A 284733-nucleotide genomic window follows, 5' to 3' on the forward strand; every position below is an offset into this window, starting at 1 on the left:
GTAGGCCATGAGCCATGATTGATATATTTTTGGAAAACAATCTTTTCATTTGTACGACATTAGTAGTGTGTTTGCAAGACAAGAACATTTTGAAGAAAAAAAAATGGTCCTCGATCATAAAAATTGAATCGTAATCTCGTTGAGTTCATGTCAGTTTTAAATGGAAATTGAATATATGATATTGGTCCCTATGGTTGAGTAGGAATTGGTAATAGGAAATAAATGCATGCATGCGACACGATCAACAAACCAATTTATGCGTTTCCGATTACTTCTGATCTCTTCCATTGACAGCACTGTGGAGTTCCGACATCTTTGATTTTATTGTATTTCCTGATTCAAACAAATCTAAAATCGATGTTCTCTGTAAGGGATCGAGACGAACGAACATCCTAGCTCATCGAATCTACCAACTTAGGTATTGATTCTAACTTGGAACATGATAGGAGATATTCGTTGTTAGGTTATCAGAATTTATGATGGAGAATCGTTATAGTTTGATGCGGAAAATTTAAATCTCAGTGTTTGAAAGCATCGATCCTTTTGAGTTGATAGATTTTTTTTTCCAAAATTGATCAATATGCGGAATATAAGAAATTATGATTGGTTTCATTGAGTTTCGAAGTTAAAGAAATGGTATAGAGGAACTAGCAGAGATGAATTCATGGATTTACCTGAGTTTAAGAGCAGACAATGTCAATTCATAAAAAAGATGGAAACATCTTGCTCTTGCTTCCTGTATATTTTCTTAAAAGATTAAAGAAACACAACATTTTTTTTTTCTTTTTTTCATCACTACAAGAAAAAGAGATCATTGTGACATTAGCTTGAGACAAAAAAAATTTGTGACAAATTTGTGACTTTTTAGAGACTATGTTGTGACATTATTTTTTAGTCATAAATTCGTAATTATTTCGTCATAACATTATTACGGATTAAGTCGTCACTAAAAATTGTCACCATTAGCTACTAAATAGTGTCAATATTATTAATCGTAACAAGTGTGACGGTTTTACTACAAATATGTAGTTACAAATAGTGACGTTAATTTGAGACAAAATTATTTGTCACACATTTGTGATCTTTTAGATACTTTACTGGGAAGAAAAAAAATTATAACAAGTTCGTAATTGTTTGGTCATAATACTACGGTTACAAATTAATTTATGACAAAAAGTTGTCTCAAACATTTACAAAATTGTTACGATAATTTAAGTCATAACTATTGTAATGGTATTATGATATTTTTTTATCAAACATACATTGATTAACCAGTTAAATATACTTTTACAAAGAGAATGATCATTGTATTTTATTAAGGAAAATACAAACTACTAATTAAAATCTTTCTTTTATAAACTAATCAATTACATCTTGAACATTTGATACTAATCCTTAAAAACTGAAAATGATTGTATTGTTTATAAAGTAGATAACTATTTTAACTTATAGTTAAATATCCTTCATAAGTTTACTTCATGTCTATCCATCTCATGTCCACCACTTAATTAATCTATGAAACAACATGAATATAAACAAAAAAATTGTTATAAGACTAAATGATTGTTAAACTGTGAATAAATTTTGTTAAAATCATTTGAAAGGTACGTGAAAACATGTTATATTTTCATTAATTAGTGGCTAAACATAAAATATTGTTATGTTTCTTAATAATTAATATTTTTATGTAGGTTGTCCAATAAATTCATGGTTGCTGCTAATCCTGATTCCTGGCATAAGTGGAGATAATCTAACCTTGTTTAGAGAAAAAGAATTTGCAAGTTGGTTACTATAACATGTAAGGACTTATGGTTATTTTAAAGCAGTTTATTATTATTTTTTTTTGTCAACAAGCACTTTGAATTTATGATTAAATAATTTTATTATATTTTAATTAAATTTAACAAAGCAGTTTAAGATACCATATACTAGATTTTTAATTTTTGGAAAATATTTTATTTTTATGAATAATTAGAATTTTAAGCGCCTAAAGATTTCCGAAATATTTAGTAATTTTGGAATTTCCCTCTTAAACTATTTATTAGTATACCTAATTCACGTGTATTATATATAAAGAATATACCTAATCCTTAAATTGTAACCCTAATTGATAACTTCATTACTCTTTCTTCTCGCCGCTTTGTTTCTCTCGTTCTCACCGATCACTCTTGCAAGGTTGGTGCCCATCTTTTTTATTTAATTGTTAGATTTATATTATGCAATCAATCGTTGAAATTATCCTTTTCTCTATTTTCATCTTTTTCTATTATCATGTTCCAGCACTTTGTTTACTAAAATATTGCATCATCATCGTATACACTTGCGGAGTGATTTGATTTTGACTAATCTAATGGATATATATAATTGTATATATAGATTTTCCATTTGACTATTCTAATCGATCTATATGTATATATTTAGATGGAGTGATTGTAGGAAAAATCGATGAAGATGTGCAAGAACTCTTTTCACAGAGAGAGTCTTCAAATGGCCAGGAATTGGCAATAGAGTCTAACCCAAAAGGAGAAATATGAAATTTATGTTAAGGTAATATTTATAGATTAAATTATGCATAGGTACATATTTTTTAATGAGTTAAAAATTTATTATTTTATTTGCGTTTGAAAATGTTCATATACTTGTATGTTTTTTTATAGATTGCTGGAATATCAAAACAAAGCTGCAAAATGGGATTTCTATGTCTTTGGATGATTCATGATGTCTCCAAGCACTTGACATTGAAAACATCTATTCCTTCACAAGTTTCCAATGGAGTGGGTAGTTAATTAAGTTTGGTTTAGCTTAATTTCGTCTATTAATAATACTCCAGTTTTTTATATTGGTTTTGTTTACTTTAATTTATAAATTAATAAAAAAATTTATTATATAAGTTTTTTTTGTAATTATTAATATATAGCTTATGTATCATTGTGACAATAATTTAATAAAACAATAATATTTAGAAAATAGGAGACGATGGTCATTAACTATAATCATTTTGACACTAATGGTTGGTCGTCATGAGTTAAACATTATAACGTAATAATAGTAACAAAATGCATTACGGTTTTGAGACTAAAGTTTTGTCGTAATTGAATGACAGTTTTGATACATGTTCTTAGTTAGTAACCGTGACGGAAAAGCGACTTTTAACAGGTCACTAAGTGTGACATTTTGAGACTACAGTAGCGTCGTAATTAGTGACTAACTTGATACGTGATTTTGGTCATGAAATAAAACGTATTTGGAACGATAATTTTAGTAAGCAATTGTGACATTATAGATACGTTTACAAATCGTTACATTTGGTGACGAAATAGATACATATAAGTTAGTCGCAACTCTTGTGACGTTTTAGTGACTAAAAAAAATTTGTGACCATTGTATTGTAACCATTCACTAATCGTCACAGATACGTAACAATATTTTTATTGTGACGAAAAAATATTATTATGACGGAATATTACGTGATAATGAACTCCTTTTCTTGTAGTGCATGGAATTAATGATGAATTTAAATCATTAGTTTGATGATGGGTTTGAATGTTGGCATGTTGCAAGGTAAATATATGCTTAATGTGTACTCTCGTTTTAAGCATATGTATTGTAGGATGCACGAATTGACTAACTACAAAAATCTATGATTATTGTATTTAGGGTCTTTAGGCACACTTCTCTCATCATTATTGCGGAAAAGGATGTATAGTCCTATAATCTACCGGAAGAGAGCCCCTTTTAAAGTTATGAAGATACAGAACAAACTTTGACCAAAAAAAGAAGATACAGAACAAAATTTTATTGGCTAATGAAGAGGGGCTGGCGAGGTTCAAGAAGTGTCCAACATTGTGGATGATATGTCTACAACAATATTATATGTTTACATGAAACATTTATGCGTTTATGTGTAAAACTATACAGTTGGTCAATCGCAGTGTTTGCGGTTGCGGTTGCGGGAGATTGCGGAAGCGGATAGTTGCAGTTTCAAGCGTTATTAAGCGTTTTGAATGACTGATTTAGTATTTTAAAATAGGTGCGTTTGCGAGAGTTTACGACTGGTTGACCAGCGGGTGAAATAACGGTTAAAACATAATAAATGTAATATATAATTATATAAATGTTTAAAATACCAAAAAGATTTATTAAACTTGATTTATAATTAAAATTCATTAGAAAATACTAAAATAATTATTTAAAAAACAAATAAATTTTATATTGAAATACTTATTACTTTATGCATTTGGCTTTTTACCAAAACTTTAATCAAGTAATTTGATAAATGAAAAAATATATGTTTTAGAACGTAGATCTTCTTTCTTAAATCTCACACACTCAATAAGTTCCGTGGGGCAGTATTTGCATCGGTAGTAATGATCAAACGAGAGTTGAGAAGAGTCACTCGAGATTTGTTTTTATATTTTTCACAAATAATCATATTTTCTTAAATTTTTAATGAAAATATTATATTTATTTAGATATTTTTGAACCTGCATGCGATGTGCCATTAAATTTACATCAAGTTTTTTGGGTTATTGTTAATTGAAATCTTATTTTCTTCCAGTTTTTTATTTTTTTAATATTTTCAATCATATTCATACTTCATTTTCTCTCATCCTTAGTGAATAAAATAGCTAGATAAAAGATATATAAAAAATATACTTCATTATCGTTGATTTGTTTGAAGTTAAAAAAAAAAAAAAATTCAAAACGTAATCGCCCGCAAACACAAATGGTTGCAGGAAGCAGCTTTTGGAATTCAGTAGTTTGAAGCGGTTGGAAACGATTTATAGCGACTGAGAGCGGTTTGTGTGATTGGTACCAATCACTAACAACCGCTACCACCTGCAAACACTGCGTTTGCGGGAGCTAGCGGGAAAACCAATCAACACCTTATATAGTCCACTATGGTTTCAAGATTTTCGTTGATAATTCTTTTTCTATTTGATAAATATTAATCAGGAAATATAGCGATAAATAACTGAAATCAGCACATTGTGTCGGTTTATATAAATGACATAAACATTATTCACCGCCGTTAATACTTATAAAAACCGACTCTGAATTTCAGACGTTAAACATACTAGGTTAGATCCGCGCGGTGCCGCGGGATGTTATTCTATACATTTTGAAATACATTTGATATTCAAAGTATGATTTTTAATTTTTTGAAATTATATTAATCATGAAAATTATGGTTTACACAATGCTAAGATATAGAATAAACCGAAAAAACCTACAATGTTTGTAACTCCGTAGTATTTGTTATTACAATCATTTACTCGTATAATTGGTTTAACTCTACTATATGCTATGTTTTTTTCTCCTATTATTATTGGAGATATATTAATGTCGTGTTATGTTGTAGTGTATTTTTTGTAGTTTACAAATTTAATCATCTAAGTTTATATAGTTTGTGTTGTTGTTACATTATTTTTTGTTTGTTTCCTTTTGTAAATTACCTGTTCTTTTTTATAACAAGTCCACATATGTCAAAGTAAGTAGACATATTTTTACTTTAGTTTGGTTTTGTGTTATTTTTTAAATATTATACTTATGTTAAACTGTATACAACATTTATAAGGATTATGTTAATTGTCAATGTTATTTTTAAAGTTATAGATGATTTAGTTTTCTTAAATTAAAACATTTGGTTTTCGATCTTAAACATTGTTTAATTTGTCACTGGTGTTCTTATATGTAAATCTTGAGAGGCAAGGAACCTTTGTTATCACACGCCAAAATTCAAACACTGCAATCATCACTGTGAAAAGGAATGAAATAGTAAATGCATAAACAATTTTGTTTGATAATACGTAACTAACTTACTCTAGTTTATGTACGCTTTAGAAAGAGAGTTTATCCTCTAATCACACTTGAGAGATTACTCTAGTTTGGTTCATATCCCTTATATATATAAGTTTTCTCACAAAAACAAAAAAATACTGACATGTTGCGCTCACAAAGCTCGAGAAATGATTTATTTATTTGTCCTCAGCTTTTAATAGTATTTCTATTTACATACCATTGTATATTTTTTTTAAATGACAACCAAAATTTAATTCTTTTATTTTCTTTATAACTTAATTGCATTACTTACTTACATTTCCACAAAATTTTAAGAACTTTTGATTCATATGGTGAGATAATATAAAATCCATATTATAATAATTTCCATAAGTTAAATCTTAATTATTATACAAGAATTTTATATATTCAAATAAAACAAAAAATATATATACTACACAAATAAATTTTATATTCCAAATTATAATTTTACCGATAAATATTATAGATTCTGTATATATAAATTACAGTAAAATTATTTATTAACTATTTTATTGTGCACATAGTGCGGATTGTTATTTAGAATAAAATAAACTGCCAAAAATGATGTTAGATTACAAATAATACGTAACCTTGTGTCCCTTAATCGTCACTTTCCTCAGTTGCCATACACAGGTTAATTTTTACTGTTTTTCTTCGACATTATTGTAACTGGGCTGGACCCATAACAGAAATCAGAAGGAATGATGTGGATTGAACAAAAATATTGAGCTGTATTAATTCTTATAATTTGATTGGCTAACTGTTTTAACTGATGTTTCAACTCCTCTTTCAACTAAAAAGCTGAGGTGTCAACATTGGAGAGTAACACATTCAGTTTTTATTGTATTGATCATGATCATCACTTGCTAACCCGAAGCAAGAAAAAATTAACGTCGAAGCTTGTTGCGTCAGTTTGAAAATCGACATTATGTTATTCAAGTCAATCATTAATTACCGAAGCTAGACTTCATAAAAAAACAAAAATCACTTTTTTGTTTTTTTTGGTATTTAGTGAATAGTGATCACTCACACAGTCACACCATTTCTTGAAGACTCGTCAATTGCTTATAAACCCCATCAGATTTGGAAACAAGCTCTCTATGACTTCCCTTCTCCACAACTCCTCCCTTATGTAACACAGCAATCATGTCTGCTTTCCTTATGGTCGAGAGCCTGTGAGCCACTAACACTGTGGTTCGTCCCTTCATCAGCCTGTCTAGTGCCTCTTGCACCAGTTTCTCCGAGCTCGTGTCCAAAGCACTTGTTGCTTCATCAAGGAGAAGCACTGAAGGATCCTTTAAAACAGCCCTCGCGATAGCCACTCTTTGTTTCTGACCACCTGATAACTGCACTCCCCTATCACCCACGTGCGTCTTGTATCCTTCTTCCATCATGATTATGAACTCGTGGGCATTCGCGGCTTTTGCGGCTTCCATGATTTCTGCCTCCGACGCGTTCTCGTTCCCATACTTGATGTTTTCGTATATGGTTGTTGAAAACAGAGCTGGTTCTTGCTGGACTAATGCTAGCTTGTTGCGCAAGCTACGTAGATTTATAGTTTTTATATCTTGCCCATCGATAAAGAGTTTTCCGTTGGTCGTATCATAGAATCTCATGATCAGTCCGATCACTGTGCTTTTTCCTGAACCACTAGTTCCCACGACCGCAAGACTTTTTCCCGCCGAAATCCAGAGATTAAGATTTTGAAAAATGGTGATTTCGGGTCTCGTGGGATAGGCGAAGCTCACGGCTCTGAACTCTATATCTCCTTCAACCTGAGTGACCAATCTTGAGTTAGGCTGGTCCGGAGGTATTTCACTCTCTCTATGTAGTACCCTAAAAACAGAACCGAGTGCTTGAGTGCCCTTCACGATATCTGGGGTTAACGCAAGCGTTTCTCCTACTGAGTAAGCTGTGACGAGCAATACCATGAAAGATTTGATACTATCCTCAAAGTTTGTCTCCTTCCGCTGAATCAAAACTGAAATGTACCAGAGACCAAGTGCGTAGGAACAGTAGGCGAGACATTGAGATAAACCGTATCCAAATCCAGAGATATGACCTTTGAGTAAGGCATTCTTGGTGGGTTTGGTTAGCTCGCTAGTAAACTGTTCTGAGATTTGCTTTTCAGCACCAAATGCAGCTACAGTTCTTATATTCACAATGGCTTCACGCGCCAATGAAGTTGCCCTAGAGTAAGCCCTTGTGTAATCTCCTCCAAAGCCTTTTAGAAACAATTGCTGTGAAATATTATAGAGCATTCAAGCTTATTCGGTTTCAAAAGTAAAAATATAGCTGAGAGAGGATCTTTGGTTTTGGAGTTACCTCGGTAAGAGAAGCGGTAATGATAAGAGGGAAACAAGCAGTTACTACGGCTGCAACACGCCAACAGTAGAAAAAGGCAAGTCCTAAGGATGTGACTGTAAGAGATATGTTCTGAACTATTGTTGAGAGGCGATCCGCTATAGCACTCCTCACCAAGGTTGCATCAGCAGATAAGATTGAAGTGAGTGATCCAGTGTTATTTTCTTCGAGATCAAACCACCCGATTTCATTCGAAAGGATAGCTGAAATTGTTGTAAAGATATATAAATAATAAAGCATTAAATCAAACTCAAGATGTTTAAAAAATGTTTATGTTTACCTGAAAACAAGGATAAGCGAACCCGTGAAGTAAGACGCTCTCCCATAAGTGTATAGAAGTAATGTTGGAGGAGATATATAGGAGTAGTTATTACTCCAGCTCCAACAAAGATAACAATTACCTTTTCGACTTGTCGCTTGATCAGACTAGGAGAAGGCGAATAAAACGTGATTAACACATAAGCAACCCCCATCGAGAATAGTGCCGGTTGTGATCCAGCAAGAACTGCACCGACTGAGCCAAGTAATGCATAAAGCCATTCTGGAGCATTCAACTTTATAAGTTCCCATATCACTGAAGACGAGCTTAAATCTCCGCCATTTGATTTTTTTTCAGTCTTCTCTTGTTCTTCCCTAAAGCTTGAAGTCCTCCTTGAGCTAGAAACTCTTCTTGAACTAGAAGATCCAGCTTGTGTTTTACAAGTTTCAGACATAATTGATCTCGAGTTTTCTTGAGGTTCTGTCTCTTGGCAATTCACAAGAGTTGCGTAATCTCCTCCTCTTGATATAAGTTCTGAGTGGCTACCGGTTTCCATAATCTGACCATTTCTCAATACAACAATCTTGTCAACATTTCTAATGGTGGATAATCTATGTGCAATGACGATTGTTGTTCTTTTTTCCATGACTGTGTCAAGTGCTTGCTGAACAATCTTCTCTGATTCGGCATCAAGAGCGCTTGTTGCTTCATCTAAAAGTAATATCTTTGGATTTCTTAGAACTGCTCGAGCAATTGCAATCCTCTGTTTTTGTCCTCCTGATAGCTGAGTTCCTCCTTCTCCAACCTATATGGAATGGTTTGACCAATATAAGAAATATAAGATTTTTTTTTTTTTTTTTGTTTGGACAAACAAGAAATATGACAAGATTTATGATCACAAAAAACCAGATAATTTACCTGAGTATTGTAACCATTGGGTAATGATTTAATGAAAGAATCTGCGTTGGCTGCTTTAGCAGCTTCTATGATCTGAACCATACTTGCGTTCTCTTTACCAAGAAGAATGTTGGAAGCTATGGTTGTGGCGAATAATGCTGGTTCTTGACTCACTAATCCCATCTGTTCTCTCAACCATTTAAGCTTTAGGCTCTTGATGTCATTTCCATCCAAGAGAATCTCCCCTGAGTTAGGTTCATAGAACCGTTGCATCAATGATATGATTGTGCTTTTCCCTGAACCACTTGGACCGACAAATGCAAAAGTCTTGCCTGAATGTATTGTGACACTAAGATTCTCAAAAACCATGCTTGGTCTAGAAGGATATGCGAAAGACACTTGATGAAACTCAATCCTCCCAGCTACATTTTCCAATGATGTTCCATTGTCGTCTAATCTCTCAGAACTTTCAAGATTGTTGTTTCCTATCATTTTAAAAATATTTGCAGCAGCAACTCTGCCTTTCAAAATTGCGGATAAGCTAGGCACGGCTTGACCCAAGGCGCTGAAAAATATAAGATAATGATTTGTATGATGCAATTTGATGATATATCAAGAGAAATATTTGGATATTTACTTACAATCCACTGTAAATGACATTGAGGATCGTTGTGAAGGCTTTTGCACCGTTGGTTTTGCCGTGGCGCACAAGAATACTTGCATACCAAAAAAGCAACGCCCAAGCACAGAACAAGAGGCTAAATGTTAATCCAATTCCTAAACCTTTAGCAATACCGCTCCTTTTACTGATTTTAAAAGCTTCCTTGAGAGACTTTGAGTAAGATTTTACAGCTTTTTCTTCACCTACAAATGCATACACTGTTCTCACCTGTGACATAACCTGATAATATATCAATAGAAAATTGTGTTAAGAACTAATTAAATAAAAATAGATCCGAATGTTTTATTAATGTTTTTGCTTTGATTTCCCATTTTGTAGCACATCATACAAATTATGTTGTTAGTTTGGGTTTGCCTTTAAAATGTTTTTGTGGTCATTTTTTCTTTTCTTTTCTGTGTAACACTTTTTCACATGTAAACACTATATTAATTTTTAAAACAAACCTCTTCTGCGATTTTTCCTGCATCAGCATAAGCAGCTTCACTCTTTTCTGAGATTGTAGACATGACTATAGCATAGCCTCCTACTGCAACTGCTATCAATGGAACCACTCCTAATGTGAGCAACGTTAGCTGCCATACCGACAAAAAACCGATGACAAATCCCGCAATGAACTGACATAAGTACCGCAAAACATGGCCGGTCTGAAAAACAAAACACATTTCATCAAGTTTCAAAGTTTTGTTTCGTCCTTATAATTAATTAGAAAGGGTTACCTTATCGCCAATTGCATCTTGAACCAAGATTGCGTCGCTTGAGATGTGAAAAATGAAGTTTGAATCTCTAGTTTCTGTATCGAAGAAAGTAATATCTTTTGCTAGGATTGATTTGAGATAACTTATACGCAATCGCCGTGTTTGTCTTTCCCCTGTTTGCATCCAACAAGCAACACCTGTCAAATTGCCAATAAACCATTTCAACTTTAAAACATGAAAAGCGTTCTTAATTAGTACTATATATATATATATTAAAAATAACAGATCAATGTTGCTAGACACGTACCGATCCAGGCTGATACCAAATTGACCAATCCTAGGTAGACCAAGTAGAGAGCATTCTTGAAACAAATAACAAAATTAGTATTAGGAACTTATTACCAAAAAAATCAAGAGGAAGAGAAAGAGAGAATCTTATTTTAGTGGTTTCTGAAGAAACCTGTGAAACGTGGGAAGATATGGCTTTAGGATCTTTATAAAGATTTCCAAGAGAATCTAGCATTCCACCGAAGAACACAAAGAAGAACGGAAGCGTACCGCCATGAATACAATTGCCTAAACCGCCTAGGAACATTAGAAAGCAATCAACATGATCTGCTGCACCAAACAAACCCATCAATGTAACTGATTCCTTCTTCATCTTTTTCTTCTCGTTCGTCATTGTTTCTGGCTCGGCCTGGATATTTCCATTAGAGGGTGGTTGTGGTGGTTCTATGTTATCCATTTTCACTGAACACAGTTACACAGTGACTAGAAACAGAGAAATACTCGAGAGCGTAGATGAGTAGAGGGGGGGATTTAGGGTGTTTGGCATGTGGGGGAAAAAGGGTAACATGCACGGGAAATACAGACAAATTTCACTTCCCTCTCGCTCATTTAATATCACCATCTGTCTAACTAATTTTTAGACAACTCAGTAAAAAGCCAGGTCCGCCCTGGCCGTAAAGTGGACCATAACGAGTTCACTTCCGTCTCGCTCATTTATCTATATTAGTCACTGTATACATTAATTATGCAGTTATAAAGAATTTCAGACTAAATAGTACATACTGTATGTTTATAGTTTTAAGTTTCTTTTTAACACAACTCACGAGTATTTTTAAAACGAAGCTTCTTTAAAACAAACTCGTGAGTACAAATAGTTCTTCTTTTGTTTTCATTTATGCATGGTTCAGCTCCACGTGAGCACCTCTAACATCGATCGACGTTGGTAATTGCAGATAATCAATGTTCTGGAAATAATTAAATAATCTTTCGCACATCTACCTTATAAAAGACTAAACTTCTTCACATTTTTTTGTCAGTTTTAGACATTAAATCGAAAATCAAACTTTGATTGATTGGCTTTTTCAATCATTTATGGAATAGGGTTTACAGTTAGAGAATTAAACTTCAGAAAATGTAGTCATAGTAAACGTGTATACGATTCTTGCTTCTGATTTAGTTATTAGTTATACTAGGTTGGTACCTGCGCTACGCCGCAGGATTTGTTTTTTATTTTATTTTATCATATTTTTCTGTTTTGTTTTTCTCGATTTCATAATTTAATATATGTTATTTGGAATCAATTCATATAAGTTTTTGATAATTTCAATAGTAATTATTATTATTACTATTATTATTATTATTTACATCATCATATGATACTTGAGTTTTTTATTTCATAAATTTAGTTTATGAAAATATTTTAAGTTTTATTACCTAATAGTTGAGAGATTACAAACCATTAGTTCTTGATTTGTTTCTCACTCACAAACCCTCTAGAATAGTAAAACAGATTACTCTTTGATGTTTACATTGTAAATGTTTTTGATGGATCTCTTAGAGTACTTTAGGTTTAGGCACTTCAAACTTTCTCCTAAATCTCACATAATTTATCTCTTACAACATTACAACATATTTATATTTGTTCTTATCTTACCCTAACACCTAAACTAAACAAACCCATTTAATCACTTGATAAGCTTACAATCAAGTTGGAAGCTTATCATTCACTTGACAAGCTTATGATTAAGTTCTTCAAGCTAAATATGTTAATCTAGCACAATCTTATAGAAAAAATAGAAAAATAAATCAAATTTACTCATTGTCACGTGTAAAAAATATGACTAACAGCGAGATACTATTTTGAATAATTTTTTAGTATAAATATAATTTTTAAACATATATATATTTTTTTTATAGAATTTGACTTATTTTTTTTATTTCATAGAATATATTATGTCTTTACACACATATTATGTAGATACAACACATTTATATTTTTAACTTTTATTTGAATTGCAATCAGCTGAGAAAATATGGTTTTGATAAAACTTCATGGATAAAATTTATTGAACACAAGTAAAGAAACCTAAATGGAAGTATAGAAATCGAAATAGATGGACTTTTTACATGTCTATGAAATGAGTATTTATATTCAATTAAATATGCTAAAACAGTTCATAGACATTGGTTAATATAACTTGTTTTGTGACTTTTGCTGCGAAAGTTTTAATACGGTCATCTACAATTCTTCCAATGAAGCTTTGCCTAAAATAATAAACATCAACCGTAAGAATATTAGTGCAACATGACATATTTCACCCCCAAAAAAGAGAAGGTACAATAGCCGGAGTCAAAAGTTGAAGCACTTGCAATTCAAAAATCTATTTCAAAATTTCTCAGTAAAAATTAACTCAATAAGTGAAAGACAACATGATGTGGCACATAGTTTTTTAATTGGTTTAGAAATCTTAGCTGTATTAATTCAAATGTTTTTATTGGCTATTGATTTTAATTGATGTGTCAAGCCATGCTTCAATGTTGAGGCTGATGTGTCAGAAGAGGAGAGCAACACATCCTTCTTTTATTGTATTGATATACACGTCTTGACGTCGGTTCAAAAATTAGTCATTGAAAAATGGATATACTGTACATGCAAATAATCATATACTCCCTCCGTTCTAATTTAGTTGTCGTTCTAGGATTTAATTTTTATTTCATATTAGTTGTCGTTTTAGATTTTCAATGCAGATGTTTGATGAATATTCCAATCTTATCACTGCTACTTTAAAGTTTCAACCAATGAAAAAATTATAAAATATATTAATGAAGGGCAAAACATAAAATTTAATAGTTTCCTTAATTTATGTGCAAAAACCTTAAACGACAGTTATATTAGAACGGAGGGAGTATGTAAAGATATTTATTATACAGTTTTAAGGCCACAAATTGAACTTTCAATTTTAGGGACCACATCGTTTAACCACCAGCATCCAAAATTCAATTCTCATAAGTTCCGTTCCATACGTGCTATATATATTTTCTCTTTAATGCATCATGCATGGGGTCTTGTCCATTACTTTCCTCAAAGAAGCTTGCTGCATAACATTACAAATTTACAATCTTGGCGACAAAAAAAGGTTCCATCTAAAAAGAGGATTACCAGATATGGTTTAGCTAATTAGCTCTCAGATATTTTTCACAAAAAGAAAAAAATACTTTCATTTAACTATAGATACAACTTTTGTGATCCGTATATTATTAATTTATATTGTCTCCTCGTATAAATATGATCTCCAATTGCAAAGTATAGTATAGCCATGAAAATCAAATACTACGTTCAATCTGAAAGGAAGAGAAAACTAAGATATATACTAGAAATAGGTTCGCGCGATGCGCAAGATATATTTAATTTTATTTTATTAATTACGATATATCTTAAATTTTTTTTCATCGAAATAAAATTTATATTAAGAATTAGAAATGTTTTCATACAACTGTTTTGTTAACCAGCAAGGTAGATTACAACACTCAGAATAATAAGTATTATGCAAACATCCATATTTTGCCAGTAAATGGGCTGCTTTGTTACAACTTCTTAAAACAGATACAATAGAAACTGATTGGAATAATGTAGACCAGAACATAATATCTCTGTAGATAGGCTCAATAGAAATATCAACTTCAGTATGATTGACGATCTTGGTTAAGGTCTCACAATCACCTTCAAATATGACATCACGTAGTCCTATGATCCAGTATTGTTGCATTGATACCAGCAGAGCTCTTGCTTCAGCCTCCAGAGGTTAACTAACCGGTCCCAGCTTCAGTGATCCCCAGTTTAATGGTGTTCTATCATGTTTACGCATTATCCAACCATACTTTCCTTGGTTAGTTAAATGATCGTAAGCAGCATCGTAGTTGCATTTAATTTTCGATGTTGAGTCAGGTCGATTCCAATGGTGTGAAGTGGGAATTGGTGCAGTGATTTTAGCATGGTCTTGGCTTGTGATACCTCTGATCCAATCTCGAACGTCCGCTTTTGCTCTTAGTAGAATGGTTGTTGGATTATCTTGGGTGCCATTAAAAATAAAATTGTTCCTAGCCTTCCAGATGTGCCATAAAAGCCAAAAAGGTAGATACCTTGTTTGTGGTGTTATATCCGTTTCGAGTTGCAGTTCAAAAATTCCTTCTAATAGCGTTTCACAGTTTAAGAATACAGAGTATAGAGAGGTTGTAGGAATATTTGCCAACTCCCATATTGATTGAGCATAAGGACATAGGATTAAAACATGTTCGATTGTTTCATCATTCTGGAAACATCTAGGACAAACTGGGTCCAAATTCATACCTCTGGTGTTTAAGCGGGTAATTGTAGGCAATGATTTTGATATTAGACGCCAAAGGAAATGCTTGACCTTTGGGAGAATATTAATTTTCCATACCTTATTCTTTAGATCAATCGAACCATGTGGAATAGGTGGTAGGTTGTTTTGTTGGGTTGGGTTGTGCATTGATAACCAATACCCCGATCTAACTGTATATTCACCAGTCTTATTATAGTTCCATACTAACCTGTCTGCGGTTACCCTTCTTGGGAGATAGATGTTCTTTATTTTGTCTTGATCCTCCGGACTAATAGATTCAGCAATAAGGTCTGTGTTCCAGTGTCTATGGTCTATGTTCTTTATGATATAGGTATCTAGAGTTGCTTCGGTTGTTGGATCATTGGTACAAATAGGCTTTGGTGAATGAGTTGCAGTTATATTATCCAGGTTGGTCCGAATAGAAAGACCATCTCCTAAAATGTATCTCGAGCCAAGTTTTATGATTTTTAGTCCTTCAAGAATTGAAGCCCACCCATATGATTGGTTTTTCCTCTGTTTTGCATCAAGTAGGGAAGTGTCTTTGAAATAGCGAGCTTTATAGACTTTTGCTATTAGTGTATCAGGGTTTTGTAATATTCTCCATGCTTGTTTTGCAAGCAAAGCATCATTAAATTTTGATAAATCTTTAAAACCAAGGCCTCCCTCCTTCTTTGAATACTACAAACGTTTCCAAGCAATCCAGGGAATTCCCCTGTCCTGATTGCTTTTCTCCCACCAAAATCTTTGCATTAAGGAATCAATCTCATCTAGTATGCCTGTTGGGATTTTAAAACATGACATGGAATAGACAGGCATGGCTAATGCTACTGATTTGATTAAAATTTCCTTCCCAGCTGGGGATAGGTGGCGCCCTCTCCATGCTGATGTTCTTTGTTTAACTTTCTCGATTATGTAATGAAACATTTCACTTTTTTTTTTACCAAATTGTTCAGGCAAACCTAGATATTTGCCTCCACCTCCATGGTTTGGGATCTTTAAAATGTTTTTCAGGCGATTTTGTAATTGTCCGTGTACTCTTGATCCAAAGGTTATCATAGACTTACTTGTGTTTATTTTCTGGCCTGAGTAGTATTCATAAACATCAAATGCCTCTTTGATCGCTTTACAATTCCAGGAATTTGCTTGACAGAAGAAGAGTGAATCATCAGCAAACTGCAAATGTGTAATGGCTGGCACACCATTTCCAATTTTAACTCCATGTATATCACCAGATTGGACTCTTGTTTGTATTAGGTGACTCATAATATCTGCACATAAGATGAATAAATATGGTGATAGAGGGTCCCCTTGACGGATGCCTCTTTCAGGGACGATCGTACCATGAGGTTTACCATTCACTAGAACCGAGTAGCTTACAGAGCGAACTGTTCCCATTATCCAGCTAATCTATTTGTCTGAAAAACCAAATAATCTCATTGTCACTTCGAGGAAATCCCACTCAACTCTGTCGTAGGCCTTGGTTACATCAGTCTTTATTGCCATGTAGCTTTGTGACACTCTTTTCCTTGATTTCAATGAGTGCATAACCTCATGAGCAATCATGATATTATCAGTGACCAGACGTCCCGGAATAAAAGCCGCTTGGGAATCGGAGACTATAGTATTCAAATGCTTCTTGAGGCGGTTTACCAAACATCTTGATATTATCTTATATAGTACATTGCATAATGCAATAGGTCAGAAATCTGAGAGAGTTTCTGGTCTATCAATCTTGGGAATCAAACATATATTCGTATGATTCAGTCCTGGTTTCATGTAAGATGTTTCGAAGAATTCGTGGACTTCACGAATAATGTCAGAACTTAGAACTTCCCAATATTGTTTGTAGAATCGCGCCGTGAGCCCATCAGGACCTGGTGCTCTATCATCACCAATGAAGGATAAGGCCTCCTTTATTTCCTCACTTGAAAACTCATGAGTTAGCTCGTCATTCATTGTTTGCATCACTTTGGTAGGGAAATCCCCAAAATCGATCGGAGAGACAGGAACCTTGCTTGAGGTGTAAGCTTTCGTAAAATAATTTTGAGCCAGCCTCCCAATTTCAACGTCACCTGAGAAAACATCATTGGATTCGTCCTTTAAACTGACTAGGTGATTCTTTGCATATCTTGTTTCTGTGCTAGCATGAAAAAACGCTGTGTTCCAATCTCCCAGATGCATCCACCTATTTCGACTTTTATTTTTCCAATAATATTCTTCCTCTCGATAGGCCTGACATAGCTGATGTTGAAGTCGGGGGATAGATTGTCTATGGATTCTATTAAGACTACTCATCGCTTGATCACGAGCTTTTGAAAGAGTATCTATTTTTTTTGCAGAGTTTATATTGACGATATATCTTAAATTTATAAATATATTTTTGAATTGGATTTTTTAATATGATTTTTTAAAATAAATGTTTAATATGTGTTCCTTTATATATGTGGTTCTTAATGTTTGGATGCAAAATAAAATAAAAAAAACATATCAGAATTTTTTTTGATTGAAGTAATTAAATCCCTCAAAGTTTGGTTGTTTTGGATTTTATTATTTTGTGATAAATTGTTAGATTCTTAGAGCATCTCCAACTCCACTCTATTTTAAAGTCAATACTCTGTTATAGAGTAGCATTTGCTCTAAACCCTAATCTATATCTTACTCTAAAATAGAGTAAATGGTAGTATTACTCCATATGCAACATTACTTTTTTAAACTAACTCTATAAAATAGATTGATACATTGAAAAAAACTATACTCTATTATAGAGTAAAAAATAAAATATATATTGGAGATAGCCTTACACACATGAGGTTTGTGTAGAGACCATATTCAGACATTCAAAACGAAAATTGAGTATTGATAATAGTTTACAAATATTTCTAGATAAATCTCATTTTTCCCTCCATCTTTTCCAAAGCTCTAATATATGGATGCGGTCAAGATTTATATGATGATTCGCTAGATCTCTATAACCAGAAAATTATTAGCGAAACTCATCAACCATGAAAATAAACAAATAAAAATTATGTTTTAGTCTCAATCGTAAAAAAAATAATTGATAAATATTTATCTCTTTGCGAGTGGTTTTACAATATTATATATCCTTTAACTCAATTTTAATATTTGACTTTCTTTTTGACTCCCCAATATGTTGCTATGGTTTGATTTTCTTCAATTAGCCTCTTAACAAATTTCTTGTGAATGAGAAACACTATATGAATGCTTAAAATGTGTTATACTTCTACGATGATGGGTTATTTCTCGGTCCTTGTCTCTATTCTTATTTATTATATTCTTATAATTATAAAAATATGAACTCTCCAACATGTCATTTGGTGTAGATGGAAGGGAAGACAAAATCAGAAAAATTGATATCAACAATAGATACATTCTAATTATTTTTCTGACATAACTACATTTCTAATTTATTTTAACTTACATCTAAATGTTTTTTAATTAACTATATTTGAGCTTATAATATCTATATGTTGATTTTTCCATCAGATTTTGAAGATTTTAAAATTTGATAAGTGAGAAAAAAATCTGACCGACTCAAATTCATCCAATCAATAAACTAAACTTTTAAAACTTGAATTTTGTACTATACTAATGAGATTATGAATCTAGACAATATGTTTTACAAGGTAACAGAACAATCACCAATGATCATTTTGAATAATTAATAAGTGTATTCATGATTTATCATATGCTCCGGTATGTACTCTCTTGAAACAACCCGACCCTTTTTTTTTTTTTTCTTTTTAATAATTAAATACAAGATATAATTAGGTATCCCATACTACTTAATTAAACAAACCAACCCACACACGGTAACCAACCAATAATAAACCAACATCCAATTACATGCACAGCGGAAACATATCAATAATACAAAACCAATACAGTAACACTTCTATCCATTCTATCCAGCAACCTAACATATCTCTATCCAAGGTTCCATCCTAAACAATATAACAAAGACCAACAACATACAAACGAGACCCTAGTTCATCCTCCTCCTCATCGCCATGATTCCACGTCACATACCTGCACACCACAAACAACAATTGAGATGCGTAAGTATTATCATAAATACTTAGTGAGGCCGTCCTCCCATCTACTGGGTTATACACACAAGCATATAAGACCCTCAAGTTTAAGCAAAACAAACAACACACAACAATACATCAAACCAGGAAAACAAGTCTCGACAAAGACCAGTGTCGACCGATTCCTCACGGTGTCGATCGATGCTACAAACAATGGTGTCGACCGATGCTAAACAGTGTCGACCGATGCCACTCCAAATGGTGTCGACCGATGCTTCCTAGTGTCGATCGATGCCTCCTCTGCAGACACGATCTGCGCGAAACCGAGCATCGAACTCTCCTTCCCAATCATCTCGAATCCGTCTCAAACTCACCCAATTACCTCAGAAAACACTGGGAATCACAAAAGCAACGATCCCAAGCAACAAAACAACACAAACAACAAAGAAAACACACAAACAAGAGAGATCTCATGCTTAGATCAACCATGGTCAAGCACTCACCTCAAGAACAGGAAGATTGGATTGAGAAACGTGGAAAACAACACCTCCAGAAGCTCCCCCTTCGTTTACAGCAACAGCTAACCCTCCTACAGCCTCAGATCTCTCCAAAACTCCAAGAACAAACCCAGAAAGTCACAGAAACGTTTTCTCTCTTTTCTCTCTTTCTCTTTCTCTCAAAAGCGGCGACTACCAACAAAATAACACGACCTAGGGTCGTTTTCCCCTTTTACACACGATTTAGGGATTTTAATTGAACCAAACCGAACCAATCGACAATTAAATCAAACCCGACCAAACCGGAAAAACATGGTGTCGATCGATGCCACCATGTGTGTCGATCGACACCCACACCAAATCTACAAAAATTGGTTCGCGGATGTTACATCTCTAATCTTGTAATCACCATTAATACAAAAACTTTTGGAATAATGCATATTAAAATATGGCTCATGTTATAAATTTTTTTGAAATATCTTATACTTTATCTCGCATTAAATTTTGGATAAAATTCATGAAAAGAAAAATGTATCAAATTTAATGTTTTTTAAAAGGTAGGAAAAGAATCACTAGTGATTATTTTGGATAACTAATAAGTGTATTCACGGTTTATCATATGCTCTAGTATGTACTCTCTAATCTTGTAATCACCCTTAATATAATTTTTTTTAGAATAATGCATATTAAAATATGGCACATGTCATAACGTTTTTTGAAATATCTTATACTATATTTCACATTAAATTTTGGATAAAATTCATGAAAAGAAAAATGTGTCAAATTTAATCTATACTAAATAAAAGTTGGAGCTTATAGCTCCTAAGCATGTCCACATAGGATTTAAAACCACCAATAGGAATTATCCATCTCACTAATTAACATTTTTTAAAAATACAAAACTTTCTATATTATTAAGATTTTTTTAAAGAAGAAAAAATTTAATCTATGGAAATAAAATCTAAATAAAAATATATGTAAATTTAAGTTTTTGTTTCCAAAATAAATAAATGATATAAAACTAATCAAAATATAAAAATTTATATTTATTAAAAAATGTTAAATTGATAAACGAAAATGTTTAAAATAAGATTATTTATAATAAAGTTAAAAGAAAATAAGTAAAATCTATGGAAATAAAATCTATATAGTAAAATAAATATAAGAAAATATTTGATAAGTAAAATCTATGGAAATAAACTCTATATAATAAAAAATTTGTAAATTTAAGTATGAAAAAGTTTAATCTATGGAAATAAAATAAATATAAGAAAATATTTGTAAATTTAGGAACAAACATATAAATGTTAAATCGTTCATATATTCTAAATCATTCAAATAAAAATTTCCACATTTACAAAAGCTTCTTTTAGGTTAAAACAAAAGGGAAGAATGCTACTTAGCAGCAAAAAATAAAATAGGAAAGCTTACAAATTCTAAATTAGGTGTATTTGTATAAATAGGCATCTAAAATAGAGAATGAAACAACCTCAATATAATTGAAAACGATAGCTCTACCAAAACTTCTTCAATCGTCAAGCATGTCGTCCTCTTCAAGCTCATTGAATTACAATGGCACCTGCAACTTCTCCTTCTTCAGCTCCATTACTTCCCTCCTTGACTTATGGGATTTGAACTGCTGCTCATAGACCAGAATGTACAACTATTTGTTTGATTATTGATATATTGCAAAGTGGGCAGTCCGCTAAAATTATCGGAACGCTGTTGAAAATAACTCGGTGAAGACATGCCTTACAAACAATGCAAGATTTTCAACTTTCAAAGGCTACACCTAGAAGAGCCTGATCTTCAAAAGTATACTTTGATTGAGATAGAGAAGATAATGCACCAGTATGAATGATAAGATCATCCGTGGCAAAATACTTTGATTTTGTGTTGGTAGTTGTACGTGAAGCAAGATTCCGGCGTTAATAAGAAAGAAGCATAGATGGATGAACAACTAACTTAACCAAAAGACATAACCAATACTATCAAACTCTCTGACAGACGGTAATCAGATTAATTCCCAATTCATTTGATCAAAAGGGAAGAAGAAGAAGAAGAAAAAGAAGCTTACAGTTCTGTCAAACGAATTCCCAATTCCCAATTCATCTTATCATTTATCTAATCCTCTGCCTTCTTGGTAGCGTTGGCAGCCAACTTCTCCAGTTTCCCTAGCGTGTCCTTAATCGAATCCATTGTATTTGCCACCAAACCAATATTAATCATAGGATTAGGATGCAAAAATCGGATATAGAATAAGAAGAAGAAGACAGAGACAGGAGAAACTCAGTCTTGAGAATCGCCGTAGGCGAGTTGTGAAGAGACGATGTTTTAGATTCTCTGTATTTGACTTATGCAACACCACCCACCTGGTTTGTTAATAATTTTTAATATCTATTTATAATTTTTTATCTAGACATCACCGAAGAAAAAAAAAAGAAAAGGAAGACAAAATATTTCTAATGCTTTGTCAAAATATTTATAACTGCTTTACTAATAGGCTAATAACAAAATCTAACATTTTTAAATTTGATATTTCTAATAGCAAGTTGAGAAAATGACACATTATATTTCTATAATTTTTTCTACTATTCTACTATTTTAAAATTACATGAATAATGTTAATAATTTTTTTAAAAAAATATGTTAAATTGAATTAAAAAAATTATAGTAATTTGTTTTATTATTAGATATCAATGTATAGCTATTAAACAAAATAAGCTTTAAAATATTTAAAAGAAATTATATAAATATACCCGCGCATAGCGCGGGTTCAAAACCTAGTGTTTTTTTAAAAATTAACAGAAGAATCACCAATGATTATTTTGAATAACTGATAAGTGTATTCACGATTTATCATATGCTCCAGTATTTACTCTCTAATCTTGTAAACACCCTTAATATAATTTTTTTTGGAATAATCCATATTAAAATATGGCTCATGTCATTAAAATTTATGAAATATCTTATACTATATCTCGCATTAAATTTTGAGTAAAATTTATGAAAAGAAAAGTGTGTCAAATTTCATGTTTTTTAGATTCGATATATTATCTCTATTTTCTAATAATTTAAAAGAAATAGTATAATTACCATTAAATTATTTTGTGAAACTATAGTTTTCTATTATTTCACGGGGTGATTAAGCAATTATGTTATTTTTATTTTCTTTTAGTACATGCGCTTTAAAGACAGTCAAACTATAACTTATAGATTATTAAATAATTAAGCTAATTTTATCTGAGTTTTGGCTTTAATACAATATATATGATTATTGAATACAATGTGATTTTTAAAATATATTAGAACATATTTTCTATTTTAAAATTAGTCTATCATAAATTAATTTGGCTTCAATTTTTATTTTAAAAGTAGAAAAACTTTTTTTTTGTTTTAATTGGTTTGATCAGTAGTTTTTTTAGGTTATATGGTATATGCTTTTATTATAAAGTATATTATATGTTAAACTCAAAGTTGGAAGAAATATATTTTTGTAACAATGTGAAATTTTTTATTTTAAAAGCAAACACCATGTAAGATATAAATAAAATAAAGTATATAAAAAGATGTTTAAAATTAGTGAGAAAGACATATTTTACAAATATAGAACGCCAAGTGTCGTATTGGCAAGCAAAGTTAGAAAAAACATTCTTATATTATATAAGATATAAAGATTCATGCATCGTTACTACATCAAAAGAGCAAATTATATAAACGAATCCAAATTAAAACCACATATTATAGAAACTCAAAATTTGAAACTTTGAGTCTTTCTTTCAAACTTCGCATGTAAACGAATCCAAATAAGAAGTTTGTATTGTCCCTGATTGTTTAATGCAAATCAAATTTTGCCTTCCTCTAATCTTCAGAAGATTATCTTTAATACTCGGCCTAATTTCACTAGGGAAAGGTTAGTAGAAAGAGATTGGTACCGGATGGTTTTTAGATGTAAGGCCGGCTAGTGGGTTGTTTCCGGCCTCGTAATAACATAAAACGAAAGTTAAACGGGCCGCAACAATCCATAAACGTAAAGCAAAATAAAAGCTATATTGGCTTATTATTAGAAAGTAGTAGGCAGCCAACTAGGACGAGACAAGTTGCAAGGGGAATGTGGGCGGTGCGGTGCGATCAGTCAGGACCCATCACAGTCTTTATGACTACCCATTTGCTTCTCAAGTTGTGGAGCCTTCTGCTTCTATTTCCATCCACTATCGTTGCTAGCTAGTTTTGTATATTCTTTTCGTGTCACGATATATATTGATTTAAGTTGATTTTTTTTTGTTTTAAAGAAAATATTTATATTTGACTTCTTTGTAACCCAAATTAAAATAAAGTAGAATAACAAAGCTGAGTCAACTTATCATTATATAAGAAACTATAATGGAATGTTTCTTCATTTTTTAGCGTACATGAAAAGTATTAAACCGACACATATCATTTGCCATTTTGCCTAATCCTTGTTCACGTAAAGATATGCTATGTAGGAGATCATTGGTGTATTTTGATGCGTTAATTAAAATGTGTCTCAAAGAAGCTAACAATACAAGTTCTGAAGTTCATTAAAGGCATGGTCAATATTACAACGGAGGTGGAGGAAGTTGAATGGAACTATATGATTCTGCCAATAGGAAATAGAGTTACATTTAGAGAAGAAGCAAAACCCAAAAAATGCTAATCTCAAGATAGAAAATAAAAAGAAGTTGCATTTTCCAATTCAAACGTCTCTTTCTTTCTCACCAATCAATCTCCTTTTCATCAACATGCACCACCTTTTACTCATTCTCTTCTCTCTCTTTATCTCTGACTCTCTCTTATCTCCACTGTTCCCAAGCCCATACGGGCAAAAGAACCTGCTCCCAAAGTTGGCTCTGCAACAGAACAGAACACTTAATAATAACACTAATGAATCCACTCACAGATTCTTCTTCACAGTTTCCAACTCTCCTCAAACACCATCTTAAACTTGACTTCTCTTCTACTTCTCATCTTCACACTTGCCCTTTTAAACTCATATCTCAAGCCCATATCACACACATTCTCTCTATCTTGTTCTTCAGCTCAAGGTATAGACATATTCTGATATTCATACCCTTTTCATTTTTGGGTTTGCTCTATAAGTTGTTTTGTGCATAATTGTAAGTTAATCTAATGCTTAGTCACTTTTTGTTGTGTATATAGTAACATAGAATGGAAGATCATCACCATCAAGTAGAAGTGGAGGAAGAAGAAGAGATCAAGCCAACGCAAGAAGCCAACAAGACAGACGAAGACACAGCTTCATCAAGAGTATTCCCATGCCTCTTTTGTTCAAGAAAATTCCATAGCTCCCAAGCCCTAGGGGGTCACCAGAACGCTCACAAGAAGGAGAGAACCGCTGCTAGAAGAGCCAAAAGGGCTTACGATTTTGTCAACAATAATGACTTGCTTCACACGTTACCTGTTTTATTATCCTCTCCCTCTCGACATCATTTGACCATCTTAGGCTACCCTGCTTCTGCCTCCGTTGCTTGTTTTCCAGCGGTTCATCCTGACTATCCGATCTTCAGATCTAGTGGTTCTCATGTCCAGTTGGCCACATCCCACCAAGGTAGAGAATGCAAAGGAGAGTATAGTCAACGAGGTGTTGACATTTCAGATCATCACTATAACGTGGTGAATAGTGAGAAGGGTAACGAGCAGTGTCTTGACCTCTCCCTCCATTTGTGATCTTAGCGTTAATCACTTGTTAGTTATGACCTTGCAACATTTTTACTACAATATATTGCATGACCATCTGTATCCTGAGAAACAATAATGGATGATAGATATTAATTGATTAAACTATTAGTAATTCTTTTTATGTTTTTTTTGGTTTATCATTCTTGGAATTTAGAAATATTGTGGACTTTGTAAAATTTTTACTTCCTAATTACTTTGCCAAAAAAAAAAACCCAAGTACCAAAGTACATGGTTTGTATAATACTGTGGCGATGAAGAGAAAGGACGATGATGTGATAATGATAATTTTCCAAAACGATACCTTATTTCACTACTCGGCCCAAATCATTCGTCCTGGCTTAGGGGATTGGACAAATTGTTAGTCCATATGTCAACAAACACTGCGTCATATTTATTCATGTGATAATTTGTTGGATAGTTAGGACTTAGGAGTTTTCCAGGCTTCTGCCATATTTGATATAGGTTCGATCGATGATCAGCAAACCCCCACCGACATGAAACGAGACAAATCCGGTTCCATAATCAACATTAGCCGCAATTCCCGTTCCACTTCCCTCAAAGACCGAAACCAAGGTAAGTTTCGAGGCGTGAAATACAACCTTCATGACTAGAACAATATATATAAAGCGGTAGTGGTTAATTTCCTCTAAAAAACCTCGTGTTAATTGGAGTCGCATTAAAAATCGGTTGCAAAATCCAAGAAGGCCAACACCAATAAAATCATGAAGGTTGCCGATCCTAAGTGATTAGCCGAGACTTCACTCAAATTCACCATTACGAGTCGTTAAGGTTATGTCGTGGACTCCATAAGCTTTGTATAGGAAGTATCACGCGATTTCACCAAGAGTAATGTTGGAATGAGGTTTCGTAAGAGTCACCGAGTCAGTCAAGTAAAAGTCTTTGATACGGACTATATGGCCGGTCAAAGTTGAACAAATTCGTTGCCCAAATGAAGATACTCTTAAATCTTAAGTAGGTTAGAAAGCTGCAAAGATATTCATATGCTTCTAGCGAGAATGGGGTTACAGAAATTTGTTGAGATGCACGTATGATTTAGGAAAGAGAAATGGTTGAGTGCCTTGGCATGGTGACAATCAAAGGAATCACTCATTTAACAACTTGTCATCTGCTATGCTTTCAAAATTATGATGAAGAAAACATTTTGGTCTACGTATATTTCTTAAAAGAAAAATTGACATTTTCTCATTTAAAAAATACAAAATTTATATTTCTTATCAAATAGAAAACTTATCTACACTTTACTAGATGAGGGTCCACTCGATGTGCGGGTTTAAAGTTTTATAAATTAAATTAAATGTAATAAAAGTATATTAAAATATGTTGTACGTTATTCATAAATATTATTTTTATTATAATACACTGATTTATATTCATTTACAAATCTTTTATGTGTTTTACTATTAAAAGTGTATTTTTTACACCTAAATATACTTTATGTTACAATATATTCTTTATCACCACCTAGAAAATGTCTATATGAACACATTAAGTCAACTATACTACTTTCACTTCTGCATAGTTTTTTAATTACTAAAATTGTTGGCTCAAAAAATATTTTGAATAAAAACTATATTACATAATATACTAATCAATGATGTATCATCACAATAATGTATGATCACCATGGAGAAAACCTCGGCTCCGTCCTCATTTCTTATGGAGAGAACCTTGCGTCAAACCTCCTCCACCGTGGAGAGAACCTTGGCTCAGCCTTCCTCCCTTGGGGAGATAACCTTGCGTCCACGCTCCTCCACCTTTCTCTCTTGGGGAGATAACCTTGCGTCCAACCTTCTCCACTATAGAGAGAACCTCGGCTCTGCCATCCTCCTGTGTGGAGAGAACATGTTCACGTCTTTTTGCTATCTCAAAATGGTTTGTTCCGACAACCAATGAAAGTAAAAACATTTTTCTAACGTCATAAAATCTTTTGATAGTAACTAATGTTAAATTTTTCAATGTATTCGTAGAAGTATCTTTGACACACTATGATATAGTTTCTGTCTCTATAACGCCTCAACCGCCGCTTGCTTAGTGTGTCCATGTTCACTCTCAGTCAACTGGCCCACCTTCCTAAGTGGGACCTACATCTATTTCCGGCCCGTGGACCCACCCATATTCGGGCCGGTTTGTTACGTCTAGGATGCTTAAAAAACTTGTTTACCGACCCTACAAATCAACAAATGATATTTTCATGTGTTTTGTTCTCACTTGCATAGTTTCGACAATCACTTCCAGGAATGTCAACCATCATAAAGTTCTCTTAGGACCCTTGACCCGAAAATAAGTGCATTTTAGTGACATATTTGACCAAATAAATTCTTTTAAACCTTTCCGCAAACTAGGGTGTCACAGTTCTGTGAGCTCATATGGATCTATCAACAACAATTTATGTTTTTTTTAATCTATCTATCTATATTTGTTGTAAGCTTGTGTTTGATTAGTCTAATTTATCTATCCATTATGTTGATGAGCTTCTACTTATTATCTCCCTTTGGGATTGAATGAATAATGATAACAATTATGTTTGCAAAAAAAAAGAAGGGTTTATGACCAACCGTTGGAAAAGTAGAAGAAAATTAATTTGACATAATTAAAGAAACAATAGAAAATTATAAGCAGAGTAATATATGAATCCCAAATAATTTAAAGATAAAAATACAAAATTAAATAAAAAAATCTAAAAATACTACAATAAATTTTAAAATATAGTATTAGGAAAAGAATACACATATATTAATTTTTTTTGAGTCAACATATTAATCTTACCTATTTCCAACTGAAAAAGTAAAAAAGTAGGAGAAAATTTTGGTTTAGAAAATAAGAAAAATTTACCTGCCCATTAAAAAAAATTCCCAATTAAACAAAGTTGAAACCAGTGTTTTTGAGTAAATTATTTAATTATGAGACGATTTATGTTTATATAAAAGTGAGTATTTACAAAATTTTAAATTAATAATTAACTGTATATTTTCTTTAATCTATTTTTCTATTTTTTGTAGAATTAATAACTTAAAATTAAAAATTAGTAAATAATGTTATAATTTTGAATTTTATGAAATATATATATAATCTCCTTATAATTTTATTTTAAAAAACTTTATATTTTTTAATAAATCCTGTAATTTCTTATAATTATCTTTTTACATTATTAATATTTTTTAAAATAAAATATTTTATTTTTGCACTTGTCAAAATCTGATATTGATAACTTGACGCATGTCAAAATCTTGTTAATGTCTAACTTTCAAAACCCAATTTTATATAATAAGATTTATCTTTTTATCGATAATATCATATAAAAATAGCATTTCTCTCGAATATTTTCTTTCAAATCAAATATAACTTTAACTTGTTTTTTCCTTCATTTTTTATTTATTTTTTATTGTATAATATTTTTCAGTCAATAGATAGTATTTTACTAATTTGAAATCAAAGTCTTTTTAAAAACACGATTCATTTTATTCGCAACACTACCCAATTTTCCTCCTGTTTTTTTTTTTTCTTTTGTTTTTCTAATTTAATTTCCAGCCAAATCTCATACTCATTTTACTAATTCAAACAACAAAAAGTCTTCAGAAGCAGTACTATATCAATATTACACAAGCTTCCACGTGTATGTTTCTTGCTCATAATAATTAAGAACATTATCCTATATAGGGAATGGACTCGCTCTATCGGATTCGGATTCGCACATTCCTCTCACTCTCCTCTGACATATACGTACATTGATTATAAACCATATGGAAGAAGAAGCTAAGATGCGGTGAACAATGAAAATATATACTCATGTGGACATTATAAGACCTACAACTTAATTACATTAGTTGTTAACTGTTTTATTATTTCTTTAGTTTGTCTCTAGTTTTTTTCCTCTCAAATATATCATCCAGTAATGTTGCGACCGAATGAAGAATGGATCGAAGGACACACACACATGACATGATCCGTTGTTGGCCGGACTTATTATGGTTGTCATTGAATATCTCTGCATATTGTATAATATCAGATCCCTTAATTAATGTTGATCACTCTCGAAGCCTAATCACTGTCCAACATGTGAAAATTGATGATACAGCTGAATTGTGTGTTTCTGTGTACTTTTGGAAACTAGAGATTATTGAGATTTTGTATGTAAAATTAATTAGTAATATAAAATTTGATCAAATCAAAAATAAAATACAAAAACAGCATCAGAAAAACAAAAACTTCTTGACTTGGTTCAAGAAAAACTACGCTGACAAAATGTGCAATGTTCCGTTAAATTTGTGTAGGATTGTGATTAGTCTATTATCTATAATATGCATTTCCTTGATTTCTGCTAATTAATATCCAATCATATACAAATTAGCAAATATATACAAAATATAATCGTGAACTAGATAATATACAGTAGTGACTAATTATAATGTTATACAGTAAGTTAGTAACAAATCTTGTTTTCGGTAATCTTAAATTTTGTTTTTTCCGTATCATACACTATTTTCTATAAACATTGTTACAAATAATCTTTTAGCTGTTGATCATAAACTTTTTCCTTAAATCGCTTAACTTTTTCTTTAAATTATCGTTTAACTTTTTCTTTCTTGGCATCAAACATAACTGTATATTATATGTACAGTAGTACAAAAACAGTATAAGCAAAACCTTAACGTTTTCGTTAAAACATATAGTAGTACTGTAGTAGAAAACTATTTATATATAAATAAACGATGGTGATTGGGTCTTCAAGGCTAGAACTAGAACTAATAGACGTAACTTTTTAGTTTATATGATCTGCCACGTTAATCTAATCACCGGCGTGTTTTCCGGACATTCGACGCCGACGAGCAGATAATATTACATTTATTATCAAACAAATGACGTGGCCACTTTTATGAGAAGAACGTGTCGGAATGAACCAGCCGTCCGGGCACGTGACCCACCTGACCCACCACACGTGATAGAGAGAGATGAGATGGGAGAGTGTCAAGTGCGGTAAGAATTTAAAGTAGAAAAAGTGTGGTTTGTTTTGTTCTTTGGGTATTAACAAAATTTGGACAAGGATGTTTTCTTTTTTCATTTTGGTAACAAAAAGTGCCGTAAATCTTATGTTGATTATGTCTATCAGATCCAAACAATTTTGATTTAATAGCAAGTTAAAAAAGAATAAAATAATTAATTTTTGTTTCTAATTAACAACAACTAGTGGCCAAAAATAATCAAGAAGCATATTGTAATCATCATCATAAAAACATTAGAATTAAATCATTTTTAATCATTTTAAACGGATTTGTGCACTATTTTTAGTTATTTTCATATTTATATACGAACAAAAATTTCCATCAATTACATATATGATATACTTCAACTGGATAAAAGCAATCGAAATTATAATTTTTTTCAATTTTTAAACGTATTCATGCATGATTTTTAGTTTGTTATTTTCAAATTTAAATATGAACAAATTTTTATTTTTAAGAATATTTTAACAGTACAGTGTCTCATATCCGTAGCTAGTGATGTTAATTGAGTAATATTAGGACTAGTTAAAATTCATTCTAAATTTTTTCTATAAACATTAACATAGAGCAATGATAAATAACTGGTGGAAATTAGTTTTTGTGGCTTGTCAATTGCAAGAACCGTATTTATATACTAATTAAGAGTCATCAATGAACGGTGATAAGTAACTGAAAAACAGAAATAGTATGCATTTGGTAAACATACCTTTGTTATCATATCATCAATCAGTCTCCTAGTATTTCGAATGTAATGTTAGGTATCCTTTGTAGTTTTTATTGGTAAACTCATCAATTGAATTCTTGAATGGAACTGAATTAAGGATTCCATATTTTAGAGATTATCAATAAAAAAAAAATGTATCTATATGGTGGACCCTGATGAGTTACGAGAAGCTTAATGCAATAAAGAATAGTAGTTCATCCATAGTTAAACATAATAACCAATCTTTATCAAAGAACAAACTTGCAATCTAAAACGGTTGATGCTTTTCATGAAAACAATTGAAGTTCCCAAAGATTCATATTTCATAGACAAAAATATTGAAATTTGTTTACTCATTTAGTAATAAAAATAGATACTTTTCATGAAAAGTTAAAAACGGGATAGCTAAATGAAAACAATTGAAGTTCCAAAAGATTCATATTTCATAGACAAAAATATTGAATTTTGTTTACTCATTTAGTAATAAAAATAGATACTTTCATGAAAAGTTAAAAACGGGATAGCTATATTGTTTAATGAGTTAAAAATAGACATTGTATTTTTGTATACATTGATGTTTTCTATATCTCAAATGATCTATCCAGTGAAAATATTATAATTTTAATGCTACATGTTGCAGTTAAGAGTTTTATTTCGTGAATTATGCAAAAAATATATTAATTTTATGGTTTACAATAAGTATTTTGCCAACATATAAACTCGATTGTTGAGATTTTATCCAATAAATTTAAAGGTGAGAAGAATGTGTAAAAGATCAATCTTATTTTATTCAGAAGATATTACACAGCTATATATACTTGTACATAGAATATCCTAGAATACAACTATAAACAGAATGTTCTATAAATACATGATACGGGAGTGATACGAGAATATTGAGCTATTGAATAGAGTATCAAGGTGTATCTCTAACACGCCCCCTCAAGATGGAGGGACTGGAGAAACTCCAATCTTGTTGCGCAGATGAAGGAAGTGAGGTCGAGAAAGCGGTTTTGTTAGTGCATCAGCTAACTGATCTTTAGTGTGCACATGACTAACGCGAAGAAGACCTTGCTGAGTCTGTCCTCTTACAAAGTGATAATCGAGAGCAATGTGCTTCATGCGTGAGTGAAAGACGGGATTTGCACAAAGGAAGGTTGCACCAATGTTATCACAATATACCACCGGCACAACTCGAAGAGGTATCCCAAGCTCTGTCAAAAGATTGCAAATCCAGCGAAGTTCAGCAGAAGTATTGGCTATGGCACGATATTCAGCTTCGGTGGAGGAGCGAGCAACACTCTTTTGCTTCTTGGCGGTCCATGAAACCGGGTGTGTACCCATATAAACTATGTAGGCGTTGGTGGAGAGAAAATCGTGAGTGTCACCTGCCCAATCAGCATCGGAGAATGCTTGAAGAGTTAGAGCATTCTTGGCCGAGAAGAAGATCCCATGAGTGGTTGTGCCAGCAAGGTAGCGTAAGATTCGCTTGGCAGCTTGCCAGTGCTCCTGAGTTGGGCGATGCATAAACTGGGACAAGCGGTTCACTGCAAAGCTAATATCCGGTCGAGTGAAGCTTAGATACTGTAAACTGCCAACGACCTGACGATATTCCTTGCCATCGGGAAGAACAGAGCCGGTATGAAGAGTGAGTTTGGGAGAAGACGCCATTGGTGTAGCAACAGGCTTCGCATTGAGCATATTGTGCCGATGTAGAAGATCAAGAATGTACTTGCGTTGGGAGAGATGGAGACCTTTATCCGTGCGATGAGCTTCGATCCCCAAGAAGTAGTTAAGATCTTCTGGATCCTTGACAGAAAATCGATCAGCAAGAAGCTTAAGGATTTGTTGAATGGTGGATTGATCATTGCCTGTAACAAGTATATCATCGACGTAGACTAGAAGATAGATATAAGTGGTACCACGACGGAGTATAAACAGAGAGGTGTCAGCAAAAGAGTTGAGGAACCCGACACTGAGGAGATATGTTTTTAATTCAGTGTACCAGGCACGAGGAGCTTGTTTCAAGCCATAAATGGCTTTGTAGAGACGGCATACGTATGACGGATGATCAGAGTCAATAAATCCGGGTGGCTGCTCCATGTACACTTCCTCCTTTAGCGTTCCTTGAAGGAACGCATTGTTGACATCCAATTGTAGAACCGGCCAAGAACGACTTACCGCGACATTAAGTACCAAACGGAGGGTGGTTGCTTTGATCACCGGACTAAATGTCTCTGTGTAATCACGACCATATTCCTGGTTGTATCCTTTGGCAACGAGTCGTGCTTTACATCTGCCAAGAGCACCATTTGGTAAAAATTTGTTTTTGTAAACCCACTTACAGCCAACAACATTATGATTCGCGGGGCGAGGAACAAGCTCCATTGTTCGATTTCGGGCAAAAGCATCAATCTCTCCCGACATTGCATCTCGCCATACTTTCTCCTTCATAGCTTGGTTCACGGTTAAGGGCTCGGTCGGGATATTGGTAGTTAAGGCTGCGGAGAGGTTGAGTTTTTGTTTTGGCTTGACAATATTGTTCTTGCGGCGGGTTTGCATAGGGTGATTGTTTTCAAGTGGCGGAGGAGGAGGATCGGGGTGTTGAGAGGAGGAAGTATTGGAGGTAGAGGATGAATGTTGTGGTGATTGGTGTGGGCTTTGTGATTGAGGCGATAATGGGCTTGGTTCATTATGGGCCGGAGAGGTAGTTGGGTTTGGAATCGGGGAAGGTGAATTTGTTGTTGTCGGAGGGCGTTGAACGCAGGGTGGAAAAGGAGAACGTCGTTTCATCAAACTTGACATGGCGGGAGACATAGATACGACCGGTGCTCGGTTGAAGACAGAGATATGCACTTTGAGTCAGAGAGTAGCCCAAGAAGACACATGGAGTCGAGCGCTGTTCAAGCTTGTGAGCCGCATAAGGACGCAACCAGGGAAAACAGAGACATCCAAAGATTCTAAGTTTTGTGTAATTCGGTTGAGTGCGAAAGAGCTTCAGAAAGGGAGACTCCATGGCAATGGTCGGTGTTGGTAAACGATTGATGAGATAGACAGCGGTGGCAAAGGCATACGTCCAGTAGGTGGTGGGAAGACCTCCTTTGGTGAGAAGCGACAAGCCAGTTTCGACAATGTGTATGTGTTTGCGTTCAGAAATACCGTTATGCTCCGGTGTGTGAGGCGGTGAGGTGAAGTGAGAGATACCGGCAGTGGAGAGAAAGGATTTGAGAGCAACAAATTCTCCTCCATTATCCGAGAACAGCGTTCCAATGCGTGTGTCAAATTTGTTTTCCACGAGTGCTTTGAAAGCAACAAAAGTTTCTCGAACTTGTGATTTTGCTTTGAGAGGATATAGCCATGTGTAACGGGAGTAATGATCAACGAGAACCAAGTAGTATTTGTAGTTGTCAATAGATAGAACTGGTGACGTCCAGACATCGGTAAAAATATATTCAAGGGGTCGAGTGGAAGTAATGGATGTTTGTGAAAATGGTAGCTTATGGCTTTTATTAATAGAGCAATCGGAACAAAATAAAGTGGGAGAAGAGGATTGAGTAAAAGGAAGAGAATATTTTGATAGTAAAGTCTTAAGAATAGTAGAATGAGGGTGGCCTAAGCGGTGATGCCAGTTCACTAAGGTTGGTGTTGAGGACGAGGAAGCGAAGAAAGCAGAGACTGTTGACGCCGGCCACTCATAAACCTCATCCTTGGGTCGGCCTTGGAGTAACTGGACACCCGAGCTCAGATCCTTCACCTGAAAGGCAGCAGGAGCAAATTCAACAGACACCTTGTTATCATTGCATAATCGATAAACAGAAATTAAGTTTTTATGAATATTAGGAACACAGAGGACATGTTTAAGAGTGAGGGGACGAGAGGAAGAGGGTAGAGATAGTGAACCAGTATGAGTAATGGAGAGACTAGAGCCATCACCAATGAGAACAGAGTCATCACCATGGTATGGACGAGACGAGGTAAGATTGTGGAGATCACTTGTCATGTGATGAGTAGCTCCACTATCCAAAAGCCATGAGTTTGCAGAAGGCAGAGCATTAAGAGCGAGATTTGCACTCGGCTGCCATGGGCGGACCGGCGTGGGGAGCAGACCACCGTGTGGAGAGGCAGCAGACTGATACAGTTGGGAGCATCGTTTTGCACTGTGCCCAAAAACACCACACAACTGACATTTGCCTTGGTAACCGTGAGTTTCGTGACGCTGAGAGTTGTAGGTGTTGGTGGTCTTGTTGTTCCATTGCTGGTGAGATCGCTGGTTTTGTCGCTGTTGATGTGGTCGAGAACGAGACGTAGCAACATTGGCAGAGACTGGGGTCGAAGAAGGCACCATGAGAGCAGCGGTCAACAGCTGAGCCTCCTTGTTGAGAAGCTTTTCATGGACTTCCGTGAGCTTAGGAGAGACTTCACGGCCTTCAACTTGATCAGCAACTGACCTGTATTCATCGGGAAGTCCACGAAGAACAGCTTCAATCTGCTCATCAAGATCGAAAGGCTTACCAAGGAGTGCGAGTTTGTCGAAACGAGTTGTTAGACCTTGCATGTACTCATCGATGGTTTTGTCACCTTTGGAGAACTGCTGTAGTTGGAGACGCAGCTGCTGAATATGACCCTTGCTTGGTTTGGCAAAAATGTCGGCAACAGTACGCCACATCTCCGCAGCAGATTTGGTGGTGGTGACGAGAGGTTGAACGGAGGAAGAGAGAGTTCCAAGGAGACCGCTGTAGATCAGCTTGTCTTGACGGCGCCATTTGGTGTATTCAGGGTTGGGAGATGTGACACCGGCAGAGGTTACGGTGGGAGTCGGAGGTGGAAGAGATCCATCAACATATCCGGCTAAGTCGTAGCCATCAGGCAAAGAGTGGACTTGGAGACTCCAAGTGATGTAATTGAGAGAGGTGAGCTTGATAACATTACTCATATTGATGTTGAGGTAGGACTGAGTGGTATCGATGACTTCAGCGGTATTAGCCATGGCAGCGAGAAAGACAAAGCAGAGAAAGAGGAGAACAGAGGAAGAAAAACAGAGAAAAACAGAGGAGGAACAGAGAAAGAGATGAGAGAGGCGGAAGTTTTAGATCTTGTACTGCTCTGATACCATGTAAAGGATCAATCTTATTTTATTCAGAAGATATTACACAGCTATATATACTTGTACATAGAATACCATAGAATACAACTATAAACAGAATGTTCTATAAATACATGATACGGGAGTGATACGAGAATATTGAGCTATTGAATAGAGTATCAAGGTGTATCTCTAACAGAATGAACGTGTAAAAACGCCACTAAACTATTTCTCTGTTATGGTTAGACTTTTTTCTTTGAACAAAAGGATTGTGACTATATTTACAATTTTTTAGTTATTGTTAATTCATATTTTATGTGACAAATATATTAATGTTTTACCATTACAAAACATGAAAAATGTGAGCGATATGCAATTATATCATCAATTTTCATTAGTATATCAACTTTTATTGGAAAAAACTGAGTTAGTACAATTTCTCTTCTATTTGCCTCCTGTTTGTATAATTTGTCTCTTGTCGTATCACCTACATTTTCAGCATTGGATGTTATAAATACCCAAAATAATAATAACGGTAAATAAACATACATATCAGCATTGGCCCATTTCGATGTAACTATATTTCGATGTAACTATGTTCATGACAGGATTTTAACAAAAGAAATAATAATGAAGAAATTGTATTATCTATTCTAAATAGTTTAATTAGGCAAAACATTATTCTAGTGAAAAATGTCACAACCCAATTTTTTTTTCTCTTATATATTGACTCATTCCCTGAAGCCTTTCTTTAACTCTCTTCTTCTTCTTTCTTCTTACACAATAGACCGACACAAGCCTCTGTCTCAGACAGAGACAAAGACACGGAACAGCAGCAATAACAATGGCTTCCACGCAAGTACTTGTCTTCCTCGCTTCTGCATTACTCCTATCAATGTTCTTCTCTGGTGTTGATTCCACAAGGTATCATCAATTATAATCGAAGTGTTTTTGAGTCAAATCTTTTACGTGATCTGGTTCATGGAAGCATTGAAGTTCCAACTACTCAATCTATGGTGGAACAAGAAAACCCTTTTTTCTTACTGATATCATAATTTGGATTTTTGCATTACAGATCTAAACATTGAAAGGAACTTCTATATATATATATTTTTTTTCTAAAATTGATCATGTACAGATCCATTTGCTAACAACAGTGTGTTATTAGAGTTTTATTGTACTGTATATTGATTATTTAAGGCTTAATATATTGCTATTATATAATTGAGTTGTTTCATATCGGGTTCAGAGATAGTAATTGCAGTTTTGTTTGATCAATGAATTAAATACATTGTTATTTTCAGGTCTAATGAAACATGGCATGAACATGCAGTTGAGAATCCAGATGAAGTAGCTGCAATGGTGGACATGTGAGTTTCTATGTTGCTTAAATTTTGTGTTTGAGCTTTATTACAACAATAATGATCATGGTTATTGTTTGTACTCTAATCAAGTAGTGTAAGTATTCTATTTCGTTTAATGCGATTGGTTAGTTATTAGTAAAAAAACAATAAAATACACTAAAACTCTAACGCCTAGTTTCTCTTTACGTTTTTTTTTTTTTTTTGGTTGGATAAATTCATGTGATCTTCTTTTATAAATTACTTTAAGAAAATTAAAAATCAGAAAAACTGGTGAAAGTTGTATTTATGTGGAGCAGGGCTCACATGGTGCTTCTGTAAGAATTTTTTATACATTCTGGTCAAAGGGTCAAAATCCATAGGGCTAAACACTACACCTCGATTCTGTTTTTTTCGTACTTTAGTTTTTTTGTTTTCTTTCTTTGTTGTATTTATTTTCTACTTTTCTCCTATATATAATACTTTACAGTTTATATGATATGATAAATATTTTCTCTTATAGTAACATTAACCGTTTTTAACTAAAGTATTCTTGGTTCCCGCGCACTGACTTTTTCAACGAGAAAATCTTTTAGTGACTCTAAAATAAATTGATCTATATTATGATTTCACATTTATCAGTGATAAAATACATGTAATATTAAAGATATAAAATTTAAAATTCGAACATGGAATATTTTTTTCTTGAGAAAAAAGTGGAAAATTTGGTTTTCATATTAAAAAGAAATCAAATAGGTGTGAGTAAATAATAATTAGTTAATATGTTATCTTATTCTGATAAAGTAGTAAAGAATGAGTTGTTTATGCTTATTCTTTACTGAGCGATTCAGAGTTATGGGTGGAGGAGCAGACATGAAACATCATGCATAACATGGTTTCATTTAGTTGAGTTGGATTTGGATGGGATTCTTCATTTAATGCAATGCCACCAGTTCTTATATAGACGAAATAAATTATTTTCGTTTAGAAAAAATCTTATGGAATTATTGTAGACATTGGTCCAAAAACACGTGTAATGTTCTTGTTTTTGTTTTTAAAGAGAAAACATGTGTAAATGTTCCAACACCTAATCTTTAGAACAGTCGTTTGCCCACCAGCCCCCATGCATCTGCCTCGTGCTGTGTTCTCCCCAATTCTTTCTTTGGTAACAGTAGTTTCGGTCTTATCTCGTTATTACTAATTATTACAATAGTTTTTTAGGATATGCACATTTTGTTGATATTTTTTTTTGTCTTTCAAAATAATTTTTAAAACAAATTTCTTATGCTGTCATTAAAAAAAAAAATCTTATAGATGAAGGTATAATAATAGTTGAAAATGCTTTTGAGTAATAATATCCGACATACTATTCATTTACCATGTGTAAGTGAAACAGTCTAAATATGCACCCGATTAAATTTTGTTCTTTATGCATATAATAAATTAGAGCCTAATTATATTACATCAAATTAATGTTGTCAAAAAAAAAAAACAATTTTGTTACATTAAATAAATTCAATAATTGTTCTTATGAAAAAATCGAAAAATAGTTTGGAATTTTGGATAAAAGCATAATATGTCGGATTGTTTACTTAAAAAACAACTTCTAACATTTCACGTCATTTATAAGATTTTTAGCAATTTTTTTTTTTTTTTTTTTTTAGAAATATGGGGATTTTTCTTTTCCTTTTTGTCAACAGAAATTGAACATTCCTGATTGTGCAATAAAATGTTCCCACCGACGCAAATATTGTTCCAAATGACCCTTAAGCTTTTACAATTTACATTAAGTGGCCGACCCAGTTAGTTCAATTTAAATTTTTATTTGTTTCGATAAATCCGGTTTTGATGGAACATTGCATTGAAGAACCGGTTTTAATGGTTCACAGGAGCATTAGGAACAGCACAGCGAGAAGAAGACTAGGATACTTCTCATGCTCTACCGGAAACCCAATAGACGATTGTTGGCGTTGTGACCGGAAATGGCAATTCAGGCGAAAACGTCTAGCCAATTGCGCAATCGGGTTCGGTCGCAACGCAATCGGAGGCCGAGACGGTCGTTACTACGTAGTAAGTGACCCAAACGACGATAACCCGGTTAACCCTAGACCGGGAACGTTACGTCACGCAGTGATTCAAGAAGAGCCACTTTGGATCGTCTTTAAACGTGACATGGTCATTACGTTAAAACAAGAGCTGATCATGAACAGTTTCAAAACAATCGATGGTCGTGGCGTTAATGTTCACATAGCTAATGGTGCATGCCTAACGATTCAGTTCGTGACTAACATTATCATCCATGGGATTCATATACATGATTGTAGACCTACTGGTAACGCTATGGTTAGAAGCTCTCCTTCGCATTATGGTTGGAGAACTATGGCTGATGGAGATGGGATCTCCATTTTTGGGTCTAGTCATATTTGGATTGATCATAATTCACTTTCGAATTGTGCTGATGGGCTTATTGATGCTGTAATGGCTTCCACTGCTATTACCATCTCCAACAATTACTTCACACACCACAACGAGGTAATTGGTTCAAATTTTTATAAAGTTTTTGGTTGCTTGAATCGAAAGTTAGGTTTTTGTTTTTTTTGGTTGTGAGGATTAATCATTAATGGATTGCGTTGTGACAGGTTATGTTATTGGGGCATAGTGATACCTATACAAGGGACAGGGTTATGCAAGTTACAATCGCTTATAACCACTTTGGTGAAGGTCTTATTCAGAGAATGCCAAGGTACATATATTTTGGCCTAACTTATGAGCTTTAAGAAAACTCGACAAAATAAACGTTTTTTCATTAATTGCAGGTGTAGGCATGGATATTTTCACGTAGTTAACAATGACTACACACATTGGGAAATGTATGCGATCGGTGGCAGTGCAAGTCCTACCATTAACAGTCAGGGAAACAGATATCTCGCCCCGAGAAACCGGTTTGCGAAAGAGGTAGGTCGACTAGCTCAAAGGACAGGTCTTATGGTTTCATCTAAATTCTTACAACAAAAACCTGATGGGATGCATGTTTCAGGTGACGAAGAGAGACTATGCAGGGCAATGGCAATGGAGGCATTGGAACTGGAGATCAGAAGGAGATCTTTTCTTAAACGGAGCTTTCTTTACACGTTCTGGATCAGGACTTGGAGCTAGCTACGCTAGAGCTTCAAGTTTAGCAGCCAAATCGTCATCCCTTGTTGGCGTCATCACCTACAATGCCGGTGCTCTTAATTGCAGAGGTGGTCGCCGGTGTTAATAGTTTACTAAGAATTTAATCTTGTTTTGGGGTTCTTTGCATTATACATGGCAATAGCACTATTCAAAATGTCAGAGGCTTGATTTAAAAACTGCCTCAACTGTATTATAAAGCTGTATGATTTGTTTCACCGCCAATTATTGATGTATTTATAAAAAGCAAACAAAGTTGGAACTCTTCCTTTACTCTCTCATCTTAATTTCTTATATCGAGTATAACAAAACGTAGCACTTCTTTGGGGATGCTTTGAAATGAATACAATATATACAGTGTTAGTAAATTTATCATCAGCTGGGCTAAGGGTTAAGACTAGAGTAGCCCATCTCGTGTTTTAGGCTAAGCATGCTACATGTTGGTCGGGTGTTACGATGGAGTCATAGACCGAAATTAAAATGGGGGGTGGGGTGAAGAGCCAGACTAAGCCTGCTTCGTCGATGATATATAACTTGCTTATTAATGATGGAGAAGTGTGGGGGATGGTGTCAATGGGAATAAGAGGGGATGTGAAGGTGGTGGTGGTGGAACCACGTGAGAGGAGACAAGAACCACATGAGAGCATATGAGGAAGTAAAAGAAAGGGCCTTAATATCATTGTCATGTTATGTTGTTGATGCTGATAAGATAGGTTTGGCCAATGGCTTGTTTCTCCTTCATTAAATATTTGTTTCACCAAACACTCTGCTATGCTAATCTCTCCTTCCTATTCTCTTAACATGTCACATGTATTATCTTAATTAATTTTAATTATTTCTAAAAGAAGTATTTTCTTAGAGGAATTGCTAAAAATGCCTCTTTACATAAATGTCCATTCTCTAATTTTTTTTTCAAACGTTTACTTTAAAATCTGTTATCTACCCAAATCACTTTATAAAACGTTTTAAAATACCTACTATTGTCATAAAGGATACAAAATTATATTTATATGTATGCAAAATTCATAAATACTTTACAAAACCTTATAAATATCTTACAAGTTGATGTAAAAACGAAACATAACACTCTAATATATCTTACAAGGAGCATCTGTCTTTTAACATATGTAGTAGCAAATGAAGCAACAGCCCTCTCCACACCACTTCATAGAGTCCCCTTTGAACAATTTCCCGACTGTGTAAGATCCAGTGACATTTGAAATAGAAGATACTTGAATGTATTGTGTGTTATATTCATTAGAGGAAACAAGTATTTATACAGAGGGACATGCCTAACGAAGAGATAACATCATATCTACGTAAATATAGGAACACAGAAGATTAACATTTATCCTAGTCTAATACCTCGCCTCACGTTGATGGAACGAAATCCCGGACACTTAACGTGGACAAAAGTTTCAGAAATTGAGGCGTTAGCAAGGCCTTTGTTAAGAGATCAGCGACCTGGTCAGTAGTAGAGATGTGGACTGTGCGAATTAGTTTATCTTAGACAGCATCGCGGACTTGATGACAATCACGCTCAATATGCTTTGTGCGTTCGTGAAAGACGAGATTAGCAGCAATGTGAATGGCGGCCTGACTATCACAATGTAAGGGAATTGGAGTAGACTGAGCAACGCCGAGATCCTCCATGAGTCCCTTGACCCACTTGATTTCCTTGAGAGTATAAGCCATGGCCCGGTATTCGGCTTATGCAGAAGAACCCGAGACTGTGTCTTGTTTCTTTGATTTCCAGGAAATAGGCGAGTCTCCTAAATAAATAACATAGGTGGAGAGAGAACGACGAGTGCATGAACAAGCAGAAAGGTCAGAGTCACAGTAAGCAATCAGAGTAAGCGGACTGTCAGAGCGCAGAAGAATGCCCTGAGCAGGAGAACCCTTGAGATAGCGAACAAGATGAAGAGCCACATCCCAATGAGCAACAAGCGGAGTCTTCATGAATTGAGAAAGATATATAAGCGGAGTCCCAATGTTCACCGGATAGCTCAAATCAGGACGCGTGATAGTCAAGTATATAAACTGGCCAACCAACCGACGGTATTGTTCAGGATTGTCATATGCTAGACCAGTCACCGAACCGAGCTGGTGATTTAGTTCCATTGGTGTCGGAGCTGGTTGTGCTCCAAAAAGACCAGCCTCGTTAATGATGTCCAGGGTGTACTTCCGTTGAGATAAGCAGAAACCATCCTTCCCACGAGACCTCAAGACCGAGGAAATATTTTAGCTTGCCAAGATCCTTCATGTGAAAGCACTTGCTTAGTCGATCCTTGAACAGATTAATTGCATCTAAATTATTGCCGGCAATGACAAAATCTTCAACATAGACCAGAATGTGTATAACCGTCGTTCCTCGTAACAATGTAAACAAAGAATAGTCCTGATAGCTTTGTTTAAAACCGAACTCGCGAAGAGCAGTAGAGAGCTTAGAAAACCAACACCGTGGAGCCTGTTTAAGACCATACAAAGACTTCCGTAGACGATAGACTTTATTTGGATCAGTTGATTGGAAACCCGGTGGGAGCTTCATGTAGACCTCTTCGTCGAGGTCACCATGTAGGAACGCATTATGAACGTCCATCTGGTGAACCTCCCACTGTTTGGCAGCAGCAACACCAAGAAAAGACCGAACCGTAGTCATCTTTGCAACCAGAGCAAAAGTTTCTTTAAAATCCACACCTTCTTTCTGATGATTCCCCATGGCTACTAAACGTGCCTTGTGACGTTCGAGAGAACCATCAGCATAAAATTTCAACTTGTAAATCCACTTGCTGTTAATAGCTTTCTTCCCCGGTGGCAAATCTGTTATGTCCCAAGTGTGATTAGACTCCAACGCATCAATCTCTTTTTGCATGGCTTCACACCATTCTTTTATTTTGACTGCATCCTTGAAATGTTTCGGTTCATTGCTGTCGAGAATCGCAGCCATGAAAGCTATATGATTGGCGGAAAAACCCGCATTAGACAAATACTTAGTGATGGGATAAAGAACTGTACCGGAGACCGTAGACAAGGACGTTGAGTCAGAGAGATCAGGTGCGAGAGCGTGAGATGAGGAGTGTACAGGCGGAACAACAAAGTCCTTAAGGAGAACCGAGGGAAACTTCTTGCAGTGTCCTTTACCTGACAGTTCTGGTAGACTAGGAGTTGGAGGTGAGGAAGCATCCTTTTCCGGTTCCAAGACAGGTTTTAGTGATGAAGGAGAAGGAGACACTGATATAACATCCGTATGAGGAACCGTAGTAGAAGTCGCAGGAGTGACAACATTTGATGGTAAAACAGGTGTTGGTTGAACAACCGGTGAGGGAGAGACCTCGACCAAAGATGATGGTGGAGAAACAACTTCTATTGACAGTAGGATAGGCGGAGGCATCTAGTCGTCATCAGGAACAACGACCGGTTGTTGTAAGGGTAATGTTGAAGGCGTCTTATGCAAGAAAGGGTATATCTCCTCTTGGAAACGTACGTCACGACTAACAAAAAACATTTCTGTGTCAAGGTCGAACAAACGCCAACCTTTCTTGCCATAGGGGTAGCCAACAAACACGCATCTCCGACTACGAGGTCCAAATTTATCCTTGTCTCGCAAACGATAATGAGCTTAACACAAACATCCAAATGTCCGAATCATGTCATACGATGGAGGCTGACCAAATAATATTTCATATGGGGTCTTGTTCTGTAAGACAGAAGATGGTGTACGGTTTATCAAGTGTGTGGCGGTAAGAACACTTTCACCCCAAAACTTGACTGGCATGTGGCTTTTGAAGAGACAGGCAAGAGCAACATTGAGGATATGCCTGTGTTTGCGTTCAACCCGACCGTTTTGTTGAGGAGTATCAACGCAAGAAGTCTGGTGCAAGATGCCATGTTCTTGAAAATAAGAGGAAAGGCACATGAATTTGGTGCCACTGTCTGTTCGGAAGGACTTGACTGGTTTACCAAACTATCGTTCGTGCATAGCACAAAAATTTTGTATTAGTTGAGGAACTTTGGACTTAGCAGTCATGAGATATGTCCAAATAGCCCAAGAATAATCATCAACAAGCGTAAGAAAATATGTAGCACCACATGTGGAAGGAGTTGATAAGTCACGAATTGGGCCTCGTTAGTTCTTAATGGGCTGTAGTAGTATTGTTGTCTAAGCCTTTAGTCTCTCTACTTATATCTCGAATGGTTTCTTGTAGAAGGTTATCGAATCAATTAGAAAAACAATGTTTATCTTCTTCTTTCCAATCGTCTTCCTTCTTCTCTCTTCCTCCTCCCTCTAATCTGATTCTTCACCTCAATCTCCTTTTCTTCAGTTTCTCATCCCTATTTCTGTTATCTCTTTGATAAGCTACATCCGTACTTATCAATTGGTGCTTTCATTGAGAGACTGTAAAAAAAAAAAAAAAAAATGGCTCCACAGACTCAAGCTGCTCACGCATCCTTAATAGCGGTAGTCAATGATAAGCTTCAACTTCTCAAATCGTCTCTTGAAGACCAGATATCGGATCTCAGGAAGATTACTGTGGAACAAAGAGTTCTTTTCGAAGAACAAGGTAGGAAGCACGATGAAGCGATGCGTTGGTTTTGCGATAACCTAGCTCTCAAGAGCTCCACTGAGTTGAGTCCACTGTCGGGGTCTCTGATCCAGAGCTCTAACACCCCGATTGACAGTTGCGCGACTCCTTCAGCTCCAGTAAAACCTAAAGGTGACGGAATCCTTTCCTTATCCGCTCAAACTGTTCCGATTGTGCGATCTCCGCCGGGGTTTCTACAGTCTGTCCAGGTGAGTCCAGCTCCTACATCTTCAGAGCCAACACCAAGAAAAACTTCAGAAATCTCTCTGGAGACTTCCATCAAACACTTGGCGAGCACTGCCTTACCAGAGGCTTCTTTCAGTCCGTGGATCTCTGAGCTTCCACACACGCTCCAATCTTGAGGTGAAGAGAGGATTCTTGTTCCACGAAACTACCATAAAGCCAGGAAGAAATCAACACGAAGGAGACATCACGAGTTTGTTTTGGCGATAAAATCATAAAATATCCCACGAAGAAACATGGTAAGCGATGTCGTGATCCCTTGATTGGCTCTAGGGTTCAGGCTGATGCTAGTGCTGTTAGACAAATGGTCACTTCCTCTGAGTATGATGCGTCACAAGAGCTTGATGATAGAGTTGATGTTAGAAGTAGATCATGGAACCGTCTCCGAGACGAGAACAAGGCTGAACCAACTGAGGAACTATCAAGGTTTCTGAATATTTAGGAAAATTTTGGAGCTGATTCTCGAGCTAATCCAGTCCATCGTCAAGTGGGTAATATAAGGCTCCAGGGTTCAAGGGTTGTGAACAGAAATGGTAGAGCAGGGAATGGTTCAGTGATCTGGACAAGGTCTGCAGAGGCATGGGAACACATTGGGTTGAAACCTCTAGGATTGAACGATAATGTTGATGCTACATGAACCATTTATATTGGATTTCAGGGATCAGCTCTACAACCGCATCTTGATGGCAAGCCCTTGATAGATCAAGAAGGGAGAACAAGGCAGCGTGGGTTGGAGAGAGAGGGAGCAAAGACCGCTTGGAAAAACGAGGTTTATCAAGAATCTGGGTTGCCAGGGAGCTCCAAGGAAGACTTATTCAAGTAGATCAACAGCTTGGAGACCTATTTTGCTGCAAGTCAGGCTCCTCAAAATGAGTGGTTGAGTATTGCGTACTCACTCTTAGAAGGAGAAACTGGTCATTGGGTCAAGAGTTTATGGAACAAGAATTCTCCAACAAGTTGGAAAGAATTCAAGTGGATGGTCAAAGAAGAAGCAAAGGAGCAACCGAGACAGAGCTATGTACGCCGTTCACTATACTCTGGGATGCTACAAGAGGGGTATGTGGCTAGTTACTGCAGAGAGTTTGAAGGTAAGCGTAGAGAGGCCATGAGTATACCAAAGAAGCATGTGTTGGATGTGTTCATACGTGGGTTGACTCAACCATTGCAGATGGAGGTTAGAAAATTACAACCTAAGCGACTTCAAGAAGCAATGGATCTTGCTATCTGGCTCGAGGAAATGAGCGGTTACACAGCAACAAAGGCTATCTTACACTACAACCATGACATGACAAATGTGCAGGATCCAGCTTATGGTGGTGAAGTAGCGGAGTTTATGCGTCTCACCATGTTACAAGAGGATTCACCAGTGTTTGATAGTGAGTCAAGAGGTGATAAGGAGAAGAGTGTTGCCAAGCAACAAGGAGATAATTCCTCGGGAACAGTCCGACCCGAGAGCAATGCTCTAAAGTTTTGGGGCTCCATTTCAGGTCATAGAGTGGAGTTAAGCATTGACTCTGGAGCAACAAATAACTTTATTTCTGAAGAGTTGGCTAATCGTCTTAAGTTGCCAAGGAGAAAGACAAGTTCAATAGCGGTTGTCCTTGGACATGGCAAGAGCAACAAGAGTGAATGTGTTGGTATGGGAATCAGTTTGCTAGTGGAAGGGTTGGAGATTATTGAGAATTTTCTCGTACTGGACGTCAAAGGGGCATAATCAATGGTTGTCCTAGGTTATGAGTGGCTTTCAAAACTGGGAGAAACCTGTGTCAATTGGCAAGATCACACCTTCTCGTTCTTCCTTAACCAAGAATGGGTCACTTTTGGAGACAAGAATGATACACTGAAAAGAAGCACTGGAAAAGTGAAGATGCGAAGTGAAGTGGAGCAAGGGAGACCCAAAGAGGAGCACTTAGGTAATGATGTAAGAATTGCTAGCTATCTTGAGGACAAGTTAGCTTTACAAGGGAAGAGTAATGCCATGAGTGTTAAGGAGGTTATTAACACAGTTCAGAAACTATTTGTTGGAGGCCGTAGGGAAGAGATAAAGCTGAGTGCAGAAGGAGTGTCAAAACAGTGCCACCGAGTTTACAAGCTCCAAGGTAGCACATGTGTAAGCGATCAATTTCTCATACATCAACTTCTTGTTTCTGCTGTTGCTTTGGACGAGAAGCAGGAAGGAGTAGTTGCTAAGCCTGTATACGAATGATCCTTTAAGGGAGAAAGGCAAGCTTGCTCTGGGGGTTCAAAAATGCATGTCTAGGTTTCTAATGATTACAGGTTATTAGAGATGTTAGGCTCAGAAGCAGACTCAGACATAGAGGTCCAGCCGGTGGTTGGTATACAAGCCAAAGAGAGAGGGCAGTAGCAACAAGGACTAAACAAGGAGATGCTGGAGCAGTCAAGACGATCAGCAGGTTCATAAAGTTTCAATTCTATCCACCTTGAGGACAAGGTGAATCTTCGAGGGAACGGTATTGATAAGTCACGAATTGGGCCTCGTTAGTTCTTAATGGGCTGTAGTAGTATTGTTGTCTAAGCCTTTAGTCTCTCTACTTATATCTCGAATGGTTTCTTGTAGAAGGTTATCGAATCAATTAGAAAAACAATGTTTATCTTCTTCTTTCCAATCGTCTTCCTTCTTCTCTCTTCCTCCTCCCTCTGATCTGATTCTTCACCTCAATCCCCTTTTCTTCTGTTTCTCATCCCTATTTCTGTTACCTCTTTGATAAGCTACATCCGTACTTATCAGGAGTGCGGTAAGGACCCCATACGTCACAATGAACAAGAGAAAAACAACCGGAAGCATTATTTCTACTATCATGAAACACTTCTCTTGTTTTCTTTGAACAAAAACAAATGTCACAACTTTTAATATCTCCAAAATTGCTAGGAGAGTCAACACATTCGGATAAAGAAACTAAAACACCAGCGGAAGGGTGACCAAGCCGACGATGCCACAACGCACTAGAAGAAAGATGATTCGCCGATGCTTTGTGAGAACGAGCAGCCAAGACTCCCGTAAAATAGTACACTCCCTCACACTCTTCACCTATGTTAATCTTTTGTGTTCCTATATTTACGTAGATACGATGTTATCTCTTCGTTAGGCATGTCCCTCTGTATAAATACCTGTTTCCTCTGATGAATATAACACACAATACATTCAAATATCTTTTATTTCATGGTATCAGAGCATTACAATTCTATGACCTAATTGTTTTTTTAACTCTCGCCGCCACCGCTGTTGTTCGTCAACAACTGCCGTCGCCGCTAAACCTTTACCAAACGCTGCCACCACCATTGTTCTTTTACAACCGCCGTTGCCACAAGTTTTTATTTCCTCTATTGATCCAAATCGCTTCTCTTCTACACCTCTACTATGGCAACTCCTCCAGAAACATAAGTGGTTGTTGCGCCACCACCATCACCATATCAACTAAGTTCGTCTGACAATCCAGGGACCTTGATATCCTCTGTGATCTTGCAAGAAGATATTTATGCTGAATGGGCGACTAAAACCTTCACATGCAGCTTTAATCTTAGATATTTTGAGTACATGGATGTTTGAGGATCAAAATAACACATTGACTTAAAGCAAATGATACAAGTTTAGCTAATAATATACTTAAGTAAATATACCATATTTTTTCATTGGATCTGGACAAAATTAAATCCGGCCCAAATACGGTCCAACTAGAAATTACACACACTTGATCGGAAGCTTCTTATGAGGGGGTTGTATGCCGATAAGTCGAGGGAAGTTGGCGGAAAATGCAGCCTGGGCACGGAGGCGTCCACTCGGAAAGAAGCCCTGGAGCTGAGACCAATGAGGTTCCACTTGCTTCTGATCTCTGATGGATCACTTATTTTTTTACATTCTTGACGCTTACGAGGAGGTATCGAAGCAGATCAAACGTTACTACGGGCAGTGTCCTTCCGGCTTCCACATCTCTCTTCTTTGCTACAAGCGATGAAGAAAGGTAACAATATCTTATCCCATTTGTAGGTTGCTTTCATGCTTCCTTCCTATAATATATTATCACCAGGATTTGCGTTATTCTTAGAATTCAATATATGCAACAACATAATTTCCAGGATTTGCAACAACGTAATTTACATGTTAAAAACCCAGATATAAAAGTGATATGCTCAAATTTACCCTAGAGCTACTCTCTCAAATTAAGAGATCAATTGTAGTACTTAGGGATCGAATCCACAAGAACTCTAGATTCACACAATAGATTTAATAATCTTTTAATTATGCTAAACAGAAATATTGTAATTAAATTGCAAGATTAAACAGAAAATAAAAGAGTTGTAAATCAATAGGAATAAACGCTAGGCCTAAGGAAATTCTCAGGAAATCATGGAAAATCAGATCAATTAATTAAGCATGCAGGATTCAACAATTAAGCACCGTTCTTGAACTCTAAACAGAATTGTAAAATAAATCAGTTCTCATTACAAATATTATCTAAATTTAAAACCCAAAATCCAAATCTCTTTGCAAAATTCAAGTTAAAAACTTTGCAAAATTCAAGTTAAAAATCAGCAATAAAATCAAGTTTAGATAAGTTCACAAAATCACTAATTCAAATCTCTTTGCAAAAAGTAATTTTGCTCACCAAAGGTTTTATCAGGAAAATCAATTATATTCTCATATCAATTAATAGTCCTAAGATCTAAATCCAGATGACTAATCAAAGATCTAGCATTAAGAAAAACTTATGGTGAAGAACAAGAAAGATAATGAATCCTAAATTAACAGATCTAATAATCCATGAAATCTCGAATGAGAAACCCTAAACCTAACAAGCAGATCTACTCAGACATAATCAATGAAAATCAAAACATCTTATGACTAAATTGCATTAAGAAATTAAAGGTAGAAGTAAAGGAGTTTTGAATCTTTTCTGAATGAGTCTTGATTCTTCTCTCCAAAAGCTCTCTAAAAATCTCTCATGGTTTTCTCTCAAAAGTTGCATGGAAAAATAAAGCTTAGGTCTAAACAATGACCATAAAAATCTTATTTATATTCCTAAAACACGTCCATGGACTACTGATGCAAATATGGAAAACTTTGGGGCAACTTTGTAAATCTTCAAAACTTATGAGAAAACTTCCAATTCTTCTACAGGATGATGCATCGATCGACACCATCACTTGCATCGACCGATGCAAATCTTTGAACTTGTCTCCCAACTTCACAGCTTAGCCTAAATGCTTGAATGTGCTCCAAATCCTCCTATTTAGCTCCATTATGCTTCCATCCATGCTAAATCCTATAGACTCAAAAAGACTCTAAAAACACTAAAAAGACTCTATAGATAAGACTTATATCATGGCTAAAAACACCTTAAAACCATGATATATCAATTTCCCCAGACTTAGCTTTTGCTTACCCTCAAGCAAATCAAGAACTTCATCTGTGGAAAAGGTTTGAAAACGCGGAAACTCCTTTTCATTTTAAAGTAATGCCATGATCATCCAAACCATAATCCATATGCTTAGCAGATAAATCCAAATCGAACCGTCATGTACTTCTCCGTTGACATTCGTAGCATCCCAAATTCCACAATATCCTCATTAAGTCTTCATCGATGGGACTCATCAATTTGATCAATGTCAAGAACCTTCTAGACTCATTCCGTACAATACCATAACAAGCAAGACAATATCTTTAACACATATGGTACTCTTTCTCTCCCCCAGACTTATTCTATTTAATCTTCCTTTGAGCTTTGCTTCATTTTTTTGTTTTTCTTCTTATTTTTTTCTCTTTATCAAAGGTGTAGGCGAATAATGGGGTCATCGGTAATTTACTTACCCCTTGCTTCCAAGCTTTGTGTGATTATTTGACTCAAGAGTAGAATAATGGGGTCACAAGTAATTTACCTATCCCTCTAAACTGATCAAAATCATCTCATCTTTTATTCGTTTTTTTTTGAAACAAAGCTCTCAGGAAAAATATTTTAAACTTAAATAAGGGAGAAGAGTACCAATTTTTTTATTTTCTAAAATCTTACTTGTCAGGTATGAAGAAGGAGTCAAGCCCTGTGAACATCAATCTCCTTGATGAGTTAAAAGAAAAGCGCATAAATTATCTCAGACTTTTGTGGATTCTATTGGAAATTTGGATGTCTCTGGTTCACTGGTCAGCCTTTGAATTTTTCATTAGTCGGATTCTGGATTCAGTCTGCAGCATTAATCAACCAAGGTAGTACACTAAAAAGAAAAATCATAGTTCCCAACAAAAATTTTGACTCAACAAAACATTTTTTTTTTCTGAATCTCAAAAACAAAAACGTAGTTCGTAACTGCCACCCCCAGACTTAAACAACACTGTCCCCAGTGTTATCAAGTAAGAGATTGGCAAAGAAAAATAAACAAAAACGAATAAGTATTAAAATTGCGAACAAAAACGTGTTACCAATCCGAATGTTCTGTGTCGACCGATGCTGATGGTGTGTCGGTCGATGCACTCTGTAGATGCAGAGAGTTCGAACATTACTCCTGAGTTAGCTGCATTAATTTGTGTTTCTCTCATTCCTTTGATGTTAGTACTGTTAAGAATCACTCAAACACAAGATTAAGCGCAACATGATAGATAGAAGTTTATAATTCAATACAAATTCAAACTGACTCAAAGCAAGAATAAAAATGACTCAAAGTGGAAAAGAAAAACCTATGAGTGGGTTGCCTTCCACTAAGCGCTTGTTTTCAGTCATTAGCTTGGCTGTGTCGGATCTCAGGCATCCGGTGGATCGGGACATGGCAATGAATGCTTCCGAGAGAATGTCCTCTTCATCCAAGGGGTTGTGTAGGCAGTAGGTACATGAGATCTGCCAAGGATGTGAAGATCATGACCAGGGCGGGTCTGAGGTCTAGGTGGCTTTCTTTTATGTCCTGCAAAATCATCAGTAGAAGAAACAAGCGCTCTATGATAATCTCGTGGTTTGGTTAACTGCAAAACAGTTTTTGTACCGTTGAAAGTCTTATTGATGATAGGAGAAGGTTTGGGTGAAGAAGATATGTACCTTGGCCTTACCTGTGGACTCTAGAGTGTAGATTGGTGAGATTTCAGCTTTACAACTGGTATAGGACTTGCAGCTAAGGAATCAACTCGAGAATCTTCGGTTTTAGACAAGTCTGGATGTTCTCGTGGAGGTGTGTCGATCGATGCCACAACTGCATCAATTGATGCTGAGCCTGCAACTCGTGTTTCTTCAACGATTCTGCAACTTTCGTCAGCAATCCGTGTTTCCATTACAAAAACATCATCTACCAGCGACTTGTCATGGATCAGAACCTCATCATAGATCTAATACTGATTAGATGATCTCCACTCCAATCTTCAAGCTTAACAGCTTGCTTGCTCATTTTCTCAACATGCTCCAACTCTTTGACATACCCAGCAGTAATGTCTCCATGAAGCTTTATGAGCGGATCATCATAAGAAGCAATTTCCATAGAAAACGTCTGACCATCAATAGTGGGAGCTCTTCTCAGCTTGTCCATCTCAAAGTTTATGACCAAATCATCCATATTCAAAGCTATGTGTCCCTTCTTCACATCTATGATAGCACCAGCTGTAGCCAAGAATGAGCATCCTAAGATGAGAAGATCACTAGGCTCTTTGTCATATTCCAACACCACAAAGTCAGTGGGAATCATGCAATCTCCAATCTTAATCGGAACATCTTCTAAGACACCTTCAGGAATCCTTCTGGATCGATCAACAAAGATCCTAGTCGGCTTGAAATCTGTCATACCAAGTCTCACAGCAACAGAATATGGCATTAAATTGATACTAGAGCCAAGATCGCAAAGAGAGTAACGAAACATTCATGTGGAGATAGAGCAATCTAACACAAAACTTCCAGGATCTGGTAACTTCTCTTCAATCCTACTCTGAAGCACTGCACTCACTTTCTCAGATACAACCACTGTCTCTTTCCTCTCTTTCTTCCTTTGAGCAGGCTGGTTCAACAGAATTGCACTGACATCCTTGGTAAGCAAAGCTCCTTCCTCAGGGCTCAAACCATTAGTGACCATCCTCTTCACATATCGCTTAATCCCAGGAGAAAACTTGACAACATCAATCAAAGGCATCTCTATCATCACCTTGTCCATCATAGCCTTGCATCTAGCTTCCTCAAGCTCCTGCTTAGACCTCCTAGGCTTAGGAAAAGGAACCTTAGGCTTGTAGGCTTGTTTTGAATCGGATGGTTGAACAGGAAGAGAAACCGAAGCTGTTTGTGGGGGGTGTCGATCGATGCTTGTGGTGCAGCGATCGATGCTGGATGGTGGTTGCATCGATCGATGCTGCTGTGTATCGGTCGATGCAACATCAGCTACCGGATGGTTGTCTTCTTCCTTCACCAAAATTGCGTTACAAGCATGCTTGGGGCTCGACTCAGTTCTTCCTTTAAGAAATTCCTTTTGTTGTTTAACAGACCCAGCAGTCTGAATCACTTGATTCTCCAGCTTCTTAACATGAGTGTTTAATGCATCAAACTTCCCAGTCAGCTCAGTGTATACAGAATCAATCTTCCCATTGAAGTCTACAGTTAACTTCTGTTGACCTTCCAAAATCTGTCCAAGCATTGATTCCATCTTGCTCTCTGAATTGGGTGGAGGGAGGGGTTGGTAAGAAGAAGAACCATAGCTCCTAGTGAAGTTGTTGTTTGGATTTTCTGTGAAGGAATTCTTCTGACCAAATCTCTGATTTTGATATCTAGCTCCATACACATAGTTGACATCTTCTTCTGTAATCTCTGGCTTTGGCTCAAAAGTCTCAACATCTTCAGCAAAATGGACACACTTCTTTCCAACAAGAAGGTTATGCACTGTATCCAACTTAGCATTCACTGTAGCAAACTGATTTGAATCATGGTCTTCATGTGCTCTCTTCCGCTCTAGGTCTGCATTCTTGGTACTGTTGCTTGATGCTAGTCTTTCTATCAACTTTTCATCGTCATCTGGGTACCTTGTCATGAAGTTCCCATCACTAGCAGCATCCAAAGCCATCTGATACCTCCAGTCAATCCCGCTAAAGAAGATACTGATCAACTGCACCTCTGAGAACCCATGATGCGGACAGTCTCTCTGGTATGCTTTGAACCTTACCCAAGCATCTTTGTAAGATTCAGCTGGTCCTTGTCTAAAGGTGGAGAGCTTAATCCTCAGCTCATCAGACATCGCGTCATCATAAAAGTAGTTCAAGAATGTCACCTTGATGTAATTCCATGTCTTTAGAGATCCTGGTTTGAGTTGCCTTAGTCAATGAGAAGCTTCCCCAGCAAGAGAGTAGGGGAAAACCTTGCAGTAGAGATAGTCCTCTGTGACTCCATTAGCTTTGACTCAAAATGCTCAATATGGTCTAGAGGCTTCTCATGTGGCAGGTTCTGGAATGACCATTGTCCAACAAGAGCAAAGTAGGCAGGCTTCAGCTCAAAATCATTCATTGTAAATGGAAGAGGGACAATCGCGGATTGGTTCTCATAGAACAAGTCTTGTCTGTTGAAGTCCGCAAGAGTCTTGACAAGCTCTCCGTTGTTGTCCTGTCTGCCCTAAAGTTTATGCTGGTCATTACCATCCAAATCCGCACCAGCTCCAACATTGCGTCGATCGACGCCAATGTTGCGTCGATCGTTGCCATCGTTTCGTCGGTCGACGCAATCTGCATTCTCATCTACCACGACGAGTTCTTCCTGAATAACCCGTCCATCAGCATCAAGTTTTTGGTCTTGTTTGTTACGCACATGACCCTCTTGATCCATCAAAACTCCAGCCTCATCAGCTCTCAGTATGATTGTTTTGGCCATCTTCACTGACTTGGCTGCTTTTGTGTTATCACGCTCTAGTTCTCCTAACTCTTGGTTTGTAAGCTTAACAATTGGACCAGTAGGATTTTTCTTGGTGCTAGGCTTAGGCATGTATCTGAAACACACAAGAGAAAAGAAACAAAAGCGTGTGAGTAAAATAAGAAAAGAAAAATTTAGACAAAATCAAAGACTTTAATCTAATGGTGTATCAAAAGAGTCCCCGACAACGGCGCCAAAATTTGATATGCTCAAATTTACCCTAGAGCTATTCTCTCAAATTAAGAGATCAATTGTAGTACTTAGGGATCGAATCCACAAGAACTCTAGATTCACAATAGATTTAATAATCTTTTAATAATCTTTTAATTATGCTAAACAGAAATATTGTAATTAAATTGCAAGATTAAACATAAGATAAAAGAGTTGTAAATCAATAGGAAAAAACGCTAGGCCTAGGGAAATTCTCAGGAAATCATGGAAAATCAGATCAATTAATTAAGCATGCAGGATTCAACAATTAAACACCGTTCTTGAACTCAAAATACAATTATAAAATAAATCAGTTCTCACTGCAAATATTATCTAAATTTAAAACCCAAAATCCAAATCTCTTTGCAAAATTCAAGTTAAAAACTTTGCAAAATTCAAGTTAAAAATCAGCAATAGAATCAAGTTTAGATAAGTTCACAAAATCACTAATTCAAATCTCTTTGCAAAAAGTAATTTTGCTCACCAAAGGTTTTATCAGGAAAATCAATTATATTCTCATATCAATTAATAATCCTAAGATCTAAATCCAGATGACTAATCAAATATCTAGCATTAAGAACAACCTAAGAACAAGAAAGATAATGAATCCTAAATTAACAGATCTAATAATCCATGAAATCCCTAATGAGAAATCCTAAACCTAACAAGCAGATCTACTCAGACATAATGAAAGAAAAGCAAAACATCTTCTGAATAAATTGCATTAAGAGATTAAAGGAAGAAGTAAAGGAGTTTTGAATCTAAAGGAGTCTTGATTCTTCTCTCCAAAAGCTCTCTAAAAATCTCTCAGGGTTTTCTCTCAAAAGTTGCAGGGAAAAATAAAGCTTAGGTCTAAACAATGACCATAAAAATCCTATTTATATTCCTAAAACACGTTCAGGGACTAATGATGCAAATATGGAAAACTTTAGGACAACTTTGTAAATCTTCAAAACTTGTGAGAAAACTTCCGATTCTTCTGCACGATGATGCATCGATCGACACCATCACTTGCATCGACCGATACAAATCTCTGAACTTGTCTCCCAACTTCACAGCTTAGCCTCAATGCTTGAATGTGCTCCAAATCCTCCTATTTAGCTCCATTATGCTCCCATCCATGCTAAATCCTATAAAGACTCAAAAAGACTCTAAAAACACCAAAAAGACTCTATAGATAAGACTTATATCATGGCTAAAAACACCTAAAAACCATGATATATCAAAAAGCTGTGAGCCATTAGCATTAGCATGCCTTAGCTTCTCAGCTGCTTTCAACTATCCATCGATTACTAGCTCAGTGTTTTTGTTGGAATAAGCTTGAAGTAGCTTAAAGCCCAAGCTAAGTATATTTGAAAGATATTCAAATATACATATTAGACTTATAGGAGTTATCTAAATAAGTTATATTTTCTAATTGGTTTTGGAAAAGTGTCTTTGAGTTTTTATATATAAAGAGCTACCAAGGTGTGGTAAGCCTTAAGGGATTTGAGAGAGAGAGAGCTCGAGTTTGAGTTATTTTTCTTAAGCAATAAAGAAGAGAGTTATTCTTCCTTTGTGTTCTTAAACTATATTTGGTATCAGAGCTAGGTTCATTCACGATGACCAAACCAAAGTTTGAAGACGTCGAGTTTCAATCCAAAGAAAGTGGACCTTCTTCGATTAAGTGTCCAATGTTGAATTCCTCTAATTACACCGTCTGGGCTATGAGGATGAGGATTACTCTTAAGGTGAATAAGGTTTGGGAAACTATAGAAGATGGCCTGAAGAACATTGATAACAACGATATGGCAATTGCCCTGATGTTTCAGTCAATACCCGAAGATCTAACCCTCCAAATCGGAGACCTTGATACAGCAAAAGCAGTTTGGGTTGCAATCAAGGCGAGCCACGTAGGAGCTGAGAGAGTAAAGGAGGCTCGTTTGCAGACTCTAATGGCAGAATTCGACCGACTTAAGATGAAAGAAACTGATACAATTGATGCTTTTGTGGGAAGTTTATCAGCGATTTCATCAAGATCAGCATCTCTTGGAGAGACCATTGAAGAATCAAAGCTTGTCAAGAAATTCCTGAAAAGTTTACCAAAAATAAAATATATACACATTGTTGCAGCTCTTGAACAAGTTCTTGATCTGAAGACCACTACTTTTGAGGATATTGTTGGTAGATTGAAAACTTATGAAGAGAGAATAGGCGAAGAAGATGAAGAACAACAGGAAGAGCAAAACAAACTGATGTATGTTAATACCGATACACAACCGGCCTTTCATGTTGGTTATGGAGGAAACAGAGGAAGAGGCAGAGGTGGTCGCTTCACTTGGAGAGGAAGAGGTCGTGGACGCTCTGGAGGTTACCAAGGACGAAGCAAAGACAGGGACACCTCGATGATAACCTGTTATCGGTGTGACAAGCTGGGTCATTATGCATCGGATTGTCCTGATAGATTGCTTAAGCTTCAGGAGACAATAGAAAAGAAAGAAGATGAGACGCAAGAAGATGAAGGATTGATGTTGCACGAAGTTGTGTATCTTTATGAGAAAAAAATAAAACCAAGCAACTTTGAAGCTGAAGCTGATGCAACTAACATGTGGTATCTCGATAATTGTGCAAGCAATCATATGAGTGGAGATCGATTGTTTTTCTGTGAACTTGATGAGACTATTACAGGAAAGGTACAATTTGGATACTATTCTAGGATTGATATAAGAGGAAAAGGGTCCATATGGTTTGTGTTTGAGGTTGGGAAAAAGAAAATTGTAAAGGTCCTTTACAATGTATACTATATATCAGGTTTAAAGAGCAATATTGTGAGCCTTGGTCAAGCTACCGAAGCAGGATGTGAAGTTCGAATGAAGGGAGAATTACTTATGCTTTATGATCAAATGGGTCAACTGTTGGTGAAAACAGCAAGGTCAAAGAATCGGTTATATAAGGTCATATTGGAAGTTGAGGCTATCAAGTGTCTACAGTTAACAGCATCGGCTGAATCAAGTACATGGCATGCACGTTTGGGCCATGTTAACTTAGATACAATGAAGATGACGATTGATAAAGAGTTAGTGACCGGTATACCAAGTATCACAATTGAGAAGGAAACGTGTGTGTCATGCCTTCTTGGCAAACACACCAGAAAACCTTTCCCTCAAGCAACCGTATACCGAGCCACACAAGCTCTTGAGTTAGTCCATGGAGACCTTTGCGGACCGATTACACCAGCTCACAAGAGGTATGTGTTTGTGCTCATTGATGATTATTCTCGCTATATGTGGACGATTCTGTTGAAAGAGAAGAGTGAGGCTTTTGAAAAATTTAAGAAATTCAAATCACTTGCGGAACAAGAAATGAAGACGGTGATAAAAACGTTCTGAACAGATAGAGGTGGTGAATTTGTGTCACTTGAATTCCAAGAATATTGCGGTCTATACGGCATCAATAGGCAATTGACTGCACCTTATTCTCCTCAACATTATGGAGTTGTTGAGAGACGAAATCGGACCATTTTGGAGATGACTAGGAGCATTTTAAAGCACATGAACTTACCAAATTATCTATGAGGAGAGGCAGTGAGGCACGCAACCTATTTGATCAATCGAATAGCAACGAGGTCTCTGAATATTTCAACTCCTTACGAGATGTTTAAAGGTAGCAAACCAAATCTCAGCCACCTTAAAATATTTGGATGCATCGCCTATACACGAACATAGGCTGTTGGGAGAAAGAAACTCGACGATAAATCAAGAATTCTGGTGCATTTAGGAACATAGCCGGGCTATAAAGCCTACCGTCTTCTTGACCCCAAAAGTAAGAAGATCATTGTGAGCCGAGATGTGATATTCGATGAAGGCAAGAGTTGGAGCTGGAATATTTCAGAAAGAAATCAAAGTGCAAACTCTGGAACATTTGAAATTGGTATAGGAGAATTTGGAAATAAAGGTATAAGAGAGTTTGAAACAGAGACTGAGACAGAAGAAGATACCAACGTCTCTCGAGGAATGAGTGAAGACGTTAATGACAGAGAGGAAGCTATAGAGGTTGAGAACCTTAGTGAAGATGAAGTTGAGGAATATGAGAGTGATGACGAAGCTCATGGTTCACCGGAGCAGCTCAGAAGGTCAACGAGAACGAGAACGATTATGTACTTATTGCTGAAACAGAGTGTGAACGATTGTTGATGGTAATAAATGAGGAACCATGGAGCTTCCAGGAGGCGAAAGAGCTTAAAGTGTGGGTTGAAGCATGTGAGGAAGAAATATCATCTATAGAGAAAAATCGAACTTGGAACCTGGTTGATATTCCCGTTGGAGCTAAGCCAATTGGCTTGAAGTAGGTGTTCAAAATAAAGCGCAATTCTGATGGGAGTATTAACAAGTACAAAGCTCGATTAGTGGCAAAAGGTTATGTGCAGAGACATGGTATTGATTATGATGAGGTGTTTGCTCCAGTAGCTCGCATAGAAACAATTCGACTTATCATTGCCTTAGCAGCATCGAATGGTTGGGAAATACATCACCTTGATGTAAAAACAGCATTTCTTCATGGAGTACTGAAGGAGGAGGTATATGTCACACAACTATAGGGGTTTGAAGTCTTAGGAAGAGAAACCAAGGTTTACAAGTTAAACAAAGCTCTTGATGGTTTGAAACAGGCTCCTAGAGCATGGAATGACAAGCTGAACAAGATACTAAGAGATTTGGGGTTTCATAGGTGTATTAAAGAGCCATCACTGTATCAAAAGGAGGAGAGAGGGTCGCTGCTTATAGTGTGTGTATATGTAGACGACTTACTAGTTGCTGGTTCCTCATTAAGCTCAATTCAAGAGTTTAAAAAGGTGATGGGAACAAAGTTTGAGATGAGTGATCTTGGGAAGCTTACATACTACCTTGGAATTGAAGTCCACCAACATGAGAGAGGTAACAGCTTAACACAAGAGAGATATGCTAAGAGAATTCTAATTGAAGCAGGAATGGATACATGTAATTCAACACATATACCAATGGAGATGAACCTGCAATTGTCGAAATCTCAGGAGGAGAAGAGCATTGATGAGAGAGCTACCGAAGGATTATAGGATCTCTACGATACTTGATACAGACATGACCAGACCTATCTTATAGCGTTGGCGTATTGAGTCGTTATATGCATGAGTCAAAGATATCACATGGAGCCGCTTTGAAGCAGATCTTAAGAGAATTGCGAGGAACTTCATCACTGGGTCTTGTCTTTGAACGAAACAAGAACAAGGATGTGGTTGGTTACTGTGACAGTAGTCATAACCTTGACAAAGATGATGGAAGGAGCACAGCCGGTCACATATTCTACTTTGGTGATAGTCCAATCACTTGGTGTAGTCAAAAGCAAGACACACTAGCAATGTCCTCGTGTGAGGCCGAGTATATGGCAGCCACCAAAACAGCTAAGCAAGCAATTTGGCTTCGTGACATGCTTGTTGAAGTCACCGGATCACCTAGTAAGCGAGTCACAATTCTGTCGAACAACAAATCAGCGATAGCACTTACAAGGATTCCAGTGTTTCATGGAAGAAGTAAGCACATACATCGGAGGTACCATTTTATTAGAGAATGTGTCGAGAAAGAACTTATAGAAGTGGAACATGTTCCCGGATCGGAGCAAAAGGCTGACATATTAACAAAACCACTTGGAAGAATCAAGTTCAAGGAAATGAGGAGCTTTATTGGAGTTCAAGATGTGAGTGAGAGTAGCATCAAGCTTAAGGGGGAGAATGTTGGAATAAGCTTGAAGTAGCTTAAAGCCCAAGCTAAGTATATTTGAGAGATATTCAAATATACATATTAGACTTATAGGAGTTATCTAAATAAGTTATATTTCCTAATTGGTTTTGGAAAAGTGTCTTTGAGTTTTTATATATAAAGAGCTACCAAGGTGTGGTAAGCCTTAAAGAGATTTGAGAGAGAGAGCTTGAATTTGAGTTATTTTTCTTAAGCAATAAAGAAGAGAGTTATTCTTCCTTTGTGTTCTTAAACTATAGTTTGTGCGTCGATCGGTAACAAATCTAAAACAGAGGAATCTGATTCTGTATTCTGGCTTATACTGCATTGCCCGAAATGCGAAGCAAAAGGCAGCACGAGAAGAATATCCCCTGCAATGATAGCTAACAAAGGCATAGTGATGGTGCACATATAACCTTCTCACTTGCCTCGTTTATTCTGAACACCTGTTGTTATTAAGTCATGCTTTCTTGTACATTTTGCCTTCAACAGTGTGACGATGAGTCTTGCAAATACACGATACGCATGCCCAACTTTCGTCTGCTTGGTGACCGTACGTGAACGGGGAACAGTTTGTCCAAACTATCCTAACTGTAATGGAACCCTCTTAAGAAAGGTATAAGCCCTCATCCTCCTTGTAAGAACTCCTATCTTTCTGTTGCTTTATAGGACAACTTTTGACTCCCAGCCTTGTCTTACCACAGTACACTGAAGCTAGCTATCATACTTTTGCCACATCTTAGACACACAATGCTCCCTAGAAAAGGTTTCTACTTTCAACCTCATGCATTGCTTCTAATAAGTGTATCACACTCAATTTCTGAACTCTAGATCCCTAATAACCTCTCTGGCATTTCAAAAAAAGCAGAAGGATGTTGGTGTCAGAATTCAAATAGAGAAAACAATGACGAAGATAAGACCTGCGGTTGAGTCAGCAGCATCCATGGCTCGAAGGTGTGCGTACGGATGGCTGCAACTGACAGACAGCCATTTGATTGTTGTTATAACCATTTCATGTAGTTAAATTTATATCATCTTCTGGTACATAATTATTATCAAGCTATTTAGTTCTGTTCACACCTAAAAGCTTATTATCGTAACACTTTGAAATTCAACCAATACAAGACTCGAACAAACATTTTTTACTCCTGTTTTTGTGGTAGATACTAAGAGGGAATCTGACTTCTAATCATCTCACTGTCTGAATGTTGTCTTTAAATCAGAGCGTCTGTGGAAAAGCACATTTCCTGAGTTGCTTCTGGTACTTAACAGTTAACCAGCGAGTGAGAACTACCAAGCGGAGTCTCAAGGTTCAGCTCTTTGCTCAAAGGTTTCATTGCTCTTTGTCTGTGTTGGCGGTATAACTGGTGGTGATCGCAGAGAATTTAGGCCTAAACCATCCATAATTAACGGCTACAGTTGGCAAATTATGCAGTCATTGAGTTAATCAAATGATGGCTTTTATAAAATTTTAATACAAATATTTTTAAAAAAACAATCCTTTAAATTCAAATCTCCCTAATTTTACTTATATACTTGCCATACTAAGTTTGTTCTTCTGGCAGTAAACTGTGTTATAATCATCTTTCTCCCCTATATGATTCTATACATCTCTCTGCGTATAATTATATATCTTCTCTAGTTAATTAATATTGAATGATGATTGCGTCTTCTAAGCTAGAGTGCTGTATATAATTGTTGGCCATGAGCTCATGATTCTCATCAAAAAATTCACAGTTCACTTGATCTCTTTCTCTGACATTTTTCAAATATTTATAAGTCTCGCACCATGAACAAACAATTACTTTCTTATTTCATAGTTTTTGTGGTTCTCTTCTCAGGTAATTAACTTTATTCTTATAAGTTATAATTTCATATTATTATATATACTCAACGATCTAATATGTCAATATAGAATGAGTTTTGAAATATTAAGCTAATGAAGCATACTAATGTTATAACTTATATACAGTTTTTAATCTATTCATACATATCTATGAACTTATATACTCACTATTGGTTGCAGTATTGTCGATTGTTCCTAAAACTGAGGCACTAAAGAGATGCAGACAAGAACTAGAGCCGGGGAAACAATGTTTGTTGGCGAAGTGTAGAGAACTGTGTTTCAAGAATTTAAATGGATTCGGAAGTTGTGTTGAGAAGCCACCAGGCTCTGATCGGTACATATGTAACTGTTTCTACAATTGTGGTGCACAATGATCTTCTGGAGTGTTCGATAACGTAAACTTAGTTAAACATTATCATAATATTTATGGGTTACGAAATTCAATCTTCAAATTACTTATAATGAACTCCTAATCTTGAAATGAAATGATGTAGTTATCAAGATTTTTGTTTTATCAGATTCTAAACTACAGACTACAAAAATTCAATTCTTATCAATGTTGAACCAGCAGCAAAGAAACAACAGACCTTGTGTGCTGTATCCACAGAGAAAAAAAAAAGTCTTTCTGTTTTTACTTTCACCAATAATCCATGCACGAGCATGAACCATCTTGGAAATGGTGAAAACGTTTCCGGTCTCGGACTGTTATCTTTCTCTTGTAAGCTTTTGATATGAGTTTGAGGGATGAATGACAGTCCTCACAGATGCGTAGGTTCTTAACAATGCGTATTGGTTTGCCAGGGCTCGTACTTATCAACCCAAACGCTGTAGCGATCTTCTCGCTGTGGTAATGAAGTGCGTTTTCTTTATCCTCTTCCTCCAAGTTTAACAAAACCTGTGTGGTGATTGGTCTATACCCAGCTAGTCTCAGTTTTTCTGAGATTTCTACGAGCATTGAGTTGATTTCTTTGGCTCTCGGGTGAGAATCATCTTCCACAAGAAACTCATGAAGCACGCCATCAATGTCGATCCAACTACACCCGGGATCTTTTCTTATATCCATGTCCTTCATTCTCAGCCTCATCTCTGAAACCTCTGACCAGTTTCCTTGAGAAGCATACATGTTTGAGAGGGCGACATAAGCTCCACTGTCATGAGGAACCATATCCATCAGAATGTCCGCAACACGCTTGCCCATCTCGACATTTCCGTGCATTCTGCAAGCACCCAAAAGTGCTTTCCATATCACATCATCTGGTTTTATAGGCATATTAAGTATGAACTCCTCAGCCTCATCAAGAAGACCAGAACGACCCAATAGATCAACCATACACCCGTAGTGTTCAATCCTAGGCTCTAACCCATCCACACTCACCATTTGACTGAAATACTTCCTTCTTCTACCAACCCAGCATGGCTACAAGCGGTCAAGAGATTGATGTAAGCAACATCACTAGGCTGAACTCCAGCCCGCCTCATTTTACAAAAACAGTCAATAGCATCACCTGCCTGTCCATGTATAGCAAACCCGTTTATCATCGCACTCCAAGGAATCACATTCTCTCGAGGTAATCTCTCAAACACCTGAACCGCTTTCTCAACGATCCCACATTTCGAGTACATATCAATCAAAGCAGAGCCAAGCACATCATCAATCCTGATACCATTATTCACCGCATAACAATGCAACCATTCTCCTAACTCTAACGACCCGAGCCGTGAAATCGCAGGAAGAACACTAACCAAAGTAACATAATTCGGACGGATATCAAAATCATCTCCTTCCTTCATCTCACAGAAAACCTCAACAGCGTCCTTAAAAAACCCGTTCTGCGAATAACCTGATATCATCGTGTTCCAAGAGACAACGCTTCTCTGACGCATTTTATCGAACAACATCCGTGCAGCTTTACAATCACCAAGTCTCATGTAACCATCAATCATAACATTCCATAACACAACCTCACCATCTCTCTTTCTTCTATCAACCATCACCACCATATCTTTCTCTATAATGTTCTTGTAAAACAACACACAAGCATCTTTCATCAAACCACAGATCACATACATCCTAACGAGATTACTCATCACGAACTCATCACAGCTCAACCCAAGCTTCAAAGCCAACCCATGAATCTGCTTACCTTGTTGAATCTTCCCTGTTTTCGCACAAGCCTTAAGCACAGAAGGAAACGTGAACCGGTTCGGTTCAACGAACTCATCGCTCATCATCTCACAGAACAATGCGATTGCGATTACGGCTTTGTCTTCTTCATCGCTCTCACTGAAACCTCTGATTATAGTATTCCAAGAGAAGCAATTTCGTCGAGGCATCTGATTAAAGATCTTATGTGCGTAATCGAGGTCACGGTGATGGAGATCGGAGGTAGCACAGAATCGGAGTATCTCTGCGGCGGCGAGAGTGTCTCGCATTTGACCCGATTTGATGAATACGGCATGGATTTGAGAGAGGTCTCTTATAGTTCGGCATCTGTTGATTTGAGGAAAGAGTGAAGATGGGTGTGTCGCCGGAGAGTAAAGGGTCTGTGTTGGGTTCATTGAGAATCAAGAACAGGAAGGGATCGTGTGGCTCTCTGTAAGACTCATAACAAGATATGATGAGGATAGTGGCAACAGTCTTCTTAATGCTTCCGGTAACTTTTTTTTTTTTTTTTTTTTTCTTTCTATTCTTGAATGCTTTTATTACAAAATATAAAAAACAAATTCTTATGCAAAACTTGGTTTTCAAAATTGGTTACTTATGTAATCGCTTTTGTTGATTAGAAATTTTGGTAAGTGTTAAAAATAAAGCTTTTGTTTTTTCAAAATTGGTTACTTATGTAATCGCTTTTGTTGATTAGAAATTTTGGTAAGTGTTAAAAATAAAGCTTTTGTTTTGTAACTAGGATCGGAAGCACGCTACAGCGCAGACAAATATTTTAAAATTGATGCGATGGATAATATATTAGATAGTTAAACTATTTTTATATAAGAGACCCTTTATATAATTTTATATATACTGTAGTACACAAAAATAAAAGTGAGTAGTTTTTTTGGTAGAAAAAATAAAAGTGAGTAGTTGGTACTATAATAAGATTTTGTACAATAAAAACAAACGAAACAGAGGAATTAATTAGACAGCAAGAGGGAATATCAATCGATATGTAATTCATCTTGCTACCTTTGGTTCTATGTAGTACTATTATAAGTTCACTAGATTCGGACCCGTACGTACGTGCGGAGATGATTTCAAAACCAAAATTTGTTATTATATTTGCAATATATTACATATATATATATGAAATTATTAATGTAAACATATTTTTTTAAGAATGTTATTAACATTCATAACCCTATCTCATACTATAAGTTTAGTATTCAATTTATTTATTTTTTGGTTAGACAACAAATGATGAGATTACAATGAAAAAATGGTAAGAAAAAAGTGATGTATCTATTTGGGACCGAAAACCCATCTTGTCCCGTCTCAAGAACTATCAAACCGGGCTAAAATATTAAAACTTCTCAAATCAAATGACCTAAATTGTCTACCTGAATAAATCCAACTCGATAGGCTTGCCCATAACAATTTTGCTATTTTTCTGTAAAAACCTATAGGAGAAATGTCTGCATTCATCACTTTTAAATTTTGCAAAGCCCATGGATAACATGTGTTTCAATTAAAAAAAAGTTCCAATATAGATAATTATATGTTAAAGGGATTGAGATAATTTTTTCGTTTTTATATTCTCAAACTATCTAAAGTTTACAAAAAAAAAAAAACCCAGTTTTTTTCTACCAATCCGAAGTTGACATGTACAGTTAGTCTGTTACTCAAGTGAGATTTGAGAATTAAATATAGGTACCAAAAAAGAAATTAGTTTATCTAGATTTTTGTCAGATATTTTATAAAGAATATTTGGATAGTATTTTTTCGTTCCCTTCTTCCAGATTTTTTGTATGTCGTGGTCCTTTTTCCGCAGATAATTCGAAATTAAGCTAGGAAATCTCGGGTTGGTTGAATGTGTTGAGATTAGATTTGATATTCGTAATTCTTGTTTCAAAATTTATTACAATTAGTTAGAATATTCTTTCTTCCTTAGTATTTAATTTGCTTACAGGTCTGTTTGGATACACTTGTATCGTATACAGTTCATATATTAATTGTGTATGTTTGGATCTAAGTTATACATATCCTTATTCTGTTTTTAATGGCATTTCATGTAATAAATAATCTTTAACCCTATGTCTACTTATTAAAAATGCTTTCCTTTTAATAGTATAGATTTTTTTCTGATATGTAATATGTAAGATATATATTAAAGAAATGGGTGAAAGATTATGACGGATTACTCGTATTTTCATTTTTGATATTCTCAAACTCTATAAAATATTCAAATACTATTTTTTATATGTTGTGTTGATGGATACACAAATCTACAATACATTTACATACTATTCTCTTCTATATCTTAAGACTAAACACCATAAACAATAAAAAAAATACATAGGTACATCATATGAAAAGCCAGATTTAATCGACGGTAAATCTATTTGTAAAAAATTTAGTAAATGGAAAATTGTTTAAATGTTTATAGACAATGGTAATGCTTGTAAATATATAGGATATACGATGACTATATTATGTGTGTATAAATGATCAAATTAACTCATGTACAAAACCTAGATGCATCCTTACACTCTTTAGGTTTAGGTATTATGTATGTCACTTTTTATGTATGTCATCCACTATCTGCAAATACAAAATTCTATATTTAATTATAAATAACAAAATTGTGAACCTACAATAAAATAAAAATAAGACTCACCCCATATAAAATATAGGAGATTAATGATGGACTTTGGTTACATATTCAACATCATCTGCCGTTTTCTTTTCTAAAACCATTGCACACTCGTATTCCAAGCTATGCAGAGTTAATTTTCTCAGTGGCCAATGAAAATATTCTTTTTATGAAACGATTTATGTAGTGTGTGCAACTTTAAGAAGATATATACAGCTCGAAGATAGTTAGGGTTAGTAGGATCAAAATCTCAACAAATAAATACTTAATTGCATATTACTTTAATTTCTCAGGCAAAATAAAAGCTGAATTAACAGCATATCTTGATTAAATATCTTTTAATCAGTATTTTAGTGAATCAATAATTCAAATTTTCTTAAAATTTTGGGAGTTTTTGAAACTATCCAAAAATCCAATCAAATATTTGATCAAGGTATGCTGTTAATTTCGGGAGTAGTAAATTATTTAATTGTTTCTTGCAAATATTTTTTTCTTTCGTTATCATTTATAGCATTTTGAAATGATACTACAATTAGGGTCGGTTGAAAGGTATATTAGTTAGTATAATTTAAATATTTCATAATTAAGCAAGTAATTAAACTAAGATTATATTCTAAGATACTTTCCGAGATTTTGGTTTTAATTTCCGAGATTATGTTAACTTCCCTTATAAATTAAACACATCTTTATTATTTTAGAAGATATTGTAAGATTGAATTTTACTAATCGATGGACTTAAAGATTATGTTGCTAATTATGTGGTTAGGTTTTAATTGGTTGTTTTAATTCTACTCTAATTATGGGGGTTGATTTATTTAGATTTTATGATAGGTTTTAATTCCTTCCGATTTTTATGTGTTAATGTGTTAAAATCATTTAATATTTGTTCTATCAAACTGTTTGGCTATAAGTATATATATCCTTATTCTTATTTGAGTGGCATTTCATGTAATAATCTCTTAATCTATGTCTACTTATTAAAAATGTTTCTCTTTTAATAGTATAGATTATCGTATGAGTGTGCATTTATAAATATGACATGCAACACTATGAGAAATAATAATATGATTTATAACTTATTTAGTCGATTAAAAAGTCATATATTCCCTCCGTTTCACAAAGAGTGTCATTTTGACATATTTCACACAAATTAAGAAAAGTTTGAATTATACATGTTTAACCCTATTTAATAAGTAATTAATGATCTACTTTCAATGAAAATAGTTTTGGGTTTAGGGGTAAAAAAGAAAATTTAGCATTAAAACACTCATTAGAAATATAAAATGACATTCTTTGTGAAACAAAAAAAATTCTCTAGAATAACACTCTTTGTGAAACGGAGAGAGTATTATTTTTAAGAGAAGCAGTTTGCTTTGTACACAAGTGAAAAAAATTATAAGGTGAAAGAAATTAGCTATGCCAATATGTACTACATAATGAGAAAAAAAAATTATTCACATGAAAATTCAAAAATAACAAACATGCAAATAATAAATTCTAATATGATATAAATAAACAACTATGATAATAAAAAATAAGAAAGAGATAATTTGAAAATGTAAATGATTCATTTTCTTTAAAATAAATATTAGATGAATTGGGCGTGTGAATAAAAGGAGTGTTTATAAAGTTAAGTAATGATCAGATTTAAGTCCATAATGCAAAAAAAAAAAATTAATTTTTTTTTCCTAAAATATACTTCCTCTTTTTCACAAAGACGGTTATTCTGGAGATTTGTCACTTTACAATTTCAATGCATTATTTTATGAATGTAAATATTAATTTTGATTTTCATTTTGAATTTATTACTATTTAAATAGAAAATTTATTAGAATATTTGCACATGTTTAAAAAGTATAAATTTTTAAAAATATTTATAATATTCCGAAAATACAAAGAATATTTCATTAAATATATAGAATTTTCAATTTTTTTTGTTAAATATTAAAATGGTGTTAGATGTTCTTTTATGCATTTTTTAGATTTATTATATCAGAGATTTTTAAAAAAAATAAAACAATAAATTTGTTTTTTCTATTTTCATAGAGCAATCTCTTATTTCCTTGTTATAAATATAACTGTATTAAAAGTATCACTTTTATTAAGTAATTAATTCCTTACATATCATTTCTTTGTTACAATTACTAATGGATAGTAATTACTTAGATTTCCAATATGGAATCAATCAAATCGCTAACAATACTGTATGATTAAATAATTAAAATATTATATACATGTTATTTCTAAAATTTTAAATTTCGTGAATCTTGTTTCCAAAAATATAGCTTTCTCGCCAAACCAATTTTGTAAACAATAGTAAATGCTAAATTATATTCTCGTTAGTGGTTATAACCATACCCGTTTGAATCCGACTACTAAGTATCCAATAGACCAATACTCTAATTTCGGGTAAATAAAAAATTTCAAATATCCCAAATATCATCTCAAATATCCTACTGATAAATTTCGGGTAATTAAAAAATTAAACCCGACCCAACACATATTTAAAGACTAATTTACCCTTAATAATATTGTTTTCAAGTGAACGTGATTGTGGTATTTTTTGGGTATAGGTAGAAGTTGTACTTCTCTTTTATTAATATAGGGATGCAAAAAATAGGTATAAGAAAATTATAACTATTCTCGTTGCCCGATTTTCAAAAGCTACTTATTTTCAAGATGCTAATAATTTTACTGCTGCTTCTTGGGAATAAACCTTCTTTCATTTGGAAATCATTTTTAAAAGACAGAGAGTTGCTACCAGAAGGATTGCGAATTTTAATTGGTGATGGAATCAGTACGAACATGTGGGTGGATCCTTGGTTGCCTACACATCCACCGAAACCACCTCGAGGTATAGACAAGCCTGGCTCATCGGCTCATTAATTTAATAGGTTATGTGCAATTTTGAAAATAATATTTGCAATAATTTTAATCCCTGTTTTAGAAATCGCTAGGCGCTAGTCGTACGGTCGAGGTAGGCCTAGCGACTAATCAATTAATCGAAGATTATACGGGATTAATCGGGGACTAGTTTTAGGGCTTATATCTAGCATTAGAACGTATAAATATTATTTCATGAGTTAAATCCCAAAATAACTTTGATGGTGCAGTGGTTTCAGTCTTTGCAGACGAGTGATGTGTCCATGGTTCGAATTAGTCCTGGGCATTCGGAATAAACCGAAAGAACCGACTTTTTCGGTTTTCGGCGCCGGAGATGAAGGATGGAGCGAACCGATCGGCAGAATTTTTAGGGGATCTCGGTTTTTGATTCGGTTCGGTTCGGTGGCCTAAAACCGATCGGTTATTCGGTTTCTGTTCTACATCACTCCATCTTCTTCTTCACTTGTTAGCCTCTGTGTGTTTTGCAGAAGGAGAAGTCGCGGGTGGCGGCCATTAATCCCTTCTCTCTCACGATCGATTTAGGTTAGATAAATTCTATTTTTGTTCTTTTTAATTTGTTTTGGCATTGGGCTGCTTCTCATTGTTTTTTAGTAAGCCCAACAAAAGTTTGATGGACCACGTGATCCACTAATTTTTTTGTTTAACTAATATCCAATAAAACAAAATATGTGATCCAGTCCACTAATGTTTTTATTTTATTTTTACTTAGTAAAAAGATGTTGCCCTATAAACAAATATTGCCGACACTAACTCATTTCTTGTCCTCGGTTTTGACTTTTGAGTTTTGATCTTACCTCTCTCTGAAAATAGGCGATTACGAAGTGAGATTAGTCGAGAAACCTCTCAATCACCCATCATCATCACCTCTTTTCTTCATCATCGTCACATACAGCTCCTCTTTCTGTCAGACGTTGTGTAGAAATTGACTTTGTCTAACACAAATCCTAACCGCGAGTTTCAGAGTGGTAATGCTTTCTTCTTTGCCTTAGTTTGTGAAATTGTCTGTAAACCCTTTGTTTTGTAAGATCATCTTAAAATCTATAATTCTCCATCTTTAATTTCAGATTTGAAAACAAAAACTCTAACCCTAATTTTTGAGAAACCGATTCATTTTTAATTTTTCATCTTTCTTCATCTGGGTTTTCATTTATGAGGTTTTGTTCATGTTAATCTTCAGATTTCAAAGATTAAACTCTAACCCTAAATTTTTGATTGCATTTACTTTGTCTAATGCCAAACTTGTACTTTTTTGTAGATGGCTTCTCAAGGTATTAACGAAGAGGAACCTGCTGTCACTGGAGAACCTGTAACCAGAGAAGAACATGGTTAACTCTAAGAGAAAAGTAGATGGTTGCAGTGAGTTGGATATCTACTTGAATGAGAAAACGGAAATGAGAGTGGAGACTACTTTGGGTTTCCCTTATGATGTTCTGTCTTGGTGGAAGTGTAATAGCCAAAAGTTCCCTATATTATCAGAAGTTGCTAAAGATGTTCTAGCTATCCAAGTCTCATCAGTAGCTTCAGAATCAGTTTTCAGTACTAGTGGCCGAATATTGGATCCATATAGGAGTTCTCTGACTCCTTATATGGTTGAAATGTTGTTATGCACTCAACAATGGTTGAGGGTTTCTTTTAAAACACAAGCTGAAGTTGCTAACTTGGTGCAAATGTTGGAAGAAGCTGCGTTCTTTGAGTCTCTTGGTAAGTAATCAAATTTAGTTGTATATACAAGTTTTACTCTTTGCAGTTTTTAACAATATGTTTGTTTCTGTAGATTCTCGGAATGCAATGCTCACTCAGTAACTTTTAGTAAGTTAAGTATTCTTAACTTTTTATTTCACTTTCTCTGATTGAATGTAATAATGTAGGGTTCATATGCTAATTTATGTTGTGTTTCAATGATTACAGGTTTGAAACAGAAGCTGCTCTTTTGTCCTTCTTGATGTCGATTAGCAGCCTGCAGCCTAGGATTATGGAAGCTGCTCTTTTGTCCTTTTTGTTTTTGATGTGGATAACCAAGCAGCAAGCAGCCTGCAGCCTTAAACGATGGATGGTATTGAGTCAGTACCTTCTTCTTTTGAACAATGGATGGTACTAAGCCAATTCTGTGAACTATGAACCTGTTACATATGATGCTGCCTTTTTGGTGTAACTACTAACTTAGAATGTACATTGGTTAGAGTTACGTAGTACATATTTGAAGCTTTTCTTGTGGTCTTACTAAGGTTTGTAATGTATTTGTAAGGCCTCGCTTCTGTTTTGGTTTGTTTTTAGCAGTATTTACTTAAGTATGCAGGTATTTATTTTTTTCTGCTCTATCTCGGTTTAAATTAACCGAAATAGAATTTTTTTCGGTTTAATTCGGAATGTTAGATAATCAAGATAACCGAACCGAATAAACCGAGAACCGAATAAACCGAACCGAACTTTTATTCGGTTTAATTCGGCTAGATTTTAAGAAAACCGAAAAATTGAAAAACCGATTAAACCGAACCGAATAACCTGAATAAACCGAATGCTCAGGTCTAGTTCGAATCCAAGCTGTATGTTTTTAATCACTTCATTTTATTAGAGGGTAAAATCGGTATTTCGTCTTCATCTTCTACCTTGACTGCGCCTCTACAACCATAAAAACGCGAACCAGTATAACTTTTTCCCTTTCTTATCATACCTAACACAAAATCTTCAGATCTAATTATAAATCATCGATTTTCATTTTAAATCTAACAAAAAGTTGAGTTTTCTTCACAGATCTGATTTTTTGCCCGATTTTACTAAACTTGCGGCGGATGGGTGCCGCCGAACGCTTTTCCGGCGATTAACCGGCCGCCGAAACCGATTTTTAAAATAGGGATTTTAATTTTTTTTTTTTTTTCGGCAAATCAAATATATTGATATCAAAAAGTGTTTACAAGATAAAGAAACAATTCTAAACAACCGATAACACAAATACAGGAAATTATTACAATTTCGATGAAGGAGTGGAGAGTAACCATGCTATCTTTAGACTTATAGGCTAGCAGATTATATCTGTTATGTCCCTCTTTCACGCACTTTTTATTGGCTAACAGCATATAGCTGAAACTCCAAAATGCACTTGGCATTACATTAATTAAAACAATGAAACTAAATGTTGCTAGAAATGTTTCTGGAACTTGTCGTCGCATTACAATCAAAATATTTGATGGTTCCCACAAAGAATCTCTGTGTACGTCGTGATATATCTGTTGGTTTCTCTCCCATGGTTGTTGCCATTTAGATTGTTTCCAATGTAACCAATACATATTTGAAACTAAATCTAACATGGCACACAAGTTTCTCATGTTTCTTGCAGACGTTGCCTTTTTGTAGCGAAGTTGCTTGGTAGTAAAATCATGTTGGTTAAAAGTAGAGACAAAACGATAGTCTTCAATAGTCTGATTTGCTTTCTCTATGATGTCAATAATATGGTCATGGAGATACTCAACATTAATTCTCCATTCTTGTAACAAGAGTGGAATTAACCACAATACTTTATCTTGGATATTTGAAAACCGTAGATAGATTGTTATCATCCAAACAACAGAAAGCCATAGACTTTTCTGAATCACCAAATCCATCTCTTCTTTTGACAGTTGTGAAAGTGACACCGGTTCATCATCGAAACCAAGATGAATCCTTATCACAAAGTCCAACAATAGATCCCTCAAGCCAAACGAAACAGACAGAGGAAAAAATAAAACTTCACCACAAATACATGAAATTGTTGACGTCGTGGGATGGTGATTTGAGATCTCAATCGCCGAAACAAACATAAGGCAGTGTCTGTGGATATGATCCGTCCTTAGTCGTATTCCACCCTTTGCAATACTGTAAATAGGCCCTCCTGGATCCCAAATCTGGGTTTGGAATTCTTTTCTCAAATTGAAGAATTTAACATCATCATAGTCATGGATTCGACGATGTTGGAGATGAACATATTCAAAATTGAGATAACGAAAGCCGCCTAGACAAGAATTTAGCGGAAAGACACCGCCACTACTCCGAGACTGATGCCAGATTGTGGTCGGAACGAAACTCTCTTGAAAGGAGAGAAAAACAGTAAAACTTCTAATATCCATCTTCGAACAATTTACTTTGGGAATTATATGCCGATGATTTGAATTATCTATCAAAGTAAATTAAAGCAAGGAAAAGGATCCGACCGACGCTAGAGAAGCCAGCGCCGGCCGGAAAACACAGAGAGATCGGAGAAGTTCTTCTCGTGAAGAGTCGCGTGTATTAGGAGAGAGAAGAGAGGGTACTTTTATTTCTATTTTAATTAGGGTTTGTTAACCTAAACAATCTTAATAGGGATTTTAATATATGACAATATTTTTGAAAAAAAATGCCTAAAATATAATTTTTTTTAAAACAAGGGATTTTAATATATAATAAAATTTTGCCAAAAAATAGTGATTCCAATGCAAATGCAAATGTTGAACTTGTCTTACGCCGGCCGTGGATATAGACGATGTTGATATAAGTATTTCTTTAAAGATCTCATCTTGGTAGGTCAAAGAACATGGAACTTAACTCTGCTACATAATCTCATTATTTCTGTTAACGACAACCCAAAAGACCAAGCCCGTTTCACATGATACATTGTCCATTCGACTGTATGCTTTGTGTAGATTTCTTAATCTCTTTGTCAAAGGACGCCATATAAGAGAGAACCTACCTGTATTACTATGACTTGTGATATATCTTTGGCTTTTGTTGGTCTTTGCTTCCCTTGTATATTCTGATTGTGCAGTTTGCTGCCCTATGGTCTATTACCGTGGACTCCAATGGTTTTATCTGACTGAGTTTAAGCAAACCACTTTCACCATCATCACCATGATCCAGATTGCAGCGCACCGAATCCCTGCCAATGCATTGCTTCTGCTATTGCTCCTCACTCCGGTGAAATCCTTGGACTTGATTGATCTATCAATGTCACAATGTCCTATGACCATAACTACTTTGTCATATGTTGAGTTCTTCGATGATGATCAGTCTTGCAACCCTGACCTCACATGTCTCAAACTGTTTCTTAGTGATTGTTTCACAGCTCTCATAGATCCTTGCTTGATATATTTTATTTCTTTATTTGTAGCTTTGGAGAAAGTCTATCCTTATAACCTTCTTAACCTTTTGAATCTTGAGATTTTGTCTTACTCTACTTATAATGTTTCTATTTGGATGAATGGAATCAACAATTTATCCAAAAACAATTAAAAAAATATATTGATTCGAGTAAACAAATGTCATTCCCATCATTTCAAAAATTTTAAAATCGGTTTTCAAAGTGATTTCAATAAACCAGCCTTCACTGGACATTTTTGTTGTAGTGATATCAACTTACATCACTTTCAAAATATTAATAACGATAAAACTTTATATTAATAAATTTATGTAATTACTTAATGGTAGATGATATAAAACATGTTACTTAACATCAATTATTCAATTAAAATAGATGATATCAATCTTGATATTCAAAAAAAAATTGAAAAAATTAATATTTTTATTAATATTGCTTATTACAAGAAATGCATCATTTTTTTTTTCTGCGCTAAGGTAAGGTATGGACAATAAGTGTATTACAATACAGTAATACACGGAGATTACTTGAAACGAGGAAGAATCTTAAACGCTCGGCTCAGGTCTCGAAAACAAACCAACTCACAATCCTGACTTAATTGAGGAAAACAATGCAAAACCACATGCTCTCATTTCCTATCGTAATCTTGTAGTAATTATATTTCAAGTTTCGATTTTTGTATATTTATTCTAAAATATTCATTCCCTTGTGTTATTTTTATCTCACTCTAACATTTTTTTCTTTTGGGTCAAAAAACGATTTCACATTGTATGTATTATAGCATCAAATATCAACGGTAAGTTTAACTCAACTAAGTAGTATATGAAGTTATGAACCAACTCATGGATGGTTCATGAACTGATAAATTCATTCTAAAATTGGAGAACTATATAGGGTCAAATTTCTTCATTATAATTTCAACTATTGTTGGCCAATATTAATGTTTTAAGTACTTGGAATATTAGATTGGTTTAAGTCCTTGATTCACCACTATGTATATATTTGAAAATTTCATTTTTTTTTTTCTTCTTTTGAGATATTTTATGTATATAACTATTGACTTTTGTCATTTATGGATAGTGTCTGTGCAAACAGATTACGAAGAAAAAGCTAATGACTGTAATTAATTAATCTAAAAAACAAAGAACAGAACCCCGAGGTAAAAGAAAAAGACAGAGCATATGAAGTTTAGCACTTTCATAATATATACTTTTCATTTATAATCTTTCTTTCTCCTTCTTGCTTATTTCTAAAGCAAAACTTCCCTAAACCCTACGCCAAAGAGAGAGAGAAAGAGATAGAGACTCAAATCGATGCAGAACCAAGAAGGCTGGTTTTGGATTTGAGAGCCAAATGCAAAAAAAAAAAAAAAAAAAAATCTCTTTGTCTTTGCAAATGCCGATTCCAAGAAAAGCCTTAACTGTTGTTTCTCATTTTCCCATTACCTTCTCTCTGTTTTTAGCTTTCTTCATCTCCTCGACCTCCGCATCGACCAATGAAGTTGCAGCTTTGATTTCTTGGCTTCACAGCTCGACGACCTCGCCGCCTCCGTCAGTATTCTCCGGTTGGAACCCTTCTGATTCAGACCCATGTCAATGGCCTTACATTACTTGCTCCATCTCTGATAAACTCGTTACAGAGATCAATGTCGTCTCTGTTCAGTTAGCTTTACCTTTCCCTCCTAACATCTCTTCGTTTACCTCACTTCAGAAACTCGTTATCTCCAACACTAATCTCACTGGAAGTATATCTTCTGAGATAGGAGATTGTTCTGAGCTTAGAGTTATTGATTTGAGCTCAAACAGTCTTGTCGGTGAAATACCTTCAAGTCTTGGTAAGCTCAAGAATCTCCAAGAACTCAGTTTAAACTCCAATGGCCTCACTGGTAAGATCCCACCGGAACTCGGCGACTGCATTGCTCTCAAGAATCTTGAGATATTCGACAATTACTTATCGGGGAATCTTCCGCTGGAGCTTGGAAATATCTCGACTCTGGAGAGCATAAGAGCCGGAGGAAACTCAGAGCTTTCAGGGAAGATCCCAGAGGAGATTGGAAACTGTCTGAATCTGACGGTTTTAGGGCTCGCCGCTACGAAAATATCCGGTTCGTTACCTGTTTCGTTGGGTAAACTAAGTAAGCTTCAGTCTTTATCGGTGTATTCCACAATGCTCTCAGGCGAGATCCCTAAAGAGCTTGGAAACTGCTCTGAACTTATCAATCTGTTTCTATATGACAATGACTTGTCAGGCACGCTACCAAAAGAGTTGGGAAAGCTTCAAAACCTAGAGAAGATGCTTCTATGGCAGAATAATCTTCACGGACCCATCCCTGAGGAGATTGGATTCATTAAAAGCCTAAATGCCATTGATCTCTCTATGAACTATTTCTCAGGAACCATCCCTGAATCATTTGGTAACTTGTCGAATCTCCAAGAGCTTATGCTTAGCAGCAACAACATCACCGGGTCAATACCTTCGGTTCTAAGTAACTGCACACTGCTTGTTCAGTTGCAGATTGACGCCAATCAGATTTCGGGTTTGATTCCGCCGGAGATTGGATTGCTTAAGGAGCTCAACATCTTCTTGGGATGGCAGAATAAGCTAGAAGGGAATATTCCGGCAGAGCTAGCTGGTTGTCAGAATCTTCAAGCTCTTGACTTGTCTCAGAATTTTCTCACAGGAGCTATACCTGCTGGATTGTTTCAGCTTCGTAATCTGACTAAGCTCTTGCTTATATCTAATGCCATCTCCGGTGTTATCCCACTGGAGATAGGAAACTGCACTTCACTTGTCAGATTAAGGCTTGTCAATAACAGAATCACCGGAGAAATCCCTAAAGGAATAGGGTTTCTTCAGAACCTTAGCTTCCTCGACTTGTCTGAGAACAATCTCTCCGGTCAAGTTCCTTCGGAGATAAGCAACTGCAGACAACTCCAGATGCTCAACTTGAGCAACAACACTCTTCGAGGTTACCTTCCTCTCTCTTTATCATCTTTAACAAAGCTTCAGGTACTTGATGTATCTTCAAATGACTTGACTGGTAAGATACCTGATAGTCTAGGTCATCTCGTTTCGCTCAATCGGCTCATTCTTAGTAAGAACTCTTTTAATGGTGTCATCCCTTCGTCTCTCGGTCACTGCACGAATCTTCAGCTTCTTGATCTCAGCAGTAATAACATTTCTGGAACCATACCAGAGGAACTCTTTGACATTGAAGATCTAGACATTGCCTTAAACTTGAGCTGGAACTCATTAGATGGCTTTATCCCAGCAAGGATCTCAGCGCTTAACCGCTTATCCGTGCTGGATATTTCGCATAACATGCTTTCAGGCGACCTCTTCGCGGTATCCGGTCTAGAAAACTTAGTCTCTGTGAACATCTCTCACAATAGATTCTCAGGTTATCTTCCAGACAGTAAAGTGTTTAGACAGCTGATAGGAGCAGAGATGGAAGGAAATAATGGACTCTGTTCCAAAGGTTTAAGGTCTTGTTTCGTCAGTAACAGTACACAGTTAAGTACACAGCGTGGTCTCCACTCACAGAGACTAAAGATAGCCATTGGATTGCTAATCAGTGTGACAGCGGTTCTAGCGGTTTTAGGCGTGTTAGCTGTTTTACGGGCAAGACAAATGATCCGGGACGGTAACGATTCAGAGACTGGAGAAAATCTGTGGACATGGCAATTCACACCTTTTCAGAAACTCAACTTCACAGTTGAACACGTACTCAAGTGCTTGGTAGAAGGTAATGTTATAGGAAAAGGTTGCTCCGGAATAGTGTACAAAGCTGAAATGCCTAACCGGGAAGTCATCGCAGTGAAAAAACTCTGGCCAGTGACAGTGACATTGCCTAATATGAACGAGAAGATTAAAACATCTGGAGTTCGAGATTCATTCTCAGCTGAAGTCAAAACACTTGGATCGATCAGACACAAGAACATTGTAAGGTTCTTGGGATGCTGTTGGAACAAGAACACTAGACTTCTTATGTATGATTATATGTCAAATGGGAGTTTGGGAAGTTTGCTTCACGAGAGAAATGGAGTATGCAGCCTAGGATGGGAGGTTAGGTATAGGATTATACTGGGTGCAGCTCAGGGTTTGGCGTACTTGCACCATGACTGTGCTCCTCCCATTGTTCATAGAGACATCAAGGCTAATAATATTCTGATTGGTCCAGATTTTGAACCTTACATTGGAGATTTCGGGCTTGCTAAGCTTGTTGACGATGGGGACTTCGCTCGTTCTTCCAACACCATTGCTGGTTCATATGGTTACATAGCTCCAGGTACTTTCCTCATTTTCTCTTTTCCTACTAATTAATAAATTGACTTGAGATATCATAGTTACTAGTAGGATTCTAATCAATTTTGTAGTAGTATTCGGGGACTTAATTGGTTCATTAATTTGTTGTATGTCCAATCCACCTAGTTACTAGCAGAAATATCAATTGGTAATAATCTTATATATTCCCATATGCAGAATACGGATACTCAATGAAGATAACAGAGAAAAGCGACGTGTATAGCTACGGAGTCGTGGTTCTAGAGGTACTAACGGGTAAGCAACCGATCGATCCAACGATACAAGACGGTCTCCACATAGTGGACTGGGTCAAGAAAATCAGGGATATACAAGTAATCGACCAAACATTACAAGCGAGACCAGAGTCAGAGGTCGAAGAGATGATGCAAACGCTAGGAGTTGCGCTTCTATGTGTTAATCCAATACCCGAAGACAGGCCTACAATGAAAGATGTCGCTGCTATGCTTAGTGAGATACGTCAAGAAAGAGAGGAATCGATGAAAGTTGATGGTTCCTCGGGAAGTTGTAACAATGGAGGAGAACGTCGCAGAGATGATTCTACTTCATCGGTAATGCAACAAACGGCTAAGTATTTGAGAAGTAGTAGCACGTGTTTCTCTGCGTCTTCTTTGCTTTACTCTTCTTCTTCTTCTGCTACTTCCAATGCTAGACCAAATCTTAAATAGATGGGTAATTATGTTTCTAAGTGAACAAGCTTCTACGTAAGAGTTGTCTTTTTTTTTGAATCTATATATAAGTTGAGATGAACTCTGTGTTTTCCACCAAGATTGCATTAACGGAGACTAATCTCGTCTTAACTTTTACATTTTCTTCGGTCAAGTTGATTTTTGATTTTTTATGAAATAAAGAAAAGTACGAATTTCTATCTTTTTCGAAAAAAATATGAAAATAACTCGCTTGTCCGAATTAAAAGAACGAAATTAATGGAGATTGCTTAGATTATATGTGCTTAACTGTTGTATAAGAAAATGTTTTGTTTTGTATAAGACACCAAAATTTATTTATACAATCCAGGATGAGGACATTCTTGCAAGGCACGCTAACCATTCGAATTATACCTTTCATCCTTCTTGTGCTAGGTTTGTATTAACATGTAGAATCGTATAAATAAATTATATACTTTCGTTCTAAAAGAATCATTTATAATTACCAAGGTATTTTAAAAGTATCAATTGATTAGCTCTTATGTAAAATAATGTGTCAAAATTATTTTTGACCATACATAAATATATTTATCTCTGTTATATATTTCTTTGAAGAACAATCAATGAATGAAAAAGAGCTTTTCTTTTTTTTTTTGAATTTTATGTTCCAAATACAAAAATTAAACTTAAAACTACTAAATTTTTTTGATGTATATAGGAGAGTCAACGTCTGATGTATCTATTAGAGGAGTGTCTGCGCCAATAAGATATTATCGTACTAATTGGTCAAATGGTAAAGGGACATTGTGATTTAGAAGAATGTCGATCCATTTGTATGGAGAAGTATATGGGACACGGTTTTTGCCAGAAACTGCAAAAGACCAAGAACGGAATGATTCCTACTACAATGACTTGCTATTGCGTTTATTGGTCTAGGAAAGGGACGATAATATCCTCCATTACCATGTCCCTAAAATTTACAAAATAACAGAGGGGGTGAGACCAATGCTTAACAATGTGTTAGGTAGGATTTACAAATATGAAAAAAAAAAAAAAAAAGAGTGGTAACTTACTTTCCTAGATGATATGACAACTTATTTTCGTTACATGAAACAGTACTAATATGATTTAAAACTTGAAAGACATGAATGCTTTACGTAACTGACCGAGATATACGTGAGCATCGTCATGGTACACACTTTGATGTAGAAGTCTGCATCCCATTTAGCAATAGCAGATGAAACGTACTATAAAGCAAGATGACCATGTGGTGAGAGAAAATCTACCAGGCGAAATCTAAATATGGGTACATCAATGGTGTGGTCCAAGACTCCTCCAGGAACATTAAATGTTTGAAGCCAAAGACAACATTAAATGATAAACCGCATAATGGTTCCCATTTCTGTCTCTAATCTTTTCAATTCGTCGTCCCCTGCAAAGTAAATAAACAAACTCGTTCTTCTTATTGAGTATCTTCGTTTCTTGCTACCGAAAGCAATCATGATTCCGATCACAAAGAACATCTAAGGCCATTCATTCGATTCGATTGGTTTGCTACTGGCTATGCAACAGCTGGATAACTTGAAGAAATTGTCTGGTCTAAGGTCCGGGAAATCAAAATTAATAATGTACTGTACAAAAGCATCTCTACAAAACATGTTTCATTGAGACAAAAAAGACACTTAACTTGATAACATCATGAGAATGTGAAACTCGATCTCCTTATATCGAAAAAAAAACTGAAACAAATCGGGTGACGGTCGATTGCAATTTCATAAAACAATATAGACATAATAAATCTCCTTTTATTGGAAAAAAGATTAAGACATAAATAATGGAAAAAAAGAAATAAATATTAAATAATAAAAAGAAATTTCCTTTGGATCGTGGGTCCTAGGTTTTGATAGAAAACCAAACCTAAAGCCACACAGACGGCCAGACCTAATCGTGAGAGCCTAACTGTGAGAGAGAGATTAAAGAAGCTTTAACAAGGTGCTTTTTGATCAATCCACAAGAGAATCCCTAAAGCTTCTTCTGCGTTCCGACTATATGACAACTCTTGAAGATTCTTTTTACACGGATCTGGACGACTTTTCTGATAACGAAACCGAACTAGAAGATGGAAGAGACAAGGAAGAAGATATTGATATGGACATGGCAGAGTTAGAAGAAACCCTTAACTATGATGATCTGGAGAGCGTTTCTAAGCTACATAAAACTCAAAGATACGCTGATACAATGAAGAAAGTGGAACAGGCGGCTCTTGGAAAGGATTTAGAGATATTCGAAGATGATCTTGAATACAACAAGCTAATTGTGGATTGCAATAAGCTCTTGGTTGATATAGAGAATGAGATTGTCATCATCCACAACTTTATCCGCGACAAGTACAAAGTTAAGTTCCAAGAGCTTGAGACGCTGGTACATGACCCAATCGATTATGCCCGTGTTGTGAAAAGAATTGGGAATGAGACAGATTTAACAACCCTTGTTGATCTGGAAGACCTTGATCTTCGACCAGCGACTATTATTGCTCTTTCACTTGCTTCTTTAACCACAAAAGGGAACCCACTGCCAGATGATGTCCTACGTAAGACGTTAGACGCTTGTGATCGGGTTCTTGATCTTGACTCCGCAAGAAAGAAGGCTCTTGACTTTGTCGAAAGCAAAATGAGATACATCGCACCAAATCTCTCCGCCATTGTCGGGAGTGCTGTTGCAGCCAAACTCATGGGAACTGCTGGAGGTTTATCAGCACTTGCAAAAATGCCTGCCTGTAATGTTCTACTTCTTGGCCACAAGAGGAAGAACCTAGTCGGATTCTCTACCGCAACGTCACAGTCTCGTGTGGGTTATTTAGAGCAGACAGAAATTTTCCAAAGCACGCCTCCTGGACTTCGAAGTCGCGCTAGCAGGCTCTTGGCTTCAAAATCGACTTTGGCGGCTAGAGTTGACGCTACTAGAGGAGGAGATCCATCTGGAACAAAAGGGAAAGCTTTGAGGGAAGTAATCTGCAAGACTATTGGTAAGTGGCAAGAACCTTCTCCTGCAAGGAAACCTAAGCCACTTCTTGTTCCTTATTCTGAGCCTAAAAAGAGAAGGGGTGGTATCCGTCTAAGAAAAAGGAAAGAAAGGTATCAAGTGACAGACATGAGGAAGTTGACCAACAGGGTGGCCTTTGGTACACCCGAAGAGAGCTTTCTTGGTGATGGATATGGAATGCTTGGTCAGGCTGGGAGCAATAGGCTGCGTGTTTCAAGGAAGCTGAAACTTAATGCTAAAAAGCGACCGAACACAGGTGGTGCTACTACCTCTGGTTTGAGGACATCAAGTTTGGCTTTCAGTCTTGTGCAAGGACTAGAGTGGTGCAATCCTCAAGCAATCGGATTAGGCAGTGGGATTCAAAGCAGTTACTTTTCAGAGTCAGGAAAACTCAAGAAGATTTAAACTTCCCGCACAGAAAGAGACAACTTGAATAGGACATCTCAAACGAACCTCTATTTCTTACAAATTGTTCAGACTATATTTCTAATTTATTTCAAGCATGTATTTTTTTTTCTTTTTTTTTGTTTGAATCTAATATTAAATTATATTCAAAAAGAAAATAAAAATATGTAAACTGTTTATTGAGCATTTTTAAAAAGCCCAAAATCTAGTAAAATCTTGCTGCAAACCAAAGCTTGAATACTAGGTCCTCCTCCATCCGCAATGGTGCTCAATTTGTTGCGAACGTTCTGGTCTTTGAGCTTCACCAGCCTCTCCATTGTTGAAGGATATTCGTCATGGTGTCTATCATTTCTCTCCCTCCAAAACGAGTGTATGTGTTCTGAAAAGTGTAACCCAGCAAAAATCTCGTTGTTTTATCTAGAGTATTTCCAGCAATCAGAGACATGATCTCTTCCCAATGTATGGTGAACTTGTCAGAGAGAAGCCTGTGCACCAGCGCCTTCCATACCTGCTGTGAAAAAGGGCATAGAAAGAATAAATTCTCTCGTCTCCATCAGATATTTGCAAAACACACAGCTTGTGTTAACTTGAGCGTTCTAGTTTTTGATTCTTTCTCCTGTTGAAAGTCAGTTTTTGACCACCAGCCATGTGACAAGGGCATACTTAAGAGTTGCATGAGGGAACCATATCGATCTATAGCCCGCCATTGTTGGCTGGGGCGGCACATCCGTTAAAAGATATTTCAAGAATGTTTCATTAATTAGTTTTTACTAATCATGTTTCATTTTTATGTTTTTTGGCGTCTAGCGACCAGAAAATGCTAAAAACAGTGTTGTTTTGTGATCTCTTTAGTTATCATCCTTAATAGCTAGAACCAGTTTTGAAAATGGAACCGAGATGGATTCTCGATCCAAGGATCATTGCCTACTTTCACTTGCACTGAGTCCAAGCTAGAACCGAGTTTTTTTTTTTTTTTTTTTTTTTTTTTTTTTTTTTTATACTCATGAGTCTTGGATGATAGGTTGTAAACATAAAGAGGAGAGTTTAAAGAAGAATCACTCGTGATGTTTAAGAAGTTTAACGTAATTGTGTAGAAATAGGAGGAGAATTTACATCCACTGAGTTCAACCAATTTTGTGAAATAGATTGGATTCATTAGAACATACTATAACTTATACATTGCATCATCTTCTGAAATATTGCAGGAATCTTAGCCTCTCATCTTAACTTCGCCTTGGATATTTTGGCATCTCTGAAATTTATAAATGTGGTTATCTTTAAAGGAACAATATGTGATGGTTGATCCATTTTAAATTTACAATAGTTATCTCTCTTTTCTTCTTAAATATAAACAAGACATTTGTTTGCCAAAAAATAAAACCCCAAAATTTTAAACTTATTGATAAATCATGGAGGTTTCGCACCATTGCCCATAATCTCCCGTCAATCGAGGTCAGTAGTTGATAATACCATGCTTAAGGTGTAAATTAACTCTCCCAAAGCCACTAGAACGGCACCCACTTGGTGACAATTATTATTTTGAAATATTTTTTTTTGTTGATTGGAAATGCAAAAGTATTTCGTATAATATTACAGAAAAATCTAGTTGTATATAATGTTTCTGATATATTTCGTATATATATATATATATTTTGTGCAAAATATATAAACTCACACCAAAAAAATGTTATATTTTAAAAGCAGTTTCCCATGCTTCCCATGTGAATGCAAAAGTTGTAAATAATAATAAAATTTTGGGAAAGTCTACCCAGTCCTAGTGATGTCGCAATTTTCTATTGAATATTAGTTGTTTTATACCAAAGCTTAAAGTTTTATTAGAATTTATTCTAAGATATAATAGAGTAATTGAGATTACAAAATATAAAAATTAAGGAGGAAGGATATTTGAGGGTTTAGAGGATTTAGGTTTGCAGCAACACGTTAGTCCTTTACAGTAGCCTCCAGGAAACCCCATGCCAGTGCAAAGTGTGTTGCAGTCTGGTTCAACTCCAGGTGAACATATACCCGGACACTTTGGATCATATATTTCTGATCTTGAGTCTAATCCTGTAAATATTATATCCATAACACAAAAATCAACCATAATATATCATCAATATGCTGCAAAACATATTTTAATTACTATTATAAACATACTAAAATTTATATTAAAGGAAAAACAACCATGCACAAAAATGTAATTATTTTGTGTGTGTGGGGGAAGAGAAATAATATTACCTAAAATTGATATTCTACTTGTAAATAATTTTAGATTATATCTTGAAAATAAGAAGCACTAATATTATTTTGGATAGTTAACTCACCTTTGATGAAAAATAATACAATGATAAAAACTGCAGTGAAATTGTATGGAGATCTCCGAATATCCATTTAAAAGAAATAATAATCTTGGTGAAATGAGAGTGAATGCTATTTATCAGTTTTTTTGTAGTAATAGTTCTAGAGATTTAAAGCTCTTGATATAGAGTATAGTCAAGTTCAAATCTAAGTCAAGCATGTTTAGGTGGAAAATTAATTAGTATATAATTTGTTTTGGCAACGTAAGAAATAGTAAGATAACTTTGCCTTTTTGTACAATAAATTTTCCTGCCTTATAATAAATACAATGTTATAAGAAAGAGTCTTTATTAAACCTTTAGTCAAGTTCAAATCTAAGTCATTCATGTTTAGGTGAAAAAAAATAATTAGTAGTATATAATTTGTTTTGGCAATGTAAGAATAGTAAGATAACTTTGACCTTTTGTACAATAAATTTTTCTACCTTAATATAATAAACAAAATAATAAGACATAGTCTTTATTAACCCTTAAAAAAAAAGAGTCTTTATACAATGAAATTTTTTCTCATTATTTTAAAGTGATTCTAATAGAGTAATAGCAATAATTAAATAACTATAATTTCTTTTCTATTTGCAAAATGGATGGATGACATTTTCACAATTATGGTGATTCATCTAATGGTTATGTTTATATATAAGTAGTATAAGTTATGCATGTGTTTTTAAAGGAATCTCTGATGATACTTTAGTTTTAATAACATCACTATGTGTTTTTCTATTAAACACTTTACTCTATTTCCAATTATGTTGGTGAAGTAATATTAATATCTCTATAAAATGCACCACTTATTTACAAAACTAAAGTATGATTCCAAAACAACCTCGACAATAGGGGATTGGTGTCGATTAATTAATTAAACCCACCTTTGGTGTTGGTCAACACCAAGTGAACAAAACAACCTCGACAACAGGGAATCCGTACCCTCAATCTCACTCTTAGATCACAACCTTTGAACCATACCGCCTTACTTTCATACATACCATTCTCAAGCTATCGATACTAGGGAATCCATACCATGTAGTAGGCCTGCGACTTTGGTTTTTTCGGGTACTTCGGTTCGGATATTTCGGTTTTTGGTTTTTTTTTTTAAATTGAAAACTGTTCCGAATCGAACCGATTAAGATTTCGGTTTGGTTTGGCTCGGAGACGGTTATTTCGGTTTTTGCCATTCGGTTATTTTGGTTCAATAGTTTGGGCCAAACATGTGTTTTCAAAGTTGGGCTTGATGAAAATGGCCCATCAAAAAAATTGAGTTTTGTTTCGAGAGAAGGAGAAACCCTTCCCACGAGTGGAGACAACGACGGCTAGATCTTGCGGTGTAGAAGTCGTAAAAGAAGAAGATCTTGCGGTGTAGAAGTCGAAGAAGAAGGAAGATCTTGCGGTGTAGAAGTCGAAGGGTGGAGATGAAGAAGAAGAAGATGAATCAAGAAAAGAATGGTAAACAAAAAAAAAGAGGATGATAACGATGATGATAATATATCGAATAAGAAATAGAAGAAGGAGAAATTAAAAGAGGAAAATGATGAATTGAAGAAGGAGAAGAGGATGATGATGGATCGAAGATGATAAAAATGGTGAACTGAAGAAAAAAGCAGAAGAGTCGAACTGTCGAAGAATAATAGAAGAAGAGGCGTCGACAGCTCAATAGAAAAATTAGATTAGGGTTTCTTTCGGTTAACCGTTTGGTTCAAGCAAACCAAACCGAAAATCTCGGTTAACCGAGTTTAAATTAAATATTTCCGATCGGTTTATTTAAATAACAGAAACCGAACCGGTTTGCCCAAATCTCGGTTCGGTTCAGTTCGGATAAATTGGTTCGGTTCAAATTCGCAGGCCCTACCATATAGGGTATGACTGGTTCAAACGCTGCAGTTGCGTTGCGAGAGATTATGGAAACGAGCGTTATTAAGCGTTTTGAACGACTGGTCTAGCGGTTTAAAATTGGTGCGTTTGCGGGAGGTTTACGACTTGTTGACCAGCGGGTGCAATAGCGGTTAGAACATAATAAATATGATATATAATTACAGAAATGTTTTAAAATATCAAAAACTTTTTTAAACTTGATTAGTAATTAAAAATCATAAAAAAAAACTACAATAATTATTTAGAAAAACAAATAAATTTCATAGTGAAATGTTTATTACTTTATGTGATTTGTGTGATTGGCCCCTAACCGCTAGCAACCGTTTGCAAATGCAAATGCAGCGTTTGCGGGAGCTAGCGGGAGAACTAGTCAACACCTTAGGGCTTGACTGGTTCAAACGCAGCATTTGCGGTTGCGGTTGCGGGAGATTGCGGAAGCGGACGATTGCAGTTTCAAGTGTTATTAAGCGTTTTGAATGACTGGTTTCGCATTTTAAAATGGGTGCGTTTGCGAGAGTTTAACGACTGGTTGACCAACAGTTGTATTAGCGGTTAAAACATAATAAATGTAATATATAATTATATAAATGTTTTAAAACACCAAAAACTTTATTAAATTAGATTTATAATTAAAACTTTAAAAATACTAAAATAATTATTCAAAACAAAAAATTATATTGAAACACTTACTACTTTATGCATTTGACTTTTCACCCAAAATTTAATCAAGTAATGTGATAAATGACAAAACTTATGCTTTAGATTATAGATCTTCTCCGCTAAATCTCACACACTCAATAAATTTCTCACATTGAATTACAAGGCTAAGGTAAATTAATTATGAAAGAGTAAAGAAGAGTCATTGGTAATTTGTTTTAATATTTTCACAAATAATCTTATTTTCTTAAACTTCTGATGAAATGTTATATTTTTTTAGTTTTTTTGGAACGTATGTGCGATATGCCAATAGTTTTACATCATATTTTTTGGTTTTTTGTTAATTGGAATCTTATATTCTTGTAATTGTTTATATTCTAATCTCCTCTATCGTATTTGTATTTCAATTTCTCTCATTTTTTATGGGAACAAGGGTTAGGTTGAAGATATATAAAAAAAAATTTAGTATTTTTTGATTTTTTTTTGTTTAAGAAAAAAAAATTCCAACCGCAAACGCCCGCAACCGCAAACGCTTGCGGGAAGCAGCTTTTGGAATTCAGTGGTTGGAAGCGATTGGAAGCGGTTTGTGTGATTGACACCAATCGCTAGCAACTGTTACCTCCCGCAAACGTAGCGGGAGAACCAGTCAACACCTTAGTAAAGTAAGTTTAGCGTTTATATAGATTTATACTCAAAAGTTTGAATAATTATATTTGAGCTCAAAAATTTATATTTATAAAAAATATTTTAAATTAAAATCTCCCGCATGCGCGCGGATACAAATTCTATTAAAAATGTCAAACAAAATGAAGTTTTATTTTTGTATATTTATTTTGTTGTGAAAACTATTTCAGATGTCACTTTTGTGGTTTTCAAAATAAAGTCTTTGTCTTGTATACTTATTTTGATGAAAAATATTTCAATGTCACTTCTGTGTTTTTTTTGGTGGTAGCAATTTCTAATTTTAAAAGCTGTCTAATGTTCGTTATTTTAATAATAGTATTAAGAAGAAGAAGAAGAAAACAAAATAATAATTAGAAACATATAGTACATGCTAAGTAAAAAAAAAAAAAGTAATTTCAACAATTAATAGTTTTACACTTAAAATCTTATCAATGTGTATATTTATGCACCAAACAGGACAAATGATACCATGTATATCGGGGGTATGTACGGACTCAACACCATGCAATGTAGCTTGCATATCAAAAGGATACAAAGGAGGGGTTTGTGTACGCATGGAATTTAGCTCAACGACTGGTGCTTGCTGCTGCAATCCTAATTTTAAATCTCAAGATTCTTTCAAATCTGATAATGTCCTCATTACTAATTAGCTTATCAGTTGATCTATGTGCTTTTTATTATATGAATAAAAACCTATATTCAAATATGTTTGATCTGGAAATCAAAATATCTTTTACATCAATAAAGCATGTGCATGATATTCATGTTAAGTACATATATAAATTTATTTACTTCTCATTCTTTCAATCAGGAGTGGGCATTTAAACCGAACTTAAACAAACCAAACTGAACCAACAATATTCAAACTGACCCAATCCTACATTCTAACCATTCAGTTATGTTTTTTATCAACCCAAACGGTTCGGTCCAGTAACCTAATGTGTTTAGTAAATTATTTAATTAATAATATAATAAAACTGTATATATGTGATTTTATCTAGTGCCATTTTCATTTGGTTTCTATTTTATTTTATTTGAAATTTTCTAATAAAATTAACTAAATATAATTATAGATTTAATTTTATTTAACATTAGGTATTAAAATTAACTAATTCTTGCTTTTTAATTTATTTGATTAATCAGGAAAATTAAATAAACCAGGATAACTTGGGATAAACCGGGTCAACCCAAGAAAATTGGAACAAACCAAGTCAACCCTAGAATCTAAAGGAGAATGACTTTTTATGATCGACCAGATGATCGACCCAGTCGATCGATTATCTTCTCGCAGGTGTGATCAATCGATCGAGTGGTCGATTTTGGCAGAGTTCAAGATACATGTTCAGCTCGTCACTGGTAATGGTCGATTGGAACGTCATGAAGCTGGCTTTATCAATCGATTGACTGTGGAGTCGATTGCTTCCTTATATATGCTCTTTCTCTGTTTGATCACCTCTGACTGAAGACATGTAATACTAGTAATTATATTGTAAGAGGTCGTCGAAATGAATCTAAGTATATTAGTGGCTGTTATGATTAAGAATAATGATTGCCGAAATAGATATTTGCCAATAACTTATAGACTAATAACTTTATATATTTTGGAGGACGCCACCCGCGGTGAAATGGCATGAAATATTTTAATGGAGAAACACTTATTTGAGAAGTACCAGTATAGTGTTGGGTCAGTGGTAAATCTTTTAGGTAGAGAAACTGACTTGGATTCTCGTTGGAAGGGGCCATAATATATGGCATGAACCCCACTTTGGTGGATGGGAGGGTTCAGAGGGTACTGAACCACCGACCATACAGAAAAACAACGTAATATTGGGCCAGTGGTAGATCTCCCTGGTGGAGGTATGATAACGAAAACACACTTTTATTAGAAACGATAGCAAGAACCAATGTTCGTAATAAAAAAGGATTCTGTTCCCAACTTACAAGAGTCTAGAATCTAGAAACAACTCCGGTAAGCTGAGCAAAACACCGTTACAAAGATATCGGAAAAGAGAGAGAGATTACAAAAGATCTTATTCTTAGATAATCGTAATGAGGAAGATGAAGCGTCACTCTTCCTTCTTAAGCTGGGCGACTCACGTGTGACAGCTCACTATCTGCTACGTCGATGATCCGTTAGCCACAAAAAAGATTCTCCACCGAGCCTTCAACATGTGTCCTCTACTTTATTCGTTTATTCCTTAGGTAGATAATACGAGAATAGGAATCCCTGTAACAGAGCTCCCTTGTTTGGAGAACCTTTTCCTGAAGGTTCAAAGGAGGGAAAGCGACGCTGCAGGTCAAAAAAGTACTCCCAAATGGCTTCTTCTTCCCCTTCATTCACCCACTTAACCAAGACCATCATCGCAGCTCGAAGGGGGTTGTCTGCGTGGACGAGTGAAAAGTGGTATTGTACCAGTACTCCGCCAATGGAAGCCACTTACTCCACTCAAACGGTCGATCACTACACATGCATTGGAGATATGTTTCGAGGCACCGGTTCACCACCTCAGTCTGGCCATCACTCTGTGGATTATAGGCACTGGAAAAGTTCAACTCCACCCCTTGTAATGTGAATAATTCTCTCCAAAATGTACTCAAAAATATCTTGTCTCTGTCGCTGAAGATAGACTTAGGACACACGTGAAGTTTGAAGATGTTGTCCATAAATGCCTGAGCTACCGTCAATGTTGAATACGGGTGTGACAGGGACACAAAATGAGCTGCCTTACTCAACCTATCAACGACCACCATGATTACGTCTTTCCCCGCAGAGTCTGGCAACCCGTCTATGAAATCCATGGATAGATCAGTCCACAGAGTTTCAGGAATTGGTAACGGTTGTAGCTCACCAGGACTCGCCACCGTTTCATACTTGCAGCGTTGACAAACAACACAAGCCCGAATATAAGCTTGAATGTCCTTCAACATCCCTTTCCAATCAAACAAACCCTTAACACGTTGGAGAGTTGCATCTCTACCCGAGTGACCACTACTGCCAGCACAATGCAACCACTGAAGAATAGAAGTCCGCAGCTCCTGCTTTTCAGGGACCACAATCTTGCTTTTTTGACGCAAAATCCCCTGAACCCAAGGGTAATGTTTCTTCACAAACAGATTCTGTTTAAGAGCCTCGATGACGTTCTTCACCTCCACATCATGCTCATACTGATTCTGAACTTCCTTCAATAAATCACACTCAACTACCGTCATCGCCATGTGGAGAACCTCTGCTCCTTCCACTCTTGACAAGGCATTGGCAACCAAATTGTCCTTCCCCGCCTTATACTGAATTTCATAATCGAATTCCAGAAGCTTTGGTAACCACTGCTGTTGTATTGGTGTGTTCAGGCGTTGCTCCAATAGGTATTTAAGACTCCGCTGATCTGTCTTGATTACGTAGTGGTTAGGAAGAAGATAATGACGCCATTTTTGAACTGAAAACACCACTGCCAACAACTCCTTTTCATAAATGGAAAGAAGTAACTGCTTCCCTTTCAAGTGACGACTGATGTAAGCTAGTGGATGCCCTTCCTGCATCAGCACTGGACCAATTCCCTGAGAGCTAGCATCCGTTTCTACCAAAAATGGTTTATCAAACCGTGGTAGTGCCAACACTGGGGCTTCAAATAAGGCTCGCTTCAATGTCTCAAAAGCTTGTTGAGCTTCGTCTGTCCATAAGAATGCATCCTTCTTGGTCAACAGTGTCAATGGACGTGCTATAGTCCCAAAATCATGAACAAACTATCTATAGTAGCCGCTAAGCCCAGAAACCCTTTCAACTGCTTCAAATTCCCTGGAACAGGCCACTCTGCAACTGCCGCTACTTTACTCGGATCCGTAGACACACCACGACCTTCAATATAATGACCAAGATACTCCACCCTGTCCGTAGCAAAACTACACTTGCTTCTTTTCGCTTACAACTGGTTCTCCTCCATCAACTGAAAAACAGTCCTCAAATGCACGACATGCTCTTCCTTTGTAGCATTGTATATCAGTATATCATCAAAAAAGATGAGCACGAATCTCTTCAAATACTTCCTGAAGACCGTATTCATCAAGTTTTGGAAAGTTGCAGGGGCATTGGTTAAGCCGAAGGGCATTACCAAATACTCATAATGCCCACTGTGGGTCTTGAAAGCAGTTTTATGCACGTCCATAGGGTTCATTCGTACTTGGTGATACCCTGCTCTCAAGTCAATATTCGAATAAACGCTCGACCCTCCTAGCTCATCCAGCAAATCTTCAATCAGAGGAATGGGAAATATGTCCTTCACCGTTAAGTCATTAAAGCCCCTATAGTCGATGCAAAGTCTCCATGTACCATCCTTCTTCTTAACCAAAACTACCAGTGATGCATATGGACTGGAGCTTCTGTTGATTGTGCCTGCTACCAACATCTCACCCACCATTTTGTCAATCTCGTTTTTCTGGTGAACAGCATAGCGGTACAGCCTGATATTAACAGGATTTTCTCCTTCCTTTAATGGGATCTTGTGATCGTGGTTCACTCTGAAGGGTGGTAGTGTTGTAGGTTCTTTGAAAACACCCTCATACTCCCGCAATACTTCCACAATCTCCGTTCCTTTCACAACACCTTGTTCCTCCGCTTGTACACTGCACAACCGCATTTCCTCCACATTACCAACCTCTGTTACGTAAATCATAGAAATCTACGCCTCCTGATCTCTGAGTTTCTTTAATTTGCTGGCTTTGACCTCCCGAACAGAACCAGGTTTAATTCCATGTAACATCACCCTCTGCTTCCCATATTTAAAACGCCCAAGGTCCGAAGCCATTGAACTCCCAACACCATGTCACAACCTCCCAGTGGAATCAACATAAAGTCAGCAGTGAATGTTGTATTCTGAAGTGTCCACTGAAAGTTGTAAACTGCTCCACTTACTACCAACTTCCTCCCATCTGCCACCGATACATGAGTCAATTGAGAAGAATCAACTACACAACCCAATCTCTCAGCAGACCGTGGGTCCATGAAGTTATGAGTCGAGCCTGAATCGATGAGCATAAAAATGATCCTCTTCCCGTACAGTCCTTTAACCCACATCGTGTCATATTCCTCCACTCCTGACACCGCACTCACTGACACGAGAGGTGTGATTTCCCCCGTTCCATTACTCTCTTCTTCTTCATCACTTTCTTCATCCTCACCCTCCACTTCAATGAGAAACAATTGCTTCCTCTTATGCTTTAAATAGTGGTCGGGAGTGTACTTTTCATCACAAAAGTAACACAACCCTTTAGCGCGCCTGTCACTCATCTCAGCATTAGATAAAAATTTCTTAGATCCCAACCCATCAACTTTATCTTCCGTTTTCTTCTCATAGTAACCCTCAGATGACGTCTCTTTCTTCACTCCAAGTATCCTTTTTCCATTATTGTTCCCAACAGGTGCTTTAGTCGGTGTCCAACTCTGCTGTGTAGGCTTCAGTGGATGTGCTTTCTAATAGAGTCGACCCAACATCAAGCAACAGTGCACCGTTTGTGATTGAAACATACGAACATGCATTTGAGTATCCACTCTCAAGCCTGCAAGGTATGCACTAACCAAATAATCTTCAGACATATTAACCCTCGTTCTAAGCAGCTCAAATTTCTGATGGTAATCAACAATACCATCAGTCTCATGCAACCTCTTAAGCTCAGCAATAGGATCATCCAACACATCATCAAATCTCTCCTTAAGTTTCATCTTATAATTATCCCAATCACGCAACAAATGACAATAGAGATTAGACTGTACCAACGCATGATGCCAATGAGCCGCGTGGCTGTCAAAATGCACAGCTGCCATCTTGATCTTCCTCGAGTGTGGTGTTCGATCTAATTCAAAGAACTCCTCCACCTTGAACAACCACTCCTTCACCCCACTACCATCAAAACAAGGAAAATCTATCTTACTGATCCTGGTCATGGTGTCGTAGTTCTCCGCTGACTATGTTCGTACCCTTTCCTCTTGAACTCTCGAGTCCGAACACACCACTTAAGAGGTTCAAGCCCTCGGAGGACTCAGATCTCATTCATTGGTGGCTGGAATTGGCTCCTTGGAGCTCGATAAGAGTCGAATCGCCGAAATCATCTCCTTGATACTATTATCAATCATCTCGTTCTGCTCCACCAGTTTCCCTTTGAGTGTGTCGGTGCGCGAGATCATTTTGCTGATCTGGGTTCCGATCGCCTCCTCCGCCTCATGCACCACCACACTAGCTTCACGAGCTACGGTTTCCTTCAACGCCGTTTGAGAAGGAGTTTCTGCCAGGGTTTTTGAGGTCGTTTAGCTCTGATACCTTTGATAACGAAAACACACTTTTATTAGAAAGGATAGTAAGAACCAATGTTCGTAATAAACAAATGATTCTGTTCCCAACTTACAAGAGTCTAGAATCTAGAAACAACTCCGGTAAGCTGAGCAAAACACTGTTACAAAGATATCGGAAAAGAGAGAGAGATTACAAAAGATCTTATTATTAGATAATCGTAATGAGAAAGATGAAGCGCCACTCTTCCTTCTTAAGCTGGACGACTCACGTATGACCGCTCACTATCTGCTACGTCGATGATCCGTTAGCCACATAAAAGATTCTCCACCGAGCCTTCAACATGTGTCCTCTACTTTATTCGTTTATTCCTTAGGTAAATAATACAAGAATAGGAATCCCTGTAACAAGGTATTGAGTTCAATTCCCGTTAAGAGGATACCATAATATATGGTCCGGAACTTGCCTCGGTTGATGTAGGGCCCGGAAAATATTGAACCACAAATTATATAGAAAAAAAAACAAAATATATATATATATATATATATAGAGTTTTAAAACAATACTTTTTTAGGGGTTGTTATTTAAGGAAGGTTTCTAATGGATTTCAAAGTATTAGTAGATTTCAGAATCCAATGGTTTTGCAAATGCACTGAACGTGGATTTAGATGTTATTAGTGGATTTGGATGTCATTACTGATGGTTTTGAAAGTCATTACTAGTGGACTTTTTTATTTTTGAAGGTAAATAAAAAATATAACTTATACATAAATTATGTTGTGAATTAAAATTAAATTAAATTAACTAAATTATTAAAACTTTACATTAGATTACACTGGTATTGCAACTGTTAAAATATAAAATATAATATTTGTAGGATAAAATCTATAACAAATTTCTATCAAATACGGTGGTCAACTATCTGTTGCAAAATTAAATATTTTAATTAAGCTCAAGATATTTAAAGATTTGATATGAAGATGATGACCGACGAAATCACCGGGAGAAGTATTCATGAGAAGTCTGAGAGATGAAATACTTCAAAAATTGTTAGGATTATGTTTGTTCGTGTTTTGGATGTAAAATGCATTAAAATCTAAAGTGAAACAAAATCCATTTTTTTAACAATATCCATTAGAAATAGAATAACAGCAGAATTTATTATACAAGTGCTTTAAAATCATCCAACAAATGTTTAATCCAATAACAACATATTTTTATTGTATTTTTTAAAATACGTAATTGAATAACGCTGGATTTTGAAATACCCCCAACCCTATTAAAATACAAGGTTGGATAACACCCCCTTAAAAAAGTTGAAAGATTGTTAATAATGAATGCATTTATTTAAATTTTGAATAAATGAAGATTTAAGTAGAATATATAGCACACAAAATTCACTCTTTTCAAAGCTTTATGAATATATATAGATGTTACATTCATTTATTAATATAAAAATCTATGAAATTTAATTCTTTAAATAAAAGATAGTTATGTCCCCAAAAAAAAAGACAGAGAAAATCATGTTTTTAGAAAGCATCTTTTTCTGAGTCCTTTTTTTAAGAAAGTAACTAAATTTCATAAATTAAAGAAAATGTTTAAAAGAGTTATATTGATATATATATATATATTAGTTATGTCAAATGTGAAAGAAATGTTGAAAGTTTTATTTAAAAAGACTACAATTTATATATATATATATATATATATATATATATATATATATATCAAACTGTCATATATATTTATAATATAAGAACATTCTCAAACACTAGCGTCCCACTTCCCATTGTTTGTATATAATGGTGACAAACAAATTTTCATCTTGTTTGCTATTTTCTTTAATGGTGTTTCCTCTCATTCTTCTGCCAATGATTTCAGGTTACTTAGTTATTTATAATTAAATCATTTTAAAATCATCATTCAACATATCACTGTGATTTTCTAAGTTGAAATTTCTGAAGACATTTTGGATGTTAATTTTACATTTTAGGTCAAAACTATCTAGATACCAAAAAGCAATGTGTTTTGTGTTTGTAGTTATAAATTATCTCCTTCCTAAAAAAAAAAGGTAGGTTTATTTTTTTTTTTTAAAACAGTTATGGTTAAAAAAATTATAGTTTAACTATGCAGTTAACCTACAATTTTGATATAGTTACGGTTAATTGACGGTTAATATTTATGGTTTTTAATATTTTTATTTGATTACGGTTTGGATACGGTCCGATTACGGTATAAAATACGATTATGGTCTAATTTTGGTCATGCTTAGCTCTAGACAGTTGTAATTTATTGTATATAAAATCGTAAAACCAAGAAAAACAAAATTCTCTCGTGGATCTATCATTTTTTGTAATATTTTTTTGTGAAATTTTTTTTGGATGTGTGTTTACTCTGTTTATAGAATTTTGACAATATGTTTCTGTATTAAACTAAACAGGACAAATGATACCTTGTCTACCGGGGGAATGTACAAACACAAAGACGTGCGATGCAGCTTGCAAATCGAAAGGATACAAAGGAGGGGCTTGTGTACGTATGGACGTTGGCTCAAAGACTGCTGCTTGTTGCTGCAAAGTTAGATTTTAGTCTCAAGATTCTTCCCATAGCAATGTCTTCATTACTAATTAATCCCTAATTTTATATGTGTAATTTTTATTATATAAATAAAAATATTATTCATATATCTTTTATATGTTTCGGATGGGTTCTATATAGAGTTATTTAGTATGCAACTCAAATTTCCCATTGATATATTCAAATAACATATTCTACTAACCACTCAACTAACAGTTAGAAAAATTTGTTGATAGAATTAACTTTGAATTGACCGATGTATCCCCTACACGTAGGTTAATACAATAATACATATGTGTACTTTATATATATTAGAAAAATAAGAAAATATGAATTTTAATAGAAACTACCACATTGCATACAAATTTTTTTAGAAATACCACATTTAAAATTTCTTTTCAAAAGTACCACAAATCAACTTTTCTAATATATTAGAAAGACAACACTGTCTCTAGAGAAAGATGAGATTTACATGGGACCCAGAATAACAATAATTATGGATATATTATAAATATAAATTAAAAACAGAAAAAAAAATTGGATGATGAAGATATATATATATATATTTTTTTTCAACCAAACTATAATAATTAAAATAGAACTCCACAATTGGTTGCCCAAACAGGAGGATACGAGTTTACAAAGGTAGATTCTGAAGGTAGAGATCGTGAAAATCAAGCTAGACAGTCGGCTCTGACATTGGCGTCTCGTGGAATCCTGGTGAGGCTGAAGGAGGTATAGAAACTACGAAGCAGGGAGAAATCCTCCAACATATTGGAAAAAGCCGGCCAGTCTTCCGGCGTGTGCACCATCGCCAATAGCTCTACACTATCCGTCTCAAAAGCCTGACAATTGACTCCAGCCCCCAGTAAAGACTCTATAGCCCAGATCAGCGCTTGTAATTCTGCATGTAGAGGGGATATACTCCGACGGTGACTCCGTGCTCCCAACATGATCGTTTTAAGCTCTCCATTGCAGCACCACCAGCCCAAACCCTGGTAGGGATCTGTACCTTTCCAAGAACCATCAAATTGGCATCGGGGAGAGGAACCCCTGTCCTCCGAACAAGACGGAGGATCCAGATAATTCACTGAGTAAGACTTGGCCTCCTCCCACAATAATTTATCTGTAGCCGCTTGATTCAAAATCTCAAGAGGCTCTACCCCAATACCCTGGAAAACCTTTTTATTCCTATCTTTCCAAATTGACCAAATAATCCAAGGTAGTTGAATGCCTATATCCGAGACCCCGGATTGCGAAGACGCCCGCCAAAAAATAAAATCTAAATTTGCATAAATCGAGGTGTATGGAAAACCCCCCGGGACCATCCGGATAGGGGACAACTCCCAAATACGTCGAGACCTAGGGCACTCAAAGAGCGTGTGGTTTATAGTTTCCACTGCAATACCGCATCTCTTACACACGGTGTCACAACGAACACCCTGATGTGCGAGACGCTCTAACACAGGAAGAGTACCCGAACCAATCTGCCAAAAAAAGTGTTGGATCTTGGAGGGGACATCAAATTTCCACGATTGGGCCCACAAAGCCGTACACGTCGGCCCATACTCTACATCCATAATCAATTCCCGGGCTAACCGGTAACCTGATTTGACGGAATATTTCCCAGATTTAGTATAATGCCATATTAATCTATCCGGTTGATGAGTTCTGCTAATCGGCATACTCCGAATTATTTGTATATCCCCCGGATCAAAAAACTCCTCCAAAGTGGGTAGATGCCAATCCTTAGTCTCCGGGTTAATTAAATGAGTAACCATTAAACTCGGAAGCCACAACCTCCCTCGACCATTCACCGGTCTAGGGCAAATATCCGGTATCCATGGATCATGCCAAACCGAAATGGAATTACCAGAGCCTACTGTCCATCGCGCCCCCTGCTCCACTAATCCCTTAATGGAGTAAATACTTCTCCAAGCAAAAGACGGATTATATGGTTTTTTTGCCATAAGAGGATGTTTGTTCCTGAAATATCGACTTTTCATCACCTTAGCCATTAAAGACGATGGGTAGTGAATTAGACGCCAAAACTGTTTGGCCAACATAGCCTCGTTAAATTGTTCCAGAGCTCGGAAGCCAAGTCCCCCTTCAGCTTTATCTTTACATAATTTGTCCCACGCAACCCAATGCATACCACGAGCTTTGTCATTGGATTTCCACCAAAAAGTGGAAATTGCACATTTCAATTTAGAAGTTAGTGAAGATATTTATTTGAAGAACCTGGTGGACCAAAAGACAAATAAAATTAAATAATGTAAATTTTGTCTATCAAAATATTATATTTCGTCCACCGAACATTATACATATGAATAAGAAAATATACAATTTTAACACACAAAAATTCAAAAAAATAATGATTAATTTTAATATAATTATTAACAACAAATTATTTACTTCGGAAAACCCATATGAGTTGTCTTATATGTAAAGAGTATAAATGTTGTCCACCGAATATTTTCTATGTTGTCCTTCAGAAATTTCAATGTTGTCCATTTTTATATCCGTGGACAAGATTTATTTTCTTCTAAAATTTTCTATATATATAAAAGTGTGTAAACTTGTTCACCGCTAAGAAACTGGTCCATTGGTCCATGGATTTCAACGGAGAAACATGTCCATTAATTAAGTGGGAGAAAATGTGAATCAAGAAAACAAAATTAGAAATGCGAATTTAAACATGTTTACCCAATAAAAACTAACAATCCTTAGTCAAAACAAGCTATACTGCTAAGAACCTTTTGTTTGGGAAATAGATCTATCAATCAAAACAAAATTTGTACTTTTGAAACTCAAAAAGACACATCGTCAAGTCTGAGAATGATGTTTCTAATCACAAAATTGATCTACAAATCTGCAGAAATTGAACTCTTAGCTAAAATCTAGTAGATTTAAGTCTCAAAGAAAATGAATAGAGTTTTAATAAAGGTGAAGAAAACAAAGAGAAAGAGAGATAAAGAAAAAAAATTGAGTGTCGTGGGAGGAGAGATGAGAGAGAAGGATAATGATAAAAAAAAAATTTGTTTTTGTTTAGTTTTGGTTGAGGGTGTTATGGTCATTTGAATTAATGCTTATGGTATTATAAAAAAGAGTTTTGGAATGTGGTATTTGAGAAGCTACAGTGATACAAATGTGGTAGAACTCTTAAAATTCTCATTCTAATATTAAAATAATATTTTTTTTTTGTAAGTCTTTTTATCCCATGATTGACTAAAATTTATTAATCAATAGTTTTACTCCAAGAGATCTAGGATTTGAGTTCCAAATAATGCAATTATACAGATTAATGGAAGCTATTTTACGTGAAACCTTGAGTGATGTGCCGTTCGAAACCTTCGCCATGATTCCACACAGAATGAAGAATCGTCCATCGTGGATCATTCAATATGTCAAACATGAACATAGAGAATGAACCATTTTATGTCGTGAATTTAATATGATTCAAAGAAATTGTTCATGGTATAATCGTCTATGTAATATTTCTCATAATTTGTAATAAATAATAAATCTGGATGTAAACAAAAAAAAAGTAAAAATTAAACATTATTTTTTGTTAGCTTTGAACTATGTATATCACCAAGTGAGCTTTACATCCTTCCGAAGTCAAGTTTCTTTTAATTCTTTAGAAAAAAAACACTATGAGGGTATTCAACTTGTTTTTTCTAGGATTTGGTTAGATTTTAATATTTTAGGATTTTGAGAGATTTGAGTAAGATTTTAGGAGATTTTGATGATTTGTTAGAGATTTTAATTTAAGGAAAATGAAAATGAAATGAGAATCTGTGAGATTTTGTAAGTGATTTTAGAATATTTCAAAACACACCATTTGTCTACTTCTTTTTATATAAAATATGAATATTATTTACCAAAAAGAACAGTTTTTTTTTATAAGAGCTTGGCGTAGCAGTGGTAATGAAAAAAGGGAAGTACAAGATGCCGAGATTTACTCGTGAACCATTGTTAAAGAAGATTGTTAAACGCATGATGCTCTCTCCGAGCCAGAATAGTGTCCCTAATGTTTCCAATTTGTTTGAAGATAGAGAAAACAATAGAGGAGATTTATTTGGGTTTCTCTGTGAAGATTGCAGGTGCAGGAGAGCGCATTGGTGGTGATACCCCAAAAGTGTGTTGGATTTAATTTAGTTTAATTATCTTAATTATTAAGCTAGAGGTTGTGTTTGTATTAAACGATGCTTAGAAGCATTGTGACGTTTGTAGCAGTTACAACGTTTGATTTAGAAAGACACAATTCTTTCTCTGGTTGTGTCTAAGTATTTAAAATCATAGTCTCGTCATTGTAAAACTCAAGTTTTTCCAGTTTATTAATAAAATCACAAGTTTCTCTAATACTCTGTTCTATCTTCTATAAAACAGAGCAACAAGTACGCTTGTTTTGTTTCTTTGTGAGAGAGAAGCTTTTGCTTCTAACATAGTATCAGAGCCCTACTGATTCAAGAGCCAAAATTTTCAAGTTAAGAGTTCAATAAACACAGAGAGTTATGGAGACGGTGTCGAACATGAAGAAAATATTGGCTATTCAAGGGCCAAATTTCCTATGTGTATTTAAGCATCTTGGCTATTGTAGAATCGAACAAGAAGAAAATATTGTTAAGAAACTTTTGTTCTTGTGTTGTTCTTATGAGCAATTCTCTTTAGCTTTGAAGAGTGACTGAAATTAGCTTCATTTGGTATCAGAGCCCCAATTTGATTTTTTAATCAAATTTAGATCCTCGGTGTCATGTTAAGTGGATGCTTTATTTGGATAAAAGGCAGTTTCTTCAAGTTACAGAAGAGGGCTCTCGTGATCCAGTTTTCGATATTTACAACAATGATGATCCGATCGATCTATGACGTTTACGATGAAGACGGCTTCATCGAGAGAGTGAACGATGGTCGACGTGTGGAGGTTAGTGGGCAAGGTGGTTTCAGTTCAACAAAAACTCTCGACATCAAAAGAAGAGGTCACTGCAGTAACTATCAAAGTTAATCACGTCAACGTGAGAAACCTTGGTAAGCTACTTCTATCTTCTTTACGATGGCTGAAACGAGAAGTAAACAAGTTCGTGACTGATGCAACGTATGAAAGATATGAACCTGTTTACTTCATGAGAACCTTGAGGACAAGGTTCTTTTCCGGCGGTGGTGTCATGTACGTAGGGTGTAAGTTTTACAGGGTTTGATCTTTTTTTTTTCTAGAAATCCTTCAAATCCCATCTTAAAGGGTGTGATTGTATGAGTCATATTTTTCAACTAAAAAAGCTAACAAAGTCTTTTAAAATCATTCAAAGTAGCTCTTTTTTAAAAAGTTGTAATATTTTGAATAACAGTAGATTTTAAGTGAGTTTTACAAATTATGAATTGAATAACAGTAGATTGTGAATCATTCTAAATGATTTTATATAAATTCCAAGTTGAATAACATAGGATTTTAAAAGAGTTTTAAAAATCATCAATTGAATAACAAAGAATTTTAAAAATACTTTAAAATCTTCTAAAATATGAGTTTAATACCCCTCTCTATATACTATTTTTGCTACCAGATAGTGATTTTGCAAAAGACTTAAAAAAGTCAACAGGAGGATTTATTGATCAATGATTTAAAAATCAATTGTCAGTGGTTTAGATTCTTCAAAAGTTAATTTTCATAGAGTATGTGTGTTGATCATATATGGTTTATATCTTGAATTTTTTTTTCTTATTGCAAGTCATATCAAATTAATTAATATACCAATATTTTCAAAGTTTATTAGTGTTGGGTAAGATCCAGATTTTAGTAAATGAGGGGAAATTCTCAATGAATAACTCAAAAAAAATTCAAATTTCTTAATTGATTGACAAATATCAAATTATGCTTAAATTCAAATTAACAAAACAGTAAGCCTTTTGTCAATAAGCCCAGTAGTAAGCCCAATAATAAGTTCTTAAAAAGCAAATAAACAACAACAAGAAAAATCAGACGACGCCGAACCCCCAAAAAGAAAAAAAGAACCAAAAAAAAGCTTTGATCGATCGTTAAAACCTAAGAAATGGATCCAAATTCGCCGGAATATATCATTGATCAGCCGCTTAAAATCTTAGGATTTGTATTTGAAGAGCTTTCAGCCACCAGAGTCTCCGGCCACCTCACCGTAACTGACAAATGTTGCCAGCCGTTCAAAGTCTTGCACGGCGGCGTATCAGCTCTTATCGCCGAGGGACTCGCCAGTCTCGGCGCCGGAATCGCCTCTGGTTATAAACGTGTTGCCGGTATCCATCTCTCCATTCACCACCTCCGACCTGCTGTTCTCGGTGATTTCGTTTTCGCCGAATCTTTTCCGGTCAACGTTGGCAAAAATATTCAGGTAACCTATACATACATCGCGTATATTTATTTTATATTAAAAAAAAAATTGTACTTATTAAAATGTAATTTTGCAATTTCACAATAAGAGAATTTTCTTTATTAAAAAGAAAAAAATTAAATACCTAAAGAGGGATAAGTTGATGTTCATCCATAAAGTCAATATATATTCTTCATAAACAATTTGATTTATAAATTTTTAAATCTGTTTTTGATGAAATGGTAGAAAGATTAAGAAAATTAAAGATTAATATTATGAGCCTAAATTCGGTAAAATCTTAGTTTTTTCACCAAAAATGAAAAGAAAAAAAAACTTAATATTAGTGAAATGAAATAACTAAAGAGTTTGAGTTGTAATATGCCGGCCCGAAAACTGAAAAGCAGGTGTACCAAGTTGTCCTGTTACTTTTATTTTTTTAACATGCATTTGACTCAACCAACGCAAAATATTTGTTTTTTATTTCATATATTGAATATACAACCTAATATAACACGAGGTTACTATATGAATATAATCAAACAAGTATTCAAATTAACGAGAAGCTTATAATATAGAATGAAATCATTTGTATGTAACCGTAGGTATGGGAGGTCCGGTTATGGAAAACCAAGAAGACCAAGAAATCGGAAGAGAAAGTAATGGTATCAACATCCCGAGTTACTCTCTTTTGCGGTGTACCTATACCAGACCATGTTAAAGATGCTCCAGACCAGTTGAAGAAGTTTGTATCCAAGTTGTAATTCAATTATTCAAATTCCCACCTATTTGGATTATGAACTGTTGTACGTAGTTTGGTTTTATTGTATCTACCAAACGATTAAATAAATTGATGTATCAGACATGACTATAAGATTATTTTTACAAATTGATACGTTATTTTGGGTTAGATTTGTATATGATTTTGATAACGTACTTTTCGTATTAATAAAGAGAGAAACGAGAGAGAATTCTAATTTCATTATAATTGAAGTTGTAAATTGTATTTGTATTTTACAACGATAGAATTCAATTTTTTACTATGTGTTCATAGTTAAAATACGCTCCACACAAAATAATAATAATTGCATAATGTTATACACATGCGCATCATTTATTGATATTGTATAGGTTTTATTTTTAGGAAAACCGAGTGGGAATAATCTTAGTAAGGTAAAAAGAGTTCAATCTCGCAAGCTTCCTCTCGAATGATCAAAATCTCATCTTACAATTCTTGTTAACAACGCATTCCAATATTATGGACATGTTTCCTGAATATAGTCGTGGGTAATGACTTTATGAAAAAAAAATTTATATACCTTTCCTTTGTCTGAGCACCACATGCATCATTGTCTTCATATAAGAAAGTTGGCTTTGTGTTCTAACAAATTCTGCTACTTGATTTAATATATCGACTTATCAACCTTAGCCATACACATTCTCTACTTGCTTCATGAAGAGCGATAATTACAGCATGATTCGAAGAAGTAGCTACAAGCGTCTTTTTCTGAGAACGCCATGATATAGCAGTGCCTCCAATCTTGAACGCATATCTTGTTTGTGAACAAGCATTGTGTGGATATGATAGATATCTTGCATATGAAAAACCAATCATTTGACCATTTAATTTGTTAGAATAAAATAATTCTAAATCAATAGTTCCTTGAAGATAACGAAAACATGTTTAATCCCATTCCAATGTCTTAGTGTAGGAGGCAAACTAAATCTAGCCAAAAGATTAATTAAAAATGAAATATTATGTCGAGTGCAATTTGCAAGATACATAAGCGCTCCAATTGTACTTAGATACGGTACTTTATGACCAAGTATCTCTTCATTTTCTTTAAGTGGTCGGAAATGATCACGCTTAACATTTAGTGATCTAACAACCACTGGAGTACTGAGAGGAGTTGCCTTAGCTATAATAAAACATTTTAACACTCTTTTAGTGTATGTGGATTGATGCACAAATATACCCTTCTGAGTATGTTCAATTTGTAGACCAAGAAAAAAATTTGTTTGTCTGAGATCTTTCATCTTAAATTCCCCTTTTAAATAGTTTGTTGCTTTCTGATTTCATATTGAGTCCCAATTATATTAAGATCATCAACATATACCGCAATTATCACAAATCTGGAGTTCATTTTCTTGATGAAAACACATGGGCATATAGGATCATTCACATATCCTTCTTTTGTTATATGCTCACTAAGACGATTATTCCAGATTCGTCTAGACTACTTTAACCCATATAATGATCTTTGCAACTTTATTGCACATAACTCTTTGGATTTAACTTTTAATGCTTCTGACATATTAAATGCATCACGAACTCTCATATAGATATCAGTATCTAATGATCCATATAAGTATGCTGTAACGACATCTATGAGACGCATCTCTAGATTTTTGCCAGCTGCTAGACTCATTAGAAATTTAAACGTTATTTCATCCATAACGGGGGAATAAGTTTCCTCATTATCAATCTCGAGACTTTGAGAAAATCCTTGTGCTACGAGATGGGCCTTATATCTCGTAAATTCATTTTTTCATTTCGTTTTCTAAAGAATACCCATTTGTATCCAACTGGTCTCACATTTACAAGTGTGACTACAATAGGTCTAAATACATTTCATTTATTAAGCGAGTCAAGTTCGACTTGTATTGCATCTTTTCATTTTGTCCAGTCATGTCTCTTTTGATATTCATATACAGACTTTGATTCTGGATCCTCACTTTCCTTATTTATTTCCTTTGAAATAAAGTACGAGAAAGTGTCCATTATCAATTTTACTTCGATTCCATATCTTTACATTATGGATATAGCTAAAAGAAATCTCATGATTTTTCGTCAGGCTCATGATGCTCAATACTTTCATTAGACTCATGATTCGTTTCTTCCAAAATGCTTTCTGCTATTTTGGGCATATCATGCTTTTCAACTTCCCTTTGTTTTCTAGGATTTTTATCATTAGAACCAACTGGTCTACCACGCTTTAAGCATGTTCTAGACTCTCATTTTCCACGTTCTTGTGGTATTTCAGTTCTAGTAGGAACATTGACAGCTGGTATATATGATTTAGTTACCGTTTTGGTATCAGCAAATACATCAGGAAGTTGGATTGCAATACTCTGCAAATGCATAATTCGTCGAACTTCAATTTCAGACTGCTTTGTAGGAGGATCAAGGTTTAATAAACATGGTACACACCATTCGATATTTTCTCCTACTTGTTTATTTACTCCTGTAGAACCAGGAAAAAATTCTCATCAAAATGATAATCGGCAAAACGTGCCGTAAAGACATCACCAGTATGTGGTTCTAGGTACCTTATAATTGATGGAGAATCACAACCAATATACATATCCAACCTTCTTTGTGGTCACATATTTGTTCATTGTGGGGGTCCTATAGGCACATATACCTCACAACAAAAAATTCTTAGATGGGATATATTTGTTTCTTGACCAAATGCTGACTGTAAAAGGGAATACCTATGATACGCACTTGGTCTTATCCTGAATAAGTGCTTCTGCATGTAAGATGAAATGCCCCCATACAGAGGTTAGGAGTTTTGATCTCATGATCAATGGTCTCTCAATCAATTGCAGACGTTTAATTATTGATTCCGCCAAACCATTTTGTGTATGAGCATGAGCTACAAGATGTTCAACTTTAATTTCCATTACCATGCAATTATCATTAAATGCTTAGGATGTAAATTCACCTGCATTGTCTAATCTAACACTCTTAATAGGATAATCAAATAATTGAGCTCTAAATTTGATAATCTGAGTTAGAAATCTTGCAAACGCCAAATTTCGAGATGACAATAGACAAACATGTGACCATCTGCTAGATGCATCAATCAACACATGGTGGATGTATCGGTCCACATAAATCGCCTTGAATTTGTTCAAGAAACTTTGATGATTCTTTATTTATTTTGGTTGGGAACGGCCTTATGATAAATTTTCCAAGAGAACATGCTTCACATGTCATTTTATTCCCGTGAGATATTTCATTAATTTTCAGTGAATAACCATGTGAGCTTTCTATAATTTTTTGCATCATTGTAGTGCCTTGGTGACCAAGACGATCATGCCACAATGTGAAATCTTCTAGATTTCTTTTGATCACAAGATGTGATTCTATTGCGTAAGTATGATACAAACCAGAAAAATGTTTTAGAAATTTTCCAACACATGCCTTTTTCAGATTTATTTGAAGTTATATACATACACTTCTTTGCATTCTTATTGGCAAACTGAGTTTCATATCCTTGAAGGTATATATCTTTGAAACTCAACAAATTCTTTTTAAAATTTGGAGAATATAAAGCATTCTTCATGGAAAACTTTGTTCCATTAGGAATACAAAATTAGCTTTGCCACTTCCTTCAATCAAGTCTGCAGGACCTGATATTGTATTGACAATAATTTTTGTCGGTTTTAACTTAGAGAAAGATCTCTTACGTCTCAGAATAGTGTGTTGTTCCACTATCTGGTATACAAATTTTTTTGATATTTTTCTTTGCAACTGTTTTGTATGAATCCCTCTTCATTTCTGTAATAAACATAAACGTTAATAATGTAAGTAAATTTCATTGTTATAGAGAGACATATGATAATTATACATTATCTTATTTTAAGAACCAACATTATTTTAAAATAATTGAAATACATAATACTTATATAATGACACTAGTGGAGACTAGTAGTCTCACTTCAAGCATTTCAGTTATCCGCATGAGCGGTCTCGTCGAAATCGTTCACAAAGTCAGATGCATCGAGGTACGATGTATCCTAAAAATGCTATGCAAGGTTCACTTTTTTTCCTTTTCCCTTTTGGGACTCTCTAAATAATTTTCAAAGATATTTAGGGGTTCGACATACATGGAACTAATGCCCTTTCGATCCATATCTATAATAGATGTTCTCACACTTCTGTTCGTTACTTCCTTGGGATTATTTTCCCTTAGGACCTTGTTCAGATCGAACACATTTATATGACCTCTTGCTTTGTGGGCGAAAAAATCTTCCACGTCCATGATTAGATCGTCGACCACGACTTCGCTAGGTTTGATTTCCTCTCTACGGATTTTTCACATCCGTTGCACTCACTTCTGAAAATACCTTTGTTCCCGTAGGACGATGTAACACGATATTTGGCTCAGATGCGAAACTGGGACTAGGACAGATCAACTGACTTGAAAGATCCATATCTTTCAAGTATTAACCGATTTGAATGAGATTCCAATTCACACTGGTGCTAGGATGGATAACGATTGTATAACAGTTTAGTTCATAGCTTGAATCCTTTTGGATTGGTCGGCATCCTCCTTTGAATACTCGTAGCTCCAAATCGTGTAGCCATGAGTTCACCTGAGTTGTAAAATGAACAATTGCTTCATCTGAACTCTAATTGGACTAATTCCACCTCGAGATATGCTCTAGATGAGGTAAGAACGTATCCGAAATAGTAGTTTGGCTAGAAGAATTGATCTTTAACTTCGTTCGTATTGAGCAAGACTCAAGGGTCGTATTGGATGGTCTCATCATCATATCACATAATCAAGAAACAACAAGCAAACCAGATAATTGTAACACCAGCATAAGCACGCTTAACTCTGGAGTTCTCTCATGACCTTTGACCGAAAAGATAAGTGCACTTTGGTGACATAGATGGCTAAATCAATTCTCTTAAACTTCTATGCAAGTCTCTGAGACCGGAGTGTCACAATAATACGCAAACGAAACGAAGCATCAGCCGCCAGCTGAGAATGGTGTCGACCGACATTGGTCACCTAGTGTCGACTGATAGCTGCTCAAACTCCCAAAAAAATGTAGCAATGTCGACCGACACCTCCATCAACCTTTTTCTCACACCATTAGGCTTAGATTCACACCAAAAGGCACAAAGAACCTCGAAAAACTATAGAACACTCACTTGAAACTTGCTCTCTTCTTTCTCTCTGGAAAGTGTCAAAACGGCTAAAAAACTTGTAAAGTCGAGTTTTTCCTATTAAACTCGAGCCCTAGGGTTTCCCTAAACCAAACACATGAACCGGAGAATTAAAAATCAAACTAAGAAACTCGGCCACATAAGGTGTCGAGAGACACCCACCACTAGTGTCGATCGACATCCTCTCCCCCATCAACATATATATGTCCTCGAATCTAGCACAAAAATCTCCCATGCCACCAACACTATGGCCTGCACATCCTCCGACTAATTCATGACGACTCTATCTGGCAAATAACCGGCATCTCTAACATCATTCATTCTCAACACATGCATCTCCCCCGCTCTCAGGTCTCGACTTTAGAGTCTTACCGGCTTGCTTTCAGGCCTTGGCCCTAAAGCTACAATATCCAGGTAGTCTAAGCTTGCTCTTGGGTTATCACCCGAAGTTGATATACGAATTATACACTCATGTCACAAAGTCCTTTGAGATAAAGGTACACATGAACCTAACCGTCCCCTCATGAGTTGTTTGAGATCTCACATCTCTAGAGCAATAATTCTAAGCTAGACCTAGTACCACGCTGACTTCTATGGCTGGCGTAGGAACATTGCAATGTCCTACGACCAACAATCGCCACAAGGTCTGCCACCAAAGCCATAAAAACGTCACAAAGACCATAGAAATGTCTCGTATGACCACCGCCAAGGCCAAACAATGCCCAATAGGACAGCCATCAAGGCCAAACAATGCCCAACAGCACAGCCACCTAGGCCAACAAACGTCACCGGGACTACCACCATGGTATACGACATTAACAAAACCACTACCAAGGTACCTAGCATCCCCAAGACTACTACCACTGACAAGTGTCACCAAGACCACCACCAGGGTACAAAATGCCTCTTGGTGACTATCAAGGCACAATTGTCACCATGACCAACGCCATGATACAAAACGTCACCAAGACCGCCACCATGACAAACATCTCGAAGGATCACCACAAAGATCACAACACTTTCCAAAAATATAAAGTTCTAACTCCCTAAAATTTTCCATTTTTAGAACTTTCTAATTATGAAAACTTTCCATTTATCAAAGCCCCGAGATATTTCATTTTCGATGACAAAACAAGTCAAATAAATAAAAACTCATCTTATTAATCATAAAAATGTCATAATTTACAACCTCAACGAAAATATATAAGGAAAAATAAGATACAATGACACCAAGCTAACAAAAAGGAAACTGGAAACCAAGGATAGACAAGCTATAGCCTCGAGCTGCTTCTCGAACCACTTCTTGAACCTTGCGTTCATCCTTGCCTCTAGCTCCCAAGTATCCTTCAACAATCTATCACAGTCCCACTGGACTGTCATCAAAAGAATCTTCATCCGCCAAAAATCTTGTTCTGCCTCTCGAGAACTCTCACCAGTCTCGCCTCAAGAGTCATGTTGGGCTGAAAATTTGCTGGAATCTTAGCCAACAACTCGTCATCCTTGTGACAACACTTCTTCAGCATCAACACGTAGAATACCTTGTAGAACGCAAGCATAACCTCAGGTACCTCCAGCCTTTATGCATCTGGTCCCACCCGCCCAACTACTCTAAACAGACCCATGTATCTCGGACACAACTTAGTTTCTGTCAATGACCTGTTCGGACCCTACAATATGGCCATCTTGAGGTACACTTTATCTCCAACCTGGAACTCAATGTCCTTCCTCCTCTGATCAGCATAACTCCTCTACCGATCTTGAGCCTCCTTCATATTCAGCTTGAGCACCCGTGTCTTCTCTGTGGTCTCCTGAACAAAACTCGCATCCAGTAAGCTACACTCCTCCACCTGAGTCCATCATAATGGTGTACAACATTGCTTCCCATACAACGCCTCATAAGGAGCCATATCAATACTCGCCTGATAGTTGTTGTTGTAAGCAAACTCTACCAGGTTCTGGTGATCAGCCCAATGACAACCCCAATAAAGCACACAAATCCTTAGCAAATCTTCAAGAGTCTGAATCATTATCTCTGACAACGCATATGTCTCATTAGCAGAGATCTAATACTCGCTGTATTCTTGGAGACATTCACCAGTCCCACATAACTCTCCTGAGCCAACCAAACTCTACTAAGAGGATCTGATCTATCAGCTGCCTCCAAACCCAATGGCTCTTTTGAAATAGCACACAACCTCAAAGTACTAATCTCACTCACCAACGACTCCATAACCTGCCATTGAGCCGAAACCGCTCGCTTGCTACTTAGAGCATCTGCCACAAGGTTAGCTTTACCAAGGTGGTAAGCTATATCCACATCATCATTTGCCACTGACTCCATCCACTGCTTCTGCCTCAAATTCAGCTTAGGCTGAGTGAAGATATACTTCAGGCTGTTATGATATGTATACACATGTATCTTCCGCCATAAAGATAAGACCTCCAGATCTTTAAAGCAAAAACTACAGTCGCCATCTCCAAGTCATGAGTAGGATAATTGCCCTTATGCTTCCGCAACTGCTGCGAAGCATTGGCAATAACCTTTCCCTCCTGCATCAACACACACCTCAAACCAAATTTAGAAGCATTTGTATACACCATGTATGGCTTATTCTGATCCGAAAATGCAAATATTGGTGTACTCGTCAACATCGGCTTCAGGCTAGCGAAAGCTGCCTCACACTCCGATGACCATACAGAAGGAACGGTCTTCTCCATCAGCTTAGTCATTTGCTGCGCCATACTCGCAAAACCTCTCATAAAGTTTCCGTAGTATCCTGCCAAATCAAAGAAACTCAATCGTGAAGAAATCAGACTGAGATGGTGGTAACCCGTGCAACGACTAAAACATATCCTCGAACTCCCGAACCACAAAAAATGCCACACCTTTACCAAAATTCCAATATTCGGTTCACCGGTATCACAAGGTATCAAATCATTTTATATCCAGTTCAACTATAATTCAAAAGCAAATTCGATCATTACTGTCGGCAAAACTCACTATCATCATCACTATTTGTAATATGGAATCTTGAATGGGGATATCACTCTTAAGGGTTGGTTGATTTTGAGCTTTAAGCTGCAACTTTCAAATCTTAAGTTGGAGTTTTAAAATTTGAGATACATAAACCTTTTGCTGGATTTTTGAACAAAAGAAATAAAAGTAATAGGATTGGGCGATTGACAAAGATGTTTAGAAAATCTTTGTCAATTCTATTAGTCCGCTTAGAAAAATCACTAGCAAGGGAAGTATGTTCGAGGGATTGATGGATTTTAATTTCCAATTTGCTGGATCGTTAAAGTTAAAGGAAGAGAAAGCTTTGCTTAACTTTTACATACATATATTCATTAAAATAATATGATTAATTTCGAACTGAAGAAGACATACAAAATAGTTTTTAAGTGTCTAAATCTGTAATCATATTAGGAAATGTCATATTAGATAATGCCTCTACCCTAAATAGTCAATAGTGGTTTTTCCAAGTTTTCTTTAAATAATATCATATAATACTGCAACATATTGATTTAATATTTTAATTTATAGAAAACTTATATTAGGAATTAGTATTACACTATTACAAGATAGATCATACAGTCAGGTTAGGCTCAAATATCATAGGGCCATGTGCTATATTGAAAATTTTAAAAGTTATAGCCTATATTATTTAAAATAAGACCCTAAAATGCAAAGAAAAAAGTAACTAAAAAAAGTGGAAGTGGGACTATGCATTTGCACGTCCAACGCACCCATTAGTGTAAAGAAATTTACCCATTATCTATCGATAGAAGTTGTGTGAAAAATATATGTTATGTGATTATGAAATTAAAAATTCTTTTGGTTATGGTAATTTATTAGAAAAATGATTGCCACCTACTTGAAGTATACGCCAACACATAACCACACATACAAACAATATAAATATCTTGTTAACTACGTAAACTATTGTTATTACATAAGAAGATTCATAAACAAATATAGGTTATGTATACAACACCATAAACATTCAACTCTGGTGTTTGGTTGGCCAGAATCCGATGTTGACCACTATTGACCAAAGTTGACCAGTGTTAACCGTAAACATTTAAATACATTTATATGATGTTGAGACGCGATGTCATTTCCAAAAAGTATTTTCTTTTCCCAAAATTTTTTAAGTCGATGGTTAAAATCTTTTATGTGTAAATTCCTTTGCTGACAAAGTTCTATTTTTCAGATAATCGAATGATAATTATTCATTTCTAATTTGATATGCCCAGATACGATTAACACAGTCTATATGCATCTAGCGCATTTATAAAACCAAAAGGTAAAATATAAGATATGTTTCTTCACATAATGTAAAATTTTATTAATACCATAACATTATAAATTTCAAATAAAGAAGAAAGTCAAGATAGATATTTAGTTTTCTGATGGAGATATTTTTTTGTAAAGTTCTTTCTTTTTAAGACAACAACATCCAGTATGGAGTCTAAATGTTCCACAATACCATCCATTTTTAAACCCTTTGCTTAAGCAAATCTGATCACATACGCTTGTACACTCTGACCGAAAACAAACAGCATCATGAACATCAATAGCGTTTATTTTACCAGTAAAAGATATAAAATGTAGTATGATTGATCAAAATGGAAGTTTTCCAAGAAAGTATACTTTTAATTCATGTATCATCATAATACGTTACAAACCACTCTCATATATCCGTTTTTTTTACTCAAACTTAATTTGTAAACCTTAGTTCAAAGTTAGTTCTCCATCATGGAATTATCTAGACTAATTGTCTAAGTTTCACTTTCTAATAGCTCATTCATGTTTATATTTAGATAGTTTTACGTCAAACATGTTTAGACGCTAAAAATTCACGAAAAAACAGCAAGATGGTGTAATTATTCTGATTGATGTACATCATATATATATCCTAATAGAACTCAAAACAGTTTATTGGGTTTGTAAGTCAACTTACCTGCCATCACAATCAAGAGAACAATTGCTATGGCAATGAATATATGCAAATGTTTCTTGTCCTGCATTGTTTTGAGGTGTCACTAGATATTGCTCGACGTATATTTTTTTTTCTCTTTGTTTAGATGTTGTATCCATGAAGATAAAGTTGCTCTTATATATAGGCTTTGATTTTTTTTACAAATCAAATGAATGAATAAGAGCTAGATTTTATTCTATTCTTTGGTAATATTAATCTTTAGCTTTATATCCCACTTAGGGGGTGTTTTTGAATTCTAATTCAAAAGAATTTTGATGACTGCAATAAAATCATAGAAAATAAATAATTGAAAGATTTTAAAGGATTAGATAACTATCTATAATCTTAATTCTATAATCTTGTTAATTAATTTTTCTATAATCTTGTAAAGTCTCTGAAAATATATCTCTGTTTTAATGATACTTTCCATAACTTTTTTTTTAACCTAACAATAATTAAAAGGAAAAATGATTGCCAGCTACTTGAAATATACGCCAACACATGACCACACATACAACCAATATAAATGTCTTGTTAACTACATGAACTATTGTCATTACATAAGGACATACATAATCAAACATAGGTTATGTGTACAACACCATAAACATTTAACTCTGCTGTTTGGTTAACCAGAATTTGGCGTTGACCAGTGTTGAGCGAAATTGACTAGTGTTGACTAGATAAAATATTCAATAATATATATATTTTTTTTTTCCTAAAAATAATTTTTGCTTTTATGTATTTTTGAGATAAAAATAAAAAGATGAATGATTTGTATAATTTGCAAAAACAAATTCTAAAAACAAAAAAAAAATACAAGAAAATTATATACCAAAAAAGATTAAAAATTGTATGATAAACAAAATTTGTGGTATATCTAGTAACAAATTTTGTTAATAAAAAAAATATACCAAAAATAATATAATAAAACTCTACCACCAAAATTTTATGTGTAGTAGATTTTTTTCATTAAACTATAACAAATATATACCTTTCCTTTTAAAAATCATTTTTTATTTTGTATTTTCAAAGATGGGGGGTTTTAAATATTTTTTATTTTTACTTATTTATGAGATTATGTCATTTGAAATATATCCAAGACATTGCCAACTATTTCTTTGTTTTTAATAAGAAAAAGAAAGGAAGAAAATAATGAAAATTCTATTTATTTACATAAAAGACATGTATCTAAAAGATAATTGAAAAACAAAAGTTGATTTTGTAAAATCAAAGAAATAGTTGGCATTGTCTTGGATATATTTCAAATGACATAATCTTATAAATAAGTAAAAAGAAAAATAATATTTAAAACCCCCACCTTTTAAAATACAAAATAAAAAATAATTTTTAAAAGGAAAAGGTATATATTTATTATATTTTTATGAAAAAATCTACTACACATAAAATTTTGGTGGTATAGTTTTATTATATTATTTTTGGCATATTTTCTATGTTAACAAAATTAGTTAATAGATATACCACAAATTTTGTTTGTCATATATTTTTTAATTTGTTTTGGTATATAATTTTCTTGTAATTTTCGTTGTTATATATTGTTTTTGTAAATTATACACATCATTTAGTTTTTTTATTTATTTATCAAAAATACATTAAAACAAAAATAAATATTATTTTTAAGAAAAAAGAAAAAAATATTATTTTTTGAATGTTTTTTCTGGTCAACAATGGTCAACGCCGGTTAACACTAGTCAAACCGGAGGAAAGTTGTTTACAAAAGTAGTTTCCGTCAATAACAATCTAAAAGAACGAGCTAAACAAACAGCCTTCACATTAGACGTCCGAGGAATCTTGGAGAGAGTGAAAGGAGGCAAGGAGATACTAAGTGCCTGTAACTCATCAAGCAGCGTAGAGAAAACCAGCAACTCCTCTAGGGTTTGAACCATCGCAACTAGCTCTGCAGGACTCGTCTCAAATCGCCGACAGTCAACTCCTCTGGAAAGCATACACTCCAAAGCCCATAACAGAGCTTCTAGATCCGAATGAAGAGGGGAAGAATTTTGTCTTTGGCATCTTGCACGCAACACTAAAGTCTGATCCTCACAATTACCGCACCACCAGCCCAGACCTGAATTAGGTTCTGGTGATTTCCAAGAACCATCAACTTGGCAGCGAATAATTGGCTACGGGGTATGCAAGGGTTTCGGAGAACCTGAGATAACCCTTGAGACTAATTGGGCCTGCTCCCACAATAATTGTTCACCTATAGCCTGATTAATAATACTATTGGCTCTCACTGTATCTCTTGAAAAACTTTCTTATTCCTATCCTTCCATAAAAACCAAACAAGCCAAGGTATCGAATGATGAGTGGCTCCTAAAGCCATAAGGAATGTCCCATTGCCAAAAATAAAACCTAAATTTGAGTACACAGAATCATATGGGAAATTGCCTGAAGGCAATCCAACCAAGACCTAATCCCATATTTGATGGGAATAAGGACACTCAATGAAAGTGTTATTAATAGTTTCTGTCGCAAAATCACATCTTTTACACAATGTGTCACACTGAAATCCTCGAGAAGCTAAACGCACCGTCACTGGGAAAGAACAAGATGCTATTTGCGAAAAAATGTTTAATTTTTGGTGGGACCCGAAGGTTCCAAGACTGAAACTTCAGGGCAGTACAATTGGGATCGTACTCGATTTCAGCCGTCATGGCTTGAGCTAACTTATATCCCAACTTAACTGAGTACACTCCAGATTTCTTATAATGCCAAACCAACCAGTCTGCCTTAAATGATTTGCTACCAAGCAAACTCCTTATAATTTGGATATCCTCCTGATCCATAAACACTTGGAGAATAGGTAAATGCCACTCTTTAGTCAGCGGGTTAATCAAGTGATTAACCATAAAATTTGGATGTAATTATCGGCCCCTACCATTTGCAGGTCAGGGATGTTGGTTAGAGATTCAAGAATCGCGTCAAACCGAAGTATTACACCCTAACCCTAACGTCCATCGAGTGGAGAAAATACTTTTCCACCCAAACGAGGGAGAGTATGGTTTCTTTGCCATCAATGGATGCTTGTTTCTAAAATATCGACATCTAAACACCCGATCAAATAATGAATCCGGAAATTGAATTAAACGCCAATACTGCTTAGCCAACAACGCATCAGTGAATTTATCCAGGTCACGAAACCCCAAAAATCCATCAGTTTTATCTCTACACATTTTCCCAGACCACTCAGTGAAGACCTCGGTCTTTCCCATCAGAACTCCACCAGAAGTTCAAAATTGCACTTGTTAACTTTGACGTTAAACCCTGAGGAAGTTTAAAACATGACATAACATGTGTTGGAAGGGCCAAGGCCACCAACTTAAGTAGAATCTCCTTCCCTTCCTTAGATAAGTATTTAGCCGTCCAACCATTAACCTGATCATCCAGCCTGTCTCGAACATAACCGAAGGCTTTATTTCTTGAACCCCCAAGACTCTCAGATATTTCCAAATATGAGCCCATACCCCCTTCCTTGGAAATTCCAATCACTGATTTTACCTTATCCTTGATCTTCGAAGGTACTTTTTTGCCAAACATAATAGAGGATTTATCAAGATTGACCTCCTGACTGGACGCTTTACCATAGTTGCCTATGATATTCATCACCGTTGAACATTGTTCTTTGTCTGCTTTACAGAAAAACAGACTATCATCCGCAAAAATCAAATGTGAAATAGGGGGACAATCTCGGGCAAGCTTGATACCAGAAATATTATCCTCCCTCTTTGCCTTCTTTATATTAGCAATCAAAAAGGAGATCCTCTCTCGGCTTATCTCATAACTTTATTTTGAGAAGAAAAATGTATAAAATCATAGGGTTATTAGCATCCACACCTACTTTATACTAAACATCTTACACAAACACCCACTTTCCCAACTCTCTATACTTTTCTAAGTTTGTTGCTTATCTGTTCATGTTTTTTTTAACAATTTTGTCCTCATAAGAAGAGGATGTAAATGGTATTAGACAATGCCTCTACCCTAAATAGTGGGTTTTCCAAGTTTTCTTTAAATTATATCATATAATACTTCAACATATTTATATCATAAGTATAGTATTATATCATATACTTATGTTAGGAATTAGTATTACACTATTACAAGATAGATCATACAATCAGGTCAGGCTCAAATGTTATTGGGCCATGTGCTATATTGAAATTTTAAAAAGTTAAAGCCTATAATATTTAAAATAAGACCCTAAAATACAAAGAAAAAAGTAACTAAAAAAGTGGAAGTGGGACTATGCATTTGCACGTCCAACACACCAATGTACCCATTACTGTAAAGAAATTTACCCATTATCTATCGATAGAAGTTGTGGGAAAAATATATGTTATGTGATTATGAAATTAAAAATTCTCTTGGTTATGGTAATTTATTGGAAAAATGATTGTCACCTACTTGAAGTATACGCCAACACATGACCACACATACAAACAATATAAATATCTTGTTAACTACGTAAAATATTGTTATTACATAAGAAGATTCATAAACAAATATAGGTTATGTGTACAACACCATAAACATTCAACTCTGGTGTTTGGTTGGCCAAAATCTGATATTGACCACTATTGACCGACGTTGACCAGTGTTAACCGTAAACATTCAAATACATTTATATGATGTTGAGACGCGATGTAGTTTCCAAAAAGTCTTTTCTTTTCCCAAAATTTTTTAAGTTGATGGTTAAAATCTTTTATGTGTAAATTCCTTTGCTGACAAAGTTCTATTTTTCAGATAATCGAATGATAATTATTCATTTCTAATTTGATATGCCCAGATACGATTAACACAGTCTATATGCATCTAGCGCATTTATAAAACCAAAAGGTAAAATATAAGATATGTTTCTTCACATAATGTAAAATTTTATTCAAACCATAACATTAGAAATTTCATACAAAGAAGAAAATCAAGATAGATATTTAGTTTTCTGATGGAGATATTTTTTTGTAGAATTCTTTCTCTTTAAGACAACAACATCCAGTATGGAGTCTAAATGTTCCACAATACCATCCATTTTTAAACCCTTTGCTTAAGCAAATCTGATCACATACGCTTGTACACTCTGACCGAAAACAAACAGCATCATGAACATCAATAGCGTTTATTTTACCTGTAAAAGATATAAAATGTAGTATGATTGATCAAAATGGAAGTTTTCCAAGGAAGTATACTTTTAATTCATGTATCATCATAATACGTTACAAACCACTCTCATATATCTGTTTTTTTTTACTCAAACTTAATTTGTAAACCTTAGTTCAAAGTTAGTTCTCCATCATGGAATTATCTAGACTAATTGTCTAAGTTTCACTTTCTAATAGCTCATTCATGTTTATATTTAGATAGTTTTACGTCAAACATGTTTAGACGCTAAAAATTCACGAAAAAACAGCAAGATGGTGTAATTATTCTGATTGATGTACATCATATATATATCCTAATAGAACTCAAAACAGTTTATTGGGTTTGTAAGTCAACTTACCTGCCATCACAATCAAGAGAACAATTGCTATGGCAATGAATATATGCAAATGTTTCTTGTCCTGCATTGTTTTGAGGTGTCACTAGATATTGCTCGACGTATATTTTTTTTTTCTCTTTGTTTAGATGTTGTATCCATGAAGATAAAGTTGCTCTTATATATAGGCTTTGATTTTTTTTACAAATCAAATGAATGAATAAGAGCTAGATTTTATTCTATTCTTTGGTAATATTAATCTTTAGCTTTATATCCCACTTAGGGGGTGTTTTTGAATTCTAATTCAAAAGAATTTTGATGACTGCAATAAAATCATAGAAAATAAATAATTGAAAGATTTTAAAGGATTAGATAACTATCTATAATCTTAATACTATAATCTTGTTAATTAATTTTTCTATAATCTTGTAAAGTCTCTGAAAAAATATCTCTGTTTTAATGATACTTTCCATAACTTTTTTTTAACCTAACAATAATTAAAAGAAAAAATGATTGCCAGCTACTTGAAATATACGCCAACACATGACCACACATACAAACAATATAAATGTCTTGTTAACTACATGAACTATTGTCATTACATAAGGACATACATAATCAAACATAGGTTATGTGTACAACACCATAAACATTTAACTCTGCTGTTTGGTTAACCAGAATTTGGCGTTGACCAGTGTTGAGCGACATTGACTAGTGTTGACTAGATAAAATATTCAATAATTTATATATATTTTTTTTCCTAAAAATAATTTTTGCTTTTATGTATTTTTGAGATAAAAATAAAAAGATGAATGATTTGTATAATTTGCAAAAACAAATTCTAAAAACAAAAAAAAAAAATACAAGAAAATTATATACCAAAAAAGATTAAAAATTGTATGATAAACAAAATTTGTGGTATATCTAGTAACAAATTTTGTTAATAAAAAAAATATACCAAAAATAATATAATAAATCTCTACCACCAAAATTTTATGTGTAGTAGATTTTTTTCATTAAACTATAACAAATATATACCTTTCCTTTTAAAAATCATTTTTTATTTTGTATTTTCAAAGATGGGGGGTTTTAAATATTTTTTATTTTTACTTATTTATGAGATTATGTCATTTGAAATATATCCAAGACATTGCCAACTATTTCTTTGTTTTTAATAAGAAAAAGAAAGGAAGAAAATAATGAAAATTCTATTTATTTACATAAAAGACATGTATCTAAAAGATAATTGAAAAACAAAAGTTGATTTTGTAAAATCAAAGAAATAGTTGGCATTGTCTTGGATATATTTCAAATGACATAATCTAATAAATAAGTAAAAAGAAAAATAATATTTAAAACCCCCACCTTTTAAAATACAAAATAAAAAATAATTTTTAAAAGGAAAATGTATATATTTGTTATATTTTTATGAAAAAATCTACTACACATAAAATTTTGGTGGTATAATTTTATTATATTATTTTTGGCATATTTTCTATGTTAACAAAATTAGTTAATAGATATACCACAAATTTTGTTTGTCATATATTTTTTAATTTGTTTTGGTATATAATTTTCTTGTAATTTTCGTTGTTATATATTGTTTTTGTAAATTATACACATCATTTAGTTTTTTTATTTATTTATCAAAAATACATTAAAACAAAAATAAATATTATTTTTAAGAAAAAAGAAAAAAATATTATTTTTTGAATGTTTTTTCTGGTCAACAATGGTCAACGCCGGTTAACACTAGTCAAACCGGAGGAAAGTTGTTTACAAAAGTAGTTTCCGTCAATAACGATCTAAAAGAACGAGCTAAACAAACAGCCTTCACATTAGACGTCCGACGAATCTTGGAGAGAGTGAAAGGAGGCAAGGAGATACTAAGTGCCTGTAACTCATCAAGCAGCATAGAGAAAACCAGCAACTCCTCTAGGGCTTGAACCATCGCAACTAGCTCTGCAGGACTCGTCTCAAATCGCCGACAGCCAACTCCTCTGGAAAGCATACACTCCAAAGCCCATAACAGAGCTTCTAGATCCGAATGAAGAGGGGAAGAATTTTGTCTTTGGCATCTTGCACGCAACACTAAAGTCTGATCCTCACAATTACCGCACCACCAGCCCAGACCTGAATTAGGTTCTGGTGATTTCCAAGAACCATCAACTTGGCAGCGAATAATTGGCTACGGGGTATGCAAGGGTTCCGGAGAACCTGAGATAACCCTTGAGACTAATTGGGCCTGCTCCCACAATAATTGTTCACCTATAGCCTGAAAAACTTTCTTATTCCTATCCTTCCATAAAAACCAAACAAGCCAAGGTATTGAATGATGAGTGGCTCCTAAAGCCATAAGGAATGTCCCATTGCCAAAAATAAACCCTAAATTTGAATACACAGAATCATATGGGAAATTGCCTGAAGGCAATCCAACCAAGACCTAATCCCATATTTGATGGGAATAAGGACACTCAATGAAAGTGTTATTAATAGTTTCTGTCACAAAATCACATCTTTTACACAATGTGTCACACTGAAATCCCCGAGAAGCTAAACGCACCGTCACTGGGAGAGAACAAGACGCTATTTGCGAAAAAATGTTTAATTTTTGGTGGGACCCGAAAGTTCCAAGACTGAAACTTCAGGGCAGTACAATTGGGATCGTACTCGATTTCAGCCGTCATGGCTTGAGCTAACTTATATCCCAACTTAACTGAGTACACTCCAGATTTCTTATAATGCCAAACCAACCAGTCTGCCTTAAATGATTTGCTACCAAGCAAACTCCTTATAATTTGGATATCCTCCTGATCCATAAACACTTGGAGAATAGGTAAATGCCACTCTTTAGTCAGCGGGTTAATCAAGTGATTAACCATAAAATTTGGATGTAATTATCGGCCCCTACCATTTGCAGGTCAGGGATGTTGGTTAGAGATTCAAGAATCGCGTCAAACCGAAGTATTACACCCTAACCCTAACGTCCATCGAGTGGAGAAAATACTTTTCCACCCAAACGAGGGAGAGTATGGTTTCTTTGCCATCAATGGATGCTTGTTTCTAAAATATCGACATCTAAACACCCGATCAAATAATGAATCCGGAAATTGAATTAAACGCCAATACTGCTTAGCCAACAACGCATCAGTGAATTTATCCAGGTCACGAAACCCCAAAAATCCATCAGTTTTATCTCTACACATTTTCCTAGACCACTCAGTGAAGACCTCGGTCTTTCCCATCAGAACTCCACCAGAAGTTCAAAATTGCACTTGTTAACTTTGACGTTAAACCCTGAGGAAGTTTAAAACATGACATAACATGTGTTGGAAGGGCCAAGGCCACCAACTTAAGTAGAATTTCCTTCCCTTCCTTAGATAAGTATTTAGCCGTCCAACCATTAACCCGATCATCCAGCCTGTCTCGAACATAACCGAAGGCTTTATTTCTTGAACCCCCAAGACTCTCAGATATTTCCAAATATGAGCCCATACCCCCTTCCTTGGAAATTCCAATCACTGATTTTACCTTATCCTTGATCTTCGAAGGTACTTTTTTGCCAAACATAATAGAGGATTTATCAAGATTGACCTCCTGACTGGACGCTTTACCATAGTTGCCTATGATATTCATCACCGTTGAACATTGTTCTTTGTCTGCTTTACAGAAAAACAGACTATCATCCGCAAAAATAAAATGTGAAATAAGGGGACAATCTCGGGCAAGCTTGATACCAGAAATATTATCCTCCCTCTTTGCCTTCTTTATATTAGCAATCAAAAAGGAGATCCTCTCTCGGCTTATCTCATAACTTTATTTTGAGAAGAAAAATGTATAAAATCATAGGGTTATTGTAACATCCGCGAACCTGATTCTGTGATTTTGAAAGGAGTGTCGATCGACACCCTAGTGGCATCGATCGACACCACTAATTTCTGGGTTCGGCCGGTTTGATTAATTGCCGAATTGGTTCGGTTTGGTTCAATTAAATCCCTAAATCGTGTTATAAGCGTCTAAGGACGAGTTTAAGGGTTTTTGGGGAGTTATTTGGTCGCCGCTTAGTGAAAGAAAGAGAGAAAAGAGAGAGAAACGTTCTTGAGTTTTTCTGGGCTTGTTCTTGGAGATTTTGGAGAGATCTGAGGCTGTAGGAGGGTTAGTTGTTGCTGGAAACGAAGGGGGAGCTTCTGGAGGTGTTGTTTTCCACGTTTCTCAATCCAATCTTCCTGTTCTTGAGGTGAGTGCTTGACCATGGTTGATCTAAGCATGAGATCTCTCTTGTTTGTGTGTTTTCTTTGCTGTTTGTGTTGTTTTGTTGCTTGGGTTCGTTGCTTTTGTGATTCCCAGTGATTTCTGAGGTAATTGGGTGAGTTTGAGACGGATTCGAGATGATTGGGAAGGAGAGTTCGATGTTCGGTTTCGCGCAGACCATGTCTGCAGAGGAGGCATCGATCGACACTAGGAAGCATCGGTCGACACCATTTGGAGTGGCATCGGTCGACACTGTTTAGCGTCGGTCGACACCATTGTTTGTAGCATCGATCGACACCGTGAGGCATCGGTCGACACTGGTCTCAGTCGAGACTTGATTTCCTGGTTTGATGTATTGTTGTGTGTTGTTTGTTTGCTTAAACTTGAGGGTCTCATATGCTTGTGTGTATAACCCAGTAGATGGGAGGACGGCCTCACTAAGTATTTATGATAATACTTACGCATCTCAATTGTTGTTTGTGGTGTGCAGGTATGTGACGTGGAATCATGGCGATGAGGAGGAGGATGAACTAGGGTCTCGTTTGTGTGTTGTTGGTCTTTGCTATATTGTTTAGGATGGAACCTTGGATAGAGATATGTTAGGTTGCTGGATAGAATGGATAGAAATGTTATTGTATTGGTTTTGTATTATTGATATGTTTCCGCTGTGCATGTAATTGGATGTTGGTTTATTATTGGTTGGTTACTGTGTGTGGGTTGGTTTGTTTAATTAAGTAGTATGGGATACTTAATTATATATTGTATTTAATTAATAAAAAGAAAAAAAAGGGTCGGGTTGTTTCATTTTGGTAGCAGAGCCTTTACGGTTCTAGGATGGTTAAATGGATGGTTAGAGCGGTTAGGAATTTAATTGGGTGAATTATTTTCCTTTTGCTTGATGCATGATGTTGTGTGATGGAATTGATTATGAGTAGTTAGTCAATTTGTTTGCGGTATGGAGTCCTAGTATCATCCTCTTCGAGCCTTCAATGAGATTCCACGGTAAGATGTGTACTCTATGTGCGGTTTTTGAATTGTGTGCTTAGCCTTCTGTTCTGGGTAGTGCAGATGGCTAGAGAGGGTGTTGTTGGTCGCGGTCGTGGTCGTGGGCGTGGTCGTGGTCGTGGTCGGGGACGAGGTCAGGTTCCTGAGGCCAGTGTGAGTGTAGCCCAGAGCATGGCCAGTGAGGAGGTGCGGAGTCACAGGTTCATCCTAGTGTGTCTGGAGACCAGGCTGGTTTGGGTGACGGCAGGGCGGATGGGCCCGGTGTCGGTCACGGTGTTGCCCCGGGTGTGGGGGTCGCAGCGGGAGGTGCTCCAGGCAGGGAGGATGTCTTGATGGACTTGCTAGCTCAGGTTTTGCAGCGACTTCCAGCAGTTGTGCCGCCAGTGGTTGGTGGGCAGGATCCAGTAGTGCCGCCAGTGGTTGGTGGGCAGGGTCCAGTAGTGCCGCCAGTGGGTGGTGGGCAGGGTCCAGCGGTGCAGCCTGTGGCGGGTTTGCAGGCAGGTGTGCAGCCGGGGGCCGAGGTAGTGGATGCACAGTATGTGCGGATGATGGAGCAGCTGCGGCATGTAGGAGCCGGGTATTTCTCAGGAAGTACCGATCCGAGTGTAGCGGATGAGTGGAGAGAGCGGATGGAGGATATTTTCCTTTCGCTTAGGTGTCCCGACCGGTACAGGGTGGATCTGGCAGTGTTTTACTTGTCAGGAGTTGCTCGTGTGTGGTGGAGGTCGGTGACAGCACGGAGGGTGCAGCGGGGTATGTCTTGGGGAGATTTTGTGGGGGAGTTTAACTCCAAGTATTTTCCTCAGGAGGCTCTTGATCGTATGGAGGCACGGTTCTTGGGTTTGACTCAGGGGGACCGTACAGTGCGGGAACTGGATGCAGAGTTCAGTAGGCTTGTGGGGTATGCAGGCCGGGCTTGGGAGCCAGAGTCGGCTCAGGTGCGGAGGTTCTTGCTGGCTTTGCAAGATGATTTGAGGACTCGGTGCAGAGTGAGGAGCTATGCCACGAGGGCGGAGCTGGTTGAGGTTGCAGCTGGGATAGAGGATGACTTGAGGTCACAGTTAGTGGTGGTCAGTCCAGCGGTTCGTTCAGAGGAGACATTGGAGCAGAGCATTCCAAACAAGGATAGGCAGTTGGAGCAAAGACGTAAAAGGAAGCGGGAAGAGACGACAGTGGCGAACCAAGGTGGCCAGAGAGGTTATGGGAGCGGGAGCATGGATGACGTGTCGGCAAGCGGGGCCAGGGGAGGTGATTCGCAGGAGTACCGTCGAGTGTGTTATCATTGCGGGGAGGAAGGGCATATCAGGCCTTTCTGTCCTAAGAGGAGGCAGATGATGGAGGTTGCGGCGCAGCCGAAGGGAGGACCGGGTGTCCATTCCGGCGCTTAGTTTTAGCTTATGTATTCTTTCTTTCATTATGTATTTTCATTTGGAGTTGTAAACGATTATTGCATTTGAGGTTCTAATAAAAGTTGGAGTTCTTTGGTTTTGGGGTTTGTGAAAAATCACAGGAAAGGAAATAGCACGGGAGTCTATAAATGGAAAGTTTCCATAAATAGAAGGTTGCTATAAATGGAAAGTTTCTAAAAATAGAAGTTTCCAGAAATGGAAAGTGTTGAGGTAGATCTAGTCGGGAGATACTCGTTGACATCGGACTTATTTGCTCAGGATAGTGTGAGCCCAACTCATGTGATACCGATAGCTCAATGGACTTTGTGGCCAGAGAGTGGGAGTGGTATGTTTGCTTCGGATGACGATCCGTGAGCGCGCTTTAGGGTGACGACCTTAGAGCGGGATTTTGAGACTCCCTGGATACCGTAGCTGTGAGCCGTGGCTCGGCAGTGAGCCGGTATGTCTCGAGGGTTGCGACCCGAGAGCGGGGGGAGTGGGCGTGTGAGACTCCCTGGATACCGTAGCTGTGAGCCGTGGCTCGGCAGTGAGCCGGTATGTCTCGAGGGTTGCGACCCGAGAGCGGGGGGAGTGGGCGTGTGAGACTCCCTGGATACCGTAGCTGTAGGCTGTGGCCTGGCAGTGAGCCGGTATGACTCGAAGGTTGCGACCTGAGAGCGGAGGGAGTGTGTGTGTGAGTGACTTCCTGGATGCCGTAGCTTAAGGCGGTTGGCCTGATAGCGAGCCGGCATGATTCGTTGGTTGCGACCACGGATGGGGGAAGCACTGAGTTGTGAGCAAATAGTGTCTTTGATGTGAGTATATTGACTAGAGGGAGACCTCGTGGTTCAGTCGGAGGTGTGCGGGCTGTTGCGACAGTGCACGGGAAACCTTGGCTGATGGTAGTTAGTCCGGTCGGGGACGTGCGGGCCGTGTTGACGGTGGCACGGAGGTCCTTGACAGTTGGACGGTTTTGCGGGATTCGAGGATGAATCCATATTGGTGGGGGAGAATTGTAACATCCGTGAACCGGATTCTGTGATTTTGAAAGGAGTGTCGATCGACACCCTAGTGGCATCGATCGACACCACTAATTTCTGGGTTCGGCCGGTTTGATTAATTGCCGAATTGGTTCGGTTTGGTTCAATTAAATCCCTAAATCGTGTTATAAGCGTCTAAGGACGAGTTTAAGGGTTTTTGGGGAGTTATTTGGTCGCCGCTTAGTGAAAGAAAGAGAGAAAAGAGAGAGAAACGTTCTTGAGTTTTTCTGGGCTTGTTCTTGGAGATTTTGGAGAGATCTGAGGCTGTAGGAGGGTTAGTTGTTGCTGGAAACGAAGGGGGAGCTTCTGGAGGTGTTGTTTTCCACGTTTCTCAATCCAATCTTCCTGTTCTTGAGGTGAGTGCTTGACCATGGTTGATCTAAGCATGAGATCTCTCTTGTTTGCGTGTTTTCTTTGCTGTTTGTGTTGTTTTGTTGCTTGGGTTCGTTGCTTTTGTGATTCCCAGTGATTTCTGAGGTAATTGGGTGAGTTTGAGACGGATTCGAGATGATTGGGAAGGAGAGTTCGATGTTCGGTTTCGCGCAGACCGTGTCTGCAGAGGAGGCATCGATCGACACTAGGAAGCATCAGTCGACACCATTTGGAGTGGCATCGGTCGACACTGTTTAGCTTCAGTCGACACCATTGTTTGTAGCATCGATCGACACCGTGAGGCATCGGTCGACACTGGTCTCAGTCGAGACTTTATTTCCTGGTTTGATGTATTGTTGTGTGTTGTTTGTTTGCTTAAACTTGAGGGTCTCATATGCTTGTGTGTATAACCCAGTAGATGGGAGGACGGCCTCACTAAGTATTTATGATAATACTTACGCATCTCAATTGTTGTTTGTGGTGTGCAGGTATGTGACGTGGAATCATGGCGATGAGGAGGAGGATGAACTAGGGTCTCGTTTGTGTGTTGTTGGTCTTTGTTATATTGTTTAGGATGGAACCTTGGATAGAGATATGTTAGGTTGCTGGATAGAATGGATAGAAATGTTATTGTATTGGTTTTGTATTATTGATATGTTTCCGCTGTGCATATAATTGGATGTTGGTTTATTATTGGTTGGTTACTGTGTGTGGGTTGGTTTGTTTAATTAAGTAGTATGGGATACTTAATTATATATTGTATTTAATTAATAAAAAGAAAAAAAAAGTGATGTGATCACGGGTTCGACCCCCTGACCAAGACGCCCGAGACGTCCCGGACAGCTCCGAGACGCATGACCGAGAAGCATCGGACATGGACAGAACGCCTATCTCGAACGCGGCCAAGGCACCAGCGACCCTCCCAGGAGCCTCAACGCGACCAAGGGAGCTCCAACAAGGCGACCAAAGAAGAATCAACTTGGAGGAACAAGACAAAGTCACCTCTTGAGTATTTCAAGGCCGAGCTTCAACCTACGCACAAAGGACCCAAGTTTAGCATCACCACTTAGGCACATTGAGCCGCGACCAGCTTTGGGAAGCTTGAATTGAGTGTCTTCACCATCACGCCAGTGTGAAGACATCCCTAAGCCATTAGAAGGAGCTGTACTCTTTTTCCTACTTTGGGTTTGTCCCAATGGGTTTACCAAAGAGGTTTTAACGAGGCAGCAAACTCTAGTGCATCTCCACTTTGATCCCACTTGGCTCATGACTTGGAAACACTTATTGACATGCTTAGGAGCCAAGGAAGTGAAGATCCTATTCACGTTCAGCCAATGACGTGGCCACCCTATCCCCTTCCCTTCTTTTATTTTGAATTTCTTCTAGATCCCTCTATGACCGTTAGATTGGTCTTTGCTTTGCTTTATCTTTGCTTTTGCTTTTTGGCCATGTGTATGGTTTAGATCATGGCCACGTCCCTAGGGTTTTTAGAGTCTCCTTATGTAAGCCTCACTATATAAAGGCATCAACCCTCATTGTAAAAATCAGACTTGAAAGAAATAGAAATTTTCACAAAGAGAGATTCTTTGTTCTTGTCTCACCTCTCTCCTTAGCCTAAGTCCAGGACTTGGCTCTTGAGAAACCCTAAGAGATTCACAAACCGGGTTTGTAATCTCTTAGTTGACCGTATCAAGAGGAGAGCCAACCCTCTTGTGTCGTCGCATCAAACCACCTCTATTCCATCGCCCATCTCTTTCGTCCCACCGTCCCAACCTCGAGTTCTCTTCCGCTAGCTCTCGAGTCTATCATCGATTCCACTTCGCCAGCCTCGAGTTCTTTACCATCAGCCCTCGAGACTTCCCAGTACCATCTCGTGTCGTTTCCACCTCCGTTTCCCACTGAGTCCTGCCATTAGCCGTATCCGCTCAGCCGCGTCCGTACGTTCTGAGAAGGCTTCACGACCGTCTTCACGAACCGTTCGTTGGAACCTCCTCAACTCTCGTTTCTGTCGTTTGAATCCTCTCTGGATTCGAACCCTTGATGTTTGGCCGAGGAAAGTCCCACCGATTCTGACTTGACCGAAGATACACTCCTCCATCGATCCATAGCCGCGTCCGCGGATCACATCAGTTGGTATCAGAGCTTCAAACGCTCCTACAAGGTTGTGTCGATCTAAAACTCTTCTCTTTTGTATAAAGCTTGAATCTTTAGGTTGTTAGTTTCGTTTTGTGTTTTAGGTTGTTAGATTCCATCTCGTTTCTAGCTTTGTTCTTAGTTGTTCTTTCTAGTTTGTTCTTGTTTTGTTCTTGTGTGTTCTTAGTTTGTTTGTATAGATCTTTTAAAGGGTGTTTCGCTTTTTGTTTTGTTGTTATAGGGTGTTAGATTCGTGTGCTTTGTTTCTTCTGTTGCTTTTTGTGTTTTTTTTTTTACTTTGTCGTTTGGTAAATTTGAAGGGTGAAAGTCATTTGGTCCATACCACTTGCTTTTTACTCTTTAAACCTCAACCAAGCGTTTTGAAATTTCAAAATGGTCAAAGCCGTGTTGAATTTCTTGTGTGGTTTAGGATTAGTTTCTTTTTGTATGGTGAGAGCTTAGCCACCTCTAAAGTGCTTTTGGTCAAGACCACAAAAATGTGGACGTGGATAGCTCCCTATGCACCTTGTGGTCCATGGGTGAGTTGTCACCTTGGCTTTTAGTAACTTGCTTTTACTTTTGCTTTTGGCTTTAGTAGATAACTTTGTTTGTCTTGCATAATATTCCTTTCGTTTGCATCATCTTGTTAGTTTGTTCCATTTCGTCATTTGGTTTAATTTGTTGCATTTGTGGCATTGTTCATCATTTATCTAGGATGTTTGCATCATTGTTCATCTTTGTTTTGCATTTAATTTGAAAATTGCTAGAGTTTGTTTAGGATTTGAGTTCTTGTTTAATTTGGTCATAAAGCAGTTTTTGTCTTTTAGTGTTTTGCTTTTGCTTTTCTCTTTTTGCTTTTGTTTAGTCTTAGGTTTGAATTTTCGTGAGCTGTCCTCAATCATTGCTTTGGTGAGATAAATATCTCCTTGTGGTCCATTTGAACTTAAAGATACTCACGAATATTCTTTTGTTTTGACGAGGTACACCACTTGCTCAGCCAGCACATCAACATCACGTACGGACCAAGACGTGTCAACAACCGAGGATCAACCTTCGGTCGTGTAGCCGCGTCAGCAAATCTTCAACAAACCACCATTGGTCGTTCGTCCTACTGTCGTGCCACTGTACCGCCGACAACTTCCGACAGCCGTCCGTACCCTCAAACGCACCTCGTTCCAAAGCCGTTTCCAAAACCGCGAACAATATGCCACACTTGATCGTACACTGATCAAGCATGGAGTTTGATGGAGACGAATCTGATATGGAATCATGGTGTGATGAAGAACTTGGCCTGGAACCGGAGCAAGCGGCCACGAGCGATGAATATTGGTCCGAAGAGGACTATGGCGAGGAGTTAGATCAAGGAGAGCTCGAACATGGACCGCCAGACTGTTATTGGCCGTCCTTGTCACGAGCTACCCTCGTCGAAGAACCAAGGGCGGGTCTATATGAAGACTCCGATAGTGATGACTGGGTTGCATACACTAAGAAGCCGAGGCACCGATCCGTAAGAAGAAAGGAGCCTATTCCCAAGCCACCCAGCACAGCAGACGCACTGATCTCACTCCAACACACGCTTCGAGATCTCAATGACAGGCTCGACCGGATTGAGTCAGCAACAACTCGTCAACGGGCCGAGAGAAGGCCGCGTGATCACCGAGGCCGTGACCTAGGCATCCCTACCTGGTCTCCAAGTGCTCCCCCGCGAAAACAGACTCCACGGCGCCAGCACTATGAACCACTTCCTACACCGGCTCCGCGATCAAGGCATCATTCAGCCCATGTTGAGCAGCCAAGCAGGACGTATGCGCATTCCGCTCAATACCGTGCACCAGTTCCAATGCCGGCCCCGCGAACAAGCCGTAACTCGGCCCCTGCCGAGAGTTCAAGGACTTATGCGCTCCTAGTGCCGTTCCGCTAGCCGCCAGCACGATACAAGGAACCATTCCAGGAAGTAGTCGGTGCCGCGACCATACCAAGTCCAAGGAGCTATGTGCCGCCAGTTCAGCACAGTGAGCTGCCCACACTATGCAAGGGACCGGCCAAAGGAGGAGTTCGGGCCGAGGATAAGCCAAAACCGGAAGCGCCAAGAACGAGCATCGAACATCACACAGACCAAGGCCGACTTGACGCTCAACCACCACCTTCGGAGCAAGGTGTGGAGCAAGAGTCCTCTTTCGGGAAGTGTGACAAGTCTCTGTGCAAGGCCAAAGAAGAGTCAGGACGTGTGTTCAACGCCATAACCGACGAGTGCTTGATAATGGAGAGTTTCAAGCAAGCTGAGCCACCGAAGATGGCCACTGAAAGGTCTGTCCATCCAGTGATATTATTGACTACTACAAGTAGTACGCTCCAGCTGGAAGTCGCCAAGACCGAGCCATCTCTCTCCACTTTTAGCGCCAAGACCTTTACCGCACAAGGTCATATGGCGATGCATTTGATCAACTTTGGTGCGGACCAAAACTATGTGTGGCATCCTGGAGAGCGTCTACAACCTACCGCGGCCTACGAAGGGATCAAAAACACCATTCACCGCTAGCCTTATCAGGGGAGTCCTATCCTTTACCCTTAAGGCTCTACTATTTTCCTTTGATCCCGGTAATAAGCCGCGAATGAACTTGTGATGCTACTGATTTGGGTCTTCTTATGTTGAATCAGGTGAAAAGCAAAGTTTTGAGGTCAAAACTTCTAGAAGAGGGAGGGAATGATGTGATCACGGGTTCGACCCCCTGACCAAGACGCCCGAGACGTCCCGGACGGCTCCGAGACGCATGACCGAGAAGCATCGGACATGGACAGAACGCCTATCTCGAACGCGGCCAAGGCACCAGCGACCCTCCCAGGAGCCTCAACGCGACCAAGGGAGCTCCAACAAGGCGACCAAAGAAGAATCAACTTGGAGGAACAAGACAAAGTCACCTCTTGAGTATTTCAAGGCCGAGCTTCAACCTACGCACAAAGGACCCAAGTTTAGCATCACCACTTAGGCACATTGAGCCGCGACCAGCTTTGGGAAGCTTGAATTGAGTGTCTTCACCATCACGCCAGTGTGAAGACATCCCTAAGCCATTAGAAGGAGCTGTACTCTTTTTCCTACTTTGGGTTTGTCCCAATGGGTTTACCAAAGAGGTTTTAACGAGGCAGCAAACTCTAGTGCATCTCCACTTTGATCCCACTTGGCTCATGACTTGGAAACACTTATTGACATGCTTAGGAGCCAAGGAAGTGAAGATCCTATCCACGTTCAGCCAATGACGTGGCCACCCTATCCCCTTCCCTTCTTTTATTTTGAATTTCTTCTAGATCCCTCTATGACCGTTAGATTGGTCTTTGCTTTGCTTTATCTTTGCTTTTGCTTTTTGGCCATGTGTATGGTTTAGATCATGGCCACGTCCCTAGGGTTTTTAGAGTCTCCTTATGTAAGCCTCACTATATAAAGGCATCAACCCTCATTGTAAAAATCAGACTTGAAAGAAATAGAAATTTTCACAAAGAGAGATTCTTTGTTCTTGTCTCACCTCTCTCCTTAGCCTAAGTCCGGGACTTGGCTCTTGAGAAACCCTAAGAGATTCACAAACCGGGTTTGTAATCTCTTAGTTGACCGTATCAAGAGGAGAGCCAACCGTCTTGTGGCGTCGCATCAAACCACCTCTATTCCATCGCCCATCTCTTTCGTCCCACCGTCCCAACCTCGAGTTCTCTTCCGCTAGCTCTCGAGTCTATCATCGATTCCACTTCGCCAGCCTCGAGTTCTTTACCATCAGCCCTCGAGACTTCCCAGTACCATCTCGCGTCGTTTCCACCTCCGTTTCCCACTGAGTCCTGCCATTAGCCGTATCCGCTCAGCCGCGTCCGTACGTTCTGAGAAGGCTTCACGACCGTATTCACGAACCGTTCGTTGGAACCTCCTCAACTCTCATTTCTGTCGTTTGAATCCTCTCTGGATTCGAACCCTTGATGCTTGGCCGAGGAAAGTCCCACCGATTCTGACTTGACCGAAGATACACTCCTCCATCGATCCATAGCCGTGTCCGCGGATCACATCAAAAAGGGTCGGGTTGTTTCAGTTATTAGCATCCACACCCACTTTATACTAAACATCTTACACAAACACCCACTTTCCCAACTCTCTATACTTTTCTAAGTTTGTTGCTTATCTGTTCATGTTTTTTTTAAACAATTTTGTCCTCATAAGAAGAGGATGTAAATGGTATTAGACAATGCCTCTACCCTAAATAGTGGGTTTTCCAAGTTTTCTTTAAATTATATCATATAATACTTCAACATATTTATATCATAAGTATAGTATTATATCATATACTTATGTTAGGAATTAGTATTACACTATTACAAGATAGATCATACAATCAGGTCAGGCTCAAATGTTATTGGGCCATGTGCTATATTGAAATTTTAAAAAGTTAAAGCCTATAATATTTAAAATAAGACCCTAAAATACAAAGAAAAAAGTAACTAAAAAAGTGGAAGTGGGACTATGCATTTGCACGTCCAACACACCAATGTACCCATTACTGTAAAGAAATTTACCCATTATCTATCGATAGAAGTTGTGGGAAAAATATATGTTATGTGATTATGAAATTAAAAATTCTCTTGGGTATGGTAATTTATTGGAAAAATGATTGTCACCTACTTGAAGTATACGCCAACACATGACCACACATACAAACAATATAAATATCTTGTTAACTACGTAAAATATTGTTATTACATAAGAAGATTCATAAACAAATATAGGTTATGTGTACAACACCATAAACATTCAACTCTGGTGTTTGGTTGGCCAAAATCTGATATTGACCACTATTGACCGACGTTGACCAGTGTTAACCGTAAACATTCAAATACATTTATATGATGTTGAGACGCGATGTAGTTTCCCAAAAGTCTTTTCTTTTCCCAAAATTTTTTAAGTCGATGGTTAAAATCTTTTATGTGTAAATTCCTTTGCTGACAAAGTTCTATTTTTCAGATAATCGAATGATAATTATTCATTTCTAATTTGATATGCCCAGATACGGTTAACACAGTCTATATGCATCTAGCGCATTTATAAAACCAAAAGGTAAAATATAAGATATGTTTCTTCACATAATGTAAAATTTTATTCATACCATAACATTAGAAATTTCATACAAAGAAGAAAATCAAGATAGATATTTAGTTTTCTGATGGAGATATTTTTTTGTAGAATTCTTTCTCTTTAAGACAACAACATCCAGTATGGAGTCTAAATGTTCCACAATACCATCCATTTTTAAACCCTTTGCTTAAGCAAATCTGATCACATACGCTTGTACACTCTGACCGAAAACAAACAGCATCATGAACATCAATAGCGTTTATTTTACCTGTAAAAGATATAAAATGTAGTATGATTGATCAAAATGGAAGTTTTCCAAGGAAGTATACTTTTAATTCATGTATCATCATAATACGTTACAAACCACTCTCATATATCTGTTTTTTTTACTCAAACTTAATTTGTAAACCTTAGTTCAAAGTTAGTTCTCCATCATGGAATTATCTAGACTAATTGTCTAAGTTTCACTTTCTAATAGCTCATTCATGTTTATATTTAGATAGTTTTACGTCAAACATGTTTAGACGCTAAAAATTCACGAAAAAACAGCAAGATGGTGTAATTATTATGATTGATGTACATCATATATATATCCTAATAGAACACAAAACAGTTTATTGGGTTTGTAAGTCGACTTACCTGCCATCACAATCAAGAGAACAATTGCTATGGCAATGAATATATGCAAATGTTTCTTGTCCTGCATTGTTTTGAGGTGTCACTAGATATTGCTTGACGTATATTTTTTTTTTCTCTTTGTTTAGATGTTGTATCCATGAAGATAAAGTTGCTCTTATATATAGGCTTTGATTTTTTTTACAAATCAAATGAATGAATAAGAGCTAGATTTTATTCTATTCTTTGGTAGTATTAATCTTTAGCTTTATATCCCACTTAGGGGGTGTTTTTGAATTCTAATTCAAAAGAGTTTTGATGACTGCAATAAAATCATAGAAAATAAATAATTGAAAGTTTTAAAGGATTAGATAACTATCTATAATCTTAATTCTATAATCTTGTTAATTAATTTTTCTATAATCTTGTAAAGTCTCTGAAAAAATCTCTCTGTTTTAATGATACTTTCCATAACTTTTTTTTTAAACTAACAATAATTAAAAGGAAAAATGATTGCCAGCTACTTGAAATATACGCCAGCACATGACCACACATACAAACAATATAAATGTCTTGTTAACTACATGAACTATTGTCATTACATAAGGACATACATAATCAAACATAGGTTATGTGTACAACACCATAAACATTTAACTCTGCTGTTTGGTTAACCAGAATTTGGCGTTGACCAGTGTTGAGCGACATTGACTAGTGTTGACCAGATAAAATATTCAATAATATATATATATATATATATATATATTTTTTCCTAAAAATAATATTTTTTTTTTTTGCTTTTATGTATTTTTGAGAAAAAAAATAATAAGATGAATGATTTGTATAATTTACAAAAAAAATTCTAAAAACAAAAAAAAATACAAGAAAATTACATACCAAAAAAGATTAAAAATTGTATGATAAACAAAATTTGTGGTATATCTAGTAACAAATTTTGTTAATAAAAAAAATATACCAAAAATAATATAATGAAACTCTACCACCAAAATTTTATGTGTAGTAGATTTTTTTCATTAAACTATAACAAATATATACCTTTCCTTTTAAAAATCATTTTTTATTTTGTATTTTCAAAGATGGGGGGTTTTAAATATTTTTGTTATTTTTAATTATTTATAAGATTATGTCATTTGAAATATATCCAAGACATTGCCAACTATTTCTTTGTTTTTAATAAGAAAAAGAAAGGAAGAAAATAATGAAAATTCTATTTATTTACATAAAAGACATATATCTAAAAGATAATTGAAAAACAAAAGTTGATTTTGTAAAATCAAAGAAATAGTTGGCATTGTCTTGGATATATTTCAAATGACATAATCTTATAAATAAGTAAAAAGAAAAAAAAAATTTAAAACCCCCACCTTTGAAAATACAAAATAAAAAATAATTTTTAAAAGGAAAAGGTATATATTTGTTATATTATTATGAAAAAATCTACTACACATAAAATTTTGGTGGTATAGTTTTATTATATTATTTTTGGCGTATTTTCTATGTTAACAAAATTAGTTAATAGATATACCGCAAATTTTGTTTGTCATATATTTTTTTATTTTTTTTGGTATATAATTTTCTTGTAAATTTTTGTTGTTATATTTTGTTTTTGTAAATTATACAAATCATTTAGTTTTTTTTATTTATTTATCAAAAATATATTAAAACAAAAAGAAATATTATTTTTAAGAAAAAAAGAAAAAAATATTATTTTTTTGAATGTTTTTTCTGGTCAACAATGGTCAACGCTGGTTAACACTAGTCAAACCGGAGGAAAGTTGTTTACAAAAGTAGTTTCCGTCAATAACGATCTAAAAGAACGAGCTAAATAAACAGCCTTCACATTAGACGTCCGAGGAATCTTGGAGAGAGTGAAAGGAGGCAAGGAGATACTAAGTGCCTGTAACTCATCAAGCAGCGTAGAGAAAACCGGCAACTCCTCTAGGGCTTGAACCATCGCAACTAGCTCTGCAGGACCCGTCTCAAATTGCTGACAGTCAACTCCTCTGGAAAGCATACACTCCAAAGCCCATAACAGAGCTTCTAGATCCGAATGAAGAGGGGAAGAATTTTGTCTTTGGCATCTTGCACGCAACACTAAAGTCTGATCCTCACAATTACCGCACACCAGCCCAGACCTGAATTAGGTTCTGGTGATTTCCAAGAACCATCAACTTGGCAGCGAATAATTGGCTACGGGGTATGCAAGGGTTCCGGAGAACCTGAGATAACCCTTGAGACTAATTGGGCCTGCTCCCACAATAATTGTTCACCTATAGCCTGATTAATAATACTATTGGCTCTCACTGTATCCCTTGAAAAACTTTCTTATTCCTATCCTTCCATAAAAACAAAACAAGCCAAGGTATCGAATAATGAGTGGCTCCTAAATCCATAAGAAATGTCCCATTGCCAAAAATAAAACCTAAATTTGAATACAAAGAATCATATGGGAAATTGCCTGAAGGCAATCCAACCAAGACCTAATCCCATATTTGATGGGAATAAGGACACTCAATGAAAGTGTTACTAATATTTTCTGTCACAAAATCACATCTTTTACACAATGTGTCACACTGAAATCCCCGAGAAGCTAAACGCGCCGTCACTGGGAGAGAACAAGACGCTATTTGCAAAAAAAATGTTTAATTTTTGGTGGGACCCGAAGGTTCCAAGACTGAATCTTCAGGGCAGTACAATTGGGATCGTACTCGATTTCAGCCGTCATGGCTTGAGCTAACTTATATCCCAACTTAACTGAGTACACTCCAGATTTCTTATAATGCCAAACCAACCGGTCTGCCTTAAATGATTTGCTACCAAGCAAACTCCTTATAATTTGGATATCCTCCTGATCCATAAACACTTGGAGAATAGGTAAATGCCACTCTTTAGTCAGCGGGTTAATCACTTGATTAACCATTAAATTTGGATGTAATTATCGGCCCCTACCATTTGCAGGTTAGGGATGTTGGTTAGAGATTCAAGAATCGCGTCAAACCGAAGTATTACACCCTAACCCTAACTTCCATCGAGTGGAGAAAATACTTTTCCACCCAAACGAGGGAGAGTATGGTTTCTTTGCCATCAATGGATGCTTGTTTCTAAAATATCGACATCTAAACACCCGATCAAATAATGAATTCGGAAATTGAATTAAACGCTAATACTGCTTAGCCAACAATGCATCAATGAATTTATCCAGGTCATGAAACCCCAAAAATCCATCAGTTTTATCTCTACACATTTTTCCCAGACCACTCAGTGAAGACCTCGGTCTTTCCCATCAGAACTCCACCAGAAGTTCAAAATTGCACTTGTTAACTTTGACGTTAAACCCTAAGGAAGTTTAAAACATGACATAACATGTGTTGGAAGGGCCAAGGCCACCAACTTAAGTAGAATTTCCTTCCCTCCCTTAGATAAGTATTTAGCCGTCCAACCATTAACCCGATCATCCAGCCTGTCTCGAACATAACCGAAGGCTTTATTTCTTGAACCCCCAAGACTCTCGGATATTTCCAAATAGGAGCCCATACCCCCTTCCTTGGAAATACAAATCACTGATTTTACCTTATCCTTGATCTTCGAAGGTACTTTTTTGATAAACATAATAGAGGATTTATCAAGATTGACCTCCTGACTGGACGCTTTACCATAGTTGCCTATGATATTCTTCACCGTTGAACATTGTTCTTTGTCTGCTTTACAGAAAAACAGACTATCATCCGCAAAAATCAAATGTGAAATTGGGGGACAATCTCGGGCAACCTTGATACCAGAAATATTATCCTCCCTCTTTGCCTTCTTTATATTAGCAATCAAAAAGGAGATCCTCTCTCGGCTTATCTCCATAACTTTATTTTGAGAAGAAAAATGTATAAAATCATAGGGTTATTAGCATCCACACCCACTTTATACTAAACATCTTCTTACACAAACACCCACTTTCCCAATTCTCTATACTTTTCTAAGTTTGTTAATTATGTGTTCATGTTTTTTTTACAATTTTGTCCTCATAAGAAGAGGATGTAAATGGTATTAGACAATGCCTCTACCCTAAATAGTGGGTTTTCCAAGTTTTCTTCAAATTATATCATATAATACTTCAACATATTTATATCATAAGTATAGTATATTATATCATATACTTATGTTAGGAATTAGTATTACACTATTACAAGATAGATCATACAATCAGGTCAGGCTCAAATATTATTGGGCCATTTGCTATATTGAAATTTTAAAAAGTTATAGCCTATAATATTTAAAATAAGACCCTAAAATGCAAAGAAAAAAGTAACTAAAAAAGTGGAAGTGGGACTATGCATTTGCACGTCCAACACACCAATGCACCCATTACTGTAAAGAAATTTATCCATTATCTATCAGTAGAAGTTGTGGGAAAAATATATGTTATGTGATTATGAAATTAAAAATTCTCTTGGTTATGGTAATTTATTGGAAAAATGATTGTCACCTACTTGAAGTATGCGCCAACACATGACCACACATACAAACAATATAAATATCTTGTTAACTACGTAAAATATTGTTATTACATAAGAAGATTCATAAACAAATATAGGTTATGTGTACAACACCATAAACATTCAACTCTGGTGTTTGGTTGGCCAAAATCCGATATTGACCACTATTGACCGATGTTGACCAATGTTAACCGTAAACATTCAAATACATTTATATGATGTTGAGGCGCGATGTAGTTTCCAAAAAGTCTTTTCTTTTCCCAAAATTTTTTAAGTCGATGGTTAAAATCTTTTATGTGTAAATTCCTTTGCTGACAAAGTTCTATTATTCAGATAATCAAATGATAATTATTCATTTCTAATTTGATATGCCCAGCTACGATTAACACAGTCTATATGCATCTAGCGCATTTATAAAACCAAAAGATAAAATATAAGATATGTTTCTTCACATAATGTATAATTTTATTAATACCATAACATTAGAAATTTCATACAAAGAAGAAAGTCAAGATAGATATTTAGTTTTCTGATGGAGATATTTTTTGTAGAGTTCTTTCTCTTTAAGACAACAACATCCAGTATGGAGTCTAAATGTTCCACAATACCATCCATTTTTAAACCCTTTGCTTAAGCAAATCTGATCACATACGCTTGTACACTCTGACCGAAAACAAACAGCATCATGAACATCAATAGCGTTTATTTTACCTGTAAAAGATATATAATGTAGTATGATTGATCAAAATGGAAGTTTTCCAAGGAAGTATACTTTTAATTCATGTATCATCATAATACGTTACAAACCACTCTCATATATCCGGTTTTTTTACTCAAACTTAATTTGTAAACCTTAGTTCAAAGTTAGTTCTCCATCATGGAATTATCTAGACTAATTGTCTAAGTTTCACTTTCTAATAGCTCATTCATGTTTATATTTAGATAGCTTTACGTCAAACATGTTTAGACGCTTTAAAATTCACGAAAAAATAGCAAGATGGTGTATTTATTCTGATTGATGTACATCATATATATATATATATATATATATCCTAATAGAACTCAAAACAGTTTAATGGGTTTGTAAGTCGACTTACCTGCCATCACAATCAAGAGAACAATTGCTATGGCAATGAATATATGTAAATGTTTCTTGTCCTGCATTGTTTTGAGGTGTCAATAGATATTGCTTGATGTATAACTTAGTACACTCCTAATCCCATATTTGATGGGAATAAGGACACTCAATGAAAGTGTTACTAATATTTTCTGTCACAAAATCACATCTTTTACACAATGTGTCACACTGAAATCCCCGAGAAGCTAAACGCGCCGTCACTGGGAGAGAACAAGACGCTATTTGCAAAAAAAATGTTTAATTTTTGGTGGGACCCGAAGGTTCCAAGACTGAATCTTCAGGGCAGTACAATTGGGATCGTACTCGATTTCAGCCGTCATGGCTTGAGCTAACTTATATCCCAACTTAACTGAGTACACTCCAGATTTCTTATAATGCCAAACCAACCGGTCTGCCTTAAATGATTTGCTACCAAGCAAACTCCTTATAATTTGGATATCCTCCTGATCCATAAACACCTGGAGAATAGGTAAATGCCAATCTTTAGTTAGCGGGTTAATCAAGTGATTAACCATTAAATTTGGATGTAATTATCGGCTCCTACCATTTGCAGGTCGGGAATGTTGGTTAGAGATTCTAGAATCTCGTCAAACCAAAGTATTACACCCTAACCCTAACGTCCATCGAGTGGAGAAAATACTTTTCCACCCAAACGAGGGAGATTATGGTTTCTTTGCCATCAATGGATGCTTGTTTCTAAAATATCGACCTCTAAACACCCGATCAAATAAAGAATCCGGAAAATGAATTAAATGCCAATACTGCTTAGCCAACAACGCATCAGTGAATTTATCCAGGTCATGAAACCCCAAAACTCCATCAGTTTTATCTCTACACATTTTTCCCAGACCACTCAGTGAAGACCTCGGTCTTTCCCATCAGAACTCCACCAGAAGTTCAAAATTGCACTTGTTAACTTTGACGTTAAACCCTGAGGAAGTTTAAAACATGACATAACATGTGTTGGAATTGCCAAGGCCACCAACTTAAGTAGAATTTCCTTCCCTCCCTTAGATAAATATTTAGCCGTCCAACCATTAACCCGATCATCCAGCCTGTCTCGAACATAACCGAAGACTTTATTTCTTGAACCCCCAAGACTCTCGGATATTTCAAAATAGGAGCCTATACCTCCTTCCTTGGAAATTCCAATCACCGATTTTACCTTATCCTTGATCTTCGAAGGTACTTTTTTGCCAAACATAATAGAGGATTTATCAAGATTGACCTTCTGACTGGACGCTTTACCATAGTTGCCTATGATATTCATCACAGTTGAACATCGTTCTTTGTCTGCTTTACAGAAAAACAGACTATCATCCGCAAAAATCAAATGTGAAATAGGGGGACAATCTCGGGCAAGCTTGATACCAGAAATATTATCCTCCCTCTTTGCCTTCTTTATATTAGCAATCAAAAAGGAGATCCTCTCTCGGCTTATCTCATAACTTTATTTTGAGAAGAAAAATGTATAAAATCATAGGGTTATTAGCATCCACACCCACTTTATACTAAACATCTTACACAAACACCCACTTTCCCAACTCTCTATACTTTTCTAAGTTTGTTGCTTATCTGTTCATGTTTTTTTTAACAATTTTGTCCTCATAAGAAGAGGATGTAAATGGTATTAGACAATGCCTCTACCCTAAATAGTGGGTTTTCCAAGTTTTCTTTAAATTATATCATATAATACTTCAACATATTTATATCATAAGTATAGTATTATATCATATACTTATGTTAGGAATTAGTATTACACTATTACAAGATAGATCATACAATCAGGTCAGGCTCAAATGTTATTGGGCCATGTGCTATATTGAAATTTTAAAAAGTTAAAGCCTATAATATTTAAAATAAGACCCTAAAATACAAAGAAAAAAGTAACTAAAAAAGTGGAAGTGGGACTATGCATTTGCACGTCCAACACACCAATGTACCCATTACTGTAAAGAAATTTACCCATTATCTATCGATAGAAGTTGTGGGAAAAATATATGTTATGTGATTATGAAATTAAAAATTCTCTTGGTTATGGTAATTTATTGGAAAAATGATTGTCACCTACTTGAAGTATACGCCAACACATGACCACACATACAAACAATATAAATATCTTGTTAACTACGTAAAATATTGTTATTACATAAGAAGATTCATAAACAAATATAGGTTATGTGTACAACACCATAAACATTCAACTCTGGTGTTTGGTTGGCCAAAATCTAATATTGACCACTATTGACCGACGTTGACCAGTGTTAACCGTAAACATTCAAATACATTTATATGATGTTGAGACGCGATGTAGTTTCCAAAAAGTCTTTTCTTTTCCCAAAATTTTTTAAGTCGATGGTTAAAATCTTTTATGTGTAAATTCCTTTGCTGACAAAGTTCTATTTTTCAGATAATCGAATGATAATTATTCATTTCTAATTTGATATGCCCAGATACGATTAACACAGTCTATATGCATCTAGCGCATTTATAAAACCAAAAGGTAAAATATAAGATATGTTTCTTCACATAATGTAAAATTTTATTCATACCATAACATTAGAAATTTCATACAAAGAAGAAAATCAAGATAGATATTTAGTTTTCTGATGGAGATATTTTTTTGTAGAATTCTTTCTCTTTAAGACAACAACATCCAGTATGGAGTCTAAATGTTCCACAATACCATCCATTTTTAAACCCTTTGCTTAAGCAAATCTGATCACATACGCTTGTACACTCTGACCGAAAACAAACAGCATCATGAACATCAATAGCGTTTATTTTACCTGTAAATGATATAAAATGTAGTATGATTTATCAAAATGGAAGTTTTCCAAGGAAGTATACTTTTAATTCATGTATCATCATAATACGTTACAAACCACTCTCATATATCTGTTTTTTTTACTCAAACTTAATTTGTAAACCTTAGTTCAAAGTTAGTTCTCCATCATGGAATTATCTAGACTAATTGTCTAAGTTTCACTTTCTAATAGCTCATTCATGTTTATATTTAGATACTTTTACGTCAAACATGTTTAGATGCTAAAAATTCACGAAAAAACAGCAAGATAGTGTAATTATTCTGATTGATGTACATCATATATATATCCTAATAGAACACAAAACAGTTTATTGGGTTTGTAAGTCGACTTACCTGCCATCACAATCAAGAGAACAATTGCTATGGCAATGAATATATGCAAATGTTTCTTGTCCTGCATTGTTTTGAGGTGTCACTAGATATTGCTTGACGTATATTTTTTTTTTCTCTTTGTTTAGATGTTGTATCCATGAAGATAAAGTTGCTCTTATATATAGGCTTTGATTTGTTTTACAAATCAAATGAATGAATAAGAGCTAGATTTTATTCTATTCTTTGGTAATATTAATCTTTAGCTTTATATCCCACTTAGGGGGTGTTTTTGAATTCTAATTCAAAAGAATTTTGATGACTGCAATAAAATCATAGAAAATAAATAATTGAAAGATTTTAAAGGATTAGATAACTATCTATAATCTTAATACTATAATCTTGTTAATTAATTTTTCTATAATCTTGTAAAGTCTCTGAAAAAATATCTCTGTTTTAATGATACTTTCCATAACTTTTTTTTAACCTAACAATAATTAAAAGGAAAAATGATTGCCAGCTACTTGAAATATACGCCAACACATGACCACACATACAAACAATATAAATGTCTTGTTAACTACATGAACTATTGTCATTACATAAGGACATACATAATCAAACATAGGTTATGTGTACAACACCATAAACATTTAACTCTGCTGTTTGGTTAACCAGAATTTGGCGTTGACCAGTGTTGAGCGACATTGACTAGTGTTGACTAGATAAAATATTCAATAACCAGATGGACAGAGAATCCTGGACAGAGCCGTGGTCCTGCAGTGGATGGTCGCAAGCTAGAAGATATTGATGACGAGGAGTTTAATATTCCTCCTTTGTTTGACGACACAGAGTATGTTAGGGAAGAAATACCGGATTTGGATATTGAGGATGATGGGAAAGGTATATATAAGGGTAAGCTTTTTGAAAATAAAGAGGATTGTCAGTTTACTTTAGCGATATATGCCATTAAGAACATGTTTCATTTTACTCAAACGACGACCAAGAAAGAATTGTTTGTAGTAAGTTGTTATCGGTAGAGGTGTGACTGGAGGGTACTAGCTTGTGAAATGAAGGAGTCAGGCTACTATGTGATTAGGAAAGCGAATCTTGAACACACATGCCCAATAGAGACGAGGAACAAGTACTTGAAAAAAGCGACATCAAAGGTGAATGCAGCTGTGTACGAAGCAAAGTACAGTGATCTGACAAAAGGTCTCACCCCTTTGGATCTTCAGCATATGGTATTAGAGGATTTGAGGGTGGCTGCACCCTACAGCAAATGTTGGAGGGCGAAGGGTAAGGCTTTGGAGGGCATATTTGGTTCGGATGATGAGTCTTTCGAGGATCTCCCTGGTTTTTTTGCATGTCTTAAAAGTAGCTAATCCGGGGACTATTACCGATATTAAAACTGAAGTCGTGGAAGATGGTAGAGAAAGGTTTTTGTATATATTTTTGGCTTTCGGGGCATCCATTGAAGGTTTTAGGAAGCTTAGGCGTGTTATTGTTGTGGATGGGACTCATCTGAATGGGAAGTATAATGGTGTCCTTTTGACAGCTAGTGGACAAGATGCTAATTTACAGGTTTTTCCTCTTGCGTTAGCTGTTGTAGACAATGAGAACGACGAAGCTTGGTCGTGGTTTTTTGAGAAGTTAGAGCGCATAATTGCGGATAGTAAGAGCTTGACAATAATTTTAGATAGGAACAGCTCAATATACACAACAAAGAAGAGGATGTTCCTGTTGGCACATCATAGAGCTTGCATAGTGCATCTTGCGAGGAATGTTAATGCGAGGTTCCATAATAAAGGACTTGCAAAACTTGTGACGAATGCAACATTTGTCTATAAGGTAACATGTTATCAAGAGATATATAGACAAATCAAAGTGAAAAACGCAAACTGTGCTGCGTATTTGGATAAAATTAGAGCAGCTCATTGGAGCAGAGCTTATTTCTAAGGGAATCACTACAATTTGATGACATCTAACATTGCAGAGTCTTTGAACAATGTGTTAGGTAAGGGGAGATCCTGACATATTATGGAACTACTCAAGTACATTCGTGCTATGTTAAGTAGGTGGGTTAGTGCTAGGCGGAAAAAACCTGAGAAGCATAGAGGGTTAACTACGCCGGAGGTTGATAAACAGATGCAAAAAAACTTGGTTGATGTTTGTGGTAGCAAATTTGACAAGCTCGTGTAAGGCTGTTGGGGTTGTGGAGATAATTGGTGATTTGAGTTACCTTGGTTTTGATCATGTGGTATCCCAGCCTGTATATAAAAAATGTGTCCACATGGACAGTGTTAGTTTTGCAAACTAAGGTATATGTTGAAGGAGGAAAGATATGGGGTATGTACTGATTGGTCATCTAAGGGAGAAGGTTTGTTGATAGTGTCATATACCGGGGATCGCTGTTTTTTTAAAATTCGTTTAGATAAACATGTTAAGATTGTGGATAGAGAACATGTGAATACGGTAAACAAAAACGGAGAAACAGATAGCTGCGGTTGTGGATAGAGAACATGTTAAGATTGGGCAGTGGGGGTATTCACGTGAATACGGTAAACAAAAGATCAATTATGTATAAATAACAACTTACATCTGAAAAATGCTCAACAAATATGACGTCTATCAGAGGTAGATTATTCTTAGGTAGGCCAACTGAAGACCATTCCAGGAAAGTGCAGGTGTCACCAACCCCTTGTATCTTATCAAGTAAGCCAGATATGTTACGAGATGCGAGCAGTTGAAGCGCAAGAGGGAAGCCATGCAAACAGAAGGACTTCTGTTGTATCTTCTCGGTGAAACTCTTCAACGGTCTGTTGCTTTAAGAACCTTTCTCTGCTGTTTAAGTCTTTTAGCCACTGGTTTGGATTGTGATTTAAGATCAGGTCTTACAGTTGAAATAGTCTTCAAGAATGATTATCTGCCTCAAGGGAATGCTAGGAAGGAGTCAATCTCTTCAAGCATCTCAACATACTTCCAAGTTGGTCTATGCGTTTGGCTGGAGGTATGAGTACACCATCGACAATGAGAAGAAGCGCAAGCCGAAGCTTCCGATCATGATCCTTGATAGTAGGGTCTTCAAAAGTATTATGGACGTCAGCTAGAGTTGCCTTACGATATTCCCCAATTAACTTATCCCAGTAACATTCACCATCAGAGTCGGGAGCAAGTTCGTCTTCGGGATCGTAATCTTCCGAAAATTTACCACATGGCAAGCCAGTTACATCACGAAATTCAACAAAAGAAAATCTCATAGGGTATCCACCGAAAACAGTCCACATTTCGTACTTCTTTTTGGACAAAACCTGCCTACATATGAGAGCGTGAAGTAATTTGCAAGAGATAGGAGACTAATTAATTTGAAGCATAAATAGAGACCCCAAACTTGAACTAAGAATCTGATCGAATTAGGGAGTGTCTTTCAGCACCTTGTAAATGGCCGTCAGGATATCTGGGTGTGAGTAAACATTCTGCCTAGTTTCGGGATAACGGGTCAGTTGCGAACAGGCGGCGAGGGAGAAGATCATCCCACTCTGCAGATTCTCTCCAGAAGTATCACCAATAGTTCTTGATGAAGGTTCATCGGGCGATAGTTTAATTATACGGGTAATGCGGCGGGTCTCTGCCATTTGCAAAGGAGCTTCACGGCAGGAAGTTGAACGGAAAACAGGACAAATGGAAGAAATGGGACAAACGGAAGGAGTGGTAGGATTCAAGGTTTTCGGAATTTGGGGATCTAGAAATTGATGAATTGTAAAATTAGGGTTGATGAGAATTGGGGATCTAGGGTTTGGGAAATTTCTGATTTTGTGTTTTTACTGTTGGTTCATGTGAAAATAAAATACTACTGAAAAGAGGTGGAATCGATAAAGGTAAGTTAAGAGAGTTTGTTTGTTTAGTTTAAGGGGTAAGTGGTAATTTTACAAAAGGAAAGTATAGTGATAGTAGAAAGTGCGTATGTGTTAATAGTTTAGGGGTGGTAATTTTACAAAAGGAGTCAAACTAGTAGTTTAGGTGATTTGTAAAAAATCTACAAGAGAGAGTATTCAATCTAACATTTTAAGTTATTTATATAAATATAAAATAACAAATCCTATGTTATTAAATCATGAATTTTAAAAAGTTTTGTGAAATTCAATGTTATTGAACTAGTGATTTGAAAATCTAGTTTAAGATCCAATTTTTAATATATTAAGGATTCTGGAAAATTTTAGAAGATTTTTTAAAATAAAAAACACATAAATCAAAATCTTATGATTTTAAGTGGGATTTGAAAGAATTTATAATAAATCATAAAAACTTCTCTAAAATCATCAAATCATATTAAAACTCAAATCATTTAAAATACTAAGGTCATTACCTAAAGAAAATAATTATCTAAAGAAAATTACTCCAATAATTATTGTTACAAAATAAGGAAAAGTGATTTATAAATAATATATTATCTAAAGAAAATTACTCGAATAAAATTATTATTATGAAATCTGCAAATATTTAGCTCGCTAAATAATAAACGTTTTTGAATAAGAACCAAAATATGAACCAAAATACTCACACCTCAGAATCTTAGAACCGGTTCAGTTTAATGCAAAGTTACACACGTATGGAGTTCAGCCAAGCCTTACTGATAATATATTCCAAAAGAAATATATCAGTTTCAAAAATTTATTATTGTCAAAATATCCAAAAATAATTTAAAATAGGGTGAATTTGTATGATAACCAAAATAGAAAAATAAATGAAGAATATAGCCAATTAATGACTTAAATTAGATGAGTAACTATTGGTCAATTGAAAATGACCAAAAAGTACAGTAGTTTTGGTGGTGGCCGGTGGCCAGCGGCCGGCAACCGGAGGCCAGAGGAGGTGACCGGAATATGTGACCGGAGGTGGTAGCGGTGGCGGCGGCTGTGGTCCGACGACCAGATGTGGTGGTGGCAGTGGTCCGGTGGCGGTGGTTCGGTGGTCAGTCGGCGATGGTCCGATGGTCGGTCGGCGGTGGTCGGTCGGCGATGGTCCGATGGTCGGTCGGCGGTGGTCCGGTGGTCGGTCGAAGATGGTCCGGTAGCCGGTAAGCAGTGGTCTGGTGGTCGGTCGGCGGTAGTTCGGTGATGGTGGTGGTTAGAGGCGGCAGTGGTGGTGATGATAGGGCGGTGGGGTTTGTGGTGGTAATGGGTGGTTGAAGGTTATGTATATAACAAATATATAAAATATAGAATATATAATATTTTTATGGTTAGTATAGTTAGTGGGTGAATTATAATTTTTTTGTTGGTTATATACTGCAATTTTCCTTTAAAATATATTGTAATAGTATTACACCCCGTGCTATACACAAACGTACAAATTTCTGCAAAACACTATAAATAACAAAAACTAGGAAAGTTACCCGCACGCTTGTGCGGGCAAGAACTGAATAGAAAAAAAAACTAATTTAATTCTTCATAATGTTGAATCAAATTTTTATTATATTTTAAAAACCTGTTTAATTTTTTTTAATTTTTATAGTAGTTCGTATGTTCAAATATATATTTTTTTAAAAGTTTCATATTAAATATTATTATTTTTACTTTTTAAAATAATAAAATGAATAGTTAATAAAATGTTTATAGTATTACTCTACATATGCAAAATATAAATTGAAATTTTAAAGTCTATTTTTAAAGTTTAATTGAAATTTTAAAGGCTATTTTCAAAGTTTAAGCCCAAATTGGCCGTAACAAAATTTTAAATGAGCCAAATACAATTGTTACGGTCAATTTTAATTACCTTGATATAATAATTTGGGATAATATAATATGTAATTTCGTTTAGACTATTAAAATAATATTTTAAGCAACCCATAAATGTACTTCTATTTAGACCATTGTATTTGGTACTATAAACATTCAAAATTATACTAAAGTTTGCATATACAAAAAGTTAATTAAGCCACTGTATCTTTATTTCTGAGTCCATTCTTTATGACTGAGTCCCTGGGCTCTCACTTTGATGCTCCATCACATGGTTTATGTAATAACGTCCAGCAAACTCAGACTTGTAAATATATAAAGTGTATGAACCAAAATTATTTTAACATCATACATAATCATATATAAAGTGTATAAAGTTATTTTTACATAATCAAATCTTACATAGTCTGGTGATTCTCCAGTCCTTCGAACTGTGGTTTTATAAACATTTGCAGTTTAAAATTAATATATTGGTTACCTTATGATGATTATATCAGAACTATTTTATGTTACACACTTTCATATTCTCCGAGTTTCACAAACCGCATTACACAAAAAAAGGTTTGGATTTGTATATGAGATGGCACCCGTTTGATTGCCATTTAGACATGAATTCAGAAGTGTAGTTGTTTTTGACACGACATTTCACAGTTCATTCCTACATGTTTATCAAATTAATAAAAAATCTTAATAGAGACAACTTTAAAACGTAACTGTCCTAAAGGTAGAGTAAATGTCTTTTACCTGCCATTCAACAACGTGAAAACATCATTACTATTATTGGCACTCTCAGGTCTTCTTTTATCTTCCACATCTACTATACACTCACAGACAACTAATTTGGGAAAAAGACAGAATTTAGCTTTCCAAAGTGTTGCAAATCTATATTTGGTAAAAGTTTAATTCATACTTTTCTAAGGGAGGGACCAATACGCAAAGTTACAACAAATCCTATAAAGATTCTAGATTACCGAACACAAAGTTACAATTAACTATACTCACATATTGTACCATATCAATATTAAATTAATTAACGAAACACTTACCGAAAGAGATGGGATGATTTATTTTTCCATGATATATATCATCCAAATACTCGAATCAAAAGTAATTCTTTGGACTCAATTGTTGGACCAGCGTCATAGTGGTATCGTCCGTGAATTTAATTTGATAAGGATGATGAGTATTCCTCTCATTCATGGTTGGATTGATTACTTTAAAATTTCTAATATCATACCATTCAACATCGTCGATATATTTCTGGAGTTTAGCGAGTGTATTTGGTAAAAAAGTAGTTTTGATTGTGTTACTCTTCATAGTTTAATAACAATTGTGTAGGAAGTCGTATATATAAGAATTGTTAAAAAATGAACTTTAAGTAAAAATGATGTTCAATTAACGATACTAACCTCTACATCCACAAGAAGCAGTACTCTTTTTGTAAAGAACTCGCTGATACTCCAAGAATGAAAGACCTTGGCGTGTATACGCCAATTAGTTCTTTCGGGAAGAAGATCAATTAGACCTTGACCTTGGCGCTAATCGAATCTCATGATTTTCTCCAATTAGGGTTTTTCCTGTTTCTTCTCTGTTATCGAAAACGAAAAGGGGATTCCAGATTTGTAAGAATACAAACAGTCACGATTAAACGTTGCCTCTTAACCGTTTTAGTGTCTCACCTTTTGTTTGAATATTAAATATTTTTTAATATTTATTATTATATATATAATTACAGATTAAAGATAAAATTTGTAGTTAATAGTTATGATGTAAAATTATATATACATTTTATGACACAGCTAACAATTATATGTTTATAAACAACATTGTTGAAACCAAATAAAATATAATCATGTGAATTTTTTTAATAAAATGTTCTTAGACCATCTACAATGTATTTATCTTTTATTTTATAATATAAAATAAGTCAAAATTAGAAAATGGTTTTTTCCAATGTGAAAGTCTATATCTGACTATTAAATAGAGGTAGTGTTAAAGATATTAAAAATTACTTTATTTAAGAGAAGAAATATAATTCAAGTCTAAATATCCAAAACAATTATCCAACTACAAACCATAATTATACAGTCTCAAATACCTCTTTGAAAACAACATTAAGTGTTTTATTCTGGCATTTCCCATATTTATCTATAATTAATACCTTTAAGCATTTTCTGGTTGTGACTCGAGAGAAGGCAACATAAAGCTGTCCATGTGTGAAAACCGGTTTCGGTAGAAACAATCCAACATGTTCTAGCGTCTGACCTTGACTTTTGTTTATAGTAATTGCAAACTCCACGGTAACAGAAAACTTTCGTCACCTCATACGAAAGGGAAACTTTGCATCAGGTGGACTAACATACATCCTAGAGATAAGTACTTTATCACCAACCTTTTTTCCTGTCACGACTCTTGCTTCGATTATATGATTGGTCATCTGAGTAATAATTAACCTCGTACCATTACTCAAACCTCCCTTAGGGTCTATATTCCTTAGCAACATGACATGTGCTCCTATTTTCAACGTTAAAGCATGGCTTGACAATCCAGAAACTTGTATATTGTTTTGGAAATCCTAAGTGTAGATCATATTATCATGAGCACTTTTATCTGACGTTTCAATACTATCAAAGTTAAGATATCGTCTCTCCTCACCTGTAAATAAAAAAATAAAGAAGGAATTTTAGATATGTGATATCTTGTTTTTTGTTGGGTTTTAAGCCTTGTTTTTGGTTAGTTTTGTTGCATAATCTTGTCATTCTAGGTTGTTTTAGGAGCATATGCATATAGTGTGCTACCTCTCAGGTTCTTAGAGTAAAATCATCACAATTGGAGCATTTGGACTTATTTTGACGCAAAGAAGCAAAGAAGAGTGAACTGGAGAAGAGGCACTTGATCACCACCATCAGCGGCCAAGACCATCGGCCAAACGGTGGCCGAGTGAAGCAAGCGGTCAAGACCAGCAGCCAAACACAAGCCGATGGAACAGGAGACGCACTTGATCGCCACCATCAGCGGCCACCTCCCGCGGCCAAACCTTTTCCGCATGAAGCCAGCGGCCACCTCCCGCAGCCAAACCATGCCTGCGTGAAGCCATCGGCCACCTCCCATCAGCCAAACCTTGCCCACATGAAGCAATCGGTCAAGACCAGCAGCCAAACAAAAGCTGAAGGAGACGCACTTGATCGACACCATCAGCGGCCCTCCCGCGGCCAAACCTTTTCCGCGTGAAGCCAGCGGCCACCTCCCGCAGCCAAACCATGCTTGCGTGAAGCCATCGGCCACCTCCCATCAGCCAAACCTTGCCCGCGTGAAGCAAGCGGTCAAGACCAGCAGCCAAACAAAAGCTGATGGAACAGGAGACGCACTTGATCGCCACCATCAGCGGCCACCTCCTGCAGCCAAACCTTTTCCACGTGAAGCCAGCGGCCACCTCCCGCGGCCAAACCATGCCCGTGTGAAGCCATCTGCCACCTCCCATCAGCCACCCCCCCATCGACCAAACCTTGCCCGCGTGAAGCCAGCGGCCACCTCCCGCGGCCAAACCATGCCTGCGTGAAGCCATCGGCCACCTCCCATCAGCCAAACTCTGACCGCATGAAGCAAGCGGTCAAGACCATCAGCCAAACAAAAGCCGAAGGAGACGCACTTGATCGCCACCATCAGCAGCCACCTCCCGCGGCCAAACCTTTTCCGCGTGAAGCCAGCGGCCACCTCCCGCGGCAAAACCATGCCTGCATGAAGCCATCGGCCACCTCCCATCAGCCAAACCTTGCCTGTATGAAGCAAGCGGTTAAGACCAGCAGCCAAACAAAAGCCGAAGGAGACGCACTTAATCGCCACCATCATCGGCCCTCCCGCGGCCAAACCTTTTCCGCGTGAAGCCAGCGGCCACCTCCCGCGGCCAAACAATGGCTGCGTGAAGCCATCGGCCACCTCCCATCAGCCAAACCTTGCCCGCGTGAAGCAAGCGGTCAAGACCAGCAGCCAAACAAAAGCTGATGGAACAGGAGACCCACTTGATCGCCACCATCAGCGGCCACCTCCCGCGGCCAAACCTTTTCCACGTGAAGCCAGCGGCCACCTCCTGCAGCCAAACCATTCCCGCGTGAAGCCATCGGCCACCTCCCATCAGCCACCCCCCATCGGCCAAACCTTGCCTGCGTGAAGCCAGCGGCCACCTCCCGCGGCCAAACCATGCCTGCGTGAAGCCATCGGCCACCTCCCATCAGCCAAACCTTGCCCGCATGAAGCAAGCGGTCAAGACCATCAGCCAAACAAAAGCTGAAGGAGACGCACTTGATCGCCACCATCAGCAGCCACCTCCCGTGGCCAAACCTTTTCCGCGTGAAGCCAGCGGCCACCTCCCGCGGCAAAACCATGCATGCGTGAAGCCATCGACCACCTCCCATCAGCCAAACCTTGCCTGTATGAAGCAAGCAGTCAAGACCAGCAGCCAAACAAAAGCCGAAGGAGACGCACTTGATCGCCACCATCAGCGGCCCTCCCGCGGCCAAACCTTTTCCGCGTGAAGCCAGCGGCCACCTCCCGCGGCCAAACCATGCCAGCGTGAAGCCATCGGCCACCTCTCATCAGCCAAACCTTGCCCGCGTGAAGCAAGCGGTCAAGACCAGCAGCCAAACAAAAGCTGATGGAACAGGAGACGCACTTGATCGCCACCATCAGCGGCCACCTCCCGCGGCCAAACCTTTTCCACGTGAAGCCAGCGGCCACCTCCCGCGGCCAAACCATGCCCGCGTAAAGCCATCGGCTACCTCCCATCGGCCACCCCCCATCGGCCAAACCTTGCCCGCGTGAAGCCAGCGGCCACCTCCCACGGCCAAACCATGCCTGCGTGAAGCCATCGGCCACCTCCCATCAGCCAAACCTTGCCCGCACGAAGCAAGCGGTCAAGACCAGCAGCAATACAAAAGCCGAAGGAGACGCACTTGATCGCCACCATCAGCGGCCACCTCCCGCGGCCAAACCTTTTCCGCGTAAAGCCAGCGGCAACCTCCCGCGGCCAAACCATGCCTGCGTGAAGCCATCGGCCACCTCCCATCAGCCAAACCTTGCCCACGTGAAGCAAGCGGTCAAGACCAACAGCCAAACAAAAGCTGATGGAACAGGAGACGCACTTGATCGCCACCATCAGCAGCCACCTCCCGCAGCCAAACCTTTTCCACGTGAAGCCAGCGGCCACCTCCCACGGCCAAACCATGCCTGCGTGAAGCCATCGGCCACCTCCCATTGGCCACCTCCATCGGCCAAACCTTGCCCGCGTGAAGCCATCGGCCACCTCCCATCGGCCAAACCCTGCCCGCGGGGAGCCGCCAGGCTCCTCACTTGTTTTAGTTTTGATCCGGGTTTAAACCGGTTTGAACTGGATTGACCCGGCTCCCTTTTATCCTTTATCTTATATTCTGTTTAGCAGCCACTTAGGGTTCTTAAGCTTATCTACTCTTGGTTTGTTGAATGATTGAGTACTTCTAAGTTTTTAATAGCAATTTCTCCTTTAAATCTCTTATTATGATTTCACAAAGATCAAACTCTTTCCTTTGTGTGATCATGATGATGAGTGAGTAGATCCTTACAACTTTGGGCTAGGTAGATTAAGGAGATAGATGATTGATCTTTGATGTCTAAGGCTTTATTTATGTGTTTCCTATCTTGATTAGTGTTAATAATGCTAGATAGCCTTGATCATGCTTGTATCTAGACATTAGGATTTTCATGCCCATAAGGTGTTTGATGAAATTCCCGAACCAAATTAATCAAGAGCTTTGTATTCCTAGCCAATGGAAATTGATGATTAGGGTGCTTAGTGGTATTTAGACTTGTTCTTAATGCATGCTTGCCTTGTGATTGCCTTTGGAAATAGTTGATTATCACTTGATTAGCATAGGAATCTCTATCATGGAAATGAATTGATTTGCATAAGTGTTCTTAGCCATAGGATTGTTCTTGATTGTTGCTTAGACATCTAGGATTGGTTAGCTATCTCCCAAGTCAATTACCTTGCCTAAGGTTCACTTGTTTAATCTTGATTTAAAGTTTGTTGCTAGTTGTGTTATGTTTCTTTGAGTTTGCATTGTTTGAATTGTCTTGTTTTCTTTCTTTGAATCAGTTTGTTAGTTATGATTGTTACAAAAGAACATTTTCCTGTTTAAGAATAGATTAAGCATCTTTGTATATTCTTAGTGAGTTGATTAATGCAAATTGTAGATTGATAATTTAATTGATAGAAAAATACTACATCATTATGTATTTAATATTCGTATTTTTAAAAATTATTACTTCAATATCCATATTCCATATCCTATTTAATTTGCATACCTGGTAGCTTGCTAAGCATAAATTGATTTATCTTATCAACATCACCATTTCTTGGACTTAGAATAGCTCTTTCCCTAAAGAACTTTGGATCAGTTCTGCTTGCAAAAATTTTCACCTTAGATTTTTGTAACTATTGCTTGAATAGAATTTCCACTTGTATTCATTAATAAATCATCCGGAATTTCTATCTCCACATCTCTACTATTTGTTTCGTTGATTTTGCCATCCCCGATATCAAAAAGCCACTTTGAAAAAGTGGCGAGAGCACCCGCATCCATACTATTATGTGCCTTGCCAAGTCTCAAATTTTCGGTAAGTTTAAGAACCTTACAACTATTCCAAAGAACAGATGAGTTGATAGATGCTAAAACTGTCGCTACTCTTCCTCCTTCTGTAATAACATGTAGAATCTGTCACACACCTCATAATATCTCGCAAACTCCTATCCAAAGTTTCGTAACAAAGCTTGTTCATCATTGGAGCCTCGTCCCATATTATGAGCTTTGCTTCTCTAATTAAGTCAGCAAGATCAGATTCGGCATCGATCGTACACACAGAATATTCATTAAGATTGATTGGAATACCAAATATTGAATGAGCCGTTCTACCACCTTCCAAAAGTAAAGCAGCTATACCACTTGAAGCAACATTCAGAACAATATTACCTTTAGACCTTATATCAGCACCAAGAATAGTCCACAAGAAAGTTTTCCTACTACCACCAAATCCATGAACAACAAACATACCACCTCTGTCGTGATTCACAAAGTGAATGATTTCTTCATAACACGTCTTTGCTCCTCAGTTAGCATAGGTAACAACTCATTGTATGATTCTTGTTGTTTATGAGGCTTATATATTCTCTCATCTGCGATAAGCCTATTTACACATGTGTTCATCATACTATTATCTGGTTTAGGAATTTTCTCAACGGCCGTAAGAGACGTCCTATTCGATCGCAACATCAGTTCTATTTCAGTTAAACATATATTTTTTATCTGAAAATGTGTCAACATTAGACCTACAACAGTAAAGTTAAACACTTCTTTATAGTTTTGTTTGCGAAAAAATAAATTACATTCAATTAACAAAATAACAATTTGACTTGTGCGGGCAAAAACATTTTAAAAACAATTATTGGCTAAACTTTTTGTGGTCAAATATAACACTAATTCAATTCTTTTATAAATTTGTGTAGGCAAATATATTTTTAAATAATAGTTCAACTAATTTAACAAAATAAAAAGTAAATTAATTATAGGGCTAAAAAGGATTCCAACAAAAATGTAAATAGAAAAGAATTAACTAAAAGAGAAGCTATAATTTAATCTTCAAATATAGTATTCATTTTGAGAATTTGTTAGAAATGCCCTTTTTGGCATACCATTATCAAAAATGTCACTTTTTTTTAATATTTTCACTTTTGTCATCTTTTACACAATTTCCCTATGTTAAATTAATTTATAGAATTTGTTTTTTTTTGGTTTGGGTTCCCAATTTACACATTTAGGGTATAGTTTTTAAGGGATAGGGTTTAGTATTTGGAGTTTAGGGTTTATAATTTTGTCATTTTATATACTAAAATGGGGTATTTTTGAAAATGGACACCATCAAATGGTAATTTTTAAAAGTGACATAGAAAAAGGGGTATTTTTGAAAACCCTCCATTTATTTTCCATTTTTTAATAATTTAAAATGGGATAAGATTATTTTATTTCTAAGATTTTCTAATTTTAGTTTAAAAAATAATAATTCGTTTTTTTAAACATTTTATTTTTAAAAGTGAAAGAAATAATTTGTTAAAATTACTCATATACATATTAATTGTCATGAACTTTTGTCTTATTTAGAATCTTTGTTATTCCTTTTGGTGATAGAATATTCAGCCGGAATAACATGGTTTTTCCTGAAATTTACAGCAACCCTATGAGATTTTGTCGAGATCACAAAAATGTGTCATATCTTCAAATTAAATGGATGTTTGTGGTATATCCTCACGAGATTTTCAGTTCCTTCAATCCAAATCAACCGTTATAGTTATCTATAGAAGTTTAACATTTTAGAAAATATAAATTTTCTTGAAACAAATATTTACAAAAGATTTTATTATTGAATATTTGATTTCTATTTTTTTAATTTTTGTTTAAAAAAAATTAGAGTAAAAAATAAAAGGTCTGTAGAAATTTAATAATTTTAAAAACAGAAATATTCTCAAAGAAATATTTGCAATATTTTGTACAGTATTTATTTTCTTTTACTTTAGTATAATACATTAATTTGCTGTGCACATGTGACTATGCCTTTTTTTCCGATATATATAGGAACGAAATTTGTAATCCGTATCCACCACATTCCAACATATTTATAATATGACCGCAACTTAGCTTGATTTTATTTTTATTTTGGGTCAAAACCGCAACTTAGCTTGATTTGTGTTTCTTTTATCAACTTCAACCTTACGTATTAAAAATCCCATTTAATTTGGAACTTGTTTGTTCCTCGTTAAATCAGTTACACATTGAAATTTTGATTGCTTGGTGATATTGTAATGAATGTACTTTATATATATATATATATATATAAATATATATTTATATACATATACGTAATAAATGTTACTTTATATAGGTTCTATCTTAAATAATATTTTGTTAAAATTTGTCAACTTTCAAGTTTTATTTTCTAAATTACGAATGTAAAATAATAAAAATATACAGGCGTTAGCAAATATTTACATAAATGGTGATATTTCTATAAATATATATTTATATACATATACATAATAAATGTTACTTTATATAGGTTCTATCTTAAATAATATTTTGTTAAAATTTGTCAACTTTCAAGTTTTATTTTCCAAATTACAAATGTAAAATAATAAAAATATACAGACGTTAGCAAATATTTACATAAATGGTGATATTTCTAAAATTACTAATTCTTCTAACTTTTTTTTGTTCATACAAAACTTGCAGAGTAGTTTGCTTCAATTGGTTAACTTGTAATTGTATGCCCTTGTATGTATAGTCGAATAAAAAAACCATTAACCAAAATGGTGCTCCGACACACATATAACATAACCAATCGAAGGACACAAACATTAACTAAAACTTTAACAGGAAACACTGTATTTTTCGTGTTTAAATGAAAAATAATTTTATAAGTGAAACAAAAGATCTTTAGAAATTTAATAATTTTAAAAACAGGAATATTCTCATAGAAATATTTGCAATATATTCTAGTATTTATTTTCTATTACTTTTAAATTTTAAATAAGATATAAAATTTAGATTTTAGATTTTTTTTATTAAACTAAATGCGAAATTTACAATTTGTAATATAGATTATTTATCCATCTAAAGCAATTTCAAATAAATAATAATTGTAAATTATTAAAAAAGCTTTTCCTAATCTTCCTTAATCTCTTTCTTTCTTGAAAAACCTGAAGATATAAAGTCCTGAATCTAATTAATATTTCTTCCTTCTTCTTTCTATTTTTAAGAGGAAGAATAAATATTAATCACAAATATTTATGAAGAAATATTTAATCTATTTGTAAATGGAAAGAAATCAATTTTTTTAAGAAATTACCATATTTTTTTATGAATAGAATCCACCATAGTTTTTGTCCAACTATAATCATTACAAAAAATATTAGCAACAATATTATTTTTAAAAATTAAGGATTCGGGTTATCAAAAATTAATACCTGAATTTCATTATATTCAATTTTGTAGATCCACAATTATGATCAATGATCATCCATGAATTCAACTGAAACAAAAAAAATTATGTAATAGGTTACATATAAATAGAATTCTAGTTTAATGTATTTGTAAACAGAACGAAATCCAAGTTCTTAGAAAATTACCATATATTTGTTATAAACAGAATCCATCATAATTTTCTGCAACTATAATCATTACAAAAAAAACATTAGCAACAATATTATTTTAAAAAATTAAAGATTCAGATTAGCAAAAATTAATATATGAATTTTATTATATTCAGTTTTGTAGATCCACAACTATGATCAATGATCATCCATAAATTCAACTGAAACAAAAAAAAAAATATGTATTAGGTTACATATAAAAGTTTTTCAAATTACTAAACTACAAAAAAAAATATATAAAATAATACAATATATATGTTTAAACAGATGGAGAAACCACATACAAAGTCTATGATTGCTTGATCTTGCTTTCCAAACAACCACTACAAAGAAAAGCATAAAAATTAGAATCTGATGAATCATATAAAATTGTGAAAAGTTGTATTTGCTCATTTGCTTGTAGAATAAAAAATCATCGAATAAAAATATGATCATGTTTAGCCAAGAGAATAAAATTGAATAACAATCACCACTTAAAAAAACACACAATTATTAATAATAATTTACCGAATTGATTATTTTTGCTTGCTTCATCAACTTGTTCGTCCAATCTTGTTTTTGATATACAAAAGAACATCCATGGTCCATGGCAAGTACACCTAAAACACAATCAAACAGAACAAAATGAGTAAAATTTTTGATATGATTCAACATAATAATTAAAAATTATAGCAGCATAAAATTAGTTATGCAAAGCACCAAAGCATATGGATAGTACATCAACATGAAAAAAAAAATCAAAATCATACAATAGTAAAGTTGATTCATTAGAACCAAAATAATACAAATGAAAAATTATACTCTCAAAACTATATGTTTAGCTTATTGAATCCGACTTCTACTGTTTTGGCTGAGCGTCTATATATATAGCTTAGAAAGAAAATCGTCATAATTATCTTTACCATTTTAATATTTTAAAAAATAGAAATTTTCTTTAAACAAATATTCGTAATATATTGTAATATTTATCTTCTATTTTTTTAAAGAGAGATATTGCGTAAATATATTAGAGTTCTGATTCTGTAAACAAATTTTGTTTTTTTTTTTAATTTTCGTTTTTTAATTTTTTTTAAAAAATTAAAACTTAGAAAAAGGGTATAATTGTCCAGTTTTGAATCTCATTAATGGCAAATTAGTAATCTTAAGTCTGAGGATGAATGTGGTGGGTTTCAGCAACCTAAATAGAGAGTAAAAGCTTGTTCGAAATATTTATAAGGGTATTTTTCATTAAGGGCAAAGGAGGTCAATTTTTGTGAGATTGGCTGGGAGCTCTCTCGACTTCTCCTTTAATATATTAGATTTACATGTACAAACAATTAAAGGCTTTGACAAAAAAAAGATAATAATAAATCAAAAGGCTTACAAAAATGAGTGTGTGTAAACAAACATTAACACAATACCATTGATTAACCACAAACATAGGAAAACTTATAAGTTGGATAAAGTAAACAAAGTGAATAACTTACAACTTACATTGATCTATATTACTCGTTAATATAATAAAGGTTCCATGTTCTTTATGTCTTGCTATGTTTCTCATGTATGTCTTCTAATTCTTAAGCTGATCTATGAGCAATTTAGTCACGATCTCCATCTGCAAACAATATAAAGTAAAATATCACCATGTAACACAAATTTGTGAAGACAAATCAACAATTGATAAATCACTACATAACAATGGAAACAATAAAGTGATCAAATTTTTTTTACTCATTAGTTTGTATGTTGTACCATGTAAGTCTAGATGACATGAATGATAAGTTGTACATCTGACATGACTAAACTATTAAATATGCTAATAGATACGGCATGTTGATTTGAAAACATAGTTAAAGACTCATATATGCGCGTGCATAGTCACACATAAATTTGAAGAGCACATGAAGAGAAAAAAATAAAAGTAGCATAATGCTTCTTCAAATTTCAGACTTTTCCAACCATACTTAAGAATGAAACTTTTCGTCGGCGAGAAAAGGACCTGAAAAGAATATATACTATAGAAATTGTAAAACTAATTTACCGAGAAAACTAACTGATTTTTTTTTTTTAATTTAGACATGTAGCCCAAATATACTTCTGTTTGACACCCTAATTTGGAATAAGGGTTGGTCTTTAAACTGAGGAAGAGGATGATTTTGTTTTCTTTTCGACCAGTTAAATTGTTTTTTTTTTTTAAATGTTTATGGGGGTATATGTAGGCATAGATCATGGGCGAATAACAAGGATTGTAGATTGTAGATTATGAACTGTTTTGAGAAACTGTTAGATATGTTTATTATTTTGCTTTTAACATTATGTCATTAAAGTAAGAGATTTATTTTTATTATTCTTTTAAAATGAGTGCAAAATCCATGTGGCTAATTTTGATTGGTAAAGTGACTTGTTAATTATAACATAAAGAAAGCTACTCAATATGTTCCTCATAGTTTGATGTTGAGAAGTTTTTATATATTTTAAAAAAACAATGATTACTGGTTTTAACTATATTATTTTCTCTCACTAAAATATATTATTTAATTTTAGACCAATAACAATTCAAAAATTTAAATTGTTTCAATGATTATTTTTAAAGTTTACAAAATATTAACTTTAATAAATTTAAAATTATAGAAAATCAATTTTTGAGGGACAAATAAAATTCTCTAAAACATCGATATATGCGAGAGAGAGAGAGAGGGAGTATTAATTAGTAGTTTCATGAGTGCTTTTTTATTTGATTTTTTAATTTATTTTTTAATGAATTAGGAAAATGAGAGGAAGAGATTTTGTCTGCGCTATTCATGCGAATAGATTCTGATACCAAATTTGGATTGTGTCGTGTCCTTTTTTATCCGAGAGGATCAACATCTCCTCTCACTCTCATCTCCTAGAAGTTAAAAACATCACGCCATTTTACGAATTCAAACGTCGATGTTCTGTCGTTTTTCTTGAGTTTAGGAGATGCCTAATTTCTCAGTTAACGTTCCCCAACTCTCATCCCTTTACAGTACGCCAAAAGTGAAACGAGGAGGCACGACGAGAATGAATCTATGTGCCGATCAAGTGTTCGACAAAATGCTTCTGTGGAGAGGTATGGCAACGAAGATGAAGTTTCCTTCTTGTCCTGCTGCGGAATTGTCTGATTTCAGGAGAAGTAACAAGAGGAGATCTAGTAGAAGGATGGTAAGTTGCAGAGCCGCAGGAGCTGACGGTGGACGCGTGGCTGTTGGTGACGACGTTTTCTCGGTTACTACTTCGTCCAAGTATGAAGTTGACTATCTGGGTCAGAGCACTAAGGGAGATTTGAATCTCAAGCTTGACCCACTTCAGTCCTTTGGTATACAATCTTCCATCATCTTTTGCTAGTTTTCAAAAATTCAATTTGGGTTTTTAGTGGAATGTTTGAAAAAAGATTTGGTCTTTAGTTACGGAACTTGATTTTGGTTGACTGAGATGAATAAGAGCTAAAAAGGTTGAACCTTTGTTGTGGCTGTCACGTTGTACGAGTAAAAAAAGCTTACATTTTTCTGTTATGCAGTCTCATGATTAGAAAATGTAACTGTGATGTAGGAGATGGGCAAGCTACATTGGAAGGTCCAATTGAGGAGGTAGCGAGAACAGAGGCTCAAGCCGCTGAAAACCTGATTAGAGAGTTGGGTATCCAAGTTCGTTATCTAATCCTTATAATGTTGTGTTGTATTTTTGTATTTGGAGTTTGAGGAGCAGTGTTGTTTCTAACACATAAATGTACCGAGTTCTTTGTGTCTGATGAGGATGTTTCGCTTTCTGGCATCTCAAAATTTTAATGCTTGATATTGTAGGGTCCTTTCTCTGCGCAACACTCTCCTCGTGGTATTTTTTGTAGTCGTACCTTGAATCTACGGTCCATTAGTGCCATTGGATATGATATGGATTATACTTTGATGCACTACAATGTCATGGTGAGTCCTTTTTATTTTATTATTAATAAGTAGGAAAGATGTATGCAGAAAAGAAACCCATAATTGACGTTAGTGTATGGTCTTGTTTAGGCTTGGGAAGGAAAAGCTTATGACTACTGCATGGAAAATCTAAAGAGCATGGGTTTCCCTGTTGATGGACTTGCTTTTGATCCGGAACTGGTGATGTGTTTATTCTGGTGTTAGTTGAAAGGTTCTACACTGTAGTATTCTCTCTGTACTAAGACCAAAATATGTCTTCTCTTATTATAGGTTATCAGGGGTCTCATGATTGACAAAGAGAAAGGTAATTTAGTCAAGGCCGATAGATTTGGGTATGTGAAGAGAGCCATGCACGGTACAAATATGTTATCAAATAAAGCTGTCAGGTATATTTGGCTTTTTAACACCGTTGGTAACGTGAAATAAAAGAAAAGACAGTTTCAGAGTCCTTGTTCTTTATTTGAAGGAAGTCTCATCCTCTTATTGTCTTTGTTTGTATGAAAGTGAGATCTATGGAAGGGAGTTAGTTGACCTGCGGAACCAGAGTCGATGGGAGTTTCTCAATACATTTTTTTCTGTTTCAGAGGCTCTGGCTTATGCACAAGTACGTTCTTTTCTTACAAGAAATAGTTGCTGAATAACTCGCAGTTAATTGTGGACATAATTTACTTTCTTGATTTATAGTGCATATAATATTCATATCCATTTTATCAATGCTTCTTCACCGCCATGAATGTCTTCCTGCAAAACTTTCCTCATAGGTTTCTGCTGAGTAATTATAGTTCAAATGATTTCAGATGGTGGATAGATTGGATGATGGATGTATTTCGGCAGATCTTGGCACGCTTGACTATAAAGGACTTTACAAGGTTTTGTGTTTCATAGCACCTAAATTTCTTTAAACTGAACGGTTTGCGTATTCTTTATCTCTAATTAATGTTTTCAGGCTGTTGCAAAAGCTCTCTTCAGAGCACATGTTGAAGGACAACTCAAGGTTGATAGTTTGTCCATCCTTTAATCATTTTCTTAAAGATCAGTTTTCTCAGGCCCATTGTAAATGACAGTTACTTTGCAGAGTGAGATCATGTCCAAGCCAGAACTATTTGTAGAGCCAGACCCCGAATTACCTTTAGCTCTTTTAGATCAAAAGGAGGTAATGTTTCAGTTTTCGCACAATATATATAATCATGATTGTTTCAGTTGTTAATAATGTCCTGTTCGCTCATAGGCTGGTAAAAAGCTCTTGCTTATCACAAACTCGGATTATCACTACACAGACAAAATGATGAAGCACTCATTTAACAAATTCCTTCCCAATGACATGGACTGGCGAGATCTTTTTGACATGGTGAGCAAACACAAATTTGTTTCTGCGTTTAAGTTGTAAAGCAGTTTGTTTTTCCAGAGACTAGTTTGCATTAGAATCTACTACTTTAACATTCATGTTTCTACGTAGGTTATAGTTTCTGCTAGGAAGCCAGAGTTCTTCCAGATGTCACACCCTTTGTACGAGGTTGTGACAGGAGAGGGTTTGATGCGTCCATGCTTCAAGGCTGAAACAGGTTATTTCTCATTGTTTCTACTGAATGTAAGTAGATAATTTTGCTGTGGAGAAATTCTAAATTTTTTTTTCTCTCTCTCACTGCTTGTCTCCCCTAGGAGGTTTGTATTCGGGAGGAAGTGCTCAAATGATAGAGAGTTCACTAAACGTTCATGGAGATGAGATTTTGTATGTTGGTGACCACATCTACACTGATGTCAGTGTATCCAAAGTCCATCTCAGGTGGCGAACTGCACTGATTTGCCGTGAACTGGAAGAAGAGGTTTGGATAATTGTTATGAACTACAATCAATAGATGACAGAGCTTGGAGGGCTTTCGCCTTTCATTCGTTGAAGTAATAGAAAAGAAAATAAATGATTTGGTCTTGTTTCGTTACAGTATAAGGCTCTAATTGGCAGTCGTGGTCACCGAGAAGAGCTAATAGAGCTTATAAATCAAAAAGAGGTTGTTGGAGATCTATTTAACCAGCTCCGGCTTGCTCTTCAAAGACGAAGCAAAGGCCGTCCTGCTCAGGTTTGTTTATATCCTTACAATGTCCAGAGTTCATGTTGTATATCCTGTGTTAGATACAATGGGTAGTATGTTCAGCTATAAGATTAGAGTTTCGTGATGGAAGGTTCTCATGAAGTTATCCCTTTATCTTTTTCTTCTAGACACTCGCTGCTACCAACTTGGATGATCAAGAACTGACAGAGACCATGCAGAAGCTTCTTATTGTAATGCAAAGACTAGATGACAAGATTGGTCTAATGCTGGAATCAGACGGCGAGCTCTTCAACAAAAGGTAGAGAAACAAAGGCAAAACAAATCGTAGTTAGGTGACTCGGGAAACCTAGAAAAGGATCTGTCTAACCTATAATTCTTGGGCTGTTTTCCAGGTGGGGCTTCCTCTCACGGGCGGGTTTGTGGGATAAAAGCCACTTGATGAGACAAATAGAAAAGTATTTATTCCTCTTCTCTGCATTTCTGAGCAACTTTTAAGCTCAAACCAAGCTCGCATTTAACCCGTCACTTACAATTCCCTCAAAATTGGTTTCAGGTATGCTGATATATACACATCAAGAGTCTCCAACTTCCTCAACTACACGCCTTTCATGTATTTCCGCTCACAAGAGCAGGTAAGAGAATAAATCAGATTTATCATAATAGGTACAAACGAAATTTGAGGCAGATGCTAATTAAACTCACTCATTTTGTTTCTCTCCTATGCAGTCACTGGCTCACGATTCTCCGCTTCCAGATGCGGGTATGGAAAACTAGCGATTGTGCCCAAATAGAGGCAACTCAGTTGTGTGTTGTAATATTTCCGGATGAAAAACTGTGGATAGAAATGTAACAATAGGCAATTCTTAAGCTCAAAGTGATGTATAAAATATGTATCTCTAATCACTGAATTGAAGTTGAAGCTGGCCTTGGTTAGTACGTTGCTGTTGTTTTTTGTAATGTCTTATCTTGTACGTGCTTTTCAGTCTGACATTAGAAGCAGTTTGTGCAAATGACTATTTTTATATAAACATTATGATCATGATTCTGGTGACTATTATATCCACCATGAGCAAAACGGTTAGGACCGCGTATTGCTCGACATGGAAAGGGACCTACCGATCCAATGCCGTAGGAAGTACAGTTGGACAGCTCTATGCGGTCCAGTTGGACCGCGAGGCGGTGATTCTCGTGAAGATGTTTAAGGGTAAGTCACTTTTATAAACTTTGGCATCGTGTGCAGATCCCGGAATACCAACATAATTATATGTAAATATCATGTCTATGTTACATATTGCGAGGATGTTCACAATTGTTTTTACCGTGCCTATTCCAGTATCTTTGTTTCTGTTGTCCAGAAACCATGACGGGAACATGTGTCCCATCGATTGCACTAATAAATCCTTTAAAATATTGCCAATAACGTCGTTCAGCTTGCAATTTTGGATGTACTTGCATAAGAGCCGTCAGATTTGGTGCAAATGCCCGATGTACTTGCATATCAGCTGAATGCCCGAATGTACGCATTGCATTCCTTTGTGTTATGTTATATGTCCACACATGTGTAGAAACATAGCCACACTCTCTTTGGCAGACATATTAGATGTGTCTCGGAGACCAAAGGAGATGGATTCTAAAGGTTGGAGAAAGGACGCTTCTGAAGTACCCCAAAGATAAGGGTTAGTGGGTAGATGAAAAGGAGTGTTTTGGTGTTTTAGTCTGGTTAGTTTTTGAGATATATATGTTAATGCTAGTTTTAAAGTAATGGTCTTAACACTTGAGTTTAGCATTCTTTCCCAACTTTTTTGATTATTACATCCCGTTCCTCTACTAATTCATCATTCATCAACCCCTACTAATCATATATGGACCGAAGATTTATGCGGTACGTAGTATTATATAAGAAATGCAAAAGAGCAAAAGTAACTAAAAGGAAGGGAAGATGTGCATTTGGGTCAAGATGTGGTGGAAATTATCAGAGGGTTTATCAACAGGATGGGTATGAACACCTTGGTAAGTTGTAACCACCACTCCTTCGTCTCCTAATAACCTCTGCACTTGCTTCTTCACTCTACATCCTTCTTGTGTGCACTTATAATAACTCCTATACATATGTGAATCATATACATATCAGTCTATTAACTATGATGACCAAGATGCATAAAAGCCTAGTATTAGGTACGTGTACGTACCTGGGAAATATATTGTTCTTGACAGCTTTTTGGCCGTACTTCCTCCACCTGTATCCATCATCGAGAATATCAACCTGGCTTCTTGTCTGAAAGGAAAACTTAGGTTCTCTCTCTTTTTTCATCTTACTCTTGGGTTTGTCTTCTTCATTAGTGTTGATGTTCTGGTGTGTCGATGATGATGATGCTGTCGGCTGAGCTCCACACTGTGCAGAGTTGTCAACCTTGGTCACCGATGATGAACATGGAAAGAACATTTGATACCTATCCTCCATTTCCTACTTCCCTATGCGTTTATGGTGGGAACTTGAAAAATCTCCAAAAAGTACACACACATGCCCTGTGTGGGTATATATGTGTCTGTGTGAAAGGCAAAGAGAGGTAGAGACGTAGACGGCAACGAAGATGCCAGAGAAGTGAGATGGATGGAAAATGGCTACATTAGCGGATCCATCAGAAAAAAGAGTTTGGTGGGAATTACTTTTAAAAAGGTATGGCGGCCTCATCATTCTGATTAGGACGTCTAATTCACTCTGTTATTATTATTAAATCTAAATGCAACTCCTTTGGACTTTCAAACTTTTGGTTCAATGGATTCAACTTTCAAATTGGTCAAAAATAAATAGCTTCTAGATCTCAGAGAGTAACGTTCTTTTATTATTTGCTAAACCATTTATATTTAAGCTTGCATGGTTTTAGCAAGGTTGATGTTTTTTAATTTCTTATTATATCCAAATCACGTGTATCACAAGTTCACCTACCAAAAAGTTGATTGGATTCAAGTATTCAACGAAACAATGGGCTCGAATGATGTTGAGGTTATTGACTAATTTGGCTACTTGCTTTCTTCTAGGCAATGATTTTGACAAAAGTATTAAAATAAAAATCATTGCCTAGAGGAATTATTCATCCTTCCAAAGTTATTCAAACTTGATCCCAAAGTCACTTTTTCCAGGAAACACACACAATTAACATGGAATTACAATATATAGTAGATACTGATCAAACAAACATGGTATTGTAATAGTAGATACTTATCAAAATGAGATCACATATAGGATTTGAGACGGGGTCGCGTAAGAGACTGTGCTCCATCGACCAAAACAGTGGTGCCTGTCATGAAGCGTGAGCCGTCACTGATCAAGTAGATAACAGTGGAGTAGAGGTCCGTATTGGGGTTAAGCCACTGGCCGAGCGGTGCAGCATCCTTGACCATCTTGATCGCTCGATCTCTACCCACAGAAGCTGGATATTCATCGTCCAGATGCAGCCCTCTACATATCATGTTGACACGTATCTTGTGCTTCCCTAGACTAATGGCTGACGCCTGTAAACCCCAATTCATCAACAACTGACATTGAAATATTAGCTAGGAGATGTACTTAAGAAGGATGAAGTATATACCCGAACGAGTTGATGAATAGCAGCAGAGGTTGTAGTGTAGGCATCAGCACCAGGGTAAATACCTCTCTGTCCGCTAGCGATAGTGGCCATGAAGACAATAGAGCCTCCAGAACCATGGTCTTTCATCCTTGAGGCTACAGCCTTCAAGAGAAACCAAGGCGCGGTGAGATTGATCTTTGTGGTTTTCTTGAACTCATCTTGAGACACTTGAAGAATGTCCTGTATCTTCCCTTGGTAGGTATAAGAGTTGAGAAAAGCATCGAAATGGCCAGAGCAAGTCCATGCCTTTTGGACAGCGGCATCGAAAACTTGTTCAGAATCAGATTCCATGTCGAGTCCAATCAGCTCAACAGGGAATGATCCTTCAATGGAATCTTTAATCTTGTCTACAATGCTCCTTAGAGAAGCCACATTTCCCAACATAACCAACCTAACCAACCCCTCCATCACAAAGAATGAGTTATAAAAAACTAAACACACCAGTTCAACCAACTTAAGAAGAAACAAAAAAAAAAAGAAGGAAAAATTGGAGGACTCTACTCACTTGCAACCGTGTTTGGCTAGATGGAAAGCGATGTTTGTGGAAACCTCGTCGCCGTTGGATGTCATCAACACTCTCTTCGCCGGAATTTCCATTTTTAATACTCAGAAAAAGGCAGCAGCAGAAGGATAAGATGACAGATTCTCTCAATTCAATTCAATTTCAATTTTTTTTCCAACCAATTCTTATAAAAATGCCTAATGATGATGATACGAAATGCCTAATCACATGATCCACGTTTTCACTTACCGGAACTGTGTTACTAAAAGCGACTACACCAATGCTCACTGCCCAGCTCCGGATATGCCTAATCACACGATTCCACTCCACACGTTTTTTTCACTTATTAAATGACAATAATGTTTCTCCATATATCTCAGTATCCTTATCATATATTTTAATCTTTATATGTAGGTTCCACATTTATTAATTATACATATATATATATATATATATGTATATTTGGTCAAGTTAGTAGAATAGAAAAAGAAGTTTTTTTTTTTTTTTAATTTCCAAATCCTTTAAAATCTTAGAAACAAAATGGGGAAAATAACATTTTTATAATGATTATTTTTATTAAAGAAATAAATACCTAAAAGGAAAAACTAAATATTAACCAGTGATTAGAAAATTAACATAGATTGAAAAAAAGAAGGGATTTGAAATAAACACAAGGACCAATCTTTGACTAATGTGTCCACCTAAGTTAATCTCTTTTATTAGTAGTAGATTATTATTACTTTTTTGCTAAGCATGTTAATATCATTAATAAATGAAAGTTGAGGTTTACAACCTAAGGAAAGTAGCCAAGGCAAAAAAATAAAACAAGGCTACAGTAGAATTAAGAACAATTTGGGGGTTTTAACGGATCCATAAAAGCATAAGCTTACGCCAATACTTTCTATGCCTTCTTGTGGTGATGATGTTGTTTTTGTTGCCACCCTTGTCCTAGAAGGTATTGTTGAGTTTTGTTGCCACCCTTGTCTGTAGCATCTCCTTTGCGGGGGAAGTCGTGGACACGAAAGCCGGCTCTTGTTTTCCTTTCGACGTTGCATCATTTGACTCGTTTGCATTGGCGAATAAGCAGCCGGTCGAAATCTCGGATGCGGAAAAGTTATGGACGGTGACTCGAAGCGATTCAGTCCCGCCAAAGCAAAATATGTCCCTCGGACAAAAGATGATGGTCGAGACCTTGTCCGTTCTCTCTTTCCTTAGTGTTAGTTTGAGCTTGGCGGGGAATCGCCGTGATCGATGATTGCTACCTGGTTGATCCTGCCAGTAGTCATATGCTTGTCTCAAAGATTACGCCATGCATGTGTAAGAGATTTCGACCTCCAAATATAAGCGATTTTAAAATACAATAGATTATTTCGACCCCCAAATATAAGTAGAAATTTGGGCTCCACGATTACAATCCGAAAATATATTCAAAACAATCGTTTAGACTAGCCCAAGCCCATCCTTTTATAAAATTACATAACCCAAAAATATAAAGTTGACAATCGTTTATCTTCAACAATTTAATACACAGATTTTTCTTCCTTTCCACTATGATCTTCTCCGAGATTTCTGTTTAAACTGCTTGATTTCCAAAATTTGTTATCAACAATTACGGATCTCCTAAATCAATCAACCTAAATAGAATTAAGTTTTAGAATATAACATATCCCATAAAGATACCATAAAAAAAACAAAACACATAATTATCTCCCTAATTACTCGCTTCATCATATCTTTTTGATATCTTAACAAATGTGTTATATGACCTAATCGGTTTCCCTATAAATAATAGTCACCTAAAACGAAAATTATACATCATTTGCCTCGTTCGCATTGGCGAATAAGCAGCCGGTCGAAATCTCGGATGCGGAAAAGTTATGGACGGTGACTCGAAGCGATTCAGTCCCGCCAAAGCAAAATCTGTCCCTCGGACAAAAGATGATGGTCGAGACCTTGTCCGTTCTCTCTTTCCTTAGTGTTAGTTTGAGCTTGGCGGGGAATCGCCGTGATCGATGATTGCTACCTGGTTGATCCTGCCAGTAGTCATATGCTTGTCTCAAAGATTACGCCATGCATGTGTAAGAGATTTCGACCTCCAAATATAAGCGATTTTAAAATACAATAGATTATTTCGACCCCCAAATATAAGTAGAAATTTGGGCTCCACGATTACAATCCGAAAATATATTCAAAACAATCGTTTAGACTAGCCCAAGCCCATCCTTTTATAAAATTACATAACCCAAAAATATAAAGTTGACAATCGTTTATCTTCAACAATTTAATACACAGATTTTTCTTCCTTTCCACTATGATCTTCTCCGAGATTTCTGTTTAAACTGCTTGATTTCCAAAATTTGTTATCAACAATTACGGATCTCCTAAATCAATCAACCTAAATAGAATTAAGTTTTAGAATATAACATATCCCATAAAGATACCATAAAAAAAACAAAACACATAATTATCTCCCTAATTACTCGCTTCATCATATCTTTTTGATATCTTAACAAATGTGTTATATGACCTAATCGGTTTCCCTATAAATAATAGTCACCTAAAACGAAAATTATACATCATTTGCCTCGTTCGCATTGGCGAATAAGCAGCCGGTCGAAATCTCGGATGCGGAAAAGTTATGGACGGTGACTCGAAGCGATTCAGTCCCGCCAAAGCAAAATCTGTCCCTCGGACAAAAGATGATGGTCGAGACCTCGTCCGTTCTCTCTTTCCTTAGTGTTAGTTTGAGCTTGGCAGGGAATCGCCGTGATCGATGATTGCTACCTGGTTGATCCTGCCAGTAGTCATATGCTTGTCTCAAAGATTAAGTCATGCATGTGTAAGAGATTTCGACCTCCAAATATAAGCAATTTTAAAATACAATAGATTATTTCGACCCCCAAATATAAGTAGAAATTTGGGCTCCACGATTACAATCCGAAAATATATTCAAAACAATCGTTTGGACTAGCCCAAGCCCATCCTTTTATAAAATTACATAACCCAAAAATATAAAGTTGACAATCGTTTATCTTCAACAATTTAATACACAGATTTTTCTTCCTTTCTACTATGATCTTCTCCGAGATTTCTGTTTAAACTGCTTGATTTCCAAAATTTGTTATCAACAATTACGGATCTCCTAAATCAATCAACCTAAATAGAATTAAGTTTTAGAATATAACATATCCCATAAAGATACCATAAAAAAACAAAACACATAATTATCTCCCTAATTACTCGCTTCATCATATCTTTTTGATATCTTAACAAATGTGTTATATGACCTAATCGGTTTCCCTATAAATAATAGTCACCTAAAACGAAAATTATACACAAGCAAACACATCTAAACATCACTCACAATATGGCTGCTACTTTTGGTTTCTTGAAAGACGTTCACCCCTACAAAACCTCATGGAGGGTTCAAGTGAAGGTTATCCATTCATGGCGTCTAAATACCAAAAACACTGGTGAAACACTTGAGTTGGTATTGTCAGACTCGATGGTAAGGTCTAATGTTTACGTTTAGTAGATATAATTATTTTCTATTACTAATGCATCTTATGTCTTTCATTATTTCAGAGTAAAAAGATACATGCATCAGTGAAGAAGGAATTGGTAAACAAATATGTGAATAGGCTTCCTATTGGTAACTGGGTTTTCATTGAGATATTTGCTCTTAGCTATGCAACTGGTCAATTCAGACCAACCACGAATTTGTACAAGATGTCATTTACCAATGGAATTATGGTCATGGATAGTGATTTAGTGTTACTTATCTTTGATTTAGTGTTCTTCATTTCTTTTCCTGACTTTTAACAAAATAAAATATTTATGAAACCTTAAACTTGAAAAAAGATCTAAACATGTATCCATGTCAACCACAATAATATTCAAAATCAACTTTGATGGAAAGCTACAAACCTTTGAAAGAAGACTCAATTCGATTATATATCTCGAAGCTCCACTCAAAAGCTATAATCATACATCAAAGATCAAATAAAGGATGAATATAAATCATTTGATAACTATCACGCAGAATTAGAAAGAACAGATAGAGATATTACCTTAGTGATCCATTGTAGAAGAGATTTTTCCCTACTTGCAAGGAAAAAGAAATCCAAAATTATATGGTAAGTTTTAGGCGAAACTTCAATCCAATTGTTGTCTCTAGACTTCCTCTTACTGAAAGTAATTTAACCCTGACCAGGTAAAATAAAAGATTAGAATTTTTAGATAGATAAGTCATAGGTATTTACAAATAAAGAAATAGGTATCGTTACTTATCTTTGGTTAAGTGTTCGTCATTCGAGTTCCTCATTTTTTTAAAAAGCACAAAATTATGAGAAACATAAACTTCAATATAAATCTAAACATTAGAAGATGTTAAAAAAAAAAACACTGATTTAGATTCAGATTCTAACCTTTTAAAGAATACCCATATTCGTTTATAGATTTTCAAGCTCTACTAAAACGCTGGAATCAGACATAAATGAACAAGTCAAGCAGGAATCTTTACAGTTTCTGAGCTATAATCAGAAATAGAAAGAATAGATCGGAATCTAAACAGTATTTAGAAGATTACCTCAATTATCAATTGAAGACGACATCGGGAACTCCATTAAGACAGATTGATGATGGATCTTACTCTGGGTTTTCCAATTCGAAAATAGAGGTTGTCTTATCCATCGTCGACTGAATCTGATCTATGTTGTCGAATCGACTTTTGCTCTCGAGACAACCTTTTTTTTCTGTTTTACGTTGTTCTGTTGTTGTTGGTTTTTTTTGTTTTTTTTGGCCACCGTAAATTGTTTTGGTGAAGCAGAAAAAATAACAATGGGCCTGGACATTACTAAAACCCATCAACGTTAATTTTTTGGATTCAATTTTCCTGGTCCATTAGTATTTTTGATTTAAGTCTTCTTTACTGAATGAAAAAATTTACATTTCAACAAATATTGCAAAATCTAACGGATATTTATATGAACAAAAAAAAAAACTATTGCCCACACAAAAATATGGATGTTAAATTATGGTAAACTCATCTAATTATTTAAAACAATAGTATTTTAATTATATTTAAACTACATTGTAAATACAAATACAAAGAAACAAAAAAAAGACTAATAGTTTATCCAATAGAATTATACAGATGCTAAATAATGATATTTTCAATTATTAACCCGCGGTCACAAAATCAATACAGACAATATATTAGACTTTATAAATTTAAAAAACTTTAAAAATATAAAACTAATTATTTACATATATAGACAAATAAATTAGTCATTTATTTTATGTGTACCTAAACTTAAAAAATAGCACCGCGGTGTACCGCGGGTGTATTTCTAGTGTAATGCATTTATAAAACCAAATGAAAAGCTTAAGATAGTTTTCACATAATGTAAAATTTTATCAATATCACAACATTAAAATATCATAAAATCAAGATAGATATTAGTTTTCTGATGGAGATATTTTTTGGTAGAGTTCTTTTTTATTTAGACAACAACATCCATCCAGTGTGGAGACTTAGCATATGTCTATTTGTTTTGATATGCGCATTAATTTACGAGTTGCGACTAAAGCAGCTGCTCAAACCGCTTCTAATGTAAGAGCCCATAGCAGAGCCTCTGTTGTAGAGGTAGTGTAGAAGCATGTGGGTCAATTAACTCTGGTGAAGCATGTGGTGCATGGCGTGATTCTTGTGGAAGATGCTTACAGGTAAGTTACTCAGTTTACAAAAATCGCGTTTTACAAATACCATTTGCATAAGGTTAAATTTTTACAGTGTCATGCAAACGCATGTGACAAAAAATAAGCAAAAAAGAAATTAAGAGAAAAAGAATAGTGCAAAAATTAAACGTAGGTGTGGTGGAAACGAAGGTGTGGTGGAAAGGGATTTGGTTCTCTCACGCCACACCAAAGTACTCTTTGGTTGATTGGCTTGCCACTCTGAACAAACTCACAACAGGGGATCGGATGCTGCAGTGGTCTGCAGGAGTCGATCCGACTTGCACCTTTTGTCAAGATCCATGTGAAACGCGAGACCACCTCTTTTTCAGTTGTCCATACTCGCAAGAGGTCTGGACACGCCTTATGTCCAAGCTCTTTCATGGAAAATTCTCGGTTGACTGGGGGACGGTACTGCAATTACTCCTGGACACGACTTTAAAAAAAAGAAACTTTGTTTTTGTTGCGATATATATTTCAGGCGTCGATACATGCCATCTGGAAGGAGCCGAACGCTCGTCTCAGTGGGGATCCTCCGACACACGCTACCCTGCTTGCCAAACGTTTAGACAAACAAGTTCGAAAACGGCTACTATCTCTTCAAGGTCATGACAATGGCAAATACGCAGGTTGTCTCGCATTGTCGTTTGACACAAGATAAAACACTTTCACAATTGTAGGATGAATTAGCTGTTTACATTTTTAAACCAAACAAACTTTTCGAATAAATTTTACATATTATTCAAAAAAAGAAAAAAATTAAACGTAGGTGAGGAATACATGGTGATGAACCTCGAAGAAGAAAAACAAAAAAAAGGAGAGAAGAGTTTTTTTTTTTTCGTAAAGGAAAAGCTTTAGAGACCGTAAGGCTCTCATACCATATAGAGATTTGTAGAAGTGATATCTTATTACATTGAAAGGATCGGTATTTATACAAGGGATAGGAGCTAGAGTATCACATTACAATGAATGCTAATATATACGAATATCTATAATTACAACCTTAACTTACTCAATCATATCGTAAATCATATCATCAATCATTCATATGATTGATATCAAGATATCCTCAATAAGGAATACTGCAACACGAACACAAGCGACCATGAAAATTGTTGATCAGTGTAGTAACAACGGTTTAGACTTAGACGAGGAGGTTTTCAGGCGGCTTGATACAAACATTCAGGGATATGCTCGTGTCGTGGACATTTAATTGTTAACTACGAGTTTGTCAAGTTCATCCAATCAACACCTTGCCATCTCAATATTTATCATCTTACATGAATTTTAAGATAACATAAGTCTTAGTAGTTCAATCTTTTACAATAAAGATAAATCTACAATTGTGTGTTTGAAATTTGTAAGTAATAAATGAATACAATATAAACTGGATAATTTGTAATGTCTCAACCGCTTTTGAAATCCATAAACTGTTTCAAGTAATAACTTTTTATTTGTTGTAACAAAATTTCCATTTAGAAAATATATTAGGAATAAGGAGTTGGTCCATCCATGGTGGATTGGGAAAATTTCCTTTTTTTTTTTACACAAACGCGTTTCCTATCCCAAGTCGAAACAGGAGTCAGGAGTGAAACAACCGACTTAATTAATTAGGTCTTATAAATAGATTGGTATCGCACTCTATTATTGAACCATTACTACAATTGTTTCAGAAGAAAACTCAGAGATCGAAACAAAACCTAGATTTAAAGAGAGTGTTAATTACGTACCATGGATAGGATGATGAGAAAACCTCTGCGTGTAGACGAGTCTTCGTTGAAGCATGTCTCTTTTGTTGGCAGAGGAAGCTTTGGCTGTGTCTCTCTCCAACACGATTCTAACTTCCGACTCTACGCAAAGAAGTCATCTTCTTCGTTCAATCAAGTGAAGGATTTCGATAAAGAGGTTAGGATCATGCTTTGTTTCCGCAATCATCCACGCATCGTCCAAGCCTTAAGCTCTGCTGTTCACTTATCCGCCCCACCAGAACAAAGATGTCACATCTATACGGAGTATGCCTCCAAAGGCACTCTCTTCAATATGATCTCCCGGTTTCGTGGGACGCCGATGCCTGAGAATATGATCGGACGTGCCGCTTTTATGATCCTACAAGGACTCGACGCTCTTCACTCAAACGGCTACGTTCACTGCGACCTCAAGCCAGCCAACGTCCTCGTCTTCCCTTCCACCACTGTTGGAGAGCCATGGGATCTTAAGCTTGCTGATTTCGGTTTCTCTAAAGAGCCTTGTACGGATTCTAGGTCGTTGTTTCATGGTACGGAGCAGTACATGCCGCCAGAATCTCTTGGACCTGACGGAGAGATGGGATCGTCGACCGTTGATATATGGTCTCTAGGGTGTATGATTATTGAGATGTTTGGAGGTTGTCCATTGAATATGCCAGACTGTTACATGTGGAGGCTTCCAATACTTGTATCTCCCGTGGCAGACGACTTCTTGATGCGGTGCATGGCTTTGCAGCCGTCACGTAGGGCTACCGCGGCAGAGCTGTTGAGTCATCCATTTGTTGCGCAAAAAAACTGTACTGTTCCAATATTCACAGAGATGCCTCTGTATCCTTTCTCAAGGCTTCCTCCCTGCATAATGAACAAAGAGATGGAAGAATATGCTAGACTTGGAGTTGTGATTTGAAGACCTCAAACTTTTTTGATTAACGGTGGAGAGATGAGGCCTGAAGAGAAAGGAGATTCATGTGTCGGCGGCTAGCTGTTAAATTAGGGTTCGATAGTTTAATTTAGGTTCGGTTGAGTCTGGGCTTTTAACTGGTTGCCCCCATGGTTTTAGACCATGGGCATCGGTAGTCCTTCAATATTGGTCCCTCAATTATAATAGTAATATTTAGGAAGGTTCTTATTATTAATATGAGCATTGGTGTCTACTTCTTTTAAGTCCCCCAAATAAAATAATAATATTTTTAAAATTGAAAACATTAATTATTTAAATTTCTAAAACAAAAACATACTATTAAGATATTAAAAATAGAAAACATAAAACATAAAACATCAAAAGAAAAACAAACATTTTATTCAACTCATAGAAATTTGAAAATTAATCTTCATTATTTGGAAGATGTCCGAAGTTAGTCCAAATATGCTCAATCAAATCATGTTTTAGTTGGTCATGGGCTTGTTTATCCCGAAGTCTTGTTTGACGAGTAATCGTAGTGCTGATATTTGAACCGACACCGGGAGCACCAACAGTATATGTTTGATCGACATGTTCTCCGTGTTGAAATTCAGAAACAATGTTTCTGTAACTGTATGTATGTCGTTCATCTTCGACAATCATATTATGGAGTATTATGCATGATCTTATAACATTTGCCATTTTGTATTTATTCCATAAGCGAGACGGATTTTTAATAACGGCGAATCTAGCTTGCAAGACTCCAAAGGCACGCTCAACATCTTTCCGAACAGCTTCTTGTTTTTTAGAAAAGAGAGAATTTTTCATACCTTGTGGAAGTCGGATAGATTGAATAAAAGTGGCCCAATTTGGATAAATACCATCGGTGAGATAGTACGGCAAATTGTACTCCCTTCCGTTGACAACGTAGTGGACTTCGGGAGCTTTACCGGTTATTATGTCATCAAAAACATTAGAACGATCAAGAATATTAAGATCGTTCATAGTACCTGGAACTCCAAAAAAGGCATGCCATATCCATAGGTCATACGAAGCTACCGCTTCCAACACAATTGTAGGTTTTCCGGTTGATCGTGAATACATGCCTTTCCAAGCCGTGGGACAATTCTTCCACCCCCAATGCATACAATCAATGCTACCAATCATCCCGGGAAATCCACGCTGTTCATTCTGATAGAGTAGTCTATGTAGATCCTCCTGTGTAGGACGTCTTAGATATTCATCTCCAAACACTTGGATGATGCCGGCGGTAAACTCGTGCAAACATTTCCGAGCTGTCGAAGCACCAATTCGTACATACTCGTCAATACTGTCAGAAGAAGTACCATATGCCAATTGACGAATTGCTGCAGTACATTTTTGTATAGGTGAAAGACCAGCCCGTCCAGTTGCATCTTGGGTTTGGCGGAAATATTCGATTTCGGTAGAGAGACGTTGCACAATTCGCATGAACAATGGCTTGTGCATGCGAAACCGTCGCCGGAATAAATATTCTGGATATGTTGGAGTGTCACTAAAATAATCATTCCAAAGATTATTGTGGCCTTCTTCCCGGTTTCGCTCGATATAAATCCTATCGTGTGGCTGGTTTGGTTCTGGAATAATGTGCGAAACATCATAAATGTTTTCTAAATAGCCCTCAAAATTATCACTGTCATCTGCTTGGTAGTGATAATGATTATCATCGGCTTGATAGTGATAATGATTTGAAGATGATCCCATTTGAAGAGAAAGGAAAAGAAAGGAAGATGTAAATTATATTAAAGAGAAAGGAAGAGAAAGGAAGAGAAAGGAATATAGAGGAAGAAATAACTGCCAATATGTTGTTGGTTTGATCGTGTTTGGTATGAGTATTTTGCTTGAGAATGTTTTGTTGAGAATGTTTTGTTGAGAATGTTTTGTATAGAAGAAGGTGGTTCTTGAGAATGTTTTCTTGATTTGGTCTTGTTTGGTGAGAGTTACGAGTTATCATATATAGGAAGAAAAGACTAGTGTCCGTGAGTTGCATTATTTTGTAACCCGTGAGTCTGAACAAAACAAAACAACAAGTTTCCCGTGGGATAACAAAACAAAACAAAGTACATAGCTAAAAAAACAACAAGTACCCGTGAGATAGGAAAACAAAACAACATACATAGGAAAACAACAAGTACCCGTGAGTTATTACAAAGTCTCATTTAATAAGTAGACATGAACAAAATACATGCGAAAATAACCATGACACAAACAACCAGCAAATCAGTTATATATCTAAACCTATTTTCATTACGTATCTCGTTAACTACATTCTCTAACATAACCATCTTCTCATTGATCTCTGATTCATATTCATTGAACAAAGTTAAGTAATCTACCTTCTCAACCATCACTTCATATCTTCTATCATTGTCCCTCAACTCCTCCACTACAGCCACATCCCACCACTTGTGAATATGCATCTCTCCATCATCGACATTTGGACATGTAAAGAACCTACAATATGTAAAAGAGTTAGCATATATAGCGAAACTAAATTGACTGATAGAATAGCAAAACTACATTAATATCACATACCTTCTATTGTAGCAGTTCGACAGAATAGGCTGCGCACCACAGTAGCATTCCTTCGGGAATCCATGCTCCACCTCAGGCTGAGGGGGGTATACCCTCGACTCTGCTTCATCCATACGAATGAAAGCATCTAGCTCTCTCTCCGCAGTGTCCTCTGAGTGCTTATCAGCCAGATCGGATGAGTCAGGCTGAGAGTAGCTATAGTCGTGTCCCATTTCTTACTTAACCTGAACATAGACAAGAAGAAGCACATTAGATTTAGTACAACAATTGTTTTAAAGAACTAACAATCTGATTAAGTTACTGATTTAGTTAAAATAGGCGAGTTACTAGCAATTGAAATATACTTATATTGATTTAGTTTCAAACAGCAAATACAAATCAAACAGAAAATACTAAAACATGAAATACAAATCCAACACGAAATATTAAAACATGAAATACAAATCAAACAAACAGGAAATACATAAGCCGAGTAACTAGAATGACCATAGAAAACAAACAACAAACACATGCTCTAATATCAGAAATACTGGGACACTATCTTCTTCATAATAACTTCTTCACTAGCATTTAAAGGTTCTTTTTTGGCTAAGAGAGTATCTAGGATGGCCAGCTTCTGCAGTTTCTCCTTTTCAGCCAATTCCTCTTTCTTGACATCCCACATGCTCTTATACTCAGCAAGAGTCTTCACGTTTGTGGACTGAGCATTGTTCCTCTTCGCCTTCGCAGCCTTAATCCCTTCTGGCCTTTTCTCATACTCCTCAACATTGCAGCTTGATGATTGTGAACCTTCGGCAGCTTGTTTCCTCTTTGTTGCAGGCTGGGATGGGGGCGTGTTAATGGTGTTTAGTGTGAGCCATTTCTGCTCAAACCTTAACCGAAACCAAGCATGTTCAAGGTTAAATCTCTTCTTATGGGCATCGAAGTAGATATCATGCGCATGCTTTAAGATATCATTTTCAGAATGACCAGAGCTGTTCAGTCTCTCCGCAGCTGCGAATGCCGCACAGAACTTGTTAGTTTGGTCATTTATCTTGTGCCAACGCTGCTTGCAATGTGTCGTCAACATCTGTTCACCACCATTTCTAGCATGAGGAGTGTCAGCATAGTATTTTTGAATCCTTTGCCAGAAGCTTCCTCCCTTTTGTTGATTTGCAACGATGGGATCTTTGGAAGTGTTGAGCCATGCGGAGATCAAGACTTCATCATCAGCAGGTGTCCATGTCTTTCTCTCCTTGCGCTCCAATGGTGTTTCTTGCGAAAGAGTTGGCGCCTCAGAAGGTTGGGAGCTTTGAGATGAAGGTTGGGAGCTGCGAGGAGAAGGTTGGGAGCTCTGTCCAGAAGGTGGATAACTTTCCCAATGAAAGTTATCATTTAAACCACCTTCTTCTTGACTGTTAAGCAAGTTTAAGTAAGAAGAAGACTGAAAGAAGGGATTCGTTGAATCCATATGAAGAAGCGAGTAGAGAAGAGAAGGAATGAGAAGTTAAGCAAGTATAGAAGAGAAGTTAAGCGAGTATAGAAGAGAAGTTAAGCGAGTAAAAGTGAGAAGGGGTTACTAAGTGAAATAGATTTCTGATGGAAATAGGAAGAAGATGGTTGGGGTTTAATAGCTTAAAAGTTAACTTGCAATAAGTAACTAAACATAAAGACCTAACAACCAATGTCTAATCAAAATTTAAGACAAGTACTTGATACAACTACCAAATAAAACAACAAACTATGAACATACCAAACCAAAATTAAAGACAATCAACTACACAACAATCACAATTTATTAGAAGTACACATTAATGTTTTACCTAAAATATTACAACTACCAAATGTCCTTTATCCTAAAATTCTTTATCAATTAAGACAAAAAAACAAAACAAAATAGAGTTTGTCAATTTAAAAACCAATGTTTTAACCAAATCAATGTTAAAACCAATTTTTGCAAATATACGATTTCGTATACTATCAACAGCAAACGACACAGAAAATAAAACATTAATTATACTCATGTTATCAAGAAACGAATTGACCTTTAGACAAGCACAAATCGATCTTTATAAATAGATAAATCGATCTTTACACATGAAAAAACAGAACAATTGAAACTAGACACCAATAGATACCCCTAATTCGAAACCCCTAATTCGAAAACCCTAATTCGAAAACCCTAATTCGAAAACCCTAATTCGAAATCCCTAATTCGAAATCCCTAATTCGAAATCCCTAATTCGAAATCCCTAATTCGAAATCCCTAATTAGAAAACCCTAATTCGAAAACCCTAATTCGAAATCCCTAATTCGAAAACCCTAATTGGAATACCCTAATTCGATAATCAGAGATAAGAAGACATACCTTAATTAGCGTCGGGAGAAAAGAGAAGATCGCTTCGGGAGAGAAGAGAAGATCGGTTCGGGAGAGAAGAGAAGATCGCGTCGGGAGATAAGTGAAAATCGGACCGCCAGGAAAGCTTCGAGACGTTGATAAGATCGGACCGGCCTCGGGAGAAACAGCAGATCGGCTTCGGTAAGAAATTCTGGTGAGAAGAAACGGAATCGCTTCGTGAATTCGACGAGGATGTCTATCGCCTCTCTCGTCGCCGTCGAGAGAAAATAAAGAAGTGAAAGAAATTTTTGTCCAAAGAAATGTTTTTCGGAAAACCTAGAGATAATCTACAACCAATCACAGTTGAACACGTGGCGAAGTTGACGGATGAAAAACGTCCTAAAATAAGAAGCGTTCCTTCGATTATGGGCCTTTTTGATTTAAATTTAAATCCAAAAATAACGGGGGACGGCCCGTGTATACGCCATTGCACTTGCTCTTAGTTTTTCTACTTGTGAGAGTATGGGCATTGGTGTATACTTGGTTTTGGTCCCCCAATTTTAATAATATTATTATGAGAGTTTCTTATTTTTAGTATGAGCATTGGTGTCTATTTGTATTTGATCTCCCGAATAAATTAATAATATTTTCAAAATTTAGAAATTTTATTCAACTTAAAAAACAAAAACAGAAAACATAAAACATAAAAAGAAAAACAAACATTTTATTCAACTCATAGAAATTATAAAATTAATCTTCATTATCTTGAAGATATCCAAATTTAGTCCAAATATGCTCAATCAAATCATGTTTTAGTTGGTCATGGGCTTGTTTATCCCGAAGTCTTGTTTGACGAGTAATCGTAGTGCTGATATTTGAACTCACACCGGCGGCACCAACGGTATATGTTTGATCCACATGTTCTCCTTGTTGAAATTCAGAAACAATGTTTCGGTAACTGTATGCATGGCGTTCATCTTCGACAATCATATTATGGAGTATTATGCATGATCTTATAACATTTGCCATTTTGTATTTATCTCATAAACGAGATGGATTTTTAATAACGGCGAATCTAGCTTGCAAGACTCCAAATGCATGCTCAACATCTTTCCGCACAGCTTCTTGTTTTTTAGAAAAGAGAGATTTTTTCATACCTTGTGGAAGTCGGATAGATTGAATAAAAGTGGCCCAATTTGGATAAATCCCATCAGTGAGATAGTACGCCAAATTGTACTCCCTTCCGTTGACAACGTAGTTAACTTCTGGAGCTTGACCGGTTATTATGTCATCAAAAACATTAGATCGATCAAGAATATTAAGATCGTTCATAGTACATGGAGCTCCAAAAAAGGCATGCCATATCCAGAGGTCATACGAAGCTACCGCTTCCAACACGATTGTAGGTTTTCCGGTTGACCGTGAATACATGCCTTTCCAAGCAGTGGGACAATTCTTCCACCCCCAATGCATACAGTCAATGCTCCCAATCATCCCGGGAAATCCACGCTGTTCATTCTGATAGAGTAGTCTTTCTAGGTCCTCCGGCGTTGGACGTCTTAGGTATTCATCTCCAAACACTTGGATGATGCCGGCGGTAAACTTGTGCATACATTTCCGAGCTGTTGAAGCACCAATTTGTACATACTCGTCAACACTGTCAGACAAACTACCATATGCCAATTGACGAATTGCTGCAGTACATTTTTGTATAGGTGATAGACTAGCCTGTCCAGTTGCATCTTGGGTTTGGCGGAAATATTCGATTTTGGTAGAGAGACGTTCAACAATACGCATGAACAATGGCTTGTGCATGCGAAACCGTCGCCGGAATAAATATTCTGGAAATGTTGGAGTGTCACTGAAATAATCATTCCAAAGATTATTGTGGCCTTCTTCCCGGTTTCGCTCGATAAATATCCTCTGGTTTGGCTGGTTTCGTTCCGGAATAATATGCGAAGCATCATAAATATTTTCTAAATAAGCATCAAAATTATCACCATCATCTCCTTGGTAGTGATAATGAGCATCATCTGCTTGGTAGTGATAATGGTTTGAAGATGATCCCATTTAAAAAAAAATTATTGGAAAGAGTAAACTTGTGTTTAAGAGAAAGAGAGAGCTTGTATTGAGGATAAAGGATGAAATGACTTGTATTGAGAAAAGAATGAGATAGTGTGAATGTTTTTTGCCAAATTGATCTGGACGCATATATATAATGAAAGCCAAAATGATCTTCTATGTGCACCCCGTGATTGTATTTTTCTTTGGTGTTGCATTTTGCTCTGATTGAAATGTGTAACCCGTGACATTAAAAATAAATACTTCCAAGAAACAAGTACATCCTTTACGTGTTTAACAGGTACATAATGCCAAGAATCAAAACCCGTGAGTTATACAACTTTTACAAGTATATAATGCCAATAATCAGAACTCATGAGCCTCAACATCCTCACTCTTTTATAACCCAAGTCATTACAAAACAAGAAATAAGATTAGCTCTTACACATCCGAGTAGTTACATAACACACATCCGAGTTATTACATGAACAACATACCAAGAAGACATAACACAATAGCCATTACACCAACAACCAGGACATCAGTTACATTTCTAAACCTATTCTCTTTACGTAGCTCAGAAAAAGCATTTTCTAACATAACCAGCTTCTGTTCTATGGCATAACTCTGATCCCTAACATGATTGATATATGATTCATAGTCATTGAATAAGGTTAAATAATCTACCTTCTGTGACAAACACATATTTAATATCAGAAATACTGAGACACTATCTTGTTCATAATAATTTCTTCACTCGCATTCAAGGGTTCTTTTTTGGCTAAGAGAGTGTCTAGGATGGCCAGCTTTTGTAGTTTCTCCTTTTCAGCCAATTCCTCTTTCTTGACATCCTACATGCTCTTATACTCAGCAAGACTCTTCGTGTTTGTGGACTGAGCATTATTTCTTTTTGCCTTTGCAGCTTTGACCCCTTCTGGCCTATTCTCACAGTCCTCAACATTGCAGCTTGATGATTGTGAACCTTCGGCAGCTGGTTTCCTCTTTGTTGCAGGCTGAGATAGAGACGTGTTAATAGCATTAAGGCTTAGCCATTTCTGCTCATTCTTTAACAGACACCAACAATGTTCAAGGTTAAACCTCTTCTTATGCTCAGCGAAGTAGATTTCATGTGCATTCTTTAGGATATCAATTTCCGAATGACCAGAACTGTTCAGTCTCTCTGCAGCTGCCATTGCCGCACAAAACTTGTTAGTTTGGTCATTTATCTTGTGCCAACGCTGCTTGTAATGTGTCACCAGCATCTGTTCACCACTATTTCTAGCATGAGGAGTGTCAGCATAGTACCGGCTAATCCTCGTCCAGAAGCTTCCTCCCTTTTGTTGATTAGACACAATGGCATCCTTTGAAGTGTTGAGCCATGCAGAGATCAGGACTTCATCATCAGCAGGTGCCCATGTCTTTCTCTACTTGCGCTCCACTGGTGTATCTTGAGAAAGAGGTGGCGCCTCAGAAGGTTGTGAGCTGAAAGGAGGCATTTGTGAGCTGTTCTGTCTAGAAGGTTGATAACTTTCAAAACAAAAGTTTTCATCTCTACCAACGGATTCTTGACTGTTAAGCAAGTTTAAGTAAGAAGAAGACTGATAATATGGATTCGTAGAATCCATATGAAAATACTTAGAGAATGAGTATATAGTAGAAGGGATTAGCTAAGAGAATGAGTATGGAATAGAAGGGATTAGCTAAGAGAATGAGTATAGAATAGAAGGGATTAGCTAAGAGAATGAGTATAGAAAATACTTAGAGAATGAGAGAGATTTATAATGGAAATAGAAAGAAGATGGTTGGGGTTTAATAGGTAAAAATGTAACTTGCAATAAGTTACAAAACATAATGAGCTAACAACCACAGTCTAATCACAATTTATGACAAGTACAATTCAAAAACAGCTATGAAGTACTCGTTAATGGCTCATTCAATTTAAAGATGACAAAAACGGATATGAAGAAGAAAGATATGAAGTTACTATCTACACGGTTGGTGTCTTTACTTACAAGTACATAGTACATCCTTAGTCACAATTCAATTTATGTAACTAATACGCATGAACAATGAACAAACCATACAAAAATGTCACCCAACAAGAAATCATAATCAAGAATCAAGCATATCAATTAACCAGACTATCTAACTACAGATTACTAGTCTCTTGCCCTAAACATTACACAGCTAGTTTGTATGAGTTACTACCATATCTTAATCTGAGGTAAAGGGATTCAACTTTTATGAGTTACAACTACTTTTGTTAAGTTACTACCAGAGAATAACCTTTTGCTAAATCGATAATCCTACACAAAAAGCTATGAACTAGCTATACACAGAGACTAACCCTGAAGCAAATCATATATATCTCAAATTGGAGGAAGAAGATATACCTTAAATTTCGCACAATTGAACCGCCGGACAAGCTTCGGGAGACACAGAAGTTGGAGATCGTCTTGCAATTGGTGGTCCTTCGTCGCCGTCGAGATGGAAGGGAGGATTCAAAAACTTCCTCTCGAGATTTCGTCCGGTCTTAACCCTACCCAAAAACGCCAGACAAGCTACGGAGGACACATAATTTGGAGATAGGCGTGAAATCGGTGGAAAAGAGGAAGAAATCCACGAGAGAATTTCGTCGCCGTCGCCGTCGAGATGGAAGGGAGAATTTGAAAAGCCCTCTCGAGATTTCGTCCGTGTTAACCCAAACCCAAAGACGCCGGACAAGCTACAGGAGACACAGAAGGTGGAGATAGGCTTGAAATCGGTGAAATCGGTGGAACAGAGGAAGACATCCACGAGGGAATTTCGTCGCCGTCGAGATAGAAGAGAGAACTCGAAAATTAATCTATCCGGATTTCGTCGATTGTTAACCCTACCCATAGACCAAGGCCAATCACAACCTTCCATGTCTCCAAGTACACGATAGAAAAACGTTGCGTTTTAAGAATCGTTTTTTAGGTATTTGACTTTATTTTTTATTTATTTTTTTTAAACAAAAATCGGGGAACAGTTGAAAATAACGCCGATGCACATGCTTTGAGTTTTTCTTTTCGTTTGCTGTGTCATTGTTGCTACTCAGCGGCCTACTCTTATTAAAGTTTAGGCAATAGGTTGGAGTCATTATAATATCCTTCATCGTTTGAATATAAAAAAAGTTATAGTTTTTAGTTAGATTTTACATAGTTACATGAACTTTTTTCATATTATATTTTGTTACTTTTTAACGTCATGTGTGGATCGATAAAACCGGTCCATAAAAAAAAAACACAATTTTGGCTTATTAATTAATGGTTTTTTTTTTCTCTTCTGAAAATTAAAAGATTCAAATTTTAAAGGAAAATCCTCTTAAAATACCACTAAAATTTGTCTAATTAAAAAAGATTATCATAACCCCCTTAAAAATATTTAACATGCTGAGTTAATTGGAATTCTACCAAAAAAAAAACATGCCGAGTTAATCCGTTTTGAAAGCCCTAATCTAATTAAATCTTTGATGTAGAAAACGCACCGTTTTGAGTTTTGACCTTTAGGCTATGAATGGCAATAAGTTTTTCATTGGTTTTTAGTTTTTAGATTTTGGTTTTTGGATTTTTGTTTTTAAATTTTTGGTTTTTGGTTTTTGCTGTATATTTAAAAATTAATAAATTAAAAAGTCAAAAATAAAAATTTACGCTGGAAAAAAAGGTTTTCCACAAAATCTCAAATTTATGGTTTTTAGTTTTTCTTTGAAATTTAGAAAAACCACTTAGAAACTAGTTTTCCTAATTTTTAGGGAATCCAATTTTTGAAAATGTTGAATGGTAAAGAAATAGATTTTCAAAAAATCAAAAACCAAAATCAACTTAAAAATTAAAAACTAGTTATCATTCAAGGCCTTATTCTTCTTTCTTCTTCGCTTCTGCATTTGTTTCTCGAAGCAAAAAAAAAAAAAAAAACTCCGACTTTCAAATTTGCCTGAAACGAGAACTCAGTGCTGTGGTCTATCTCTTTCACCTTGGCCTTATCAAAAGGTACACTTTTTAACTACCCAGCTTAGTTTTTAGGGTTCTTAGTAATCAATAATATTCAATTTTGGATCTTAGGGTTCCGTAATTTGAGATTCCTTCTCGATACATCTTGTAGCCTTGCGTTAGCTGATGATTAGAAATCCCAATTTGACAATTTCATATTCACTTAATTGTTTGATTTTGTTTATTCTACTCAAATCAGATTCCTTTTTGCTGTAAATTTTAAGGTTTTTGGTTATGGCGACGAAGAAAGTGATAGCTATATGTCAGTCAGGGGGAGAGTTTGTGACTAATAAAGATGGATCATTAGCTTATTCCGGTGGCGATGCTTATGCCATAGACATCGATCAGGACACTTCCATGAGTGATTTCAAATCCGAATTAGCTGAAAATTTCGGGTTTAGTTGGGAGACTATGACACTTAAGTACTTCCTCCCTGGAAACAAGAAAACTTTAATTACCATCTCTAAAGATAAAGATTTCAAACGCATGGTTAGCTTCTCAGCAGACGCAGCAAATGTCGAGATATTCGTTTTACCCGAAGAAGCTGATGCCAGGAACGTCTCCAACATGCCAGCTAGTCGGTGGGTGTTTCTTGTTTTCCACATCTTGTTTCTCTAACATTGTTTAAGTTTGGTAATGACTGATCTGTTTTTGGCAGATCAAGTAGGACGACTGCATCGGAAGCAGTGGTACCTGTAGCTTCTGCAGGAGATATAGTCGTGGGGGATGATGATATGATAACAGATGACTTTCAGATTGAAATAGGAATGATGCCTGAAGAAAGCAGTCCTTTGCCGGGCAATTTTGTTTTGACTGACGAGAAACAGCATATAAAAGCCGCGCAGCAGTGGGAAAACGCAATCACTGGTGTTGATCAAAGGTTCAACAGCTTTACAGAGTTCCGAGATGTGTTGCACAAGTACTCGATCGCTCATGGGTTTACTTACAAGTACAAGAAGAACGATAGTCATCGTGTCTCAGTCAAATGCAAGGCTCAAGGTTGTCCATGGCGTATCACTGCGTCGAGGCTTTCGACTACGCAGCTGATTTGCATCAAGAAAATGAATTCAAGGCACACGTGTGAGAGAGCGGTTGTGAAAGCTGGGTACCGTGCAACAAGAGGTTGGATTGGAAGTATTATCAAGGAGAAGTTGAAAGCCTTTCCGGATTACAAACCAAAGGATATTGCAGAAGATATAAAAAGAGAGTATGGGATTCAACTGAATTACTCACAGGCATGGAGAGCTAAAGAGATCGCTAGAGAGCAGCTTCAAGGTTCTTATAAAGAGGCGTATAGTCAACTTCCTTCTTTCTGCGAGAAGATCACGGAGACAAATCCTGGAAGTATCGCCACTTTCATGACAAAAGAAGATTCGAGCTTCCATCGCCTTTTCATATCGTTCTACGCATCAATATCTGGGTTTAGACAAGGTTGTCGCCCTCTCCTTTTCCTAGACAGCGCTGTCTTGAACTCTAAGTACCAAGGGGTTATGCTTGTTGCTACAGCTCCTGACGCAGAAGATGGAATATTTCCAGTAGCTTTTGCAGTTGTGGATTCTGAGACAGAAGAAAACTGGGTTTGGTTTTTGGAGAATCTCAAATTGGCATTGGCCGAGCCTCGGACAATCACATTTGTCGCAGATTTCCAAAACGGTCAGAAGAATGCATTGCCGCTGGTATTTGAAAAAGGACAGCATCATGCCTATTGTCTGCGTCACCTAGCCAAGAAATTAAATACGGACTTGCAGGCGCAGTTTTCTCATGAAGCAAGACGGTTTATGCTCAACGACTTCTATGCTGCAGCTTATGCTACACAACCCGAGGCATATTACCGTTCCTTGGAGAATATAAAAAATATTTCCCCTGATGCTTACACTTGGGTTATAGAAAGTGAACCATTCCATTGGGCAAATGCTTTGTTTGAAGGAGAGAGATATAACCACATGAACTCCACTTTTGGGCTAGATTTCTACAGCTGGGTTTCCGAAGCACATGAGTTGCCCATAACGCAAATGATAGACCAACTTAGAGCAAAGTTGATGCAATCGATATATACCCATCAGGTACAATCCAGGGAATGGGTTACAACCCTAACACCAACCAACGAGGAGAAGCTACAAAAAGAAATAGAACTTGCAAGGTCACTTCAGGTTTCAGCGCCTCACAATAGCTTATTCGAGGTTCATGGTGAATCCCTCAACTTAGTTGATATCAATCAGTGTGATTGCGACTGTAAGGTATGGAGAATTACTGGTTTACCATGTAGCCACGCAGTTGCAGTGATTGAATGTATCGGGAAAAGCCCTTATGATTACTGCTCCAGATACTTTACCTCAGACAGTTACCGTTCAACGTATGCTGAGTCCATTAACCCTGTCCCTAACACCACAATGACGATGATGATGGTGGAGGAACCGCCCGTTGAGGGGGTTGTTTCAGTTACTCCACCGCCTACAAGACGAACACCACCAGGGAGGCCAAAGAGTAAGCAGGTGGAACCACTAGACATGATCAAGCGTCAGCTCCAGTGTAGCAACTGCAAGGGTTTAGGACACAACAAGAAGACCTGCAAAGCTGTATCTTAAGTGTAGAGATAAGAGTTTTGTAAAGAAAGGAGACGGTTAGGACAAATTGTAGTAATAGTTATATTATAGAACTTTATATAGCTGATTTTGCCCAACTTTTTGGATTTAATTCTTGTTGGTTGAGTTTTTGGAGTGTGATCTTTTAAGGGTAAAGATCACAGTCAGGTTGAGACCAAAGCGAATTCCTAAATGGCATCAAACTTGATGGGAGATTTTACAGCAATTGTGCAAATACATTTTGTTGTATTGGATTCGATGGTTTCCCAATCTTATAACATTTTTTTGTATGCATATTTTAAGTCACATTTGAATTGCAAATCTGTATAAATCCGCCTCACTTGTTAGAAAATTCCATAGTTGCCAACAACACGTTTATTTGTATAATTCCAAAAATGATCAATGGTCATATGATATACTTAATGCACCCGCGAATGGGGCCTTTGCGCCTATAATGAATGCTAGAGACAGTAAGATATAAGTGTCACAGTAAAACTCTCTACCAAGAAATTGATTCCAACCAGTCGGAGGTAAACTCGTAGGCCACAAAGGTAACAGCACCAGCAGGAGCAGCTTTCACAGTCGATGGCACAATGCCTTTGTACAGACCATGCCAGCCCTCTGATATCATTATCTGTCTAAGACCGTCTAACATGTTTCTGTATGCACGTCGTTCCACTCGGGCACCATATCTTGGATGTCTCTGTAGACCTTCAATCTGCAACAAAAAGAGTCTTTCAAAATCTTTCTGACATTTCTATCATCTCATGTTTGAAGGCAACTCCAATTTCATCGCCATGGAGATCAACTGGGAAGTGCTTTTATTATCTACGGAATGTTTCACACAAATTTGAGTTTTCTTTCTAAAGCTACAGTGACAGATCAAGTGGAACTTAACCACCAAACAATAAGTAAACTCTCCAAGCACATACCATAGTGCAGCAAATATGATATCCTAGTCTGAGAAAGGTCCACAAGGATACACAAAAAACATGGAACCACGTGTACATGATAAGTCCTTGGGCTAGTTCATTGTAGGAGCATTGTAATTACCCTAGCTGGTTTGGGAGAATGAACTGAGGTTTTCATGATTTGTCTAGGGTTGAGGTAGAGTAGAGATTCTCTATATCAAGTCTCTATGATGTGTAGTGCTTAATGATGTGAAAATAAAGAGTTTACTAGATTTGAATCCTATCAGATTATCTTTTCAGAGAGTCCATTGGGTAAGATTAACTGACCTGGAATCGTTTTTTGACCACATCGAGAGGATGACAGACAAGCTTGGCGCTAGTGCCAGCCCCAAGCCCACAAACAAACAGCTGGAAGCTGGAAAGGTTGGTGTCCGTGTTGATCGGGTTTTTGGAGGCTAAAATATATCGATTCCAGTCCTGTTAAAAAAAAAATCAAATGACCTTGATTGTCGCCAGAAACAAAAAAAAAGGACAGAGTTTTTATATAAACATCACACATAAGAGATATATTGCTCTGCTCTTACCATCATCCAACGCTTAAACATATCATATGTGCCAAATTGCAGGCCGGCGTATGGCACAATCTCAACAAGAGTTGGTGTTAATCCATTATACAATCCTCTTATGCCTCGAGACTGAATAATATCGAAAAACGCAGACCTCATTGTTGGATACACCTGTAGACAGTCATCAATATGTCACTTAAACATGAATAAAAAAGAAAATCATGAAGCCCCTAAGGGCAAGAGATTTAAATTATTCTACAGGGTTTATCATGAGTCAAGTAATAAACCTTAGGCTCCCCTTGTGATGCCAATATTGTCCTTAAAAGATCAAAGGGGTAAGATCCTAGTGTAGCAGCACATCCTGCTAACGCTCCACTGACGAAGGATAGATAAGGGCTCAGATGTATATGATCCTCTGCATTGCAAAAGAGTACAACCAGCTAATAAGTAAGATAATACATTGACATCTAAATGATAGGGGTCATCAACAAGAGCTTTTATAAGAAACACCCATTCAACATACACAATCTGAAGAATTAACCCTAAGTGAATTCTATTCCACAAGTGACAAGAAATGTTACCACTGAGATAGCCGTTGGGGGATTACAGCGAAAAAAGCACTAACAATCTACCAAGCACCCTATCAACAGAGACATCGATGTTACTCAGTAGACTCATTACCTGTTTTAGTAGAACCAGATGCAAAAGACTTCAACTTATGTAGTACTGTAAACTGAATTGAAGTATATGGCATGACCATGAGCAAAGCTGGCACATTACCCCGCCAAAACCCCTAAGAAAACAAGAATCAAACATCAGAACAGAGACCAAGACCTCATAAAAACCTAATGCCACAGACCTGAAACTACTAATAGACTATAAAGCCTAAACAACAATAAGATGTGGGTTTCAGGAAATGGAAATGTTGAAGAGACTGACCCGAAAGCCTTCTTCTCTAAAAATGTCTTTAGTTGCCTGTACCATTCCAGTATACTTAGATGCTCCAGACAAGTTTCCCCGGACCATACCCCATGAAGTCGTCGGTTCTAGTTGAACCTGCCATGACATAGAGAAGCTCCTTTCAACCAATCTTGAAAATATCATGAAGCATAACTCCATAGATTAAGCTAATAACTTCAAAACCTACAAATCTAAACAACGATCATTCTCATCTACAACCTCAATAACATATTCCTCAACTAAAGCAGAAAGAAAAGGAAAAAACTAACTTTAATCAGTAAAGAGAAATAGAAAAAGGGCAAACCTGAAATCTAATCTTAATGACATCAAGCGGAGAAGTAAAGGTACGAGAAATACCACCAGAGATAGCTCCGGCAGAAGCATCAATAAGGGCACGTTTAATCTGTCCAGGATCGTCCACCGTCGCCGCCGTAGGACTCATTTTTTTCTAGGGTTTTTCTCGTCTCTATAAGCTAAAAAATCATCAATCAAAAAAGTTTCCAAAAACCCTCTCATCAATATAATAAACCTCAAACAACAAAATAAGGAATGAGATATGAAATCACGATAACAATTAAAGACAAAACCGAATTTGGGAATTTTCAGAAATTTCTCTTACCAGATTAAGCGAGATACTAAAGGCTCGACATTTATGATTTTTTCCGGGGAAAAAAAAGTAAGAAAATTTGAGATGACCCTAAAACGTTTGCCGCGGATTAGAGAGAGCTCAGAGCTGGGTGGTGATTGAAAATGATTTTGACTTTAAAGAAAAAAAAAATTAAAAAAGCTGAGAGAGAGATTCTATCTCCGTCAACGTTCGTGTTCTCTGATATTTGTATTTGTACGCATACGCAAAATTAAAAAAGGCGTCTTCTTTACCAAAAAGATTTGCCCTTTTTAGGACTCTTGTCGGTTCGGTTTAATGAAATATCACTCACGAGGAAGGAGGTTTACCACCTAGGCTACAAGTCTACAACTACAACAAATCAATGTGAAATCTCCAATTTAGGGGGAAAACGGCCTATTCTCTCCCTCCCAAACTATGTTACTTTATCGACTGCATTCATGAAAGTTTCTGTTATGCCTAATCCCACATGAAATATAGTACAATTTGAATATCCCACATGAACTATAATAATCTAGTAAAGACCCACAAGTGAGACGGTGTTAGTGTGCCGTTAATGGGTGCTGACTAGGACAACACATAAGCCATAAACGGTGTCATTTTGCCCACAACAACTCGATTAAACACTGAATCAAAACGACACCGTTTGTCAATTGGAGGTTGTTATTCGATTTAGGGTTCTTCCTTCTAATTTTGAGTGGCCGATAGTGAGAGGAGAAGAGCAATTGAGTTATTGCAGAAGAGAGAATTTAAGGTATGTCTCTAAATGCTTACCTTTTAATTCTTGATTATAGATGTTTCAGAGAATTTGAGGTATGTATGTTTGGTTTCGACAGTGATTTGTAGCTGAAATGGGTGAGAGAGGAAGAGGAATTCCGAAGAAATGTAGATGTGGAGAGAATGCATGCTTGAGGACATAAAAAACTGTGAAAAACCCAGGGAGACTTTTTAATGCATGTTCATATGGAGATGAGGTTATGATTTTTAAGCTAGAAATTGTGTAGTTAAGCAACAAATTGTGAAATTGTCTAGTTAAGCAACATAAATAATTTATTCTTCATGTATATTGCAGAATACTCATGGTCACTTGTTCAAGTCGACTGATGAATCAATGGTTGAAGAAATAGAAGATACTAGATTTTAACCCGCGGGCTATTTTTAAAAATATTATTTAAATTATTCCAAATTTAGATTGTGTGTTATGGTGTTTTTTTTACTATTTCTATAATTTTTTTTATCAATTTTGTATTTTTGTGTTTATTTTAATATATTTTGGTTAATATTTAGATTATATAATTTTAGGTGGATTGTAATTTTTTGTGTTTGGTACCGGTTAGGTTGCCGCAACCTGTAAAAAAACTATATAATCATCTTTATGTAAACTCTAACCGGTTTCATATAAAATATTTTAAAAGACTAACCCGTAAAAATTGTAAATATCAGTGAACATGATGATTTACTGGTGTTATCATACCATATTTAAATATATATGATTGTAGATCATTCGATCCAAATTCGTCCCACCATAAAAATAGAGATTTTATTTTAACTAATAGTATTAAAAAAAAGATTGAATTTCTTTACCAAAATATTGAAAGAAAATGAACAATTAGGTTAACAGGTTTTAGAATGAAGAATCTAATTTTTCCATGGATTCATAATAATAATCTTAATTTAAAAACTAATGAGTCTACACTATAATTTTTCAAAAACAAAATTTGATTTAGAGGATTTGGACTGAAAAGGTACTTTATTTGTGGATTCATTATAATAAAATGAATTAAAAACTAATGAACTTACACTGTAATTTTCTTAATCATTGAACTGACCCAGACTTTTTTTTTTGATCCACCCATGTATACTTATATAATTCGTGATAAAACATGTAGAATCATATCTAAATAAAATGTTTGTTGCAATTTGACCTTTGATGAAACTTTTCATTGTAACAATTTTTATTGTAACTTACCTACTTGAGTCTAAACACAATTGGCACACGTCCACCTCTAAACTCAATTACAATATTGGAGTATAAATGTATAATTAAAAGTATACAAAAATTTGGGCTTTAGTAGACTTTTTTATCCAGTGATTCAGTGAAGGATCCCCAAACACTTCTTGTAAAACAAATAATTAAAGAACAAACGTATTAACGGTACATATCCTTGATATAAAGAATAAAAGAACCAAACCTGATGACCATGAGCTTCTCGAATACTACTCACATCCTGGAGACTCACAATAAAGAAATCAGGAAACTGTGAATTACTATTACAACGAAAAAAAATGTTATTAAGAGAACCTAGATCTTTGAGGGAAGAAGGTGGAAATAGAGCAGCCAAACAAAAGCCTCACTGAACACAACTCACCACATGTTATGCTACATTCAAAGTAAAATCCTCGGAAAAAATTACCACCCAGCTGGAAAAAATTACTACAACTTGAGATTGTGCATATCGTTATTCTATAAACATGGTATTTATAGAGTTCATCGGTGATGATAGTAATAGACTAATAGGTGTGATATGAAATCGCTAAAAAAGGTGGTGAGCAAGAAAAAGATCTTTGCAAATTATACATTACAAATAGAAAGGAAAATAGTTTCTATATTTTAATTTTTGTCGAGTGATGGATGTATAAATTAGTAAAAGAATATATAGATTTTAATTCGATTTTACTGTAAAATGTTAACATTTACTATTAAGTGTTAACACATTCTAATATTTAGTTTCCAAAGAAGATATTTAGAGAATTAAATGTTTGTCTTGGTGGTAAGGTTAAGTATTTGTTTGGAAATATGAATTTAATAGGGTACTAATTATGCATTAGATTTAAGAAATAGGCTACTGATCCGTTGTATCATTCAGATTTGGAGAGAATATAGTAATCGAAATTGAGAGATTTTGGTAATACAATTTAATAATTGTGGTCGATTTCTCTAATTGTCCTAATTGAGCTTTTAATTTTTAATTGTTTAGGGACCAACATTGCAAAATAGAAATTTAAATAAGTACAAATAAAAGGGTATAACCCAAAATGTACTTCAAAGTGTATATATAGATGATTCCGAGAATTGATGATCTTGAAGGAGCGTCACTGACCTGACAAAAAGGTTTACAAGTATACGAATCAGAGATGGAAACTCTTGCAATGGAGACTCGCACGTGTGAAGCTGTGGTCGGCGGCTTTGAGAAAGAGCTACGGGATTTTGAAAAAGAGATTCAAAGCTGCAAGATGGAATTGCGTGGGTTGAAGAACATTGTTGTGTGTGTTGTGTTTATGGTTCTTGTTTATGTGTTGTGTTGATGGTTCTTGTTGATGTGTTGATGTGTTTGTATTGATGGTTCTTGTTTATGTGTTTGTATTGTAATATGTATTTGAAACAATATTTAAGAAATGAGATGAGATGAGTTGACAAATTTTAACAAAACAAATCAGGTTCTTACAAAAGACCAATATTGCTTAAAAACAAACATCCGATGCATCAAAAACAAACATCCAAAACATCAAAAACAAACATCCAAAAGACCAATATTGCTTAAAGGTTCAGTCAATAACTTGGCTTTGAGTTGGTTGACTAGATCCGATGCACATCTCCTCTGTTCCATCCACTTTAGTCTTTTTAACTGCAGGTTCACTTTGCTTGCTGCTCCTTGTGTTATGCCCAACAACACCACATCTTCCACAATGCATGATTCTCTTTTCTCTAGTAACTTTGAGCTCCTTTCCCTTGCTTTTCTTTTTCTGTGGTGACTCATTTCTCTCCTTGATTCTTTTAGGGACTTTCTTTCTACCTTGTGTTTCCGGTTTTGGTGGTAGCATAATTTCAGTTTCACCGGACCTCCTCCAGAAGTTTGATCCTCTAACCGCATCTATATATGCATTGTACTCATTCCTCCACCTAGAATTCAGATACCAAGATGATATATAGTCCTCTTGATTCAGTTTTTTGACTGATATTACCTTCAACACATGACAACAAGGAATGCCTGACATCTCCCACTTCTGACATGTACAAGAATGCAAGCCCATGTGAACCTTATATGTTGATTTCTTCTCTTGAACCTCATACTCACCTGGACCAGCACGAAAGGCAGTACAGTTTAGGATTTTCTTCTGCTCTAAATTTACCTTCTCCATCGCTTTTATGCTATATTTGCCTTTGGGTCTTTGTGCCTTCTTCCTTCTAATATCTGTGCGCACCATTGCCCTTCTCCTAATAGTTTCAAGCATTTCCACCAACGAAAACTCTCTTGTAACATTAATGGCATTGTTAAATGACTCATTGATGTTGTTACTTACATCAACACAGGAGGCTGTTGGGTTAAAAAAGGCAAGACTGCAGTTTTTTGGATTCTTCTGCATTACTGACTCATAGACACCCATGTCATACATCTTCAGCTTCTCCAACCGTCTGGTATATTGTGCACTGTTGTAACTCTTGGCAATTTTCCAGAATATGTGTCTTGCGCACATACGATGCTCAACCTGTGGCAATAGCTGAGAAACAGCATTCAATAAACCCTGCAACCATCAAACATTTGAATTATTACCTCGTTTTGAAATAATCATAATCATTGCAGCTAGCTATAAGAAATACTTACCTTTTGTCTATCTGAAATGATAGTAAAACCAGAACCATCTCTCATATTCAAATCAGTTTGCAGCTTGCTAAGGACCACAACCAATTGTCTTCATTCTCTTTGTCGACAATAGCCCATGCAAGGGGATACATCTGGTTGTTTGAATCTCTTCCAACTGCAGCCAACAACTGCCTTTTGTGTAGTACTTGAGAAAGCAACCATCAACGCCAAATATTGGTTGAGAATACCTACACCATGCTTTCTTAATCCTAGCAAAGCAAACATAGAATCTAAAGAAGATATCTAGACCACCTTCTGTCTCAAGTGTCTCTACCTCCACCGTTGACCCTTCATTTGAACTAGGAAAAATAAAGACAATTTAATAAAGAGTAACAATTATTAATGACATATCACAAAAACAATTATTAAAGAACATTGATCTTACTCTAATAGCTCAAGACGGTAATCTTTGAGTCTTGAGTATTGCTCATCATGCTCTTCTTGAACCATCTCCAATGCTCTTGCCTTTGCCTTCCTATATTGATCACTTGATGCAATCAAGTTCCAACATTTGTGGATTTCTTCTTGAATGCTTTTAGGCATAAGTTTTGGTTTCTTTCGGACATCATTCACAAACAGCCTAGCAATGACCTCTTGAGTGATTATCTTGCTATACCCAGTAACATTGCAGCTGTGATCATAATTAAAAGATTTTACCATCCACTTCTGCAATATAGTTTCATAAGAACAGTAAATCCGCCATGCACATGGTTCAGTCTCTTCTTCTCCAGGCCTCTCTCCTTCAGTTGCTTCTGGCCTCTCTCCTTCAGTTGTTTTTGGCCTCTCTCCTTCAGTTGTTTCTGGCCTCTCTCCTTCAGTTCCATCTTCATTTGGATTATCTTCTTTTTGTTCACATCCACTTGCACATCTAAGCTCTGATTTATCTTTAGTTTATCGCATATATTTTATATTTCTTCCTGTCTTCAACACATAGTCCACTATTGCTTTTTTGAATGCCTCTAAGCTGTCAAAGACTTGTCTAAACTTCAGATCACCACTACCTTTGACGTATGTAACATAATGTTCCTTCTCATCATCTTCCACCTGATTCCACTAGCGTTGCATACTCATCATACTCATCATCTACATCAACAAAGACAGCCACATTACTTTCCACTCTTATTTCTTCATCAAACTATTCATCTCCACCACCTCTTACTTCTTCATTGGCTTCGTTTCTGTTATCATTTTCAGGCTCAGCTTCATCACTATATGACTCCACAAAGATGTCAATCTGTTTGGTCCACAATGCCGCCAAACACATTTTCTTGAAATTTCCATCACCATTTTCCATTGGTTTGCGCTCCTCTTGTCCTTCAAAATGATACTTAAACCAAACTCTCTGGCCATACAAACTCACTGGAAGCTTATTCATCAAATGTGTAAACAACTCGCTGGGTTTTGCCTCTAAGTACCGAACACCACCACCATCATAGTAAATCTGTCGATGAGCCTTTACAAATTTCCCACTGTGAAAGCAAGCAAAAGTGATTGGGACCTCCTCAGAACCACTGCATCAAATGTCCACAAATCTGATGTTAGAATTCTTTCATTCACACATTTCGTTGAACACGTGGTGGACACTATATAATTTTACTATCTACTCATGTTAATCTTACTATCTACTCATGTTAATCTGACTATCTAAGACTATAAGAACAGTTCTATACAAAATCTATCAAACTCGCTTCCTCAATTGAACGGAAATTTATGAAATCTAAGATAATTTGAATTCGAGTTACCTCATTATCGAACATGAAAATGGAATCCACTGTTTTTGCTCCGACAGACCAAATAAACCCCACAAACCAAAGTGCTTTTCTCTCACGCTTTCTCTTCTCGTTTCACCTTAAATTCTCTCTTCTACAATAATTCAATTCCTATTCTCCTCTCACTATCGGCCACTCGAAATTAGAAGGAATAACCCTAAATCGACTAAACCCCCCCCCCCCAATTGACAAACGGCGTCGTTTTGTTTCAGTGTTTAATCGAGTTGTTGTGGGCAAACGACGCCGTTTATCGCTTACGTGTCGTCCTAGTCAGCACCCATTAACGACACATTAACACCGTCTCATGATTTGTGGGTCTTTACCGAATTATTATAGTTCATGTGGGATATTCAAATTTTACTATAGTTCATATGGTATTAGGCACAAGAGAAACTTTCATGGATGCAGTCGATAAAGTAACATAGTTTGGAGGGGGAGGAGGGAATAAGCCGTTTTCCCCCAATTTAGGTCAAAACGATTTTATCATTAGTGTGTTAAAAATTGTAGCATGTTCAGTGAAAATGGTATATAATTTTAGTAGACCAAACTAATATCTATATTTATCCCCGAGTAGAAGAATATGGCATCCATCATCTCTTAATTATTATTTTTAAATGTATTTCAATTAATTTGTTAATAGAAAAATAAAAATAAGAAAATGCCTTTTGAACTTTCTCAATGGTATTCACAGGATCAAAATTAATAATTTTTTGTATTAAATTGATTATTTTTACTGAATACATACTCATAAAAAATTGAAATAGTGATTAGTCATCTTTTCAAAAACATGCAATAAACTTTATTTTAATTATGTTGAATTATTATATAATACATAAAACTAAATACGGACCCACGGTACACCCGTAGGAACATTTTTATTCTACTACTTTATTATATTATATTGTAGTGTTAGTATAATGCTATATTATAATGTTACATATATTAGTACTAACGTTATAATAGTATTATGGAATTATCATATAATGTATAAAATTTATAAAAATCTCGATTTTTCTGTATGTATTTGTCGTGATTGAATTTTGAAAAATAGATATATATTACTTGTCATGATTCGAATTTTGAAATATATATATATGTATATATATATATATAATATATTACTAAAGTAATGGAGAAAATTTTTGGGTTCAAGTCCAGCTAAGAAATTTAGATAATGGTTAGAATTATATAACAAATAAGATTAAAATAAATTTGTATGTAATATTTGACTGGCAAACGGGCTGTGTGTTTGAATCCCTTCATCAATTTTACTAACTTTTAAAAATATTGATGGCCAAGTTATTATCTTTTCTTTAGGCAGCCCAAAACTTTGGAAAAACACTTCGATATAAGTGTTTTTGAGTTCAAACCTCTACTGAGACATGCATTGAATTAAAATACATGTCTCAAATCCATCAGGTCCTTCAGCTGGCTACCTTCCTTTTTTTTTTTGGTCAACTGATGTTATATTTGCATATTAGAAGTTTGTTACAACCTGTTCAGTTATAAGAGCAGATACTTATGCACCTGAACTCTACAAGGTTTTAAATTAGAGCCTATATCCCTTTTAGACTACGAGGGTCTATACAAAAAATGAGCTTCTAGATAAGAGCCAAACACAAAAAAAAAGTCAAAATCAAACAGAGGGAGGAGCTCTTTCATAGGAACACTTGATGAAGCTAGGCGGGGTGGTTTGAGGCAACATACGATTGTAACCTGCAGTCACCTCAGCTGGCTACCTTCCATCATGGTATTATTCTTTTATTGCCATAGAAAAAAAAATTAAAAAATGTTGACAAAAAACAATTCCTAGTAATGCCTTGTTTATGATCATTCAAGTCATCCTGATCTAATGAGTTTTCACTTTTTCTTTGTGGTTTAAGAGACATCTATTTTTGGTCATATGCTAGTTTTTTTGTTAGTGAATTTTTTTGTTAAGAAGACTCTAATCAGTTGCCAAAACTTATTTATTATGATATGAATACTAACCTTTTTTGTTAGTGTGCATACTGCATACTCAGTTACTCACTGTCGCCTTGATGTTTTAGCATGGGAGAGAGCTGATGCTATCGTTCTCCTTTTGTTATTTTGCTACTTTAAAAAACATTATACAAGTGTTCTGTATGTATGATTATAAAATATCAACTAGTGTGTTTACTTTACATACATATAAATTTTTTACCTATATATCCAATTCAAGACATGTCTTTTTCATGCAATCTTGATCAAATTTTCAAGTCATTGACCAATCAACCATAAAACTTAAGCTATTTCTTTTAACACTAATCCACACATATATATAGTTATTATACAAATTTACAAAAATAAATAAAAAGTAAGTTTCATATATTTACCAAGTTTCATTTCCAAAATTACTCATTTTGGTAACGTGGAACTGTAGTCGAATGATCTCACCAAATTTTTAGTTATGGTCGGTTAGTGTGAACGACTTAATTACAAGATTTTGTTTTTTATTATTAACATAGATACTTCCACATTTGGTACATCCACCATTCAAACACAAAAATATAGTAAAAATAAAAACACCAAAGGTTAGTTTTCCCTGCAAGAGACGGTACCACACCATGAGACACACATCAAACGACACATAACCCATTATGATCAGAAGCCCAAAGAATAGAAAACCAGAAAAATATGGCTACATATCCCTGACTTGGAACATGTTAAGGTTCTTGACGACGATGTCGTACATGTGCATCAACTTGAACCTGGAGAAATCAGTAGGGAGTGAGATGAGATGAACGGTAGATGCTTTTGCTAAACTAGGGTTTGCTCTGAATATTGTGTTGTGTTGTTATGTAAATGAAGAGATTACAAATATATATACACAAGTCTATAACATAAATAATGTAAATCTTCCATTATTCTATCTCTTTGTATCTTCTAGAACCTTGTCGTAAGGCCTAAGCCCATTATCACAATCCACCGCCTAATACTCCCCCTCAAGATGGGAAGTGAAAATCGTGAACACCCATCTTGCAAAGTAAATACTGAAATTGTTGACGTCCAAGGGCTTTGGTCAGGAAATCAGCCAACTGCTCCGTAGTACGAACATGTTTAGTAGACACAATACCCTCTTTAATGCCATCGCGAACAAAATGACAATCTTTTTCTATGTGTTCCGTTCATGAAACACGGGATTTGCTGCAATATAAAGAGCAGCTTTATTATCGCAATGAAGAGTAACCGGTTCTGGATGAGGAACCTGAAACAAGAGTAGTAACTCTTTCAGCCGTTTGATTTCCTGATACGTAAAAGCCACAGCTCTATACTCAGCTTCAGCGGAGGACATGGAGACCGTTTTCTGCTTCTTGGTTTTCCAACAAATAGGAGATGTTCCAAGTAAAACAATATAACCAGACAAAGAGCGACGTGTCTTTGGACATGAATCGTAGTCAGAATCACAATAGGCATCGAGATGAAGATCAGAATCCTTGCTGAACAAGATACCTTGCCTACAAGTTCCTTTTAAATACTTAACAACTCGAACAGCCGCTTCCCAATGACGTTTTCAAGGTTCTGCAAGAAACTGTGCTAAGAGGTGAACAACATAGCTGAGATCTGGACGAGTAAGCGCCAAGTAGACCAAACGTCCGACCAACCGGCGATACCGAGATGGATTAGAGTATAACTCGCCAGCATCTTTAGCGAGAGCGTGGTTTTGTTCCAGAGGAGTATCAATGGGTTGAGCACCAAGCAGTCCACATTCGGAGATGATATCCAACGTATATTTGCGTTGAGATACATATATGCCCTGTTTTCCTCTAGACACTTCAATCCCAAGAAAGAATTTCAGAGGACCTAAATCCTTCATAGGAAAACACTCACTCATATACTTCTTAAATGATGTTGTTAAGGCCACATCGTTACCGCCAACGATAAAATCATCCACATAAAATCATCTTACGAAATCTTGTGTAATACTACTGCTACTCTTTGATAAATGTCGACTCAGGACAAAGGTATATGAAGCCTTTCTTATATTTAGTATGTCACAGAAGAAAAATATGTACTCGTTCACTTGCTTTCTGAGGATTACGCTTCTTGTGTGACTGTCACTTTGATACCAAAAGTCTTTCTGCTTTTTTTTAGATAAGAATGCCTCACGAGACAAGCGGGTGATGTCACTTTTGTTCTGAAGTTATTGTTCAAAATGGCTGCCTATACATATGTGACTATGATGAATGCTTTCTTTTTTTTTTTTTTTGACAATAACTATGATGAATGCTTCTCTCTTGCTTTTAGCAGACATTATTTCATTTCTAAACATATGCACTCACATAGTTGATGTCTTGTAGCCAACCCAGAGAGAAATTGCCAGTGAAACAATTTGACGATCCTCTGGTTCATTACCAAACGGGATCTCTTGAACTCGATATTATACAAATGAGCTTTGTCAAGCCAGTTTTTTTAATTTTCTTCTCAATCAACATGGTCATCATATTACAATCAACTCATTATCCGTTGATATACTCTTCTTTTTACATAACTAGGTGTTAGCTCTATTCTATTTTGAAAAAAATAATATAAATTAACATGTTATTATCTTTTTGTTTTTTCGGTGCACATCAAAATTTAAAGACTACATAGTATGAATTTAAATAAAGTAAAGAAATCAAATTTCCTTTTGATGATAATATATTTAGTGCAATTAAATCATTTGTATCTTACATGCCATATGCCATATATTTTTGTAGTTGTAGTCATATTTCAAAATCATTGTGATATATATTTTCATAAAATTTATTTTGTGGTGTTAGTTATGCATATTTTTTATTTATTTATGGTGATAGCTTAAAGAGATTTAAAATGTTTCAATTAAGAAAAATTCATAAAATAAACAGTAGGTTTGCAATGTCTCATACATATATAACTAAGTGAGTTTAACCATAGATTATTAGACTAATACATTTTCCATAAAAATAAAATAAGAAAAACAGCAACTACTTTATTAGGTTATTATCTTAAAGTCTTTAATTATGTCTGGACTTTGATTTATATGAAATGATAATATTTCATATAGGAAAAAAAAATTAAACTATATATCATATATTACATGTATATCCTATTCAAATAAACTAAACTTTTATTAAGTTAAAATATCATTGGTTAAATGAAAGAAAATAATGATATTTTAGAATTTATAAAATTATATAAGATTTGAAATATGAGGCGATGAGAGTTATAGTGAGATATGTGACTTTCTTTTAATAGATAATACATAAATCAATGTATCAAAAGTAAATATTTGAGAGTTACAAAACTGCAATTAAGTGCATACTAATATACTTTTAACATGTTCTATTATACTATTAAATTAAATTCATTGAGAACACTACTATGATATTATTATGGGAGTTACAAATAAACTTTTATACTTTTCCAACTCCTAAAATTAAAACCCATTTAATTTAAAAGTGAGTGTTGGTGAATCCATAATTTGATTCAAAAGTAGAATATGTTACACATTGATCGTTAAAAGGAATATGAACATCTAATTCTCAAATAAATTTGATTTTTTTGTTACAACCAACATATGTGAAGTTAAATAAATATGAATAGATTAGAAAGGCAAGAAATACAAAAGAAATATTTTATTTTTATATAAATAAAATAAAAATTGAAAACAATGTTAAATATATATAATAATTTCTTTTTTAAAATATAGAATCAAACTCTTACAACACATATGAGATATAACAATATTTGATATTGTTGGGAGAAGGGGAGTGAATGATTACTTATAGATGATAATCCAAATTAGATAATGGAGATGAATCTTTAAAAATAAAAACAGTGTAAAATATCTATATAATACTTTCTAAATTAAAATATAGAATCAAACTCTTACAACACAGATGAGATATAACAACATTTGATATTGGTGGGAGAAGAGAGAGTGATTACTTATCAAATGATAATCCATATTAGATAATGGTGATGAATCTTTAAAAATAAGAACAATGTAAAATCTATATCATGCAGTCTTTAAAATCATTAAATTTTTACAATGAAATTTTATTTGGTTTTTTGTAACCCATACAACAAAAATAAGAAATCAAAAACAAAAAGAAGAAAAATGATTTGAGGTATTTTGGAAGAGTATGAGAAAATGTGAAAATGAGAAAGTAAAAGAATGCTAATATGAGAGAATGAGAGAATGCTTATTTATATGATAAGAATTGATGAAAGTTATATTTAGAATTATGGGAGTTATAATTATAATTTATTGTGTTTGAATAAAATTGAGTGGTGGAATATGATTAATACATAATTTATTTTATTTCAGTTATAATTTTATTTTAATGTGTGAGTTATTGTATTGTGTTGATTGAATCTTAAATATTGTTTAAAGTACAAATAAAAAATAAAAAAGCATTAAATAAAAATTAACCAATAAAAAAAGAAGGAAAACTTACTTTTATATATATGATTTAAATGCACACGAAACGAAACTGAATTGTGTTATAGTCACTTTTATGGTGATTCAGGCCCATTAAGGACCATGTTCATAAGGCCCTTGAAGATCTGTGGAAGTTTCTCACGACCATAGCCATAGGCTTTGATTGAGATCAACGACGATTTCGTCTCGACTAATCTCGTAAATGTCGTCCCCAGAGAAGAAGAAGAGGAAAACGAAACGCTCGTTTACATGGTCACCGGAATCGACCCCGAATCCGTCACTTCCAGATGATTTGATAGTGAAAATTTTAGCCCGCGTCTCGAGATCGCATTACCCAAATCTCTCCTTAATCTCCAAAAGCTTCCGCTCAATCCTTTCTTCACGGGAGCTATACCAAACCCGAACCCTCTCAGGTCGAGCCGAGACTTTCCTCTATGTGTGCTTACGCTTCCCTGATGAAGCTAACCCCCGCTGGTTCACTCTCTACCGGAGACCTAATCAAACCCTGACTAAGAAGAAGAAGAAGAAGAAGAGAGAGGATTCAAGTGTTCATCTTTTGGCTCCAACCCAAATTCTCAACTCTCCTCATGTGGAATGGTTAAGTCTAATCGCTGTTGGTTCTAATCTTTACGCCATTACAGCATCCATCAAAGATTCTCTATGCTCTAACGTTTGGTACCTTGACTGCCGAACTCACACTTGGATTGAAGCTCCAAGAATGCGACTGGCTCACACCAACAGTGAACTTGATGGGAATGTGTATTTTGCAGGAAGCTCTGAAAGTCCACATTCTTTGAACTGTGTTGAAGTGTTCAACACAAAGACTCAAACTTGGAATCCCGTGCCGCCTGAAAATCGGATACTCAATTTCAGAAATATGCAAGGGAAGATTTACATAAACCTATTTGCAGAGTATCCTAGGAAAGCTGTGGCTTTAAAGCCAAAGGTTATGACATGGGAAGCGGCAGGTTTGGATACGGGTTTTGATCAGGGTTCTACTTCTATCTGTGTGATAGAGAACACAACCTATTGTTATGACCCTATTGGAAAGTTTAGATGGATGAAATTTAACTGTATGGAAGGAGATTGGAAAAGATTAGAGGGTTTACAAGGGCTTCCTAAGTTTGCTAAGTATAGTACTGTTAAATTAGCAGATTATGGTGGTAAGCTGGTTGTTTTGTGGGACAAGTATGTGCGTGTGCCTGCAAGTAAGTATGAGGAAAAGATGATTTGGTGTGCAGAGATTTCACTTGATATGCGCAACAGTGAAGAGATTTGGGGGAAGGTCGAGTGGTGCGATGCGGTTCTTAAAGTCCCTAAGTCTTATAAATTCGTGTGTGCCAAATCTGCTACTGTTTGACAGGTTTGAAAGTAATGAATCAACTTATTACCTCTTTCTTGTTTTTAGTTATGTCGTAAATGAAGGAATGATTTGTGGCTTTCGCGTAATGCAGTTGACATGTCTTAGCTTTCTTACTCATTATCTCATTCTTTACTCTAATTTTTGATGAATGACTCATGAGACTAGCGGGTAATGTCTTTTTGGTTCTGAATTGTTTGTGTCGCAAAATGTCTATATATATATGTGACTATCAAGATGAATGCTTTGTCTATGAAAATACTTTTGTTTGTGTAGTACAGTTCTCTTTACATTCACGAGAAGAACGAAAACAAGATACTTTTGTTTGTGTTGCATAGAAGAGTACAGTTCTCTTTGCATTTCACAAGAAGATCTAAAGCAAGATACACTCTTAGTGCTTGTTTGTCTATTGTACAGTCCACTGAGCTTTCTCATTTTTATAATAAATTATCAAATTGTATAACAAATAGCAGGGTTTCGGGGTTAATGGTGAGACTTTCTTTCATGTCTAGTAACCAACCAAGAAAGAAATTGCCATTGTATCAATTTGAGGATCCTCTGTTTTAGCCAACTTTCTTTTCTTCTCAGTCGAAGAAGTGTAATCTTCTTATTCAGTTAACTCATTATTCAACATCATGACTACACAAACTCAACCTTTGTTTAAGAAAGATTAAGCACCAAAACTATGGTTCTCACAACAACACAATACAAGTAAAAAAAAATAAACCTTCAAACCCAATTATATTTTTTGTTCATCTTTTTACAAGACCCTCTTATTGTCCCAGAGTCACCGACTTTATTGTACAAGAGTCACGGAAAAATGATTGCCAGCTACGTCAAGTATATCCCAACACATCGCCACACATACAAACAATATAAATGTTTTATTAACTACACGAACTATTGTCATTACATACAGACATGCATAAACAAACATGAGTTATGTGTACAACACCATAACCATCTAATTCTGATACTTTCTTTGCCGGAATCCGGTGTTGACCGGTATTGACCGGTGTTGACCGATATTGACCGGCGTTGACCAATTTTTTTTTTTCATAAACAACAAAAATCAACAAAATAATTACATAACTTTACTAAAAGATTATATAATAAAATTTTACTACAAAATAGTATAACATATATACATTTTCCTTTTGTAAATTCAAAAGTTAGTTTTAAATTTTATACCATATTATATTTATTATATATACAAAAAGGAAATGTATATTTGTTATGTACCATATTATATTTGTTATATACAAAAGGAAAATGTATATTTGTTATAATACTTTGTAGTAAAATTTTGTTATATACAAAAATTTCCTTTTATATAACAAATATATTATGATATATATAACAAATGATGAGACATATAATTTTTTCTTAAAATCTTTTGGCTTAAAAATGTTCATAGACTTTTTATAATTGAGTCTAATTTGTTTTTTTTTTGTCAAAGTATATTGCACCTTGCTATATATTTAACCTTTGATTTACCATTATTTTTATATACTTGTTATATAAAAATATTTAATAGCATGCTACATAATAAAATATAATAGGGTATACAAATGATATGTTATAAAATTAAAAACCAAATTTTGAATTTATAAAAGGAAAATGTATATTTCTTGTATTATTTTGTAGTAAAAATTTATTATATAATTTTTTAGTAAAGTTATGTAATTTTTTTAAACTTTTGTTTTTTTGTAAAAAAATAAATAAAATTTTTAATTTTTTGGTCAACACCGGTCAACATTGGTCAACGTCGGTCAATACCGGTCAACACCGGATTCCGGCAAACAAATTATCGGAATTAGATGGTTATAGTGTTGTATACATAACTCATGTTTGTTTATGCATGTCCTTATGTAATGACAATAGTTTATGTAGCTAATAAAACATTTATATTGTTTGTATGTGTGGCTATGTGTTGGCCAATACTTGGCCTCACTGGCAAACATTTTTCCCTAATCCTAATCCGACTTTAATAGGAGTAACCATATCCTAATCCGGTCACTAGTAGGAGTAAAAAACCCAAACCCCAACGAAAGAGAGGAATAGGAAGATGAATTCTTTCACAGAGGACATATGGTCAATCATACTAGCGCGATTACCGCTAACGAGCATCATAACTTCCAAACTGGTTTGCAAGCAGTGGAAATCAATCGTCGAGTCTTCATACTTCCGTAAGTCTCTGTACCAAAACTTGAACTCTTCTCCATGGTCGTTCCTTGTTTTGGATGATAAGACTGACGTCGGAGCTCACTACGGATGCGAAGGATCTACGGCTTCTTACATATTGTCTTTATTAACTGACAAGTTCGAGATTCAGAGAGAGAATTACAGATACGGCCTAGTCTACGCTTACACCGACGTTGGGTTGTTTCTGATCATTCCCGTGTCTACGAAACAATCTATCAGTATCATTCTAGTGTATGTGGCTAACCTAGTTTCACAGGATTGCGTGCAGCTCCCTTCTCATTACAAAGATTATGTCTACCTTTTGGGAATTGTCACACGAACTGAGAACGGCGTTGTTTTGGGTTACGAAGTTGTTTTTATAGAGAGATCTAGAATATCTAAATAATAATATCATTATATTGACTCTCATAATCATAATCTTTAGGTTACATAGAATTATATAGTATAAGAGTTTCCTAAAATATAATGATTGCAAATACATAAATATCTAAATAATAAATATAGAATATATTGTTATTAATCTTGTGATATTCTAGATCTCTCTATACTCCTTAGTAGTAGAATCCAAAGCAAGGTTCAAGTAAATCTTTCCTTCCATACTTCTGAATTCTAATATTCGCTTTTTAGGCGGCACGGATTACATGTTTGAGTTGAGTGGTAGTGTTGTACACTTCAACCCAATTCAAAGAATCTGGACTTTCGGAGCTTCCTGCTAGATACATATTCCCATCAAAATCACTATTGATGTGAGCCAGTCGCATTCTTGGAGCTTCAAGCCAAGTGTGAGTTCGACAGTCGAGGAACCAAAAGTTAGAGCATGGAGAATCTTCGATGGATGCTGTAATGGCGTAAAGATTAGAACCAACAGCGACAAGACTTGACCATCCCTCAGGAGGAGAGTTGAGAATCGGGGTTGGAGCCAAAAGATTAACACATGAATCCTCTTTCTTCGTCTTCTTCTTATTCTTAGTTAGGGTTTGATTAGGTTTCTTCCGGTAGACTGTAGAGAGTGAACCAGCGAGGGTTAGCTTCATCAGGGAAACGTAAGCACACATAGAGAAAAGTCTCGGTTCGACCTAAGAGGGTTCGGGTTTGGTAAAGCTCCGGTGAAGCAAGGATCGCTCGGAAGTTTTTGGAGACTAAGGAGATATTTGTGTAAAACGATCTCGAACTAAGATGCTCACTATCAAATCGTGTGGAAGTGATGGTTTCTCGAGATGCTCACTAAGAGTAAGCGACGGTTTCTTCGTTGTTGGCGACTTCCTCTTCCTCTTTAGGAACGACATGGTCGAGAGCTTATCGATACGAAATCGCCGGTGATGGTCGAGAGCTTATCAGTTTACATTTTTTTTTGTTTTAACTTCTTTTTTAAAAAAAAATTAGGCGACAAAAAAAAAAAACATCAAAATTATATATTTGAGGCCCATTAAAACTCAATGGAAAACAAATGAGTTGTTTAGTTAAGTCAAATCAAAACCCTAAATTTGTTCGTTGCAAGAAGGAGAAGAAGTAGATCATGAACAGCGAAATCGATTTCTTGATGATCTCTCCAACTTCGTCAAAACATAAGAAAAGGAAGACCCCAATTCCATCACTTCCCAATGATTTGCTATTGACTTGCTTCGCACGCCTATCAAGATTGTACTACCCGACTCTCTCTTTAGTCTCCAAAAGCTTTCAAACCCTCGTCGCTTCACCGGAGCTATACAAGACTCGGTCTTTGTTAAACCACAGAGAGAGTTGTCTCTACGTGTGCTTAAAGTTCCCTCCTGACTATGACCCACGTTGGTTCACTCTCTCCCGGAAACCTAATAAAACCCTAACCAAGAGGAAGACGACCAAGTCAAGTGGATACGTTTTAGTCCCAATCTCAATTCATAATTCACCTCCATCGAACCAACTTCTCTGCAACGGTCTTGTAGCGCTTGGTTCTAATATCTACGTTTTCAATGCGTCATCGTCTAGCGTCTCGATCCTGGATTGCCAGTTTCATACGTGGCATGAGGCTCCAAGCATGCTGATGAAGCGGAATTATCCTGCTGTTAATGTTGTTGATGGAAAGATATATGTAGCAGGAGGATTTGATGAAGAATTCGATTCAAAGTGGATGAAGGTCGATTCCTCAAACTGGATGGAGGTTTTCGATCCAAAAACTCAATCCTGGGAGCCTGTCAAGAGCCCTTCATCAAAGAGAATATATGGACGTATATACAAGAGCGCAGTGATTGGAGGAGAAATCTACATGTTGCATAAAGGTGTGTCTTACAATCCAAAACAAGATAGATGGGAAAATGTAAGAAAGTGGAGTTTGGAGTCAGCTAAAAGGTTTTTGCTATCCTATTGTGTGATAGATGACGTACTCTATAGTTATTATGAAGGTGGAATAAAATGGTACAGCTCTGAGATAGATAGGTGGATGAACTTGAAGGGCTTGGAAGGATTGCCTAAGTTTGCTAGTTATGGTTATATTAAGTTGGCGGATTATGGTGGAAAGATGGCGGTTTTTTGGGACAAGTATACGGCTTCTAATGGGTGCAAGAATACGACGTTTTGGTGTGCAGTGATTTCCCTTGAAAGGCTTAACACTCAGGAGATTTGGGGAAAGGTCGAGTGGTTTGATGCTATGCTTACAGTTCCTAAGTCTTATGAATATGTGGGTGCTCTTGCTGTTACTCTTTGATGCCAAAGAGAGACTTAAATGTGGTACTGAATCTTAAGTGATTTGTGGCTATATCATTTTAACTATTGGATGATTTTGTGTTGCGTTTTAACTGAATGCTATTGACATTTCGCTTGTTATACCTTTTAATCCCTGTTTCTATGAGACGTTGTTTTGGCTAGAATAGAAATAGTTCACAACTTTCATAGGAAAAACAAAAAGTAAAACAAGATACACGTACGTTTGATTGAAGAGTGTTTTGAAGTCTAGTGTAAAGAAAAAGTTGGCTTTTTCTTTGTCGTCAAGATTAAAAGAAGAAAAGGTAGGTGATCAAACAAAAAGACCTTTTACTTTTTTGTTTTTCTTTATTTTCAGTGAGTCTTTTGTTGTATAGAAAGTTCTGAACTTGTTCAAAGGTTTTTCGAAAGAGCATGCACTATTTCTCAAGGATTTCTCATGTATATATGAACGTAGTCTCTGTAACCAAAGCAAAGATGATGGGAGTCTAGAGGATAAGTTAAGTTTATATATGGAGGCTTAAAGAGCATGCAGAAATGTCAACTAGTATCTTAAATCTCCCCGGATTTCGTTAATCCCTGTTTCGATTATATTCTCTTGATAATAATAAACCCTTTTGATGCTAAAACACTCTGTCTTGGAGCAATAAGAACCAAAGTTTGCTATCTATTGACTTTTGCAATTGGGGAGTTTGTGCTCCACAAGTGATTTGGAACATAGCAGCAACAATGGCATTCTGGATTCCGTTACAAAATGCATCAAAAGATCACATTTTCCCTGTTTTGTTCTCCTAGAATGATTTGCATCTGATCCCAGCTCAATAACCGATATAAAATAATAAAAATGCATGCTTAGGACATTCTGTAAGTTTGATTGCTTAATTACCATAGAGTACATAATTAAAATGTTATATGAACGGAGAGAAACACTTTGAATTACAATGAGATGATTGATTGAGCTTCTGTTATTAGCAAAACTAGGCTCAGTCAAAATATCTCATTCTCAAGGAACATGAAAGCAAAAATGTTCATAACTTTATTCATACTTTCCGAAATAAATTAAACTTTGTAAACCCAGAGAAACATTAATCAAAGATCCACCTTTCTCAAGTGATCCGATCTAGGAAGAAATCTATATCACTTCATTTAGCTTTTTGTTATGGACATAAAAGTAACAGTTAGACACAGCAGAATAACCAAGAAATGTACTTATGAAGTTTATTCAATAATATAATTTGTCTTCTTTGTACAAAACTCCAAATAAATTTGTTTATTACAGTATTTTTAAAAAATTAGGCGACAAAAAAATAGGAGCAAAATTAATTACCAATTTGAGGCCCATCAACATTTCTATACCAAGCCCATTATCAAACTAATACTTTCACACGCCCAATCCAAGAAAGTGCGGTCGAGAATTATTAAAAAAATCCCTAAATCTGTATCCACTCAAAGCCGGCGAAGAGGTAGAAGAATCCGGCGATTTCTTCCCCAAAATGTCATCGTCGAAGGAGAAGAGGAAGTCGCCGCCGTCGGAATCGGCTCCAGATCCATCACTTCCCTATGATCTGCTATTAAGCTGCTTCGCACGCGTGTCGAGATTATACTACCGACTCTCTCCGTAGTCTCCAAGAACTGTCGATCCCTCGTTGCGTCGCCAGAGCTTTACAAGACTCGATCTTTCTTGAACCGCACGGAGAGTTGTCTCTACGTTTGCTTAGATTTCCCTCCTGATCCTAACCCACGTTGGTTCACTCTCTACCGAAGACCTAATCAAACCCAGAAGACAGAGTACTCAAGTGGATATGTTTTGGTTCCGATCCCTATTCCCAATTCACCTCCTGTGGACTACAAGGTTCTCGTGACGGTTGGCTCTAATATCTATGCCATTGGCGGATCCGTTGAGAATGCACCTTCCTCTAGCGTCTCAATGTTAGACTGCAGGTCTCATACTTGGCACGAGGCTCCAAGCATGCGTATGGAGCGGTATAACCCAGCTGCTAATGTTGTTGATGGGAAGATTTATGTATCAGGAAGCTTAGAAGACTCAAATTCCTCCAATTGGATGGAGGTTTTCGATGTAAAGACTCAATCTTGGAAACCTGTGTTGAGCCCTCTTGATAAGAGATGTAGTAGTATATACACTAGTGCAGTGATTGAAGGAGAAATCTACTTGATTGGGGATAAGGTTGTGGCTTACAAGCCTGAAGGAGATAAATGGGGAGGAGATATAGGAGAGCATCAGAATATGGATTCAGGAGTGTTTTATCGTTGTTATTGTGTGATAGATAACATACTCTATTGTTATCGTCCTGGTGGAATCAGATGGTACGACTCAGAGAAAAGATTGTGGAGGCGTTTGAAGGGTTTGAAAGGATTGTCTACGGCTGCTAGTTGTTGTGTTAAGTTGGCGGATTATGGTGGAAAGATGGCGATTTTGTGGGACAAGTATTTACCTTCTGCTGGCTATAAGAGTCATACGATTTCTTGTGCGGTGGTTTCCTTTGGAAGATGCAGGAATCAGGATATTCGTGGAAAGGTCGAGTGGTTTGATGATATGCTTACAGTCCCTGGCTCTTACAATTTCGTGGGTGTTCTTGCTGCTACTCTTTGATGAATGGCCATACAAGACCGATGTAAAAGTAGGTGAATCTTTAGTGATTTGTGGGCATTATATATATGATTTTGTTGGATGGTTGTGTCTTTCGTTTCTTTAGCTGAATGATATTTAAATCTTTGATGGTTAGTTTATTTCGTGCTGCTTTAAGGCCTGTGAAACATCGTTTTGGTTGAATATTTTTAAAAGGCTTGATGATGAATGATTTTGCAGTTAAGAGTTTAACAAAACTAACAAACACCAATGTACACACATGAATAGGTAGAGAGAGGTTGAGACGCTCTATACTGCTTTTGTTTTGATATCTGAACAACTAGAGTAAACTAGTCACAAAACAAAAATGGCCGAGATCCTGGAAAGCTATATAGAGAAGAAGATGGAAGGTGTAGATGGCATTATATAATGCACCTTCACCGGTTGAAACACCAACTTGGCGGGACATCAAAGTGAGTAATATATATATACATTATACATCCTTATTGCCTCGGTCTTAAAAATAATGTATGTGATGGGACTAAAGAACAAAGAGGAAAACAAAAAATCGAGGAAATGTTGTTTTGGCTTATCTATAAAGGCTTACGAATGATCAAAAACGAGAGATTCTTTTGCAATTCTATCCGCCACTTCGTTTCCTTCACGAATGACAAACTCAAATTCAAGATGTTTTAGACTCGAAACCCAGTATATTCCTTTAAGCCAGAGCTAACAGTTTACAGGCTTCTCTTAACTAGCACTCGAACTCAGAGAATCACGATTTTTGTTCCTTGAAAAAAATTCATGCTTGCGCCATTGGACCATATATATACTTTTTAGTACAATAAAACCTTAATGTCAACGATTGTATTCATACAATAATACTTAATACTGTACATGTATAAATAAAACTTTGTAACCAAAAGAAACTACACTCCCTTAATCTAAGAAGAAAACCATGTGACTTTATTTAGTTTTGTCTTATGAACATGAAGTTAATAGCGAAAAAAGAGTATATGCGCAAAGTAACTACGAAACCAAAATGATTTAACAAACTAACTATGAGCTACAATGTTTTGTTAGAGACGTAATGATGCGCGATTACTGTAGTAACATTCTTTCTTTATTCTTCATCTCTCGTTTCTTTTGTTCCTATATTCCCTACCGCAGCGACTCCGACCAGAATTATTCCCCTCCCTTCTTACCGGATCTCTACCACTAATCTTTTCCTCCACCGAAATTATGCTGCTCTTTTACACCGAAATTCTACAACCAATCTCTCTCCCCCCTATAAGATCGGATCATTGGAGGGATTGGAGGGTTTAGATTCTTCCCATATGACCATTGGGCACAAATGCAAGTGGGAGAGCTCAAGACAAAGAAAGATCGCGCATGTGGCCTAAAGGGTTTAAACACTCTTATGACATGGTCAAATGTGCATATGATCTTGTATAGCATATTCATGTTGTATGTCTTTATATAGTTTGTATCTTGGTTACAAATCAAGTAAGAAATGATCATATACTCTCTCCAAACTCGCAACTCTCATACTTTACTCTTCACTCTCATTCTTTTAAAATTCTCGTGTTGATCATTCTCCACCGGTTTAGACCGTTTATTCTTCTTACACCCCGAATATCCTTCATCTCTCATATTCTTTTTCTCCTATTCCCTATTCCTCACGTTTCAACCAGCAACAACTCCAGAATTATACCACTCGTTCCTCACCGAAACATATAATATTTCGCGTCTTATGTATCATCAGACCTTGTCCACAAATCAAAACTGAATCAGTCAGCGGTAAAGCTACAAGCGTAACACACAAACTAGCCAAAAAAAAATAAAAAATAGACTACAATTAAATTAGCCTTCATTAACAAATAAACTAACCACCAAATTGTTCTTTTTAGTCCAATTTTTCATTATTTTGTTTTTCATTTTTTATCAAAAACCATGTCTCAAAATTATTTATTATTTTGAGGCCCATTACGATTCAACAAAATGATTCTGATCCACTACTTCTATTAAGAACTCTAATAACAAGATAAAGGATCGAGTTAAATTCCTTCCCAAATATATTACCCAAGTCGGAGACGACGACGACGACGACGAAGAAATTCAAAGGTTAGATCAACGACGATTTTTATCTCGATGACATCCGTAAAGAAGAAGACGAAGAAACAGTCTCCGGAATCACTTCCATATGATTTGCTCTTGACTTGCTTCGCACGCGTCCCTAGAATGTACTACCCGACTCTCTCCTTAGTCTCCAAGAGCTGTCGAACCCTCCTTGCTTCACCGGATCTTTACAAGACTCGTTCTTTGTTAAACCACAGGGAGATTTGTCTCTACGTGTGCTTAAAGTTCCCTTCTGACCCTAACCCACGTATGTTCACTCTCTGCCAAAAACCTAATCAAACCCTAACCAAGAAGAATAAGAAGTCAACTGCACATGTTTTAGTTCCGGCACCAGTTTCCAATCCACCTCCCTTGGACAATAAGGATGTGGTGGCTGTTGGCTCTAATATATATGCCATTGGCGGAACCATTGAGAATGCACCCTCGTCTAGCGTCTCAATCCTGGATTGCATGTCTCATACCTGGCACGAGGCTCCAAACATGCGGATGGAGGGGAATTACCCAGCTTTTAATGTCGTTGATGGCAAAATTTATGTAGCTGGAGGCTTGAAAGACTTCACTTCTTCAAATTGGATGGAGGTTTTCGATCCAATACTCAAACTTGGGAGCCTATCTCGAGACCTATAGATAAGAGATGTAGTCATATGTACGAGAGCTTAGTGTTTGAAGGAGATATCTACCTCTGTTTGGGGATAATACTGTGGCTTACAAGCCAAAATAAGATAAATGGATAGCGATTACAGAAGAGCATCGGAATTTTCTAACATGATCGTTTCTGCATTCTCTTTGCGTGATTGATAACGTCACGTATTGTTATTGTCGTCCAGGTGGAATCCTATGGTATGAATCTAAGCTAAGATGCTGGAATAATTTGAGGGGTCTTGAAGGTTTGCCTAATTTTGCTAATTATAGTACTGTTAGATTAGCGGATTGTGGTGGTAAGCTTGTTGTTTTGTGGGACAAGTATGTGCGTGCAAGTCGGTATAAGGAGAAGATGATTTGGTGTGCAGAGATTTCTCTAGAAATGCGCAACAGTGATGAGATTTGGGGGAAGGTCGAATGGTTCGACGCGGTTCTTACAGTCCCTAAGTTTTATAGATTCATGCGCGCTATCTCAGCTATTGTTTGACAGGTTAGAACGTAATGAACCTGGTTATATATATCGCTTTCTTTTTCTTAGTATGTCACTTATGAAGGAATGTTTTGCGTTTTTAGCGTAATGCAACTATCATCGCGCGCGTCTTTGCTTAAAAACATCTTCACTCACTTCACTTGCTTCTAGATGATATATAAGCTTATTTTGTGACTGTTACTTTGATAAACCCTCTGATCCCTAACTTTTTTTTTCTACTTCTTAATAAATGTTTCATTAGACTAGCTCGGTAATGTCTTTTTTTGGGCTGAATATATAGGTGTTGCAAAATGTCTATGAAATATACATTTGATTGTTTTTCTTTTTTTGTCTATTGTACATCCTTGAGCTAACTAGTAAAACGTTCGAATCCAGTTATCTGTTTTTTATCTTCTCAACTTCCACTTTTCATTAACCAAAATTTCTATTACAATTCTAGATCCATTAGGTTTTTCATCCAATTTTGCACAATAGAAAACAATTTAGGATCATAATTCAAAAAACAAAAAGATTCCTTTGCAATTCCATCCGCCACTTGGTTTCCTTCACGATTGACAAAAAGATTCCTTTGCAATTCCATCCGCCACTTGGTTTCCTTCACGATTGACAAACTCAAATTTAATCTCCTCAAATTGCTGGCTTATGAGCTCTATATCTTTGCAGTCACTTGCTTACTTTGTAGCTTGTCTCTTTGTTAAACTTATTGTTCCCGAACTCATTCTGCTACTGTTTTATGTATGTATGCCTCTTGAGACAACATGGTAAAGTAGTTTTTTGTTCTTGTTTGTTTTGAACAAACATTATTTTGCATCTAAACATCTACAATAAGCCAAAATGGCTGGATCAGATCCCGGTGATAAGAATTTGACATACTATTTGCAAGACTTCACTTGTGTGTTTTTTTTCTTTTTCTTTTAATATTTTTATTACCTTTTTGCGTGTCAGCATGTGGAAGAAAATTCTAAAATACTACTTGGTAAATTACTTTTGAATGTTCTGGTTGGTCTAAATAAGAATAAATGAATAGGAGAAAATAAAATAAGGAATTTAGTCAGTTTGATTACTTATTTATCGTAGAAGATATACATCATATGAATGATTCGTGTTGCAAATTCAAAAGGTTGGCCTATTCTTCTACAATACGTTTGAAACAACATTTTGGTTGTTTTAAGTTTTGCTAGGTCTATCGGAAGAAGAATTACAAAAAGAAAAATTACTTCAAGAGTGCCTGGTCATTTAGTAAAAATATTTTTGAAGTGCTTATTTATCAGTTATCACTATTAATTGTTTTTTTGTTGTATCTTTAAACTTTCAGTTTAGTAATAACTGAAAAATAATTTTAAGTTCTAAAACATATATAGAAATTGACATATATGTCTTCGAAGGTTAGAAAAAATCTTAACAAAATCAGAAATCGGGTATATTTGAAAACATATTTCTGAATAATTATTATATTTGATAACTTATAGGGTCAATAAAAAAAAAACTCAATTCTTGGTCATCGTATAGTTTTTAAAAATATTCTTGTTTAAAATAAAATATGTAAAAAGTGTTGATAAATATTTAGATACCTTGCAACCACATTTGTGACCACAGTTTTGCAAGTGTTACATAAGAACCTTGGTTTGTTTCCTTTGTTATTCAGACCATTCACTCCAGCATAGATATGACTAACTTTCTTATTGCAAGCACGACAACTAATATAATACAAAGCCCAATCTGTATCGATGACATAGACTGTGCAAAGAAGTCTAGTCTTTCCAATCTACATATACACAGGTTTTCTAGATTTGTACACATAATAATCATAGCACTAAACTTTATAAAATACATACCTCCACAGAGTTCTTCAGCTCTTCAATTGTTTTCCTCAGAAAATCAAGATAATCTTCATTTTTAACATGTATCATCTCCCATTTTGGTTGATTCTCATAGACTATGAGAGTTAGGCCATCAGATGGCAGTCTGTAAAACGTGAACAATGCACTCAACAAAAAACTTAAATCATGTTAACTTGATCCAGTGAGGTGGTAATTATAGAGAATGGTACGCTTGTTTGAGAACATCAACTTCAGGGAACAATGGTTGACATGACTTGAGTAACATCAAAAGAATTAGATAAAAATCTTAACACCTCTTTAAGTGAAAGATCTTTGTAAGCATTGGAATCATTCATCTTAATTAATTATAAATGAGTTATGATATAAAGATTTTTAACCTTGTAGGCTTTTATCATCACAAATCTGAGAACACATGCCATGATGCTTCCATCAGATTCTTGACAGGCTTTAAAAACCTGGTCGGCGAAGGAACCCCACAAGGTAGATGACATTCTCTCATCACTATGACATCAAATAAGTAGGTGTATTATACGACAAAACATGTATATATATATAATACAAAATTGTAAGAAACACTCATGTTTCATCTCTAAGCCCAAAGTCAATAACAAAGTGAATGGTGTGGCACTTGCAAAACTAAACCATGTCTTGTTGACATTGTAGCTTCTAACCAATTGCATTTTTTGTACCTTTATTTGCATTTAAATGAAATCGTAGATCACATATTCGATATTCGAGAAACATAACCACTAAGAGTGTTGACATTACAGTTGACTCCCTTACGACCAAACAAAAACAGAAGCCGAAATGACATATGTAACCCGAGGAAGTCTGCAATAGATTTCTTTATGGTTGATTTCAAATTGACGTCAAAACGAAGACATAAAAATATGTCTACGCCTTAATTATAGTTTAAATTTTAATTTTAAAAGTTATAAAAAATAATTTGATAAACTTATTGACCAAATAATAACCACATAGACTTCATGCATTGAAATAAAATAAATTTACATATAAACTAGTCAAATTAAGGGAGGAAAGGCTGATTAGGTTAAAATTATTTGATTTAGGGTTTGATTAAGTAGACTTCTCTGTAGACTATTGGTGGTTGACTTTGTAATGCCATCAACTATTAATATTATATTATTTTAATTTCACCGACAATTTAACCAAACCGTTAGCTGAACCTAACCGAAAGCGTACCGAGTCCTTGATTTTAACTTAACCGGATTCGGTAACCATATAAATACTTCTTTCTGTAAGTCAACCCTAGTTTGTATGTGCTATCTCTCTCTCCACAATTTCTCTCTCAAAAATTCCGATATTGTTGCTCTCGAAAATTCAGATTCTATCATCATCATTTATCGTCTTCGAAAAAGGACATCTCAGATAAGTATTCTCATCATTTATCGTCGGCTATTTGCTTTTGTAATGCTTTAGCTAATTTTGTTCGACAATATATATGTTCTCATAGTTTTTTGTTCATTTTGCACACAGATATGGGGTTACACAGCTACACTCAGCCATCTTCTAGTTCTTTGCAAGTATGGAGTGGAGGTCCACCCGAAGTAAACTTTCTTAGCCTGACAGTTGGAATTCCTGACAAATGTTTCTGCGAAAGGAAAACCGTTATGAAATGTTCCACCACAGCCTACAATCCTGGAAGGATTTTCTTTGGATACAATAACCATGAGGTTGTTAGATTGTATGATGGTTTATTCGTTTGGTATAATTATTATTTGAGTATAGATAATATTCTTCTGGTATATTTATTTCTATGGTATAGTGTAGGATGGAGAGGACCATATTATGAAATGGTGGGATGAGGCTATTATGCAAGAACTTCAAGCAATGAGAGGTGGACTTGCTGACCAAAGGGATTATATTACAGCCATCCAGGAAAATGATGATATGCTATGGGTTCAGCAGGAGCTAGACAAGGTGAAAGATCAGATGAAGGAATTACGTCTGTCATTTTGTCGTGTACGCGGGGTGGTCGAGAATGTCTTCATCGCCGGTATAATTTTAATTGTTGTATTAATCTCTTTTGCTTCGTAGATCTTTCAATTAAAATCTGTGAACCTCTCTTTATCGTGGCCGTTTGTTTGAATGGCGTATTTATGTCTGTAATCTGTGAACTTGCTTCAGTTTCTATAATATTTGGACGATATCGTTGACTTCATTAGTTGACTTCTCCCGTTTACGTTAAGAAGTCAGTCGACGAAGTCTACTCATCGTTAATGATTTATGACGCGACGGTTTGCGTTATTAATTATGTAACTGTTCATTATAACTGTTTCGTCTCATATATATAAACCAGCCCTGGGCCTTTTGATTACTTTAAAACTGCAACCAAAAAAGTTATCAGTAAATCATCTCTTTAAAAAAAAAGAGTATGTAGTTCATCTTCACGACGGAGAATTGGTGATTGAAAGTCTTTCAGTACTTGTATCGGTCAATAGAAATCATCCACGCTTAATTGGAGACTGTTCACGGTTGGGTAATTGAAACTTTCTCTATATCACTTCACTTCATCATATAAGTGTATAATCAGCTATCATTCACGGTTGTGTAATTCTTAGAAAGTTTCTATATCATATCACTTCATACTTATAAGTGTAGAATCCTATATTCAATTACAACTTTTGTCCATGTACCATAGAAACTCGTTCATCATCGTTAACGATGTATTTGGTTGATTAGATATATTTGCAGTTTAAAGTACGTTTTAGTTTCCTCAGGAAGAAGTCTACTTGATAAGTCTTCAGTATAATAGTACAAAATCTTATTATATAAAGTTGGATTTTGAAAGTTAGTCATTAAGAAGATTTTGACATGTGTCAAGTTATCCATCTCAGATTTTGACATGTATAAAAGTTAATATTTAATTGGAGGCATTTGATTACCAAAAAAAATAAAAATAAAAATATTTTGTTTTAAAAATATTAATAATGTAAAAAAATAATTATCAAAAATTACAGAATTTATTTAAAAAATACAAAGTTTTTTCAAATGATTATAAAAAGATTATATACATATATATATATATATTTATAAAATTCGAAATTAAAATATTATTTACTTATTTATAATTTTAAGTTATTAATTCTACCAAAAAAGTAGAAAAAGCAATTAAGAAAAATATACAGTTAATTGTTAATTCTAAATTTTGAAAATACTCACTTCTATACAACTATAGACCGTCTCATATTTAAATAATTTATTCAAAGACACTGCTTTCAATTTTTTTTAATTGAGAAATCATTTTTTTAATGGGAAGGTAAATTCTTCTTATTTTTTTAAACCAAAATTTTCTCTTTTTTCAGTTGTAAATAGGTAAGATTAATATGTTAACCCAAAAAAAGATGAATATATGCGTCTTCTTTTCCTAATACTGTATTTTAAAATTTATTGTAGTATTTTTAGACTGTTTTATTTAATTTATATTTCATCTTTGTATTATTTGGGATATATATATATTACCGTACTTATAATTTTCTATTGTTTCTTAATTATGTCAAATTAAGTTCGTTCTAATTTCTCAATCTTGATTGGTTGGTTATAAACCTTTTTTTTTTTTTTTGCAAATATAATTGTTATCATTATTCATTCAATCCCAAAAGGAGATAACGAGTAGAAGCTCATCAACCTAATGGATGGATAAAATAGGCTAATCAAACACAAGCTTACAACAAACATAGATAGATAGATTGGAAAAACATAAATCGTTGTTGATAGATTCATAGGAGCTTAAAGACTGTGACACCCTGGTTTGCGGAAAGTTTTAAGAGAATTTATTTGGACACATATGTCACCAAAATGCACTTACTTTTTTGGTCAAAGGTCTTGAGAGAACTTCATGATGGGTGTCCTTGCTGGAACTGATTGTCGGAACTGTGCGAGTGAGGACAAAACACATGAAAATATCATTTGTTGATTTGTAGGGTCGGTAAACAAGATTTTAAAGCCTCCCAGACATAACAAACCGGCCATCGAATATGGATGGATCCACGGGCCGGGAATAGATGTCCACTTAGGAAGGTGGGCCCATGGACTGAGAGTGGACATATGCTCACTAAGAAATGTGGCGGTTGAGGAGTTACAGAGACAAAGACTACATCATGGTGTGTCAAAGACACTTTTACGAATACATCAGGAAATTTAACATTAGTTACTATCAAAAGATTTTGTAACGCTAGAAAAAGGTTTTTACTTTCATTGGTTGTCGGAGCAAGCCATTTTGAGATAGCAAAAAGACGTAAACATCTTCTCTCCACACTAGAGGAGGGCAGAGCGGAGATTCTCTCTATAGTGAAGAAGGTTGGACACAAGGTTATCTCCCCAAGGAAGGAAGGTGGAGGAGGTTGGACGTAAGGTTATCTCCCCAAGGGAGGAAGTCGGAGCCAAGGTTCTCTCCATAGTGGAAGAGGTTGGACGCATGGTTCTCTCCATATGGGATGAGGGTGGAGCCGAGGTTTTCTCCATGGTGGTCATACATTACTGTGATGATACATCATTAGTGTAATATATTTTTTATTCAAAATGTTTTTTGAGCCAACAATTTTAGTAATTAAAAAAATTATGCATAAGTGAAAATAAAATAGTTAGCTTAATGTGTTCATATAGACATTTTCTAGATGGTGATAAATAATAGATTTGTAACATAAAGTATATTTAGGTGTAAGAAAATACGCTTTTAATAGTAACATACTCAAAAGATTTGTAAATGGATATAAATCAGTGTACTTTTGTTAAATTTAATTTAATTTATAAAACTTTAAACCCGCACATCAGGCGGGTCCTCATCTAGTTAATTAGATTTGATGGATTTGCAGTTTAAAGTACGTTTTAGTTTCCCCATAAAGAAGTCTACTTGATAAGTCTTCAGCATAATAGTACAAAAATTATTTAGATTTGATGGATTTGCAGGTTAAAGTACGTTTTAGTTTCCTCAGAAAGAATTCTACTTGATAAGTCTTCAGCATAATAGTACAAAAATTAATTAGATTTGATGGATTTGCAGGTTAAAGTACGTTTTAGTTTCCCCAGAAAGAAGTCTACTTGATAAGTCTTCCGCATAATAGTACAAAAATTAATTTGATTTGATGGATTTGCATACGGTTCATTTTCCCATGGAGAAGTCTGCCAGAGAAGCCGTCAACATAATCATTACAAGGTATATATTGATTTGACGTTAGTTGGCGATAATATTTATATATTTAATTTACCGATAAGCGGGAATTGGTTTACCGATAAACGGGATCTGGTTTTAATCGGTTTCTTTATAATTTTTTATAATTTTATGGTAATGTTTCTAATAAAACAGTTTGGTTTTATAAAATGGGGATTATTATATTTATTGTAATTTTATACAACTTAAAAACCGAGATAACATAGGATAGTTATCTCTAATTCTTCCTCATAAGGAACCATTACGCTTCTCTTCCGCTTATCTCTATCGCTTATCACTAACGGTTGATTTTTCCATTTTTTTGTTCATGTTATACCTAAATCTCTATCTTTCGGATTGTCAGTTTACTTACTTTGTTTAACTTATTTGTACCAGATCTCGACGAACTCTGTATTCTTCAACCCAGCCGCTTCATCTTCATCTTCGCCGCATCGTATTCGCCGTCGTTGTCCTCTTCGATTAAACTGAAGGTTGACTTCTGTTGCAATTCGATAGTAGCCTTCTTTTTCAATTTGATGCATAGACTAATTGGATTAGTCTTCTTCTTTCTTAATCTCTCGTTTTTTAATTTCCCGCCAAACCTAATCTTATCTTGCAGAATGGAGGAGGCGAGAAAACCAGAATTTCCTCGGAGGTTTTACACGAAAGGTGATGAGCCGCTTCCTCAAAAAAGCATCGGCTGTTACAACAACGATACGAAGCTGTTTGATGAACTGTACAAAGCTCTCGAGCCGGATGAATGGGACGAGATTTATCAATCTCGACTGGGTGTCTTGTTACAGTTCAACCGTCTCCAATTCGAATGGGCTTCCAGACTGGTTCACCATATGCTCAGCATACAGATAGTCTGCAACAAAAAGTACGAGATCTGGAGTCTGGTTTGATCTAACCCTTTACGATTTTTTTTGAATGAGTTTGAAGCCATCACTGGACTTAACTGTGAAGATGTCGAGTCGTTGGAGCAGCCACATGTTGAGGTTTCAGACGAGATGGAAGAGTTTTGGGAGAAGCTTGGAGTCAGCTTAGAAAGTGGTCCGAGTATTGAGCAACTGGTCGCAGCATGTAAGAACTCAAACAATTGGGATAGAATAGATCGTGTTAGGTTGGGTTATTTAGCCATCTACGTTGGGTTTATAGAAGCTAGGAAACCATCAACGCCCACCCGTCTAAATATGGCTAGGCTAGTCATGGATTTAGATGCATTTCTTGATTATCCCTGAGGAAGAGTTGCTTTCAAGAACCTGATTCAGTCTGTGAAGGAGAAGGACTTAAACAAGCAGAGTTACACCATAGACGGATTTGTCGAACCTCTGTAGATATGGGTGTACGAATCTATGCCTGACTTTGCCAAAGTAATTGGGGAACCGTTGCCGAACAATCCAAGTCCACCGTTGCTTGCATACCGCGGTTCTCGCGGTAGAAAATATGTCAAAGAGGGCATTCTAAAACAGGTACGCATCTCTGTGATTTGTCTATAGTTTATCTATGATCTTAGATGAGTCAGTAACCACTATTGTGTTAGATTTGAACTAGTATATTGTTTTATATAAATTGTAGACCAACTTCAAACACTTCAAAACCATTGGTGGCATGATTAGTCCTGTTTGGGAAGAGGATGAAGCAGATGACAAGATTGATAACATTTTGAGAGCATTCAATGGGGATTTTGGTCCATGGAAGTGGGGGAGAGGTTTGTGGGCGACGGTTGGTATTTATGAATCCAACAATCCAAAGGTTAAGACTGAAGAAAAGGGATCGAATAAGAGAGCCGGTTCATTTGGTGAACCAAGTGGGAAGAGGCACTGTCCAGGTCCTTCGACTGACTTGGACATCAACATTTTGGATTCTATTAGTCTAAAGATGAGCTCGGCATGTGGGGAGCAGCTCTAGACGATCAGATAAAGGAAGGTTTTAGCAGTTGCAATTTGTGGTTTGACATGTTGAATGAGAAGATTGAAAACCTGGCTTCGGATCTTACCAAAATGAAGGGAGATGTAACTGGTACAAAAGAGGCTGGTCCTTTATAAGAGGAACAGAAGGACTCTCAGGCAGCTAATGGTACGAAAGAGGCTGTCTCAAAGGAAAAGAAGGACTCTCAGGAGGATATGGTTAGTTCTGAACACTTGCAATTTCCTACTACGATCCCTCACAATCACAATACCAGGTACAAGGTGAAGAAAAAATAGACTTCCAAAAGTTGTCAACTTCGCAGACATAATAACAAGAGTTGTCTCCCTTATGTGAATTAGACTTCTATATCTGTGTTGTCTTTGTTTGTTTTATTTGAGACTTTTAAACATATGCTGCGACTTTAATATTATTTGTTTTCATAAATGATCATGTAACTTTTAAATCTTAATTTGCAGAACAAGCCAGGTCAATCTCAGACCCTGAAACCATCTCCATCTGTTATTCGTACGGATACTAAGGTGCCAAAGATAGTCAGCTCTGAATCATCTGACACTGAGTCAGACCCACCTATTTTTATTCGCACGGAAATCCCAATAGCTACCGACTTGACTGCTAGAGCCAAGAAACAAGAACCAAAGTAGGAAGCGGCTAGGATTGCGGCACATGGCAAGGCTGAAAGGCTTAAGAGGTTGGCGTCAAGTCAACGTTCTCCATTTGTTGGTGATAACACAACCAAGACTATCATGGGTGATAAGTCAGCCACGTCAGCGTACAATCCTTTTGATAAAGCTGACAAGGATTTGAAGAAGGTTTTGCTTGATTTCTTAAAGAAAGATCCGTAAGTCTACTAACTTTTATGGTTTGTTTCAAAAATTCTATTTTTCGAAACTCTAGTAACTTATATGTCCTTTAAATTCATCACACACAGGACGTACAAGAACAAGGTCCCAGAGAAATCTCGATGTTGTCTTTGGTGGTACGAACTGCAGACAAGAACAGTGTGGCTACGAGATTCGGCAAGTCTACTTGAAAACTTCTTATTCAAATATACTAGAAAACTTCGGATCAGTCTTCAATATTATATAACTTCGTTTTAAATCTTATCCAACACATGGATGCAGGGTTAAATCTATTGAGACATCAACAGACACAGTGTCCTGAGAGGTTTAAAACGAGTAGAGTGGCTTTCCTAGACGCCATGTTCACTCATCTGTGGACAATGAAGTACCTTGACTTTGTCAATTCTGCGGCAAATGATAATGGATCTGGGAAACTGTTGCCGGTCGGTGCCTTCAGCTACCATGCAGGGGAGTATCCACCGTATGGTCAGACTAACAAGCAATGGGGTCTGGAAGTGGACGACTTATACGCGCCTTTAAACGTGAAGTCGACGCACTGGGTTGCTTTGTGGATCTCGATTCCCATGAGACACATCGTCGTATGGGATAGCATCCCGAGTGTCACCACCGACGAAGAGCTTGCATCTGCCATCGAGCCTATTGCCGTGTTGGTTCCCTACGTGTTGCGGGAGTTAGCCAGCCTTGACATCAAGCAAATGTGGTCGTACGAGAAGTTCACTCATGAGCGGGTTATAAAGGGAGTGCCTCCGAATAGGAAGCCAGGTGACTGTGGTGTGTATACTTTGAAGTACATAGAATGTCATGCTCTTGGGATAACATTTCCTACTACTTTGTGCGACGCAAACATCACAAGGATAAGGGAGAAGATGGCTTGTGACTTATTTCACGAGATTGAATGCCTTGGACCAAATGAGGAGAACTACATGGACGAATTTGGGCTCTATGATCCTCCCCCAATCCGAGACTAACTATAAAATTTGTTTGAAAGACTTAAACTCTTGTTGTAATTATGTATGACACTTTAGGATGATGTTTGGTTTCTGTTAGGGGATCTTTATATTTTGTGGGTGGGATCCTACTGATGATGGGCGGGATCTTGATATTTTTTGGGGGATCCTCCTTTTAAAACTCTAATGTATAAGGATGATTGTTCTTGTTGTCTACTAGTTATATGTGGGATATTGGTAATTGTTGGCTGCACTCGTTACATATATCTTCAAACTTTAAGCTTAAAACAGGGTGAAAGAGTGTAGATGGCCAAAAACAAAAATACTTTTAAAAAAAGACAAGTAGCGTACAACGAAAACTTAGTAAACATAAGTAGCGTACAACGGAAGCTTAGTAGACATATGATTGACGTTAACCAAGAGACTTCTTCTGCAATCTACTTCATACACATCCCAAGACACATGGCCATGACAACAATAAACCCTATCGAAGACAAAACCAAGAATTGTCGAAGCATTTTTTTCCCTTTCATTGGCTGCCATAAAATCACATTCAAACTTCTTCTTGTCTTCCTCATATTTGTTAATCACCCCAGAGTTCACCAAACCGTTAACGACTTGTTCTTTCATTTCTTTTAAAGATTCTTTAAGTACCTTGATTTCTTCTCTCTGCCGACGGATCTCATCCCTCGCATCCAATAAGCTTCACCTTTGCCAACCACGTGATGGTTCTACGTCTGATCAATGGGAAAACCCATGAACAGTGCATCTGAAGAAATTTCTTCCTGGATTTGCATCTGTCCATGATTTCACAAGTATCTTCGATCTACCGCAGTAGTTGCAGATAGGACCAGTAATTTGTATTTGCGAATTTGTATTTGCGAATTTGTATCAGAAACTGACCCCAAAATTTTACTCATCATTCTCTAGCTGATGGTGCTTGGTTAAGAAGAGGAGTATCATAAAATGGTCTTACGAGTAAATGATAGTTAAGTACTAGTCTTTAATAATGTCGACTTGAACACGTGGGATAATCCCTAAAAATATTACAGAGACAAATTATTCCAAGGCATATTGCAGATGACTTCACGATGAAGTTAACTTCTACTCACCGTCTTCAGCAATCTGAACAAATAATTGTTAGTTTAACCGACGATCATATACAAAACGTTAAAAATGTATCAAGTGGGATTGGTACTTACACAATGAGGTCGAGCATTTCCAGGCTGTCTGCATTTTGAACAAGCATATTGATTATTAGACTTCCTCGGCTTGCTCCCCTTTTTACGTGACAGTTCTAGCCATGTTAGCCAACGAGACTTGTTTTGCTTACCAGGCTTCCGCTTCGATATGGGAGGTATACATCAGATATCTGGCCCAATTGGATCATGCTGGACATTGGGCATGATGTTTGCCGCGTACGACGCATAGACATAATCTTTTCTATAGTAAGCTTCGACTACGGTAGACATATGCCATCCGCTTGACTTGGCAGCCTTAATCGCATGTGAACATGGTATTTTCTCAACGTCAAATACTCCGCATGAACAAGATTTTGCTTCCAAGTCAACCAAACAGTCATGTTGCCCACCCCTAACGTAGAAACGCTAACCATTAATGCGCTCGACCGTCATCATATCTGCGTAATGCTCCCTTACGGCCAATAAGAACTCAACACCCCGGCTAAAAGTGGTTGTCAGACTAAGTACATCCTCTCGTCTTTTCCAATACCACCTACCTAACTTTTTTGTAACAAACTCAATGAGATATGTGATGGGATAACCTTTGGCTTTCTTTAGCATGGAGTTGATAGATTCTGCAATGTTGCTAGTATTGATCAAGAAGACATCAAGTGTGATCGGCCACGTCCGTACGATTATGTGATGGAGTGTCCGTACGGTGCGGTAAGGCCGAGCACCATTGATGTGAATAAAAGGCTAGTCTCAGCCTCTCAAGGCCCATGAAGAAAAGAAGGATCGAGAAGGGATCAAGGAGCCGTTGGAGATCACATGTTTCCTTAAGGGAAACCTTGAGCGGTCGCTATCACTCTAGGGATCAACCCTTCTCTCTCTTTATGTCGCTTTCTCTCTTGTAATGGGAATAACCCTAGTTTGTCTTTCTATTTAAGGCCTCTTGGCCGACATTGTATTAGACTATTCTAATGAGAATCTCTTTTCTACATTCTCTTTGTTCTTGATACTACTCAAACTATCTCTCTTTCACTCAAATCATTCATCTTATTCCACCTAAACTAACATGGTATCAGAGCATGTTCTTCGATCTATGAGTCTATAAACATTCTCTTCATTCTCTTTATCATTCTTCTTGATTCTACCCGGTATTCTACCTCACTATTCTACTCATCACTCTATTCGCCAGCACACTCTTATACTCTTCTCTCTTGCGCTATGGACACCGCGAAACCAATAGTTACTCCGGTGGTTCTCAAAGGCGCCAACTACCTCTTGTGGAAACGAACCACAAAGACTGCTCTTAGTGGCCGGGGACTCTGGATCCATGTGGAAACAGACCAACTCCCCAAGAAAGCCAACAAAGAAGACAGCAAAAAAGAAACGGAGGAAGACAAGGCGGCTGAACTCGAAATCAAATGGTTCCAAGAGGATCAGACCGTGCTTGCTATCCTCCAAAACTCGCTGGACGCTCCTATTTTAGAGGCCTACTCGTATTGTGAGACGGCTAAGGAGCTGTGGGACACGCTAGCCAATGTGTACGGAAACGTCACTAACCTAACTCGCGTGTTTGAAGTCAAGAAGGCCATCAACAGCCTTCATCAAGAAGACTTGGAGTTTACCAAGCACTTTGGGAAGTTTCAGTCATTGTGGGCCGAACTAGAGATGCTCCGGCCAAGCACCATAGATCCAGCGATTCTGAACGAGAGGAAGGAGCAAGACAAAGTCTTCGGCTTACTTCTCACCCTCAACCCTGCCTTCAACGACCTCATCAAGCACATACTCCGCGGTGACACGCTGCCCACTCTCGACAACATATGTGCTCAAGTTCAAAAGGAACAAGGCTCTCTCGGCCTCTTTAGTGGGAAAGGGGGAGCTGGTTACGGCGAACAAGGGGGTTTACAGGCCGGACGAGAGAAAAACCATGGTGTGTGACCACTGTAAGAAGAAAGGTCACGTGAGGGATAAGTGCTGGATACTTCACCCACATCTCAAGCCGGCTAAGTTCAAGGCCAACTTGTCACATGAAGGAACAAGCGGTCAAGCACCCGGACCGATGAGCCAAGGGGAGACGACGGCGATGGCTGCGTCCTATGGAGACTTTGTGCGCAAATCTGACTTGGAGGCTCTCATCAAGTCCATTGCCGCATTGAAAGAATCCGGTACCACATTCTTTGCCTCTAAACCTAGTAGAATGCTTGTCATTGACTCGGGGGCTTCTCACCATATGATTAGCAACCCGAGTCTACTAGACAATATAGAACCAGCTATAGGTAATGTGGTGATTGCTAATGGTGATCGGATTCCGGTAAAAGGTGTTGGTAATTTAAAACTGTTTGACCATAGTTCTAAAGCGTTTTACATGCCAACCTTCACCGCTAATCTTTTGTCAGTAAAGAAAACAACTAATGATTTAAATTGCTACACTATTTTTGGTCCTAATAGTGTTCATTTTCAGGATATTAAGACTGGAAAGATTCTTGGGGAAGGAAATGGAACCGGAGATCTTTATACCTTAGAGAAGACTTCACCAAGTTCCTTGAATTCAGTTTCACTTACCTCTTGTTTTGTGTCCAAGAATAATGATAATGATGCATTGTGGCATACTAGATTAGGTCACCCCCACTCGCGTACACTTGAGTTCTTATTGCCTAGTGTCTCTTTTAGTAGTTCTAAGTGTGAGTCTTGTATCCTTGGGAAACATTGTAGGACTGTTTTTCCTAAATCTTCTACCATTTATGAAAACTGCTTTGATTTGGTTCACTCTGATGTTTGGACATCACCATGCTTGTCTAGAGATAACAACAAGTATTTTGTGACTTTTATTGATGAAAAATCAAAGTATACTTGGATAACTTTGTTACCATCTAAAGATCGTGTGTTTGATGCTTTCATCAATTTCCAAAACTACATCACTAATCATTTCAATGCCAAGATCAAAGTGTTTAGGTCAGACAATGGAGGAGAATATACTAGCCACAAAATGAGAGACCACTTGGCCAAACATGGCATTCTACATCAAACGAGCTGCCCGTACACGCCACAGCAGAACGGTGTGGCCGAGAGGAAGAACCGGCACCTTATGGAAGTGGCCAGGTCCATGATGTTTCATATGAACGTGCCAAAACGATTTTGGGGAGATGCGGTCATGACCGCTTGCTATCTCATCAACCGAACGCCAACAAAAATCCTAAGCGATCTAACTCCCTTTGAAATTCTTAATAAAACTAGACCATCATTAGACCATTTACGCGTATTTGGCTGTGTGTGTTTTGTTTTGATTCCAGGAGAACAAAGGGGTAAATTAGATGCGAAGAGCACCAAAAGTATGTTTATTGGCTACTCGACCACACAAAGAGGCTATAAGTGCTGCGACCCGGCCAATGGCCGCATGTATGTGTCTAGAGATGTCAAGTTCCTAGAAGATCAAGGCTACTATGAGACAAGAGACTGGAATGACCTCAAGGACCTCTCTCACTCCACTACTGACCGGGCAACCAATCTCCGTTTCCTACTCAACCACCTTGGCGTTACTCAACCATGTTCCGGGGCTCCTCCCTCACCGATAACTACGAGTGACTCTCCGCAACAATCAGACCTGCTGGCGCAACCTGATTTGTCTCCTGAAGAACACGTTCCAGAATCTGAAAGGGTCATAACCGAAGACATTGTTCCGCATGCCTCACCTACATCATCTACTGCCGCACCGGTGCAAGAGGCGGTTCCTTCTACCGAGCCAAGTCAGCAGGCACCAGCTACCTCCCTTGTGCCACTTAGACGGAGTACACGTGTCCGGTCTCATCCATCTACATGGAAGGACAAGCGCGTGTACTACAATAACCAAGCGGTAGCCCATCCGATTCAGGCCGTTTGTTCGCTTGCCGTGTTACCACCTGACCATCCAGCCGTCCTTGGGGCCATCGACTCTAACTACATTCCTCAGACCTATGATGAGGCCAAAGATCATCAAGTGTGGCGCGATGCTGTATCCGACGAGACTGGAGCCATGGTTTGGAACCACACTTGGGACGAAGCCGACTTGCCCAAAGGAAAGAAAGCGGTCAGTTTGAAATGGGTCTTTACCATTAAGTACCTCAGCACTGGTGGCTCGCGGATTTACCCAAACATATGGGTCAGATTATACGGAAACCTTTGCCCCCGTTGCCAAGCTCCATACTGTTAGGGTGGTCCTCTCCGTGGCCACTAACTTGTCTTGGGATCTATGGCAAATGGATGTGAAGAATGCATTCCTTCAGGGGGAGCTTCAAGAAGAGGTCTATATGTACCCCCCACCAGGGCTAGAGGATATGGTTACACCCGGCAAAGTGCTCCGTCTCCGCAAGGCCATTTATGGCCTCAAGCAGTCTCCTTGCGCCTGGTACCACAAGTTGAGCTCTACTCTCAAAGATCAAGGCTTCAAACGTTGTGAATCCGACCACACGCTTTTTACTCGTCGCTCTCCCGGTGGTCTAGTAGTTGTGCTCATTTATGTCGATGATCTTATAATCACCGGTGATGATCAAGACGGCGTCCGAACCACCAAGGCCTTCCTTCATTCGGCGTTTGATATCAAAGATCTTGGTGAACTTCGCTACTTCCTTGGCATAGAAATCTATCGCTCTACGGACGGCCTCTTCCTCTCTCAACGAAAATACACCCTTGATCTATTGGCCGAGACTGGCCGCCTCGCGGCCAAACCAGTCTCGACTCCCCTAGAAGAGGACTACCAGGCCAAGCGAAAGGGGGAGAGCATTCGGGCCATGAAGGGACAACCGCGAGAACCTATGGATGAGCCATATGAGGATATTACTAGATACAGGCGACTTGTAGGGAAGCTCATATATCTCACGATCACTCGCCCCGACATTTGTTATGCGGTCAACCAAGCGAGCCAGTACATGAAGGCTCCCACTAAGTATCATTGGAGTATGGTAGAGAGGATCCTCAGCTATCTTAAGGGAAGCCCGGGTCAAGGTATATGGATGGGTAAGAACTCAAACACGGAGATTGTAGGCTATTGTGATGCTGATTATGCGGGAGACACCCTAGATAGGCGATCGACTACGGGGTATTGCACATTTGTTGGTGGGAACTTGGTCACATGGAAATCAAAGAAACAGAAGGTGGTCTCAAGCTCTAGTGCCGAAGCCGAGTATAGAGCAATGCGGAAGCTAACAAATGAACTAACTTGGCTGAAGGCACTCCTCAAGGACCTTGGGATTGACTCAAAGAAGCCGATCACCTTCCATTGTGACAATGAGGCTGCAATTCACATTGCCACCAACTCAGTGTTCCATGAGAGAACCAAACACATTGAGGTGGACTGCCACAAGGTGAGAGAGAAGATTGAGGAAGGGGTCATCTTACCATGTCACACTAGGAGTCAAGATCAATTAGCAGACATTTTCACCAAAGCTGCAAGTTCCAAGGTTTGTGAATTGATTCATAGCAGACTTGGACTTGTAGACATCACTCGCCCTTGATCGGCTCTCCTAATCCATGGACATCACACTCTTTTTCCCTTGACATAGTTTTATCCCATGAGGTTTTATATGTCAAGGTTTTTAATGAGGTGATGCTTCATGGGTTCCAAGTTTAGTCATTTCATTAGACTAAACTTGAGGGGGAGTATTGATCAAGAAGACATCCAGTGTGATCGGCCACGTCCGTACGATTATGTGATGGAGTGTCCGTACGGTGTGGTAAGGCCGAGCACCATTGATGTGAATAAAAGGCTAGTCTCAGCCTCTTAAGGCCCATGAAGAAAAGAAGGATCGAGAAGGGATCAAGGAGCCGTTGGAGATCACATGTTTCTTTAAGGGAAACCTTGAGCGGTCGCAATCACTCTAGGGATCAACCCTTCTCTCTCTTTATGTCGCTTTCTCTCTTGTAATGGAAATAACCCTAGTTTGTCTTTCTATTTAAGGCCTCTTGGCCGACATTGTATTAGACTATTCTAATGAGAATCTCTTTTCTACATTCTCTTTGTTCTTGATACTGCTCAAACTATCTCTCTTTCACTCAAATCATTCATCTTATTCCGCCTAAACTAACAGCTAGTCTTGATGTTGTATCTATCTCCTGGACAGTAAACCCAAGACCATAAAGCTGGATCTGTCTCATTCAAGTACGCTGCAAGGGCCGGATTTACGTTAGTAAGGGAAGCCATGTAGCGGTTGTATTTTCATGCGTATGCGCATATGCTGCCCCTTCACCAAGTACATCAGTTGCTTCTCATGGAAATTAGAAATTATGTTTTGTTGGAGATGGTATTATCATATCCCTCGTGTTGTCCATGGCATAACATTGCGACATCTTTAGCTATTGAACTGCACCAATCCAAAACTACTACCAGTGGATATTCATCCGAGATACACTCACTTAATTTGGTGAAAAACCAATCCCATGAAGCATCACACTCCGAGTCAACAATTCCAAAACCAACGGAAATATCTGAAAGTTACTATCCTGTGCGCAAGCGACTAGCATTACACCTTCATACTTTCCGGTGAGATCAACCACAATAACTCACCTCACGTAATTGAAACCACGGATTAAAGCATCGAAAGATAGGAAAAGGTACTTAAACCTATGCTCGTCATCAACAACAAGGTCAACGACACTTCCCGGGTTTGACTGCTCTATTTTTCTAAGACAATAAGGCAACTGCGCATATCCAGATTCGGCGTTTCCTCTCACATATTCCAAGGCATATTGTAAAGCCCTGTACAAAGTTGTGTAATCCAATGTGCCGAACATTGTCCTCATTGAATCTTTGATATGTTGTGGGACAACACCATCTACGATTCCTACTCGGTCTACAAAAAGCATCCCAATATATTTGGAGGTGCAACGCTTACGGTGAGCTACGCGGTCCACAATAGAACATGTATGCACGTTCAGATATTTGGTGACCCAGAAAGTGGTTGGTTCATTCTTCACAGTGGCCACGACCCTCCACATGCATCCTGGCACAGAGAATATTGCCACCAACCGAGACTTTGTGAACTTCTTAATTTTGAAAGAGAATTTTAACATAATAGCGGTCAAACGCACCTCTGTTATAACATCATGTTTGTATGGAAAGCATTGACCTACTTTCAGTTGGTCTATCCAAGGATTATTTAACTGTCCATGAATACCACCAACAAACGGTTTCCCTTCTTCAGCATCTACATCCAGGTGATCTCCATCTTCATCGTCATCTTCATCTTCAAATTTTTTGTACTCAGTGTAATCGAAATTCATGTCATCAACATCTTTCGGCTTCTCATTTGTAGTATCATGGAGAGCTTCTTCACATTCTTCTACACATTCATCAGCACCTGGATCAATATCGTCACCAAATTCATCTGTTGGCTCCCCATCGTCAATAGAACGAGAGTTGTTTATATCATTAACACATTCCTTAATCGGCTGTCCATCCATGCATCGCGTAGAGACGCAAAGGCGAACAACATTCCTACTACTAAAATCTATCAAGTTCTGAACTAATCTATCATTTGTGACATAGACAGGAGGGGTATCTTGGGGCAATTGCTGAAGCATCATCTCTGCTAAGGGATACGATAACTGAACCATCTCTGTTTCTTTGTCAATCAGATAATCTTCTACAGCCATTTCAAGAAGCTCAGCGTATGTACAACCGTGTCGTAAAAAAAACATTCTCCCACCTTTGCGTCCATCCATATCAAAATGCCAAGACCAATTTCTCGTCATCCATACTCCAAAAACAACAGATATTTGCGCCATTTACCTGAAAGAGTAAGCAGCAAGTCAAATACTCATTACATAGCTGACTATCCGTAGAAGTCTTAAATCAATAACCTAGATGCCTAATAAAACCAAAAACATGATTGATCCAAAAGTATAATATATTATCATGGAAAAAAATAGATAGAGGCAAGTACATAACCAATACAAAACAAATGAACTACAAAATCAAAAAGAAAAAATTTATAAATTTCAATTAAACACTATTTCAATTATACAGACTTCACAGATAACTCCAACATTTTGACGTCCTAAATTAGTCTAATTTAATGACCTAACTGCCTATGAAAACCAAAAACTTGATTTCTCCATATGTATTATATGGATTCATGTCAAAAACATACAGAGGCAAGTAAATAACGCATATCAAAGAATACAACAAGAAAATCTTAAAAATTATTCACCAATTTTTGCAATAATTTGGTTTTCAAATTCTGCTGACTCCATGTTGACGTCAAACAGGTAGATATAAAATAGACTATACGAGGATAACTTCAAATGAAGTCTATTTTTTGTGGTCTATTTTTGCAATTACAATTTAACAAAGCAGACAGCGAACGAAGTATACCAGATTCGGTTGACTTCTTTTGTGGTCTTCCTTTGTTAATTTTTTGATCAGTTTTGCAATTAAATATATAAAACTAGGTAGACTTCAATGGAAAGTTCAACTTGTTAACTTCAATTATAGTCTACTCTGGTTATTTCTGCAATTGACCAACTCATTGACTTTACAGTAGACTTCATCTATCCGTCAACATGAAAATGTAAACTTCGTCGTGGTTAGTTTTGCAATTGACCAAGTTTGACTTTCGCCAAGTAGACTACGTACGAAGTCTCCAGGAATGATGACTTCGTTTGCAGTCTGCCGTGATCATTTTTGGGGTTGAACAACATTTTTATTTTTTAACTAGTAGACTTCTTTTGCAGTCAACTAACTATTTTAATATTAATAATATTACAGTCAATGCTTAAATATTTTTGTCAACTCCAAAAATAGTCACTATAGAAGTCTACTCATTTATTATCAGAAGAAGACCTCGTCCAGCAGTCATAACTAAAAAGTCAAGAATTTGGTCAATTGCAAAAATACACCTTAGTAGACTGCAAACAAAGTATCCGTTGGAAATATTCTAATGCAGTCTAAACCATATTTTTTTGTTTTCAAATGAAATTAAGGATACTGAAATTTTAGTCTATAGGCTCGAAAGTCGATAAATTTTAAATTGCAAAACTGACCATATAGTAGACTTTACATGATATTATGACGGTTGGACTAACAAATGAAGTCTAATTTCGACAAAAAAAAACAAGGAAAATCACGAAATCTACCGGAAAATAACCTTATCGATGGTGGTTTCACAATGTCAAGCACCGAGGACGTCGTCTTTAGTCACCACTGAAGAAACACAGCGCCAATTTTCTTTGTTCACAAGATATAACAAGATTAACGAACTTTCAATTTTTCGATTAAAATGGAGAGGAGATGGAAGAAAATGAAGTTCTCATAGCATTGGGTGTTATTTAAGCTCACAAATCGGGTTTTTGAAGCATTAAGAGCTTCAAATTTAGTTGTTCATGGTTGTTGGAAAATTGATGGCGGTGGCACAACCGTAAATAAGAGAAGAAGATGAGGATATAGATGTAATAAACATTTTCGCAAGAAATTTAAATAAATCAGAAATAATGGCATTTGTGTGAATATAATGAATGGCAGAGGATTTAGTAGGGAGAAAGTGGCAAATGTTGGAGAGAGAAAAAGAGGGGTTTAGTCTTGCAATTGACTCAAGTTAGGGGTCCAATTTTGCAACCGTCTATTAGAATTAATAGTAGACAGAAGGTTTTTCAATCATTTATTCGTAAATTCATATAAGACTTAATTGGAAATTCTTATTAATTTTGAAATAGTAATAAAAATATAGATTTTGAAATAACATGATTTATCTAGAAATTTGAATTCTTTTATTATTCACTTTCAAATCCATTTAAATTATAATAAATCATTAAACTAATAACATAGTATTTTAACTAGTCTAAATAAATCATAGATATATTAACATATGATTTTGATGAGGGTTTTAAAATCAATTATTGAATAACAACACATAACTTTTGTTTGAATTTCCAAATCCATTAAATCCATAATCAAATAAATGTCTCTCAAGAAATACTGTACAAATTTATATGTCCAATTTTTTTCCATACTAAGTTTTGAACCCACGCTACGCGTGGGTTTATTTGATATATTTAGATAAATATTTTATATGATTGATGACGGTAATAAAATATTATCTCATAAAAATTAAAATTAGTACTAAGGAAAAAAATTAATTTTCAGATACACAATTTTTTAAAATATCAAAATCAGTTGTGTTATAAAATCAAATCTGATAAAAAAAAACAAGAATTTAACTCGACGTCCAGGCAAGGCAAATCAAATTGATGACCTCACATGTCCTAAACCATTTCTTTGACCACCAGAAAAAACGAAACAATTTTATAATCATGAATTTAACTCGTTTTCATATTTAATTGATCGCTACCACCTATGTTTTCGTGTTTTTTATTCATTGTTTTATTATTCTTCATATTCTTTCTTGTCATTTTCATTGTCAAATTTTATGGTAATTGTAATCGTTACTTTTACCGTTTGGATCTTTGTTATACTCTTTTTTTTCTTCTTCCTCATCAACTTCTTCACATTCTTCTACTAAAAAGCCTTTTTTTAGACTACCACAGAACTTGTTAACCCATCAAACTCCAAGAACAAAATCATTTCTTTTCTCATAAAATTTTTGTAATTCATGAAGACCAGCATAGTCAACACATGCACCCAATTATTGATAATTTTATTAATATACTTATTTGGTTTTAGATCCACGCGTTTAGGAACTTCTCAAACCAAAATTCTTACTTGGTGTATAATATTTTAAAAACGTAATAAAATATACTAATAATTATTTATTCAATATGAATCATATGATATATAGAAATATGAGTACACTATAAGAACATATTAATTATAAATAAATAATATCAATTATATCATATCATCAAATAATATCAGCCATATCATATTATCAAATAACTGTAACAGTATATAACAGTAACCGCGTGATCCGTATTTAAACATAACCGTTTATTAAACGGTTCTGGTTGAGGTTAAAAAAATTTCTAACCATAACCGATGGTTAATAAACCGTAACCGTGACAACTGTAATCCTGGTCATTCCTATGTATATCTAACCAAAAATGTGTGTTTGTTGTCCATCTTTCTTCTTTAAACCTCAAAATTTGACTCAAACATCAAATTAAGGTCTTGCGATGTCAATCCTTCATCCTTAGACCCAAAAATAAAAAATTAATGAAAGAATATCAACTCACCTATAAAATCATGCACAAAAATATGTTTTACAGCTCATAAGAAATAAAAAGCAGAAATATAGATAAATAAGATAATTTATGTTTTACATCAATATTTATAATATTTTAAACTTTTAAATTTAAAAATTTATAATATTTACAAACTTTTTAAAAGCTAAGAACTTTTAGAAGTTTCAACAATATTTTAAATATTATAATATTTTTTTGAAACTTTTAAAATTTTAATTTGATCAAATAAAAAACCAGATCAAACCAAATAAAACTTTTAAACTTGGATATCTGATAAATCAAATTTTCTTGCTCATTCGTTGTTGGAAGCATATTAATCTTATTTATACTGGTTCTGAACCATTGTCTAAAAAATTTCTAGCCGATGTGGGATATTGTGCATAGTTCTTTGATTTCCATAAATTTTAAAAAAAAATTCCCTAAAAAATTCTTGAAATTTAAATGATTTTAATGAATAACATGTCGGTTGTTTAAAATAATTTTTAATATAAAAAGTTTTGAAAATTGTATAAAATATTAATAAGTGATATGTCAAATTTCTATTGGTTGCTTAAAATCTTAGGACGAGCTCTTATTTTTATTAGTATAGTAGATTCAAAAACTAAACGAGAACGAAAAATAACAATAAAATGTTCAAAACCATGATCTTAAGGCCCATTTTAATACTTAAGCCCACTTATTAACATTTGCCCTTCATGTTCTATGGGAAACCTCACGCGGGCACGCCCTAGAGAACTCTCTCTAACAGAGGAAATCGAGTAAGTAGAAGCAATCGGAAGGTTCGTTCAACAACGGCGATGTCGTCCCGTAAGAAGAAGACGAAGAAAAAGTCTCTTGAATCGACTCCAAATCCATCACTTTCAGATGATTTGCTATTGAGCTGTTTCGCACGCGTATCGAGATGGTACTACCCGACTCTCTCCTTAGTCTCCAAGAGCTGTCGATCCCTCGTTGCTTCACCGGAGCTTTACAAGACTCGCTCTTTGTTAAACCACAGGGAGAGTTGTCTCTACGTGTGCTTACAGTTCCCTCCTGACCCTCACCCACGTTTGTTCACTCTCAGCCAAAAACCTAATCGAACCCTAACCAACATCCCCAAGAAGAAGAATAAGAAGTCAACTGCACATGTTTTAGTTCCGGCCCCAGTTTCCAATCCACCTCCTTTGGACAATAAGGATGTGGTGGCTGTTGGCTCTAATATATATGCCATTGGCGGAACCATTGAGAACGCACCCTCGTCTAGCGTCTCAATCCTGGACTGCCTGTCTCATACCTGGCACGAGGCTCCAAACATGCGGATGGAGCGGAATTACCAAGCTGTTAATGTCGTTGATGGCAAAATTTATGTAGCTGGAGGCTTGAAAGACTTCACTTCTTCAAATTGGATGGAGGTTTTCGATCAAAATACTCAAACTTGGGAGCCTGTCTCGAGCCCTCTAGATAAGAGATGTAGTGATATCTACAAGAGCTTAGTGATTGACGGAGATATCTACCTGTTTGGGGATGATGTTGTGGCTTACAAGCCAAAAGAAGATAGATGGATAGCGATTACAGAAAAGCATCTGAATTTTCAAATAGCATGGTTTCAGCATTCTTATTGCGTGATTGATAACGTAATGTATTGTTATCGTCCAGCAGGTGGAGTCCTATGGTATGACTCTAAGCTAAGATGCTGGAATAAACTGAAGGGTCTTCAACGTTTGCCTAATTTTGCTAGTCATAGTACTGTTGAATTAGTTGATTGTGGTGGTAAGCTTGTTGTTCTGTGGGACAAGTATGTGCGTGCAAGTGGGTACAAGGAGAAGGTGATTTGGTGTGCAGAGATTTCACTTGAAAAACGCAACAGTCAAGAGATTTGGGGGACAATCGAGTGGTCCGATGCGGTTCTTACAGTCCCTAAGTCTTATAACTTCGTGTCTGCTATTTCCGCTACTGTTTGACAGGTTAGAACGTAATGAATCTGGTTATGTTATATGTCACTTATGAAGGAGTTTTTAGCGTAATGCAATTATCATGTCTTTGCCTACAAAGCATCTGCGCGCTTGCTTGTAAATGATTAAGCTTATTTTGTGACACTGTTACTTTGATAAACCCTCTGATCCCAAACTCTTTTCTTTTTTCTACTGCGTGATGAATGTCTCATTAGACTAGCTAGCGTGTAATGTCGTTCGTCTTTTTGCTGAATATATAGGTGTTGGAAAATGTCTATAGCTGACGTCGCTTTCACTTGTAAACCGTCTAACCATGCTTTGCCTATGAAAAATACTTTTGTTTGTGTTGCTTGTATCTTGTCTCCATCTTAATTGTGAAATCAATATAGCCTTGAGTTTTCTTCATTCCTGTTGGATATTGTTAGAATTTTTATAGGGTTATATTTTGTTTACAAGAAAGCTCCTCTTTTATACTCTGTTTTTTTAAGATGTAATCAAGTAGTAAACCGTAATCCGAACACACACACACAATAAAAACAAATTCTATTCCCACTGAAGCAGAGAAATAATAAGGAAGCGAATTCTATCATAGAAAATCATACTAGTGCGATTACCACTAATTAAAGAGCATCACAACTTCAAAACTGGTTTGCAAACAATAGAGGGGAATCGTACGTATTCTTCGTCATGGTCGCTCCTTGTTTGGGATGATACAATTACAACAGACGTGACTAGTGTTCAAGAAAGCGCTAGGCAGTATCTGGACGGTGATCCAGCGCCTAATGCTTAGAACGCTTAATCGGAGCCTAAACTGTGTTTAAGTGGTTTAGGCGTTTACAACATAAAACATTATATATAAAATTATGTACAAATATATGTTAGAAAAATAAAAAAAAATTATAAAATATAAACAAAAGTAAAAAAAAATACATGTTTTAAAGTTATATTAACAATATATAAACATTTATAATTAGGTATACAGATATAAAACTTAATAATTTAAACATATATAGTTAAAAATCAAAAATATATATTAAAATTAAATTAATGTAATTTTAAGCGGTTCAGGCGGTCATCTTGGCGTCTACTGAGCACCTAGCGCCTAAACGCGAAGAATCTATGCGCTCTTACCTCTTGTCATTCCTAACTAACAAGTTTAAGACTCCAAGAGGCAAGACATGCTTATGGATGTTCAACACTGTCAATTTGCCTTTTGTCTTTGTCCTATCAGAATTTTTTTTTGTGTTCCTTTAACTGGAACTATTTACTGGCTCAACCGCAATAGTGGAATGTAGTACTGTATACCAATGGTTGCATTACCACTAGGAATGTGTCTCTTGACTCATTCTCGTTTAACAATCAGTTCCTATATGCATTAAAGCTAAGGCTTTTAGACTCTATCATCATGTAGATGTAAGATTGTAGGAACATGAAGCCAAGTAAGATACTTCCTGAATAGAAAACTGGACACATACAGTCTTGGTTTTAAAAAGCACGCATGTGGCGCGCCATGGCGCGTTGCGTAATGCTGTGAGGAGATGAGGGAAACAGGACACTATGGCAAGGCGAATCCATGATGCGATCGAAACGATGACCATAGCCGATGCGACCATTGCATGAGGCGAGCGCAACATGGTTTACGGCACAAACAAGGTAAAAAATCGTTTTGTAATATAGTAGTTTACTTATAAATCAAACGTATAATAAAAAATATTTGATTTTCTGAATAGTATCTTTAATTATTGATTTTGTGTAATCAAAAATCTTTGATTTGATCATTTTTTCATCCATTATATATAAGAAAACCCTAGTTTATTTAGTCTCCTCATCTCTTTCATTCACGAGTCCTAAACGTGAAAGACGTCAATCGGCTTTACTACACGTCTACAGCAAAAGGTAATCATCTACTAATCAAAATTGTTGTATACTTGTATTATTTTAGAAACTCTTCTTATTTCCTCAACTAGTCCTAAAAGACAAAGACGTTAAACTAGCTTTCAGTTTTTTGTTTAAAAAAAAAATCAATAATCAGAACTTGTGAGAGTTGTAACACATTTCTCTTTTTGTTTAGCAGTGATCAAGTTCACTTTCAGCCATGTCTGATCCAAATTCAAGCCAAGATGAAAATGATCCAGCAAGAAAACATGGCTTTCCAGATCCTGTCAACAGAAACAAGTGGCAATGTAGGTATTGTCCTAAGATCACTTGTGGAGGAATCACTCGTCTCAAACAATACTTAGTTGGAGGCTATAGGAATGCAACTAAATGTCCAGATTGTCTGGAGCATATTAGGGAAGAAATCATATCATTTATGAAGAAGAAGGAGCAACTTAAAGCTTCTACTCAAATGATGCCACCATCTCAAGAGTTTGATGATTATGATGATGTGGAAGAAATGGATTGTGAGCCAAGTAACAAACGACAACTTCCCCAGCCAAAAAAGCCAAGATACCACGGTCCACTTGATAGGTTTGTAACTTCTACACCTCCTGATATATTGAATGCTAGAAAGGAAAGGAAACGGATTTTTGGAGCTTGTGATAAGGAGTTAAGGGAGAAAACTAGGTATTGCAAGGTTTTTCTATGATTCTGGTCTTGCATTCAACGCAACTACTTTAGAAATTTTTGGGGAGATGGTTGAATTAGTTGGACAATATGGTCCAGGATTAAAGCCACCAACCATGCATGAGTTAAGAGTTCCTTCACTTAAGAAAGAAGTAGAGACACTAATAAACAACTAGTAGAGCACAAGAAAGAGTGGGCATCTAAAGGTTGTTCAATTATGTCTGATGGATGGCGTGATTCGGTTGTTCAAAAGGATTTAGTTAACTTTCTTGTTAATTCTCCAAAGGGATCTGTTTTCCTAAAGTCTTTGGATGTATCAGAAGTCGTGAAAGATGCCACATTGTTATTTCAATTGCTTGATAAGATAGTTAAAGAAGTAGGAGATGAAAATGTTGTCCAAGTGGTCACGGACAATGCATCAAACTTTGTGAAAGCTGGTAAGAGATATAATACATCTTTTAAAAAAATTTAAATTTTTTTGTTTGTTTAATCTAACTTTTTATTGGTGTATATAAACTTCAGGAAAATTACTTGAAGCTAAATGACCAAATCTTTATTGGAGTCCATGTGCAGCACATTGCATTGATCTAATGCTTGAAGATATTGGGAAAATTGCAAATGTGAAAAGCTATACAAAAGTGTATATTCATGAATGGCTATATTTATAGTCATATTTCTCTTGTGAACATGATGAGGAAGTTCACAAATCAAAGGAATTTGCACAGACCGGCGATTACAAGATTTGCAACAACTTTCATCACGCTAGCACAATTTCACAAGCAAAAAGACAAGTTGAGAAAGATGGTTCATTCTGAAGAATGGAATAATTCCAAGTGGCCAAAAGAAATAGGAGGAAAGAAAGTAAGAACATATATTTTGCAAGATAGTTTTTGGAAGAATGTTTTATATGGGCTGCAGTTGGCAAGTCCTCTAGTACAAGTTCTTCGAATGGTTGACAGAGAGAGAAAGCCTCCTATGGGATACATGTATGCAGCCATGGATCGGGCAAAGGAGACAGTTATGAAGTCTTTCAATATGAGAGAAGAACACTACAAAACTGCATTCGAAATTATTGACAAAAGATTGGAGTTTCAACTTCATCGTCCTCTTCATGCAGCTGGCTACTTTCTCAATCCAAAAATCCAATATGGAAAATCTGATGATGTAGGTTGTGAAGAAGTGTTGAAAGGTTTGTATGATTGTATTGACAGGTTGGTTCTAGAAATTAAGACTCAAGACAATATAATGTTTGCGATAGATGAATTTAAAAATGCAACTGGTCTATTTGGTTATCATATGGCTATAAGGCATAGAGCTACAAAATCACCAGGTAATTACTCTCTAGCTTGACATCTTTCTGTTTATAACTTAAGTTTATATAAAACTAACAATTTCTTTATTTTAATAGCGGAATGGTGGTCTTCTTATGGATCTTCAACTCCACACCTCCAAAAAATTGCCATAAAAGTTCTTAGCCTCACTTGTAGTGGTGCTACTGGTTCCGAAAGGAATTGGGGTGTTTTTCAACTAGTAAGTAACCTTAAGTTGATTGTTTTAGTAGTTACTGTAGAAACTGAGTTTCAAACAATGAATTTGTTTGAAAGGGGAAACAAATTCAATAAAGCTTTCTTGCTAAGAAATCGGATCAAAGCTAATAAGCAAGAAGGGATTGAAATCTCTTCAAGAAAAACTTAGGGTTTCTCTCAAGAAAATGAAGAACTAGGGCTATTGTATTAATTGTTGGATGCCTTTACAAGGAGGGGGATACCCCTTTATTTATATGAATGCATTGATTACAAGATAAGTCTATTTTCCTTAAATCTCGAGTTGAAGATATGGTAAATTTCCTCTTCAGATGATCAGATCGGGTTTAGGAGGCGGTCTTGAAGGTTGGTCGAGTGACTTCATCGGGCTTCTGCTTATAGGCCCGTTTAGCTGGCCCAAAGGAGGGTTCCTCGGTTTAGTTGATGTGCAAGATTACACGGTTTACCTTCGGGTTAGGTCGGTATGTCGTGGGTGCTAAATCCTGCACCAACAAAGCCAATGGTCTTTAAGAAGTCATCTCCTTATTTTGCTATCTCTGTGAACGTCAACTTTCGAGATGAATAAACCTTCACCCCTTTCAGCCTCCCACGCCAACAATCTACTGTATTATCTATTATGTATGGTAGAAAAAGAAAAAAGAAAAATTTCAGTTATGTCAAGAAAAATTTAATAAAATAAATTGGATAGAATTTAAAAAGAAATAACCTTGCCCATGAGAGTTTAGTAAATCTATACTAATAAAAAATAGGAGCTATAAGCTCCTAAAGGCGTCCACATAGAATTTTAAACCTCCAATTGTAATAAGACATGTCACTTATTAACATTTTTTGAAAATTCCAGAATTTTCTATATTAAGAATTATTTTAAAACAACCTATCAGGATTTGACATGTCATTCATTAACATTTTTTTTTAAATTTCCAGAACTTTTTAGAAAAAGGAAAATTTAAAATTTATGGAAATAAAAAAACTATGCACAATATCCCACATCGGCTAGAAAAGTTTTAGACAATGGTTTAGAACCATTATAAATAAGATTAATATGCTTCCCAACAACGAATGAGCAAGAAAGCTTGATTAATCAAGCGTCCAAGTTTAAAAATTATTCGGTTTGATCCGGTTATTTATTTGATCAAATTAAAACTTTAAAAAGTTTCAAAAAATTATTATAATTTTTTAAAAATTTAAAAGTTTAAATATTATAAATATTGAAACTTTTAAAAGTTCTTAGCTTTTAAAAAGTTTTTAAATATTTTAATTTTTAAATTATAAAAGTTTAAAATATTATAAATATTGAAACTTTTTAAAAGGTTCAAATTTTATATTTCGAAACCTTTTAAAAGTTTAAAATACTATAAATATTGATGTCAAACATAAATTATCTTATTTATCTACGTTTGTGCTCTTTATTTCTTATGAGCTATAAAACATATTTTGTGTATGATTTTATAGATGAGTTGATATTCTTTCATTAATTTTTTATTTTTGGGTCTAAGGAAGAAGGATTGACATTGCAAGACCTTGATTTGATGTTTGAGTCAAGTTTTGGAGTTTAAAGAAGAAAGATGGACGACAAACACACATGTTTTATTAGCTATACATAGGCATGACCAGAGTTACGGTTGTCACGGTTATGGTTAGAAATTTTGTTTAACCTTAACTATAACCGTTTAATAAACAGTTAAACGGTTTCGTTTAAATAAAGTTCCAGTTCAAGCTGTTACTGTTATATACGGTTACGGTTATATACGGTTACGGTTATTTGAGAATATGATACAGTTGATATTATTTGATGATATAACATAACTGATATTATTTATTTATAATTAATATGTTCTTATAGTGTACTCATATTTCTATATATCATATGATTCATATTAAATAAATTATTATTAGTATATTTTATTAAGTAAGGATTTTGGTTAAAGAAGATTCTAAACGTGTGGATCTAAAACCATATAAGTATATGAATAAAATTATCAATAATTAGATGCATGTGTTGACTATGCTGCTCTTCATGAATTTCACAAATTTTATGAGAAAATAAATAATTTTGTTCTTGGAGTTTGATGGGTTAACAAGTTGTGTGGTAGTCTAAAAAAAAAGGTTTTTCTTTTTATTCAACCAAACATTAATAATTAAAAGAGTACTCCTAGATTGGTTGCCCAAACAGGAGGATAACAATGTGAAGAATGTGAAAAAGTTGACGAAGAAGAAGAAGAAAAAAAGTATAACAAAAAACCAAATGGTAAAAGTAACAATGAAAATTACCACAAATTTTGACAATGAAAATGATAATAGTAATTAAATTTTGTTTATAAGATAATATTTTATTACCGTCATCAATCATATATAATTTTCATCAAAATATATCTAATAAACCCACGCGTAGCATGGGTTCAAAACCTAGTCTATACTAATAAAAAGTAGGAGCTATAAGCTCCTAGAGGCGTCCACATAAGATTTTAAACCACCAATAGGGATAAGACATGTCACTCATTAACATTTTTTAAAATCTCCAGAATTTTCAATATTAAGAATTATTTTAAACAACCTATAAGGATTTGACATGTCATTCATTAACATTTTTAAAATTTCCAGAATTTTTAGAAAAAGGAAAATTTTAAATTTATAGAAATAAAAGAACTATGTACAACGTCCCACATCGGCTAGAAATCTTTTAGACATTGGTTCAGAATCAGTATAAATAAAGATTAATATATGCTTCAAACAACGAACGAGCAGGAAAGCTTGATTTATCAGGCGTGCAAGTTAAAAAGTTTTATTCGTTTGATCCGATTTTTTATTTGATCAAACTAAAACTTTAAAAATTTTCAAAAAAAACAATATTATAGTATTGAATTTTTTAAAAGTTTAAATATTATAAATATTGAAAATTTTAAAAGTTCTTAGCTTTTAAAAAGTTTTTAAAATAGTTTAAAATATTATAAATATTGAACTTTTTAAAAGGTTCAAATATTATATTTTGAAACCTTTTAAAACTTCAAAATCTTATGATCTTTAAATTTTAAAAATTTATTAGTTTATAAAAGGTTTCTAAAAAATTATAATTTATAAATTTTAAAAGTTTTAAATATTATAAATATTGAAACTTTTAAAAGGTTCAAATATTAAAACAACCTATAAGGATTTGACATGTCATTCATTAACATTTTTTAAATTTCCAGAATTTTTAGAAAAAGGAAAATTTTAAATTTATAGAAATAAAAGAACTATGTACAACGTCCCACATCGGCTAGAAATCTTTTAAACATTGGTTCAGAATCAGTATAAATAAAGATTAATATATGCTTCAAACAGCGAACGAGCAGGAAAGCTTGATTTATCAGGCGTCCAAGTTAAAAAGTTTTATTCGTTTGATCCGATGTTTTATTTGAGCAAACTAAAACTTTAAAAATTTTCAAAAAAACAATATTATAGTATTGAATTTTTTTAAAAGTTTAAATATTATAAATATTGAAAATTTTAAAAGTTCTTAGCTTTTAAAAAGTTTTTAAAATAGTTTAAAATATTATAAATATTGAACTTTTTAAAAGGTTCAAATATTATATTTTGAAACCTTTTAAAACTTCAAAATCTTATGATCTTTAAATTTTAAAAATTTATTAGCTTATAAAAGGTTTCTAAAAAATTATAATTTATAAATTTTAAAAGTTTTAAATATTATAAATATTGAAACTTTTAAAAGGTTCAAATATTAAAATATTTAAACTGCATAGAATGTTTGGAAATATTACAATTACTTAACCTCCATAGAAATTTTAAAATATTATATCTATACTAATAAAAAGTTGAAGCTATAAACTCCTAAAGGTGTCCATATAGGATTTAAAACAACCAATAAGAATTAGATATTTCACTAATTAACATTTTTGGAAATAGAGTAGTAATCTATATTATTAAGATTTTTTAGAAGAAAAAATTAAAATTTATAGAAATAAAAGAAATATGATTTGATATTCTTGCAGTAAATTTTTTATTTTTAAGTCTAATAAAGAAGGATTGACGTCGCAAGACCTTGAGTTGATGTTATTTGAGTTTAAAGAAGAAGGATCGACAAAAAGCACAAATATTATTTTAACTATACATTTGTTCATATTACTTTCTTTGCGAGTAAGGATTTTGGTTTGAGAAGTTTCAATACATGTGGATCTTAAACCGAATAAGTATATGGATGAAATTATCAATAATTGGATGCATGTGTTGACTATGCTGGTCTTTATGAATTGCACAAATTTTATGACAAAATAAAAGATTTTGGTCTTGGAGTTTGATGGGTTAACAAGTTGTATGGTAATCTAAAAAAATGTTTTTCAGTGAAAGAATGTGAAAAAGTTGACGAGGAAGAAGAAGAAAAAGAAGAAAAATAAGAAGAGTTTAACGAAGAACAGGATAAAAGTAACGATGACAATTACCATAAATTTGACAATGAAAATGACAAGAAAGAATATCAAAAATAAGAAAACATTGAATAAAAAACACAAAAACATAGGTGGTAGCGATCAATTAAATATGAAAAACGAGATAAATTCAAGATTACAAAATTATTTCGTTTTTCTAGTGGTCAAAGAAATGGTTTAGGATATGTGAGGTCACCAGTTTGATTCGTCTTGCCTGGACGTCAAGTTAAATTCATGATCTTTTTTTATCTGATTTGAATATATAACACAACTCATTTTTATATTTCCAAAAATTGTGTATCTGAAATTTAAATTTTTATTTAATACTAATATAATTTATTTTTATAAGATAATATTTCATTACTGTCATCAATCACATACTCCCTGCATTTCATAATATAAGATATTTTAGAGAATATTTTTTTGTTTCATAATATAAGATGTTTTCAAGTTTCTATGCTACTTTCAGATTAGTTTAATATATTTTGTTATGCAGTTTTATTTATGATTGGTTGAACTTTTTTAAAGTGGTCATTTCTTATATTTTGAAACGGAGTGAGTATATATAATTTTTATTAAAATATATTTTGAAACCTAGTTACAATAAAAAAAGGGTGAAGGGATTTACATATCGTTCTTAATCTTCAGTGGGTTGAAAGTTAGACCCTCAAATCCTTAAACAAAGAAGAAGATGAGTATATAAAACGACGATGAACAAACTGAACCAAAGTTGTGAAATCTGAAAACATAAATTGTAAATAGAAAGACAAAGACAACGACAAAGAACAATCAATTTTGATCTAGACAGCAGAGCTTAGAATCAAAACGCCGAGAGAAGGAATATAGAAGAAGAGCGATTCAATTATTTACCTTTAGATTTTTTTTGCCATGTCTGTAAAAAATCAGCATAAACTTCAGTTTTTGTTTTAAACCGGATAAAAGTTGCATGAAACCGGAATTAGAGAAGGAAGAAAGCTAGGATGTATATTTTGTTCCATTGTTGGGAAACGGAGAATTTTAGATTGTGGAGAAGAATAACAGTTTCAAAGTATCAAATGTTTTTTTCCTGTCGTTTTTTTTTATATAGATATGTTACAAAAAAAAAAGATAAGAGGGAAGTGGAGACCGTGGAATAGTTTACAAACCAATAGAACCTATTTTCACTTTCTTTTTTTCCCTTTGTAGTGTTTACACGATTGTTTGATCCACTACTTCTATAGATCAACAAAGAATTCTGATCCACTACTTCTATAGTTCTATTTAAGAACTCTAATAAATAAATAAATAAAAAATCGAGTTAAATTCCTTCCTAAATATATATTCCCTACAAGTCGGAGAAGACGACGAGGAAGAAATCCAAAGGTTAGATCAATTGCGATCTTATATCGATGACGTCCGTAAAGAAGAAGACGAAGAAACAGTCTCCGGAATCACTTCCGTATGATTTGCTCTTGACTTGCTTCGCACGCGTCCCTAGAATGTACTACCCGACTCTCTCCTTAGTCTCCAAGAGCTGTCGAACCCTCCTTGCTTCACCGGATCTTTGCAAGACTCGGTCTTTGTTGAACCACAGGGAGAGTTGTCTCTACGTGTGCCTAAAGTTCCCTTCTGACCCTAACCCACGTTTGTTCACTCTCTGCCAAAAACCTAATCGAACCCTAACCAACATCCCCAAGAAGAAGAATAAGAAGTCAACTGCACATGTTTTGGTTCCAGCCCCAGTTCCCAATCCAGCTCCTATGAACTATAAAATGGTGGCTGTTGGTTCTAATATATATGCCATTGGCGGAACCATTGAGAATGCACCCTCGTCTAGCATCTCAGTCCTGGACTGCCAGTCTCATACATGGCACAAGGCTCCAAGCATGCTGATGGACCGGAATTACCCAGCTGTTAGTGTCGTTGATGGCAAAATTTATGTAGCAGGAGGCTTGAAAGACTTCACTTCTTCAAATTGGATGGAGGTTTTCGATCCAAATACTCAAACTTGGGAGCCTATCTCGAGCCCTCTAGATAAGAGATGTAGACATATTTACGAGAGCTTAGTGTTTGAAGGAGATATCTACCTGTTTGGGGATAATGTTGTGGCTTACAAGCCAAAAGAAGATAAATGGATAGCGATTACAGAAGAGCATCGGAATTTTCTAACAGGATGGTTTCAGCATTCTCGTTGCGTGATTGATAACGTCACGTATTGTTATTGTTATCGTCCAGTTGGAGTCCTATGGTATGACTCTAAGCTAAGATGCTGGAATAATTTGAGGGGTCTTGAAGGTTTGCCTAATTTTGCTAATTATAGTACTGTTAGATTAGCGGATTGTGGTGGTAAGCTTGTTGTTTTGTGGGACAAGTATGTGCGTGCAAGTCGGTATAAGGAGAAGACGATTTGGTGTGCAGAGATTTCTCTAGAAATGCGCAACAGTGATGAGATATGGGGGAAGGTCGAATGGTTCGACGCGGTTCTTACAGTCCCTAAGTTTTATAGATTCATGCGTGCTATCTCAGCTACTGTTTGACAGGTTAGAACGTAATGAATGAACCTGGTTATATATATGGCTTTCTTTTTCTTAGTATGTCACTTATGAAGGAATGTTTTGCGTTTTTAGCGTAATGCAACGATGATCGCGCGCGTCTTTACTTAAAAACATCTTCACTCACTTCACTTGCTTGTAGATGATTTATAAGCTTATTTTGTGACTGTTACTTTGATAAATCCTCTGATCCCTAACTTTGGTTTCTACTGCTTTATGAATGTTTCATTAGACTAGCTCGGTAATGTCTTTTTTTAGGCTGAATATATAGGTGTTGCAAAATTTCTATGAAAATTACATTTGATTGTTTTGCTTGTTTGTCTATTGTACATCCTTGAGCTTACTAGTAAAACGTTTGAATCCAGTTATATATATGTTTTTTTTTTTTGTCAACTTCCACTTTTTCATTAACTGAAATTTCTAGGGAAAATTGGAAAAAAAAGACGTTTTTTTTTCAAAAAATGTCCATCTATACCGTTTTTTTAAAGGTTTGGTGAAATAGGTTTTATATTAATAAAAACTCAATTTTGCCCTCACTTTTTAAAACCATCTAATATAAACGAAAATATAATAAAATCCCTAAAATCATTCTAAATTATTCACAAAAAATTAAAAATAAAAAGGAAATAAAAATTGTGATACAGAAACCTCTACTCGAACCAGAGTTTTTTACACACAAAAGGAATGAAAACCCTTTTCACTCTCAATTTAATTTTTTACCAAATCGTATAGAAACCAAAAACGACAGTGACGGCGGGGGAGTTCTTCGGCTTGTTCTCCCGATTAATCGACGGCGGTGAGTTTCTTTTTATCATTCTTTTCTCATCTGGGCGAATCTTCTTCCTTGATTCGTCCTCCTTCTCATTTGTTTTCCTTTTATTCTTGCGACTTATGTTTTAATTTGCTCCCATGATTTTGTTTGCTCTAATGTGTCAATCGTTTGATTCTCTTCACATCGTTTGAAATTCGGCTTCATATTACAATGTAAATCACTCTAGAATTCTCAATTTCTATAGATTTAGGAGTTGCATGTTGATTTTCTTAATCGGTTTTGAATTTGTATTACTAAATTGAGCTATGAGAGATGAGAACATTGAAATTGTTGCAAGCTTGTCTTGTTTTTCAATTTTGTTAGATTTAAAAGTTGATTTGATCGCTTATGAATTTTTCTTGGTTTCATTTTTGGTGTGATAGTTATTTGATTGTAATAGGTTTGATAGCTTGAGTTGGTGGTTGCTATGTTTGATCGATTATGAACTTTTCTTGGTTTCATGTTTGGTTTGATAGTTATTTGTTAGTAATATGTTTTATGTTTCACATGTTAGGTGTACATGAGCAATATTAGCTTGTTGAACATGGATGGCAAAGACGGATCAAGCAAAGTGATATCAGGTACTTTTATAAATTTTGTTATTTGTTTTTTTCTCTGTTGAGAGCTTTTTCTGTTATTTCTAACAACTCTTATTGTTGTCTTTGATTTTTTTTTGTTAATCTTTTGTTCAGGCGTTGATTATCCTAAACGCATTTTCAAATACGGTGATGAACCACAAGTGAAGCAGATAAACAATAGCTGCAGAATGTCTATCTTGACAAGAATCAAGGATGCTTTGCCAACAGAGTATGAAAAAGTGAAGAGTGATCCAGTGTTTGCAAATTTGTTTGCCATCTACGAGAATGGGTTAGGGTACTCTGCGCGTTTGATACACAGCATTATGTCTCGCCAGTTGATCACAGATAAGAAACATGAGCTTTGGTTTGTGTTTGGAAGGAAGCCGCTGAGATTTTCGCTGCAAGAATATTATGCAGTCACTGGACTCAAATGCAAGGATGATTTCAAGTTAGATTTGAAATCTTGGAATGAAGACAGTTGGAAGAAGGACAAAGGTTTTTGGGCTAGATTATTGAAGAGAGATAGGGAGATTACCATTAAGAGGCTGATGGATGTGCACCTACTAGAAGTTCACAAGTGGGAACCTGAAGACAAGCTAAGATTTGTATATGTGTGCGTCATAGCTGGTTTGGTAATGGCTAAGGACGAGAAGAAAAAGATCCCTCTCTCATACATCAAGTTGGTGATGGATCTTGATAAGTTGAGAGCTTATCCTTGGGGTTTACATTCTTTTGACTACCTTGTGACCTCGATCATGGACACAAGAAAGGAGCTGAAGAAGACCAACAGTTATATTCTTAATGGCTTCTCCTTTGCACTTCAAGTATGGGTTATGGAAGCAATTCCAGTGATTGGAGAATTGTTGGGAGAAAAGATCAACAAGGAATTCACAAACGGTGCTAGATGTTCTAACTGGAAGGGAGCTGCAAAAGTGTCTTATCAAGACATTATCATCATAGAGCAATCTATTGGACCAAAGGTTAGTAATTTATTTTCTCTGTTCTTCTTTAATTGTCATGGTCTGATTATGGTTCTGTTTTTTTACTATTGCTTAACCAAAATTTTTATGTATGTGTTTTTGCTAGGATATCGTCTATCCATACATCTCGAGGTCAGGAAATTTTGACATAATCGATGATATAGAGTTTTTTAGGCGTGATGAGATTGATGATGTGGGAGTCAAAAACATAAACCATTTGGTGCAATCTGGTTACGATTTTAGAGACCATGAGTGGGGTCATGTTGAAAGTAATGATGTTGAAGAAGAGAAGATAGAGGAGGTTGTAAACGAAGATGATCATGTTGAAAAGGAAAGTGATGGAGACAAAAATCAATTGTCTGGGTTGGAGAGTAGCGAGAAGAAGCCAGATGTAGATGTGGGAGCATCAAGCACGAAGAAGAGAAAGACAAAGCAGATTGATCATGGTGCAGAGAGTCGAAAAATGCAATTCCTATGTCAGCGAGCCGCAACGTCATTCACTCATGGTTTTGATGAAGAAATGAAATCATTCATTAAAGGTATGTTTGAAGCTTCTTTCAAGCCTTTTAAGGAAGAAATAGGCCAGCGATTGAAGAAGATGGAGGAGGATGTATCAGAAGTGAAGGAGATACTATCGACTATAGCATCAACTTCGACACAAGCCACACCACCATCCTTTAAACCAAAAGATGTGGTAAGTCAATAAATAATTTATAAGCTTTGGTTTGTATCTTATCGACTATATGATTTTGTCAAACTTATTGATTTATATTTTTGACACAGGGGAAATCACCATCCGTTCAACCAAAGAGTTTGGTACGTAAAAAGTAACTTGGTAAAAGTTGTCTTCGTTTTAATGTTTTGGAAAATGGCTACGTTTTTTTGTTTTTTTTTAAAATTCGGCTTTGTAAGTTATTTGAAAATATTCGGCTAATTGTAAACTTAAGTATTGTAATTGTCTTTGTGAACTTATGTATTGTATTGTAATCATTAAACTTTCTTTGAATTTATTTGTTTCTAAACATTAAACTTTGTTTGATCTTTTCATTGACAGGAAGATAACTTTCTTTTTGATGATTTGTTCACCAAATAGGGTGCCATAGACCTTAATATTGACAGTCAAGATTTATTGGGCACTCAAGATTTCTTAGCGAAAACAGTAGGACATCTTTCGCAAAAAACATGTGTACCTGGAGTTGATCCTCCAATAGATGCGGGAAAGTATAACGAGGATGCTGATTTGGTTTTTGTCTCCGAAGTTAGATGGAATGCTTTGGAAGCATGGCAAAGGAATCATAGGTATGTGTTCTTATTTTTATTCTAAGCATCAATTTGATAATTGTCGAGATTTTTTAAAATTTTAGCTTACAAATTACTATTTTTTTCACAGTTACGAGCAACTTCAGTTTGGTCCATCGGTAATTAATCATGAATTGCTTAACCGTGTCATTACTCACTGCAAGTGGCTGCACAATCCAGTAAGTATTAACTTGATTTCTTCAATACTTAATTTGTTAATTATTTTACCATGGTTAAATTTAAATTTCACTTTTATTTATTTTCAAGGAAATGGATGCAATGATGTATTTATTCCGGGAGAAAACATCTTTAGGTGAAATGAAGGCAGACCATGTTGGTTTCATGAATTGCATGTTCAGTGAGAGAATCAAAGTGGAATACACCAAGTACTTGAAGACAAAGCGGCAGCACAAATGGGATAGTAGACTTCTCGAATATGCTAATGGTGAGTTTCCTTCTCACGGAAAGACAGGAAAACAATGGGGTACAGATGTTGACAGGATATACGCTCCGATTTGCGTCAACGGCAACCACTGGATTTTTGTGTGCGTTAACTTTGTCTTAAGAACTGTTGAAGTCTTCGACTGTGCTGGACACAAGAATAGAAGGTATGTCGAGTGTTTCGCAACGTGCATCCCAAGGATTTTGAAAGAAATTAATGCAAAGGTAAATGGAAAAGCATCTCTTTTGACACCATATGAAATCATAGACATGAAGGTGCTCTCCGATTTGAATAAGTCGCATAGCGATTGCGGGGTCTATGCATTGAAATACATCGAGTGTCATATGAAATCTCTAAATTTGGATTTGATGAGCGATGAGAACATCAACTATGCGCGCTTGAAGATTGCTGTCGATCTGTGGGAAGCTGCAAAGGATCCAATATTACTTGAGCGTATGAAGAACTATGTCCCTCCAAAGTCTGAGTCTCACCATATCGAAATTGACTGATTTGTTTCATCTTTTTAGTATGTCTTTAGTTTGACACATTGTATGACTTTCGTTTCTTTTTTTTGTAGCTTAATTTATGATATGATTTTTGTTTTTAGTTTTAGCTTAATGATATGACTTTGTTTTTTTTTTGTTTTAGCTTAATATATGATATGATTTTTGTTTTTTGTTTTAGCTTAATATATGATATGAGTTTGGTTTTTTGGAAAATATGAGCTTAATATATGATATGACTTTGATTTTTTGTTTCATCTTTTTATGATGTCGATGGTTTCTTCACCAATTCTATCAAACCGGACTATCTTTAATTTGGTTTAATACTTTTAATTCTGGTTTAATACCAAACCGACTTTTTTTAATTTCGTTTAATACCAAACCTGAATTTCTTTAATTTCGTTTAAAACCAAACCGACTATCTTTAATTTGGTTTAAGAGCTAATCATAAATTAAAAACTTATCCCGATTATTTACGAATAAACACATAAATCCCAAATTTTAAGAAACCTAATATCGACCTGGTACCCAATCGATTGCGAAGAAGATGAGCAATGTATCAAGCAATTCGACTGGATCGAATAATTCCCGTGCAAGAGTAAGAGTGGTTGGTGTTCCAAGGAGATGTTGGTGCGGGGAAGGAATTATAGCACTTATATCAAAATCTGATCCCAATCCTTACAGGAGATACTATCTTTGTGGATTTGCTGCATCAAACAAGGTAAATTGATTTGTTTACACGTTTTGTATATTTTTCATTTTTGATTATAACAGTTGGGATTCTTGTAGCTTAGGAACGATGATCACACCTTTAAATGGGTTGATGAGGCTTTAGTCAACGAGATAGATACACTCACTGCAAAGAATATTGAATTTGAGAAGCACCTCAAAGATTTCAAAACTGAGAGATTGGAGTTTGAGAAAATAGTTGATGAGAAGATGGAGAAGGAGATATTTGAGAAGATAGAGGATGCTTTGGCTGAAGCAAAAGCAAGCAATAAGAAGATGATGGTGATCATAGTGATATTGTGCATGCTCATGATTGGATGCAGCAAATTACTAGGTTGAGCGTATGAACATGATCATGTGTTTTTTTTTTTTTTTTTTTTGAAATTTGTTAGCTTGTTTCCCTTTTGACCTTCACCTTCAAATTATGGTTTGTTTACCTATGACAATGATCATGATTTTTTGGCCGAATTTGATAGTGTATGAAAAAGTTTAAACAAAAAGTAGAAATGAATAAATCAACCATAAACTGGAAAAAATGAAATGTATAAACCAGTCTTCACAACTCAAGAGTAGAGTTTAAACAAATACTAGAAATAAACTGGGAAAAATGAAATATATAAACCAGTCTTGACAACTCAAGAGTAGAGTTTAAACAAATACTAGAAATGAAAAATTCGACCATAAACAAGCCACCTTACCTAAATTGGGACATCACATGTTGTTCGGTTGTGTCCTTCTTTACCACAACGGCTACACTTGTGTCTCTTCGACGATTGTGATTGTTGAGACGCTCTTATCTTGTCTTCAACTGTTTCATGTCTTCGTTTCCTTCGTCTACCAGGGTGTCTTCTTGATTCAGGTGGTAAAACTTTTGCAGCCTCAATGTGGTCAGGGATGCCCCATTCACTCTCTGGAATACCTATTGGATTAACAGTCTCCTCATAGTACTCTCTCCAACTGGTAGTGCTATACATATCATCAGCATATGGATACAGATCATTGCCTATATCAAAAGCTCCTTTGATGGCGTGTCTGCAAGGGAGTTTGCCCATTTGGAACTTCCCACATGTACATGTCCTTCTCTCCAAGTCAACCACAAAGTCTACCCCATGCGCTTTAACCTGTATTATGTTTCTTCCAATCGGATAAATTTTAAAGTATTTACCTTTCACTATTCTTCTTGACATTTTCTTCTCCACCTTAACAGTTAAAGGATCTTTCTGCTTGGCACTTAATTCTCTCCGCTCAAAAAACCAGCGTGTTAACATTTCTCTGATGCTGTCTAGTAAAGGGATTACTGGATACTCTCTAGGTGATCTCAAAGCTGAATTGATCGACTCTGCAGCATTGTTTGTGTTCTGGTCATATCTGTATCTAGGGAAATGGCATCGAGCCCATTTTTTAACCTCAGCATCCTCTAGGTACTCTCCAATCGCAGGACTGATGTTGCAAATATCTCCAAAAAGTTTTTGAAACTCTGCAACTCTATAAGCTTTGGACGCTCTTGAAACCAAGTCAGCCACACCCCTTCCCTTGTGATATGTAATAACATTACCAATCAAGTGGTGGATGCAAATACCATGAGTAGACAATGGATAGATTTTTTCAACTGATTTGCTAATTGACACATGCCTATCTGAAATGAAAGATAAATCTTTCTCATTTCCAATAACAACCTTTAGTTGCTCAAAAAACCATGCCCATGAAGAATCATTCTCATAATCAGCAATTCCAAATGCTATTGGATACAAATTAGAGTTCCCATCTACTGCTGTAGCAACTAGTAGAACTCCTTTGTATTTGTTCTTCAAAAATGTTCCATCAACCACAATAACTTTCCTCATTCCCTTGTAAAATCCTCTTATTGACTGACCAAAAGACATAAACAGATACTTGAATCTACTCTCGCAATCAACTTCATAATTTGTATACGTACCCGGATTCGCTTCTTGTATCATGTACAAGTATTTTGGTATTTTAGCATAACTCTTCTCAGGAATTCCTCTAACTTCATTCACTGCATACTCACGAGACTCCCATGCCTGAGAGTAAGTTAAATCACAACCATACTCTGTACGAATAATATTGATGATATCATTCGGTTTAGGCCCTTCCAATACACCCTCATAATTCTGCATAATGAGATGTCCAATTGTTTTAGCTGAAGGTGTCCTACAAAATTTCTTCTTCTTCGAAGGAGCACAAGTATGGTCCCCCACAAACTTGTTGATCTTGAAATACGTAGACCCATTTAAACACTCAGCACGCAGACTCCATTTGCAAACATCCTCAATGCAGCGTATACACCAGAATACTGTATCAGATTTCGTAACCCTATAGTCACAGTTGTACCTCATAGCATACAACTCCATTGTTGCTTGTAACACTTCTTTGCTTTTGAAATATTGACCCCTCCTTACGCTCACACCTTTCAACGACGTTCCAACACCATAACCGGCGTTTTTGTCGGATGTCTTCTTCCCTAAAACATCCCTATGTTTGGCATCATCAATACCCACAAATAAAACTAGGTTTTCATTTGGTCTACCATCGCCATCTTCAACACTTGAAACCCCTGGTTCTTTATTCAAATCCAATTTGACTTTGCTCCCAACATCCTCAACACTCCCTTTGAATGTCACACACAAATTTACTGTTTTCTTCTTTTTATAGTATGAAATAAAATTTGTGACCTGGCTATTATTCATCATAACGACAGGAGGACAATCAGCAGTGAGATCTGTGGGTAAAAAACTTAGCTCCATATCAACCATACTAGGCTCTACTCCATAGGCTTCTGAAACCATAATCTTCAATTCTTCATGTGTTGTACTCGATTCCAAAGTTAGTAATCTTCCACGATTGTCTTCATCAATAATAAATCTCCACTCATGATTGTCAAACAATCTCCACTCTCCACTCTTAACATAGATGTGCATTGCCATGGCTCGAAAATGGTGAAAAGAATTGGGAGAAAACGGTTTAACACACCACTAAACGAAAACGATTAGGGTTGTTATTAGGGTTGTTTTAAAAATTTCTAAAATCATTAGAAAACTATATCTAGATTTCGTAGAACAGAATCTTAACAAATTATTACGATTTCACCTAATTATTAGATGAATATTGAGTTTCCTATTCCAAATATTCACTTTCTATATTTAGCAATCACTAAAAGTTTCAAAGTATACCATCTACTTTACCGTAGTAGATGTCAACTAATTTTCTCAGAGATAGAGTAAAAAGAATAAAACATATTCTACAGATTTCAGAGGCTAGAGTAAACCGTAGAAAGATTATACTAAAATGTTTAGAACATAGAGCAAATCGTAGAATACAAATTCTGAATTTTGTAGAATTCAGTATTTTCGGCCCCTAAACTATTTAGAACAGAAACTATTCCTGAATTTAGTATAACATGTACAAAATGTTAGAACGCATCATCTTAAATTTTCAGAACAGCAGAAAACGTTTTCTAAATTTTTTATATCAAATTTTATCTATCAAAAAAACCACTTATACAATTTTTTTTTTTTTTGGAAAAAATTTATATTACCTCTACTATTGTATATCTACTTATTTACCTATATTTCACATTTTTAAACATGTTAAATTTGGATTTTTCAATTCCTATGGGCAATTTTGGAAAAAATGACCATTTTCAAAAAAAGGTGTATATGGACAATTTTTTTTTTAGTGATTCTTTATTTTCAATTTTCCCAAATTTCTATTACAATTCTAGATCCATTAGGTTTTTTCATCCAATTTTGCACAATAAAATACAATTTAGGATCATAATTAAAAAACAAAAACAAAAAGATTCCTTTGTAATTCCTACCGCCACTTAGTTTCCTTCACGATTGACAAACTCAAATTTGGATCCTCAAATTGCTGGCTTAGGAGCTTTATATCTTTGAGTCACTTGCTTACTTTGTAGCTTGTCTCTTTGTTAAACTTATTGTTCACGAACTCATTCTGCTACTGTTTGATGTATGTATGCCTCGTGAGACAAGTGGGTAAAGTAGTTTTTGTTCTTGTTTGTTTTGAACAAACATTGTTTTGCATCTAAACATCTACAATAAGCCAAAATGGCTGGATCAGATCCCGGTGATAATTATATATTTAGACATACTATTTGCAAGACTTCACTTGTGTTTTTTTTTTTTTCTTTTTTCTTTTTTTCTTTTAATCTTTTTATTACATTCTGCTGGTTATAAGAGTCATACGATTTCGTGTGCGGTGATTTCCCTTGGAAGATGCAGGAATCAGGATATTCGTGGAAAGATCGAGTTGTTTGGTAATATGCTTACAGTCCCTAGCTCTTACAACTTTGTGGGTGTTCTTGCTGCTACCAGTGCCGGCGTTGATGCGGTGCAAGCGGTGCTTTTGCACCAGGTTTCATTTAAAAAAAAAAATTTAGAAGGCTTTGAGCCCTCAAAGTTTAATATTTTTGATAAAAATGATTCTAAATTTATGAAATCTACAATTAACACCTTAAAAACATCAAATTTTTTTTTTTTTTGCACCATGTCCAACAACAACTTGAGCCGGGCCTGGCTGCTACTCTTTGATGAATGCTATACAAAACAGATGTAAAAGTGGATGAATCTTTAGTGATTTGTGGGTATTATATATATTACTTTTTATTGGATGATTGAGTCTTGCGTTTCTTTAGCTGAATGATATCGACGCTTTTAAATCTTTGATGGTTAGTTTATTTCGTGCTGCTTTAAGGCCTGTGAAACATTGTTTTGATTGAATATGTTCAAAGGCCTGATGATGAATGATTTTGCAGTTAAAGAGTTTAACAAAGAAAAAAAAAACGAAAGAAGTTTTAGTGATTTGGTGAAGAAGTTAAAAAGAATTGGGCTCTCGAAGTCGTAATGATTCACAACCAATACGTTGCAAAATTATGTGGTCTCTTGCTTCTTTCCACTTTTATTGATACTAGACCTCAGACCCCTGCGATGTCACGGGAGAAGTATTTTAAAAAAAAAAAAAAAAAATTTAAAATTATACATTATGAAATATTTGAATGTAATAGAATAGTTTGAAGACATAAAATATAACTATCAAAATGAAAACTTATAAAACAAAAAAATATTATGTAGAATAGACGCAACTTTGCAAAAAAAATTGTTTAAAATATTATAAATATATAAAATATTTTATGAAGAATTATGGTAAATAACTACAATTAAAAAAAATCATTATGACAAAGTGATCCTAACTGAGAATATTGAACTAATAGTTGTAACGAGTAAATGCAATTTTCTATTAAATAATTATAATTAAAAATATATTTAATAATAAGTGAAACTGTATCAAAGAAAAATTAAAATTAAAACACACAACTTTAAAAACAAAATAAAATAAAATTTAAATATTAAAATAGTTTTTAATGAAAAGTTACAATAAATAGATGCACCTGTAAATTCTATAGTAAGTTTTATTAAATTTCTAAATTACTATAATCATTTCTAAGTTTTAGTTAGATTATAGAATAACGTTAAATACTAGATATTAATATTCAAATTATTTAGATTCAACATAAAACGAAAAATTTGTTTCAACGAACAATGATTTTTTTGTTATTGATGAAGAGACAAATATATAGAAAGTTCAAAAGATATTACTATTTAAATAGACACACCTATTAGAACGAAAAATTGTGATAAAAAATATGAATAAAATATAGTGAAAAGACACAACTCTACAATGAACAGATACAACTGCTTGAGTTTTATAAAAAACAAATAAAAACAATCTTTTCATAAAAAAATAGTACGAAAGTTAAAACTGTTGTTCGTATTTATTCATATTGTTATTTTTATTTTAAATATTAAACAATTTTTTTTAACAAACAGTTACGATAAATAGATGCAACTGTAAATTTTAGTTCTAATAGGTGTGTCTATTAGAACTATTAGAAAGAAAAGTTGTGATGAAAACATATAAATAAAACATAATGAAAAGACACAACTATAAAAAAAAAAAACCGTTTGAATTTAAAAGAAAAACAAATAAAAACCATAATTTTACGAAAATGTACTACGAAAAATCGTAACTGTCTGCACTTGATTATACCTAATAACTCATATAAACTGCTTTTAAATAGAAGACATCTTTATTTCAACAAACTTGTTAGTTACTGATGAAAAAACAAATATAAAGAGAGTTCAAAAGACATGACTATTTAAATAGACACGCATCACCCACCTATTAGAAAGAAAAGTTGTGATGAAAGCATATAAATAAAATATAGTGAAAAGACACAACTATAAAAAAACAACCGTTTGAATTTAAAAAAAAAACAATTAAAAACCAAAATTACAAAAATGTATTACGAAAAATCGCAACTTTCTGGACTTGATTATACCTAATAACTCATATAAACTGCTTTTAAATAGAAGACATCTTTATTACCATATTGAAAAACCAAATTCAAAAACTCACTATATAATCCATCTAACTCTTGAAAAAAAAACTCTAGGTATTTTTATTAACTTTTTTATATTTAAAATTAACTAAAAGTTGTAAATTAGATCCATCATTCCAAAAATCTTTTGTTAAATCAAGAATTGGAGGAATTTGTGTACTTTTAAATAAATGAACTCTAGAGAATAATTTAGAAGCTGTAAAACTGTTGAGATAGAAACTTTTGTGTCATGGCTAAAAAAATGAAAACAGTTCAAACAGACAAATATATATAGATTTCAAAAGATAGAAAAATTCGAATAAACACAACTCTACAATGAACTGTTGCAACTTTACAAACACACAATGAAAAATCGCAATTTTTAGTAAAACACACAATTTAAATTTTCTACAGATTTTTTTGGAAAATTATCCAAAAAGTACGATTGAAAAACACACAACTTTTGGTGGCATTTATTCGGATTTTTATTATATACTCCTTCTGTCCCTCATAGTTTGATGTTAGGAGTTTTTACACATTTTAAGAAAACAATGATTACTGATTTTAACTATATTTTTTTCTCTCACTAAAAATATATTATTTAATTTTAGACCAATAACAATTCAAAAATTTAAATATTTTCAATGATTACTTCTTGAAGTTTATAAAATATTAACTTTAATTAATTTAAAATTATAGAAAATCAATCTTTGAGGGACAAAAAAAATTCTCTAAAACATCAATCAATGTGAGAGGGAGTATAGATTAGGAAATAAATATGAGCTCCTCGTAGCACTCAAACCCAGAGAATCATGACTTCTCGCTCTTTTAAAAGAGTAATGCTTGCATCATTAGACCAAATACTTTTCAGTACATTAAAAGTTAAAATCTAAGTGTAAACAATTTTATTCATATACTCCTTATCTTTATAAAACTTTGTAACCAAAAGAAACATATACCCCCCTTAATCTAAGAAAACCAAGTGATTTTATTTAGTATGCATTAGATAATTTTAGATTTTCACTTTAGTTCCAGCCCCAGTTCCCAATCCACCTCTTGTGGACTGACTATAAGGATGTGGTGGCGGTTGGTTTAAATATTTATGCCGGTGGCACATCCATTGAGAATGCACCCTCGTCTAAGGTCTCAATGTTAGACTGCAGGTCTCATACCTGGCACAAGGCTCCAAGCATGCGGATGGAGCGGAATCGGCCATTTACTAATGTTATTGATGGAAAAATTTATGTAGCTAGAGGCTTGAAAGACTCCACTCACTACAAGAAAACACACCATTTGCTACTCCCAAAAACGTCACAAAATAGTCGCAAAAAGCTACTTTACGACTATTTAATGACTAGTATTGATGGTCGTTAAAAAACGGTCGCAAAATGAGTAAATCTCAAAATAGTCTTAAATTTATGACCATTTTGTGACAGCATAATATGGTCGTGTATTAGAGACTAAATTGAGACCATAATTATATCGTTTGGGACATTTTTGCGACATATTACAAAAAATTAATAAAAAAAATAAAAAAATAAAATTCATATATATATATTGATTTAAATTATTTCGTTACAATTTTTCTTTAAATTAATATATATATTAATATTAACAAACCACCCAAACCGGGAATTGAATAATTGTTACAGAATTGAACCGGCCACTAAATCACGGTTAAACCGGATGCTAAAATCAACCAAAAAAAACTCTAATCACCCTAGTGAGCCCTCAGCCGCCGCAACCAAATGCCGTTTGCCGACGATTCCTGTTGCTTGCTATGCTTCTTCCTCCAAGGCTTCTCGGTGGTCTCGTGGCGTCGGATCTGTTTATGTTCTTCAACGACGAAAAAAACGGCGGTGAGAATCTTTCGCTGTCAAAAGCTTGTGAATCGGAGAGACGGAGAGAAAACAGAGGCGGAGAAAGAAGAGCGGTTGAGTGGCTTGAGTTTAACGCTTCCAATCTGTATGACCTAAGAGAGAAGCAGTGGAAATGAAGAATGAATCTGATAGTCTAAATCTTAATATGAACTCGACAAATCGCGAGAAAGAGAAGAGAAAAGACGGAACAAGTACCTGTTAGATCAGAATCAGAGGGTTTAGCGCGATGGTGGTCAGCCTGTCGGCTGGAGAGACTCATGGCGAGTCGAGGAGGAAGAGATCAGAACTACATTGAAGAGGTAGAGATCGGAGCTAAATCGAAGAGGAAGAGATCTGAGTTTCTACAGCGCCTGAAAAGCGTACGGTTCGGGTTAGGAAGCGAATAACAGATGAACTAGAATCGTTAAAAAAATTGTTGAATCACTTGAAACTAAGATTAGATCTGTGTATAATCAATGGAAATATATGTGTTTTGAGGTTAAATCTGAAAAAACTGTAACTTCTCTTACCAGCGGCGCTGCAAGGTAAAGCAACGAAGAAGAAGAGCATTTAGGTTTTTAACTAAACGTGGATTCTTATTTTTTTAATTAATGAAATAAAGATATGACATACTCTACATAATACAAATATGCCGTATACAAATATGGTCACAATTTACATAATATTATAATAATGTCCAAACGAAGATTTGGTTTATAGAATATGAAAATCGGAATGCAATTGTTTAAGATATGACAATTTGAATTATTCAGAACTATACAATTAATTAATCCACAACTCTTTTCCAAATAATTTCACATTAACCGGAAAAACCAAATAAGGGGTTATTGGTTTAGGATTCAGAAAGAATTTTAATGACTTTAAAAGTTATGTAAAATATGTTGTTATTCAATCAAGACTTTTTAAAAATCTTTAAAAATTTGGTGTTATTGGTTGTGGATTTGTAAAAAGTTATCTAAAATCTTGATAAATCTAGTGTTATTGGATTAAGAGTCTTATAAAGTCATGAAAAGTTTTATGTTATTCAATTAAAACAAAAGAATCTTGGATTGTTAATGAATTTAAATTTTGTGTTATTGGTTTAGGATTTTATATCATTTCCTTCATAACAAAAGTCATGAAAACTCTTTCATCAAATAGAAAGATTTTGAAAGATTTTACAAGATTAGGAAACACAAATCAGCAAGATTTAAAATAACTTCCTAAACAATCTATTATAGAATCCTTCATTTTTACTTTCTAATTTTCTATGATTTTAAAAGTCACCAAGATTTTTAAAAACACAAAGTCATTAAAATTCTTTCTAAATCATAAACCAATACCTCCCCCAAAAATAGTGGGATGGTTGGAATTTTTGGGTTTGTCCGCCCAAACCAAATAATTTTAGTTTCATATTTATTTTAGTTGTGTATATAATTTTGAATACAAATTCATAATTGTTTATATAATTGTCTTTTTTTGTTCATAATTTAGGCTTTCAATGATTATGTTTTTTTGAAGATTTAAGTGTTGGATTATAATTTTAGATATACTCAGTTTAAAAAGATAAAAATCTCAGTTTAAAAAGATAAAACAATGTTTTGATAAGTTAGTTTATAAGATACTACATAACTAACAAGTTTCAACTGAAACCACATGTAACACTTGTACATGAAACAGAAAATACAAATATTTTGTTTAAAACACTGATAAACAAGAGTTTTATAGAGATTTTGTGTATGTATTACTCATAAAAGAACATGTAACACTTAAGATAAATTTTGAACTTATGGATGTTTAGTTTATAGTCATTGAAATTTAAAACTTTGAGAAAGTTATTATTGATAAGGTGAGCAAAACAAAGCATAAACATCAACCTAAACATGTAAATGAATCTCAAATGTGAAATTTCAAAATATAAAATATAGAGAGTGGGTAAACAGTCTTAAAAGAGTAGCTAAATCAGGTGTTAGTCGCAAAGTCTTCAGATATCAGTCACAATATCGTCGCAAAACAGGTCTCTAATTGGTAGCAAAAGAGTGAGAAATTGAGATAGTCGTAATATAGTGGCAAATCAGTCGCAATGTGTGACCATTTTAAGACTACCATATATACGTCACAAAATAAAAAATTTGAATTCTACACATTATGAACAAAACTGTTTATATAATTCACTAAAGAGAACTCATAGTAGTAGTATAAAGTACATGTAATAGTAAGATTTAGTAAAACAATGTTTACATCAGTTAGTTTTGAATTTTTCTTCATTGCAACACATTCTCATAAAAGAACATGTAACACTTAAGATAAATTTTGAACTTATGGATTTTAGTTTATAGCCATTGAAATTTAATACTTTAAGAAAATTATTATTGATAAGGTGAATAAAACAAAGCATAAACATCAACCTAAACATGGAAATGAATCTCAAATGTGAAATTTCAAAATAAAAAATATAGAGAGTGGTAAACAGTCTTAAAAGAGTAGCTAAATCAGGTGTTAGTCGCAAAGTTTTCAGATATCAGTCACAATATCGTCGCAAAACAGGTCTCTAATCGGTAGCAAAATAGTGATAAGTGAGATAGTCGTAATATAGTGGCAAATCCGTCGCAATGTGTGACCATTTTAAGACTACCATATATATGTCACAAAATAAAAATCTTGAATTCTACACATTATGAACAAAACTATTTATATAAATCACTAAGGAGAACTCATAGTAGTAGTATAAAGTACATGCAATAGTAAGATTTAGTAAAACAGTGTTTACATCACTTAGTTTTGAATTTTTCTTCATTGCAACACATTCTTATAAAAGAACATGTAACACTTAAGATAAATTTTGAACTTATGGATGTTTAGTTTATAGTCATTGAAATTTAATACTTTGAGAAAGTTATTATTGATAAGGTGAGCAAAACAAAGCATAAACATCAACCTAAACATGGAAATGAATCTCAAATGTGAAATTTCAAAATAAAAAATATAGAGAGTGGGTAAACAGTCTTGTAACATCCGCGAACCAATTTTTGTAGATTTGGTGTGGGTGTCGATCGACACCCTTGGTGGCATCGATCGACACCATGTTTTTCCGGTTTGGTCGGGTTTGATTTAATTGTCGATTGGTTCGGTTTGGTTCAATTAAAATCTCTAAATCGTGTGTAAAAGGGGAAAACGACCCTAGGTCGTGTTATTTTGTTGGTAGTCGCCGCTTTTGAGAGAAAGAGAAAGAGAGAAAAGAGAGAAAACGTTTCTGTGACTTTCTGGGTTTGTTCTTGGATTTTTGGAGAGATCTGAGGCTGTAGGAGGGTTAGCTGTTGCTGGAAACGAAGGGGGAGCTTCTGGAGGTGTTGTTTTCCACGTTTCTCAATCCAATCTTCCTGTTCTTGAGGTGAGTGCTTGACCATGGTTGATCTAAGCATGAGATCTCTCTTGTTTGTGTGTTTTCTTTGTTGTTTGTGTTGTTTTGTTGCTTGGGATCGTTGCTTTTGTGATTCCCAGTGTTTTCTGAGGTACTTGGGTGAGTTTGAGACGGATTCGAGATGATTGGGAAGGAGAGTTCGATGCTCGGTTTCGCGCAGATCGTGTCTGCAGAGGAGGCATCGATCGACACTAGGAAGCATCGGTCGACACCATTTGGAGTGGCATCGGTCGACACTGTTTAGCATCGGTCGACACCATTGTTTGTAGCATCGATCGACACCGTGAGGAATCGGTCGACACTGGTCTTTGTCGTGACTTGTTTTCCTGGTTTGATGTATTGTTGTGTGTTGTTTGTTTTGCTTAAACTTGAGGGTCTCATATGCTTGTGTGTATAACCCAGTAGATGGGAGGACGACCTCACTAAGTATTTATGATAATACTTACGCATCTCAATTGTTGTTTGTGGTGTGCAGGTATGTGACGTGGAATCATGGCGATGAGGAGGAGGATGAACTAGGGTCTCGTTTGTGTGTTGTTGGTCTTTGTTATATTGTTTAGGATGGAACCTTGGATAGAGATATGTTAGGTTGCTGGATAGAATGGATAGAAGTGTTATTGTATTGGTTTTGTATTATTGATATGTTTCCGCTGTGCATGTAATTGGATGTTGGTTTATTATTGGTTGGTTACCGTGTGTGGGTTGGTTTGTTTAATTAAGTAGTATGGGATACTTAATTATATCTTGTATTTAATTATTAAAAAGAAAAAAAAAAAGGGGTCGGGTTGTTTCATTTTGGTATCAGAGCCTTTACGGTTCTAGGATGGTTAAATGGATGGTTAGAGCGGTTAGGAATTTAATTGGGTGAATTATTTTCCTTTTTGCTTGATGCATGATGTTGTGTGATAGAATTGATTATGAGTAGTTAGTCAATTTGTTTGCGGTATGGAGTCCTAGTATCATCCTCTTCGAGCCTTCAATGAGATTCCACGGTAAGATGTGTACTCTATGTGCGGTTTTTGAATTGTGTGCTTAGCCTTCTGTTCTGGGTAGTGCAGATGGCTAGAGAGGGTGCTGTGGGTCGCGGTCGTGGTCGTGGGCGTGGTCGTGGTCGTGGTCGGGGACGAGGTCAGGTTCCTGAGGCCAGTGTGAGTGTAGCCCAGAGCATGGCCAGTGAGGAGGTGGCGGAGTCACAGGTTCATCCTAGTGTGTCTGGAGACCAGGCTGGTTTGGGTGACGGCAGGGCGGATGGGCCCGGTGTCGGTCACGGTGTTGCCCCGGGTGTGGGGGTTGCAGCGGGAGGTGCTCCAGGCAGGGAGGATGTCTTGATGGACTTGCTAGCTCAGGTTTTGCAGCGACTTCCAGCAGTTGTGCCGCCAGTGGTTGGTGGGCAGGATCCAGTTGTGCCGCCAGTGGTTGGTGGGCAGGATCCAGTAGTGCCGCCAGTGGTTGGTGGGCAGGGTCCAGTAGTGTCGCCAGTGGGTGGTGGGCAGGGTCCAGTGGTGCAGCCTGTGGCGGGTTTGCAGGCAGGTGTGCAGCCGGGGGCCGAGGTAGTGGATGCACAGTATGTGCGGATGATGGAGCAGCTGCGGCATGTGGGAGCCGGGTATTTCTCAGGAAGTACCGATCCGAGTGTAGCGGATGAGTGGAGAGAGCGGATGGAGGATATTTTCCTTTCGCTTAGGTGTCCCGACCGGTACAGGGTGGATCTGGCAGTGTTTTACTTGTCAGGAGATGCTCGTGTGTGGTGGAGGTCGGTGACAGCACGGAGGGTGCAGCGGGGTATGTCTTGGGGAGATTTTGTGGGGGAGTTTAACTCCAAGTATTTTCCTCAGGAGGCTCTTGATCGTATGGAGGCACGGTTCTTGGGTTTGACTCAGGGGGACCGTATAGTGCGGGAACTGGATGCAGAGTTCAGTCGGCTTGTGGGGTATGCAGGCCGGGCTTGGGAGCCAGAGTCGGCTCAGGTGCGGAGGTTCTTGCTGGCTTTGCGAGATGATTTGAGGACACGGTGCAGAGTGAGGAGCTATGCCACGAGGGCGGAGCTGGTTGAGGTTGCAGCTGGGATAGAGGATGACTTGAGGTCACAGTTGGTGGTGGTCAGTCCAGCGGTTCGTTCAGAGGAGACATTGGAGCAGAGCATTCCAAACAAGGATAGGCAGTTGGAGCAAAGGCGTAAAAGGAAGCGGGAAGAGACGACAGTGGCGAACCAAGGTGGCCAGAGAGGTTATGGGAGCGGGAGCATGGATCACGTGTCGGCAAGCGGGGCCAGGGGAGGTGATTCGCAGGAGTACCGTCGAGTGTGTTATCATTGCGGGGAGGAAGGGCATATCAGGCCTTTCTGTCCTAAGAGGAGGCATATGATGGAGGTTGCAGCGCAGCCGAAGGGAGGACCGGGTGTCCATTCCGGCGCTTAGTTTTAGCTTATGTATTCTTTCTTTCATTATGTATTTTCATTTGGAGTTGTAAACGATTATTGCATTTGAGGTTCTAATAAAAGTTGGAGTTCTTTGGTTTTGGAATTTGTGAAAAATCACTGGAAAGGAAATAGCACGGGAGTCTATAAATGGAAAGTTTCCATAAATAGAAGATTGCTATAAATGGAAAGTTTCTAAAAATAGAAGTTTCCAGAAATGGAAAGTGTTGAGGTAGATCTAGTCGGGGGATACTCGTTGACATCAGACTTATTTGCTCAGGATAGTGTGAGCCCAACTCATGTGATACCGATAGCTCAATGGACTTTGTGGCCAGAGAGTGGGAGTGGTATGTTTGCTTCGGATGACGATCTGTGAGCGCGCTTTAGGGTGATGACCTTAGAGCGGGATTGTGAGACTCCCTGGATACCGTAGCTGTGAGCCGTGGCTCGGCAGTGAGCCGGTATGTCTCGAGGGTTGCGACCCGAGAGCGGGGGGAGTGGGCGTGTGAGACTCCCTGGATACCGTAGCTGTGAGCCGTGGCTCGGCAGTGAGCCGGTATGTCTCGAGGGTTGCGACCCGAGAGCGGGGGGAGTGGGCGTGTGAGACTCCCTGGATACCGTAGCTGTAGGCTGTGGCCTGGCAGTGAGCCGGTATGACTCGAAGGTTGCGACCTGAGAGCGGGGGGAGTGTGTGCGTGAGTGACTTCCTGGATGCCGTAGCTTAAGGCGGTTGGCCTGATAGCGAGCCGGCATGATTCGTTGGTTGCGACCACGGACGGGGGAAGCACTGAGTTGTGAGCAAATAGTGTCTTTGATGTGAGTATATTGACTAGAGGGAGACCTCGTGGTTCAGTCGGAGGTGTGCGGGCTGTTGCGACAGTGCACAGGAAACCTTGGCTGACGGTATTTAGTCCGGTCGGGGACGTGCGGGCCGTGTTGACGGTGGCACGAAGGTCTTTGACAGTTGGACGGTTTTGCGGGATTCGAGGACGAATCCTTATTGGTGGGGGAGAATTGTAACATCCGCGAACCAATTTTTGTAGATTTGGTGTGGGTGTCGATCGACACCCTTGGTGGCATCGATCGACACCATGTTTTTCCGGTTTGGTCGGGTTTGATTTAATTGTCGATTGGTTCGGTTTGGTTCAATTAAAATCCCTAAATCGTGTGTAAAAGGGGAAAACGACCCTAGGTCGTGTTATTTTGTTGGTAGTCGCCGCTTTTGAGAGAAAGAGAAAGAGAGAAAAGAGAGAAAACGTTTCTGTGACTTTCTGGGTTTGTTCTTAGAGTTTTGGAGAGATATGAGGCTGTAGGAGGGTTAGCTGTTGCTGGAAACGAAGGGGGAGCTTCTGGAGGTGTTGTTTTCCACGTTTCTCAATCCAATCTTCCTGTTCTTGAGGTGAGTGCTTGACCATGGTTGATCTAAGCATGAGATCTCTCTTGTTTGTGTGTTTTCTTTGTTGTTTGTGTTGTTTTGTTGCTTGGGATCATTGCTTTTGTGATTCCCAGTGTTTTCTGAGGTAATTGGGTGAGTTTAAGACGGATTCGAGATGATTGGGAAGGAGAGTTCGATGCTCGGTTTCGCGCAGATCGTGTCTGCAGAGGAGGCATCGATCGACACTAGGAAGCATCGGTCGACACCATTTGGAGTGGCATCGGTCGACACTGTTTAGCATCGGTCGACACCATTGTTTGTAGCATCGATCGACACCGTGAGGAATCGGTCGACACTGGTCTTTGTCGAGACTTGTTTTCCTGGTTTGATGTATTGTTGTGTGTTGTTTGTTTTGCTTAAACTTGAGGGTCTCATATGCTTGTGTGTATAACCCAGTAGATGGGAGGACGGCCTCACTAAGTATTTATGATAATACTTACGCATCTCAATTGTTGTTTGTGGTGTGCAGGTATGTGACGTGGAATCATGGCGATGAGGAGGAGGATGAACTAGGGTCTTGTTTGTGTGTTGTTGGTCTTTGTTATATTGTTTAGGATGGAACCTTGGATAGAGATATGTTAGGTTGCTGGATAGAATGGATAGAAGTGTTATTGTATTGGTTTTGTATTATTGATATGTTTCCGCTGTGCATGTAATTGGATGTTGGTTTATTATTGGTTGGTTACCGTGTGTGGGTTGGTTTGTTTAATTAAGTAGTATGGGATACTTAATTATATCTTGTATTTAATTATTAAAAAGAAAAAAAAAAAAGGGGTCGGGTTGTTTCAAGTCTTAAAAGAGTAGCTAAATCAGGTGTTAGTCGCAAAGTTTTCAGATATCAGTCACAATATCGTCGCAAATTGTGACGTCTTTGTTACTAAATAAGGGTAAAAAATGTGGACGCAAATAAGTCTTCGATATGCGACGTTTTTGTGATTTGCTGTACCGACTATATAAATGGTCACAGAGTAGTCACAAATTGTGACCATTTTAAGACGAATTTATTTTCGACGCAAAATAGTCCTAATGTAGTCGCTAATTTAAGACCCTTTTGTGACCTTTATGTTTCGTCGTTAATAAGCGACGTTTTTCTCTCCAATTTTTTTGTAGTCGTTAAGTTGTCGCAAAATAGTCTTAAAAGCGTCGCTCTATTTTGTGACTGAATAAGTAGTCACAAATTGTAGTCTCAAAATGCATGTTTTCTTGTAGTGACTTCCACAAATTGGATGGAGGTTTTCGATCCGAAAACTCAATCTTGGGAGCCTGACTGGAACCCTCTAGATAAGAGATGTAGTAGTATATACAAGAGCATAGTGGTTGAAGGAGATATCTACCTGTTTGGGTCGTTTACAAGCCAAAAAAAGATAAAATGGCTTACAGGAGAGAATCGGAATTTTAAATCCAAGATATAAGAGTATAGTGGTTGAAGTAACCTTCTTGCTTTTATCCTTCATCTCTCGTTTCTTTTGTTCCTTTTCCCTGTCGCTTCAGCCAGCAACAACTTTGGAATTATGTCGCTCCTTTCTGACTGGATCTCTACCACTAATGTTTTCCTCCACCAAAATTATGCTGCTCTTTTTCTACAACCAATCTCTCTCACCCTATAAGATCGGATGAAGTCATTGGAGGGTTTGGAGAGTTTAAATCCCCACATCCGGAGTCTAAACCACCCCTCCGTACAAACCACGAGAAGGCCGTCCGTACAAGCTATCGGTCCAGCCCATGAAGCCTACAGTTTGTTGGCCTCGTAATGTCGACAAGAAAGAGAAGGAAGGATTTTAGATTCTTCCCATATGACCATTGGGGGAAAATGCAAGTGGGAGAGCTCAAGACAAAGAAAGATCGCACACATGTGGCTTTAAGGGTTTAAACCCTCTTATGACATGTCACTTTCAACATGTGGTCAAATGCACATATGATCATGTATAGCATATTCATGTTGTATGTCTTTATACCTAGGTTACAAATCAGGTAAGAAATGATAATCTCTTTTCTCACATACTTTCTACAAACTCGCAACTCTCATACTTTTACTATTCACACTCATTCTCTTAATCTCTCATGTTCATCATTCTCCATCGTTTTACACCGTTTATTCTTATACCCCGATTATCCTTCATCTCTCATTTCTTTATCTTCTATTCCCCACGTTTCAACCAGAAACAATTCCAGAATTATACCACTCGTTCTCAGTGGATTTCTACCGTCAATCTCTTTCTCCATTGAAACTATGTCGCTCTTTCTCACGGATTTCTACCACCGCCATTTGTTTTTTCCAGCGAAATTGTGCTGCTCTTTCTCACCGGATCTCTCCTGCCAATCTCTCTCTTTAACATGACGAATCGTACTGTCTTCTTCAGAAATTTACCGTTGAAGATCTATTGTTTGTGAGATTTTTTCTCAAATTTCATTTAAAAATTTTCTGATGCAACTAAAAAAAATATACCTTTTTAAAATATATATTATCTTTTGTTGAACATGCAATTTTAGAATATGCCACGCTATTATTTATGGACTGTCGGCATGCAACTCTTGTCAAAAACAAGTAGATATTTCCAAACTTCAAGATATTTCTTTTGAATGATATGTTATTTATATTTGATTCATGTCATTTCACAAAACCCAATGATCTTTTGCTATTTTCCTTGATTCCGCTTCCCGTATCTTCTCCACCATCATCTCCTCTCCTCCGTAACCACCCCATCACAACAACAAGTACGCACCACCGGTCCACCACTATCGTATCCAGTATTCCAGTTCAACCACCATTTGTATCCTATACTACGTATGTATGTATCCACCACCGCACCTTTGTTACCTCTTTCGAACTGATCAACGTCACCTTTGTAACTATCACCTTTGTAACTATCACCACCTCTTCTGATGTGGTGATCTGTTGAAGCTATTGCTACTTCTATAACGTGTATAGCTTGGTCAACTGTTTAGATAGCTTAGTCACTTGCCCCTTTTTGGTCATTTACTTCTTAACACTTTAGGTCATCTCTTTCTTTGTATAACTAAGGCAGAAGACGCCTCATTAATAAAGGAAGACAGAAGATAAACCAAACTGTAATCTTGTCCTAAAATTATCATGGTATCAGAGCTAAATCTGGGATTTTCGAGTTAATTAATTGACATAAAGTGAGCTTCTTTTGAAGATATGGCTGATGCTTCACCACCTCCAGTCACGACTCCAACAAACACATCTGTAACGGAGGTCCGACGCACAATCTCGCCGTACGACTTAACGGCAGCGGATAACTCGGGTGCTGTGATTTCTCACCCGATACTGAAGACTAATAATTATGAGGAGTGGGCATGTGGTTTCAAAACTGCACTACGCTCCAGAAAAAAGTTTGGTTTTCTCGATGGAACCATTCCTCAGCCACCGGAAGGTTCACCAGATCTGGAAGATTGGCTGACGATTAATGCGTTATTGGTCTCTTGGATGAAGATGACCATTAATTCAGAGTTGCTGACGAACATCTCCCACCGTGATGTGGCGAGAGACTTGTGGGAACAAATTAGGAAGCGTTTCTCTGTTTCTAATGGACCAAAGAATCAGAAGATGAAGACGGACCTTGCTACTTGCAAGCAGGAGGGTATGACAGTGGAAGGATATTACGGAAAACTCAACAAGATTTGGGATAATATCAACAGCTATCGCCCTCTTCGGATATGCAAATGCGGTAGATGTATCTGCAATCTCGGAACAGAACAGGAGAAGGACCGAGAAGATGACATGGTACAACAGTTTCTTTACGGACTGAATGAAACTAAATTTCACACCATACGGTCAAGCTTGACGTCTCGTGTACCTCTTCCGGGGCTGGAGGAGGTTTACAACATAGTGAGACAGGAAGAAGATATGTTGAACAGCAGAATATCCAAAGAAGAAAGAAGTGATGTCACTGCTTTTGTTGTTCAAGCGCGGCCACGTTCTGAGGTGAGCTCAGAGAAGCTCCAAAACAAGAAAATCTGTAAGCATTGTAATAGAGGAGGTCATTCACCCGAGAACTGTTTTGTGATGATTGGTTACCCGGAGTGGTGGGGAGACCGTCCAAGAGGACAATCAAACTCGAATGGTTCAATAGGTCGTGGCAGAGGAAGATTTGGGTCTGGTTTTAGTGGAGGACAAACTCGGCCAACGTACGTGAACGCTGTCATGACTGGGCCATCCTCATCTACTGAACATGTGAACCGAGTAATCACTGACAGAGACCGTGATGCGGTTAGTGGTCTTACAGATGAGCAATGGCGTGGAGTTGTTAAGCTTCTCAATGCTGGAAGAAGTGATAACAAGTCCAATGCTCATGAAACTCTATCAGGTACATGTTCTTCTTTCTCCTCTTGGATACTTGATACAGGTGCATCCCATCACATGACAGGAAAAATAGAGTTATTGAGTGATTTGCGAACTATGTCTCCAGTTTTGATTGTGTTGGCTGATGGGAATAAAAGAGTGGCTGTTAGTGAAGGAACAGTTAGACTTGGTTCACAACTGATTTTGAAGTCTGTATTCTATGTCAAGGAGTTGGAATCAGACTTGATCTCTGTTGGGCAGATGATGGATGAGAATCATTGTGTTGTTCAACTTGCTGATCACTTCCTTGTGATACAGGACCGCACTACGAGGACGGTGACTGGAGTTGGTAAACGAGAGGCTGGAAGTTTTTATTTTCGGAGAATGGAGAATGCAGCAGTTGTGCACACGAGTGTGAAGGGCTCTTTTGATCTCTGGCATAGGCGTTTGGGACACGCATCAAACAAGATAGTCAACTTGTTGCCTAGAGAACTTTTGTCAAGTACTAAAGATATTTTGGATAATGTATGTGATACATGTATGCGAGCTAAGCAGACTCGTGAAACTTTCCCTCTCAGTGATAATAGAAGTTCAGATAATTTTCAACTTGTTCATTGTGATGTGTGGGGACCATATCGCACACCTTCCTCTTCAGGTGCTCGATATTTCTTGACAATTGTCGACGATTTCTCACGTGGTGTGTGGGTATATTTGATGACTGAAAAAAGTGAAACTCAGAAGCATTTGAAATATTTCATTGCCTTGGTTGAACGGCAATTTGAAACTAAGGTCAAAACTGTGAGAAGTGATAATGGGACTGAGTTTGTTTGTATGCGCGAGTACTTCTTGCAACATGGAATTAGTCATGAAACTTCATGCGTTGGAA

At 35.9% G+C, this 284733-nt stretch overlaps 31 protein-coding genes, 6 long non-coding RNA genes, 1 other non-coding gene and 12 pseudogenes across 57 annotated transcripts; 26 read left to right on the top strand and 24 right to left on the bottom strand.

The window, feature by feature from the left end:
* Positions 1 to 6703: 6703 nt before the first annotated feature.
* On the bottom strand, positions 6704 to 11720 carry LOC104723165 (ABC transporter B family member 14-like). 2 transcript variants are annotated; one of them, XM_010441488.3, is made up of 9 exons: positions 11181 to 11720; positions 11028 to 11082; positions 10742 to 10917; positions 10469 to 10669; positions 9985 to 10244; positions 9365 to 9908; positions 8468 to 9251; positions 8149 to 8390; positions 6704 to 8063 (listed from the first exon to the last, which is right to left on the bottom strand). In XM_010441488.3, exons 1-9 carry the CDS (start codon positions 11463 to 11465, stop codon positions 6858 to 6860), a joined length of 3753 nt encoding a protein of 1250 aa, XP_010439790.2. In that variant the 5' UTR covers positions 11466 to 11720; the 3' UTR covers positions 6704 to 6857. The 2 variants fall into 2 exon arrangements, with proteins under 2 accessions (XP_010439790.2, XP_087340238.1); XM_087484112.1 differs by having other exon boundaries at positions 9985 to 10232; positions 11181 to 11593.
* A 3091-nt stretch (positions 11721 to 14811) lies between these two features.
* On the bottom strand, positions 14812 to 16767 carry LOC147948724 (uncharacterized). The gene is made up of 3 exons (XM_087468277.1): positions 16437 to 16767; positions 16059 to 16148; positions 14812 to 15977 (listed from the first exon to the last, which is right to left on the bottom strand). Exons 1-3 carry the CDS (start codon positions 16765 to 16767, stop codon positions 14812 to 14814), a joined length of 1587 nt encoding a protein of 528 aa, XP_087324403.1.
* A 2412-nt stretch (positions 16768 to 19179) lies between these two features.
* Positions 19180 to 20672, bottom strand: LOC147948725 (uncharacterized). The gene is made up of 2 exons (XR_015579898.1): positions 19925 to 20672; positions 19180 to 19419 (listed from the first exon to the last, which is right to left on the bottom strand). It is a non-coding gene; the product is annotated as an uncharacterized LOC147948725 (long non-coding RNA).
* Positions 20673 to 21219: 547 nt separating this feature from the next.
* LOC147948726 (uncharacterized) lies at positions 21220 to 22332 on the bottom strand. Of its 2 annotated transcripts, none has more exons than XR_015579894.1 (2): positions 21996 to 22332; positions 21220 to 21557 (listed from the first exon to the last, which is right to left on the bottom strand). It is a non-coding gene; the product is annotated as an uncharacterized LOC147948726 (long non-coding RNA). The 2 variants fall into 2 exon arrangements; XR_015579896.1 differs by having other exon boundaries at positions 21220 to 21581.
* A 2512-nt stretch (positions 22333 to 24844) lies between these two features.
* Positions 24845 to 25826, top strand: LOC104723186 (protein LATE FLOWERING pseudogene; annotated as a pseudogene). Its single transcript, XR_015573720.1, has 2 exons — positions 24845 to 24984; positions 25100 to 25826. The product of XR_015573720.1 is annotated as a protein LATE FLOWERING pseudogene (transcript).
* Positions 25827 to 36987: 11161 nt separating this feature from the next.
* LOC104723194 (putative pectate lyase 20) lies at positions 36988 to 41230 on the top strand. The gene is made up of 6 exons (XM_010441528.3): positions 36988 to 37370; positions 37751 to 37816; positions 39676 to 40318; positions 40426 to 40529; positions 40603 to 40741; positions 40824 to 41230. The coding sequence occupies exons 1-6, from the start codon at positions 37291 to 37293 to the stop codon at positions 41043 to 41045; spliced, it is 1254 nt and encodes a 417-aa protein (XP_010439830.1). The 5' UTR covers positions 36988 to 37290; the 3' UTR covers positions 41046 to 41230.
* Positions 41231 to 54868: 13638 nt separating this feature from the next.
* LOC147948727 (small nucleolar RNA R71) lies at positions 54869 to 54975 on the top strand. Its single transcript, XR_015586217.1, has one exon. It is a non-coding gene; the product is annotated as a small nucleolar RNA R71 (small nucleolar RNA).
* Positions 54976 to 63395: 8420 nt separating this feature from the next.
* On the top strand, positions 63396 to 63826 carry LCR12 (low-molecular-weight cysteine-rich 12). The gene is made up of 2 exons (XM_019230384.2): positions 63396 to 63447; positions 63633 to 63826. Exons 1-2 carry the CDS (start codon positions 63396 to 63398, stop codon positions 63824 to 63826), a joined length of 246 nt encoding a protein of 81 aa, XP_019085929.2.
* A 101-nt stretch (positions 63827 to 63927) lies between these two features.
* On the bottom strand, positions 63928 to 66095 carry LOC104723206 (pentatricopeptide repeat-containing protein At5g48910 pseudogene; annotated as a pseudogene).
* An 11376-nt stretch (positions 66096 to 77471) lies between these two features.
* LOC104751333 (LRR receptor-like serine/threonine-protein kinase RGI2) lies at positions 77472 to 81338 on the top strand. The gene is made up of 2 exons (XM_019230388.2): positions 77472 to 80553; positions 80748 to 81338. The coding sequence occupies exons 1-2, from the start codon at positions 77619 to 77621 to the stop codon at positions 81254 to 81256; spliced, it is 3444 nt and encodes a 1147-aa protein (XP_019085933.2). The 5' UTR covers positions 77472 to 77618; the 3' UTR covers positions 81257 to 81338.
* A 1885-nt stretch (positions 81339 to 83223) lies between these two features.
* On the top strand, positions 83224 to 84868 carry LOC104723215 (U4/U6 small nuclear ribonucleoprotein Prp31 homolog pseudogene; annotated as a pseudogene). The gene has a single exon (XR_015573722.1). The product of XR_015573722.1 is annotated as a U4/U6 small nuclear ribonucleoprotein Prp31 homolog pseudogene (transcript).
* A 1624-nt stretch (positions 84869 to 86492) lies between these two features.
* On the bottom strand, positions 86493 to 87170 carry LOC147948728 (putative defensin-like protein 80). Its single transcript, XM_087477231.1, has 2 exons — positions 87007 to 87170; positions 86493 to 86749 (listed from the first exon to the last, which is right to left on the bottom strand). The coding sequence occupies exons 1-2, from the start codon at positions 87071 to 87073 to the stop codon at positions 86571 to 86573; spliced, it is 246 nt and encodes an 81-aa protein (XP_087333357.1). The 5' UTR covers positions 87074 to 87170; the 3' UTR covers positions 86493 to 86570.
* An 11002-nt stretch (positions 87171 to 98172) lies between these two features.
* On the top strand, positions 98173 to 99210 carry LOC147948729 (uncharacterized). Its single transcript, XR_015573723.1, has 2 exons — positions 98173 to 98405; positions 98965 to 99210. It is a non-coding gene; the product is annotated as an uncharacterized LOC147948729 (long non-coding RNA).
* Positions 99211 to 104952: 5742 nt separating this feature from the next.
* Positions 104953 to 106346, top strand: LOC104723224 (1,4-dihydroxy-2-naphthoyl-CoA thioesterase 2). Its single transcript, XM_010441559.3, has 2 exons — positions 104953 to 105460; positions 106042 to 106346. Exons 1-2 carry the CDS (start codon positions 105146 to 105148, stop codon positions 106198 to 106200), a joined length of 474 nt encoding a protein of 157 aa, XP_010439861.1. The 5' UTR covers positions 104953 to 105145; the 3' UTR covers positions 106201 to 106346.
* A 9363-nt stretch (positions 106347 to 115709) lies between these two features.
* On the bottom strand, positions 115710 to 116496 carry LOC109127639 (uncharacterized). Its single transcript, XR_015573724.1, has 2 exons — positions 116366 to 116496; positions 115710 to 115946 (listed from the first exon to the last, which is right to left on the bottom strand). It is a non-coding gene; the product is annotated as an uncharacterized LOC109127639 (long non-coding RNA).
* Positions 116497 to 119593: 3097 nt separating this feature from the next.
* LOC147948730 (uncharacterized) lies at positions 119594 to 120010 on the bottom strand. The gene has a single exon (XM_087468323.1). The coding sequence runs from the start codon at positions 120008 to 120010 to the stop codon at positions 119594 to 119596; it is 417 nt and encodes a 138-aa protein (XP_087324449.1).
* A 1250-nt stretch (positions 120011 to 121260) lies between these two features.
* LOC109127640 (defensin-like protein 76) lies at positions 121261 to 122050 on the bottom strand. The gene is made up of 2 exons (XM_019232688.2): positions 121902 to 122050; positions 121261 to 121529 (listed from the first exon to the last, which is right to left on the bottom strand). The coding sequence occupies exons 1-2, from the start codon at positions 121966 to 121968 to the stop codon at positions 121339 to 121341; spliced, it is 258 nt and encodes an 85-aa protein (XP_019088233.1). The 5' UTR covers positions 121969 to 122050; the 3' UTR covers positions 121261 to 121338.
* A 15119-nt stretch (positions 122051 to 137169) lies between these two features.
* LOC109127641 (defensin-like protein 76) lies at positions 137170 to 137964 on the bottom strand. The gene is made up of 2 exons (XM_019232692.2): positions 137810 to 137964; positions 137170 to 137438 (listed from the first exon to the last, which is right to left on the bottom strand). The coding sequence occupies exons 1-2, from the start codon at positions 137874 to 137876 to the stop codon at positions 137248 to 137250; spliced, it is 258 nt and encodes an 85-aa protein (XP_019088237.1). The 5' UTR covers positions 137877 to 137964; the 3' UTR covers positions 137170 to 137247.
* A 4850-nt stretch (positions 137965 to 142814) lies between these two features.
* LOC109127656 (defensin-like protein 76) lies at positions 142815 to 143493 on the bottom strand (annotated as a pseudogene). Its single transcript, XR_015573726.1, has 2 exons — positions 143391 to 143493; positions 142815 to 143004 (listed from the first exon to the last, which is right to left on the bottom strand). The product of XR_015573726.1 is annotated as a defensin-like protein 76 (transcript).
* Positions 143494 to 145951: 2458 nt separating this feature from the next.
* Positions 145952 to 146746, bottom strand: LOC109127637 (defensin-like protein 76). The gene is made up of 2 exons (XM_019232673.2): positions 146592 to 146746; positions 145952 to 146220 (listed from the first exon to the last, which is right to left on the bottom strand). The coding sequence occupies exons 1-2, from the start codon at positions 146656 to 146658 to the stop codon at positions 146030 to 146032; spliced, it is 258 nt and encodes an 85-aa protein (XP_019088218.1). The 5' UTR covers positions 146659 to 146746; the 3' UTR covers positions 145952 to 146029.
* Positions 146747 to 147076: 330 nt separating this feature from the next.
* Positions 147077 to 148526, top strand: LOC104751359 (uncharacterized). The gene is made up of 4 exons (XM_087468340.1): positions 147077 to 147195; positions 147313 to 147470; positions 147630 to 147866; positions 147949 to 148526. Exons 1-4 carry the CDS (start codon positions 147077 to 147079, stop codon positions 148524 to 148526), a joined length of 1092 nt encoding a protein of 363 aa, XP_087324466.1.
* Positions 148527 to 164968: 16442 nt separating this feature from the next.
* LOC104723235 (uncharacterized) lies at positions 164969 to 169532 on the top strand. The gene is made up of 17 exons (XM_010441569.3): positions 164969 to 165852; positions 166086 to 166180; positions 166337 to 166456; positions 166547 to 166636; positions 166727 to 166842; positions 166961 to 167060; positions 167254 to 167325; positions 167403 to 167450; positions 167532 to 167609; positions 167685 to 167804; positions 167913 to 168018; positions 168116 to 168279; positions 168397 to 168531; positions 168672 to 168802; positions 168897 to 168959; positions 169058 to 169136; positions 169231 to 169532. The coding sequence occupies exons 1-17, from the start codon at positions 165477 to 165479 to the stop codon at positions 169276 to 169278; spliced, it is 1941 nt and encodes a 646-aa protein (XP_010439871.1). The 5' UTR covers positions 164969 to 165476; the 3' UTR covers positions 169279 to 169532.
* A 734-nt stretch (positions 169533 to 170266) lies between these two features.
* Positions 170267 to 171146, bottom strand: LOC104723246 (putative WRKY transcription factor 45). Of its 2 annotated transcripts, XM_010441584.3 has the most exons (3): positions 170821 to 171146; positions 170694 to 170741; positions 170267 to 170605 (listed from the first exon to the last, which is right to left on the bottom strand). In XM_010441584.3, the coding sequence occupies exons 1-3, from the start codon at positions 170963 to 170965 to the stop codon at positions 170568 to 170570; spliced, it is 231 nt and encodes a 76-aa protein (XP_010439886.1). In that variant the 5' UTR covers positions 170966 to 171146; the 3' UTR covers positions 170267 to 170567. The 2 variants fall into 2 exon arrangements, with proteins under 2 accessions (XP_010439886.1, XP_010439878.1); XM_010441576.3 differs by having other exon boundaries at positions 170694 to 171139.
* A 474-nt stretch (positions 171147 to 171620) lies between these two features.
* LOC104723262 (uncharacterized) lies at positions 171621 to 173056 on the bottom strand. The gene is made up of 3 exons (XM_010441593.3): positions 172639 to 173056; positions 172095 to 172524; positions 171621 to 172017 (listed from the first exon to the last, which is right to left on the bottom strand). Exons 1-3 carry the CDS (start codon positions 172728 to 172730, stop codon positions 171739 to 171741), a joined length of 801 nt encoding a protein of 266 aa, XP_010439895.2. The 5' UTR covers positions 172731 to 173056; the 3' UTR covers positions 171621 to 171738.
* Positions 173057 to 175021: 1965 nt separating this feature from the next.
* On the bottom strand, positions 175022 to 177424 carry LOC104723271 (uncharacterized). 11 transcript variants are annotated; one of them, XR_015579926.1, is made up of 6 exons: positions 177224 to 177424; positions 177063 to 177114; positions 176706 to 176954; positions 176563 to 176613; positions 176000 to 176040; positions 175022 to 175429 (listed from the first exon to the last, which is right to left on the bottom strand). It is a non-coding gene; the product is annotated as an uncharacterized LOC104723271 (long non-coding RNA). The 11 variants fall into 11 exon arrangements; XR_015579933.1 differs by having other exon boundaries at positions 175289 to 175429; positions 176000 to 176105; positions 177224 to 177415; XR_015579929.1 differs by lacking the exon at positions 175022 to 175429 and adding an exon at positions 175506 to 175791 and having other exon boundaries at positions 177224 to 177415.
* Positions 177425 to 178352: 928 nt separating this feature from the next.
* On the top strand, positions 178353 to 179032 carry LOC147948731 (uncharacterized). Its single transcript, XM_087468342.1, has 3 exons — positions 178353 to 178362; positions 178508 to 178782; positions 178853 to 179032. The coding sequence occupies exons 1-3, from the start codon at positions 178353 to 178355 to the stop codon at positions 179030 to 179032; spliced, it is 465 nt and encodes a 154-aa protein (XP_087324468.1).
* Positions 179033 to 180052: 1020 nt separating this feature from the next.
* Positions 180053 to 181023, top strand: LOC104751369 (mitogen-activated protein kinase kinase kinase 20-like). Its single transcript, XM_010473301.2, has one exon. The coding sequence runs from the start codon at positions 180103 to 180105 to the stop codon at positions 181021 to 181023; it is 921 nt and encodes a 306-aa protein (XP_010471603.1). The 5' UTR covers positions 180053 to 180102.
* Positions 181024 to 183151: 2128 nt separating this feature from the next.
* On the bottom strand, positions 183152 to 186410 carry LOC104780121 (uncharacterized). The gene is made up of 3 exons (XM_087484160.1): positions 185939 to 186410; positions 183592 to 183815; positions 183152 to 183510 (listed from the first exon to the last, which is right to left on the bottom strand). Exons 2-3 carry the CDS (start codon positions 183801 to 183803, stop codon positions 183216 to 183218), a joined length of 507 nt encoding a protein of 168 aa, XP_087340286.1. The 5' UTR covers positions 183804 to 183815; positions 185939 to 186410; the 3' UTR covers positions 183152 to 183215.
* LOC147948732 (glutathione S-transferase T3-like) lies at positions 183930 to 185943 on the bottom strand. The gene has a single exon (XM_087484155.1). It carries the CDS (start codon positions 185039 to 185041, stop codon positions 184112 to 184114), a length of 930 nt encoding a protein of 309 aa, XP_087340281.1. The 5' UTR covers positions 185042 to 185943; the 3' UTR covers positions 183930 to 184111.
* Positions 186411 to 188682: 2272 nt separating the features above from the next.
* On the bottom strand, positions 188683 to 189468 carry LOC147948733 (glutathione S-transferase T3-like; annotated as a pseudogene).
* A 2256-nt stretch (positions 189469 to 191724) lies between these two features.
* LOC109124761 (uncharacterized) lies at positions 191725 to 194659 on the top strand. Of its 2 annotated transcripts, none has more exons than XM_087484165.1 (3): positions 191725 to 191979; positions 192204 to 192560; positions 192638 to 194659. In XM_087484165.1, the coding sequence occupies exons 2-3, from the start codon at positions 192214 to 192216 to the stop codon at positions 194562 to 194564; spliced, it is 2274 nt and encodes a 757-aa protein (XP_087340291.1). In that variant the 5' UTR covers positions 191725 to 191979; positions 192204 to 192213; the 3' UTR covers positions 194565 to 194659. The 2 variants fall into 2 exon arrangements, with proteins under 2 accessions (XP_087340291.1, XP_019090513.1); XM_019234968.2 differs by having other exon boundaries at positions 191832 to 191979; positions 192179 to 192560.
* A 225-nt stretch (positions 194660 to 194884) lies between these two features.
* LOC104751398 (mitochondrial thiamine diphosphate carrier 2) lies at positions 194885 to 197972 on the bottom strand. Its single transcript, XM_010473335.2, has 8 exons — positions 197618 to 197972; positions 197303 to 197471; positions 196978 to 197094; positions 196720 to 196831; positions 196326 to 196453; positions 196057 to 196209; positions 195800 to 195949; positions 194885 to 195279 (listed from the first exon to the last, which is right to left on the bottom strand). The coding sequence occupies exons 2-8, from the start codon at positions 197438 to 197440 to the stop codon at positions 195061 to 195063; spliced, it is 1017 nt and encodes a 338-aa protein (XP_010471637.2). The 5' UTR covers positions 197441 to 197471; positions 197618 to 197972; the 3' UTR covers positions 194885 to 195060.
* A 502-nt stretch (positions 197973 to 198474) lies between these two features.
* LOC109126645 (uncharacterized) lies at positions 198475 to 200929 on the top strand (annotated as a pseudogene).
* A 240-nt stretch (positions 200930 to 201169) lies between these two features.
* On the bottom strand, positions 201170 to 204013 carry LOC104751409 (uncharacterized; annotated as a pseudogene).
* Positions 204014 to 210592: 6579 nt separating this feature from the next.
* LOC104723290 (F-box/kelch-repeat protein At5g48990) lies at positions 210593 to 211939 on the top strand. The gene has a single exon (XM_010441628.3). The coding sequence runs from the start codon at positions 210662 to 210664 to the stop codon at positions 211817 to 211819; it is 1158 nt and encodes a 385-aa protein (XP_010439930.1). The 5' UTR covers positions 210593 to 210661; the 3' UTR covers positions 211820 to 211939.
* Positions 211940 to 213887: 1948 nt separating this feature from the next.
* LOC147948734 (F-box protein At3g28330 pseudogene) lies at positions 213888 to 214409 on the top strand (annotated as a pseudogene).
* A 147-nt stretch (positions 214410 to 214556) lies between these two features.
* On the bottom strand, positions 214557 to 215310 carry LOC147948735 (F-box/kelch-repeat protein At5g48990 pseudogene; annotated as a pseudogene).
* A 230-nt stretch (positions 215311 to 215540) lies between these two features.
* LOC104751427 (F-box/kelch-repeat protein At4g39550 pseudogene) lies at positions 215541 to 216717 on the top strand (annotated as a pseudogene).
* A 1387-nt stretch (positions 216718 to 218104) lies between these two features.
* LOC104723300 (F-box/kelch-repeat protein At5g49000) lies at positions 218105 to 219715 on the top strand. The gene is made up of 2 exons (XM_010441639.3): positions 218105 to 219339; positions 219576 to 219715. Exon 1 carries the CDS (start codon positions 218628 to 218630, stop codon positions 219309 to 219311), a length of 684 nt encoding a protein of 227 aa, XP_010439941.2. The 5' UTR covers positions 218105 to 218627; the 3' UTR covers positions 219312 to 219339; positions 219576 to 219715.
* Positions 219716 to 221438: 1723 nt separating this feature from the next.
* On the top strand, positions 221439 to 222555 carry LOC104751436 (F-box/kelch-repeat protein At5g49000 pseudogene; annotated as a pseudogene).
* Positions 222556 to 223776: 1221 nt separating this feature from the next.
* Positions 223777 to 224890, bottom strand: LOC147948736 (uncharacterized). Its single transcript, XM_087468371.1, has 5 exons — positions 224777 to 224890; positions 224609 to 224652; positions 224394 to 224523; positions 224130 to 224323; positions 223777 to 223786 (listed from the first exon to the last, which is right to left on the bottom strand). Exons 1-5 carry the CDS (start codon positions 224888 to 224890, stop codon positions 223777 to 223779), a joined length of 492 nt encoding a protein of 163 aa, XP_087324497.1.
* Positions 224891 to 246366: 21476 nt separating this feature from the next.
* Positions 246367 to 247781, top strand: LOC104723309 (F-box/kelch-repeat protein At5g49000 pseudogene; annotated as a pseudogene). The gene has a single exon (XR_015579957.1). The product of XR_015579957.1 is annotated as an F-box/kelch-repeat protein At5g49000 pseudogene (transcript).
* A 1906-nt stretch (positions 247782 to 249687) lies between these two features.
* On the top strand, positions 249688 to 250179 carry LOC104751456 (uncharacterized). The gene has a single exon (XM_010473404.2). It carries the CDS (start codon positions 249688 to 249690, stop codon positions 250177 to 250179), a length of 492 nt encoding a protein of 163 aa, XP_010471706.2.
* LOC147948737 (uncharacterized) lies at positions 249787 to 252180 on the top strand. Its single transcript, XM_087468379.1, has 4 exons — positions 249787 to 250594; positions 250680 to 251487; positions 251566 to 251687; positions 252013 to 252180. The coding sequence occupies exons 2-4, from the start codon at positions 250806 to 250808 to the stop codon at positions 252178 to 252180; spliced, it is 972 nt and encodes a 323-aa protein (XP_087324505.1). The 5' UTR covers positions 249787 to 250594; positions 250680 to 250805.
* A 5330-nt stretch (positions 252181 to 257510) lies between these two features.
* LOC104723317 (F-box/kelch-repeat protein At5g49000-like) lies at positions 257511 to 258638 on the top strand. Of its 2 annotated transcripts, XM_010441663.2 has the most exons (2): positions 257559 to 257825; positions 257961 to 258638. In XM_010441663.2, the coding sequence occupies exons 1-2, from the start codon at positions 257601 to 257603 to the stop codon at positions 258636 to 258638; spliced, it is 903 nt and encodes a 300-aa protein (XP_010439965.2). In that variant the 5' UTR covers positions 257559 to 257600. The 2 variants fall into 2 exon arrangements, with proteins under 2 accessions (XP_019088263.1, XP_010439965.2); XM_019232718.2 differs by having other exon boundaries at positions 257511 to 258638.
* Positions 258639 to 259984: 1346 nt separating this feature from the next.
* Positions 259985 to 261361, top strand: LOC147948738 (uncharacterized). The gene is made up of 4 exons (XM_087468382.1): positions 259985 to 260045; positions 260157 to 261022; positions 261129 to 261291; positions 261354 to 261361. The coding sequence occupies exons 1-4, from the start codon at positions 259985 to 259987 to the stop codon at positions 261359 to 261361; spliced, it is 1098 nt and encodes a 365-aa protein (XP_087324508.1).
* Positions 261362 to 262234: 873 nt separating this feature from the next.
* Positions 262235 to 263272, top strand: LOC147948739 (ubiquitin-like-specific protease ESD4). Its single transcript, XM_087484174.1, has 3 exons — positions 262235 to 262321; positions 262413 to 262500; positions 262589 to 263272. The coding sequence occupies exon 3, from the start codon at positions 262592 to 262594 to the stop codon at positions 263270 to 263272; it is 681 nt and encodes a 226-aa protein (XP_087340300.1). The 5' UTR covers positions 262235 to 262321; positions 262413 to 262500; positions 262589 to 262591.
* Positions 263273 to 263813: 541 nt separating this feature from the next.
* LOC104747682 (uncharacterized protein At4g04775-like) lies at positions 263814 to 264334 on the top strand. Its single transcript, XM_010469362.2, has 2 exons — positions 263814 to 263987; positions 264056 to 264334. The coding sequence occupies exons 1-2, from the start codon at positions 263814 to 263816 to the stop codon at positions 264332 to 264334; spliced, it is 453 nt and encodes a 150-aa protein (XP_010467664.2).
* Positions 264335 to 264693: 359 nt separating this feature from the next.
* On the bottom strand, positions 264694 to 266409 carry LOC147948740 (uncharacterized). The gene has a single exon (XM_087484182.1). The coding sequence runs from the start codon at positions 266365 to 266367 to the stop codon at positions 264694 to 264696; it is 1674 nt and encodes a 557-aa protein (XP_087340308.1). The 5' UTR covers positions 266368 to 266409.
* A 5534-nt stretch (positions 266410 to 271943) lies between these two features.
* On the bottom strand, positions 271944 to 273019 carry LOC104723331 (uncharacterized). Its single transcript, XR_757323.3, has 3 exons — positions 272803 to 273019; positions 272489 to 272643; positions 271944 to 272385 (listed from the first exon to the last, which is right to left on the bottom strand). It is a non-coding gene; the product is annotated as an uncharacterized LOC104723331 (long non-coding RNA).
* Between the last annotated feature and the right edge of the window lie 11714 nt (positions 273020 to 284733).

The sequence above is a fragment of the Camelina sativa genome, chromosome 2, assembly GCF_030686135.1.
Source record: "Camelina sativa cultivar CO46 ecotype springtype chromosome 2, ASM3068613v1".
Lineage (NCBI taxonomy): Eukaryota > Viridiplantae > Streptophyta > Magnoliopsida > Brassicales > Brassicaceae > Camelina > Camelina sativa.

Coding starts and splice junctions, on each gene's coding strand:
- LOC104723165 (XM_010441488.3), bottom strand. CDS start 11,465: ATGGATAACATAGAACCACCACAACCACCCTCTAATGGAAATATCCAG. Junction 11,083..11,180: donor TATCTTCCCACGTTTCACAG/GTTTCTTCAGAA, acceptor ATTTGTTTCAAG/AATGCTCTCTACTTGGTCTA. Junction 9,909..9,984: donor AATGTCATTTACAGTGGATT/GTAAGTAAATAT, acceptor TATATTTTTCAG/CGCCTTGGGTCAAGCCGTGC.
- LOC147948724 (XM_087468277.1), bottom strand. CDS start 16,767: ATGGGAACAGTTCGCTCTGTAAGCTACTCGGTTCTAGTGAATGGTAAA. Junction 16,149..16,436: donor AGGCCAGAAAATAAACACAA/GTAAGTCTATGA, acceptor AAATCCCAACAG/GCATACTAGATGAGATTGAT. Junction 15,978..16,058: donor TCCCTGGATTGCTTGGAAAC/GTTTGTAGTATT, acceptor TTGCAAAACAAG/CATGGAGAATATTACAAAAC.
- LOC104723194 (XM_010441528.3), top strand. CDS start 37,291: ATGGCTTCCACGCAAGTACTTGTCTTCCTCGCTTCTGCATTACTCCTA. Junction 40,319..40,425: donor ACTTCACACACCACAACGAG/GTAATTGGTTCA, acceptor GCGTTGTGACAG/GTTATGTTATTGGGGCATAG. Junction 40,530..40,602: donor CTTATTCAGAGAATGCCAAG/GTACATATATTT, acceptor CATTAATTGCAG/GTGTAGGCATGGATATTTTC.
- LCR12 (XM_019230384.2), top strand. CDS start 63,396: ATGAACAAACAATTACTTTCTTATTTCATAGTTTTTGTGGTTCTCTTC. Junction 63,448..63,632: donor TTTTGTGGTTCTCTTCTCAG/GTAATTAACTTT, acceptor TATTGGTTGCAG/TATTGTCGATTGTTCCTAAA.
- LOC104751333 (XM_019230388.2), top strand. CDS start 77,619: ATGCAAAAAAAAAAAAAAAAAAAAATCTCTTTGTCTTTGCAAATGCCG. Junction 80,554..80,747: donor ATATGGTTACATAGCTCCAG/GTACTTTCCTCA, acceptor TCCCATATGCAG/AATACGGATACTCAATGAAG.
- LOC147948728 (XM_087477231.1), bottom strand. CDS start 87,073: ATGGATATTCGGAGATCTCCATACAATTTCACTGCAGTTTTTATCATT. Junction 86,750..87,006: donor TGTATTATTTTTCATCAAAG/GTGAGTTAACTA, acceptor TAATATTTACAG/GATTAGACTCAAGATCAGAA.
- LOC104723224 (XM_010441559.3), top strand. CDS start 105,146: ATGGATCCAAATTCGCCGGAATATATCATTGATCAGCCGCTTAAAATC. Junction 105,461..106,041: donor ACGTTGGCAAAAATATTCAG/GTAACCTATACA, acceptor ATGTAACCGTAG/GTATGGGAGGTCCGGTTATG.
- LOC147948730 (XM_087468323.1), bottom strand. CDS start 120,010: ATGAATATCATAGGCAACTATGGTAAAGCGTCCAGTCAGGAGGTCAAT.
- LOC109127640 (XM_019232688.2), bottom strand. CDS start 121,968: ATGCAGGACAAGAAACATTTGCATATATTCATTGCCATAGCAATTGTT. Junction 121,530..121,901: donor TCTCTTGATTGTGATGGCAG/GTAAGTTGACTT, acceptor TATCTTTTACAG/GTAAAATAAACGCTATTGAT.
- LOC109127641 (XM_019232692.2), bottom strand. CDS start 137,876: ATGCAGGACAAGAAACATTTGCATATATTCATTGCCATAGCAATTGTT. Junction 137,439..137,809: donor TCTCTTGATTGTGATGGCAG/GTAAGTCGACTT, acceptor TATCTTTTACAG/GTAAAATAAACGCTATTGAT.
- LOC109127637 (XM_019232673.2), bottom strand. CDS start 146,658: ATGCAGGACAAGAAACATTTGCATATATTCATTGCCATAGCAATTGTT. Junction 146,221..146,591: donor TCTCTTGATTGTGATGGCAG/GTAAGTCGACTT, acceptor TATCATTTACAG/GTAAAATAAACGCTATTGAT.
- LOC104751359 (XM_087468340.1), top strand. CDS start 147,077: ATGATTGCCAGCTACTTGAAATATACGCCAACACATGACCACACATAC. Junction 147,196..147,312: donor ACATACATAATCAAACATAG/GTTATGTGTACA, acceptor TTCAATAACCAG/ATGGACAGAGAATCCTGGAC. Junction 147,867..147,948: donor CAAATGTTGGAGGGCGAAGG/GTAAGGCTTTGG, acceptor TCTTAAAAGTAG/CTAATCCGGGGACTATTACC.
- LOC104723235 (XM_010441569.3), top strand. CDS start 165,477: ATGCCTAATTTCTCAGTTAACGTTCCCCAACTCTCATCCCTTTACAGT. Junction 166,181..166,336: donor TTAGAGAGTTGGGTATCCAA/GTTCGTTATCTA, acceptor TTGATATTGTAG/GGTCCTTTCTCTGCGCAACA. Junction 166,457..166,546: donor TGATGCACTACAATGTCATG/GTGAGTCCTTTT, acceptor GGTCTTGTTTAG/GCTTGGGAAGGAAAAGCTTA.
- LOC104723246 (XM_010441576.3), bottom strand. CDS start 170,965: ATGGAGGATAGGTATCAAATGTTCTTTCCATGTTCATCATCGGTGACC. Junction 170,606..170,693: donor AAGAACAATATATTTCCCAG/GTACGTACACGT, acceptor ACATATGTATAG/GAGTTATTATAAGTGCACAC.
- LOC104723262 (XM_010441593.3), bottom strand. CDS start 172,730: ATGGAAATTCCGGCGAAGAGAGTGTTGATGACATCCAACGGCGACGAG. Junction 172,525..172,638: donor CTAGCCAAACACGGTTGCAA/GTGAGTAGAGTC, acceptor GGGGTTGGTTAG/GTTGGTTATGTTGGGAAATG. Junction 172,018..172,094: donor CTATTCATCAACTCGTTCGG/GTATATACTTCA, acceptor TGGGGTTTACAG/GCGTCAGCCATTAGTCTAGG.
- LOC147948731 (XM_087468342.1), top strand. Junction 178,783..178,852: donor TCTCGGTTGACTGGGGGACG/GTACTGCAATTA, acceptor TATATATTTCAG/GCGTCGATACATGCCATCTG.
- LOC104751369 (XM_010473301.2), top strand. CDS start 180,103: ATGGATAGGATGATGAGAAAACCTCTGCGTGTAGACGAGTCTTCGTTG.
- LOC104780121 (XM_087484160.1), bottom strand. CDS start 183,803: ATGGGACACGACTATAGCTACTCTCAGCCTGACTCATCCGATCTGGCT. Junction 183,511..183,591: donor TCGAACTGCTACAATAGAAG/GTATGTGATATT, acceptor TACATATTGTAG/GTTCTTTACATGTCCAAATG.
- LOC147948732 (XM_087484155.1), bottom strand. CDS start 185,041: ATGGATTCAACGAATCCCTTCTTTCAGTCTTCTTCTTACTTAAACTTG.
- LOC109124761 (XM_087484165.1), top strand. CDS start 192,214: ATGGCGACGAAGAAAGTGATAGCTATATGTCAGTCAGGGGGAGAGTTT. Junction 192,561..192,637: donor TCCAACATGCCAGCTAGTCG/GTGGGTGTTTCT, acceptor TGTTTTTGGCAG/ATCAAGTAGGACGACTGCAT.
- LOC104751398 (XM_010473335.2), bottom strand. CDS start 197,440: ATGAGTCCTACGGCGGCGACGGTGGACGATCCTGGACAGATTAAACGT. Junction 197,095..197,302: donor TCATTAAGATTAGATTTCAG/GTTTGCCCTTTT, acceptor ATGTCATGGCAG/GTTCAACTAGAACCGACGAC. Junction 196,210..196,325: donor CATCACAAGGGGAGCCTAAG/GTTTATTACTTG, acceptor GACTGTCTACAG/GTGTATCCAACAATGAGGTC.
- LOC104723290 (XM_010441628.3), top strand. CDS start 210,662: ATGTCGTCCCCAGAGAAGAAGAAGAGGAAAACGAAACGCTCGTTTACA.
- LOC104723300 (XM_010441639.3), top strand. CDS start 218,628: ATGTTAGACTGCAGGTCTCATACTTGGCACGAGGCTCCAAGCATGCGT.
- LOC147948736 (XM_087468371.1), bottom strand. CDS start 224,890: ATGTCATCTACCTTGTGGGGTTCCTTCGCCGACCAGGTTTTTAAAGCC. Junction 224,653..224,776: donor TGATGATAAAAGCCTACAAG/GTTAAAAATCTT, acceptor ATGTTACTCAAG/TCATGTCAACCATTGTTCCC. Junction 224,524..224,608: donor GTTGATGTTCTCAAACAAGC/GTACCATTCTCT, acceptor CACGTTTTACAG/ACTGCCATCTGATGGCCTAA.
- LOC104751456 (XM_010473404.2), top strand. CDS start 249,688: ATGTCTGATCCAAATTCAAGCCAAGATGAAAATGATCCAGCAAGAAAA.
- LOC147948737 (XM_087468379.1), top strand. CDS start 250,806: ATGAATGGCTATATTTATAGTCATATTTCTCTTGTGAACATGATGAGG. Junction 251,488..251,565: donor TAGAGCTACAAAATCACCAG/GTAATTACTCTC, acceptor TTATTTTAATAG/CGGAATGGTGGTCTTCTTAT. Junction 251,688..252,012: donor ATTGGGGTGTTTTTCAACTA/GTAAGTAACCTT, acceptor TTTCCTCTTCAG/ATGATCAGATCGGGTTTAGG.
- LOC104723317 (XM_019232718.2), top strand. CDS start 257,511: ATGACGTCCGTAAAGAAGAAGACGAAGAAACAGTCTCCGGAATCACTT.
- LOC147948738 (XM_087468382.1), top strand. CDS start 259,985: ATGAGCAATATTAGCTTGTTGAACATGGATGGCAAAGACGGATCAAGC. Junction 260,046..260,156: donor ATCAAGCAAAGTGATATCAG/GTACTTTTATAA, acceptor TCTTTTGTTCAG/GCGTTGATTATCCTAAACGC. Junction 261,023..261,128: donor AGCAATCTATTGGACCAAAG/GTTAGTAATTTA, acceptor TGTTTTTGCTAG/GATATCGTCTATCCATACAT.
- LOC147948739 (XM_087484174.1), top strand. CDS start 262,592: ATGGATGCAATGATGTATTTATTCCGGGAGAAAACATCTTTAGGTGAA.
- LOC104747682 (XM_010469362.2), top strand. CDS start 263,814: ATGAGCAATGTATCAAGCAATTCGACTGGATCGAATAATTCCCGTGCA. Junction 263,988..264,055: donor GATTTGCTGCATCAAACAAG/GTAAATTGATTT, acceptor GGATTCTTGTAG/CTTAGGAACGATGATCACAC.
- LOC147948740 (XM_087484182.1), bottom strand. CDS start 266,367: ATGGAGTTGTATGCTATGAGGTACAACTGTGACTATAGGGTTACGAAA.